This window comes from Anomaloglossus baeobatrachus, chromosome 3 (assembly GCF_048569485.1).
Source record: "Anomaloglossus baeobatrachus isolate aAnoBae1 chromosome 3, aAnoBae1.hap1, whole genome shotgun sequence".
In the NCBI taxonomy this organism is placed as follows: Eukaryota; Metazoa; Chordata; class Amphibia; order Anura; family Aromobatidae; genus Anomaloglossus; species Anomaloglossus baeobatrachus.
Window position 1 is genome coordinate 581188382 of NC_134355.1, and position 288358 is coordinate 581476739.

A 288358-nucleotide genomic window follows, 5' to 3' on the forward strand; every position below is an offset into this window, starting at 1 on the left:
GCAGGGCTCCTTTAGTAATAATTTTTAAAAACTATATAAAAATCATTTAATACAATAAGACTGACAGTGACTGGAACAACTGATGCTGGACAGGACAGTAACGGTACAGGAGGGGAAGGAGATTTTACTTTAAATTACTTGTATTTTTTGGTTGAGGAAATTGCGTGAAAATGGGTGTGGCTAGCAGAATGGGTGTGGTTACAGAATGGGTGTGGTTTTCAAATGGGCGGGGTTTACAGAGAACCTATTAAAAATTTGAATCCCACCCCTGCTATATACAGTACGGTAACTGCATGGTGCTGGTGGGCCCCAAGATTGATTTTTCCTGGTGGGCCCCAGGTACTCCAGTCCGCCGCTGCACATGTGCTTTGCATGGCTCACATTCTGAAACTAGTTATACAGAAGTTTCTAGCCCAGTATCCCGAGCTGGATGTGTGACGCCCCTGAACTAGTCAGAGTGTCACAGGGTACTACACTCTTTTATCTTGACTGGTGCAGGACTCAACCCTGTTGGTTCTGGGATCCTAACTTTGGTAGCTCCATCAGCATGCAGTTCCTCTACATCCTGGACCATTGGAGGGAAGAGATGAGGAGCCTGGCTTTGGCGGTGCCCTATGTATAAAGTTTAAGTTTCCATGCTGCTAATGTTGATGTGAAATGTTGAAAATGTTAATTGGTTACCAATTTTCAAAAATGCCAATTACATGAGTCTCTCACCTGATTTACAGTTTGCACCTAGTGCATGAACCTTGTTCTATCTTTTTGCTACTTAGGGTATGTGCACACGTTGCTTTTTTTCCGCGCGGAAAAAAACGCACCCTCTGGCAGAGGGGAGAATAGTAAACAATGCTTTTTGAGAAACAACGCATCGAAAACGCATGCGTTTTTCATGCGTTTTTCATGCGTTTTTCATGCGTTTTTTTAGGTGCGTTTTTTAAGACTTGGGTACCTATACGTCAGAAAACCCCCACAAGTGACCCCATTTTGGAATCTGCACCCCTCAAGGATTTTATTCAGGAGTATATTAATCATTTTGAATCCACAGCTACTTCCCCCAAAATGTAGCTGTAGCAACAATATTCTCACTGTTGGGCTATGTGGCCATGATCCAGCGACACGGCGTCTAGTACCCAGTGTCAGCCTTCCTGCAGAGATGTGAGTGTTTCCCACGGGAGAACGCAGCTGCCCATGCCCACGATTTGGGTTCAGGCTGCTGTGGAGCTCTATGCTACCTGCAGAGAACACTCATCTACGCAGCATAAATTGACATGCTGAGGCTCGGGAAGCTGCGCCACCGGTCGGTTTATGCTGCGGAGAAAAGAAGCACAGTGGGCATGAGATTTCTAAAAATCCTTCCACTGTGCTTCTACTGCACAACGCAGCGTCATGGACGCAGGGAAAACAATCTGCGCCCAAAACGCTGCAAACCCCGATTGTGGGCATCCAGCCTAAAAAGCGTCAATGGAGGTCAAATATATATACAACGTCCCACCCCCCCCCTGCATATTCTAAGCTGGCACCTTTAGTACCTTTCATGTGGCACTAAAGGGTGCCTAGCCTAGTTTTTATCACAAAAACAAAAAAAAAAAAATGGCGTGGGGTCCCCCCTATTTTTGATAGCCAGTCAGGGTAAAGCAGACAGCTGTAGCCTGCAAACCACAGCTGGCAGCTTCATCTTGTCTGGTGATCAATTTGGAGGGCTCCCCAGGTTTTTTTTTTTTTATTTATAAATAAAAATAATAAAAAAAAAATAACATGGGGTCCCCCCAAATTAGATCACCAGCCAAGGTGAAGCTGACAGTTGAGGTCTGGTATTCTCAGGGTGGGAAGAGCCATGGTTATTGGACTCTTCCCAGCCTAAAAATAGCAGGCCACAGCCGCCCCAGAAGTGGCGCATCCATTAGATTCGCCAATCCTGGCGCTTCGCCCCAACTCATCCCGCGCCCTGGTGCGTTGGCTAACGGGGTAATAAATGGGGTTGATACCAGATGTGTAATGTCACCTGGCATCAAGCCCAGCAATTAGTGATGTCACGGCGTCTATCAGACACCCGACATAACTAATTGACAGTAAACAAAAGCAAAAAAAGACAACAAAAAAATTTTTATTAGAAAAAACACTCCCCAAATCATTCCCTTGTTCTCCAATTTAATAAAAAAAATGGGTCCGCAGAAATCCATTTGGATGTCCCACGTCGGCTCTGGACCTTCTAGAATATGGGGGCACGTTCAGGGAACGTATCCCCCATTTTCTAGGAGGGCAGACCCTCCATTTGAGGAGAGTGGGTGCAAAAATCTGCACCCACTCTCCCCGGGTCACAGCTGCAGAGTGCCGAGCAGCCAGCACAGCTCACACTGAACACAGTACTGGCTGTCAGCTGCTCTGCACATGTGACCGGCCGGCGTCTGCTGTGAAGGAGGAGGGAGCCGCAGGGGATCAGCGCTGCGACTGGACAGGTATGTATGACACCGGGGGGAAATGGGGTGAACGGGCAGGGCCTTGGTGCATTTTTCTGTCGCATGTCTCAAGGCACATGCGACAGATAACATAGGAGCAGGGCGGCCGGTGCGCTACTGTGCGCGCGGCCATGTTGGATTTTCGGGAGGGGGGTCGGGGGTCGGGGCGGGCACTTTGGCGACACCGGGGGCTTTGCCAGGAAGTGAGGTCAACAGGAAACCTCTTGACCTCACTTCCAGGTAAATGCCTGCGTTCTGGCGTGCCGACAAAGCCCGCGGACCGCAACAAAAAAGCAGGTCCATGCGGTGTAGCTGCGTTCTGACCCCACATCATTGATTTCAATGGGGGAGAGAACGCAGCCACAACGCACAAAAGAAGTGACATGCTGCTTTTCTTTCCGCACCGATTTTTGGCTTCCAAAACGCTGCGGAAAGAAACGCAGCGTGTGCACTGATTTTTCAGCTTTCCCATACACTTTGTTGGGAAAGCTGAACGCATGCAATTTGCCACTGAAACGCTGCGGTTCAAAACGCAGCGTTTCCGCGGTAAAAAACGCAACGTGTGCACACAGCCTTAATATGGACCATGGCTGCAGGACTGGCAGCAGCCAGCATGAGCTTGTGCTATTGTACATAGTTGCGCCTCGTGCGCTTACCAGAGTTGACTTTTACACCTCTGTCTCTGTGCTGTTTATTGTATTGTAGGCGAGATACTTTGTGGCATTTGTGCAGTAAGGGCTTTTTTCTGGTGACTCGACCATGCAGCTCCTTTTTCTTCAAGTGCCCCTTATTGTTCATCTTGAAACAGCCACACCACTAGTTTTAAGTGAGTCCTGTATTTCAGCTGATGTTATTTGTGGGGTTTTTTTTGCATCCCGAACAATTTTCCTGACAGTTGTGGCCAAAACATTTGTTTGTCTATCTGATCGTGGTTTGGTTTTTACAGAACCCCTGATTTTCCATTTATTAATCACAGTTTGAACACTGCTGACTGGCATTATCAATTTCTTGGATATCTTTTTGGATCTCTTTCCTGTTTTATACAGTTTAACTATCTTTTCCTGTAGATCCGTTAACTATTCTTTTTGCTTTCCTCATGACTCACAATCCAGAAACGTCAGTGGCTGGATAAAAGATGCAAGAGTCTGTCTGGATCCCAGAAACTCACTCAGCTTTTATGCAGACACTGATTACAAGCAAACAGGTCACAGGTGAGGATGTTACCTTTATTAGCCATTCAAATCCATTTGTGTCAACTTCTGTGCATCTTATCAGGCTAAAATCACCAGGGTAGGTGAAATTTTGAGCAGGGTTATTTGGATGTTTTTGGTTGTCATTATGATTTAAAAAGAGAACACAGTAGTTTGACAATAAATGGCTTCTTTTTGTGTTATCATTCATATTCTCTGAAAAAAAGCCAAAAAAGCAACAATTCTACTGGGGTATGTACATTTTTGAGCACAACTGAAGGTATCCAAGTTGTGTCTTATCTGTACTGGCAGGGGTATGGAAGCACCAGCCCTTCACCTGTTTCTCATTCACCTCTATATTTCTTCTGTCAATAGCTTAAAGCTAAGGCTATGCCAAAACAGTGGTGCTATGGGGAGATAAGGTATGCACACCAGTGACTATGGAAGGGGAATACATGGAATAGCAGAAACTGCTGTGTGAATACTGACATGAAAAATTCAATAGCTATTTGTAAGAATGAAATGTGAAAAATGGAACCTGCATTACTGCCATGAATATATGAATAAAGAGAAATTTAGCTACTGAATTGATCAATGCAGAAGAGCCCCAACACTACGCCAAAGTATTTCTCTACGTTGGGGTCCCTAGCTTGTGTGTGTCCTCTCATGCAGTTAAAAAACTTACCGTGTATGGGACGCTGAGACCCAGGCTATATATGCGTATAATGTGGATTGGCAATAGGTGTGTATGGGGAGGGTTCACAAACGAAAAACTACTAACATTAAGGAATAACGTTTGGAACTCCATTCTATGTCTGAACTGGGTGCAAAAAACCTAAAAAACATCACTATGGGGAGATAAGGTATGCACACCAGTGACTATGGAAGGGGAATACATGGAATAGCAGAAACTGCTGTGTGAATACTGACATGAAAAATTCAATAGCTATTTGTAAGAATGAAATGTGAAAAATGGAACCTGCATTACTGCCATGAATATATGAATAAAGAGAAATTTAGCTACTGAATTGATCAATGCAGAAGAGCCCCAACACTACGCCAAAGTATTTCTCTACGTTGGGGTCCCTAGCTTGTGTGTGTCCTCTCATGCAGTTAAAAAAACTTACCGTGTATGGGACGCTGAGACCCAGGCTATATATGCGTATAATGTGGATTGGCAATAGGTGTGTATGGGGAGGGTTCACAAACGAAAAACTACTAACATTAAGGAATAACGTTTGGAACTCCATTCTATGTCTGAACTGGGTGCAAAAAACCTAAAAAACATCACTATGGGGAGATAAGGTATGCACACCAGTGACTATGGAAGGGGAATACATGGAATAGCAGAAACTGCTGTGTGAATACTGACATGTTAGTAGTTTTTCGTTTGTGAACCCTCCCCATACACACCTATTGCCAATCCACATTATACGCATATATAGCCTGGGTCTCAGCGTCCCATACACGGTAAGTTTTTTAACTGCATGAGAGGACACACACAAGCTAGGGACCCCAACGTAGAGAAATACTTTGGCGTAGTGTTGGGGCTCTTCTGCATTGATCAATTCAGTAGCTAAATTTCTCTTTATTCATATATTCATGGCAGTAATGCAGGTTCCATTTTTCACATTTCATTCTTACAAATAGCTATTGAATTTTTCATGTCAGTATTCACACAGCAGTTTCTGCTATTCCATGTATTCCCCTTCCATAGTCACTGGTGTGCATACCTTATCTCCCCATAGTGATGTTTTTTAGGTTTTTTGCACCCAGTTCAGACATAGAATAGAGTTCCAAACGTTATTCCTTAATGTTAGTAGTTTTTCGTTTGTGAACCCTCCCCATACACACCTATTGCCAATCCACATTATACGCATATATAGCCTGGGTCTCAGCGTCCCATACACGGTAAGTTTTTTAACTGCATGAGAGGACACACACAAGCTAGGGACCCCAACGTAGAGAAATACTTTGGCGTAGTGTTGGGGCTCTTCTGCATTGATCAATTCAGTAGCTAAATTTCTCTTTATTCATATATTCATGGCAGTAATGCAGGTTCCATTTTTCACATTTCATTCTTACAAATAGCTATTGAATTTTTCATGTCAGTATTCACACAGCAGTTTCTGCTATTCCATGTATTCCCCTTACATAGTCACTGGTGTGCATACCTTATCTCCCCATAGTGATGTTTTTTAGGTTTTTTGCACCCAGTTCAGACATAGAATGGAGTTCCAAACGTTATTCCTTAATGTTAGTAGTTTTTCGTTTGTGAACCCTCCCCATACACACCTATTGCCAATCCACATTATACGCATATATAGCCTGGGTCTCAGCGTCCCATACACGGTAAGTTTTTTAACTGCATGAGAGGACACACACAAGCTAGGGACCCCAACGTAGAGAAATACTTTGGCGTAGTGTTGGGGCTCTTCTGCATTGATCAATTCAGTAGCTAAATTTCTCTTTATTCATATATTCATGGCAGTAATGCAGGTTCCATTTTTCACATTTCATTCTTACAAATAGCTATTGAATTTTTCATGTCAGTAATCACACAGCAGTTTCTGCTATTCCATGTATTCCCCTTCCATAGTCACTGGTGTGCATACCTTATCTCCCCATAGTGATGTTTTTTAGGTTTTTTGCACCCAGTTCAGACATAGAATGGAGTTCCAAACGTTATTCCTTAATGAAAACAGTGGTGCTAGACTGTAAAACATATTTTTGCTGTTTTGGAAAGTTTTTGACCCCCCTAAAGTTGTTTCCTGTGCCTTATGTTTAGTTTCCCATTGAAAACAATGGGGTTCAGAAAGGTTCGATAAAGGTTCAAAGTTCAGTTTGATAAAGGTTCATGTACGTACCCTTTGTCCGGTTCGGTGAACCGAATTGCAGGGGGTTTGCTCATCTCTAGTCTTGATAAAACACAGTGGACCTACACCAGCAGGTGCCATGGCTTGCCAAGCCATCACTGATTGTGGAAACGTCACACTAGACCTCAAGTAGCTTGGATTGTGGCCTCTCCACTCTTCCTCCAGACTCTGGGACCTTGATTTTAAAATGAAATGCAAAATTTACTTTCATCTGAAAATAACACCTTGGACTACTGAGCAACAGTCCAGTTCTTTCTCTTGGTGGCCCAGGCTATTGGCCATGAGTGGCTTGACACAAGAAATGTGACAGTTGTAGCCCATGTCCTGGATACATCTGAGTGTGGTGGCTCTTGAAACACTGACTCCAGCAGCTGTCTACTCCTTGTGAATCTCCCACAAATTTTTGAATGGCCTTTTCTTAACAATCGTATCAAGGCTGTGGTTATCCCAGTTGCTTGTGCACCTTTCTCTACCACACTTTTTCCTTCCACTCAACTATCCATTAATATGCTTGAATACAGCACTCTGTGTGAAGAGCTAGCTTCATTAGCAATGATCTTTTGTGGCTTACCCTCCTTGTGAAGTGTGTCAATGACTGCCTTCTGGACATCTGTCAAGTCAGTAGTCTTCCCCATGATTGTGTAGCCTACTGAACCAAACTAAGGGACCATTTTAAATGCTTAGGAAGCCTTTGCAGGTGTTTTATGGTAATTATTAGGGATGATCGAATACCAAAATATCCGACTTCTTGAATATCCGACGAATAGGTCACCGCTATTCGACTATTCACGAATATTCGATGTGCAATGTAAGCCTATGAGAAACCCGAATAATTTCACATTGGACCTAACGGCGATCTGTGGTGACTAAGGAAAAGGCCGAAATGGATGGGAAAAGGCAGTCAGTCTCTCTCTCTCTCTCGTTGAGCTGGAAGCCGGAGCAGCGGATACTATACAGTGCCTACAAGTAGTATTCAACCCCCTGCAGATTTAGCAGGTTTACACATTCGGAATTAACTTGGCATTGTGACATTTGGACTGTAGATCAGCCTGGAAGTGTGAAATGCACTGCAGCAAAAAAGAATGTTATTTCTTTTTTTATTTTTTTTTTAAATTGGGAAAAGTTTATTCAGAGGGTCATTTATTATTCAACCCCTCAAACCACAAGAATTCTGTTTGGTTCCCCTAAAGTATTAAGAAGTATTTCAGGCACAAAGAACAATGAGCTTCACATGTTTGGATTAATTATCTCTTTTTCCAGCCTTTTCTGACTAATTAAGACCCTCCCCAAACTTGTGAACAGGAGTCATACTTGGTCAACATGGGAAAGACAAAGGAGCATTCCAAGGCCATCAGAGACAAGATCGTGGAGGGTCACAAGGCTGGCAAGGGGTACAAAACCCTTTCCAAGGAGTTGGGCCTACCTGTCTCCACTGTTGGGAGCATCATCCGGAAGTGGAAGGCTTATGGAACTACTGTTAGCCTTCCACGACCTGGACAGCCTTTGAAAGTTTCCACCCGTGCCGAGGCCAGGCTTGTCCGAAGAGTCAAGGCTAACCCAAGGACAACAAGGAAGGAGCTCCGGGAAGATCTCATGGCAGTGTGGACATTGGTTTCAGTCAATACCATAAGTAACGTACTCCACCGCAATGGTCTCCGTTCCAGACGAGCCCGTAAGGTACCTTTACTTTCAAAGCGTCATGTCAAGGCTCGTCTACCGTTTGCTCATGATCAGGGAAAAAATCAAGGTGTTGCAGTGGCCTAGTCAGTCTCCTGACCTTAACCCAATTGAAAACTTGTGGAAGGAGCTCAAGATTAAAGTCCACATGAGACACCCAAAGAACCTAGATAACTTGGAGAAGATCTGCATGGAGGAGTGGGCCAAGATAACTCCAGAGACCTGTGCCGGCCTGATCAGGTCTAATAAAAGACGATTATTAGCTGTAATTGCAAGCAAGAGTTATTCCACAAAATATTAAACCTAGGGGTTGAATAATAATTGACCCACACTTTTATGTTGAAAATGTATTAAAATTTAACTGAGCAACATAACTTGTTGGTTTGTAAGATTTATGCATCTGTTAATAAATCCTGCTCTTGTTTGAAGTTTGCAGGCTCTAACTTATTTGGATCTTATCAAACCTGCTAAATCTGCAGGGGGTTGAATACTACTTGTAGGCACTGTATATGTATCGTTCCCGGAAGCTGCACCAACGTATATGTAGATGTCGCTGTGCGGCCAAACCAATCACACTAACACCACAACAAAGATGGCTGTGGCATTACTGTGAGAGCAAGCAACATCAGATATGTTCTTTGGCTGGAAAACAGGCGCCAGGAAGTCAGAAATAAAAATGAAAGTATCTGAGCGGATGTTGTTTTATCTGTCGGATAACGAATGGTGTGAATAGCCTGTTATCCGTCGGATACCGAATAGTGTCGAATACATTCGCTCATCCCTAGTAATTATCCAAATTTTCGGAGATGATGACTGTTGGGTTTTCATTAGCTGTAATCTATAATAATCATCAACATTAACAGAAATAAACATTTGAAATAGATCCCTCTGTGTGTAATGACTCTATATAATATATGTGTTTCCCTTTTTGTATTGAATTACTGAAATAAATTAACTTTTTGATGATATTCTAATTTATTGAGATGCACTTGTATAACATCACAGACACTGTGGGACCTGTGATCTGCAGGAAGATCAAGGAAATCAACACGGACATTACACTGGTAAAAACCAGTATTAGTGACCTCCAAGCCCTGGTTGGCAGTTTAGCAGTCCCGCTCTGCTGGACAGCACTACACGTTCTTAACACTAAAAGTCACAGAAATTTCGAGCTCCCCCTGAAGTCCCGAAAGAGGGTCAAATGACTGATGATAAACTGAATAGAACTACAGTGGAACCTTGCTTAACGAGAACAATCCGTTCTGGGACTGTCCTTGTTATTCAAGTTATTCGTTCAGCAGAGCAAGATTTCCCATAGGAAATCATTGCAATGCTGACGATCCGTTCCACAACTTCTAAAATGTCCCATCCTGGTCCCCTATTCTATCATTCCACACATGCACAAACACACATAAACACGCACAAACTCACACAAACTCACACAAACACACATGCACGCATGCACACACACATATTATATGCTCACCTTACCTTCCGTTCCATCGCCGGTCTCCTGGGACTTGCTGTTCTCTGGTACGGGGCCAGGCTGTGTAACGCGTTACCATAACGACGAGGCAGGAAGTTCCCGGCCAGAGCGTTGATGTCAAAGGCAGAGCCGCTTGCCTCTGATTGGCCAGCACTCTGCCTTTCATTAGCGGTGACAGGAAGTTCCTCCTTCGTCGCTATGGATGCAGATACACAGCGTGGACTGGAGCGCAGCGGCGCACTACAGCACCCAAGAGGCCGGCGATGAAACGAAAGGTAAACATATTATGTTATATTATATGCTCACCTTACCTTCCGTTCCATCGCAGGCCTCCTGGGTCTTGTAGTTCGCCGCGAGGACGTCGCGATGTACCCGGGAACTACAAGAACCATGAGGTCGGCGGTGGATTGGAAGGTAAGGTGAGCATAATACTGTATGTGTGTGCGTGCGTGTTTGTGTGTGTTTGTGCGCACATGTGTGTGTGTTTGTGTGGACTGCAAGTGCAGGTCAGAGGGTGGTGGATGGACGAAACCGGAAGTGTGTGCGGTGAGAATTTCGCTCGTACAGCAAAGCTTTCTCGTAAAGTGGGTTACAAATTTACAGAAAGCTTTGCTTGTTAAGCGAAATTCTCGTTAAGAGGGTTACTCGTTATGCGAGGTACCACTGTAACTAGAAACTAAATGGCTAAATTCAATGGAAAACAACAACCTCCTGTGGTGCGACAGTAATGGCCTTAATTACAGAACAAAAGACGGTGATTATAGGATGTTAGCTAAAATCCTTCAGGTCATTCGACCCGTCTCTGGGTTCCAAAGGTAGAAATGTTAAATGACCCCTCTCTGGGACTTCTAGTGTTAAGAGCCCACTCAGATGTGTTTCGACCCCTGTGCTGAACCCTCAGCTATTCCTCTGCAGATAAAAGTTTCGCAAATAAAGTTAAAATTGGCAGAACTCTGATATCACATGAAAGAAAACAAAATGTGTTTGTACAAAAAAAAGTCGCTCTATCAACAAAAGTGAGACACAGGTGGAGGGGTCTTGTTGAGAAACACTTGTGTAAATAACACAAGGACATCTGATCTGCGCACCCAGCCGCCCGCTCTCTTATCAACAGGAAACGAGCTAATAACAGGCAAACAGCCGCTGGATGAGACACTCTTCATATGATCTCGAGTAAGAAATGAGGATGACTCCTGCTCTCCAAGTGCTGCTATGTCTCTGCCTGTTGGGTAAGTATATGTTTATACAAGATTTGTAAATTGCATATTTAACCCCTTTACAAAGGAGCCAATTTTAATTTTTGTATTTTTGTTTTTTCCTGCCCATCTTCCCAGAGCCATAACTTTTTTTATTTCTCTATCCACATACATATGAGACATATGAGGGTTTGTTTTAGGCCATGTGCGCACGTTGCGTCCAGTACCTTGCAGAAATGAACGCATCCTCTGACAGAATTTGTCAGTCAAATTTGGTTTTGACCACATAAACGCAGGAAATACGCATGCATTTTTCTAGCGTTTTTGCCGCGTTTTGACCGCGTTTTACATGCATTTTCAGTGCTTAAAATGAGATGCATTTTCAATACAAAGACACTACTAAATAAATTTTGCACATTCAAACACTAGGAAAAAAATGAAAAAAAAAAAATTCATGCTTTAAATCATACACTATAATGTTAATTTTCATAAAAAGATTATTGAGATTTCATATTTATTTAAAAAGTAAATTTAAAATTATTGTTTGACTCTTTTTTTTTAAGTCGGGCTGGATGTGAGAGCAAAAGGAAACCTCTTGACCTCACTATAATGCCAAAAACGCATGCTTTGATTTTGACAAAAAAGCATGCGTTTTGCATAAAAAAAAACATGTAAAACGCTAGGATTTTGATTTAATATGGGATTTGAAAATTCTCATTGACTTCAATGTTAGCAAAACGCTGGTAAAATGCTCAAAAGAATTGACATTTTGCTTTTTCAAACGCAGAGATTTTGACACATTTTTGTCACAAAAAACGCAGCATTTTTGGACGCATAGTGCACACACAATATGCCTATTTCCCATAGACTTTGTTTGGAAATCAAAACGCAAGCATTTTGGCATTAAAACGCTGCAGTTCAAAACGCTGCAGAAACGCATGAAAAAACGCAACGTGTGCACATGCCCTTATGTGGAACTAGTTGCACTTTTGAATGACGCCATTCATTAAAATGTATAGTGTATTGGAAAACAGGAAAATAAATTCCAAGTGGGGAGAAATTGGAGAAAAAAATGTTTTCCAATTCTTGGAATTGTTTTTATTGTGTACATTTGTGTTAAAAATGACCTTGCAATATAATCCTCCTCATCAGTATGATTATTATGATGATAGCAAACATGTCTAGTTTGTTTTTTATTTTAGTGGGGAAAAAAAAGTACACATTTCCCCCTCCAAATTTTTGAGATTGTGTCGCCATAATTCGATAGAGCTATTTGGTGACTTATTTGTTGCGGGGTGCGATTACATTTTTATTGAGACCATTTTGGGATAGATATGACGTTTTTGGTAACTTTTTATAGCATTTTTTATGGTATTGCAGCAATTAAAAAACCTTAATTTTGTCATTCTTAATTTTTTTTCTTTACAGTGTTTACCTGTCCGGTTAATTATTTTTATATTTTGGTAGATTAGACTTTTCTGATACTCCACATGTGCATTTTTTATCTTTATTTTTAATGGGGCAAAAAGGGGGTAATTTGTACTTTTTTTATTTTCAGAATTTTTAAAAACATTTAGTTTTACTTTTCACTGATCTTAATAGTCCCCTTAGGGTATTTGAAGCAGCAATAGTCTGATCATTTATAAAGAAATGCTACAATATTGCTGTATATAGTGATAATCACAGTCTCCTTTGAAGCCCGGCCTCAGGCAGGAATTGAAAAGAGAGCTGTAATGACGAGGAAGAAGGTCTTCAGCTATTATTCTGAGGCTATCACTGTATAATTACTCATACAACAAAAGATACAAAAATGTTAGTGATGAGTAAATCTGACAATATTTGAATTCAGCAATTTGCCTGAATTTGGACAGAAAAAATGTGGATAGAAAATTAAATTTGCATTAATCACATTTAATATAACTGTAGAAGATATGGATCACACACCCAAAAATCCTACATTGCTTTAAAGTCGCTAGGTAAAGATTAACAAAACTGAGCATGAGGTTCTTAGTTTAATATTCTGATCTGACTATAAGGGTACGCTCACACATACGTGTATGAATCGGACAAGTGCAATCTGAGAAAATCTCTCATTGCACTCGGACCAATGTTAGTCAATGAGGCAGACCAGGTGGTCAGCTTTTTTCTTATCCAGATTATGGATGAGAGAAAAGTCGAAACATGCTGCGATTTGCTGCTGAAAATGTCCGAGACTCGCCAATACAAGTCAATCGGTGTGAGAAAAAAACGGATGTCACACGGATAGCACATGGACCATCCTAGTGACGTCCATTTTTATGGATACATTTCTATCATGTAGCACAGAACACTGTAAATGGTCCTGTAAATGAATGTAAATGACTAGTAGCTGCTGAGAAAAAAACGGATTGCCCATTGAGAGCACATTGAGCAACCACTGAGCACTCACTGAGAGCACACTGAGCGCACATTGAGCACACACTGAGCGCACATTGAGAGCACACTGAGCAACCACTGAGCGCACACTGAGAGCATACTGAGCACTCACTGAGAGCACACTGAGCACACACTGAGCACACACTGAGCACACACTGAGAGCACACTGAGCAACCACTGAGCGCACAGTGAGAGCACACTGAGCACTCACTGAGAGCACACTGAGAGCACACTGAGAGCACACTGAGCGCACACTGAGAGCACACTGAGAGTACACTGAGAGTACACTGACAGCACATGGATGACAAGTGTGGAAAAAATTGTCCTACTCTCCTGGATGAGAATGGGATCGTTTTTCCATACGTTTGTGTGAGTCCAGCCTATGATGCCCACTGCCAAGTCACACTGATCCTCTCAGTGAGCACCTAGCCTTAAAGATGAGGTGACGTGTGACAACTACCACCACAGCGACAGTGCACCAGCAGGAGGAGTGGCCCCCAAATGAAAAAAAGCTAAAAAGACTTACTTTTCACTTGTTCTTAAACGATGAGTTGAGATTGGAGCAAAAAAATTGCCGAACCCCTCTTGCAGTCACCCGCTAATTAAAAACACCAAGGTCAAATGGGTGGAGTGTGGGCCCAATCCAGCTCTGAGGTCTCTGCAGAACATAATCCATATGAAATAAAATAATTATACTTACCCAGTCCTCACCTGTTTTGCTGTGCAGCCGAGGGCTTGTCCAGCCATATCTTTGGTCCGGTCACCAGTGTAGTCTTCACTGGGCTATCTTTGTCACCTTTCACCACACTGTTGATCAAACCAAAGGTAGGTAAAGGCCAGATGAGTTTTAAATTTTTTTTTCATCCCTTCACAGTCCTTTTGATTCCAGAAAATGTCTAGGGCAATTTTTGGGGATTTGCATGAATCAAAGTGTATGTATTGGGTTATTAGAGTCATTTAAGTGTGCTTGACCAAGAGCACTATTGGTGGATGGATCCAGAGGCAACAGAGGGTATAGAGACCTTTGGGGATCATCATAAAGGGGGTAATAGCTGCAAATCAGTTCAAATTTAAAAAAGGTTTTATTGGCACGCATGAATAACTCTGTATATGGAGAAAACGGAGACCACAAATGTAATGCTGGATCACTACTAATGGACAAAATTGTGAGACAGGGGAGTCAAGAGGTCTGAGGTCAGACACCAAGAGAGCTGTTCATAAACAGAGGGATAAGACAAGGGAGTAATCAGGTCAATGTCTCAGGTCATAATTCCAGGAAGGTGGCAAATCAAGAGAAAGGCAAAATGGATAGCCAAGGCAAGGTCCAACATTGGGCAGTAAAAGATCAGAAAACCATTGCAGTATAAACAAGGAACACACACCACTGAACTAAGGCTACAAATGTCAATAGCCAAACAGCTAAATAGACAGGTAATAGCTCAGAAAGGAAGACACCTGGAAGAACCTTAGCATGCCCCTGCCCTGATTGGGTGACTAAACTGTTTACAATAATGACAATTCATACCTGTCATTATTATATTATTAGAACCTTAGCACGCCCCAGCCACAGATAGGACAGCTGAGGTTGTCACTTTCTGAAACCAGGACACAGTCCCTCTTCTAGGTGGACCAACAGAACCCCAGGTTTCCCAGGAAAGTTAGAATGGATGGCCCTGACCAACCAATTGGCCTTCACAGAATGAGAAGGGAGTTTCAGGCCCAAGAAGAATCCACAATCCTCTGCACTTTTTTCTCCAAACCTCCAGCAACCAAAACTGAAGCATGTTATGATGAGGGGGACAATACCGAAGGGACAAACTCTTTGAACAGGGATCTGTGGAAAGTATTCAAAATGTAAAGAGATGGAGAAGTTTTAATAGAAAGGAAACCAGATTGACCACTTTGAGAATCTCATAAAGGCCAATAAATTTAGGACCCAACTTCGCTGACAGTAATTTAAGCTTAACATTTTTGGATGACAACCAAACTTTATCACATAATTTTTAATATCGTTGTATATTGACAGTCACCAAAAAGGCTAGCAATGCCCTTTCACGTAGCTGTGACCCCAGGTTGATCACGCAAGACGGAATCATGAAACTCCTGTAATCTTAGATAAACTTGTACAAATAATTGGACCTTGGAGTGGAGGAAGGGGCCAGAGACTGGATTTTACATATCTCTGCTTCCAACTCCAAGGACGACATGGAAACTTCAATGCCCTGGATAAGAATGGAGGATAGAGGTTCTGCAGCATAAACTATCTCAAAACTGCACGGTAATCATTCTTGGACCCTGACCTGAACATAATAGAGAAATTAAATCTAGAAAAAACATAAGGACCATATTGGCTTTCTCGGGGGTTAACCGCTAATTGAATATAAGTTAAATTCTTATGATCTGCAACTACAGTGACAAGAGGAACTGCTCCTTTCAAAAATGTCTGCATTGCTCAAAAAATAAATTTAACAGTGAGAAGCTCGCAATTCCAATCTTCATCATTTCTTTCGACCAAACTTTGAAGCATCTACCTCCACAATGAATGGTTCATGTAGATCGGGTTAGATTAAACACAGGAGAGAAGACAAAAAACATTCTTTAACATTTTTAAAAGCCTCAATAGTACTAAGATCTGAGAAAAACTTCTAAATTTCTATGGTAATTAGCGAAACAAAAATCTTTGCAATGCTGTGAGGTCATGAGGTTGAACGCAATCAATTATGGCCTGCACCTTCCCAACAACATCTTAAACCCTTTATACAATGAACTCCAAGAACAAAATTTCCTTAACAGAAAAAGTACATTTCTCCATTTTAGAATATAAAGACTTCTCTATCAGCCTTTGTAATAGAAAACTGACATGTTCATAGTAAAATCCAAATCAGACAAGAAAATGAGTATATCATCTATGTATATCATAATTAGTGATGGGCGGACCCACAAATACCTGGATTGGCAAGTATAACCGAGGTTTAAAAACACGATTCCGGTCTGGAATTGATCCCAGATATCTGCCCGGATGCCATCCCCATATAAGTCTATGGGGACCAGAATACAATGCATTAAAATGGAGGTGGAAGGGATAGGGGAATTAGAGCAATCATGTTATAATTTCCAGACTCCTGTGTGGCTTTAATGCTACTTTGGGGCCGCTCACTATCATCTTGATTGGTAGCAGCTAGAAGCGCCCCTGTGTGACAGTGTGTCTGACTTCTTTCAATCACAGACACTGTGTGCGTACCTATAGTGTAAAATTAAATAAAAAAATTGGCATAGGGTCCCTCAATATCACGATACCCAGCACAGATAAAGCATACATCTACAGGCTGCAGCCCCCAGCCGTGTGCTTATCTTGACTATCAAAATAAGAGGGACCGGATGAGGGTTTTTTTTAATTATTTAAATAATTTTAAAAAATCGGTGTGCGGTTCTTCCCAACTTTGATACCCAGCCATGATAAAGCCAAGAGCTAGGGGCTGGTATTCTTAGGCTGTGGAGGACCCATGGCTATTGGGGCCCCCTCCAGCCTAAAAAAAGCAGCCTGCTGCTGCCCAGGGTTGTCTCATCCATTAGATTTGACAATCATGGAAGTTTACCAATTTATGTGTGGAGTAAAAATCTACCTGGAAGTCTGGGTGACCCCCTTGACAATCTCAGAGTTAGGTAAATTAGTTAGGTAAATAGCCAGATAATAGCTCAGAATGGGAGAAACCAGGAAGAACCTCAGCACGCATCTGCTCTGATTGTGCAATTGGACTGTCACTCACAATAGTAAATAATCTGAATGATAGTCTGGCTCACTGAGGGGTGCTCAGGGAAAAAAAGGGCAATATTTATAAAAAGATCCCGGCACACAGAGGAAAAAATTATTTCAGCAACATTGATTGTGATGAAACTAATGTTTATTTGTATTGACGTTTCGGCTATTTGCCTTCTTCAAATTACTGAATACAGGAAAAAAAAGAGAGACAATTTGAATACAGGAAAAGAATATAAAGAAATATCAGTACCGTAAATATAACCTTATTACAGTGCATGTAAAGGTCCAAAACAAATGGATTGAATAATACCTATTAATTATGAAGAGAAGCAAGGGTGTATTTTCATATGGAGAATATCAGTAAACTTTCTGTTAAAGAAAAAAGGCCCATTATTAAGGCAGGAAAGGAACAAAAGAATAAATGGAAATAACATATACAAAAAGAAAGAAACACCTGATTTAATCAGAGGAAAATTAGGAAAGAGGCTCTGAATCAGGGAACATTAATCTCATGTAAATAGCATATATATGTGAGAAGCAATCTATGGGACAAGACCAGAGATACAATTACATAAGATGGAAACATCAAAAAGTGAATCATCATAATTATATTACCTCAATGTAGAAAATAGAGGACATAATGGACTCTTAATAGAGAAAGGGGTGTAATACCGCTATGCAGGTGGCTAGGAGGAAAACAAAAAAGAGGAAACAAGATGCATTAGGAAAAATAGTGAGGTAAAGAGTTAAACAGCATGACAAAATGACCCATAGATAATGAAACAATAAGACGCTAAGGAGCAACGTGGTGTTACCTGTGCCATAGGTGATCAGCGGTGGAATGTGTGAGAACGTAATCGCGGTGAGGTTTTGTAAGCTGGAGAGGTGGGACTTAATGGGTAATTTCCTGTGTAGTGAACCGCACGGTGGAGCGCATAATGCGTGTGCGCAGTGAAACAAGGAAATGCGCGCATGCGCAGTGAGTAAAATAGAACAGATAGTGTTTAGAAGAGCTGGAGCTCCATGGAAACAGCGGTAAACATCAACGTGTCTATGGAGAAAAGGGAGGAAAGAGAAAACAGCGTAAAAACGGCGAATAATGGCTATAAGCCAACACACAGGGTTAGTGAGCAAATATAGAAACAATATAAGTCTATATGAGAACTTATCTATAGTACCACTATAAAGTGATAGCACCACTATCCTGGCAAAGTGTCAATAAATAGAAGAGAAGATAATGGGAAAATAACATAGAATGGAGGTATATTGATATATGAACATATAATATGTAACACAATATATCTCAAGACAAGATAAGGCGGACCTCAAATCTCCATTTAATAATACTCATATTCCCTATTGAGACCATGAGGGGACATGGTGTTAAGCGTGTGGATCCAATAGGACTCTCGATTTTTTAATTTCTTAACTCTGTCACCCCCACGTCTCAATGGCGCGACATGTTCCAGAACCTGAAAACGGAGCTGAGAAATAGTATGGCCACACTGTAGAAAATGATGGGGAATAGGTAACATTGTCAACTTGCATCTAATGGTAGATTTGCGCTTCCCTATGCGGTCCCGGATATGCTGGGTTGTCTCCCCAACATATCCGAGACCACACGGGCACTTATACTGACAGCTTAGCACACTCCAGCCACAGATATTATGGCTGAGTCCAGGACCACGTTAGTGGAGAAATCGTGACATTATTATTTTGGGACTAACCTTCCAGGTTCCAGTTTCAGAAAACCTAGAACTTTTGACACAATAAAATAGGCTTGGATTTATTAGAAAGATACATTTTTATGAATAATAAGTTATTTCCTTGACTAATTCTTATTCTTCAATTTTTCAGTGCTGAGCTATGCAGCTCCCAATGCAGGAACTGTACGTTGGTGTGTGACATCAGATCCTGAGGAACAAAAGTGCAATGATCTAGTTAACTCTTGTCATGTTGAGGCGATTTCATTAATATGTGTGAAAAAATCCAGCACGGAGGGCTGCATGAGAGCAATCAGTGTAAGTACATTTTTATAAAAGTCCACTTTTTGCAATGTCTACTTCATAGAAGGGTCTATTGACAATAAGATGATCACAAAGTATCCTGCCTACTGGAGCCAATGACTTTCAATGTAATCTGTGAGGAAATTACAAAGAGCCCATTAAAATCAATGCGTTGTCTGTGTGATGCAGAAGAAGACAGGTCCTCCAGGGTGAAAGACTAACTTGGTAGTCTATCCTTTCTGGGAAATGAATGAGATTGAGTATATGAAAATGGTGTTAGGCTCACCTGGTGAGGTGGATCCTCCAAGCCAAAGGTCTAAGTGAACACACAGGCTATGGTTGTCAGTGCAGCAGGTAGATGAGGATATCAGGAAAGAGGTAGCAGAAGTGCTGGAAACCACAGACAGACAGGAGACTGGTAGAAGAGATACAAGACCAGAAGAGAGACATTGGAAGTCACAGGCAGACATGAGATCGATAGCAGAGGTACTGGAAGCCGCAGGCAGGAGACCTTTAACAGAAGTACTGAAAGCCTGCCGGCAGACATGAGACCTGTAGCAAAGGTTCTGGAAGTGGCAGGAAAACAGATGACAGGTAGCTAAGGTACTAAAAGCCACAGGTAGACAGGAGATCAGTTGCAGACGTACTGGAAGCTGCAGGCAGACAGGGGCCCGGTAGCGTAGGTACTGGAAACATAGAAAGACAGGACTCAGAAAAAGGGATGAGCAAACCCAAATTGTAAAGTTCAAGGTTTGAACCGAATTTCTGGTGTCCGATGTTGAACTTCGAACATGCACTTCTAAACAGAAGTCTGTGTTACTGTTTGGGTTCGTTATCCAAATAAAGCTTGTTAAAAAGCTGTAGTGCAGCCAATCAACAAGCTTTTGAGCTGTGGGCACTAATTGGGACCCATCACAGCCATTCCAAGTATTGGTATGACGATGATTGACAGGCGCACCATGTAACCCTGCCTGTATAAAGGCTGGATCATGGGTTGCGCCATTTAATTCTCAGCCTAGTGTAAAGTCCCCTTACAGCCTGGATAGGGAATGAATTTTAAAAAAATGAAGTGAGGTCCCCCTGTTTTTGATAACCTGCGCAGGTAAAGCAGACAGCTGGGTGCTGCAGCCCTCAGCTGTCTGCTTTTCATTGGCTGGTTATCAAACATAGAGAGGATTTCTCGCTGTTTTTTTAAATGATTTATTTAAATAATTAAAAAAAATGACATTGGGTCCACTCTATTCCCCTATTTTTGATAACCAGCCAAGATAAAGCAGAGAACTGAGGGCTGGTATTATCAGGCTGGGAAGGCACATGGTTATTTGGTCCTTCTCAGTTTAAGAATAGCAGCTCATAGCCACTCCAGACATTTTGCATCCATTAGATGCCCCAATTCTGGTGCTTTGCCTTCCTTTTCTTGTTAATTGAAAGCTGGCATCAAGCTTTGGGGTTAGTAATGAATAGGCAACTATCAGCCACCCCCGTTACTAACACGGTAAGTGTACAGTTAAAAAGCATACACCGGAAAAAAAATAGTTTATTTTAATAAAAACTCCCCCACGTTCTCTCATTTATCAATTTATAAATTAAAGAGTAATCCTTAATCCAATGGTGCAATGTCTCATGACGCTCATTGAATCCTATGGAACCTCATTCTGAGAACGAGACTTCATAGGTCACTTGCGGTCAGTGACAGGTAAGGAATTCTCCCCCTCCTTGACATCTAATAGATGCGCCACTTTTAGGGTGGCTGAGGGCTTCTATTTTCAGGGATCCCACATCATTTTTCTTTTTATTTATTTATTCCATATCCATATTTGTTTCCATGGCAATTGTCCTTCCCGTATCCCCATTTTTCTTTCCTTTGCAGCCCCTTAGATCTTACTATGATCATTTTACAGCACCAAAGTTTGGGTCCCCATTGGCTTATATAGAGTTCGAGGTCCGGGGTCCAGGTCGGATCCTGAACTGAACTTTTAACTAAAGTTCGTCCGAAGCCGGCAAACCTGAACTTCCAAGGGTCCGCTCATCCCTACTCAGGAACACTAAAAACCTTAAATAGGCCTAGGTATACAATCACATGGGAGAGCTGAAGGCCACTTGCAAAGCCCCATGTGGAGCACCGCACAGTACAGTAGATCAGGGTGAGGGGAACAAAGCCTGGATCCGGACCTGATGTGTAGCAAATGGGTTGTCTAAATGATTCTTTCCAACTCTCCTATAATATCTAGTAGATTCATGGAAACAAGACCCCAAGAATTTATCAGGAGAATTGGCAAATCTCCGAGGCACAGGCCTTATTTTCTTGAAACTTTCCAGTGTAAGGTGTAATTGAGTGGAAAGCCCCCTCCAAATAATAATTTAGGCTTGGGTCATCATGTAGAATGACGATAGCCACGTGATACCACCCTTTAAGCCATTTATTTTGCAGAGGGATACATTTAATAATGAGTTATTTTCCTTGAGAAACAACTGGGTTTTTTTTAACCCCTCCTTGACATGATCTCTTTCCGTTTTTTCCTCCCCCATTTTTTTTTCTGTCTACATAGACATATGGGGTTTTTTTTTTGCAGGACGCAATGTACAATCATTTTGCCACACCTGGTGTATCTGACATATTCACTCTCTAGGAAATGATGATGGCCAACAAATTAAAGAGATTTTCTGGTGTAAGAAAGATGTTTTCAAATAACTTATCAATGTAGTTCAATAGCAAAGATCCTTTGTTTAGGAATGTACCAGTATTAGCCGAAGCAGAGAATGGATATAAAGACCACCACCCGCTGTAATGGTTGTGTGATATTTAATCTACAGAAAATCAACAATTTATTGCGGGATCCATTCATAGATTCACCTGAGTGCTGGAAACTGTTGTGATCAGCTTAAACTCAGGGATCCTCTTAATAACAAATGAAGAGCAGAAATCATTATCAGCGATGACCCTGTTGTTTTTCAGAATGGAGAAGCAGATGCTATTTCTCTGGATAGTAAAGACGTTTACAAAGCTTCAGTACAGCCTTTTAATTTGAAGCCCATCATGACCGAAGGATATTCTGAGAAAGGTGAGTGGTAACCTTTTATCATTAAAATGAAATAGACACTCGCCCTTGTAGATATGACCCAGGAACTCCAGGCAAGGAAGGAAGCCGGGTATCCCACTGCTGCTGGACGTGTAGAAGTCTTCAGGAAAAGGTAAGGGATCCAGCTTCCAAAACATGGGCAATTAAAAATTTTTAATAAAGCTTGCTAAAATCCACAAGAATCCACAAGAAATCGATTGTACACACTATCAAGAAAAATGTTTGGGGTAGTATACACAAGAGAACCAGACGCATTTCAAACCAAAAGCATTATTAACAGGGATGATCGAATACCTCAAATATTCGGCTTTGTGAATATTTTCCGAATAGGTCGCTGCTACTCGACTATTCGCGAATAGTCGATGCGCAATGTAAGTCTATGAGAAACCTGAATAACTATTCGGAACTATTCGGGCTTCCCATAGACTTACATTGCGCATCGAATATTCGCATAGCGGCGACCTATTAGGAAAATATTTGTAAAGCCGAATATTTGAGGTATTCGATCATCCCTAATTATTAAACTTGCTTTACAAATGAATCCCAAGTCTGGGTGGGGTTAAATTGTCAGGGTACAAATTAAAGGTAAAAGATATATAGTGTGGGCTGCACCACTGTCGCTATATAACAATCACGGGTGCTACAACATGGAGAAATTAGACAATGAAACAAGAAAAAAAGCTGTGCATGAACATGTGCACACCAAGAATAAATATAGACAATAAGTTTATATATCATTTTGATATTAAATATGTAAACTTATTGTCTATATCTCAGTGTGCACATGTGTTCATGCACAGCTTTTTTTCTTGTGTCAGGATACAAATTAAAAACACCGGTGAAAAAAATATCAAGGACACACATCAAAGATCATGCTAATGACATAAATACAAAAATGTATAAAAAAAAAAACCCTAACCATTGGCGTTGCCAAGAACAGCTAATTAAAATCCTAGGAACACTCTGCACCACACCCACCAGTCACACCAGTGGATGGCCTGAGTGGAATAAGGTCGCCCACGTGGGGGGTTGGTTAAGTGAGGGTCAGGAGTGTCAGGAGACAGTGAGTTGGAGAGTGACTCTCGAGAGGAGAAGTCACGGAGCGGTGAAGTGTTGGAGAAAAGAGAGGAGAGAACAGGAGCTGGGCTCCTTGAGACTACTAGGTGGCAGACGTTGGTCTGGACCTGGTAGGAGCTGGACCCCAGTCACAGGGGATTGTGACAAGGGGCACAGACTGTCGAGGAGGATAGCCGGCAGCCTTGTGCCATCACCAGGCAGGGGCCAGGGCACGACAGGGTACGTGGACCCTAGGTCAGGAAGAAGCTTCAGGCATCGACAATTTACCCAACGAGGATGGAGCTTTCAAGATCCGTTCTCTACCCACTCCAAAAATCGGGGTACTAGCGCAACGAGGGGGATAGGACTTTCCACTCACACGGTCCAGAAAATCCCAAGCGTGAACCCTGAGAGCAAGCTCACCCAGTTAGTCACACAGGTGAGTGGGACCCGACTACTTTCATACTATAGGGACAAACTGGAGGACAAGGTGCCAAGGAAAAAGATCACAGACTAACAGGCAACACCAACGGGCACGGAATCCAGGCGTGCTCCCTCCAAGTGGCAGCGGTGTCCAGAACTTTGGTTTATCACAGTTGTCGGTGTCAGTGTTATTGGACTGAGTGAGTACACAAAAGACCCCCCCCCGACTGTCCCAACGGCACCTTCCCGTCACCTACACCGAGTCCCGGGGCATTAGCCCTATCCGTGGAGGGGTTAAACATCTGGCTGCCACACCATCGCCACCGGGTACTCCCATTGCAGCAGTGGTACTCCTTCTTACCATGTACCACGGGTGCTGTCACAAACTGTCCATACAATCCCCTGTAAATAACCCCCATTTAATTCCGAGTGACCGCGCGACCCCGGGTCCGGAGACCCCTCGAGCCACCGTGGATCCGGATCCGAGCAGCGGCGGAAGGCTGCTGACGTGGGGGCGGTACACAATCTAGCCATGCATCCCACTGGAACCCCAGACGCCGGGGCGTAACCCAGATTGATCTCATTATGATCCACCTATGGTCACAATGTTTCTTTTCTGCATACTTGCATATTCTTATTAGCTAGGCTTTGTCCCATCATGCGATTGCCAGGAGAGCAAGTGGCGACATTGGTGGATTGATATTGGCATAAATGGTATTTTGAAAGGGAGAGCATACAGATTGAGACCACACTTGTTTTTATGTATGATTATTCTTGAAGAAGGTGAGGAATATGATATCTCTCTGTAACACGCAGAAATAAATAATATTGATGCACTACAGAAGTTTGCTCTCTTATGGTATTCATACCACCTTTTCTCTTTATGGCCAATTAATTAACGTTAGCATAATAATAAAAAGCTCAACAGATCTCAATTTTCTTATTGCTTAGAATACATACTAGCTAAAGGGTACTTTACACACTGCGACATCGCTAGCGATCCCTTTAGCGATGTGAAATTCTAGATCGCAAGTACGATCTTTCGAGTTCGCATATAGGTCATTTTACGCATGTGCGATCTCGAAAGATCGCACTTGCGATCTAGCATTTCACATCGCTAACGAGATCACTAGCGATGTCGCAGTGTGTAAAGTATCCTTGAGAAATGATTATTGGTATGATCTTATTCTAACCAAACTATTGATTATGTAAACACAGTAAAATCAACTTCTAACCACTAAGAAACTACATTGCTAAGTAGGTACAAGCATGGAAAGGAAGATGTGGCAAAAGCCAACGCTATTGGATTAGTTACAAAACTTTCAGCTTTATTTTGTTTTTGTTTGTTTTTTTGCTCAGATAATTTTCAGGAGTAATAGAGTCTTAAATGTAGAAAAAAATTGAACGTTTTGGTAATTAAACCTTAGTCATGGCTGAATGGAACTAAGTCATGATTAACCTTTAATTGCCGAAACATGATGGCTTCATCAGAGGCTCCTGTTCTGATGTTACCTTTTTACTGCAGTGATTCATTGGAAGTTTCTTCAATGCTGGATTTTCCATTTTGTTCTATAAACCATTATCCTCACTGCATCAAAAATCTAAAAATACTGTGATACATGTATATCGTGCATGTTAAGCATCATAATATAAATGTGCCAGAACAGTTTACTTGTCATCCAAGGCTATGTTCATGCTAAGTTCAGTCTACATGTTAGGGACGCCATCAAGCTTCCACCTAACGCCCCAAAATGTTGGATTCGGACAGAACCTTTGAAGGATCCATTCAATATAAGGCAGATGTAGTCAAGTCCCGCCATCTGGCCCTGTATTACTGTGGAGGCATTTATTTATATCAGTATCAAGTGAACATACTATGTAGATCCTAAAAATGAAACTCCAATCCATCATGAATCCATCATCAACTCTGTTATGTGTTTTTTTTAATAGAACACACCCTTTGTATGAGGCATCGCCAGAGTGTGTTCGGAGGAAAAAAAATGAAAATTGGGGCATTTGGACCAGAATGTGATGAAAAGGGAAACTACGCTCCAAAGCAATGTCATGGCAGCACCGGGTACTGTTGGTGTCTTAACGAAAATGATGAAGAGATCGAGGGAACAAGAACTCCTCCAGGCACTAAGAGCCTCACATGTGAAGATACAGGTATTAGTCTGTTCCATCAGTATTGTAACTTCAGTCTTTACATTGGATTAGTTATACCCTTACTAACTAGAGGTCGTTCTTTGAAATTTTTTGAGTTAGTTAATTCATCTACAATAGTAACAGAAAGAAATTTCCTAACGATGAGGATAAAAAATTGCTCAGAATAAATAAGGTGGGGGGAAGAAGTCTTCTATACAAAAAGGTGTGCTACCACGGGACTATAGAGGGACACAGAAAATTTAGTTGATAAGTGTAGTTGTCCTAAAGCGGGCTTTACACGCTACGATATCGCTAGCAATGGCTAGCGATATCGTACGCAAAAGCACCCGCCCCTGTCGTGCATGCAATGTCGTGTGATCGCTGCCGTAGCGAACATTATCGCTACGGCAGCGTCACACGCACTTACCTGGTCAGCGGCATCGCTGTGACTGCCGAGCAATCCCTCCCTCAAGGGGAGGGACGTTCGGCATCACAGCGACATCACCGCGACGTCACTAAGCGGCCGGCCAATCAAAGCGGAGGGGCGAAGATGAGCAGGACGTAACTTCCCGCCAACACCTCTTTCCTTCCGCATTGCGGCCAGCGGCAGGTAAGGAGACATTCCTCGCTCCTGCGGTGCCACACACAGCGATGTGTGCTGCCGCAGGAGCGACGAACCACATCGATAATCAACCATTACCGATTTTTGGTTTTGGGACGACCTCTCCATGGTGAACGATTTTCACCATTTTTGAGGTCGCTTAAGGTCGCTGGTAAGTGTCACACGCTGCGATATCGTTAATGACGCCGGATGTGCGTCACTAACAACGTGACCCCGACGATAAAACATTAACGATATCGTAGCGTGTAAAGCCCCCTTTAGTGAAGGAGAGAGCAGTGTTAGATTTAAGTACCTTGCATCCACCAGAGAAAATCATTTTTGGGGCCCATTGTTGAGCTATCTAGAAATCATGCTGGACCACCAATTGTGGGGTAAAACATGCTATACCACGGTGTAATATAAAACAGAAGGGTTCACATTAAACAAAATAGTGTAATTTGGGTGGAGTTTCTCTGCTCAGCACAACCCAGCGTGACAGCATCTCCCTGCTCCCTTCTCCCTCACTGAAGAGCGCTGCAAGCAGGAGCGATGCTGGGCTATAACGAGCGATGAAACTCCGCCCAAAGCCCAGTGACTCACAGAGACTGGGGCCGGCCGCGGTGATGTCAGATGAGCAGGAAGTTGACGTCACATCATTGGATCCCCGAGGTCACGGAGTTCCGAGGGTCGCGTGATGGGGAAGAGTGGACTGCAATAGCGCCTCTCACAGCCATTATTGCCAACGCAAGGTATTTGAGAGAAACCTTGTTTCTCAACATAATATCGATGTGGCCAATAATGAATAGGGGTGAACCACCCCTTTAAGCTTTAATGCCGAGGTGTTTAACATCTTGGTGACTACAAATATGTCTTTTTACTGACCTGAGATTTAGGAGAATAGCATCCTCCAATGGGTGAAGATCCAGCAGCTGTCAGATGCTCACTATAGCTGACACCCTGCTGCAGCAGCCACAAGCGGTGGAGATGAGCAGTTTGCAATAGCGTCGCTCACAGGCACTATCGCCAACGCAAGGTATTTGAGAGAAACATTGTTTCTCAAGGTTATATCAATCTAGCAAATAAGGAAAATAGGTGAACTACTTCTTTAACCTTGTATAAAAAATAGCCATCAAAAAAGAAATTACAACTTTAGTTGCAAATTTTAAAAAAAAATAGCATGCATTGCTTTTGGACCTCACATACATAGCAATTAACAGATGAATATGGACAATACCATTTACCATTCCATTAATGTGTTTCCGTTATTTCATTTAATCAACTCGTAGTAATAATTATATATCTGTTTTTAGCAAACAAACCTCCCTGCTTGAAGAAAAGGCAGAAACTGCTCAGTTCTAAACCATCACCCAAAGTTTTTGTACCGGAATGTGATGAAAAGGGGAACTATCGACCTCTACAGTGCCATGTCTACTGTTGGTGCGTGGATCAATATGGGGAAGAGATTTCTGATTCCAGAACTTTCCCTGGACAACCGCCCAACACATGTGAAGCTTCTGGTAAGAACCTACTTTAATATTCCATCTTCTAACCATGCATCAGCATTATCAGAGGTGTATCTAGGCCTTCTGGCACCCGGGGCAAGAATTCTGTTTGACACTTCCCCCCCTAAGTGGTTTGGGTAGTTGTCATGTGACCGCTCATTCATTTGTGATTTGCACACTTCCAGTCATGTGTCAATGAGCTGCGCTCCTAACTTTTTCAATGTTCAATGAAACACGGAGAAGTAGGAAGAAAAGCGAAGTGTCACATGACTAAGTATGAAAATTGCATATGATTGGAGTGAGCATGTGACGACTGCTGGAACATGCAGAGCTGAATCCAGACAGGGAGTATAATACATGCTGTTAGGATTGGGCATACTAGAGTGCTTAATTTTAGAATTAAAGGGTTTTTCCAGGTTCTAGGTGACTGTAGGCTTCTGAATTCTCACAACGCATGCTCTGCACATGTGACGCCCCTGGACTATCAGGTCGTTACAGGGTACTGCACACGCTTTCCCTTTAGTGCAGTATTCCGCCTCCCTCATGGTTCTGGGTCCCCATCTTGTAGTGCTGTCTCCAACAGCAAATCAAATCTTAAAGACATCCTGCACCACACCCACCAGACACACCAGTGGACGGCTTGAGCGGTATAGGGTCGCCCATCTAGGGATCAGGAAAAGGGGAGGTGAGGAGTGTAGAGGAGTTGTGTAGTGGAGTAGTGAAGTGGAGGAGGTTGGGAGTGGTGGCTCCCAGGAGAAGCTATCTAGGTTGCAGACGGTGGTCTGGACCTAGAGGAGTCGGACCCCCGGTCGCAGTGGATTGAGGCAAGGTGCCTGGATATGTTAAAAAGAACGGTCAGCAGCCTGGTCCTATCACAGGTCCGGGACTGAAGGCACGGCGGGGTACACAGACCCTAACTCGGGGAGAAGCTTCAGGCAACCTGGCAATTAAGCTGCGGAGAACGGAGCCTTCATGGACTGTACCCACTAGCTCCAGAATCGGGGCACTAGTGCAATGAGGGGGGATAGGGCCTTCCATATAAGCAGCCCACTAAAATCCCAAGCGTGAGCCCTGAGAGCAGGCTCTCATACTTAGCCATAGTGGGGAGAGGGTCTAGGCAAGTTCCAGACTACCGGGCCAATACGGTGAATTTAAACTTTGTACCATGAGGCAGGTCACGGACCATCAGACAGTACTGCAGGGGACGGGACCTGGACGAGCTCCCCTTGAACGGCAGCGGCACCCAGAGACTTGGTTTACCTGGTTGTCAGCATCTGCTTACTGACTGAGTACATGAGTGATCTCCCCATCACGGCACCCAGTATCATCATCCAGAGAACCGGAGCATACCCCTACCCGTGGAGGGTAACGACATCTTGCTGCTCCATTCCATCACCCCGGGTACTCTCAACGGCAGCCGCGGTACTCCCAGTTACCGTACACCACGGGTGGCGTCACGAACTATAACTCCCCTGTAAATATTCCCCTTTGACTTTAGAGTGTGGCCCCTAAGCCCCCGGGTCCGGAGACCCTCGAGCCACGAACGGACACTGCCCCCGGATCTGAGCGGTTCGATCCTCTGCTGGGGCGGCACACACAGTTTTAGCATTCTCCAATGCTAGTGGCGAGAGTGGATGGTCATGTGAGCACAAATATGTGATTTATTTACTTCTGGCCACATTCCAACTAGACATATGCAATTCATTTTCTTTTGAGCGATGCCATGTATACCTGGTCGTCACGTGACCACATATATGTAAATCACTTACTGGCAATTTTGTGACCTTCCACTTTCACTGCCAGAACCAGAGAATCCTGACAGCATTTAGTCTGTACTCTGAGAATTCAGACGTCTGCAGTCACATAGAAAGACTGCAGACTCATCACTAACTTTGACAACCCCCTTAATGCTCCAAACATAAATACAAACATAGTAACCCTTAACTTGTCATACTGTGCAATACTTTATTAAATAGGTTGTACACTACTTTAACATTTATGACCTTTCCTTAGGATAGGTCATCAATGTCTGATTGGCAGGGGTTCGGCAACCTGTACCCCCTTCAGTTGGCTGTTCTAGGTGCCTGTGGTGGCAGCAGATCGCCAGAAGTGCTCAGTTTTTGCGCTGCTCTCTCTTCTTTTAGTGGCCACGGTCAGGTACTGCACATCCACCACATTGATTTGAATAGGACCGGATGTGATATACCCGGCCATTGCCGCTATCAGAAGACTGAGAAGATCTACAACTGAGCACATCTGGCCATCTGCTGCTACCGCTAGCACTTAAGGCCCCATCACACGCTACGATATATCTAACGATATGTCGGCAGGGTCACGGAATTTGTGACGCACATCCGGCATCGTTAGAGATGTCGTAACGTGTGACATCTCCGAACGACTGTTAATGAGCAATAATACTCACCTTATCGTTGCTCGTTGACACGTCGTTCATTTTCATAATATATTTACTCCTTCTGTGCGCCGGTTGTTCATCGTTCCCGAGGCAGCACACATCGCTACGTGTGACACCCTGGGAACGATGAACACAGCTTGCCTGCGGCCGCCGGCAATGCGGAAGGAAGGAGGTGGGTGGGATATTACGTCCTGCTCATCTCCGCCCCTCCGCTTCTATTGGGCGGCCGCTGTGTGACATCGCTGTGACGCCGAACGTCCCTTCCCCTTCAGGAAGAGGATGTTCGCTGACCAAAGCGACGTCGTTAGAGAGGTAAGTACGTGTGACGGGGATTAACGATATTGTGCGCCACGGGCAACTAATTGCCTGTGACGCACAAACGATGGGGGCGGGTGCGATCGCTTATGCGATCGCAAGATATATCGTACCGTGTGACGCCGCCTTTAGAATAGGTGATTGGCGGGAATGTTGAACCCAGGACAATCAGACATTGATGATCTATCCTAAGGATAGGCCATCAATGTTAAAGTAGTGGACAACCTCTTAATTTAGCTGACAAGTTATGAATTGTTGCTTGTGTACAGAATCAGTGGTACAGCAATACATAATTAGAACTCCCATCGGTACTAAAACACAGCATCACAACCACCAGCAGTAAAGAAATTTATAATCAGAATCTCTAGTAGTACAAAAATTCCTCACTAGAGCAACCAGCAGTACAGAAATGCATCCATATAACCCCAGCAGTATAGAAACACAGCATCAAAACCCTCATCAGTACAGAAATACATCACCAGAACGACCAGCAGTACACAGTACATCAATTGTAATGTCAGGTCAGATCCATATGCTTTTGTATTGCATGAACCTACAATTTTCAATACATCCTTAACAATAGTAAAGAAATACTGGGAGTTATCAGTCATCAGACTGTGAACCATACAGGAACCACAGTACTGATGAAAATTAGTCAGTATCACAAATAAACATTTACATTCAGGAACTTTATAGATTATGTTGTCTCTGATCCGAGTCATCTCTTTCTTTTCTTCATCTTGTCCAGACACCATGATGACTTTTCACATACACAGCTCATCTCAGCAGACATCCATTGTCTTGTGTCATCTACAGCACATCCCGTAAAAATAGCAGAATGATTATAATACCCGTATGTAAAGATATCGGCCCTACGCTGTGCCCTTGAATGAATTATTGCACCTCCAGTGTTCTCTACTCAAAAATGACACACATACTGTCTCTGTTATGGTACATGCCCTGCATACTGTCCTCTAATTTCTATACTGAGTTCCATCTTCACACTGTCCTCTACACTGTGTCCCCTGTACTGCACAGTCTTTATACTGTGCCATCTCATCCAACACCCCTCGTTGCTATGGCCTCACATTCTTCCCCTATTCTGCCCCCTCCCCATACCCCTCCCGCCACCCATTCTATATTCTGTGCCCACTCGCATTTTTCTCATCCCCTACTGTCTCCTTACTACCGCCACACTCATTCCCCCTCACTTCCCATACTGTGTCCACAAACATTTCCACCAAGCACCCCATACTCCACATACATTTCCATATACTTGCACCCCATGTCCACACCCATCCTGCCTGCCTGCTTGCTGGAGAAGAAAAAGTGTTCAAAAGTATCCCCTCATTTACATACATTTCTGAAATTCCCCATCTCGTTCTTCATACTGTGTGCTCAAAATTTATTTCCTCCATTTTCTCCTCATACTGTGTTTGCATGCACCCCCCAGCTCCCTATACTATGTCTGTATACATTCCCTCTCCAACCTTTCTCCCCATACTATGGTTGTATACATTCCTCTCTCACTGTCCATCCTATTTCTGTATACACCTCCCTTTACCCTCTCTCCCCATACTGTCTCCATATATACATACCCACTCCCCACACTTTCTCCTTTTACTGTGGCCATATATACATCCTCCTCCCCACCCTCTCTCCCCATACTGACTTCATATATACATCCCCCTCCCCACCCTAATTCCCCATAATGGGACATATATGCATTCCCCATTCCCACCCTCTCTCCCTATACTGTAGCCATATATACTTCCCCCTCTCCACCCTCTCTCTCCATACTGTGGCCACATATATATTCCCCCTCCCTACTCTCTTCCCATACTGTGGCCAAATATAATTCCCCCTCATACTCTCTGCATATTCTGTATATACTTTCCCCCCCTCACCTTCTCCTGTTCCTCTTCGCTGTCTTCAGAGCCACTGGAGCTCTTGCCACCAGCGCTATCTGAAGCCTTTGCGGCGCCAATGAGTGACATCAGCAGTGTGATCAGCTGACCTGATTACTTGCTGACGTCACCCAGACCCAGATGTATCGGTGATCAGGTCTTCAATTGAACTCATGTCTGAAAGAAACAAGTACAATTTATTACAGGGAGCCATGCGCTGCACTTTCTCCGAGTCCGGCTGTCAGCTTAAGAGTTGCCGGCTTCCACTATTTTGTACGGCAAGACGTTTCCATCAGGGAGACTCTCAGACCACTGCATCAGGAGGCCCGAACGCGCCCTCCTGACAGTTGCACTCGGGAAAAATACCCTGCCAGCTTCCCCCTAGATATGCCCCTGGCGTTACTATAGGCAGTGATTACCATTATAACACTAGTCACGGATTCACTATAAGGATTTATCTCTGATAGTGTATCGTGTAATGTCATCAAATCAAAACCCATTGTTTGGCTCTTTTTATTGTATTCCGAAGGGATAAAGGAAGATTGATCTAAACTGGGATTTCATCAGCTCTCATGGACCAAGAAATATTGGTGAAGTGCATCCTACAATATAGTGATAAATATACAGATAATAATACCAATTCTTTGTCTTATCAGGCGAAACACCATGCATAAAAAAACGTAATAAGGTGCTCAGTGCAATACAACCTTTACTAGGAGCTTTTCTACCCGACTGTGATGAAAAAGGCTACTTTAGTCCATTGCAGTGCCACGCCAGCACTGGACACTGTTGGTGCGCTACTAAGGATGGTGAAGAGATACAGGGGACAAGAACTGTGCCGGGGCAGTTACCCCCTACATGTGAGGTCACAGGTAAGAAACAGGAGTATATCAGGAATTACACAGGCCTCCAGTTTGCCCTGTGATTTTGACTAACTTACTAACATTAAAAGGAATCTGTCAGCAGGTTTTTGCTACTTCATCTGAGATCAGCAGAATATAGGCAAAGAGATCCTAAATCCAATGATGGTATCCCATAAATTCCTGCGTGCAACCATTCAGCCCAATCAGAATTTTTCGTTTTAGTCATGTAGCAGAGTCCAGAGAGCTGCCCTGCCCACACCAGGTTCTCAATAGAGATTGTACATTGACACTAAGGTGTCAATCACTGGACTGGAAGGGGCGTGTTGCACAGCTATGTGCCTGACATTGCAGTCCAGCAATGATATGGGTCTTGCTGCTTAAACAAACATAGTAAATAAACAACAGATTGGACCTCGACAAGACAGGCATCCCTAAATTTTCAGTGTTACGCCTTGCAGCATGCTGGCTTCAGCTGACATAATAAATACCTGCTGACAAATTCACTTTAAATAAAGTGCACTTAATAATTATGCACATATTAGTGTGACGCCCTGACCTATCAGGTATTGTGTAATCTGCCCTTTTGTGCAATATCCACCTCCTCCTTGGTTACGGGTCCCTAAGGGGAAGAGGCTGCAATGGAGCAGGTTGAGCCTCCGCTACTACTGAAACCGGTAGCGTCCCACCGTTGAAAAGATGATCTTTAAAGTGTTAAGTAACGTTTAAGTGACAAGTGCAGCACCCTGGGATATGCTTCTGTGACACCCTGGGCAAGCAAGGGGTCACAGGTAATGACATCACCCCACCCTACACCCCGGTTAGGTACACCTAAGCTAGACCAGAAATCCTTGTTGCCTTCCCCAGGGGTTGATGTCCACACCAGGGGGTGGAGCCAGGCGGTTGGTCTCCACCCACCAAGGAGTTCACAGTCCTGGAGGAGGGAAAACTGGCAGATTAGTTGTGGAGGTTGAAGTAGTAGGAGGAAAAGTAGTAAAAGAGGAGCCTGAAGTTAGTCCGGGTGTGTGCCCCGGACTGAGACAGCAAGGTTAGCAGACGGCGGTGACCGTCTGAAGGAGTGGCCTATCGGAGTTGCCGTGAGGACCGTGGACGGGTGGTGGCCCGGCGGTACCGGACCAGTACACAAGGAGAAGCCAGCACCATTGGCAGGGGCCTTTCAGATCCCGGCAAGGCTAGGAGTCGCCGTGAATTTGCCAAATCCGTCAGTGAAGGGGACCCCGGGTCTCCAAACAACTAAGTCCCGATTGAAGGCAACAGTCCAACCATATGAGAGAGACACCGCCACCGCCAAGGCACCAGTTTCCAGGGCCAGCGCCTGCGGGCAAAGAGGGGCTCCTCCGGCCCATATCCAAGTCGGGGAGCGGGTTACCGGTGGGAACCCATCGCAACCAACAGAAGTACTAGGTGCAGGGAAAGAGACAGTCACCGTTAACTACCGGGGAAAAGCAACAGCAGCCGTCCGTGGGAACCGTCTTTCCAGCCGTGTGTTTTACCGAGAACTGTGTCAACGTCTCAGGCTGAGTGAGTACCACCGTGCCGTACGGCACAGCGCTGCCCCCGCGACCCTGAACCTCACCAGGCCCCGCACCCGGCCTGTCATCCATCCCTACCCCATCACCGGGCCCCGGGACAATCAACCCCCTACCCACGGAGGGGAGAAATAACAACAAAGCTGCTCCCTGTCACCGCTCCCGGGATCCCCATACAGAGCAGCGGTGGTGTCCACACAATCACCACAACCGTGGGTGGCGTCACGGACAATAAATCCCCAAAACCAATCCCCCTTTTCACTCACGGGCGAGGAGCGCCGCTCGAGTCCCCGGGATCCGGCCCATCGCTCGAGCCACCGAGCAGCAGAGGCCGCAGCAGCAGCGGCAGCTGGACCCGAGCAGTGGGAGAGCGCAGCGTCCCCTCCTCCGCCCACGACAACTTGGCGTCACGAACAGGATCTTACCGCTCTGCCGCTGGTAGAGGTGTGCCTTGTTACCGCTGGAGGTGTCCGGCCAGAAAATTTCAGAAGCCGCCATCTTTGGCGCAAATAGTTCCCGCTCGAGCGTCTCCTCAAGTAGTGGAGGCGCGAAGGCCAAAATCCCGCCCCGATAGAGGAGGGGCCGGAAAGAGGCTAAGGGGGACGAAATGGCGACTGGTCGCATGTAGCTCACGGCTATACAGATAGGGACGCCGGGACCCCACGATCTGCTGACCCCTGCAAAGAATGTCCGCTCCACCGAGCTATGCGGAGGCTACCGAGCCGGTGCCCGGGACAGCGGCATGGCTGAGGGCCCGAACGGCAGGGATCTCCCGACACTACCAGAGCCAGATCTGTAGGCTGATGGAGCAGTGGACCGCAGAGGTGGAGAAGGTAGCTGCAGTTGCACGGGTGTATGGAATGGGGGCCATGATGGAGGAGCTGGTGAGTGACCCACGTCCCTGTGTCCCCGAGGGACTGGCCGTTGCGGCTGAGGGACCCGGTCTACCCCTGGCCCCCATGCCGCCTCCGTCCTCCTTGCTCGTGCACCGCGCTGCACCTGGCCCGTCGGGCGTACACCCCTTTGTAACAGTGGCCGAGAGAGTGGCGAGTCTGGAAGCTGCGGCAGCTGGCGGCAACCCGCCTGGCGCAGGGGCGGACGATAGTGATTCCGGGCCTGACACCGAGCCCGTTTCGGAAGAAGATGAAGGAGTCGTCGCTCTGCAGGACATGGAGGCCACTTACATCCCCCGGAGTGGGAACAACGGGTATCAGGCGGCCCTTCCTCGCCGCGCTTGCTATGCGCTGGAGGGGCTGGTGCCCGTGTTCTTCCACCCAGAGCCGGGTGGGGAGGACAAAAGTGCACAGTAAGGGCAGCGGAGTGCCGTTGCACCGTCCCCGTTGGGAACCACCTGTATGTGTTAAAAGTTTTGAAAGTTTTGAAAATGAATAATAAGCAAATGATTACCGAAGAGTAACCTGATTGTCTACTACCGTTGATTTGAAACCGGTCGTTGCCGGCACCGTTGTCCCCGTGGGGACCGTTTAAAGTTGCGTAAGGGACTCCTTACGGACAAGCCCATGAACTTGCAGGGCAACCACAAACTTGTGGGATGTAAATAAAAATTTTGTTGCAGCTTCCACCGTTGCCGCCTCCGGAGAGGCAGATTGGAGGGAGGGCCCGCAGTGGAGCAGGCTGGGGCCCAGCCACCACAGGAACCGGTGGCTACCCTCTGGGGGTTCCAGGGGCTCCCCATGGATGTGGGTCCCCTGGAAAGGACAGATCCTGCTCGGGTAACTTGGTGCAGGACTGGGGTCAAGGGGTGCTGCCTGTTTTCTTAGGGGCAGCATCAGGGCCAGGTTACTTGGGTGGGTGAGAGCGGAAGCCGTAACCGTTTAAAACCATTTGCAACGTTTAAGAAAAGTGCCTCCCGTTGTGGGATGATGTTCTTCTACTTGTATTGTTTTCTTATCTTTTTCAGAAAAAAAAAAAATAAAACCGGTGTTGGACGGGCAGCCCGCGGACGGTCTGCATTTTGCTAAGGGGGAATGTGACGCCCTGGGCAAGCCAGGGGTCACAGGTAATGACATCACCACACCCTACACCCCGGTTAGGTACACCTAAGCTAGACCAGAAATCCTTGTTGCCTTCCCCAGGGGCTGATGTCCACACCAGGGGGTGGAGCCAGGCGGTTGGTCTCCACCCACCAAGGAGTTCACAGTCCTGGAGGAGGGAAAACTGGCAGATTGGTTGTGGAGGTTGAAGTAGTAGGAGGAAAAGTAGTAAAAGAGGAGCCTGAAGTTAGTCCGGGTGTGTGCCCCGGACTGAGACAGCAAGGTTAGCAGACGGCGGTGACCGTCTGCAGGAGTGGCCTATCGGAGTTGCCGTGAGGACCGTGGACGGGTGGTGGCCCGGCAGTACCGGACCGGTACACAAGGAGAAGCCAGCACCATTGGCAGGGGCCTTTCAGATCCCGGCAAGGCTAGGAGTCGCCGTGAATTTGCCAAATCCGTCAGTGAAGGGGACCCCCGGGTCTCCAAACAACTAAGTCCCGATTGAAGGCAACAGTCCAACCGTATGAGAGAGACACCGCCACCGCCAAGGCACCAGTTTCTCAGGGCCAGCGCCTGCGGGCAAAGAGGGGCTCCTCCGGCCCATATCCAAGTCGGGGAGCGGGTTACCGGTGGGAACCCATCGCAACCAACAGAAGTACTAGGTGCAGGGAAAGAGACAGTCACCGTTAACTACCGGGGAAAAGCAACAGCAGCCGTTCGTGGGAACCGTCTTTCCAGCCGTGTGTTTTACCGAGAACTGTGTCAACGTCTCAGGCTGAGTGAGTACCTCCGTGCCGTACGGCACAGCGCTGCCCCCGCGACTCTGCACCTCACCAGGCCCCGCACCCGGCCTGTCATCCATCCCTACCCCATCACCGGGCCCCGGGACAATCAACCCCCTACCCACGGAGGGGAGAAATAACAACAAAGCTGCTCCCTGTCACCGCTCCCGGGATCCCCATACAGAGCAGCGGTGGTGTCCCCACAATCACCACAACCGTGGGTGGCGTCACGGACAATAAATCCCCAAAACCAATCCCCCTTTTCACTCACGGGCGAGGAACGCCTCTCGAGTCCCCGGGATCCGGCCCATCGCTCGAGCCACTGAGCAGCAGAGGCCGCAGCAGCAGCGGCAGCCGGACCCGAGCAGTGGTAGAGCGCAGCGTCCCCTCCTCCGCCCGCGACACTTCCCCAGTGATCTGTAGGATCCTAAGGCTTTCTGGAAAACCCTATGCTCACAACACACACCTCACACACAGGTAGGGGCACATTCCCTGAGACCTGGGCGCAGCATGTAGAGGGTTAACAGTGATCAGATGTAAGAACCAATCCCTTAACTGTTAGCCTGGGAAAGGGATGTGGCTTGTGGGAAGCAACAGGTGTTGCTAGGCAGAGTTGGCAGAGAGGAAAAACGACAGTTGAAGGAGTGACAGTTGAAAGGAGCCAGAGAGTGAGAGGGGTGTGAGGATTGTGAGGAAACCCCCAAAAGGCGACTAGGAGGTAGTAGCCTGAGGGTAGATAGATCCAAGGCACTACGCACGAGGGGGTACTGGACCCCAGAGTAGACAACAGCTCCAAGCGGTCTGCTGATCCAGCCGTGTGTGGTGACTTCCAGGGTACCACATCAGGGACACAGCCTCATATATAGGACCCGGGAGAGGGCACAGAGAAGTAGCCTACTCCACAAGGGACCGCAAGGCCTGTCATACTGGGCCCGGAAAACAAAGGAGTGGAGCGCCGCAGGTCACCAACAGCTTCAGGCAAGGGGACCATCAGCTCTGCATGTGCACGGAGGGCTCAACTGGGACTCATGTCAGCACTGGGACAAAGGAAAGTCGGTTGACCAGCCGTGCCAAACTGCACTTGCAACATCTGTGAGTAAATTACCAGTTAATCTGCAAAAACTGTGTCGTGTTTATTACTGGTGCACCACAAGACGCAGCACACCTACATGGGACTTAAGCCCCCACTGGCGGAGGGTGCGAACACTCTTGCTGCTATACCATCTGTCCCTAAAACCACAGCAGCAGTGGGACATCTTATTACCGCAACCCGCCAGTGGCGTCACAAGTGACATATAAAATAACCCTGTTAACGAGCGCCCCCCCCAGGTAATGGAACCGGGCACGGCTACCTGTGACGGCGATCCCCATTATCCACCACCCGGAACCGAGTATCCCAAGGGCCTGGGGTGTGGCAGCGCTCTACAACAAGCCTCCCTATTGAGGGATGAATCTGTGTAAATAAAATGCTCTTTTTCCTATTTTTCCACAGTTAAAAAATAAATAAATAAATAAACCTCTGATGTCCTGTAGCTCGGGAACGAGCTACGTTTAACCAAAGGGGAATGTGATGCCCTGGCCTATCAGGTCGTCACAGGGTATTGTGAAATCTGCCCTTCTGTGCAACATCCACCTCCTCCTTAGTTACGGGTCCCTAACAATTGGTGTTGCCAAAACCAGCTAATCAAAATCCTAGGAACACTCTGCACCACACCCACCAGACACACCAGTGGACGGCCTGAGTGGAATAGGGTTGCCCACTTGGGGGGTTGGTTAAGGGGGGGGGTCAGGAGTGTCAGGAGCAGTTCAGTCAGTGAGAGTCAGTGAAAATGAGAGGAGGTTAGGAGCTGGGCTCTGTGAAGTACTAGGTAGCAGATGTTGGTCTGGGCCTGGTAGGAGCTGGACCCCCGGTCACAGGGGATCGTGAGAAGAGGCACAGCATTGTTGTGGAGGACAGCCAGTGGCCTTGTACCATCACCGGGCTGGACCAGGGCACGATGGGGTACGTGGACCCTAGGTCAGGGAGTAGCTTCAGGCAACCTGACAATTTACTTGACGAGAACGGAGCCTTCAAGATCCGCTCTCCACCCGCTCCAAAATCGGGGTACTAGCGCGACGAGAGGGATAGGACTTTCCACAAATACGGTCCAAGAAATCCCAAGTGTGAACCCTGAGAGCAAGCTTCCCCAGTTAGCCATCCTGAGAAGCGGGATCCGACTAGTTTCAGGCTACAGGGACCAATGAGAGAGAAACGAGGTGCCAAGGGAAAGCTCACAGATCAACAGGCATCACCAATGGCAACGGGAGCCAGGCGTGGTCCCCCTCAACGGCAGCGGTGTCCAGAACTTTGGTTTACTACAGTTGTCAGTGTCAGCGTTATTGGACTGAGTGAGTATACGCGAGTGACCCTTACCTCCACATCGACACATCCCTGTCACCACCACGAGTCCCGGGGCATTCCCCTTACCCATGGAGGGGTTAAAAACCTGGCTGCCCACTACATCGCTACCGAGTGCTCCCAGCTGCAGCGGTGGTACTCCACCTTACCACATACCACGGGTGGCGACACCAACTACTTCATACAGTACTCCCCTGTAAATACCCCCTTTTTCTATTCGAGTGGCCGTGAGACACCTGGGTCCGGACGCCCCTTGAGCCACCGCGGATCCGGATCCGAGCAGCCTGGCTGCTGACACGGGGGCGGTACATTAGTGCTGTCCATGTCTTAGAAAATAAAATCAATTTCAGCTGTGATCCGGTGCTCTATTTCTTATAATGTTTATATCAGTTTCCTCTTGTGCATTGTTGTAAATTTTTGGAACATCGGCTTACCAAGACTCCTTTTTCTCAGCCCCATCGTAACTACTGTAAGTACATTATATAAAATGGTTGGTTGACACAAAATCACAAATAACTTCTTGTTGCTCAAACTTGCCTTATTTCACAACTTTGTAACACTAGTAATCTGGCATAAAAATGTGATAAATTCCCTCCTTAAAGTTAAATTCAATATGAAACATTGCATAAAAACTGTGCCCTTGTTTTCATGCCCTCTTTTTGTACCTCTGCCTGGCCTGCCGTGGTCACCCATATTTTTATTAGCATAACTTTTTTTTATTAACATTTTTTGTTACACAAACTAAAAACTCAAAAAAACACTATCCTGCCCCATGCAACCCTATTTGATATTACAGTGAAACATCAAACTTGACAGTGGAAAGTGCTATAAATTCTAGTTTTTTTATACTGTGATAACCAGTGCCATGTACAGCAGAGAGCTGCAGGTGCAGCCCTCATCTGTATGCTTTACCTTGACTGGTTATCAAAAATTAGAGGGGATGCCATCCCGTTTTGCTAAATTATTTTATTTATAATAAATAATTTTAAAAAACATCATGGTGTCCCTCTATTTTTGATAACCAGTCAAGGTAAAGCAGACAGCTGGGGGCCGATATTATCAGGCTGGGAAGATCCATGGTTATTTGGCCCTTCCCAGCCTAAAAATACCAGTTCGTAGCCGCCCCAGAAGTGGCACGTCCATTAGATGCGGTACTTCTGGCTCTTTGCCTGGCTTGTGCCGATTACTCTGGTGCAGTGGTAATTGGGGTGATATCTTTGGGGTTGATGTCAGCTATCAAGCACAGGGATTAGTAAACATAGAAAAAAAAGAGACAAAATTCCAGATAAGAGTCTCTGCAAATGGATATGAAGTCTTCTCCGCAAATAAAGTGTAGTCCTCATGTCTGCTGCAACCCCATACCGTAAAACGCAGAAAAAATATTTCCAAAGGAAAAAATATGAGGACAGTACCAAGTAAAATGTAAAATGTTCCTTTTTATTCCAACATGGTTAAAAACAGCCTTCTCGGCTTGTGAAAGCTCATCCTCTTTCATAAGCCGAGAAGGCTGTTTTTAACCATGTCTGAATAAAAAGGCACATTTTACTTGGTACCATTCTCATATTTTTTCCTTTGGGAATATTTTTTCCACAGGGATTAGTAATGGAAAGGCATCAATCAGACACCTCCATTGGTAACATGGTAAGTGTAAAGTAAAAGAAAAAAAAAAACCAGACAGGAAAAAATAGTTTATTTGAATAAAGACTCCCTTACAGTCTCTCGTTCACAAATTTTTTCATTTTAAAAAATCCTCGAAGTTCCGACATAATTCAATGCTGATTCTCAGAACAAGGCTCCTTCGGTCACTTAAGATAAGACATTAAACTGTCTACAGTGGACATTGATAGTACTTATTAATGTAATGGCTGTTATTGTTAATATTTTCATTGTGTTCAAAATTGAAAAATAAAGCCTGTAAAAGAAAAAGAATGCCTCAGAGGAGATCTCATTTACTGTATATGTATAAATACGTGTGTGGTCAACACAAAGGACGGCACATGACTTATTCCATTCAAAGACAATACTAATCACAAGGGAGTGGGTGATTCCGGCAGCTATATAGGAAAGGATTCTTTATAGTTAGAGCAGTCAGATTGTGGAATGCCCTACCACAAGAGGTAGTAATGACAGATATCAACATTTATAGAATAGATGGATGCTTTTCTCACAGCAAATGGTATTATGGGTTATAAAAAAGCTAGCAATAGAAAATATCATATAACTGGTGGAGAAAGGTTGAACATTATGGACGTAGGTATTTTTTCAAGCTGTGTAAGTATTTATTGTTGTTTCTATGATAAAAGGCACAAAGCTTAAAAAGTATTTTCTTTCTAAGCTATATAAGATATAACCATATTATCCATTTTTTTCCACGTTTTTTTCATGAAAAATTACCTTTTTATAACATTTTCACACTTTATTACATCATTAATTATGTATTTCAGCTCCTGTGACGTTGCACTATGCCGTTGCTGTGGTGAAAAAGTCAAGTAGCTTCCAAGTCGATCAACTGAAAGGAAAAAGATCTTGTCATTCTGCGGTGGGAGAGTCAGCAGGTTGGGTCGCTCCTTTGAACATTCTCCTTAAGAAGAAGCTACTGTCGTGGGAAGAACCTGAACAAAAATCTATTGAAAAAGGTACAAGCGCGTACATGTAGAACAGAATATGAGGGAAGCACTAACCACAAACGTTAAAGGGAACCTGCCACGTACAATATGCATTCTGACCTATCAGCAGACGCACGTGTGCCCTAATTACTCCTCCCTACCCATCCGTGTGTTGTAAAATTGTGTAATATGAAAGTAATAAAAAACATTTTATTACTCACATATTTCATATGTAAATAGCAGAGCTCGTCGCCCCATGGGCGTCACATCGCCCTATGACCGTTTGCATACTTTCCATGGTATCACGCCCCTGTGGGCGTGAGACCATGGATTCACATGAGCGACGTCCCCCATCGCACCTTCAGAATCACGCGCGTGCGCACTTACCATTCCCGCAGCCTTTTCCGGGTGCTCGTTGTCAGATTCAGACGCACTCTGCGCATGATCAGAAGAGTCTGATCACGCGCAGAACGCGTCTGAAGCCGGCGAGTGAACACCTGGAAAAGGTTGCGGGAATAGTAAGTGCAAACATGAGCGGGATCGGAAGGAGCAGACTGGGGGCGTCGCTCATGTGAATCGATGGTATTACGCCCACAGGGGCGTGACACCATGGAAAGTATGAAAACGCCCACAGGGCACTGCAACACCCATAGGGCGACGAGCTCTGCTATTTACATAGGACATATGAAAGTAATAAAACGTTTTTTATTACTTTCATATTACACAATTGTACAACACAGGGATGGGTAGGGAGGTGTAATTAGGACACACATGCATCTACTGGTAGGTCAGAACGCATATTGTATGTGACAGGTTCCCTTTAATACCATTTTATATGCTAATACAATCCAATACAATATTTAGTGCAGCATGACCATGGCTGAGCCTTGGGGTCCGAACTGTGTGGTCTCCAATGTAGGTAGTGGAAGCAGTCCTGACAGTGATCTTTTACTAACATGCACTTGTGCTGATACAGCTGCATTACAAATCTGACACAGCTTAGATGGGAGTACATACAACTGCATAGTACTTTATACTCCTCCACCCTCTATAGCTGTATAACATGCAATCCTTGGATGGCATTGTTGTATATTTATGATACAATTGCATAGATACGAGGGGCTGCTAAGTCTTTGGCTTTACTCAGAAAGAAACGAGATAGGATGATGAGACTTTACATTTATTCCACATACTCTCCACTGATGTCAGCACACACTTCTTACATCGGTATTCCAAGGTCAGTAAGCCTAGGGATTTCGGTTGTGCCTCAAACCTTGCATCCGTAGCAGCCATGGCATCAGAAAAGGTGTGAAATTTGGTACCCTTGAGGTGTTTCTTCAGGTTGGGAAATGGAAATTGCTGATAGTTGGAGAGAACTAGATCTGGTGAATAAAGTGGGTGGTCAACAAGTTGGAAGCTCAGCTCTACCAGTTTTGCCGTGGTCACTTGTGCAGTGTGCGTGGAGGCGTTGTCTTCCAGGAACAAGATACCTGTGGACAGCTTTCCACACCTTTTGGCCTTCAGAGCTGCCTTCAATTGGTCCAAAAGTTCAATGTAATACCTTGTATTGATGGTGGAACCCTTTTGATGGTAGTCCACTAGCAGCACGCCCTCCTTATCCCAGAACACAGACGCCGTCACCTTAGTGGCTGATTTTTGCACACTCAACTTCTTTGGAAGAGGAGAACCACTGTGCCTCCACTCTTTTGACTGCTCCTTGTTTTCAGGGTCATACATAGAAATCCAGGTCTCATCCATAGTGACAAGTCGATCCAGGAAGTTCTTATCAGTCCAGAACCGCTGACACATGGACTGGGAAGTTTTCACTTGCATGCTTCTCTGATCTGTTGTCAAATATTTGTGGACCCACTTTGCAGATAGCTTCCTCATGTCCAAATGTTTATGGATAATGACATAAATACGTTCATGGGAAATCCCCAAGATGTCTGCTATTGATTTAGCTTTAATTTGTCGATTCTCCAGTATGAGGTTGTGCACAGCATCAACGATCTCCAGAACAACCACTCTTGGTCATCCAGGACGTTCCTCATCATTGGTGCTAAAGTGGCCCGTTTTAAATTTGGCAACCCAGTTCTTAACTGTGGAATATGAAGGGCATTGATCCCCCAATGCCTGCGACATATCACCATTAATATCCTTCACGGACTTTCCTTGCAGAAACAAGAATTTATCACTCCTCTGCTCTGTTGCTGTGAATATTGCTTTAGACTCCGCCATTTTGTTTTCCCACGTGCGTAGAACACAAAGACAACATTTTGCAAACATTTATTAGACACCTAAGGCTTTCATGTGATGTAATATTAGTTACCATAGAAACAAAAAAAGATCACAAAGCAAAAGACTTATCAGCAGCCCCTCATATATATGAATCCATCCTTCATTGGGACCCTATTGCCTCAGGGGTTCTTCCTGTGATTATTTCTGATAGATCTAGATCGTTTGATTTGAAAAAATGTATTACTGCCCAGTTGGCTCAGACCGGTTCACACTAGGAAGATTAAATCAGTTGGATTATCTTTGTTTCCTAATTTGATTGGCAATTTTAGATGTGGTAGCTCCAAATGTCATTGTTACTTGATGATGGTTCATACACTTTCAACTCAGCCATCACCCTAAAATCATTTTCAATTGAGCATTTAAAAACTGCAATGCATCACTTGTGGTATATTTGTTGGCATGTGCGTGTAATCTCCAATATGTCAGCAGAACCATCCAAACTGTTAGGCCGGAGTCATACTTGTAAGAGACTGCCTGTGACTGAATTTAAAAGAAGACTGTGATTTTTGCTGTGGTATTGCTGCATATAGTACAAGTATTCAATCGATCACAGGGGACTAATAAATACAGTAAAAAGTAAAATAAAATAAAAAAGTGAAAAAAATAAGCAACAAATTAAAAAATAAAAGTTCAAATCACCCCTCTTTTCCCAATTACAAATAGATAATAAAAATAAATACACGTAAGTGTTACAGCTGTCTTTAGGAAAGTCTGAACTATCAAGATATAAAAATTATTAACTTGATCCGTAAACACCATAAAAAAATGAACTTAAAAACACCAAAATTGCATCCCAAAATCTTATCAATAAAATTGTCATCTTACCCTGTAAAAAAATGAGCTCTCACACAGAGCCGAAATCAACATAAACCAAAAAATGAAAGCATTATCGGTCTCAGAAAATGGCGGCCCAATCAATTTTTTTTCTTTTCATTTCTGATTTTTTTTTCACAAATTTAATAATTAATAAATAAAACTAGACAAGTTTGGTATCGCCATAGTTCTACTGAGGACTAGAATCCTTTTGCAAGGCCATCTATGCCATAAAATGTATGTCGTATGTATGTCGTTCTCAAAAACCATATCAGAATTGTGGAGGTTTTTTTGCAATATCCCTGTACTTAGATTTTTTCCCATTTTCCAGTACACTAGTAAAAATGAATGATTTTGTTCAAAGTACAACTTGTCTCAGAAGAACAAAGTCCTCACATGTCTATGTGGACAGAAAAATAAAAAAAGTTATGAATCTTGGAAAAAGAGGGAGAAAAGAATAAAAAGGAGAAATTGACAGTGGCGGGACAGGGGATTAATACCAAATAACGCACATTCTTAAAGTTGTTATTCACCGGTCAACCATATTCAAGTAATGAATAAATAATATCTGTATTGATGACTTTCTCTATAAGTTGATGACACTCTGTTTCCACAATAGCGGCTTCAGAGTTCTTCTCAGCCGGCTGTGCCCCCGGAGCTAAAGAAGCAAAACTGTGTGAGCAGTGTGCAGGTCAAGAAGAAAAGTGCCAACGTGGTCCTGGAGAGCCGTACTATGGGGATGAAGGCGCCTTAAAGTGAGTTACAATGTTTATCGCACTTTTGAAATTTGTATTTGACTTTTAATGCACTCAGACTTTTTTCTTGCACTGTATTGAAATTCAACTAAATACACAAGTTTAAAGGGAGTCTGAGCAAACTTCTATTCTAAAGAAACAACAGAATCAACGCGTTTGGCCTAAGAAGAATCAATCCCACCTTTTATTTCCAAATCTATGGTCGAGATTAATAGAAAAGAAAAAAACAATCCAATCAATTGAGTGGAAATCTGCCCTGCTACTAAAAATCTAAATTTTAATTTTTATTATATTGTTTGCATCTTTATAAATCCACCTTTGGTTTTCAACACTGCCTGAATCCTTCTGGGCATGCTCTTGATGGGATTCAAGTATGTCTTGACTGAAATCTGATCCAAGGTCTCTTGTAAACATTCCCATTGTTGGGCATACTGGCCGACTCCCTTGGGTATATATAGAGCTTTTTCCTCAACTCTACCCACAATTGTTCAATTGGGTTGAGGTCTGGGAACGGCGGGGACCAATCCAACACCTCTACTTAATTGTCTTTGAACCATTTCTATGCCAAACTCGACGTATGCTTCAGGTCATTGTCCTGCTGGAACACTGTCATCCTTTTCATACCCATAATACCATACCCATAGTATATGAAGTAACTCGTTTTGTAGGATACTCACATATAGCTGAGAAATGAGACCACCATTGATCCTGGTCAAGTATTCAACACATTTGGTAGTGAAACACCTCAATATCATCAGGCTTCCTCCACCGAACTTGACAATTCCTTCAATTTCTCGATCTGTTAGCCCCTTTTTTTCTTTGAGATGCATTTGCACCCATCAGAGCCTGATCTATTGACTTTTGTCTCATCACTCAAAATTACCCATTTCCAGTTTTCTACTGTCCACTTTTTGTACTTTTTTGCAAACTCGAGCCAACAATATTGAAGACGAGGCTTCTTTACCTTTTTTGGGCCACCATTCGAGTCTTGTGTAATATGCGTTGCACAGTACTATTGCGAAGTATACGATCCACCCTTGGCTGTATTTGTCACTCCAGAACTGATAGACCATGTGATGAACCAAATTATTAAAGGGAACCAATCATCAGGATTTTCCAATATAACCTAAAGCCAGCGCTATACTGGCACTATCAGGCTGAGTCTATACATACCTGTAGTTGTCAGCTCGGATGTTTAGGTTTTGAAATCCAACAAAGTAAAGTTTATAAAATCATCAGCTTTTTGAGTGACAGCAGCTGAGAATCAGATAATAGCTGGTGGGTATTAAGAGTTATCCCCTCACCCTGCTAGAATTAGCATACATGAAGTATTAAACATTTGATTTACTTTTTCCCTTGCAGGACCTGTGCTGAGGTCATACCCATGTGACCAGAAGGGGCGGAATCTCAGCCAACAAAGCTAATACCAGGTTGGCTGAGGCCCCGCCCCTACTGGTCACATGAGTATGACCTCACACAGGTCCTTCTAGTGAAAAAGTATTTGATTATATAATACTTATGCTAATTCTAACAGGGGGAAGGGATAAGAATGAATGCCCCCAGATATTATTTGATCCTCAGCTGCTGTTCCTCAAGAAGCTGCTGATTTTATAAACTTTACTTTCTTGGATTTCAAAACCTAAACATCTGAGTTGACCACTACAGGTATGTATAGATGTGCTGCCCCCACGTAAGCAGCCAGGCTGCTCAGATCCAGATCCGCGGTGGCTCGAGGGGTCTCCGGACTCGAGGGTCGGGGTCGCGCGGCCACTTGGAATAAAGGGGGGAGTATTTCAGGGGATGGTGTGGAAAGTTTGTGACGCAACCCGTGGTGCGTGGTAAGATGGAGTACCACCACTGCAATTGGGAGTAACCGGTGGCGTTGGTGTGGACAGCCAGGTGTTTAACCCCTCCACAGGTAGGGGGGATGCCCCGGGACTCGGTGATGGTGACAGAGAGGTGCCATTGGGACGGTAAGGGTCACTTATGTACTCACTCAGTCCAATAACACTGACACCGACAACTGTGGTAAACCAAAGTTCTGGACACCGCTGACGCTTGGAGGGAGCATGCCCGGATCCCGTGCCCATTGGTGTTGTTTGTTAGTCTGTGACCTTTACATTGGCACCTAGTCTGCTGTTTGGTTCCTTTAGCCTGAAGCTAATCGGATACCGCTCACCAGTGTGGCTAACTGGGTGAGTTTGCTCTCAGGGTTCACGATTGGGATTTTCTGGACTGTGTAGTGGGAAAGTCCTATCCCCCTCGTTGCGCTAGTACCCCGATTTTGGAGCAGGTGGAGAACGTATCTTGAAGGCTCCGTCATCGTCAGGTAAATTGTCAGGATGCCTGAAGCTTCTTCCTGACTTAGGGTCTTCGTACCCCGTCGTGCCCTGGCCCCTGCCCGGTGATGGCACAAGGCTGCCGGCTGTCCTTCTTGACAAACCGTGCCCTTTGTCACGATCCCCTGTGACCGATGTCCAGCTCCTACGAGGCCCAGACCAACATCTGCCACCTAGTAGTCTCAAGGAGCCCAGCTCCTGACCTCTCCTCTCGAGAGTCACTTCTCAACTCTCTGTCTCCTGACACTCCTGACCTTCCCTAACCAACCCCTTAAGTGGGCAACCCTATTCCCTTCAGGTCAGCCACTGGTGTGTCAGTTGGGTGTGGTGCAGAGTGTTCCTAGGATTTTGATTAGCTTGTTCTTGGCAACACCAAAAGGTCAGGAACCCGTAACCAAGGAGGAGGTGGATATTGTAAAGAAGGGCAGATTGCACAATACCCTGTGATGACCTGATAGGCCAGGGTGTCACATTCCCCCTTGGTTAAACGTAGCTCGTCCCTGAGCTACAGGACATCAGAGGTTTATTTTTTTTTTCATTTTTTTTTTTTAAACTGTAGGAAAAGGTAAGAAAAAGGTTAACATTTTTATTCACATTTTCATCCCACATTAGGGAGGCTTGACACTTAAATGTTACCAACATTTTAAGAGTTCATCTCCTCAACGATGGGACGCTACCGGTTTCAGTGGTAGCGGAGACTCAACCTGCTCCGTTGCAGCCTCTACCCACGACAGTCCAGTCCCAGTGTCCCGGTTCCCGTCAACCCGCCACCCAAACAACCTGACCCACTGCATACCTATGGTGGGTCCGTGACCAGATTAAGGTCCCGGGTGTTGTTTTTGACGACTCTGGTGGGTACAGGAGGTGCAACTGTATGTAATACATAAGTTCGTGTTGGTCACTCCACTCCTGTGACCGTGGTCCATTTTTACTAAATATATAACTAACGAAGTCCATGCACCGGGTGTACACATTTTAGCAATCTTCTTTTTAATCAGGTGACTTTCAGTCTTTTCATTAAAACTGGTTAATTAGGCACTCATTTACTAGCATTTTCTATATGAAAAACAACAAACTGTGAAAAACAATGAACGAAAGCACCGATACCTAACAATTCTATGGCATCGTTAAACCACTGATATTTAAACATTTTTCAACACTTTTCTCTGTACCTCCGTGGAGGCCGATAGTCAACAGCAGCAGCTGGCACAACTTGCTCATTCACCATAGTGAGCTGTTTCACATCTAGGGCATACCAGCCCCGCTCGCTCCAGTGCCGCGTGTAAGTGACTACCTCCCCTGGCTCCAGGTTACGGCCTGGGTGATCCCTTGGGAGATGCTGCTCAATATACCTTCGAGCTGCAAACACTTCGTCGGGGAGACTTGCTTCCCAGAGGAAACCCCACCCCTTCTCAAGGTCGAGGCACCACACAAGGCCCCTTCGTTGCGGCCCCCGAACACAGGAGGTGGCTTTCCTCAAATTTTTTTTCTCCCTTCGTGTACGGGCAATGATCTCCCACTGCCGTTGATCTGGAGTGGTCATGGCTGGTGTCAGCTTTCGCTGGTGATGTCGTTCCCAGTAGGGGGTGTCAGCGTCCGGCCTCAGCTCCCTAGCTGGCTCTGGTTTTATGTGGACTCTTGAGGCCCCAACAGCCATCGGGATGCTGTGCGGCAGTGGAACCGGGAGATCGTCAGGCTCCACTCCCGCCTTGGCACTTTAAAGAACCGACTCGTCCGCAGCCGGGGTTGCAGGGTCTGGGTGCTCCGCCTCTGAGGACGAGTCTGATGATGTGGCCGGGTCTGGTCTGACCTGGGTTCGGATGACCGCTGTCATGACAGGGATGAGGGCCAAGCCCGTGGTTTCTGCAGCTGGAGCTTTACTTAAAGGCACTGAAGGTTCCGCTGCCGGGGTTGGTGTGTGCAGCTCGGCGTCCGCTGAGAACAGGGTAGGTGACGATGTAGTGCTCACCACGAGTGGGGGCGGTCTGGATCCCTCAGCCACAGTGGCTGGATTTGGGCAATCAGTAGGGACTGGGTAACCGCTTACCCTCTCTTCACGTGGGATCTCGATCTCATGGGCTCGCTCCGCCATCGCCAGGCTCCTCATCTCTTCCCTCCAGTGGTTCAAAATAAACAGGAACTGCTTCCGCATCCTCCTGCACAGCTGCTCTGTCTCCTCCTCAATCCAAGTTGCGGTCCCGGGAACAGCAAGTTCTGGTGACCACTCCAGCTCCGCCATCTTGCCTCTGCGTCACCCAGGAACGTTATGGCATACCTGCTTCTCTTCGGCTGTAGTTACATTCCGGCACGCCCCCTCGGTTTTCACTCAGCACTCCTTCGCGCGCTGTGGCCCTCTGGCAACTTCTGGTTCCAGCCTCACACGCAGGACAAAGGTCGGGCCTTCTTCTTCGCGTGCTTTCACGGGGAAGATAGCGTTTTGGCGTGAAAAGATGGGGGAAAATGGCGGAATTGGTGGAAAAAGGAATCTCGACTCGCGGCTTTCGGCTCCAAGGCGCATGTCACCCAGGTAAGTGGATCCTGCTCGGATCCTGTTTGTGACACCAAAGTTTCAAAGGTGTGCCACCCCTGCGTCAGCAGCCAGGCTGCTCGGATCCGGATCCGCAGTGGCTCGAGGGGTCTCCGGACCCGAGGGTCGGGGTCGCGCGGCCACTCGGAATAAAGGGGGGAGTATTTACAGGGGATGGTGTGGAAAGTTCGTGATGCCACCCATGGTGCGTGGCAAGAAGGAGTACCACCGCTGCAATTGGGAGTACCTGGTGGTGATGGTGTGGGCAGGCAGCTGTTTAACCCCTCCACGGGTAGAGGGGATGTCCCGGGACTCTGTGATGGTGACGGGGAGGTACCGTTGGGATGGTAAGGGTCACTTATGTACTCACTCAGTCCAATAACACTGACACCAACAATTGTGGTAAACCAAAGTTCTGGACACCGCTGACGCTTGGAGGGAGCACGCCCAGATCCCATGCCTGTTGGTGTTGCTTGTTAGTCTGTGACTTTTACCTTGGCACCTAGTCTGCTGTTTGGTCCCTTTAGCCTGAAACTATTCGGGTCCTGCTCACCAGCGTGACTAACTGGGTGAGGTTGCTCTCAGGGTTCACGATTGGGATTTTCTGGACTGTGTAGTGGGAAAGTCCTATCCCCCTCATTGCGCTAGTACCCCAATTTTGGAGTGGGTGGAGAACGCTCCGTCCTCATCTGGTAAATTGCCAGGACGCTTGAAGCTTTTTCCTGATCTAGAATCCACGTTCCCCTTCGTGCCCTGGCCCCTGCCCGGTGATGGCACAAGGCCACAGGCTGCCCTCCTCGACAGTTCGTGCCCCTTGTCACGATCCCATGCGACCGGGGTCCAGCTCCCACCAGGCTCAGACCAACGTCTGCCACCTAGTAGTCTCAAGGAGCCCAGCTCCTGACCTCTCCTCTCGAGAGTCACTTCTCAACTGTCTGTCTCCTGACACTCCTGACCTCCCCTAACCAACCCCCCAAGTGGGCGACCCTATTCCCTTCAGGTCAGCCACTGGTGTGTATGGTGGGTGTGGTGCAGAGAGTTCCTAGGATTTTGATTAGTTTGTTCTTGGCAACACCAAAGGTCAGGGACCCGTAACCAACGAGGAGGTGGATATTGTACAGAAGGGCAGATTGCACAACACCCTGTGACGACCTGATAGGCCAGTGCGTCACATAGACTCAGCTTGATAGAGCCAGTACAGCACTGGCTTTAGGTTATATACGAAAATCCTGGTGATTGTGTGACGCCCTGGCAAAACCAGGTAATCACACACTAGGCCCCTGCATAACACCATCCCTCACAGGGTTACATACAGCCGACCTGAAACCCTAGTCACCCCCCTCAGGGCAAGACAGGCACGCCAGTGAGCGGGACCAGGCGGTTATGGAACGCCCACCTAGGGGTTTAGACAGCACGGGGTGGAAAAACAAACAGTCAAGAGCAAACCGATGGAGTGGTAGTTCAAGTTGAGAGGAGTCGAGGCTAGAGCTAGGTGTAGCTCCAGTGGAGGAGAAGTTCAAGTTGGACGGTGCCAGGGTCGGAGCCCTGGTACCTTGGCTAGGTGGCAGACGGTAGTCTCCGTCAGCAGGAGATGGGAAGACGGCTCGGCAGATCCGAGGAGGACCGGGACAGGGTTGGAGCCCGCCGCTACCGACAGCGGAGACACGACCGGAAACCATGCACAGAGGGGGTACTCGGACCCTGAAGCCAGGACCGGAACCAATGGCCTAGCTAATCAACCGATTGAGGGCAGGATTACAGGTCCTGTCCCAACCAAAGTCCAAAAAGCAGACAACCACCCACAGAGAGGGATAGGGCAACCGCCAGGGCCCATAGATCCCACGGGTCAGCGTCAGCGGGCACGGCTCCTCAGGCACCCAGAAAGTCGGGAGCGGACTCCTGTGTTCTATACCGGGAAGTCTAAACACACAACCACAACTAGTGCAGGGGAAAAGACGGCGACCACCAGCCCGGATGGGGGACCAGAGTACAACCGGCCACGGCGGCTGGCCACCAGCACCTTGGTTTACCAAAACACTCGTGTGATTCATTTAATTGTAAGTAACCAAACATCCCCTGATCCATCCGGGCGCGCAAGCCCCTGCCATCACCATACCCTGCACAGAGACACTTGGCTCCGGGGCAACCATCCCTAACCACCGAGGGGTTAACATCCGGCTGCCACTACATCTCCCATGGGTATCCCACAACAGCAGCGGTGGTGTCTCACTTCACCACACACTGTGGGTGGTGTCACGAACTGAATACGGCCAAGGCCGTACAACTACGAACCCCCTTTTCATTCGGCATGTCCACGTGACCCCCGGGTCCGGAGGAACCCTTGAGCCACACAGCGGGTCCGGATCCGCTCCGGGCGTGGGGGCGGCACAATTGGTTCCCATTAAGACCAATATTTTGCCTGGACGTCCACCTTTTGGCTTTTGAATTATTCTTACAGCTGTCATGGCACTTACATGATACAGTTTGTCAATTTTTTTCTCCGAAAGACCACTATCAATGAGTTGGATGATGATGTTTTTATTTTCTTGGGAAATCTTTTTCATGGCTGCTTCTCGATTCGAACAAGTGACCTCTCATTTGGGAATCAACTTAATAACATAGTGAACTATTAGGCAATGTGAGAACAGGTTGTCATTTGTAGTATACAGGAAGAAAAAGTTTATTGAGACAAGGATCAAAAACAGTAAAAATGCAGAGACATGACAAGAATCTGCAACACTAATCATATGCCACATTCATTGAAACATTGAGTAGAAATTTTGTACGTAACACATTATGGGGCTTTTTTTACCTATTTCCCCTTGTAAACATTGGATATCTGGGGTAGTAAAATGCAATTAATTTTTATTCACCCCCAATAGTATGACACATCTGTGGTGTCAATATGCTCACTGCATCCCTAGAAGAATTCATTGAGGGCTTCAGTTTGTAAAATTGGGTCACATGTGGTTGATTTCTGCTGTTATGGCACCTCAGGGTCTTTTCAAATGTGACATGGCATCCACAAATCAATGCAGAAAATTCTGAAGTCAAATATGGTGCTTCTTCCCTTCTGAGCTTTACACTGTATCTCAAAACCAGTTTCTGATTACATATAGGGTATGCTCAGGAAAAATTGCATAACACATTTTTGAATCCATTTTTTTCTTATTAGCTCTATAAAAATTAAAAAATTGGGGCTAAAACAACATTTTTGTGAAAAAAAAAAAAATTATTATTTCTGTACCGTCCAAAGGTTTAACATTTTGTTGCACATCTACGGTGTCAAAATGCTCACTGCACCCATAGGTTAATTAATTAAGGGATGTAGTTTGTAAAATGTGGTCACTTATGGGGGGCTCTGCCAATGTGACATGGTATCCCAAAATCATTCCAGCAAAATCTGAACTCTGATATGGGGCTCCTTCCCTTCTGAGCTTTGCACTATGCCTCAAAAGTAGTTTTGACCACTTTTGGGTTATTAGTGAACTCAGGAGAAATTGCATAATAGCAAATTGTATGGTCCATTTTCTCTTATTACCTTTTTTGAAAATTAAAACTTTGGTGCCAAAGCAACATTTTACTGAAAAAAATGGTATTTTTTTATTTTCAGAGCCCCATCTATATATATAATTGCCTTATTCTGTCTGTCTGTCTGTCTGTCTTGCTCCAAAATTGTGTCGTTACAGTGACATTGTGTCCTTACAGTGACAACCGTCAGATTGGCTGCTGGGCTCGGCCTGGCCCCGCCCCTCCACACGGATTGGCCGTTTGGCCAGGCCCACCCCCGCACATGATGCCCACTAGGCCACGTCCCCCGCACGCAATGCCCGCTAGGCCACGCCCCCGCACGTGATGCCCGCTAGGCCACACACCCCGCAAGCGATGCCCGCTAGGCCACGCCCTCGCACATTATGCCCGCTAGGCCACGGCCCCCTCATACTATGCCCGCTAGGCCACGCCCCCCTCACACTATGCCGGCTCGGCTACGTCCCCCTCACACTATGCCAGCTAGGACACGCCCTCTCACACTATGCCCGCTCGGCCACGGACCCCTCACACTATGCTCGCTCGGCCACGCCCCCCTCACACTATGCCCACTCGGCCTCGCCCCCCGCACACGTTGGGCACCTGTACACCTCCCCCCAGGACTACTCCTCCCATTATACTCCTCCTATTATAATCCTCCTATTATACTCCTCTCTGAGGGGTTCGCAGCATGGGGGATGGAGCATAATGGGGAGTGCAGCATGGGGGATGGAGCACGATGGGGAGCGCAGCATGGGGGATGGAGCACGATGGGGTGCAGCATGGGGGGTGGAGCACGATGGGGGGTGCCCAGAATGGGGGGATGAAACACGATGGGGGGTGCGCAGCATGGGGGATGGAGCACGATGGGGGGTGCGCAGCATGGGGGATGGAGCACGATGGGGAGTGCAGCATGGGGGATGGAGCACGATGGGGGGTGCAGCATGGGGGATGGAGCACGATGGAGGGTGCAGCATGGGGGGTGGACCACGATGGGGGGTGCCGAGAATGGGAGGATGAAACACGATGGGGGGTGCAGCATGGGGGATGGAGCACGATGGGGGTGCGCAGCGTGGGGGATGGAGCACGATGGGGGGTGCGCAGCATGGGGGATGGAGCACGATGGGGGGTGCGCAGCATGGGGGAAGGAGCACGATGGGGGGTGCAGCATGGGGGGGTGGACCACGATGGGGGGTGCACACTTCCCCCCAAAACACACACACACCGCCACACACGTACCGCACAACACACCACACACACACTGGGAACCACAAACACTGCCCTACACAGACACCCACACACACACAGACAATGCTGCACACACACAACACACAAACACCGTGGCACACACAAATATATGCACATACCACGCAACACACACATTGCACAAAACATACCTCCCCCAAAAACACACACACGCACTCCACACACACACACACCCACACAAACCGCGCAACACACACAGCACCACACACACAACGCTGCAGACACACAGCGCTCCACAAACAATGCAACACACACAACGCAACACACAAACAACACCACTCTCACACCCCTCCACACCCAGACAACACCCAGAACATGTACAGCGCCCTACACAAACACTTGGCAACTACACACAACAACATCTATATATATATAAGACCCGCAACACACATCCGTTTTTTTTGTACGTGTGCGGTACGATCAGCTGTATTCAGCGTTGGCCGCGAGTAACCTCAGTGACAGCTCAGTTGATCGCACTATTCCCTTCATTAGCTGCGTGGAGCTGACAGGAGCGGCGGTGTCTTCTGCAGCTCCTGTCACCTTCATGCAGCACAGCTAGATGCGACGCTGGACCGTCCTGAATTACGCCGGACATGGAGGGCTTTTTCGGGCTTATAAAATTGGTGAACAAGGCAATTTGTTAGTGTTTTTTTTTCTAATAAAGGATTGTTCGGGTGTGTGTGTTTATTTACTGTAACTTACAGATTAATCATGGAAGGTATCTCGGGGAGACGCCTGACATGATTAATCTAGGACTTATTGGCAGCTATGGGCTGCCAAAAACTTCTTATTACCCCGAATGCCAATGCACCAGGGCAAATCGGGAAGAGCCGGGTACAGTCCCAGAACTGTCGCATATAATGTATGCGGCAATTCTGGGCGGCTGCTGACTGATATTGTTAGGCTGGGGGGCTCCCCATAACGTGGGGCTCCCCATCCTGAGAATACTAGCCTTCAGCCGTATGGCTTTATCTGGCTGGTATTAAAATTGGGGGGGACCCCACGCCGTTTTTTTTAATTATTTATTTATTTATTTTACTGCACAGTATAGACACGCCCACCGGCTGCTGTGATTGGGTGCAGTGAGACAGCTGTCACTCAGCGTGGGGGGCGTGTCTGACTGCAACCAATCACAGGCGTCTGTGGGTGGGGAAAGCAGGGAATACGAGATTGATTACTGAGCGGCCGGCATATTCAAAGTAATTGTTGTCGCATATTCTCTGCACAGCTGTTCCTCGCCGCGCTGATGATCGGGGAGCGGTTAGTATGAGAGAGGGCTGCTCACTTCAGTCACTCGGGGGATTAGCGGTCACTGGTGAATCCTTCACAGGTGACCGCTAATCAGTACGCGGCACACAGACAGAGCCGCGGCATGACAATGAAGTCGGGTGAAGTTCACCCGAGTTCATTCTCATCGCGCAACTCTGTCTGCTGTCAGCCGACATGTATCAACGACATTGTGCAACACACAAACGGACATTCCACGTACACATACACGGGCATTTTACACACAAACACGGACATTTTACATGTACTCACGGCTCGCATACGCCATCACACAGATGCCATACGTACCGGAGAAACGCCCCAAAAAAACGGAACACGGACCCGAAAAACGGACCGTGTCACACAGACGTTTTTTATGCGGAAGTGTGCTTTAGGCCAAATAAAAATCATACATTAACTACACAATAAATTTTAGAATACCCGATGCGTTAGAATCGGGCCACCTTCTAGTCTATATATATAATTGCCTTATTCTGTCTGTCTGTCTGTCTTGCTCCAAAATTGTGTCGTTACAGTGACATTGTGTCCTTACAGTGACAACCGCCCCTCCACACGGATTAGCCGCTCGGCTCAGCCTGGCCCCGCCCCTCGCATGGATTAACCGTTTGACCAGGCCCGCCCCCCGCACACGATGCCCGCTAGGCACGCCCCCGCACGCGATGCCCGCTAGGACATGCCCCCCGCATGCGATGCCCGCTAGGCCACGCCCCCCGCATGTGATGCTCGCTAGGCCACGCCCCCACACGCGATGCCCGCTAGGCCACACACCCCGCATGTGATGCTCGCTAGGCCACGCCCCCACACGCGATGCCCTCTAGGCCACGCCCCCTCACACTATGCCCGCTAGGCCATGCCCCCTCACACTATGCCCGCTAGGCCACGCCCCCTCACACTATGCCCGCTCGGCCATGTCCCCCTCACACTATGCCCGCTCGGCCACGCCCCCTCACACTATGCCCGCTCGGCCACGCCCCCTCACACTATGCCCGCTCGGCCACGCCCCCCGCACACGTTGGGCACCTGTACACCTCCCCCCAGGACAACTCCTCCCATTATACTCCTCTTTCCCCAGGACTACTCCTCCTATTATAGTCCTCCTATTATAATCCTCCTATTATACTCCTCTCTGAGGGGTTCGCAGCATGGGGGATGGAGCACAATGGGGAGTGCAGCATGGGGGATGGAGCACGATGGGGGGTGGACCACGATGGGGGGTGCCCAGAATGGGGGGATGAAACACGATGGGGGGTGCGCAGCATGGGGGATGGAGCATGATGGGGGGTGCAGCATGGGGGATAGAGCACGATGGGGGGTGCCCAGAATGGGGGGATGAAACACGATGGGGGGTGCGCAGCATGAGGGATGGAGCACGATAGGGGTGCGCAGCATGGGGGATGGAGCACGATGGGGAGTGCAGCATGGGGGATGAAGCACGATGGGGCTGCAGCATGGGAGGTGGACCATGATGGGGGGTGCCCAGAATGGGGGGATGAAACACGATGGGGGGTGCGCAGCTTGGGGGATGGAACACGATGGGGGTGCGCAGCATGGGGGATGGAGGACGATGGGGGGTGCGCAGCATGAGGGATGGAGCACGATGGGGGATGCGCAGCATGGGGGATGGAGCACGATGGGGGGTGCAGCATGGGGGGTGGACCACGATGGGGGGTGCACACCTCCCCCCAAAACACACACACACTGCCACACACGCACCGCACAACACACCACACACACACTGGGAACCACAAACACCACCCTACACAGACACCCACACACAGACAATGCTGCACACACACAACACACAAACACCGCGGCACACACAAATATATGCACATACCGCGTAACACACACATTGCACAAAACATACCTCCCCCAAAAACACACACACACACACACCCCACACACCCACACAAACAGCGCAATACACACAGCACCACACACACATAACGCTACAGACACACAGCGCTCCACAAACAATGCAACACACACAACGCAACACACAAACAACACCGCTCTCACACCCCCCCACCCAGACAACACCCAGAACATTTACAGCGCCCTACACAAACACTTGGCAACTACAAACAACAACCTCTATATATATAACAAAAATCATACATTAACTACACAATACGTAAATTCTAGAATACCCGATGCGTTAGAATCGGGCCACCTTCTAGTGTTATATAATTCTGTAAGTCACTTGAGGGTTAAAATTGCTCACTACTCCCCTAAATAAATATCTTATGAGGTGTACACCATGTGCAGAATTATTAGGCAAGTTGTATTTTAGAGGATTTTTTTTTATTATTGATCAACAATTATGTTCTCAATCAACCCAAAAGACTCATAAATATCAAAGCTTATTATTTTTGGAAGTTGGAGTAGGTTTTTTTTTTAGATATGGCTATCTTAGGAGGATATCTGTTTGTGCGCGTAACTATTACTGTGCAGAATTATTAGGCAACTTAATAAAAACCAAATATATTCCCATCTCACTTGTTTATTTTCAACAGGTAAACCAATATAAGTGCACAAAATTTAGAAATAAACATTTCTGACATGCAAAAACTAAACCCAAAAAAATTAGTGACCAATATAGCCACCTTTCTTTATGATGACACTCAACAGCCGACCATCCATAGATTCTGTCAGTTGCTTGATCTGTTTACGATCAACATTGCGTGCAGCAGCCACCACAGCCTCCCAGACACTGTTCCGAGAGGTGTACTGTTTTCCCTCCCTGTAGATCTTACATTTTATGAGGTACCACAGGTTCTCTATGGGGTTCAGATCAGGTGAACAAGGGGGCCATGTCATTATTTTGTCATATTTTAGACCTTTACTAGCCAGCCACGCTGTGGAGTAGGTGGATGCATGCGATGGAGCATTGTGCTGCAGGAAAATCATGTTTTTCTTGAATGATACCGACTTCTTCCTGTACCACTGCTTGAAGAAGTTGTCTTCCAGAAACTGGCAGTAAGTCTGAGAGTTGAGCTTCACTCCATCCTCAACCCAAAAAGGTCCCACAAGTTCATGTTTGATGATACCAGCCCATACCAGTACCCCACCTCCACCTTGCTGGCGTCTGAGTCGGAGTGGAGCTCTCTGCCCTTTATTGATCCAGCCTCTGGCCCATCCATCTGGCCTATCAAGAGTCACTCTCGTTTCATCAGTCCATAAAACCTTTGAAAAATCAGTCTTCAGATATTTCTTGGCCCAGTCTTGACGTTTTATCTTATGTTTCTTGTTCAAAGGTGGTGGTTTTTCAGCCTTCCTTACCTTGGCCATGTCCCTCAGTATGGCACACCTTGTGCTTTTTAATACTCCAGTAAGGTTGCGGCTCTGAAATATGGCCAAACTGGAGGCAAATGGCATCTTGGCAGCTTCATGCTTGATTTTCCTCAATTCATGGGCAGTTATTTTGCGCCTTTTTTGCCCAACACGCTTCTTGCGGCCCTGTTGGCTATTTGCCATGAAACGCTTGATTGTTCGGTGATCACGCTTCAAAAGCTTGGCAAATTCAAGACTGCTGCATCCCTCTGCAAGCTGAGAGGAAGTGAAGAGTGGACCCAGCACCACAATCCAGTATATTAAAATATCAAAAATGTATTAGATATTAAAATTCCAACGGATCCAAAACTTGAGAGAACACGCATAAGGGCACCTCGTACTTTTGGACAATAAATAAAAGTCCTTAATCATAACTTATGCAGCTGCTCGCCGGAAACCGCAGCTATTTTTAGCTGTGGTAGTACAGCGAAATAGCTAAATAGCTGCGGTAAACCTGCGGGCAGTCGTGTGGCTTACCTACGGAAGTCCCGGCCTCTATCTCCATAGTGGAGGGCCGGGATTTCCACAGGTAATTCCTCAGAAATAATTGACATGCAATTACGTGCGGCTGCGGGACATCCGCAGCATGTTCCGCAGCCGCACATATCCGCAGTATGGACACAGCACTCCCCATGTTCCAGAGGATAACACGGGGAGTGTCCATACTTGCTGAAACCTGCGGATTTATCTGGAAAATCCAGGAAATCCGCGGATTTTCCGCAGATAAATGCGCAGGTTTAATCTCCCATGGGCACATAGCCTTAAGGGTGCTTTACACACTGCGACATCGCTAGCGATTGCTAGCGATGTCGAGAACAATAGCACCCGCCCCCGTCGTATGTGCGACATTTGGTGTTCGCTGCCGTAGTGAACATTATCGCTACAGCAGTGTCACACGTACATACCTTGTCAGTGACGTCGCTGTGACCGCCGAACAATCCCTCCTTCAAGGGGAAGATGCGTTCGGCGTCACAGCGACATCACCGAGACGTCACTAAGCGGTCGCCCAATAGAAGCCGAGGGGCGGATATGAGCGGGACGTAACATCCCGCCCACCTCCTTCCTTCCGCATTGCTGGTGGACGCAGGTAAGGAGTTGTTCGTCCTTCCTGCAGTGTCACACAGTGATGTGTGCTGCCGCAGGAACGACGAACAACATTGTACCTGTGACAGCAGCGATATTAAGGAAACGATCACCGTTTTTGAACAATTTTGCGATCGTTGATAATCGCTCCTTGCTGTCAGACGCTGCAATGTCGCTACCGGCACCGGATGTGCGTCACTAACGACGTGACCCCGACGATATATCGGTAGCGATGTCGCAGCGTGTAAAGCACCCTTTAGATTCCTCCCAACAAGCAGACATCTTAACCAATGCATGACTTTAAAAAGTTTTTCTGCTCTCACAAAATAAAGAGAACATTGCAGAGGCCCCTCTTACATACAGAAAGAGCCCACACACAGTCTCTCCATATACAGTATGAGCCACCACACAGTTTCCCATATACAGCATGAACCCATACATAACTTCTTACATACAGTATGAGTCCTCACATAGCCTCCCAATATATACAGTATGAACTCCTACATAGCTTCCTATATACAGTATGAGTCCCCACATAGCCCTCCTATATACAGTATGTATATCCATATAGCACTCCAGATACAGTATGAGCCCCCCATAGCATCCTATGTACATTATGAGCCCCTTCAAAACATCCTATATAGGGATAAGTCCCCAACATAGCTTCCTGATATTGACAGTATGAGCCCCCACATAGCCTCCTATATACAGTATAAGTCCTCACATAGCCCCCCAAGTACAAGGAATGAAGGTTTTACCCAGCTCACCTGCTTGATAGGAGACCGAGACCTGTGGACCGTGCAAGGAAAAAAGTCGGCAATTCTTTGGTAATGATGAAGAAAGATATTCCAGCAACTGTTGCTGGAATATCTTTCTTCACCCCCCAAGTACAGTATGATCTCCCACTTGGCCTCCTATATAAAGTATGAGTCCCCATATAGCCCCCCCCAAACACACTATGATCCCCACATAGGAAGAGCCCGGACTGCTGACCCGAAGGGGCTTAAGGGAGGGCTACATGACTAGGAGGGATGCCAGGCCATAGGGTTAATAAGGGGTTAATGGAGAAAGTCAGTTTGGGCGCGAAATTTGGGGGTGGTGCTAAGGGTCAGTTAGGATCAGGGGTCAGTTTGATTGGTCAGGGGGTGGTGGCTATAGGGGGTAGTATATAGGGCAGGTCAGAGGGGGGGTGGGTCATTCCTACCTGGACGGTGACTGGAATCGTTCCCGCCCGCCCGCCCTAATTGTGGATTCGACATCGATGAAGAAAAGAAGGAAGATCGTATTTGTCGCAGCGGCGGAAAGGAGGGGGGTGTCTGAAGGTGGGGGTTTGCACAGAGGAGAGGACGGAACCCAGTGCCGGAGCGGGTTACCTCTAGCGGTGCAATTGTTTGGTAAACGGGTCCTTGCTGGGTTGAGTCTCAGCGGGACATAGTGGGGGCAACATCTGGCTTGGGCTCTCGAGTCGGTGTGTTGCGGCTGAGGGTCAGGAGACGGGCTGATGTTGCAAAGAACATTTTGGTTAACCTTCAGGTACCCCCCCCTTCCTTTTTTCGGGTTCTTCAATGAAGAGTTGTATTGTTACATGGCTGATGTTTATGTTATGAATAAATGGGGCTGCTGTGGCCTTTATATTCCAACGTCACACAGTGTTTGTGTTTATTTTAGATAAGAACCCTAGGGGGTAGGGGGTTGTTGGGGAAGGTCAAAGGCCTTCAGTCAGACATTCCGGAGTCAAGCATCTTACATACAGACACGTATCTCACACACATATGAAAAAATAAACCCATGCTCACCTCACTCATTTCCCCAGAGCTCTGCTCTCATATGGCAATTCATGTATTCATTATGGCTTATTTTTTCTTAACCTTTGTAGCAGAGGAGTATATAGAAATGAATTATGACTACATGCTCTTTTTTTTGTTTGGTCAGATGTTTGAAAGATGATAAAGGAGATGTGGCTTTTGTGGAGGACGCAGGATTATCAGGTAATGGAATTATTCAGATATTTGTATTGTTGTACTAGGACCCATTCAGCCATTTAACACATTTCAGTTGTAAAATAGTCCAAGGGAACAGATTCCCTTGAATGTCCATTTAAGAGTTCTACGAGATCTGGAATTTTTCAGAATTTTTGTATTCCCCTCGCTCTGTGCAACAATGGATTTCAAAGCTATGGGTTCACATCAGTGCAAATTACAGAAGGCAGGCCAACCCAGAGTTACAAGTCTTTCCCTAGAATATCCCCAGCGCATTCTAGCACATTTCCAGTCAATTTCACATTTCTTATGTCTGATTGTTATTCTACAGCACGCAGGTATAAACCAGCGAGTTATCTGCCTTTGATAGGTACAGGTAAACCAAGCCAGAATGTGCAAAAAACGTCCTGCTAATCAAATCATAATTTCAATTAAAGAAGTTCAAATAAAAAGTAACTTTTAATGAGTACACATAGAAATCACCAGTCATTGCCATATTGGCATGATTATGTAATGAGTGCAAGATCCAAAGATCCAGATGCAGCACACAGAGAAGGAAGACACAGTGATGACATAACCAAATTTATGAATACACGGGGGGGGAAGAATACAGGGGAAGCTTATCACAATTGAAGAATTACAATGTTTAGTTTTCAAACACAGCAATCAATAAACTCTCAGTATACCAGACTTCAAGGAAATAACACTCCTTCTACTAATACGTGGCCCACATTAACCACTATGGAAAAGGATCTGGACCAGTCAGGGCCTATGTCCTTAATGCCTAACCACTAAACCTATGTCTCTGTGGCTTACAGTCACTGAGTTGCACTGGATGCTAAGCTCAAACCACTATAATCACCATCTCTGCATTAAGTACCCCACGGCCGAGTTGAAGGTAACAGCCTGACACATACGGGTCACCCACGGCTGGTTATCTTGTCTGACAATATCTGCGGCTTGCCCACGTAGTCCAGACTGGGGATCTTGACCGGCGTAGCGGGAGTCTGCGTCCTGACCGGCGTGGCAGGGGTCTCGGAAGTCTTGACTGGCGTAGCGGGGGTCTTAGGGGTCTTGGCCGGCATAGCGAGGGTCTCGCTGGATGGTACAGGGGATCCAAAGGGTCTTGACTGGCATAGTGGAGGTCTCCCTGGATGGTGCAAGGGTCTGGAGGGTCTTGACCGTTGAAGCGGGGGGCTCACTAGATAGTGTGGGGCCCTGGAGGGTCTTGCATACTGCCTGCTCCAGCGAACTTCGGGACTGGCCCGCTGCCATGCCAGCCTCCTGAAGGGGAGGCTTCCTTCTTCCCCTCTGTCTGCATGTTCCCATGCTGAAGCTCTGCTGCGGACCCCTACTCCTCTTCCGGTCCCTCCTCCGGCTCCTTCCACCTCCTCCTCCCTTGTCTCTTCCTGAACTGGTTCCTCTCCCTAAGGCTTCCCCCCCCCCGGGAACCAATTCTCCAGTTTTCAATTCCTAGGCTGCTAATTGTCTTGTGCCTATTCTGTCTTCGGCTAGCAGAGGGCAGTGTTGAACCATTAATCTCATAAGGCTGCACAGATCTTCATGCCCATACTCCTACAACTACTCAAAGGAAACAAGAACACATGTGCTCCCACCAAAGGCAACAAACGTATGCTCAGTGTATACAATGAATATTTACAAAAGCTCCAAATAAATAATCATGAAATGATCTTACCAGGGCAGAGGCATACTGCGAATCACCATTAATACTGTCCTTTTTACTCCTGCTTATTTTGACCCTGGTTAAGGGTGTGAGGCACATAATGTTTAAAAAGGATGATCCTTTATCTATCCGTTACTCTTTGCAAGGCGTGAGAGGGTAGAGCAAATAGTAAGGAATAAGGACAATAATAAGGGAAGATTGTTCTAGAATTCTTATATTGTGAGTGATGCAACTATTTACTTAAACTTACATGTAAGGTGTCAGGTCTGCATTAAAGTGTCTACTCCAGATCCAAGGAAGGAGGTGGGCGGGATGTTTACGTCCCGCTCATCTCCACCCCTCCGCTTCTATTGGCCGCCTGCCGTGTGACGTCACTGTAACGCCGCATGACCCGCCCCCTTAGGAAGGAGGCGGGTCGCCGGCCAGAGCGACGTCGCAGGGCAGGTAAGTGTGTGTGAAGCTGCCGTAGCGATAATATTCGCTACGGCAGCAATCACAAGATATCGCTGCTGTGACGGAGGCAGGGACTATCGCGCTCGGCATCGCTACAATCGGCTAGCGATGTCGCACTGTGCAAAGTACCCCTAAGGGTTAAACAAAACCCACCCAACCAGCTAAAAAAACCACTCATCAGTAAAAACTAAAAAACATGCAGCCCTGCAAATCTCTGCTGAAACCATTTTTTTTTTCTCCACAACTTGTGATAAGCTACAGTCTGCTACAGCTTACAATAAGTACACCCTCTCACACATCCCTGCGGGCTTTAATAGACGCCCACCTCTCCTTCAGGGTGGGCGGTGTCAGAATGGCTGGTTGTGAGAAACAGATACAAGAGGGGCCATGGGCAGAACTTTCATTACGGAAACATGTAAAATATATCTTTGTACTGTGTTAGCAAGTAGAGATAAAACCACTACAGAAACATATACAGTCATATGAAAAAGTTTGGGCACCCCTATTAATGTTAACCTTTTTTCTTTATAACAATTTGGGGGTTTGCAACAGCTATTTCAGTTTCATATATCTAATAACTGATGGACTGAGTAATATTTCTGGATTGAAATGAGGTTTATTTTACTAACAGAAAATGTGCAATCCGCATTTAAACAAAATTTGACCGGTGCGAAAGTATGAGCACCTCAACATAAAAGTGACATTAATATTTCGTAGATCCTTCTTTTGCAAAAATCACAGCCTCTAGTCGCTTGCTGTAGCTTTTAATGAGTTCCTGGATCCTGGATGAAGGTATATTTGACCATTCCTGTTTACAAAACAATTCCAGTTCAGTTAAGTTTGATGGTCGCTGAGCATGGACAGCACGCTTCAAATCATCCCACAGATGTTCAATGATATTCAGGTCTGGGGACTGGGATGGCCATTCCAGAACATTGTAATTGTTCCTCTGCATGAATGATTGAGTAGATTTGGAGCTGTGTTTTGGATCATTGTCTTGCTGAAATATCCATCCGCTGTGTAACTTCAACTTCGTCACTGATTCTTGCACATTATTGTCAAGAATCTGCTTATACTGAGTTGAATCCATGCGACCCTCAACTTTAACAAGGTTCCTGGTGCCGGTATTGGCCACACAGCCCCAAAGTATGATGGAACCTCCACCAAATTTTACTGTGGGTAGCAAGTGCTTTTCTTGGAATGCTGTGTTTTTTTGCCTCCATGCATAACGCCTTTTTGTATGACCAAACAACTCAATGTTTGTTTCATCAGTCCACAGGTCCTTCTTCCAAAATGTAACAGGCTTGTCCAAATGTGCTTTTGCATACCTCAGGTGACTGTTTGTGGCGTGCTTGCAGAAACAGCTTCTTTCGCATCACTCTCCCATACAGCTACTTCTTGTGCAACGTGCGCTGTATTGTTGACCGATGCACATTGACACCATCTGCAGCAAGATGATGCTGCAGGTCTTTGGAGGTGGTCTGTGGATTGTCCTTGACTGTTCTCACCATTCTTCTTCTCTGCCTTTCTGATATTTTTCTTGGCCTTCCACTTCTGGGCTTATCAAGAACTGTACCTGTGTTCTTACATTTCCTTACTATGTTCCTCACAGTGGAAACTGACAGTTTAAATCTCTTAGACAATTTTTTGTATCCTTCACCTGAACAACTATGTTGAATAATCTTTGTTTTCAGATAATTTGAGAGTTGTTTTGAGGAGCCCATGATGCCACTCTTCATACGAGATTCAAATAGGAGAACAACTAGCAAGTGGCCACCTTAAATACTTTTTCTCATGATTGGATACACCTGCCTATGACGTTCAAAGCTCAATGAGGTTACAAAACCAATTTAGTGCTTTAGTAAGTCAGTAAAAAGTAGTTAGGAGTGTTCAAATCAAGAAATAGATAAGGGTGCCCATACTTTTGCACCGGTCAAATTTTGTTTAAATGCGGATTGCACATTTTCTGTTAGTACAATAAACCTCATTTCAATCCAGAAATATTACTCAGTCCATCAGTTATTAGATATATGAAACTGAAATAGCTGTTGAAAAAACCCAATTTGTTATAAAGAAAAAAGGTTAACATTAATAGGGGTGCCCAAACTTTTTAATATGACTGTATTACAGAAGCTATTATTATTATTTATTATTATAGCGCCATCAATTCCATGGTGCTTTACATGTGAAAGGGGTGTACATAATAGGGACAAGTACAATAATCCTAAACAATACAAGGCACAGACAGGTACAGGAGGAGAGAGGTCCCTGCCCGCGAGGGCTCACAGTCTACAAGGGATAGGTGAGGATACAGTAGGTTAGGGTAGAGCCGATTGTGCGTCGCTGTATCAGACTGAGGATTAAGGCAGGTTGTAGGCTTGTCGGAAGAGGTGGGTCTTCAGATTCCTTTTGAAGCTTGCCAAGGTAGGCGAGAGTCTGATGTGTTGTGGCAGAGCATTCCAGAGTATGGGGGAGGCATGGGAGAAATCTTGGATGCAATGGTGGGAAGAGGAGATGAGAGGGGAGCAGAGGAGGAGATCATGTGAGGATCTGATGTTACGTGCAGGTAAGTACTGGGAGACTAGGTCACAGATGTAGGGAGGAGACAGGCTGTGGACGGCTTTGTATGTTATGGTTAGTGTTTTGAACTGCAGTTGTTGGGCAATGGGAAGCCAGTGAAGGGATTGGCAGATAGGAGAGGTCGGGGAGTAGCGGGGGGACAGGTGGATTAGGCGGGCAGCATAGTTTAGAATAGATTGTAGGGGTGAGAGACTGTTAGAAGGGAGGCCACAGAGCAGGAGGTTGCAATAATCCAGGCGGGAGATAATAAGGGCATGTACTAGGGTTTTTGCAGCTTCTTGGGAAAGGAATGTACGGATTCGGGAAATATTTTTGAGTTGGAGGCGGCAGGAGGTGAAAAGGGCTTGGATGTGTGGCTTGAAAGAGAGATCAGAGTCTAGGATTACTCCCAGGCAGCGAGCGCGTGGCACTGGGGAAAGTGAGCAGCCATTGACATTGATGGATATGTCAGGTGGGGGGGGGTTGAGTGAGGAGAAGGAAAGACAATGAATTCTGTTTTGTCCATATTCAGTTTTAGGAATCGAGCAGAGAAAACGGATGAAATAGCAGACAGACATTGTGGGATTCTGGTTAGTAGGGAGGTGATGTCAGGTCCAGAGAGGTAGATCTGCGTATCATCAGCATAGAGATGATACTGAAAGCCGTGGGACTCTATGAGCTGTCCCAGGCCGAAGGTGTAAATGGAGAACAGCAGGGGTCCAAGAACTGAACCTTGGGGGACCCCGACAGATAGGGGGCGAGATGAGGAAGTGGTGTGAGAGTGGGAGACGTTGAAAGTTCGGTTGGATAAGTATGAGGAGATCCAAGATAGGGCCAAGTCTGTGATGCCCAGAGATGAGAGAATTTGTAATAGAAGTGTCAAAGGCAGAGGACAGGTCCAGGAGGAGGAGGGCAGAGTAGTGTTGCTTGGCTTTTGCGGTTAGTAGGTCATTAGCGACTTTGGTCAGGGCAGTTTCAGTGGAATGATGGGGTCGGAAGCCAGATTGTAACCGGTCAAAGAGAGAGCAGGAAGAGAGGTACGAGGACAGTTCAAGATGGACATCCTGTTCCAGTAGTTTTGAGGCATAGGGGAGAAGTGATATGGGGCGTTAAGCTTTAAGCTTTAAGTAAAGCATGTTAAGCTTTAACATGGATGGGGTGGAATGGAAGGCAGTATTAGTATGGGTGGCTTGGGACTGGAAATCACTGCAGCAAGGGGGCAAGCAGTCCGGGGCTCCCCTCTGTGTCATTAGGGAAGGTTGGGGCAGACTCGTGGGTGCAGCCCGGACTGTGGGCGGTATCTTGGGAGATCTCCTGGGGCTGATTTAAAGGGATACTGTGATACTCTGGGAAAAGGCACACCTGGCCTCAGGTAAATCATTACTGGATCTACAGGGAGTTTACCCACAACATTAGGCCCTTTTGACCATAATAGTCCACATCAGATTCATCAGCACATGGCATAGAGAGCATCACAGCAGGGAGTGCCCGTAGGGGGCAAGTCTCCTCACACCCTTCTGGGAAATATAATTTAGTCAGGGTGAGAGTAATACTTCCTTCTCCATCATAATTTATGGTGGCATTTAATCTATTCAACAAATCAAATTTTGGTAAATTGACTGGACAGATTTTTTGACAACACAAACTGGTTGTAAATTACTGGGAAAAATCCTACCGGTAGAAAAATGGTCAGAGTATGCATAGTGGGTAATCCATCTACGCCCACCAGGATAAGGACATCATTAGAAAAAAGCAGGGTGTAATCAGATGGTATATCAAATATTTTAACAATAGAATTGGCCGCCCTAATGTCCACCATAAATTTAATAGGGGCCCCTGCGACATCTAAAGTTACAGATATAGAAAACCCCTCGTTTGAACTGACCATCACAGTAGAATCTGGTTGGCCACACCTTCATGGTGGATTTATATGCTGCAGGTTTTGGTTATGGCTTTGAGGGTACCTGGCCAAACTCTTTCTTAAATAGTGACCGGGCTGACCACAACGCCAACAATTCCATTGCTGGCTCTGCTGGTTTTGTTGATTGGGAGCTACGTATACAGGGTTTGGGCCTTGTTGGAACATGGGCTGTGGTGGAGGCTGCACCGGCGTGTTTGTATACACCAATACTGGGGCGTTCCTTTTGGATTTGGGGGCTGGATGCTTTACCAGGCTTTTCTGGAAACTTTTAACAACCAGGATAGCATCTTTTGCAGGAAGATTTATGATCTCGGGTCGAGTGGACATCACCATGTCCTTAAGATCTGTTTGTAGACCTTCAATATAGGAGGTGGTTAGGAGGGTGGCTTGTAACTTATTGGTCATAGTGAACCTAAAATTTAAAAAGACTCGTTGGAGCCTGGCATAATATTTTTCAGCAGATTCCCCTTACTCCTGCACAACGTCCTTCAAATTAGTGGCTTGTTCCACCAATTGATCTTGAGCCCATCTTTTTAAAGCGGCACAATACTGTTGTCCACTTTGGAAAGTGGTGTCATCAGTGCCTGGGGGCATTGTGAGATGGAGCTCCATTAAGGGCAAAAAACTGTCTCCTGCTTTTATCTTGGTGAGATTAACCAAGTCCTTCTGAGCAGCTGAATATAACTGGTGGACCTGTAGTATTTCCCTATAAAATCGCATAGGGCTAATTTCGGGATCTGGCAGGCGGTGGATGAATGCCGCTGACTGGGTGGGGTTGAAGGGGACATATTTGGGTGAGGGCTGTTCCTTGTCAGGTTCGGGGTAAGGCTCACTGCGTGTCCTAGAGAAAGGAGGGGGATCCAAGGGGAGGGGATTGGTAACTGGAGGCGTCAGACTGGCCAGTGGGGGGGAGGCGGCTTTGCAGGTATGGGAGAGACCAGGGGTATGGGTGTGGATAACAGCTCCTCAGTCTGTTCGGTTGTTCTCTGATGTAGAGGAGGCACATATTAACCTCCTCCCGGAGTTAAAACAGGGAGGATTGGGACAGGCTTATGGCCATAACATAGGTGTGGGCGGTGAGCTGCACAATTATTACAACCATCTGTCCAGTTTTTGTTTTGGTAGCCACACTGGTAACATGTGCAGCTAGCTGGATCGTATGGGGCCGGTTTCTCAATTGGTACTTCTGGATGGATAGAGGCAGGAGTGGGTGGGGTCAATGTGAGAGTTGTGGGTGCTGGGACTAAGGCCGGTGTGGGCAGTACAGAAAAAGTTAAGGGATTCTGGCCAGTAGGTGGGACTGTGTGACGCCCTGGGCAAGCCAGGGGTCACAGGTCATAACACCACCACACCCTACACCCCAGATAGGAACACCAAGGCTAACCAAAAATCCTTGTTGCCTTCCTCCAGGGGCTGATGTCCACACCAGGGGGTGGGCCAGGTGGTTGGCTCCGCCCACCGAGGAGTTCACAGCTCTGGAGGTGGGAAAACCAGGCAGATAGAGTTTAGAGTTGAAGTCTAGCTGAGGGCTAGAGTGGAGTTTAGCTCAGGGAGAGCTTGAGTAAACAGTGAAGTGAAAGTAGAAGGAAGTGAAGTGGTAAAGGAGGAAAGTAGGAGTAGTGACAGTTAAGAAAGTATGAAGTTGGTCCGGGTGTGTGCCCCGGACAGTGACAGCAAGGTCAGCAGACGGCGGTGATAGTCTGGAGGGGGACTGCTCGGAGGTTGCTGGAAGGACCGTGGACGGGTGGTGACCCGGCGGTCTGGAGCAGTATACAAGGAACAGTCAGCACCAGGGCAGGGGCCTTTCGGATCCCGGCAAGGCTAGGAGTCGCCATAATTTGCCAAATCCGTCAGTGAAGGGGACGCCTGTCTCCCAACAACTAAGTCCCGATTGAAGGCAACAGTCCAACCGTAACGGAGAGACACCGCCACCGCCAGGGCACCAGTTTCTCAGGGCCAGCGCCTGCGGGCAAAGTAGGGCTCCTCCGCCCCATATCCAAGCCGGGGAGCGGGTTACCGGTGGGAACCCATCGCAACCATCATCATCTTAGGTGCAGGACAAAGGGACCGTCACCGTCAACTACTGGGGAAAAGCAAGTGCAGCCGTCCGTGGGAACCGTCTTTCCAGCCGTGTGTTTTACCGAGAACTGTGTCATCGTCTCAGGCTGAGTGAGTACCACAGTGCCGCAAGGCACAGCACTGCCCCCGCGTCCCTGCGCCCACCAAGCCCTGCATCTCCCACCTCATCACGGGGCCCCGGGACAACCAACCCCCTACCCACGGAGGGGAGGACTAACACCTGGCTGCTCCATACCATCACCCCCGGGATCCCCACAAAGAGCAGCGGTGGTGTCAACAAATCACCACAACCGTGGGTGGCGTCACGGACAATAAACAATCCCCAATCCCAAACACCCCTTTCACTCACGGGCGAGGAGCGCCGCTCGAGACCCCCCGGGATCCGGCCCACCGCTCGAGCCACCACTGAGCAGCAGCAGCCGGACCCGAGCAGAGGGGTGAGCGCAGTGCTGACACCCTCCTCCCCGCCCGCGACAACTGCAGCATCTATGAGTAGCTCCGGAGCTTGTCCAGAATCAGGCTGTGAAGTAGCAACAAAATAACCTTCTCGAGTGCCCCTAAAACTATCCTCAGACTTTGGTAACCTATAGGAAAACACAACATCCCCTTGCTCATCTTCATCTTTGACCTCAATATATCCTTCTGATAGCAATATCTGCATTATTCTGTCAAGCAATTCTGCATCAATTAACAATTTCTTCTTACCTTCAGGCCTTTCAGCTTTCTGTGTGAACATTTTTGCTACATAAGGATAAGGCTGCACATCAAAGTTAGATAATAGTATAATGCTATAAGCATACCGAAAAACATTGAAGCATACAATGAAAAATGCCACTTGCTAACTTGAAAGTGTGAATAATGAAATGCATACCTACCATGAATATTAGGAAAAAGGAGATATTTAGCAATCGCATTGATCAATGTAACTGAGCCCCAAACCTCATCAAGGTATATCTCTATTATCTAAGTTTGATGTGCAGCCTTATCCTTATATAGTATGTATTTTTTGGCTTGCACTCATAATATATATTAGTGCTCACTTCAGTTATCCTATTTAGTATTATGAAGTTTTTTTCTGAATGTGAACACAGCTCCGCCCCTTTCGGCCATGTTTTTTCCATCTCCTATATAAGAAAGTCCTTGGTTACCCCTCTCCACACATAGCAGTTTTTAATTGTAATGAGATAACACACAGTTCGGGTCATAGAGCTAGGGACCCCAATATAGAGAGATACCTTGACGAGGTTTTGGGGCTCAGTTACATTGATCAATGCGATTGCTAAATATCTCCTTTTTCCTAATATTAATGGCAGGTATGCATTTCATTATTCACACTTTCAAGTTAGCAAGTGGCATTTTTCATTGTATGCTTCAATGTTTTTCGGTATGCTTATAGCATTATACTATTATCTAACTTTGATGTGCAGCCTTATCCTTATGTACTATGTATCTTTTTGGCTTATACATTTTTGCTATCTTGGTAGTGTCCAGATTACACTAATTTATGACTATGCAGTGTGCATTACAGCCCGGCCGGAATTTAAGGCTACACCTCTATACTAGCCGCTTCCTCAGCTATATAGTAATAAGGGTATCCCGTGTCACGGAGGAGGGGTACAAAATGTATTCCCTCCGGACTTGATCAGCTGCACCAATATTTTTTATTGTCCTAATCCCTATCTTCTTTCACTGAGGATCTGTCTCATGAAAGGAGGAAGACTTACAAAAATGTACATGCATATACAAGAATGTCCCGACCTCCGGACTTGGTCAACTGTATCAAATTTAACGTCCTAATCCCTATCTTCGGTCACGAGAGCCCCCCGCGTCTTTAATTACAGACCGGGTCAGTCTAACTAGCTATATCCGGCCACCACCATCTTTCCTGCCTAAACAATCGTCCTCTGGATCCCGTGTGACACTTTCGATCCACACCTTAGGGCTGGGATCGTGCTACTGAGCCCCAGCGGGCATCACCCCTGAGTCACAATCAGGTACCTTTTAACACCGATAAGGACACACAGCCCGTCACTCCCTCCTCTCCAAAACCAACCACAACGGTAGTGAATACACAGTATGTAACACTTACCTATGGGGTCGGAGGTGATCAGCCTGTTTGGAGGAAAGGGAGAGCTCAGTCCGCGACGTCCAAAGCATCGGTATTTCCAGGTCAGTAATGCGTCCTTGGAGGGGCTCCACATTGGATGCGCCATCTGTCAAGGTAGAAATTTAGGTGAAGATAGCTAATGGCATCTTCGGTCAGGATATCCAGAGGCCGGTGCTGTATATCAGTGCAGATATTAATGAATCAGACAATGATCACACAAGACGTGTTCTCTCCTTGAGCCAGCGTCACCAACTGAAGTCGTGTATTGGAAAAGTATTAATTATACAGGATGCATCATTGACCTTCAAACTAGAACAGGGAGTAGGGAGTATTCAACTTCCCAGTTTTTCCCAGCATGTTATGAAATACATCTCTGCTCGTTATACATTCTTTCTGTGTGAAACTACTGATAAGGCCTTTGCTCATCATTATGAAGACTTTCATTTTTTGTACATCTGTTCACTCATCCTTGGTAACCCCTTCATGACTATACAGCTTAGAATCATATTATGGGTCTATGCGATTGCTATATAAACACACAGATAATTATGCTGCTACATCTACATTTTGATTATTTACATACACAGATATTCTTATTACGTTTGAACAAACAATTTATAGCTTAGGCTACCTTCACACCAATAGTAGGGTCCGGCTGTGGTCACATGTATAATCACTCCTGGTTTTTCCATAAGATGTTTCACTTGCAGTTTGCAAAAAGCTATGTAGGGAACACAGCAGGTGGAATAAGGTGCTCTGGTTAAATGAGACCAAAATAGAACTTTGTAAGCTAAATGCAAAACTCTATGTGTGGTGGAAAATAAACACAGCACATCACACAGAAAACACCATCCCCACCGTCAGATATGGTGGTGGCAGCATCATGCTGTGGTGATGCTTTTCATCACCAGAGACAGGGAAGTTAGTCAGAGTTCATGGGAAGATGTATGGAGCTACGGTAAATACAAGACAATCCTGGAGGAAACCTGTAAAAAGCAGCAAAATACTTGGGACCGGGGCATAGGTTCACCATTCAGCAGGACAATGATCCTAAACATACAGTCAGAGCTACAATGGGAAGATTTAGATCAAAGCATAGTCATGTGTGTGAATGGCCCAGTCAAAGCACAGACCCAAATCCCATTGAGAATCTGTTGCAAGACTTGAAAATTGCTGTTCACAGACGCCTCCATCCAATCTCACTGAGCTAGAGCTATTTTGTAAAAATAATGGGAAAAATGTTCAGCCTCTAGATGTGCAAATTTGGTAGAAATAAACCCGAAAGACTTGAAGTAGTAATTGCCGCAAAAAGTAGTCCTACAAAGTATTGACTCAAGGGGGCTGAATACAAATGCACTTCACAATTTTCAAGTTTATAGTTTTAAAATATTTAGAAAACCATGTACCATTTCCTTTACACTTCACAAATACTGACTACTTAGTGTTGGTATATCACAAAATCCCAATAAAATACATGTAAAATTGTGGGTGTAACACAAAAAAATGTGGAAAATTTCACTGGGTATGAATACTTTTTCACTATATTGGCCTAAAGTGCAGACTCGCAGTTTATTTTGAAGATGTTCACATCTTAAGTGGAGTAAGGATTTAGAAATTACAGCTATTAAATATAAATGTACTTATTTTTCAAGGGACCAAAGGTAATTGGACAATTATTTCAAAAGCACTTTAATGGGTTGCATGGGCTTGTTAATCCATCATCCATTAAGCAGGCAAAAGGTCTGGAGCTGATTCCAGATGTAGCATTTGCATTTGGAAGCTGTTGCTGTGAACCCACAACATGTTGTCAAAGGAGCTCTCAATGGAAGAGAAACAGACCATCAATAAGCAAAACAAAAAAACCTTCATAAATGCACCCAAGTGAAAATCATTCCCAGGAAGTAGGTGTTTCAGTATCAAAGTCTATGGAGAAAGCTTGAAATGGCTCATGATCCAAAGCACACCACATCCTCAGTAAAACATGGTGGAGGCAGTGATATGGCCAGGCTTGCATGGCGTTCAATGACCCTGGGTCACTAGTGTTTATTGATGATGTGACTGAAGACAGAAGCAGATGGATGAAGTTTGAAGTGTACAGGGTAATACTTTTTGCTCATATTCAGCCAAATGCAGCAAGATTGATTGGATGGCGCTTCACAGAACAGATGGCAATAACCCAAAACATACTGCAAAAGCAACACAGGAGTTTAAGGCAAAGAAGTAGAATATTCTGCAATGTCCGAGTCAATCACCAGATTTCAACCTCATCGAGCTGCATTTCACATGCTTAAGACAAAACTTAAGGCAGAAAGTCCCACAAACATGCTGCAGTAAAGGCCAGCAAAGCATCATAAAGGAGGAAACCCAGCATTTTATGACGTCCAGGGCTTCCATACTTATGATAACTTGTCTCCTTCGAGCTCCTGCAATGAGGAGGCTTCGTAAAAAAAATTGTTGAAATTCCTAAATGTTTCACATGATATTTTTGTTCAACCTGTTTAATTATAGAGAACCTGTCACGTTGAAAAATGCTATTAACCTTCACATATGGGGTTAATTTGCAGGTTAATTGTGATCTGAATCTGCCCTGAACCTGCACATTAAAACATGCTGCAGGGAGATAGAAAAAACTTGGAGGGTATATGGGCATGCTACAGAAATAAAACTGCATCTTCTGACAGAAAAACGCACCAAAAAACAAGGTGTGTTCTGGTGCGTTTTTTGCCATGCATTTTTCATAATAAAGTCAATGGGTGGAAGGGCTGAAAATCACAGGCAAAAATGCACCAAAAATTGACATGCTTCAGTTTTTTTCCTGAACTAAATCTGCAAGGGAAAAAAAGCAACGTGTGTGCTATACTTTAGAATACTCCTTGATTTTGTTGGCATAAGGTTAGACATGCTTTTTGTGACAAATCTGCAGCATAAAAACCACATCAACAATGCATGCGCACACAGTTAAATCTTCTTAGCAGCGGTCCAGTTTCAGTTACGAGGGTGGTACCGGCGTAGGTTCAGTCACAGGTCTGTGTATGGAGAGCGGCGGCTGTAACCATGCCCCCAGCACAGACTGACAGCGCTCAGCATTAAAACCAGCTGTCAGTGAGGGGGGGCGTGATCACAGCCACTGCTCTCTATAAACAGAGCTGTGACTGAACCCACACTGGTGCCACTTCATGACTGAAACAGGAATGCTGCCAAGAGGATTAAAGTTCTTTTCCTCCCAGCAGCAGGGTTTATTGTTCAGCATGCTATTAACCTGCAGGTTAATAGCATTTTTCCATGTGCATGTTCCTTTTAAACCTGAAAGTTTGCAGTTCAATTGCATAGAAGTTGATTCATTTTAAATAAAAAATAGTGGCGTACAAAGGCCAAATCACAAAGATTCGATAACTGGCCAAATATTTCTGGACCTAAAGCCTGCTTTACACGGGACGACCGATTGTGCGATTTCACAATCGATCGTACCCGCCCCCGTCGTTTTTGTGTCACGGGCAAATCGCTGCCTGAGGCGCACAAACTCGTTTAACCCCCGTCAATGCACTTACCTTCCGGACGACCCCATGTGGGCGACGAACGTCCACTTCCTGAAGTGGGAGGGACGTTCGGCGTCACAGCGACGTCACACGGCAGCCGGCCATAGAAGCGGAGGGGCGGAGATGAGCGGGATGTAAACATCCCGCCCACCTCCTTCCTTCCTTTAAGCCGGCGGGAGCCGCGGGATGCAGGTAAGCGACGTTCATCGTTCCCGGGGTGTCGCACGGAGCAACATGTGATGCCACAGAAACGATGAACAACCGGCGCCATGTTTCATAAACGATTTTTATGAAACCTAGCGACGAGTACACGATTCACAATTTGTGAGCAATACTGCGTCGCTAGGAGGTGTCACACAGGCCGACGTCGCAAGCGATGCCGGATGTGCGTCACAAAAACCGTGACCCCCGACGATCTATCGCACGATAGATAGTCTCGTGTAAAGCACCCTTAATTTTATATACACACATATACAATTTATATACCTTAAACCTGATGGATGGACAAATAAATGTACAAGTGTTTCAGGTTTCTACTGTAGAGTTTAGAGAAGTCTCATGTGCTAAATGATCAAGTGTGCCACATAAATTCCATATATTGTTTTTCAGGGCAATACTCAGATAATTTCGAGCTGCTGTGTCCAGACAATACTAGAAGACCACTGAGCCAATATAAAATGTGTAACTTTGGAAAAGTTCCCAGACATGCTGTGGTGACCAGGAGCTCCGGAGACAAAGTGGAGGATATCACTAACTTATTTAAGTTGAGGTAAAATTATAAGTGTCATATGAGATTAATAATATACTCATATAAGGCAAGTGTGACTATTGTGAAGGCAGGTGGTGCACTCACATACACGCTTCTCTGTAATGTTAGGTGCAGGAACACAATTTATTTAGGTAATCCTCAGCTTTTCAAGTAGGAATTCACCAGGAATAAACTGAATCTAATTTTTTTTCCCCGTGATTGCAAAAAACATTTGTTCTGAAAATTTACAATGCCAGTAAATGGGGATTTAGAAACTCTATTTGCATGCGTGAAATATAGATTGTCTAAACGTGAAAACAGATTCAAAATAAGGCAGAGAAATCCAATTTGTACCCAGAAGCAATCTTAATTCATTTTTCTATCATCAAAACAATTTTTATTAAATTTCATTAAATACAAACCATCCCACACTGTGAACAATTAATACACAAAACAATCCTAGACTATGGGATGACCTTAATAGTTACTGTAAGGAATACATCTTCAAGCATTGGTTAATACTGTTAAATAAAGGGCAACAATTCTAAATTTCCCTCAGTTTTTATTTCCACTACCTGCCAATGGAGATATAGCTTACGTTACACGCACCCTACAGGTAAGTGGTGACCCCATTCCTCGGCGGCTTTCCCTCGAATACTTTCCCTAAACTCCCTTCCTATTCAACAAGGGTTACAGGACATTAGCATTTAATATCAAGGGAAATACAAAACACTACTTCTCTTACATGTATTCAGGGCCAACAGCTTTAGGCTATGATCTCACTCTGCCATATAGTGGTGCCCAGTCTCCATAGTCCTTAAACAAAAAGTATCAAAGCCTCGACGCGTTTCCCCCAGACCGTCTATCACATGCACCGTCACGAAGAGACATGTGCGGCAACATATGCAGCCAACTGACATCTTTGGCGATTGCGCTGTAATCCTGTCTCCTGATGAACCCCAACTAACAAGTGGGGGGAAATGCGTCGAGGCATTGATACTTTTTGTTTAAGGACTATGGAGACTGGGCACAACTATATGGCAGCAGAGTGACATCACAGCCTAAAGGTGTTGGCCCTGAATACATGTAAGATAAGTAGTGTTTTGTATTTCCCTTGATAATAAATGCTAATGTCCTGTGTTAGGGCCAGATGGATGGGCAGACCCGGGAGGTGGATCCTCTGGGCCGAACTCCCCGAAGAGGGAACGGAGTCCGGTAGCCGGAGCACTTTAGGTAGCAGAACAGTCCGTGCACTTAGAACACAATGGAGAAGTCCCTGGGACCACGGGGTCACTGATGGTGGTCCGGGTGACGGAGCTCAGGTTCGGAAGCCGGGATGATGTCAGGCGGGGTCCGGAACCGTTGGAGCGAGATGGCGGGTCACCGCAGGGAACCGGGATGGTACGGACTGTCAGGATGGTAGATAGGCAGCGTTCGGGGTTTGAGATACAGCAGGACCGGATGGCAATGCAGGATCGGCTCTAAAAGAGAGAGAGGTAAGTATCTCACAGGAACACAAGGAGACCTGACTCCTAGCTTGGGAAACACGAAGAACAGGCCCCGCCCCCTTGGACATTAATCCCCTTTATACCCTGTACCTGTGTGCATCATTTCCTGTCAGTGGACACTGGCCCTTTAAGAAAGGGTCAGTGACCGCGCGCGCGCCCTAATGCGCATGCGCGCGGCCCGGGTGCCAGAAGCCAGGGCAGGAAGCTGAGAGGAGGAAGCAGCAGAGCCGGCCAGGGGCTGGGAAGCCGACGGGCGCCGGGAGCGGGGACCAGGAGGCCTGGGAAGCGCGGCCAATGGAGGCTGGAGAGCGGGGAGCGTGGCAGGTGAGCCGGGGAGCGGAGCAGAGGACCCGGGGAGCGTGACAGTACCCCCCCCCCCACGCCCCCCTCCCCGCAACCGGGACAGGAAGGCACGGATCAGCGGAGTACCCACATTCTCCTTGGGCTCCCAGGACCTATCCTCAGGACCATACCCTGCCCAGTCCACCAGGAAGAACTGTCGGCCTCGTACGGTCTTCATGGCCACGATATCCCTTACCGCATAGATGTCGTCCTCAGCAATAGGAGGAGGAGCCGGACTGGCAGCAGCGGAGAAGGGACCAAGGACAACCGGCTTGAGCAGGGAGACGTGGAAGGAGTTGGGTATCCTCATCGTGGCCGGAAGCTGCAGTTTGTAGGATACCTCATTGATCTTGCCGATGACTTTAAACGGTCCGATGTAGCGAGGTCCCAGCTTGTAGGATGGTAACTTCAATCGGACGTACTTGGAAGCAAGCCAGACGAGATCTCCCGGAGAGAAACATGGAGGATCCAGACGTCTCTTGTCCGCGTGTCTCTTCATCCGCAGGGATGCACGTGCAAGGGACGCCTTAACTGAGTCCCAAATGGTTGTAAAGTCACGGAGTACTGCATCAGCAGCAGGGATGTCCGAGGAAGAGGATACAGGCAATGGGACAGACGGCTGAAGTCCGTAGACGACATGGAAGGGAGAACAGGAGGAGGACTCACTGACGTGGTGATTATGGGAGAATTCAGCCCAAGGAAGAAGTGTGGACCAATCGTCATGATGGGCGTTGACGTAGTGACGTAAGAAAGAGGTCAATATCTGATTGACCCGTTCCACTTGGCCGTTCGACTGAGGATGGTAGGCAGAAGAAAAGTCCAGCGTTGCTCCCAGATGTTTACAGAGAGCCCTCCAGAAGCGGGAGGTGAACTGAGTTCCTCTGTCGGACACAATGTGTGATGGAAAGCCGTGCAAGCGGAAGATGTGATGTATATAGTCGTCCGCGAGTTCCTGGGTAGAGGGCAGTCCAGCCATAGGGACGAAATGGGCCATTTTAGAGAACCGATCCACCACGACCCATATGACTGTGTGTCCGGAGGACAATGGCAAGTCCGTAATAAAGTCCATCGCAATGTGTTGCCAGGGAACTGAGGGTATGGGCAGAGGCAGTAGACGGCCATATGGCAGGTGTTTGGGCGTCTTGTTCCTGGCACAAGAAGAGCAAGCAGAGACAAAAGAGGCGACGTCCGTGCGAAGGGATGGCCACCAGTAATGACGTACAATCGCACTCCATGTTCTCTTCTGACCAGCATGACCAGCTGTTTTCGAGGTATGGCCCCAGTGTAGCACTTTATGCCTGTCTGTCTCAGAGACATAGGTCTTCCCGGGCGGTATCTGGGCCAGGGTGACAGGAGCCACCGGAATAATCTTACTTGGACAGACGATGGGTTGGGATGTCTCCTCTTCCTGCTCCATGGGCATGAAAGACCTAGACAAGGCATCAGCGCGTACATTCTTGTCCGCTGGTCGGAAATGGAGCTGGAAATCGAACCGGGCAAAGAATAAGGACCACCTGGCTTGCCGGGGGTTCAGTCGCTGAGCAGACCGCAGGTATTCCAGGTTTTTGTGGTCCGTGTAAATAATGACGGGGTACACTGCTCCTTCCAGAAGATAGCGCCATTCCTCCAGAGCCAGTTTAACTGCCAATAGCTCTCGATCACCGATGGTGTAATTGCGTTCAGGGGCGGAGAAGCTCTTGGAGAAGAAACCGCAAGTCACCATCTTCCCGGAGGAGGACTTCTGCATGAGCACTGCTCCGGCTCCTGAGGAGGAGGCATCCACCTCCAAGGTGAACTGGCGGTTTAACTCTGGACGGTGGAGTACAGGAGAGGAGGCAAAGGCTCGCTTTAGAGAGCCAAACGCGGCGTCGGCCGCAGGTGACCAGTCCTTTGGATTAGCCCCCTTCTTGGTCAAGGCGGAGAGAGGAGCAGTCAGAGCAGAGAAGTGAGGAATGAACTGACGGTAATAATTGGCGAATCCCAGAAAACGTTGGATTGCCTTCAGTCCAGAAGGAGGAGGCCAGTTGAGAATGACAGAGACCTTCTTTGGGTCCATCTGCAGTCCGGTCTCGGTGATGAGGTAACCCAGGAAGGGGAGAGAAGACTGTTCGAAGACACACTTCTCGTACTTGGCGTACAGACGATTCTCTCTCAGTCTTTGTAGAACCAGTTGCACGTTCTCTCGGTGGGTCTGGAGGTCCGGAGAGAAGACAAGGATGTCATCCAGGTATACCACCACACAGACGTAGAGAAGGTCCCGGAACACGTCGTTCACTAGTTCTTGGAAGACGGCTGGTGCGTTACACAGGGCGAAGGGCATCACGCAGTATTCATAGTGCCCATCACGAGTGTTGAACGCGGTCTTCCATTTGTCCCCCGAGCGAATACGGACCAGGTTATAGGCACCCCGAAGATCCAACTTGGTGAAGACACGAGCTCCTCTGAGCCGATCAAACAATTCGGGGATGAGCGGCAGGGGGTACTTGTTTTTTACGGTTATTTGGTTCAATCCCCGGTAGTCTATGCATGGTCGTAGGTCGCCCTCTTTCTTCTTTACGAAGAAGAAGCCAGCTCCAGCAGGAGAGGAGGATCTCCGAATGAATCCCCTAGCCAGGCTCTCTGTGATGTATGTAGACATGGCCCTTGTTTCGGTTGGAGACAATGGATATATCCTTCCTCGAGGTGGTGTAGTTCCCGGGAGCAGGTCAATGGCACAATCGTAAGGACGATGTGGCGGAAGTACCTCTGACTCCTTCTTATCAAAGACGTCCACGAAGGACCAATAGGCTGAGGGTAGTCCCGGTAGGGTCTCTGGAACCGGAGGTCGCCGGATGGGTTTTATGGTCTTCAGACAGGTGTCATGGCAAGAAGACCCCCATCGAGTGATATCGCCAGTGCCCCAGCTGACTGAAGGTTCGTGTGTCCGCAACCAAGGAAGACCCAGCAGGATTTGATGTGACATGTGAGGGAGGACGTAGAGAGTGATGTTCTCGGTGTGCAGAGCACCGATACGCAGTTCAAGCGGCTTGGTGATCCAGGAGATGGTGTCAGAGAGGGGTCTCCCATCCACAGAGGCAATCACAAGAGGTTTGGCGAGTGGAGTAACAAGCACCTGGTATTTGTCCACCGTGGCCTGCTGGATGAAATTGCCTGCTGCCCCAGAATCGAGGTACGCCTCAGCCGTAAACCGCGTCTCTCCCGTTGTCACTTGCACAGTCCATGTAACCGGGTCTGAGAGAGTCCCAGCACCTAGGGTGGCCTCTCCTACCAACCCTAGGCTTTGGAGTTTCCCGGCCTCTCTGGACAGGCGCGTAGCAGGTGTGTGCCCTCTCCGCAGTAGAAGCAGAGACCCTTGGCGAGTCGCTCTGCTCGACGTTGTTCAGACTGTCGCACATGGTCGATCTGCATGGGCTCATGGACGGAGGCACCAGAGGTCGTTGACTGGAGTACGGCGGGCTTCTGTGGAGGAGAGGCATGCCGTACCGGACGTCTCTCACGGGACACCTCTTTGGACCGCTCCTGAAAGCGAATGTCCACTCGAGTCGCTAGGGTAATCAGGGCGTCCAGGGTGGACAGTACGTCACGTCCAGCCAGCTCATCTTTGATTCGACCCGAGAGTCCTTCCCAGAAGGCGGCGGTTAGGGCCTCGTTATTCCACCCGAGTTCCGAGGCCAAGGTGCGGAAACGGATGGCGTATTGACCCACCGTCAGAGTTCCTTGACGTAACCGGAGAAGAGATGAAGCAGACGCGGAGGCGCGTCCTGGCTCGTCAAAGGTGCTGCGAAAGGCCTGCAGGAACTCTTGGAGGTTCTTGGTCATAGGGTCCTCCTTCTCCCACAAGGGGTTCATCCACGCCAGTGCCTCGCCCTCTAGGTGAGACATTATGAAGGCGACCTTGGCTTGGTCGGAGGCAAACAAATGCGGCAGCTGCATGAAATGAAGGGAGCATTGGTTTATAAACCCCCTGCAGGTCTTGGGATCTCCGGCGTACCGGAGTGGTGAAGCCAAACGAAGTCTGGAAGCATCCGAAGAGGCTGCCACGGGAGCGGGAGCCGTGGATTGACTAGTGGAGACCCGGGGCGCTGAAGATGTGACCGAGGCTTGTAGCGTGTTCAGGCGGGCGTCCACGGAAGTCATAAAGTTCAGCATGCGGGTCTGGACTTCACGCTGGCGTTGGAGTTCCTCTTGCAAGGCCGCTAGTGCTTCGGCGGGATCCATGGCCTGTTCTTACTGTTAGGGCCAGATGGATGGGCAGACCCGGGAGGTGGATCCTCTGGGCCGAACTCCCCGAAGAGGGAACGGAGTCCGGTAGCCGGAGCACTTTAGGTAGCAGAACAGTCCGTGCACTTAGAACACAATGGAGAAGTCCCTGGGACCACGGGGTCACTTATGGTGGTCCGGGTGACGGAGCTCAGGTTCGGAAGCCGGGATGATGTCAGGCGGGGTCCGGAACCGTTGGAGCGAGATGGCGGGTCACCGCAGGGAACCGGGATGGTACGGACTGTCAGGATGGTAGATAGGCAGCGTTCGGGGTTTGAGATACAGCAGGACCGGATGGCAATGCAGGATCGGCTCTAAAAGAGAGAGAGGTAAGTATCTCACAGGAACACAAGGAGACCTGACTCCTAGCTTGGGAAACACGAAGAACAGGCCCCGCCCCCTTGGACATTAATCCCCTTTATACCCTGTACCTGTGTGCATCATTTCCTGTCAGTGGACACTGGCCCTTTAAGAAAGGGTCAGTGACCGCGCGCGCGCCCTAATGTGCATGCGCGCGGCCCGGGTGCCTGAAGCCAGGGCAGGAAGCTGAGAGGAGGAAGCAGCAGAGCCGGCCAGGGGCTGGGAAGCCGACGGGCGCCGGGAGCGGGGACCAGGAGGCCTGGGAAGCGCGGCCAATGGAGGCTGGAGAGCGGGGAGCGTGGCAGGTGAGCCGGGGAGCGGAGCAGAGGACCCGGGGAGCGTGACATCCTGCAACCCTTGTTGAATAGGAAGGTAGTTTAGGGACAGTATATGAGGGAAAGCCGCCGAGGAATGGGGCACCAATTACCTGTAGGGTGCATATAACGTAAGCTATATCTCCATTGGCAGGTAGTGGAAATAAAGACTGAGGGAAATTTAGAATTGTTGCCCTTTATTTAACACTACTAACCAATACTTGAAGATGTATTCTTTACAGTAACTATTGAGGTTGTCCCATAATCCTAGGATTTATTTGTGTGTTAATTGTTCACGGTTTGGGATGGTTTGTATATTTTAATGAAATTTGATAAAAATTGTTTTTATGGTAGAAAAATGAATTAAAGTGAGATATAGATTGTTATCAGATATGATCTTGATTTTCGGCACAGAATTGGTACTTTCAATAAAAAAAATTGATTAAGTGCAAGGACCAACATAAGGGAAGGATTGTATAAATGACAGTTCTAATGATGCTTTGTAGTTATAAATGACTTGTGATTTATTTTCATTTTTCTCAAAATCTCAGAAATAAAGAGTGCAATCTATTTAGCTCCGCTCATGGGAAGGATTTGCTGTTTGAAGACACCACTACTGATCTGATTGCTCTTCCATCAGCAATGGACACTTTTCTCTTTTTGGGACCAGAATTGTTTAATGGCATGAAAACACTTGATGGTAGGAGACATGTAGAGTAATTATGGAATTGCTTGACCTTAACGAGCACTAATTCATCTGTTTAAATTTACTTATAGTAGCACTTTATATTTTGCCATTAGGAGCTCGTCCTCCATCCAACCAGGTCATACGGTGGTGTCCACTGAGCATTAATGAGAAGAAGAAATGTGATGACTGGTCCTCAGTTAGTGGTGGTGCCATTAAATGCACGGAGCCATCATCTGGACAGGAGTGTATAGAAAAGATTCTGGTAGGTGATTTTTACTGGCAGGAAGAAGCACCATATGTGAAGGCTCAAAGATGTTGAGCAGAGGTGGGTGGACATCAGTAATATGACATTGTTTGCTCATTTGCAGAAAGGTGAAGCCGAAGTAGCAACTCTCAAAGCAGAAGACGCATACACAGCACTGAGATGTGGACTGGTCATTTCAACAGAAGAGTACCACAATAAGGGTAACTTCTATCACCCATATACATTTTAAATTTAACTCATCATGTACAGCTTAGTTTTGCCCAAAATGGATTTGTTTGCATTTTATATACTACTCAATGGGTAACAAGGGAATTAGGTCTGACACCAACAGCCCTGGGCAAGTTTTCGGGCCCATTGATTTCAGGTGACTCCTTCAGCCCTGTGTACACTGCATGTATGAAGTAGGTTAAGACGCTGACTCCACTCCATATAGCACAGGTGCCAGCTGTGTTGTACAACCAGCAACTGAGTCTAACTGCTGAGATTTGAACCACCTTTAGTTTCAACAATTTAACAACGTAGATGCTACTGGCCCACAGCTTGAGCCTAACTAGAGTTGAGCGAGTACCTAACGATTCGTACTGGCTATACTCATAACGGGTACTGCCTACTACTCGTGTATTCATTCCGAATAGAATGTGCAATTCAAGTCAATGGAGAAAACTCGCAATGTAACGAGTAACAGAAATCCGCACTATTCACTACTCATACGAATAGTACAGCATTCGGGTTACTCTTTACTTTGCGAGTTTTTCCCCATTGACTTGCATTACCGATGCTATTTGGAATGAATACGTGAGTAGTAGACAGCACTCGTTATGAGTATAGACAGTACGAATAGTTAAGTACTCACTCAACTCTAAGGGGTACTTTGCACGCTGCGACATCGCTACTGCGATCTCGTCGGGGTTAAATCGAAAGTGACGCACATCCGGTGCCGGTAACGACGTTGTAACGTGTAAAGCCTAGATGCGCCGATAAACGATCGCAAAAGTGTCGTAAATCGGTGTCGGTCATTTTCATAATGTCGCAGCAATAGGAGATACGATGTTGTTCCTCGTTCCTGCGGCACCACACATCGCTGTGTGTGAAGCCGCAGGAGCGAGGAACATTTCCTTACCTGCGTCACACCGGCAATGCGGAAGGAAGGAGGTGGGCGAGATGTTTACGTCCCGCTCATCTCCACCCCTCCGCTTCTATTGGTCATCTGCTGTGTGACGTCGCTGTGACGCCGCACGACCCACCCCCTTAGGAAGGAGGCAGGTCGCCGGCCAGAGCGACGTCGCAGGGCAGGTAAGTACGTGTGAAGCTGCCGTAGCGATAATGTTCTCTACGGCAGCTATCACAAGATATCGCATGTGCGACGAGGGCGGGTACTATCGCGTTCGGCATCGCAAGCATCGGCTAGCGATGTTGCAGCGTGCAAAGTACCCCTTAGTCTAAGTACTCAGATAACAGGTTGTCCGATCACAGCACTTTAGCCTTTGAAAGGCATCATTGGAAATTTAAAGGATAACTTTTTTTATTACAAAAAACATCTCCACAGTGAGTCTTCTGCAATGTTGACTATCTGTTGTGCTATCCAGCAGTGCAGAAAAGCTATATCTTTTTTTTCAAACCATAAACGTTTTCAAGCTCTATGAATGCCTAACTGGCCATACTAGTCTTGCAACTCTTTTTCCCTGTGTGTCTCTGCTTTTTAACTGTACACTTACTAGGTTAGTAATGGGGTGTCTGATAGACTTATGACCATTACTAACCCTTGGGCTTGATGCCAGCTGTTAATTCACAGCTGACATCAACCCCAAAAGTATTACCCCAATTGCCACTGCACCAGGGCAATCAGGAAGAGCTAGGCAAAGTACTAGAATTGGCTCATCTAATAGATGCACCACTTCTGGAGCAGCTGCGGACAGCTATTAGGCTGGAAAGGGTGAAATAACCATGGGCCTCCCCAGCTTGATAATACAAGCCCCCACCTCTCTACTTTACCTGTGCTTGTAATCAAAAATATGGGGAACTCCTCATTTTGTTTTAAATAATTTGTTCACACTAGCATAGAGTCATGTTCCCCATGCTGAAAATCTTGCCTTTCAACAAATTTTCTTAGTGTATGAACAGCACCCGAACTCCAAAGTCAGACACGGACTTCCATGAAAAATCTATGTCTAGTAGGAAAATATGTACCAAAAACAGAATATTGTTCTTTTCACCTGTATGTTAATTGCTGTGCTTGACAAGACAAACTATTTGATAGGGCACTGTATATTAAACTTGTATGTCATCCCTAAAGCTTTATTGATTCTCTTTTCTCAACCCCTGAATCCTTTTTAGGATTAAAGATATAGTAACTTACTGAATGTAGGGACATATAGGGGTGAATGGTGTGTATCCTTGACACTGTCGCATTACCAATGTATGTAAAGTGCTATGGAATTAATAGCGCTATATAAATGAATAAAATTATTATTATTAATTATTATTATTATTATTATTATTACAATGGCAACTACTGGCACCCTATGCGCAAGCGCATTATACAAGGTATCCTGCTCATTTGCTCTGTAAGAAATGTATTAAGTGTGGATAAATCTCTATTGCGCAGGCGGTCTCAGAAACCCTGTCTGTGTAAATCATACCTGCCAAACAAAAGTCAATCATCATGCTCCTAGGCTGTTGTGCGCCGTATGTGGGATTCTCTCTACCTAAAAAACATGTGTTTTATTAGCTAGCAGCGCTGCGATACTCGCGTATGCGCTGTAGATGCATTAGGAGGAGTTGAGCCAAATCATGTGATTCGGCCAAAATGGCGGCCGCCATGCAAGAAACGCTGTATACCATAACGCTACACTCTCCAAAGCTGCAAACCTACACTGTCTGCCTTTTTTTCCCTTGAGGAAGCCTCCTGTATGGGGGCGATATGCGTGGGGTAACTTTGCCAGAAACCCACCCCTCCTGATACCCTGCTATACTTGTGCTTTACCCCTCTAGGATAGTGAGTATGGGTCCTTTTTGCATCATCCTAAACTATTGAATAGGGCATGCTCCAGCATTGTCGGGCTAGCCTGCATAATTATAGCATCCAGGGCTTTTGCATTACCTTCTCACTTTATGCTTGCTCCGTGATTAGGGCAATTGACCTCTAGGTTTAATAGTGTTACTGTGTTTCCACAAGGGCTGACCTACACTTATGCCTGTATCGGTTAGTACAAGTATTCTCTTTGTACTGTTTAACTCAGTGAGCTGTTTGCTCATTTGTTATTAGCCTGTATGCATGTCACTTGAACTCAGGCCGTACCTCTGTACCCTTTATATACACCAAAACAAATAAGTTCTGTCCAGGGCGTGTATCTTTTGATTCTGTCTGTACTATTGTGGCCCTCGTAGAGTATCTTATACATTTGCACTGTCAAACTTATGCGAGTAGGCCACTCTATACCTTATATGACAGCCTATGACCCCAATGGTACTACAGTTTCCCTTGCTACTGTTTATAACCTCCAAGGTTTTTTCTAAACCTGCATGCTGTATGTACCATTTTATAAGCCATTTGGTTATTCCTGTATTTTGTTTAGCAGTTTCTACCACTCATATAGCCAGATATACTGCCTATGCTCATTGTCGTACCCCGCATGTACACTATAACACGCTAGTGTGACGCCCTGGGCAAGCCAGGGGTCACAGGTCACAACACCACATGCACCACACATTCCCTGCAGGTACACCAGGCTAACCCAAAATCCTTGTTGCCTTCCTCCAGGGGCTGATGTCCACACCAGGGGGTGGGCCAGGCGGTTGGCTCCGCCCACTGAGGAGTACACAGCCCTGGAGGCGGGAGAACCAGGCAGTTGAGCTCAGGCAGAGCTTGAGTGAGAAGCGAGAACAGTTAAGGAAGTGAAAGTAGAAGGAAGTGAAGTAGTAGTGGAGCTAAGGAGAAAAGCTGAAGTGACAGAAAAGTGAGAGTAGTAAAGCCTGAAGTTGGTCCGGGTGTGTGCCCCGGACTGTGCCAGCAAGGTCAGCAGACGGCGGTGATAGACTGCAGGGGGACTGTTTGGAGGTTGCTGGAAGGACCGCGGACGGGTGGTGACCTGGCGGTACTGGAGCAGTATACGAAGAACAGTCAGCACCAGGGCAGGGGCCTTTCGGATCCCGGCAAGGCTAGGAGTCGCCATAATTTGCCAAATCCGTCAGTGAAGGGGACGTCTGTCTCCTAACAACCAAGTCCCGATTGAAGGCAACAGCCCGACCGTGAAGGGGAGACACCGCCACCGCCAGGGCACCAGTTTCCCAGGGCCAGCGCCTGCGGGCAAGAGTAGAGCTCCTTCGGCCCAGCTTGAAGCCGAGGAGTGGGTAACCGGTGGGAACCCATCGCTACCTAAAGGACTTTACATAGGTGCAGGGAAGAGACCGTCACCGCTAACTGCAGGGAACCGCAGCACCGTGAACCGTCCGAGGGACCCGTCCAACCAGCCGTTTGTTTACCGAGAACTGTGTCGTGTTTACTGGCTGAGTGAGTACCTCCGTGCCGTGCGGCACAGCGCTGCCCCTGCGCCCCTGCACCTCCACAGGCCCCAGACCCGCCTGTCCACCATCCCAATCCCATCACCGGGCCCCGGGAGCACCACAACCCCTACCCACGGAGGGCACATCAACAACTGGCTGCTCCATACCATCACTCCCGGGCTCCCCATACAGAGCAGCGGTGATGTTAACAAATCACCACAACCGTGGGTGGCGTCACGGACAATAAACTATCCCAAAACACCAATTCCCCTTTTCACTCACGGGCGAGGAGCGCCGCTCGAGTCCCCGGGATCCGGCCCATCGCTCGAGCCACCGTGCAGCGGCAGGCCGCAGCAGCCGCGGCAACCGGACCCGAGCAGAGGGAGAGCGCGGCGTCCCCTCCTCCGCCCGCGACAACTTGGCGTCACGAACAGGATCTTACCGCTCTGCCGTTGGGTAGAGGTGCGCCTTGTGACCGCCGGAGGTATCCGGCCGGAAAATTTCAGAAGTCGCCATCTTTGGTGCGAAAAGTTCCCGCTCGAGCGTCTTCTCGAGTAGCAGAGGCGCGAAGGCCAAAACCCCGCCCCGATAGAGGAGGGGCCGGAAAGAAGCTAAGGGGGACGCGATGGCGGCTGGCTGCATGTGAACGCAGCTATAAAGGCAGGGACGCTAGGACTCTGCGGACATCTTGTTCCTGGGAGAAGCCGCCAGCAGCATGTGGATGCCGTCCCGCAACACCGTAGCCCCCGCGCCTGGAACCGCGGCGTGGGTGGAGATCCGGACCGCGCAGCTCTACCAAAGGCTGCAGGTCAAGATGCAGCTCCTCATGGAGGAGTGGGAGACCGACATGGCGGACGTTATAGCAACCGTGCGGAGACGCGAGGAGGAAGCGGAGGAAGGGAGGGTGAGTGACCCACGCCCCGATGCCCTTGAAGGGCCGGTCATCGCGGCTGCGGGCCCCGGTCCAAGCCCTCTCCTCCCGCTGCCTCCCTCGCCACCCGTCTCGGAAGCCGTGACCCCGCCATTAGGCCCGCTACCACCGCAACCGGTAGTGATATCCAGCATGCCCGCCCAGGTGGGCCGACCTGTAGGCAGAGCCCGCAGTCGACCGGAGGTGTTGCCCTGGAAGGCTCCGAAAACCGAACCGGAGGCGTCTTCTGAGAAAGTCCCCGAGCCAGAGCCGATGACCCGCTCCGTGCCGAAGGCCCAACTGCGGAAAGCCCCTGTGCCCATCCCCCACACCTCGACTGAGGTTGCGCCGGGTTGCCGATGCAAGGCAGCGTCTAAGGCCACGCCATCGCGGGACCTGTCGCCCAGATCACCAGCAGTGGGCAATGTCAAACAGGTCTTGCGGGGCCCGACCCGTGCGCCGGAGCTCGCAGCAGCACCGTACTGGGACAGGGAGCCGGTACCGTTGGGCCTGGAGATCGGTGAGAGGGAGAGGAAGAAAGCGGAGCTGGTGGCCCGTGCAATCAGAGAAAAAGAGAGCCTCCATCAGGCAACGTTCCGTGTCCGGGGCCCGCTGTACGAAGGGCAGGTGAGGCGGTTTGATGTCCGTCGGGGCTATGGGTTTATATATGAACCGGGCCTGGAGGCCGAAGTGTTTATAGCCCGGCGGGATGTGAATGCCCACCTGCCTGAGGAGCATCCCGGTCGTAATTTGATGCCGGGCGACATCGTGCAGTACACCCGGCACTGTAGGGAGAGGAGGTGATTCGCGCTGGACGCTAAGCTAAGGGGCAGCCAGGAGTCCCGTGTGAGCGCCGCGCCCCCTCCCTCAGGTGATGCCAAAGAGTATGAGTAATGGCAGCGGAGCACCGTTGCACAGTCCCCGTTGGGACCACCAGTGTGTTCATTTAAAAGTTTGAAAAATGAGAAAATGATTACCGTGAAAGTAACCTGATTGTCAACCGTGATTTGGAAACCGGCCGTTGCCGCCACCGTTGTCCCCGTGGGGACCGTTTGAAAAGTGTTTGCATGAGGAACTGCTCATGAACAAGCCCGTGAACTTGCAGGGCAACCACAAACGTTAAGTGGCTTGTAAATATAAAATATGTTGTGCAGCTGACCGTAACCGCCTCCGGAGAGGCAGGTTGGAGGGAGGGCCCGCAGTGGAGCAGGCTGGGGCCTGGCCACCACAGGGACCGGTGGCTACCCTCTGGAGGGGAAGGACAGATCCCGCTCGGGTAACTTGTGCTGGACTGGGGTCAAGGGGTGCTGCCTGGGTTTTAGGGGCAGCATCAGGGCCAGGTTACTTGGGTGGGAGAGAGCGGCAGCCGCAACCGTTTAATGGTTACCGTTTGCAACGTTTAAGCACTGAACCTCCCGATGTGGGATGATGCCATAAATTGTAAATATGTTACCGTTTTTTCTATTTTTCAGAAAAACAAAAAGGAAAATAAAACCGGTGTTGGACGGGCAGCCCGAGGACGGTCTGCGTTTTGCTAAGGGGGAATGTGATGCCCTGGGCAAGCCAGGGGTCACAGGTCACAACACCACATGCACCCCACATTCCCTGCAGGTACACCAGGCTAACCCAAAATCCTTGTTGCCTTCCTCCAGGGGCTGATGTCCACACCATGGGGTGGGCCAGGCGGTTGGCTCCGCCCACCAAGGAGTACACAGCCCTGGAGGCGGGAGAACCAGGCAGTTGAGCTCAGGCAGAGCTTGAGTGAGAAGCGGGAACAGTTAAGGAAGTGAAAGTAGAAGGAAGTGAAGTAGTAGTGGAGCTAAGGAGAAAAGCTGAAGTGACAGAAAAGTGAGAGTAGTAAAGCCTGAAGTTGGTCCGGGTGTGTGCCAGGTCAGCAGACGGCGGTGATAGTCTGCAGGGGGACTGTTTGGAGGTTGCTGGAAGGACCGCGGACGGGTGGTGACCCGGCGGTACTGGAGCAGTATACGAAGAACAGTCAGCACCAGGGCAGGGGCCTTTCGGATCCCGGCAAGGCTAGGAGTCACCATAATTTGCCAAATCTGTCAGTGAAGGGGACATCTGTCTCCTAACAACCAAGTCCCGATTGAAGGCAACAGCCCGACCGTGAAGGGGAGACACCGCCACCGCCAGGGCACCAGTTTCCCAGGGCCAGCGCCTGCGGGCAAGAGTAGAGCTCCTTCGGCCCAGCTTGAAGCCTAGGAGTGGGTAACCGGTGGGAACCCATCGCTACCAAAAGGACTTTACATAGGTGCAGGGAAGAGACCGTCACCGCTAACTGCAGGGAACCGCAGCACCGTGAACCGTCCGAGGGACCCGTCCAACCAGCCGTTTGTTTACCAAGAACTGTGTCGTGTTTACTGGCTGAGTGAGTACCTCTGTGCCATGTGGCACAGCGCTGCCCCTGCGCCCCTGCACCTCCACAGGCCCCAGACCCGCCTGTCCACCATCCCAATCCCATCACCGGGCCCCGGGAGCACCACAACCCCTACCCACGGAGGGCACATCAACAACTGGCTGCTCCATACCATCACTCCCGGGCTCCCCATACAGAGCAGCGGTGGTGTTAACAAATCACCACAACCGTGGGTGGCGTCACGGACAATAAACTATCCCAAAACACCAATTCCCCTTTTCACTCACGGGCGAGGAGCGCCGCTCGAGTCCCCGGGATCCGGCCCATCGCTCGAGCCACCGAGCAGCGGCAGGCCGCAGCAGCCGCGGCAACCGGACCCGAGCAGAGGGAGAGCGCGGCGTCCCCTCCTCCGCCCGCGACACTAGCCCTGACAAGGGTGTGTACTCTGGCTCTGTTTGTATTATTGGCTCCCTTGGAGTGTCCCGTACATTTGTGTTATCCCTTAGACTAATGTGTACAGGCACTGAGCCTATGATACCAGTGGTATTACAGTCCCCCGTGCTATTCCATTTAACTTTCAAGGTTTTGCCTAAATCTGCATGTTGTATCACTTCATAACATATATATATGGTTTTCTCTGTACTCTGTATGTGGACTTTACCACTTATATAGCTAGTCATACTGTCTATGCCTACTGTCATATCTCGCGTGTACACTATAACACGCTAGCTCTGACAAGTGTATGTATTTTTTTGGCTTTGCATTCTTTGGCCTTGTCTGTACTATTGTTTCTCCATGAGTGTTCTATACATCTATTTTTCCTGTTAGACTAATGTGTACAGGCGATACTGAATAAGCTCACCCGATTACCCAAGTGGTACCACAGTCTCCTTTGTTGCACCATCTATCATCTAAGGTTCTGCTCAAACCTGTACACCATACTGTACCGGTGGGAGGGGTGTTAAGAAATTGTTCTTCTGATTTATCAACGTATTTATTACTAATAGTTTCTGGCTTGGGGATAAATGTATGTTTTTAAGTATTTTTAATTGTTATTGTGTGTGTCTTGACTCCCAGTGAGGAGATCCGTGTATTCTCTTTTTGTAATAAAGATTTCACTTTTATATGATATAATTGTGTCGCCCGAGGACCAGGGGGTACTCAGATCCGGGCCACGGGGTCACTTCTGTGGGTATCACGGTGGCGTGACCCGGTCTGTGATCCCAGGCTCCACAGTAAAAGGGGGGGGATTTGGTAAGGGAGATTGTCCGTGACGCCACCCACGGTTGTGGTGATTGTGGACACCACCGCTGCGATGAAGGTGCGGGACTCCCGGGAACAGTGTTGGGATGCAGCTTAGGATGTTAACCCCTCCGTGGGTAGGGGCAGTTGGTCCCTGGGCCCGTTCGGGGATAAGCAGGGAGAAGGGCGCAACTCTGCGGTGCGGTGCCTGAAGGCACGGGCGTACTCACAAGTAGTTCACACAGAGTCACTGGTAACTAGGAATTGCCGGTGTCCGCAGCCTTCGGTACGGGGGTGTTAGTGTCCCACACACGGTGCAGCAGCTCCTGTTGTTCTTTCCCTGCAGCCAGGTGTCTTTCTCTCCACTCTCTTCCTCTTTCTCCTCAGCCGGGAACGGGGAATCCACTCCCCTGCAGTGATCCGGGTCACCCTAGGTACCGAGGGGCCACCGCCCTGCTCCGGCTACCTCTGGCCCCTTCCTCACTACAGCCTGTCCCGGCCCTCTCGGAGCACGCTTTGCTATCAGCCTGGGAGCTACAACTCCAGACTCCTCTTCTGTCTGTCTCTCCAAACACTCTGCTCCAGCCCCTCCCCTCTGCTCTGCTTTTCTCTTACACTGGGGGCTGTGGTTTGTCCTGCTGCACCGTGTGGGATCAGGTTACAAAGGAGGATTAACTCTTTCTGTGACAACCTGGCTTTGCCAGGGCGTCACACACCCCCTTGGTAAAACACGGCCTGTCCTCGGGCCGTCGGGGCACCAACATTTATTGAAACTGGAAAAAGGAAAAATCAACACATTACAATCATACACCTTCCCACATCGGGAGGTACGTTTTCTAAAACTTTAAACTGTTCTGCCACCCCACACCTGCGGAGCACATGGCTTCCTCCTGAACTTGAGGGCGTTCAACAGGGGTGACAGTCCATAAAACAGTCAACTTTTTAACTTGTGGGTAGCCGTCCATGCTCCACTACCACTGCCGCCACTCCCAGTACGGGGCACGAGTTCCGTGCTCTGCCTCCTGCTCAGAAGCCAGGCCCACTTGGATGCCCTCGGCGCCGGCTACAACCGGCCTCGCTAACTGCCGAGGGCTCCCTCTCTCACTGGCCTGCTCCTCCTCTCTGCAGGTGCACTCCGGCTGCTCCACAGCTGTGACGGGGTACCTGGGAGCGGCTGGCGCCACATCTGGGGCAGACTTCCAATCGGGTACCACCTCCGTGGCGGCTGGGCGGACTGCCGGAGCCGGGTAAGATGTCATCGGGGTTGCGGCTACTGCTTGTCCAGGAACGGAATTAGGCAAAGTCCTGGCGTCCCTGCCTTTACAGTCCTGGTCACATGAACTGCGGTTCCTTCCTCCTGCTCCCCCTTGGTACTCGGGAGCAGTCCTTCCAGCAACTTTTAAAGTTTTCCTTTCGCTTCCGGTCCTCCGGAGCTTCACTTTCGCCCGTGTTCTCAGGGGGCGGAGCCTCTTCTTCGCGCCCACCGCTTGGGGAAGAAGGCGCTGGGCGGGAGATTTTCGCGCCCAAAATGACGGCAAAGATGGCGACTTTCAAAATTTTTGCAGCGGAACACCGCTGACAGTCCAGAACAAGGCGCACTTCCTCCAGGTAACTGGATGGGTTCGATCCTGTTTGTGACGCCAAATGTGTCGCCCGAGGCCCAGGGGGTACTCAGATCCGGGCCACGGGGTCACTTCTGTGGGTATCACGGTAGCGTGACCCGGTCTGTGATCCCAGGCTCCACAGTAAAAGGGGGGGGGGGATTTGGTAAGGGAGATTGTCTGTGACGCCACCCACGGTTGTGGTGATTGTGGACACCACCGCTGCGATGAAGGTGCGGGACTCCCGGGAACGGTGTTGGGATGCAGCTTAGGATGTTAACCCCTCCGTGGGTAGGGGCAGTTGGTCCCGGGGCCCGTTCGGGGATAAGCAGGGAGCAGGGCGCAGTGCTGCAGTGCGGTGCCTGAAGGCACGGGCGTACTCACAAGTAGTTCACACAGAGTCACTGGTAACTAGGAATTGCCGGTGTCCGCAGCCTTCGGTACGGGGGTGTTAGTGTCCCACACACGGTGCAGCAGCTCCTGTTGTTCTTTCCCTGCAGCCAGGTGTCTTTCTCTCCACTCTCTTCCTCTTTCTCCTCAGCTGGGAACGGGGAATCCACTCCCCTGCAGTGATCCGGGTCACCCTAGGTACCGAGGGGCCACCGCCTTGCTCCGGCTACCTCTGGCCCCTTCCTCACTACAGCCTGTCCCGGCCCTCTCGGAGCACGCTTTGCTATCAGCCTGGGAGCTACAACTCCAGACTCCTCTTCTGTCTGTCTCTCCAAACACTCTGCTCCAGCCCCTCCCCTCTGCTCTGATTTTCTCTTACACTGGGGGCTGTGGTTTGTCCTGCTGCACCGTGTGGGATCAGGTTACCAAGGAGGATTAACTCTTTCTGTGACAACCTGGCTTTGCCAGGGCGTCACATAATCTCTTGGTGATCCCTTGATAGGTATACTCCTCTTCCTTCTCTCTTATGTTATGCGTCTTTGTATACCTGGAGATCCCATAAGGTGGGGCCCTTCCTTTTCATACATTATGTCTAGTAGGAACCCCATAATTTACCGTTCAGGATCGCTCATCCCTAGTTCTGAAGTAAAATCTGTATTTAGTGAAGACTTTTCCATTACTGAGATAGGAGATGACAGTTGTTACTGATGAGATTCTATGTAGATAGGAGGGGTGGAGCTGTGCCTCTAACTTCTCCGTCTTCCTCTAGCTCCTCCCATCGCAATAGAATCTCATCAGTAACAGCTGTCATCTCTTATCTCAGTAATAGGAGTCTTCACTGAATACAGATTTACCTCTGAATTGAAAATTGTGATAATGACTGATCAATTCTGGCAGAGAAAGAAGCAAATTTGTCTGATAAGATATATTATAAAATTGCTTATTTTTATGTGTACTATTCATTTATGAACTAATAAATACATAGTTACATAGTTACATCGGTAGAGCTCAGTGAGCTCTAAACTCCTCTCCAGGTTTGCAAAACTCCAGTGTTGCAAGTGTCGCGGGCGGAGGAGGGGATGCTGCGCTCTCCCACTGCTCGGGTCCGGCTGCTGCTGCTTGGTGGTGGCTCGAGCGGTGGGCCGGATCCCGGGGACTCGAGCGGTGTTCCTCGCCCGTGAGTGAAAAGGGTGGGGATTGATTGTGGGGATTTGATATTGTCCGTGACGCCACCCACGGTTGTGGTGAGATTGGTGACACCACCGCTGCTCTGGACGGGGATCCCGGGAGCGATGACAGGGAACAGCCTGGATGTTAGTTCTCCCCTCCGTGGGTAGGGGGGTTGGTTGTCCCGGGGCCCGGTGATGGGGTAGGGATGGATTGCAGGCTGGTTACGGGACCTGGCGAGGTGCAGGGTCACGGGGGCAGCGCTGTGCTGCACGGCACGGTGGTACTCACTCAGCCAACGATGTACACAGAGTCTCCGGTAAAACAAACAGCTGGATGGACGGGTCCCACAGACGGCTGCGGTGTTTCTCCTCCCTTCAGGTTGATGGTGACTGCCTTTCCCTGCACCTGTGTAGTGTGTACGGTTCCAATGGGTTCCCACCGGTAACCCGCTCCCCAGCTTGGATGGGTGCTGAAGGAGCCCCTTTTGCCCGCAGGCTCTGGCCCTGGGAACTTTAGCCTTGGCGGTGACTGTGTTTCCCTCTCTCGGTTGGACGGTTGCCTTCTGTCGGGACTTGGCTGCTGGGAAACCCAGGAGGTTCCCTTCGCTAATGGATTTGACAAATTCATGGCGACTCCTAGCCTTGTCGGGGTCCGTAAGCCCCTGCCCGATGGTGCTGGCTTCTCTTTGCGTACTGGTCCGGTACCGCCGGGCCACCGCCCGTCCACGGTCCTTAAGGCTAGCTCCAATAGGCCTCTCCTGCAGACGGTCACCACCGTCTGCCAACCTTGCTGATCCGTCCGGGCCACACACCCGGACCAACTTCAGGCTCAACTGCTACTTCCCTCCTTCCACTTTCACTTCCAAAACTCATCTCTGCCCTAAACTGCACTGCTTTTCCCGCCTCCAGGACTGTGAACTCCTCGGTGGGCGGGACCAACCGCCTGGCCCACCCCCTGGTGTGAACATCAGCCCCTTGAGGAAGGCAACAAGGGTTTTTGTCTGACTTAGGTGTGCCTGACCGAGAGTGTGGGGTGTGTTGGTGTAGTGTTTGTGACGTCCTGGCTTGCCCAGGGCGCCACATTCCCCCTTAGTAAAATGCAGACCATCCGCGGGCTGCCCGTCCATCACCGGTTTTATTTTCACAACTGAAAAAGATAAACAGTAAACACAGATTACAAGTATATTAACTTCTTCCCACATCGGGAGGCATATTTACTTAAACGTTGCTAATGGTAATGGCTTCCGCTCTCTCCCACCCAAGTAACCTGGCCCTGATGCTGCCCCTAAGCAAATGGGCAGCACCCCTTGACCCCAGTCCAGCACAAGTTACCCGAGCGGGTTCTGTCCTTTTCAGGGGACCCACGTCCATGGGGAACCCCTGAAACCCCCGTAGGATCGCCACCGGTTGCGGTAGTGGTGGGCCTGGGCCATCACTTTCCTCCAGGCCCATCCTCCAAATCAGCCTCTCCAGAGGCGGTAACGGTAAAGCCAAAGAAAAACATTTTTATTTACAGACCACAAGTTCGTGGTTGCCCTGCCAGTTCTCGGGCTGGTCCGTAGTAGTTCCTACGCAATGGTTTGTAAGGGGTCCCAACGGGGACCAGTTGCCGGCAACGACCGGTTCAAATCAAGGTTTTGCCAATCAGGTGAACTTCGGTTGATCACGCTATCATTTTCAAAACTGTCACAACGGTATTTTGGTGGTCCCAATGGGGACAACTTGCAAAGGGACTCCGCTGCCATCACTCAGATTCTTCGGCTGAGGCGGCCCCATCCTCCGCCACCAACATATCAAACATGCAGTGACATGCCTGCTCCTGCTGTGAAAGGGGCGCCCGGTATCCGTTCCCACCGGTGTGCGGGGTGTAAAACACCACCGGCTCTCCCTCGTAGCGAAGACACTCACTCGCCTTCTCGAATTCAGAGGTGGGCTCGGCGCCGGAGCTGGAATCGCTATCACTTGTCTCTGCGCCAGGTGGGTTGCCGCCAGCTGCCGCAGTTTCCAGGCCACCGACATCCAGCACATCAGAGTCAGCTGTAGTAGCACGGGGCAGCAGATCGGGTTGGTCAACACTGAGGTGCCCCATGAGTAACGGCAGGGACGACGTGAGGGCCGTGACAGGACCGGGCCCCCCAGCCGCAGTGGCCGGTCCTGGTAGGACATGGGGACGTGGGTTACCCGTTGGCTCCGTCACATCTGCGCCCATCCCATACATTGGGGCAGCTGCAACCAGCATTTGCACCTCATGGGTCCACTGCTCCATCATGAGATATATCTGATGTTGCTGGTGCTGATTGAATTCGACTACTCTGGCCTTCATCCACGCCACGGTCCCGGTCTCGGACACAGCGCCTGGTGCCATTCTGGTCGGGGCCTCTGATACATCTTCATTAAGGGGCTGCGGCCTCGGCGGCTCCCATAGGAGCGGTTCAGGGCGGCCCTGAACGTCTGCAGCCGGACGGTCCGCCGGGGAGGATTGGCAGGGTATCGCTACCGGTTGGACAGGTAGCGGGCCTAGTGGTGGGGCGACAGCAGCTAACACGGGTAGCGGGGAGGGAGACAGGGTGAGCGGGTACAGGCCGGGCTCCTCAGCCGCAGTGGCCGATCCCTCGGGAATACAGGGGCGTGGGTCTCTTACGCGCTCCTCCAAATCCTCTTCCACCTCGCGTCTCCGCATAGCAGCCACCACCCGGAAGAAGGATTACGAAACCTATAGGTCGGGGTGCCTTACTCTCATACCACACCTCAGGTACGATATTGATTTGTATCTTGATACCATGTGCCACTAGCTATAACTGCATTTGGGTCTTTTGCTGGTATTATATTAGAGTGCTGGCACATGATATCTTTAGCAGTCAGTGGCCTTTACATCCCCCTTGATTGATCACATGGCTGCTTTTGTGCTGTTTTGCATGTACGACTCTGTTTTTTGAGCGGTAATTACACTGCTGCAATCGATAGCCTTGGTGGTTTGGATCAGGACTCCCATAGGCTGACTATACGCCCCACACAATTATATTTGCATAACGTGGTGGGTACTTTATAGTTGGTCAGCATAGTGGGGGTTGATGCCCTGCGACATTAGTCACACATACATTTGCTGTGAGAACAAGATTACAATTTCAGCACAGGGCTCGTGCAGCAGCATGTTTGCATCCAGGTTGATCAGTCGCTTTTTGACCAGCTATTTTTGGCTTTTTTGGCTTTCTGACTGCCTTTAAACATGTAATGCGTGCCAGGTTGGTATGTGGGTACCATTGGTGGCTATCATCACCTGTCTCTACAAATTTTAACCACAATAACCTTTTGTCTTTTGTTGTTTGTATTTAATAAAATTTGTATCTATTTCAACTATAAAGTCTCTGTACAGATTTTTTCCTTCATTGTTTCATTCATATTCTGTATATGGCTTTCTCCATATGGTAACTATGGCACGAGACTTCTCGTGTATATTGGTATTGTTTGTTTATAGCAGCCACCACGTCCACCATGTCGGTCTCCCACTCCTCCAGGAGGAGCTGCATGTGGGCTTACAGACGGTTACTCAGCGGTGCGGTCCAGTCCCTCAGCAACATCACCGTGCCGGGTGCGGGAGCGTCATCGATGGTAGTCGAACTGTGCATCTTGGCAATGAGGTCTTCCAGGAACCCAGTATCGCTGCAGAGTCCTGGCGTCTCTGCTTTTATAGCCGCACGCTACATGCGGCCAGACGCCATCAGTCCCCCTTAGTCTCTTTCCGGCTCCTCCTCTACAGGGGCGGGGTTTTTGCCTTTGCGCCTCCACTGCTCGAGGAGACGCTCGAGCGGGAATTTTTCACGCCCAAGATGGCGGCTTCTCAAATTTTTCGGCCGGACACCTCCGGCGGTCACAAGGCGCACCTCTACCAGACGGCAGAACGGTAAGATCCTGTTCGTGACGCCAAGTTGTCGCGGGCGGAGGAGGGGACGCTGCGCTCTCCCACTGCTCGGGTCCAGCTGCTGCTGCTCGGTGGTGGCTCGAGCGGTGGGCCGGATCCCGGGGACTCGAGCGGCGTTCCTCGCCCATGAGTGAAAAGGGTGGGGATTGATTGTGGGGATTTGCTATTGTCCGTGACGCCACCCACGGTTATGGTGAGATTGGTGACACCACCGCTGCTCTGGACGGGGATCCCGGGAGCGATGACAGGGAGCAGCCTGGATGTTAGTTCTCCCCTCCGTGGGTAGGGGGGTTGGTTGTCCCGGGGCCCGGGGATGGGGTAGGGATGGATTTCAGGCGGGTTTCGGGGCCTGGCGAGGTGCAGGGTCGCGGGGGCAGCGCTGTGCCGCACGGCACGGTGGTACTCACTCAGCCAAAGATGTACACAGAGTCTCCTGTAAAACAAACGGCTGGATGGACGGGTCCCACAGACGGCTGCGGTGTTTCTCCTCCCTTCAGGTTGATGGTGACTGCCTTTCCCTGCACCTGTGTAGTGTGTACGGTTCCAATGGGTTCCCACCGGTAACCCGCTCCCCAGCTTGGATGGGTGCTGAAGGAGCCCCTTTTGCCCGCAGGCTCTGGCCCTGGGAACTTTAGCCTTGGCGGTGACTGTGTTTCCCTCTCTCGATTGGACGGTTGCCTTCTGTCAGGACTTGGCTGCTGGGAAACCCAGGAGGTTCCCTTCGCTAACGGATTTGATAAATTCATGGCGACTCCTAGCCTTGTCGGGGTCCGTAAGCCCCTGCCGGATGGTGCTGGCTTCTCTTTGCGTACCGGTCCGGTACCGCCGGGGCACCGCCCGTCCACGGTCCTTACCGCTAGCTCCAATAGGCCTCTCCTGCAGACGGTCACCACCGTCTGCCAACCTTGCTGATCCGTCCGGGCCACACACCCGGACCAACTTCCGGCTCCTCAACTGCTACTTCCCTCCTTCCACTTTCAGTTCCAAAACTCATCTCTGCCCTAAACTGCACTGCTTTTCCCGCCTCCAGGACTGTGAACTCCTCGGTGGGCGGGACCAACCGCCTGGCCCACCCCCTGGTGTGAACATCAGCCCCTGGAGGAAGGCAACAAGGGTTTTTGTCTGACTTAGGTGTGCCTTACCGGGAGTGTGGGGTGTGTTGGTGTAGTGTTTGTGACGTCCTGGCTTGCCCAGGGCGCCACACAAGCTGCATAATTATTTCAATTGCCTGGGCTTCCAAATATGTAATATACTGGCATCAAGCGCAGACATATTCACCCTAGAATGACTGTTCAAGGCATGCATACATCTCACACGATACACACTAGGTAGTATTGTCAATGGAGCACCTATTAAATGGGGATAAACAGTACAGATAAAAGTCGAAAAACAATGGAAAACTTGCAAGAATAACTCCAAACTATGCTTCTGTGTCAAACTATAATATTGTATTTAAACTATGGACTTACCTGCCCCCTCGGACTCATTACACCCTCGCAAGCTCAGTAACCCTCAATTGCTGGCTGGGATAAGTAAGTTCTGGAACAATCTAGAAACAGATGTGGCTACTACGTACTAACAATTAAGTCACAAGACACAGATCACAGTTATGCTTTAAACATACTAAATGAGGTGCCATTCTCTTTTTTTTTTTTGCTTTCTTCCGATCACACTAGAGAAGCTTATTTCTCGGTCATTTTTGCATCTATGGCCTAAACATAAATTTAAAAAAAAACATGAAAATAGCTTTTTTTACCTTTTTTAAACCACTTGGAACTTTGTTCATTTTGTTTGCCTACATTATGCTGCTCTCAGATGAGGTAGCAAAAACCTGCTGACAGACTCCCTTAATGCTATTAAAATGCAGATTATTCACTATATCTGCATATTAATTGCCTAGAGGGTGCTTTACACGAGACGATCTATCGTGTGATGCATCATCAGGGTCCCGTGACGCACATCCGGCATCGTACACGATGTCGTCTCGTGTGACACCTCCTAGCGACGCAGAATAGCTCACAAATCGTGAGTCGTGTACTCGTCGCTAGGTTTCATAAAATTGTTTAATTAAAATGGCGCCGGTTATTCATCGTTTCCGTGGCATCACACGTTGCTCCGTGTGACACCATGGGAACGATGAACACAGCTTACCTGCGTCCCGCGGCACCCGCCGGCTATGTGGAAGAAAGGAGGTGGGCGGGATGTTTACATCCCGCTCATCTCTGCACCTCTGCTTTTATTGGCCGGCTGCCGTGTGACGTCCCTGTGACGCCGAACGTCCCTCCCCCTTCAGGAAGTGGACGTTCGTCGCCCACAGTGAGGTCGTCCGGAAGGTAAGTGCGTGTGATGGGGGTTAAACAAGTTTGTGCTCCACGGGCAGCGATTTGCCCGTTACGCAAAAAATGACGGGGGCGGGTACGATCGCTCGTGCTATCGCACGATAGATCGACTCATGTAAAGCAGGCATTAGGCTATATTCACACGTGGCATCTTTTTTGTCAGTGCATCTTCAGTGTATCTTGAGTGCATCTTAAAATGCACCAAAAACGCACTGCGGCAAAAACACAATGTGTTTTTACCACGTTTGACGCGTTTTTACAGCGTTTTGTCCACTGCATTTTTTAAGTCAAATCTATTGACTGGAAAGGTTCAAAAACATGGTAAAAATGCAAAAAGAATTGACATGCTGCATCTTGAGTGCGTCTTGAAAAACGCAGCCAAGATGCAACCAATAAAAGATGCCCAGTGTGGACAGCAAAATAGAAATCTCATAGACTTTACTGGGAGAAGGAAATGTATGCATTTTGGTGCATCTTTGTGACCTCAAAAATGCATCAAAAAAGCAGCAAAAGATGTACCGTGTGAACTTTACATATTCCCTATAAAACATACTGTATATACTGTTTTAAAAACTTACATATAAAAATTAACTTTCTGTTTTTTTTTGGTAGATGACTTGATCCCGTGCAAGATACCTGGGTCAGACTATACAGGTAACATGCAGTATATATAATAGTAGCTGTAGTTCTCGGCGTTGCCTGGGATAGTAACGGTCTCTCTGTCCTTCTCCATGTCTCTGTCTGTCTCTCTCTGTGCCTGTCTATCTCTTTCTGTCTGTCTCTCTGACTGTCTCTTTCCCTGTCTGTCTCTGTATCTCTTTGTCTGTCTGTCGCTCTCTGTCTGTCTCTTTCACTGTCTCTGTCTGTCTATCTGTATGTTTGTATGTGTCTGTCTCTGTCTGTCTCTTTCACTGTCTCTGTCTGTCTATCTGTATGTTTGTATGTGTCTGTCTCTGTCTGTCTCTATCTGTGTCTGTCTCTGTCTGTCTATCTCTCTGTCTTTCTGTCTCTGAAAAAGTCTCTTTATATCTCTTTGTCTGTCTGTCTCTGTTTGTCTCTGTGTGTCTGTCAGTCTCTTTCCCTATCTGTCTATCTATTTCTCTATCTCTGTCTGTCTCTATCTGTCTCTCTCTGTCTGTCTCTGCCTGTCTCTCTGTTTATTTCACTGTCTGTCTCTTTCCCTGTCTGTCTCTTTGTTTCTCTGTCTCTTTCCCTGTTTGTCTCTTTCCCTGTCTACTTATGTCTGTCTTCTTCTGTCTGTCTCTTTGTCTTTTTGTCTTTTTCCCTGTTTTCCTTTGTCTGCCTCTTTCCCTGTCTGTCTGCCTCTGTCTGTCTCTTTCCCTGTCAGTCTCTTTCCGTCTTTCTGTCTCTTTCCCTGTCTGCCTCTGTCCGTCTGTCTCTGTTTGTATATCTCCCTGTCTGTCTTTTTCCCTGTCTGCCTTTGTCTATCCCTCTCTCTGTCTCTTTCTCTGTCTGATTGTTTTCCTGTCTGTCTCTTTCCCTATCTGTCTCTCTGTCTCTTTCCCTGTCTGCCTTTGTCTGTCTCTTTCCCTGTCTGCCTGTCTCTGTCTGTCTGTCTGTGCCTATGTCTGTCTGTGCCTATCTGTCTGTGTCTGCCTGTCTCTGTCTGTCTCTTTTCCTATCTGTCTCTATCGCTCTGTCTCTTTCCCTGTCTGTCTCTCCTGTCTCTCTCTCTATATATATATCTCTATCCATCTCCCCACTGACATCATATTAACTCACACAGAAGCTTCCTATACTATGAATGTCCTTAGTTCCTATAGCAATCAATCACAGCTCCTATTAATGTCCTGTAGCTCCCAGCTCCATTGTCTTTAATGAAGGCAGGTTTTTTGGAGAGTAACTGTAAAGCGCGGGGTTAAATTTTCCCGTCAAAACATAGTCTATGACGTTCGCAGAGTGACATGAGGTGGCTGTGCAAACTTTTGTGATTGTAAATGCGACGATGCAAATTCCTTTAGCGGATACACACACACACACACACACACACACACACACACACATACACAAACATACACTCAGCTTTATATATTAGATAAAGGACATGCTATAGTGATTCCTGTAGTTATCAATCTGCTGATATCAATGACATAAAACCTTACAGTTTACACCAAAACATCACTTCCAGATTTATCAGAGCACTGATCATTCACAGATGTCTAGAAGGTAGTTATGTGTATGGGGCATCAGTGCTTCTGAAAAAAATTACAGATTTCACCCTTCACATTTTACATGTAAAACATGTGAATTATGCCACTGATATGTTGTTGTTTAGCCTCCATGATATGAAATTTCCAGCTCATTATTGAGGTACTTAAAAGTGCCCTGTATTTACTGTGATGTTTTATGCGTGATGCAGATTATGGCACACACAAGATTGTAGCCTTAGTAAAGAAGACGGATAAAGATATCACATGGAACAATCTTCAAGGCAAAAAGTCTTGTCACCCCAGTGTTAATGACCACGCTGGATGGAAAATTCCTCGAGCCTTCATTTATCAGAAGACCAAAAGCTGTGACATTGGTAAGTAGCAGCTGTATATAGGTATATCTGTATCAGCTGTATATACCGTATATCTCTATCAGCTATGTATACTGTATATCTGTATCAGCTGTGTATACTGTATATCTGTATCAGCTGTGTATACTGTATATCTGTATCAGCTGTGTATACTGTAGATCTGTATAAGCTGTATATACTGTAGATCTGTATAAGCTGTATATACTGTAGATCTGTATCAGTTGTGTACTGTATACTGTAGATCTTTATCAGCTGTGTATACTGTATATCTGTACCAGCTATACAGTATATACTGTATATCTGTGTCAGCTGTATATAGGGAGCGGTCAGATGACTACAGGCCATGCAAGCACCACCACAACTTTAGGACTTCACCGGGGAGCAACAACCATGACCCCCATCATAGTCGGCAAGCAATCCATCCCCTGCTACTTCATTGGGTGAGTCTTGGAACACAGAAGAGTTTAGTCGAAAAACAGAGGGTGATACTACCTTGGAAGCCATTAGGCTAAGAGCATAAACTGTGCATGTGGGAGAAAATGGAGACAGCTTCACCCTAGAAAAGGGATTGTATTATCATGTAATGAAGAACAGTGGAACGTGCATCCCTGAAGCGGCAACCAGGCAACTCATTGTCCCCCAGAATTACAGGTCACAGCTACTCTAACTGGCCTATGACATCCCCTTGGCTGGGAATCAAGGAAGGAAAAGGACTGAAAAGAGACTCACCCAAAGTTTTTCCTGGCCTGGCGTCTCGCAGTTGGTAGACCATTATTGCCGCACCTGCCGTGTGTGCCAGTGAATGCGGCATCCAGGAACTAGACATAAGGTACCTCTGCAACCCTTGACCATAATTGAAGAACTATTTTAACATCTAGCTGTGGACATCATAAGACCACTGGCCCACCCCAACAAGTCAGGAAAATAATACATCCTGACAGTGGTGCGCTATGCCACTCGGTATCCTGAAGGCCTGGCCCAGTCCAATATTACAGCCGTAAAGGCAGCCAAGGATCTTTTTACCATATTTACCTGGTCAGGGCTCCCCAGTGAAATATTATCAGATCAAGGGACTCAGTTTATGTCGGACCTGGTCCAATCCCTCTGGCATACCTGTGGTGTTTGAGCCATTTGCACCATCCCATATCAGTTGCAGACCAACGGATTATGTGATCGCTTTAATGGAACCCTAAAAAATATGCTCCGGGCTTTTGCTGACTGTGAAAAGGACTGGGAGAAATACTTGCTGCATCTCCTCTTTGTGTATTGGTAGGTTCCCCAGGAATCCACGGGATTCTCTCCCTTTGAACTACTGTTTGCTCAGAAGGTCCTTGGGCCTCTCACTCATCTGAAGGAACACTGGAAGGGGAAATATCTCAGACACTGGAGTGCCTGTCATTCCCTATGTCCTAGAGTTCCGAGACTGTCTCACTCAGCTACCTACCTTGGCTAAAGAACACCAGAGAATGGCCTAGTCAAGACAAAGATCTGGTATAATCGTAAAGCCAGGAACTGGCAATTGAAGGAAAGACAATAGGTGCTCATCATGATTATTGCTTCTCCTGCCAACAAGCTTCAAGCAACATGGGAAGACCCTTATCAGGTTGCCAGGAAAATTAATGACACTAACTACATCATTGCCCTACACCCTAGTGGTCGACAATAGAAGATCTTCCACATCAATATGCTAAATGAGAAACTGTGGAAAGAAAAGTGCAATAGGGTCTTACCCCAAAAAAGGGGAGGAAGATATGTAATAAAAACACACTCACCTATAATGGTTGTGCCAGTCACAACCACTATACAGGCATATATAAGATCCAGGTCCAGGCAGCAGTCCCAAAGTTGGCTGATAACAGAGAGTGATAGAAGAAGGGTCTTAATTCCGCGCCAAGGACTCAAAGGATCCAGGAAGAGATTAATGTTTCTTTAATAACATGCACAAGTCTACGCGTTTCTGGAGACACAGCTCCCTTCATCAGGACATTGGCAAGAGAACATCAAAAGCTTGTTGTTGATGTTCTCTTGCCAATGTCCTGATGAAGGGAGCTGTGTCTCCAGAAACGCGTAGACTTGTGCATGTTATTAAAGAAACATTAATCTCTTCCTGGATCCTTTGAGCCCTTGGCGCGGAATTAAGACCCTTCTTCTATCACTCTCTGTTATCACATCAATATGCTGAAAGATTATCATGACCAATCTCTGCCTATTCTTGCCTTCTGCCACCCCCCTAGTGATAACTCAGAGGACGAGTATCTCCCCGCTATTCTTCAGGTCGCCCATGTGGGAGGATCTATGGAACAAGTGTCCCTGGACTCACATTTATTGTGTATGCAAAAGGACAATATTTTCTCCATACTAAGACCAAAGGCTTTCTCCTCAAAGCCAGGGCAGACTACTGTCACCAGCCACCATGTGGAAAACTCTGGACAAGTTGCGTACGTAAGCTGCCTACAGGTCTGAGTGGCTGTTCAGGGCATCATAAAGAACAAACTGGAGGAGGTTAAACAACTGGACCAAATTCAGCTATCTCACAGCTCCTGGGCCTCTCCTGTAATTCTCGTCCCCAAGAAGGATCATACAACACGGTTCTGTGTCAATTACCGGAGATTAAACAAAATCACCAAGAGTGACACTTACCTCATGCCCAGGATTGATGATCTGTTGAATCAGCTAGCATGTGCCTAATTTGTAATCATGTTAGACTTAAGCAAGGGGTACTGACAGATACCGCTAACGGAGGACGCTCGGGAGTGCTCAGCCTTTATTACTCCATTTGGACTTTTTGAGTTCCTGTGAATGTCCTTCGGGATGAAAAATGCACCCACTACTTTCCAGAGACTGGGGAATTCATTGTTAGAACAATGTCAGGACGTTGCCGGTGCTTAGCATTATGACATTGCCATTTTCAGCACAACCTGGGAGGACCATCTTAAACACTTGGCCATAGTGCAAGATTATATCTTGACTGCAGGGCTGTCCATTCGCCCTGATAAATGCCAGTTCGGGATGGCAGGGGTGCAGTACCATGAGCACAAAGTAGGGGGTGGAACCCTAAAGCCTAAGCCTGCCAAGGTGGAAACCATTAGCAACTGGTGTAGACCCCAGACTAAGAAGCAGGTACTTGCTTTTTTGGGAACTGCTGGTTGTTATTAAAAATTTGTTCCTAATTTCAGCACCTTGGTCAAGCCATTAACCGACCTAACCTGCAAAAACATGCCTAGAATTGTGACGTGGACAACTGCATGTGAGGATACCTTTTCAGCCTTAGACCGCCCTTATCACTGATCCTGTCTTGTCGGCCCCGGTCTATAAGCCCAAGTTCCTAGTGAAGACAAATGCGTCTGTCGCGGGTGGAGGGATGGGAACACCGCTCGTCTGGGATCGCTGGCGCTCGGGTCCGCTGCTTCTGCTCCTCGGTGGCTTGAGCACGGGGCCAGACCCGGGGCTCGAGCAGCGCCTCCTCGCCCACGAGTGAAAAGGGGAGGTTTGTGGTGGGTATTTGGGATGTCGGTAGTGATGCCACCCACGGGTTGTGGTGATGGTGGGCACCACCACTGCTGGTGACGGGGAATCCTGGGAGCGATGGCGGAGAGTAGCTAAGGTGTTGACCCCTCCGTGGGTAGGGGCTGTTGGTCCCGGGGCCCGGGTTGGGGAGTAGGGAGGAGGTATAGGTGCAGGTGCCGAGGTGGGGAGGCAGCGTGGGCGCGGGTGAAATGTTGCGGTGCAGGATGGCACTGTTGTACTCACTCAGACACAGAAGGACAGAGTCTCTGGTAAACCAAATGGCTGGATGGACGGGGCCCACAGCCGGCTGCGGTGTTCTCACTCTCCCCGGACGGATTGATGGTGGCTGTCGTTTTCCTGCACCTGTGTATGTGTATTTGACTCCTATGGCTTCCCACGGGTAGTCCGCTCCCCATCGTGTACATGTCGGGAGAGCCCGTTTGCCCGCAGGCGCTGGCCCTTGGAGGTGGCACTTATCCGGACGGGTTGGGCTGTTGCCTTCTGACGGGACTTAGGTGGGAATGAACCCCTGAGGTCCAGACCGCAATCAGATAATTTGACCTTTTACGGCGGCTCCTAGCCTGGTCGGGGTCTGAGTACCCTGCCTTGGTGCTTGGCTTCAATCTGCTCCCCGGTTCGGTACCGGCGGGCCACCGCCCGACCCCGGTCCTACCGTTCCTCTGACCTACACCAACTCCTGCAGACGGCCACCACCGTCTACCGACCTTGCTGAACGTTCCTGGGCTCCAACCCAAACACCAACAGTTTTCACTCCTCTCACTTTCACTGCCTACCTAACTACTTTTCCCGCCTCCAGGCCTGTGAACTCCTCGGTGTGTGGGGTCAACTGCCTGGCTCCGCCCCACTTGGTGTGGACATCAAGCCTGGAGGGTGGCAACAAGGATTTGATTGACTGGTGTCACCTACCTAGGGGAAGCGGTGTGTGTGTGTGGTGTTAGTGTACTGTGACCCCTGGGGTCCAGGGCGTCACACTCCCCCTTGGTAAAATGCAGACCGTCCGCGGGCGTCCATCACCGGTTTTATTTTCTGAAAAATATAAATAACAGGAAAACAAACAAACGGTATGCATATTTTTTAGATCTTCCCTGACGGGAGGCATGTTACTTCAACTGTTGCAAACAGTAATAATAAAACATTTTTAAATAACAACGGATGGGTCCCAGTTCTTCCGCTTTCCCTCCCAAACAACCTAAACCTTGATGCTGCCCCTAAGAAGTGGACAGCACCCCTTTTCCCCAGTCCGGAAAACAGGAACCTGGTTCAGATCGCCCAAGCGGGAACAGGTACGGTGTCTCGCACCCAGTTATCATTCTATGGGCCCCACGTCCAGGGGGAACACTGACCTCGGAGGATGGTCACTGGTCCTGGTGGTGACCGGACCATAGCCTGCTCTGCTGCGGGTCCTTCCTCCAACCTGCCTCTCCGGAGGCGGTTTACGGAACTCCAGCCCGGAATTATTTACAAGCCCACCAGTTTGTGGGTAGCCTGCGAGTTCTCGGCCATGTTCATTATTTCTCATGTGGGAGGGGGCTTTTTGGGGTTAACGGTGACAAACATAACTTAGGGTCCCAACGGGGGACAACAGTTCTGCTGCAACGGGGATCCGCTGCCTTTACTTGAGGTCGCCTTCCTCATACTCCTCCAGCTCTACATCCGGACGGTACGGTGGGGGAGGGGAGTGGGGCCGCCTCGGGACACTGCGGCTTTCTCTCTCCTTCACATCAAAGGTGATCCAGCCCCTCTCCCCGCAGTGCCGGGTGTACGTCACCAGGTCACCCGGTTGCAGGTCATGGCCAGGGTGGCCCGTTGGGAGATGGGAGTTCACGTCTCTGCGAGCCACAAAGATTTCGACCTCCAGGCCCGGCTCGTAAATGAACCCATATCCTCACTGGGATCGAACCGCCTGACCTGGCCCTAGTAGATCGAACCCCGCACCCGGTAGGTGGCGTTCCGGAGATTGTCTTTTTCCCAGATTGTGCGGGCCAGCACTTCAGCTCTCTGCTGCTCCCTGGCGGCAATCTCGCGGCCCAGCTGGCTTGGCTGCCCATCCCAAAAGGGGGCACTTGCGTACCCCTGCTGCGCGCGGGTCAGGCCTCGCCGGATCTCCACCGTACCAGCTACGACAGATACCCTCGCTGGGAAGTCCTGCGGTAACGCGCCCTGGGATGCTGCCTTACAGCGGCGACCCGGCGCTGCCTCAGCCGAGGCGTGGGGTTCAGGGATGACAGGCCTCACCTGCTGGGCCCTCCTGATGGCGGTCTCCACTACTTCCATGGCCGGGCGGACTGCTGGGACCGGGACTCTCTTAGACGCGGTCACTTCCGGGACCGGCGGCTTCACCTCACGGATGGACACCTCCCGAGGAACCTTCCACGGTAATGGGATCGGTGCGGGTTGTTCATAGGATCGTCCGCGGGCAGCGCCTACAGGCTTGTCCTCTTGGGTGGGCGAGTTGGACTCCGCTGCCGATGTTGGGGGCAGCGGACTGATTGGCAGGGTAGCGACAATCGATACGGGTGGCTGGGGAGGCAGCAGGGTGAACGGTCACAGACCGGGCCCCTCAGCCGCAGCAACTGGTCCTTCTGGGACACAGGGTCGTGGGTCGCTTACCCGCTCTTCCAGCACTGCCTCCGCCTCGCGTTTCTGCACGGCCGCTGCCACCTCTTCCATTTTGGCCGCCCATCGCTCCATCAGGAACCGGACTTGGGTATGCAGGCGGCAGCACATCTGCACTGTCCGGGCCTCCACCCACGCCGCTGTTCCTGGCGTGGGCTCCGGGATCTCAGGGTTACCAGACGGGACGGACATCTTGCGCGTGTGCTTCCAAGAACCAGATGAATGGCAGAGTCCTGGCGTCCCTGCCCTTTATCCCCTTGGTTACATGAGGCAGGCCTTCACCCGCCCCCCCTTGGTTCTCTCTGGCACCTCCTTTCCCTGGGGGCGGGGCTTCACCTTCGCGCCTTTCCTGCTCGGGGAAGACGACTCGAGCGGGAACTTTAGCGCCCAAGATGGCGTATTTTCAAATTTTTCGGCCGGACACCGCCGGCGGGGACTGCAAGGCGCACTTCTACTGGTAAGTAGACGGGTAGGATCCTGTTCGTGACGCCAAGTTGTCGCGGGCGGAGGGGTGGGAACACCGCTCGTCTGGAATCGCTGGCGCTCGGGTCCGCTGCTTCTGCTCCTCGGTGGCTCGAGCACGGGGCCGGACGCAGGGCTCGAGCAGTGCCTCCTCGCCCACGAGTGAAAAGGGGAGGTTTTTGGTGGGTATTTAGGATGCCGGTTTTGACGCCACCCACGGGTTGTGGTTATGGTGGGCACCACCGCTGCTGGTGACGGGGAATCCTGGGAGCGATGGCGGAGAGCAGCTAAGGTGTTGAGCCATCCGTGGGTAGGGGCTGTTGGTCCCGGGGCCCCGGTTGGGGAGTAGGGAGGAGGTATAGGTGCAGGTGCCAAGGTGGGGAGGCAGCGTGGGCGCGGGTGAAATGTTGCGGTGCAGGATGGCACTGTTGTACTCACTCAGACACAGAAGGACAGAGTCTCTGGTAAACCATATGGCTGGATGGACGGGGCCCACAGCCGGCTGCGGTGTTCTCACTCTCCCCGGATGGGTTGATGGTGGCTGTCGTTTTCCTTCACCTGTGTATTTGACTCCTATGGCTTCCCACGGGTAGTCCGCTCCCTGGCGTGTACGTGTCGGGAGAGCCCGTTTGCCCGCAGGCGCTGGCCCTTGGATCTCTGACCCTTGGCGGTGGCACTTATGTGGACTGGTTGGGCTGTTGCCTTCTGACGGGACTTAGGTGGGAATGAACCCCTGAGGTCCAGACCGCAATGAACGCCACTGGCTTTTGCCAGTCGGGAACTACTGGGTCAAGAAATTGCCTATACTACCATTGAAAAGGAGTGCATTGCCATTGTATGGGCACTAAATAATTGCAACCATACTTGTATGGCAGAGACTTTACAATTCTGACAAACCAAAGCATAATTCCTCACATGACTGAACCACGTGTCGGGGGAAAATGGACGATTGCTTAGGTGGAGCTTGTCCTTACAACCCTACAGCTTCTCCATCCAATACAAACTGGAAGGCCAACACAGATGGACTGTCCCGTCATTAAGAACCATAGACTCCCTTAGGCCGACCAACCCCAAAAGCTGTATAAGTGTGGCGCCCCTAACCTGGTCAGGCACCACTGAGTACTGCACCCATGCTGGGGCAGTACAACACAGGTAATCCAGAAGGCTGACCGGGGTGTGGTTACACAGGCGCATAGTAACCAGGTCTCCCACATTGACCTTTGAAGGGACCCCTGGGGAATCCAGGAGGGGGCGTGGCCTTCATCTCCACTCAAGGGGTGTGGTAGAAAGGCTGGTTGCTAAGTTGCGCAGACAGGCACAGACGGGAGGGAGTAGTGAGCCAGTCAGTCACTGAAGCTCAGGGAGAGCAGTCGCAAGGAGGAAACCTGGAGGCTGTCACTAGTCAGATACCGCAGGTGCAGTGGTTACTGATGGGGGAGAACTGACACCTGGTAGTGCCACCCGAAATCCACCCAAGGCTGGAGTGCAAAGAGGTGGCTGAGTACGGGGACTGCCTGGCGAGGACCGGGCCCACACGGGGTTAAAGGTCCCCAGAGCAGGGGCCCATTCAGTTGGCCTGCTCAACCTGCAGGTGGGGGTACTTCATACCCTCCACCACAACACCACAGAGTCCGCAGACACGTAGCAATGAGAGGGCCCATAGTTCACAAGAGGCAAGCAGCTGGAGTGACCTGGTCCAGGCTACAAGCAGACGGGCCGAAAAAGGGGAGAACAGGCAGAAGCAACTTCCCTGGGTGACCCTGTAGGACTGCAAGTCTGGGTCACCACAAAAACACAAGGGCTAGGAAGGCGAGTCAGTAGCCACCCTCATAAGTCTGCCTGAAGGAGCCTGGTTCCCCTCTTGGAACATCACAGCATAGCCCGGGCTATTCACCCCTGCCACCTGAAGTGAGTAAAAACCCTGAAAGACATTCCTGCTGTGTGTGTGTGAGTTCTTCTGTGACCTGTGGTACTACACACCTTCACTGGGCCCTGGGGCCAGCCTCACTCTCGGGAGGCCACTACATCTAACTGCATTCAACATCAGCCCCAGGCGTCCCCTAATCTGCAGTGGCGGTCACCCTGACCTCAATACCGAGAGTGGCATTACGAATCCTATAGAAGTCAACCTACCTGTGACCAGAAGGACCCAGGACGCACCGTCCTTGAAGACCCTGAGACGACCCGAAGGTACCGGGGCACTGGGCGGCACATGAGGAACTATCAACAGCTGAGCAACATGGACTTAAGTGAGGTAGCCAGATGTCTGTAGATCTCATGGCATACTCACTTATTAAAAAAGCGGGGAAGAAGTTGTATTGGTGTGATATGGTGGATTCGGTATTTTTTTTGTCTGTGTTTATATTTTTTACTGATTTTAGGAGTGTTCCCTTGTTGTTCTGTATCATTGTGTATTCCCCCATCTTGTCTAGAGTCTTAATTACAATACAGATTTGATAATTGCATTAGTTCATTTCCTGACTGTCCATTCATTACTCCCCTGCTCCAAATACCAAAAATCACCCCCTGTAGTGCCTCCGTCTCCAGGGAGGCCTGAAAACCATCCAGTCTGTCTGCCTACCTCTGAATATGAGAATTGAGATTGAGGAGGATGATAAGGCAGTAAGATTCAACTTGTGATAGGACGCTGATGCTAAGGTCAGCACCCCAGAGAGACTTGGAGAGACTCTGATTACTCTGGAAAAGACTGCTGGAGGATTGTGACTCTCATCTCTCGGGCATTTATCCCATTACTGGACTATATCCAAGTTCCTGGACTATTTTACCCTCCATGTGGTGGATTGATTTATGGACCTTCTGGTTTGCATTTAGTAAAGGTTATTGGGTTTGTTCACTCATCTCTCGCTCTGTTGATTGTGTGATACCGCAGAAGTACCCCGTGACAGCATCGAGCACCAGGTATCCGGATCTTGGACCCGAATACAGGTTTTTACCTGTATGCCCAGTTCCTGTTTGGGTTCGGTCACCCAGTTAATTAAAAAAAAAAAAAAGAAAAAAGAAAAAGGTAGCAAAATGGTTAAAGGAGGATATACTTACCAGTCTCCACATGTGCGGCTGTCACACTGCTTTTGGGTCCACTCATTACATCTCAGGCATATTCATTGGTTGCCCCACCCATAATCTGTGACAGCGTCTGTGATTGGCTGCCGGCATGTTGGTGTCTCTGATTAGGTGCCCTCACAGAGGCTTTCTGGGTCCCCTAATGGAATGTAAAAATAAATTAAAAATATGACATAGTCCCCATATATTGATACCCAGTGCAGATAAAGCAGATGGATAGAGTCTGCAGCCACCAGCTGTGCATGTTATCTTGGCTGTGTATCAAAATAAGAGGGACCCTATGTGGCTTTTTTAAAACTTATTTATATAAATATATATTTTTTAAAAATCATGCAGTCCTGCCCAATTTTGATACTCAGCCAAGATAAAGCCAACAGCTGGGGGTTGGTGGGTTGGTATTCTTAAGCTGGGGAAGCCCATGGATATTAGGCCCTGAAGCCTAAATATAGCAGCCGGCAGCAGCCTAAAATTGTTGTATCCATTAGATGCGACAATTCCAGCGCTTTATACTGGGCTCATCCGAACTGCCCTGGTGCAGTGGCAATCGGAGTAATATAAGGGGTTAATGACAGCTATGATTTGTCAAAAATTACAGCTGCCACTAAACCGGACAACAAAACACTGGATTAGTAATGGGTAGGGGTCTATGAGACACCTTCATTACTAATCCTGTAAATAAAAATAAATAAACACAAACACACAAAAATCCTTTATTAAAATAAAAAAAAAAAATACCCTCTTTCTCCAATTTATTATCCCCAATTTATTATCCCATCAAAACACCCAGGTCCATCGTAATCCACACCATGACGTTCCACGACAATCCTGGCTCTGCTACATACTGAAGTCGCAGTGCGCGGGCACATTAGAGAACATGACTGGCCGCTTTGGCTTCAGGTAGACACTGAATGAGTCGCAGCTGTGTGCAGAGACATCACTGAGTTTACCTGCGGTCACAGCTTGGGTTCCCATGGTACCCCACCTGTGACCACAGTTAAACTCACCTCAGGTGAACTCATTGAACTCAGTGACCTCATCTCAGGTGAACTCATTGCATTCAATGAGACCTGCATCTCCCGGCAGCAAACCGCGGTTTTTTTTTTGCCAAGAGATACAGATTGGGTGCTGGAATTTATACACCAAATTACGGCACCAATACTATATCTCCTGGCAAAAAAAGATCAAAACGTGATGTGATTTTGATGCACTTCTTTGCCAGGAGATGCAGATTTGGTGCAGGAATATGGTATATAAATTCCAGCATTTAAGTGGTTCAAAATAGCAAACAGAGCTAGGAAAACTCAGCCGGCCTCCACCATTGAGACCCCTCTATACACTGGCATCCGATGTGTAACATACATGTGTGTAACATATTGGGAAAGGGGTTAAGAGGAAATGTTTTATTAAAAAAAAAACAGCACTCCCCCTGGCCAGGCCATACAATGGATCCATAGATCTTAGGGGCACTTTGCACACTACAACATCGCAGGTGTGATGTCGGTGGGGTCAAATTGAAAGTGACGCACATCCGGCATCGCAGTCGATATAGTAGTGTGTAAAGCCTTTTTGATAGATTAACGAGCGCAAAATTGTCATAATCGTATCATCGGTGTAGCGTCAGTCATTTTCATAATTTGGAAATGACCGATGTTACGATCTTGTTCCTCATTCAAGCGGCATAACACATCGCTGTGTGTGAAGCCGCAGGAGCGAGGAACATCTCCTACCTGCGTCCCGTCTGCAATGAGGAAGGAAAGAGGTGGGCGGGATTTTTACGTCCCGCTCATCTCCGCCCCTCTGCTTCTATTGGCCGCCTGCCGTGTGACGTCGCTATGACGCCGCACGACCCACCCCCTTAATAAGGAGGCGGTTTGCCGGCCAGAGCGACGTCGCAGGGCAGGTGAGTGCATGTCAAGCTGGTGTAGCGTTAATGTTCACTACGCCAGCTATCACCATGATATCGCAGCTGCGACGGGGGCGGGGACTATCACGCTCGGCATCGCAAGCATCGGCTTGCGATGTCGTAGTGTGCAAAGTGCCCCTTAGACTCCCCTGATTAAGACTTCTGAAATGTCTGATATATTGCATTATGACATATCACTAAACAGGTAATAACTATTTATTTGATGGGCAATTTAGGCAACAAAAACTTTGTAATAATTTGTAACAATTGATACGTTAGGACCAGGTGTAATGTAAAGAGCGAAATCAGCTACAAAATTCTCTACATTGCAAAATCTGTAATACATGAGAATTGATACTGTGTATTTACTGCAGATTTACAGGAAACTTGCCCTTAGGACAATCTAATGCTGATTATACTCCTGCATAAATATTATTGGAAGTTCAATTTATTAAAAATCATGGACATATCAATATTTATTCAGATTTCTAGCCAAATTTTCTCTATTTTTATGGATTGTCTCTATTTTATGGTTGGTTGTTATTGATAAACCTCCTGGTAATTAAAGGGAACTTGTCACCAGTTTTTCAGCGTATAAACTGCGGCCACCACCACCGGGCTCTTATATACAGCATTCTAACATGTTGTATATAAGAGCCCAGGCCGCTGTGTACAACATAAAAAACACTTTATAATACTCACCTAACGGTCACGCTGCAGTGGATTCTAGTCAGATGGGTGTCTCCGTTCTCCGGTGCCTCCTATTTCGGCCATCTTCGTCCTCCTTCTGAAGCCTGTGTGCACGATGTGTCCTACGTCATACACACTCGCCGGTCCTGTGCAGGAGCACTTCAATACTTTGATCTGCCCTGTTCAGGGCAGATCAAAGTGCGTCTCCACAGGACCTCAATGCCGGTGAGTGTGGATGATCTAGGACGCTTCATGCACCGCGGCTACAGAAGGACGACAAAGATCGCCGAGAGAGGCGGCGCCGACATCGGACAATGGAGACGCCCATCTGAATAGAATCCACCGCAGCGTGACCGTTAGGCAAGTATTATAAAGTGTTTTTTATGTTTTACACAGTGGCCTGGGCTCTTATGTACAGCATGTTAGAATGCGGTATATAAGAGCCCACTGGTGGTGGCCGCAGCTTATAGGCCCCAAATCTGGTGACAGGTTCCCTTTCAATGGACATGCTGATATGTTTGTATCCTCAATAGGATCCTATTTCAGTGAGAGCTGCGCTCCGGGATCCGCCATCAATTCCAATCTCTGCAACCTGTGTATTGGGGATCCAGAAAACCCCGAGGCAAATACAAAATGTTCTCTAAGCGGCAAAGAGGCATATTACGGCAATGAAGGGGCCATCAGGTAAAATAATATAGTGAGACTGGTCCTGTCCATTCTGCTCTTATCATACAGCGGGTGAATGAAGTAATAAACACGGCACCAATTTTCTAAGTAAATGTATTTCTAAAGGTGTTATAGAGATGAATTTCTTACCAGATCTCAGTAACAACCCATCCAAAGCACACAGGCAAAAAAGTCAAAACATAGATGTGCATAAATTAAGTTATGTGCAATAATGAGAAATTACATCAGTTACAGCAGTAACTGATGCAAAGCTAAGTCTGATTACATCAGTTTAACCTTTTAACTGCCGCTATCAAGCGTGACAAAAGTATAAAACACCTGTCGTCACTTCCTCCCCGTAATTGCGGGGTGCTGATAGACTGCCTTAATAGTAAGGGACATTTTGAAGCCCATCATGCCTGCTATGGGAGATCTTAGACTATGGATAATAAGAGATTGTCTAGATCACAATACTCTAAAATACTACATTAATGCAATGTATTGCATAGGCTATGAAGCTATCACAGATTTAAAGGGAACCTGTCAGGTGCAATATGCACCCAGAACCAGGAGCAGTTCTGGGTACATATTGCTAATCACTGCCTAACTGTCTCTGTATATAGTAGCATTGATAAAAACATCTTTAGAAAAAGTATTTCTAAAGATATTTTATATTATGCTAATGAACACAGGGACTAGTCCCAAGGGCGTTAAATTCCCAGACTAGTCCCCTCTTTTAGCATGGTAGTACGCCCACAGGGGTGTACTAACATGCTATTCAATGCAGCATCATCAGTGGTGACGCGCGTAGCACGTACCTGTGTCCGCGGTGTGCTACCATGTTAAGAGGGTGGATTAGTCAGGAGATATAACACCCTTGGGACTAGTCCCCACGCTCATTAGCATAAGATAAAAGATCTTTAGAAAATACTTTTTTCTAAAGATCCCTTTAACTATGCTACTAGATACAGGGACGGTTATGCAGGGATTAGCAATATGCACCCAGAACTGTTCCTGATAAGTCAAACATACAGTATATGTGTGGTATGCTGGAGGAGAGACAGTCAGAGTCAGGGCCTCAGCGGGGGATCCTCCAATTTCATGGCTGAAGAGCAGTGAAATTGTTTTCTTTAATAGCAGCACACTGTGGCTCAGGAAGCTGGCGGCTAGGTGATCAGTCACTGTGCTGCTATTAGAGAGAATGAATATTCACTGCTCTCCGCCAATAATCCTGCCGACCTCTCAGCACAGGCTTCAGTGGAAAGAGGTGGGCGGTATTATTGGCATCAGAAAATGAATATTCACTGCTCTCAAGCAGCGGGCACATGTGTAAGCCCCAGAAGCCAGCTGCTGTGTCCTCTGACTCCTGTGAATTTGCAGTGCAGGGTTCACTCGGGTCTTTGTGCAGCATTACATTTCAGCTGGATGTGTGCACTCAGACACACATCCAGCTGAAGCAGGAAGTACATGGACCCCTTGAACCCCAGGCCTGTTACCATCCCTACGATTGCAATTACTCTTCCCCTGGGTATATAGTATCACTGCATGCATAACTGTTTGGAGTAATAAAATATCCCATAGGATGAATGCCCATTTGAAAAAAAAAATGAAATGTCAGAATCGATGTTTTTAGGTCATCCCAAAAATGCCCTATGTGCTGCAAAATGGCATTATTAAAAATGACAGCTTGTATAGTTTTATGAACAGAAATAAAAAAAAACGTTAAAGGTTTCAGGAAGCGGCGACGCAAGCAAATAATATATTTATTTATTTTACTTTTTTTTACTTTAAATGAAGGGGGAAAAAATGAAAATGTCAAAATTAAATATCATGATCCCCAAAAAGGACATTTTTATTTATTTTTTTTTAAACGGCTGATCACCTACACATACCAAGATCCTCATCCAGAGTATTTATATTGAATGTCTGGAGTGATGAATATAGTATGCAGCCAGGATTATATAAATTGCATGGATAATCCCTTGTCACTAGTTCTTAGGGGCACTTTGCACACTACGACATCGCAAGCCGATGCTGCGATGCCGAGCGCGATAGTGTCCGCCCCCGTCGCAACTGCGATATCCTTGTGATAGCTGCCGTAGCGAACCTTATCGCTTCGGCAGCTTCACATGCACTCACCTGTCCTGTGACATCGCTCTGGCTGGCGACCCGCCTCCTTATTAAGGGGGCGGGTCGTATGGCGTCACTGCGACGTCACACGGCAGGCAGCCAATAGGAGCGGAGGGGCGGAGATGAGCATATCTCCTTCCTTCCGCATATCCTACGGAAGCCGCAGTGACGCCGGTAGGAGATGTTCCTCTCTCCTGCGGCTTCACACACAGCGATGTGTGCTGCCGCAGGAACGAGGAACAACATCGGACTGTCGTGTCAGCGTAATCATGGATTACGCCAACACTGCACCGATGATACGATTACGACGCTTTTGCGCTCGTTAATCGTATCATCGAGCCTTTACACACTACGATGTCGCATGCGATGCCGGAAGTACGTCATTTTCAATTTGACCCCACCGACATCGCACCTGCGATGTCGTAGTGTGCAAAGCCCGCCTTAGTAATGTGTTAAGGTTGGGGTCACATGTCCTGTAATCATCTGTTGCCGCCGATCCTTTAGGGATTCTTTTGTAAAAAAGTTGTGCAAACACATGTTTTTTGTCCATTGTTAAATTACGGATGTCGGACAGATGCGTTTTAACGTGGGAGTCTATGGACAACGGATCCATTAACGGTTTGTTATTTATTGTCCATTTGTAATGGATCCTTTACAAATGCAAGTACATCGAATGGCTAAATAGCAATCTGTTAATGGATTTGTTCGTCATAGACTCCCATGTTAACAAAATGGATCCGGCAAAAATGGATGGATCCGTTCTAACATGACTACAGGACATGTGAACTGAAATTTTAATACCAAGAAGGAAAAGTCCTAAAGTTATAAAAAAAAAATCACAGGATAAACATGTTGATAATATGCGAATGATGAAAAAATGGAAGTGAAGTTTTCAAAACATTCCTCCAATATCCATTACCATGTACAAACCACACAAAGGAAACCAAGATTAATTTTTCACTCTCAGTTACACTTTCACGCTCAGTTACACTTTTCCCTTTGATTTTAGGTGTCTGGTGGAGAAGGGAGATGTGGCGTTTGTGCCGCACACTGCTGTGTATGAAAACACAGACGGTAAGACAACAAGAATGTGAAACAACTCACAACAGTAATAACCCGTGCAATCAGTAGAGCTTTCATTATACTCTACATGGGATTGTTGGAAAATCCCTCTAAAATTGTTCAATTAAGGGGAATCTGTCATGTAAAAAAACTAATCTGTATATATTGGGTTAATCTGCAGGTTAATAGAGTTTAAAAATTTCCAGCCGCTATACTGAAAGCCTGGCTACTGGGAGGAAGTTATCTTTTTTCCTCTTTAACTATTCACAGAATTTATTAAATTATTTTTATTTATATTTTTATTTCGTACAAGACATGTTATTACAAATTCAACTATACAACCCACCCTATGTGTCCCTGTGCACTAAAATGTCCCTAGATTTTCTCTATTTTCCTGTAACTACCTATTTATGGGGGTCGGAACCCTAGGCTGGGATAAATTGGTGCCCCCACTCCACGGCGGCTAGCCCTGCCAATTATTTCCCTATTGCTACCTTTTAATGGAGTTGGGGTAGGCATAGGCACCTGTGTAGAAGAATAGATTTAGGTGTTTGAGAAGTACAGGAGAGATATAACTTTCTACCAATATGGCCGGGAATTATAGGGCACTATTAAAAAAAATTCTCCAGTGCTTCCTGGTATCACCCTCCTCCACTACAGAGGAGGGCGATACCAGGAAGCACTGGAGAATTTTAAAGGAGAATGCTAGGACCTCAAGGCTTCTTAATAGGCCCCCAGGGACAAATAACAGAGTGGATATAAAACTTGAATAATATATCGAGCAGAGACATAAGGAAGAAAAACCACCATTCTGGAAAGAAACCTTATAATAGGAAGACATGGTGACACAAATATCAGCCCTTACTGTAGAAATAGAGAAAACACAAGCCTTTAAGGGTTTCCCCCCCAAAAAAAGGGAGGTAACCAAGAAAACCGTTAGAAAGAAAAAAAAAATTTGGAACCCCCCCTTCCCCCCTTTTTGTTCAAAAAAACTTTTACTAAAGTTGAATTCTACAGAATTATTACAAGAAGCAAAGAGGAGGAACCTTGACGTTACAAGGGAGAAAAAAGAAAAGTAAATCTCCATCAACATTTTGAACCAGAAAATCCATTATAGGATACCCTCCCATCAATTTAAATATATAGAGGGTTGTCTATGGTTTTAAAAGACCCCTGATGAACCCCAATAGTGTGGGGAGAAACGTGTTGGGTCAGTAAATTTGGGTCAGTCCATCAAGCGGGTCAACACTAGAGTTGAGCGCGGTTCGTGGTTCGAGGTTCTCCAGTTCTAGGCTCGAGTGATTTTGGGGCCTGTTCTAGATCGAACTAAAACTCGAGCTTTTTGCAAAAGCTCGATAGTTCTAGAAACGTTCGAGAACGGTTCTAGCAGCAAAAAAACAGCTAAATCCTAGCTTGGTTTCTGCTGTAATAGTCTAAGTCACTCTGTGAATCACACTATTATGACATTTCAGTGTATAGTGTGCGTGAACAGCGCCTTCAGATCACTGCTGTTTCTATAATGGCGATCGCCATTTTTTTTTTTTTTCCTTGTCTTCCTTCCCTAAGCGCGCGCGTGTAGTGGGGAGGGCCAGCATGTCAGCCAATCCCAGACACACACACAGCTAAGTGGACTTTTAGCCAGAGAAGCAACGGCATGTGTGATAGGATGTCCATGTCACATGTCCCTGCATTATAAAACCGGACATTTTCCTCCAGGACGCCATTATCTCTTCTGCGTCTTTGGTGTCAGACATCACTGTCGCAGCTCCGTCCTCCTGAGTCCTATCGCTGATACAGCTGTATGCGCTGCATACACAGCGCTGGACAGCTTAGGGAGAGCACTTTCTATCAGTCCTTTTAAGGGCTCAAACCGGCAGGGTCAGAGTTAAGGTGACAGGTCCTGAAAACAGCGACAGCGTCTGTGTAGCCAAGGTCAGGGATTTCCTCTGCATTTCCCTATTAGGAGGGAATAGAAAGGCAGGCTTCCATTCCTCTACCCAGAGCCCCACAATCCTGGCACTGTACCCTCCTGTCCTCTACACACTCCAACTCATTATAACTAAGCCATTATACTAGCAAACACTCAGTGTACCTAGTGGCATCCTAAACGTGGCTATTGGACTTTGCTATAGTCCCACTAGTGCAAAGACATTTGCAGAGCGCGTCTGCCTGCATTGCACACGCCAACTCATTATAACTAAGCCATTATACTAGCAAACACTCAGTGTACCTAGTGGCATCCTATACGTGGCTATTGGACTTTGCTATAGTCCCACTAGTGCAAAGACATTTGCAGAGCGCGTCTGCCTGCATTGCACACGCCAACTCATTATAACTAAGCCATTATACTAGCAAACACTCAGTGTACCTAGTGGCATCCTATACGTGGCTATTGGACTTTGCTATAGTCCCACTAGTGCAAAGACATTTGCAGAGCGCATCTGCCTGCATTGCACACGCCAACTCATTATAACTAAGCCATTATACTAGCAAACACTCAGTGTACCTAGTGGCATCCTATACGTGGCTATTGGACTTTGCTATAGTCCCACTAGTGCAAAGACATTTGCAGAGCGCGTCTGCCTGCATTGCACACGCCAACTCATTATAACTAAGCCATTATACTAGCAAACACTCAGTGTACCTAGTGGCATCCTATACGTGGCTATTGGACTTTGCTATAGTCCCACTAGTGCAAAGACATTTGCAGAGCGCGTCTGCCTGCATTGCACACGCCAACTCATTATAACTAAGCCATTATACTAGCAAACACTCAGTGTACCTAGTGGCATCCTATACGTGGCTATTGGACTTTGCTATAGTCCCACTAGTGCAAAGACATTTGCAGAGCGCGTCTGCCTGCATTGCACACGCCAACTCATTATAACTAAGCCATTATACTAGCAAACACTCAGTGTACCTAGTGGCATCCTATACGTGGCTATTGGACTTTGCTATAGTCCCACTAGTGCAAAGACATTTGCAGAGCGCGTCTGCCTGCATTGCACACTCCAACTCATTATAACTAAGCCATTATACTAGCAAACACTCAGTGTACCTAGTGGCATCCTATACGTGGCTATTGGACTTTGCTATAGTCCCACTAGTGCAAAGACATTTGCAGAGCGCGTCTGCCTGCATTGCACACTCCAACTCATTATAACTAAGCCATTATACTAGCAAACACTCAGTGTACCTAGTGGCATCCTATACGTGGCTATTGGACTTTGCTATAGTCCCACTAGTGCAAAGACATTTGCAGAGCGCGTCTGCCTGCATTGCACACGCCAACTCATTATAACTAAGCCATTATACTAGCAAACACTCAGTGTACCTAGTGGCATCCTATACGTGGCTATTGGACTTTGCTATAGTCCCACTAGTGCAAAGAGATTTGCAGAGCACCTCTGCCTGCATTGCACACGCCAACTCATTATAACTAAGCCATTATACTAGCAAACACTCAGTGTACCTAGTGGCATCCTATACGTGGCTATTGGACTTTGCTATAGTCCCACTAGTGCAAAGACATTTGCAGAGCGCGTCTGCCTGCATTGCACACGCCAACTCATTATAACTAAGCCATTATACTAGCAAACACTCAGTGTACCTAGTGGCATCCTATACGTGGCTATTGGACTTTGCTATAGTCCCACTAGTGCAAAGACATTTGCAGAGCGCGTCTGCCTGCATTGCACACGCCAACTCATTATAACTAAGCCATTATACTAGCAAACACTCAGTGTACCTAGTGGCATCCTATACGTGGCTATTGGACTTTGCTATAGTCCCACTAGTGCAAAGACATTTGCAGAGTGTGTCTGCCTGCATTGCACACGCCAACTCATTATAACTAAGCCATTATACTAGCAAACACTCAGTGTACCTAGTGGCATCCTATACGTGGCTATTGGACTTTGCTATAGTCCCACTAGTGCAAAGACATTTGCAGAGCGCGTCTGCCTGCATTGCACACGCCAACTCATTATAACTAAGCCATTATACTAGCAAACACTCAGTGTACCTAGTGGCATCCTATACGTGGCTATTGGACTTTGCTATAGTCCCACTAGTGCAAAGACATTTGCAGAGCGCGTCTGCCTGCATTGCACACGCCAACTCATTATAACTAAGCCATTATACTAGCAAACACTCAGTGTACCTAGTGGCATCCTATACGTGGCTATTGGACTTTGCAATAGTCCCACTAGTGCAAAGACATTTGCAGAGTGCGTCTGCCTGCATTGCACACGCCAACTCATTATAACTAAGCCATTATACTAGCAAACACTCAGTGTACCTAGTGGCATCCTATACGTGGCTATTGGACTTTGCTATAGTCCCACTAGTGCAAAGACATTTGCAGAGCGCGTCTGCCTGCATTGCACACTCCAACTCATTATAACTAAGCCATTATACTAGCAATTTTTGCTGCCAGTTTAAGGGCCGTAGTTGCATTGTCAGGGATATTTATTCTTTATTATTCTGCTGTTAATAAAGCTAGACCACCACTGCAATCTACACCACCTCTCAATTTTTACTACCACATTTTCAGTCCACAATCTTGTCGCAATCAACATGAGTGGCAAAATGACAGATGCTGGTGGAAAGGGGAAGAGGCGTGGTGGAAAAGGCAAAAAAGGTTTTGTCCGTGGGGAAGGTGGCAAAGCTCCATTATCATCTGCTGAAGATAGACCATCTACCAGCAAAAGTAAGATGTCTACTACTTACCGTGGACAATCCGATGTGCTCCCTTTTTTATGGACACGAACAACAGGAAGAAAGGTAGATGATGGGCAAAAAAGGAAAATGCTTGAATGGATCTCAAGTGGTCCAACAAGTGCCCTCTCAGCCACTTCAAGTACCGCATCCAAAAAACACCAGTCCTCTGAGTTGTCATTCCAATCAAACTTGATTTCTCCCAGCTCTGAAGTCTCCATCAGCCCTGCACAGTATGGTGGAACTGAGATGGCTGAGTCTGCAGAGCTGTTCAGTCACACTATAGCCTGGGAATCAGAGGTCTGCTCCCAAGCTACAGTGAGTACAGAACAGGAAATGGTCTGCAGTGATGCCCAGAACCTTTGTGACTCTGATTCAGGCCGTGAGGACCAAGTTTCGGAGCATAATGTTGACCCTTTGTCACAAACTGTAACACCTGTGGTTATAGACAATGAGGAACATACTGATGAAGATGAGACTCAGATACCCGATTGGGATGACAACTTAAATATTCGGTCAGGGCAAGAAGAGGCTCGGTCAGAGGGGGAGGGGAGTGCAAACACAACAATTGATGATGAAGTTCTAGATCCCACCTACTGTCAACCCACAGTCAGGCACTCGAGGAGGTCAACAGAGTTGGTGGAGGAGGATGCAACTGATGACGAAGTTACCTTGCGCCTTCCTGGACAGAGTCGGAGTACTGGTAGCACGTCTACAACTGCATCCTCAGCCACCACTCTGCCTCTGAGCATTATTCGGGGTGGATCATCAGGTCGCATGGCCTCTAAGCCTTGCCTAGCCTGGTCCTTTTTTGACATAGAAAAAGATCGCCCAAATTATGTGATCTGTAAAATTTGTCATGGTTCTCTTAGTAGAGGTCAAAACCTCAGCAGTTTGACAACTTCTTCCATGAATCGTCACATGAATAAATATCATATGGCCCGGTGGGAAGCTCACCGTGCTGCAATGCGGCCTAGCGGAGCGAACCATCCACCGCCTGCCCCTTCCAGTGCATCCGCGCGCTTGTCATCTTCTAGGACTGTGGTGACAGCTGTCACACCTGTTTTTCCACCCACAACTTCCACCACTGTAACCGCAACAGGCAGTTTGCTTGGTAGGTCGTCAGTTGTTTTGGAAGGGGAAACAAGTGAGTGTGTACAGCTGTCTCAGACATCGATAGCACCAACGTTGGATGAAGGCAACATCATGTCTCCGCCTGCACTTTCCTCACAAATCTGCATTTTTCCAGGGACACCCTACTCAACACCGTCTACACACAGCAGCCAGATCTCTGTCCCTCAGATGTGGACAAATAAAAGGCCATTTCCTGCGACCCATGACAAAGCTAAGAGGTTGACTCTATCCCTCTGTAAGCTGTTGGCTACAGAAATGCTGCCTTTCCGCCTAGTGGACACACAGGATTTTAGAGACCTTATGTCTGTCGCTGTGCCCCAGTACCAGATGCCTAGTCGTCACTACTTCTCTAAGAAAGGTGTGCCCGCGCTACACCAGCATGTCGCACACAACATCACCGCTTCCTTGAGAAACTCTGTGTGTGAACGGGTGCATTTCACCACCGATACTTGGACCAGTAAGCATGGACAGGGACGTTACATGTTGCTGACTGAGCACTGGGTAACTATGGTGATAGATGGTGAAGGGTCTGCTGCACAAGTCTTGCCGTCCCCACGACTTGTGTGTCAATCCTCTGTCTGTCCAAGTTCCGCCACTGCTTCTGCATCCTCCACCTCATCTGGGTCCTCCACCTCCGCCCCAAGCCTGCCTGGTCAGGCCACCAGCGTTCTCACTGCGCAGAAGGAATCACGCACCCCTCATTACTATGCTGGCAGCAGAGCGCAACGGCATCAGGCGGTCTTTAGCTTGACATGTCTTGGGAATAAGAGTCACACAGCTGAGGAGTTGTGGTCAGCTCTGCGGTCCGAGTTTAATAAATGGTTGTCTCCACTCAACCTGCAGCCTGGTAAGGCCGTGTGCGACAATGCTGCAAACCTGGGTGCGGCCCTTCGCCTGGGCAAGGTGACACACGTACCTTGTATGGCTCACGTGTTGAACCTTGTCGTGCAGCAATTTTTAACACAGTATCCCGGCCTAGATGGCCTTCTGAACGGGGCACGAAAACTGTCTGCTCACTTCCGCCGTTCAAGCGCCGCAGCTGAGCGACTTGCATCGCTCCAGAAGTCTTTCGGCCTGCCGGTTCATCGCCTGAAATGCGATGTGGCGACACGCTGGAATTCAACTCTCCACATGTTACAGCGACTGTGGCAGAACCGCCGTGCCCTGGTGCAATACGTCATGACGTATAGCCTGGGCCAACGAGATGCAGAGGTGGGGCAGATCACCCTGATGGAGTGGTCTCAGATCAAGGACCTATGCACCCTTCTGCACAGTTTCGACATGGCGACGAATATGTTTAGCGCTGACAATGCCATTATCAGCATGACGATTCCAGTCATTTACATGCTGGAACACACGCTAAACACTATTCGGAGTAAGGGGGTGGGACAACAGGAAGTGGATGAACTACAGGAGGATTCATATGCGCAAGACACAACAACATCACCAAGGTCCAGACGTTCATCATCACCAAGGCGCCAGGCATGGGAGCATGGGGGACAGGGATCAACAAGGGCGCATGGTAGCAGGCGAGATGTTGAGGAAGGTGCAGGAGGACATGAAGAAATGGAGGACGAACTGTCCATGGACATGGAAGACTCAGCAGATGAGGGAGACCTTGGTCAAATTTCAGTTGAAAGAGGTTGGGGGGAGATGTCAGAGGAAGAAAGAACGGTTAGCACCTCTATGCCACAAACACAGCGTGGACTTGGTCCGCATGGCTGCGCAAGACACATGAGTGCCTTCTTGTTGCACTACCTCCAACATGACCCTCGTATTGTCAAAATTAGAAGTGATGATGACTACTGGCTTGCCACACTATTAGATCCCCGGTACAAGTCCAAATTTTGTGACATAATTCCAGCCATAGAAAGGGACGCACGTATGCAGGAGTATCAGCAGAAGCTGTTACTCGATCTTAGATCCGCTTTTCCACCAAACAACCGTGCAGGTGCAGTGAGTGAATCTTCCAGTTGTAACTTGACAAACATGGGACGGTCTCGTCATCTTCAACAGTCTACACGTACCAGTAGGACCGTATCTGGTGCTGGTAACAGCAATTTTATGGAATCTTTTCATAATTTTTTTAGACCCTCCTTTGCAAGGCCACCAGAGACAACAAGTCTGACACATAGTCAACGGCTGGAGAGGATGATACAGGAGTATCTCCAAATGAACATCGATGCCATGACTGTGCAACTGGAGCCTTGCTCCTTTTGGGCTTCAAACCTAGAAAAATGGCCAGAGCTCGCAACTTACGCCTTGGAGATTTTGTCGTGTCCAGCTGCCAGCGTTATCTCTGAACGTGTCTTCAGTGCTGCTGGGTGTGTGCTGACAGATAAGCGCACGCGTCTGTCCAGTGACAATGTGGACAGACTGACGTTCATCAAAATGAACAAGTCATGGATCCAGAAGGAATTTACAACCCCTGTGTCATCCTGGGGAGAGTAAATGCTTGTGGATTTTGAATGTGCTTGATGCAAATCTAGCTGTGAAGTGTACAACTGGGGCACAACTGCTGCCACTGAAGGGGTGGGTGTGTGTGGGGCCCAATTTTTGGAAAAAAGGGAGACTCCGCTTGGAGTAACCCTTGCTTGCTGTGTTTTTAAAAGAAGCCAAGATGAACAGAGCTGGGATCAGGAAAGACTTTGCTACCTACCCCGGTGTCATCCTGGGGACGGATAAGAATGGCGTATTTTTGAATGTGCTTGATGCAAATCTAGCTGTGAAGTGTACAACTGGGGCACAACTGCTGCCACTTAAGGGGTGGGTGTGTGTGGGGCCCAATTTTTGGAAAAAAGGGAGACTCCGCTTGGAGTAACCCTTGCTTACATTGTTTTTAAAAGAAGCCAAGATGAACAGAGCTGGGATCAGGAAAGACTTTGCTACCTACCCTGGTGTCATCCTGGGGACGGTTAATTATGGCGTATTTTTGAATGTGCTTGATGCAAATCTAGCTGTGAAGTGTACAACTGGGGCACAACTGCTGCCACTGAAGGGGTGGGTGTGTGTGGGGCACAATTTTTGGAAAAAAGGGAGGCTCCGCTTGGAGTCACCTTGCGGTGTTTTACATGACTTTAGAAAGGCGTGCCATGCCTATATCTGTGTCTCCTCCTCTTTTTCTTTGTCCAGCTCTTTTGTTTTTGCATAAGTATATGTCCTTGTCACTTTCCCATGTGTTGTGAATTGTTTGTCACCTTTTGGACACCTTTGAGGGTGTTTTCTAGGTGTTTTTCTGTGTTTGTGATTGCCTGCCATTGTTTCCTATGCCGTTCGAGTTCGGTTCGTCGAACGTTCGACGAGCCGAACTCGAACGGGACCTCCGTTCGGCGAACCGGCCTCGAGCCGAACCGGGACCGGTTCGCTCATCTCTAGTCAACACATTTTTTTAATAGTGCCCTATAATTCCAGTCCAGATTGGTGGAACGTTATATCTATCCTGTACTTCTCAAACACCTAAATCTATTCTTCTACACAGGTGCCTATACCTACCCCAACTCCCTTAATAGATAGCAATAGGGAAATAATAGGCAGAGCTAGTCGCCGTGGAGTGGGGGCACCAATTTATCCCAAAACACTGTGTGCAAAATTATTAGGCAAATGAGTATTTTGATCACATGATACTTTTTATACATGTAGTCCTACTCCAAGTTGTATATGCTTGAGAGCCAACTGCCAACTAAGTAAATCAGGTGATTTGCATCTCTGTAATGAGGAGGGGTGTGATGTAATGACATCAACACCCTATATAAGGTGTGCTTATTAAGCAACTTCCTTTCCTTTGGCAAAATGGGTCAGAAGAGATATTTGACAGGCCCTGAAAAGTCCAAAATTGTGAGATGTCTTGCAGAGGGATGGAGCAGTCTTGAAATTGTCAAACTTTTGAAGTGTGATCACCGAACAATCAAGCGTTTCATGGCAAATAGCCAACAGGGTCGCAAGAAGCGTGTTGGGCAAAAAAGGCGCAAAATAACTGCCCATGAATTGAGGAAAATCAAGCATGAAGCTGCCAAGATACCATTTGCCACCAGTTTGGCAATATTTCAGAGCTGCAACGTTACTGGAGTATCAAAAAGCACAAGGTGTGCCATACTCAGGGACATGGCCAAGGTAAGGAAAGCTGAAAAACGACCACCTTTGAACAAGAAACATAAGATAAAACGTCAAGACTGGGCCAAGAAATATCTTAAGACTGATTTTTCAAAGGTTATATGGACTGATGAAATGAGAGTGACTCTTGATGGGCCAGATGGATGGGCCAGAGGCTGGATCAGTAAAGGGCAGAGAGCTCCACTCCAACTCAGACGCCAGCAAGGTGGAGGTGGGGTACTGGTATGGGCTGGTATCATCAAAGATGAACTTGTGGGACCTTTTCAGGTTGAGGATGGAGTGAAGCTCAACTCCCAAACCTATTGCCAGTTTCTAGAAGACAACTTCTTCAAGCAGTGGTACAGGAAGAAGTCGGTATTGTTCAAGAAATACATATTTTCATGCAGGACAATGCTCCATCACATGCACCCAACTGGCCAGTTAAGGTCTAAAAGATTAAAAAATAATGACATGGCCCTCTTGTTCACCTGATCTGAACCCCATAGAGAACCTGTGGTCCCTCATAAAATGTGATATCTACAGGGAGGGTAAACAGTACACCTCTCGGAACAATGTTTGGGAGGCTGTGGTGGCTGCTGCATGCAATGTTGATCGTAAACAGATCAAGCAACTGACAGAATCTATGGATGGTAGGCTGTTGAGTGTCATCATAAAGAAAGGTGGCTATATTGGTCACTCATTTTTTGTGTTTTGTTTTTGCATGTCAGAAATGTTTATTTCTAAATTTTGTGCAGTTATATTGGTTTACCTGGTGAAAATAAACAAGTGAGATGGGAATATATTTGGTTTTTATTAAGTTGCCTAATAATTCTGCACAGTAATAGTTATCTGCACAAACAGATATCCTCCTAAGATAGCCAACTCTAAAAAAAAAAAAAAAAACCAAAAAAAAAAAAACCACTGCAACTTCCAAAAATATTAAGCTTTGATATTTATGAGTCTTTTGGGTTGATTAAGAACATAGTTGTTGATCAATCAAAAAATAAATCCTCTAAAATACAACTTGCCTAATAATTCTGCACACGGTGTAGGTAGTTAGAGGAAAATAGGGAAAATCTAGGGACATTTTAGTGCACAGGGACACATAGGGTGGGTTGTATAGTCGAATTTGTTATAACATGTCTTGTACGAAATAAAAATAAACAAAAATAATTGAATAAATTCTGTGAATAGTTTAAAAGAAAAACAGGAACTGTGAATAAAATAAAACTTTATTCCTATTGGCAGCCTCAGGCTTTCAGTCATAGAAAAGAGGCCGATGCCTCTTATGGGCCCTTGCGCCTATGATATGTCTGCCCATGCATTCTCCCTGAACAGAGTTAGTTTGGCAGAATAAATAGTGCAATTTTTATATGACAGGTTCCCTTTAAGTCAATATTAATTTGTGTGGCCAGCTTATCCCAGACTGGAAATAAACCGCCCTCTAGGAGCCGTAATAATAACAATAAACAGATACCAAATAGTAATGGAAGGGCCTGCATATTATAACTTTACCTATATTTACTTAGATTTTCTTTTAATATTAATGCAATTAAAAAGTTTGCAACTTTCTTGTGTACTTTGTATATCAATTTCTCGTGTTTTTTAAAATTTCTGTTTGTTGTCAACGAATGAAACATTCTTCTTTAATATTTAGAATGAAACCCCCCCATCTTGAATAGCTAAATGGCGTAAAAGAAATGTTCTATTCAATGACAACAAGCCGGTATTTTGAATACGGTGAGAAGTAGAAAAAAAAAAGGACATTAGCAGGTTGCTTTGTAAATTAAATATTTAATATTAGAGTTGGGCGAGTATCTAACTATTCGTACTCGCTATAATCATAACGAGTCCTGTCTAATACTCGCAGATTCATTCCGAATAGCGTGTGCAATGCAAGTCAATGGGGAAAACTTGCAAAGTAACGAGTAACCCAAATTCTGCACTATTCGCTACTCGCACAAATAGTGCGGAATTCTGTTACTCGTTACATTGCGAGTTTTCCCCATTGACTTGCATTGCACATGCTATTCGGAACAAAAACGCGAGTATTAGACAGTACTCATTATGAGTATAGCGAGTAGGGATAGTTAGGTACTCACTCAAATCTATTTAATAGTTACAGGATCACTTCGGATAAAATGGATACATTTCTGAATTTCCATGCTCTTTTTACAGCGAGATCATATGTCATAGTTACATAGGTTGAAAAAAGACCTAGGTCCATCCAGTTCAGCCTTCTTCCACCAATTATACATTTTGTCACTAAGTCACTTATAACCAACAATGTTGTGTGTTCTGAGGAAATCATCCAGCCCTTTTTTAAAAGCTGTTATAGTATCTGCCATTACTACCTCTTGTGGTAGGGCATTCCACAGTCTGACTGCTCTAACTGTAAAGAACCCCTTCCTATTTAGCTGCCAGAATAATTTTTCTTATACTCGCACTGGTCCTTCGTATTGTCTTTGGAAGAAATAAGTCATGTGCCAGTCCTTTATATTGACCACACATGTATTTATACATATAAATGAGATCTCCTCTGAGACGTCTTTTTTCTAAGCTAAACATATCTAACTTTTTCAACCCGTCATCATATGGGAGGCCTTCCATTCCTTGTAGTAGTCTAGTTAGCTGCCTTTGAACTGGCTCTAACTTCTGAATGCCCTTTTTAAATTGTGGAGCCCAAAACTGAATCCCATATTCCAGATGTGGCCTTACAAAAGTGATTTATAGAGGGGTAACAATACGTTGGGATCACAGGATCTAATCTCTCTTTTTATACACCCTAGAATCTTGTTTGCTTTAGCAGCTGCTGCTTGACATTGAGTGCTGCTGCTCAGCTTATTTGTAATGAGAATACCCAAGTCCTTCTCCTGTTCTGTAGTCCCGAGTTTACTTCCATTTAATGTATACGCAGCTATAGTATTGGTCCTACGTGCATTACTTTACATTTATCAACATTAAACCTCATTTGCCAAGTATCTGCCCATTCTGACATCTTATCCAGATCTTTTTGTAATATTGAACTATCAAGGTCAGTTTTTAACATCCTACATGATTTGGTGTCGTCAACAAAGTCTGACACTTTACTATCAATCCCATCCACAAGGTCATTAATAAAGAGATTAAAAAGAATTGGTCCTAGCACAGATCCCTGCGGCACCCCACTGCTGACTATAGTACAATTGGAGAAAGTACCATTTATGATAACTATTTCCTATCTTTTAGCCAATTCCTTACCCATCTGCTTATAATTTCCCCTAGTCCTTGCTTCTAGAGTTTTAGTATAAGGCTATTATGTGGTACAGTATCAAATGCCTTTGCAAAGTCCAAATAAATCACATCAGCTGCATTACCAATATCCAGATTTGCGCTTACCTCCTCATAGAAATCCAACAGGTTGGTTAGACATGACTTATCTTTTATGAATCCATGCTGGTTATCAATTATTTATTATATTATTCTCTCTAATATATTTTTGCATGTCATCCCTTAAAATGCCCTCAAAAACCTTATACATCACTGACGTCAGACTAAGGCTGCTTTCACACTACGTTTTTTTAACATGCGTCATGAACGTTTTTTTGCTGTAAAAGCGGATCCTGCTTTTACAGCAAAAAATGCATGCTAACGCATGTGTTATTTTGCAGGATCCTGTCACTGGATGTTTAGGGGCGGGCATTGGAGTCATGTGATCGGGAGTGAGGGGAACTAAACGTGCCAGACTGGGAGCCGGCTTCTTACAACTGCGGAGGTTCGTAACCAAGGTAAACATCAGGTAACTTGCTTGGATACCCGATATTTATCTTGGTTACGAGCGTCTGTACACGTAACCAACATAAACATCAGGTAACTAAGAGAAGTGGTTACCCGATATTTACCTTGGTTACGAGTGTCCGCAGCTCTCAGGTGAGAGAGAGAGGGAGGGGGAGAGACAGAGAGAGAGGGAGGAATGAGAGGGTGGAGGGAGAGGGACTGATCACCCGAAACTGGTTTCTGTGCGTGCTCAGTAGAGCAAGCAGGATCCTGTCTATCAGCATGCCAGCGTTCAAATGCGTTTGCATGCTGTTTAGTCAGGATCCAGCAATTTGCAGTATTTGGACGCAGCTCAAAAACGCTACAAGTAGCGTTTTTGAAAAGTGTTAAAAAACTGCAAGTCACTGGATCCTCACTATAACGCACGCAAACGCAGGTGAACGCATGTTAACGCGAGTCCATTGCAAATGCATTGAAATGAAAACGCATTTGCACTGGATCCGCTTTTGCGTTAAAAAAACGTTCATGACGGATGTTAAAAAAACGTAGTGTGAAAGCAGCCTTACGGGGCAGTAGTTACTGGAATTTACTTTCTTACCTTTCTTAAATGTCCTCATACCAGTGTCTGCCAAAAGCCCCATTGACACTATAAGTTATGTCCATTGTGTAATCCACATATAATTTTAACAATGCCAGTCATAGTGCTCCATAAACAATTAGAACTTTATGAAGCCCCTGGTCCCCTCAAGTAATACCATAAGTGATGGGTACAGAGCACATGGGAATTCACAAAGGAGAACAATCATAGAAAAAGGTCCATTGAGCGCTCGATGAGTTTGTGTTATATTCAACAAGTATGAAGTCAAAACTGGATTTTAGTAATGCAGCTGATTCTCATTAATACTGGATAATGTGTACAAATGATGTTATTTGTTCTTTAGGTAAAAATCCAGCACTTTGGGCAAAGGATATAAAATCCACCGATTTTGAGCTGTTATGCCCTGACGGATCTCGTGCCCCTGTCAATGACTATAAAAAATGTAAACTTTTAGAAACTGGCATTCAAGCCTCCTTCACCAGACCGGAGAGTCTCAAAGATGTCATAAGAATTACTCTGAATCAGCAAGTAAGTGACTGATATGAAGTTAGTAATAATAAGGATGACAGCGCTCCTCCGGGTGAAAAAACATGCAATTCTTTATTCCATCAGTTGTATGACAGCAACGTTTCGACCTGGTGGTCTTTATCAAGCATGATAAAGACCACCAGGTCGAAACGTTGCTGTCATACAACTGATGGAATAAAGAATTGCATGTTTTTTCACCCGGAAGAGCTTTGTCATCCTTATTATTGGTATGTTATTTCAAGTGATCCCTTGATCATGGACGTGCGCTCCTGAGGTGCTGATTGTGCTTTTGCACAGGCACATAAGTTTTTTAACGAAGGTGCTGTGGACTTTATTTTTTTGATATGAAGTTAGTGGCTGCTGAGCCAATCTTAGCGGAAATACATTTCATAGTGGTGAAAAGTTGTATTTTGTGTTTTGCTGCCTCTTGACAATTCTTATATATAACAGTCACTGTAGTATTCTATGATTGTGTATTATAGTTTTGTTGTATAAATGTAACGCCCCCGCAACCGGGTCGTTACAGGGTATTAACTTTTACCCCCATTTTTCCTGGGCAGAAGGAAAAGAGTCCACACACACACACTGGCAGAAGGAGTTAAAAATTCTTCAGCATGTAGTTTTAGCCTGCATGACTCATCCTGTCTCCTTAACAAGCAGGTGTGCAGGTCCCCATGACAGCCTGATGGGAGGGGGGCCTGAAATGAGGAGTGAAGTGCAGAGCAGACAGAAAGTTTAGTCAGAACGTCAGAGGCAGCTAGAGAGTGCAGACCTCCTCAGAGAGCAGCTCCTGCTGAGCAGATGCCACGAGACCAGGGCTGATAACATCTGAGGAAGGGAGTGGAGCTGAGGACTGGGGATCCTTGGAGAGTGTTGTACCCAGTGGCAGTCCTTCCTACGTTACCGGGCAAGAGAGAGACAGAATGGCGGCGGGTCCCCAAGATGCTCCATGCCACGGGTATAGTATTAATGGACCGAAAGAGAGAGACCCCCAGATTACCTCACCGGACCCTCCTTCCTCCTACCTGCCCGGGACCGACCAGAGGCTACAGGCGGCGAGGACCAGCACCCGGGTGCGATGTGGAACAGACTTTTAAGAAACAACAATTGGAACCGAACTCCGTGACTGGTGTGAGTAATGCCACCGCCCTGTGCCCCCGGTGTCCCTGAGGACTGTTGCCCTGGGTCTCATTAACCTCCCGGGGCTCCCCTGCTCCACCCGTGGGGAGCGATTCCATCTGGCTGCTTATAACATCTGCCCCGGAGAGAGACTGTGCAGTGGCGGCTAAATACCTGGCCGCATACCACGGGTGGCGCTGCTAGCATCCCCCATCCCCGTCCCGTTTCCTGGGGGAGAGCGGTGGCAGAGGGGGCCGAGGGCCGCTGTGACCGATGGCAAGCTCCCCAGGAACTCCCTTACCCTCCTTCCATCCCCCTTGTCACATCGGACTGACTGACGGACTTTTCATTTATTGAAACCCGCCGGGGTCACGGAAGCCGGGTCGGGCCACTCACAGCCTGACGCCGAATTCCACCGGCCCGGTGACCGTGCCATACCCTGCAGACCCCGGCGCGGCGTTTCATAAACAGTTTACACAAAGAAGAAATACTGGTATGTATATATTGTGTGACTTTACAGTGTTATAGGCTGTGTCTTGTTTTGATACACAAATGTTAGAAATGAGAAGGTCCTGGACAACAATGCAAATCTATAACAGTGCCCCCACCTACTATGTGTCTAAAATTTTCATCCAGGAGAGTAGGGCAATTGAAATCTATATGGTCTTCTGTATGTAATGTGAGTACAATGCAACTATGTGATTATTTTCTTGCATGTCATCTGTATGGCAATGCGATTTTGAAGATGCGTTTACAATCAAAATTACTAACTTAAGGGCCTGGTTGATTGCTAACCCTATAAAAGCACACTCCACAAGGCCCCACATTGGGAGCACATCCATAATTTTATTAGAATATCCCCTACATGTTTTTCCTTTGGGTTTGGTTGCGTTACTGTGGTGTATAAACATACCTTTCCAGTTAACATTCAACTGAACGTGTTCTACTCCCCTGGGTGCTGTCTAGGCAGTTTTGTGAATGTTACTCAGCAATTATGGATTAGAAAAGGTAGCCCAAACTGTGATTTCATACACTCGTTAGCCAGTGCACAACAAGAAGCCACTTTCATAGACTGTATTGGGGACTATATCCGGACACGTTTTATGCATAATGCTGCATGAGCATCTGTATTTTTGACCTTCTGTTGGAGGAGTTAAGACCTGGAATCACCTTCCAGAACACCAGCATGCGTAGATATATTTCTGCAGAAGAGCACCTTCTAACGACCTTGATATACAATGAAATGCAGGATGTTTTCTTTCCTACTTTAATTTCTACTTTAGTGATTTTCATTGCTCTGTGCCACTTGCTCAGAATGCATTTGCAAATGTATATGTGATGCCCTGGACTATTCGGGTCGTTACAGCGTTCTGCACAATCTGCCCTCCCCGTGCAGGGCTCAAACCCGCATGGTTTTGGGTCTCTATCCTGCATTACTGCCTCCACCAGCATTCACAAATCCTAGATACAGTCATATGAAAAAGTTTGGGCACCCCTATTAATGTTAACCTTTTCTCTTTATAACAATTTGGGTTTTTGCAACAGCTATTTCAGTTTCATATATCTAATAACTGATGGACTGAGTAATATTTCTGGATTGAAATGAGGTTTATTGTACTAACAGAAAATGTGCAATCTGCATTTAAACTAAATTTGACCGGTGCAAAAGTATGGGCACCCTTATCAATTTCTTGATTTGAACATTCCTAACTACTTTTTACTGACTTACTGAAGCACTAAATTTGGTTTTGTAACCTCATTGAGTTTTGAACTTCATAGGCAGGTGTATCCAATCATGAGAAAAGGTATTTAAGGAGGCCACTTGCAAGTTGTTCTCCTATTTGAATCTCCTATGAAGAGTGGCATCATGGGATCCTCAAAACAACTCTCAAATGATCTGAAAACAAAGATTATTCAACATAGTTGTTCAGGGGAAGGATACAAGAAGTTGTCTCAGAGATTTAAACTGTCAGTTTCCACTGTGAGGAATATAGTAAGGACATGGAAGAACACAGGTACAGTTCTTGTTAAGCCCAGAAGTGGCAAGCCAAGAAAAATATCAGAAAGGCAGAGAAGAAAAATGGTGATAACAGTCAAGGACAATCCACAGACCACCTCCAAAGACCTGCAGCATCATCTTGCTGCAGATGGTGTCAATGTGCATCGGTCAACAATACAGTGCACTTTGCACAAGGAGAAGCTGTATGGGAGAGTGATGCGAAAGAAGCCGTTTCTGCAAGCATGCCACAAACAGAGTCGCCTGAGGTATGCCAAAACACATTTGGACAAGCCAGTTACATTTTGGACGAAGGTCCTGTGGACTGATGAATCAAAGATTGAGTTGGTCCTTCAAAAAGGCATTATGCATGGAGGCAAAAAAACACGGCATTCCAAGAAAAGCACTTGCCACCCACAGTAAAATTTGGTGGAGGTTCCATCATGCTTTGGGGCTGTGTGGTCAATGCCGGCACCGGGAATCTTGTTAAAGTTGAGGGTCGCATGGATTCAACTCAGTATCAGCAGATTCTTGACAATAATTTGCAAGAATCAGTGACGAAGTTGAAGTTACGCAGTGGATTGATATTTCAGCAAGACAATGATTCAAAACACCGCTCCAAATCTACTCAGGCATTCATGCAGAGGATTAATTACAATGTTCCGGAATGGCCATCCCAGTCCCCAGACCTGAATATTATTGAACATCTGTGGGATGATTTGAAGCGTGCTGTCCATGCTCGGCGACCATCAAACTTAACTGAACTGGAATTGTTTTGTAAACAGGAATGGTCAAAAATACCTTCATCCAGGATCCAGGAACTCATTAAAAGCTACAGGAAGCGAATAGAGGCTATTGTTTTTGCAAAAGGAGAATCTACAAAATATTAATGTCACTTTTATGTTGAGGTGCCTATACTTATGCACCTGTCAAATTTAGTTTAAATGCGGATTGCACATTTTCTGTTAGTAAAATAAACCTCATTTCAATTCAGAAATATTACTGAATCCATCATTTATTAGATATATGAAACTGAAATAGCTGTTGCAAAAACCCAAATTGTTATAAAGAAAAAAGGTTAATTGGGGTGCCCAAACTTTTTCATATGACTACATCTTGCACACCTGTCAGGCACACCAGTGGGCTGCTTAAGCAGGAATAGGGCCGCCCACCTAGGGGTCAGGCAGGGAGGTGGGAGGTGTCAGAGTAGTCGAGTAAGAACCCTCGAGCTGTGAGGAGCTCTGAGGAAGCTGGGAGTTGTAGCTCCCAGAGGAGAAGCAGACTAGGTCGCAGACGGTGGTCTGGACCTATAGGAGTCGGACCCCCGGTCACAGGGGATTGAGGCTAGGTACCTGGAACCCATCAAGGAAGACGGTCGTCAGCCTGGTCCTATCACCGGTCCGGAACCGAAAGCACATCAGGGTACATGGACCCTAGGTCGGGGAGAAGCTTCAGGCGACCAGGCAATTAACCTGCGGAGGACAGGGCCTTTATGGACATTCCCACGAAGGTCAGAGATCGGGGGCACTAGCGCAACGAGGGGGATAGGGCTGTCCTAGCAAGCGGCCAACTGAAATCCCAAGCATGAGCTCCTGAGAGCAGGCTCCTTCACTTAGCCACAGTGGGGAGCGGGGCCCGGAAAGCTCCAAGCTACCGGGCCACAACAGACAATCTAATTTTTTTGCCAGGAGGCAGGCCACGGACCACCAGGCAGTGCTGCAGGGGATGGGACCCGGACGAGCTCCCCTCAGGAGACAGCGGCAGTCAGAGACTTGGCTTACCCAGTTGTCAGCGTCTGCTTTATTTGCTGAGTGAGTACCCGACTGACCCCTGCAACCAGCGAGCCTGCGCTCCCCTTGCACCCCACACCACCATTCAGAGTCCCGAGGTCTTTCCCTACCCGTGGAGGGTAACGTCATCTTGCTGCACCACTCCATCACCCCGGGTAATTTTAACGGCAGCGGCGGTACTCCCAATTACACCACGGGTGGCGTCACGTCCGGTTCCGGAGACCCTCGAGCCACGAGTAACCACCACCCCCGGATCCGAGCGGTTCGGTCCGCTGCAGGGGCGGCACATATATAGGCCTGAGTGTGTAACTGTCATGCTCGGGCAAGGGATCACTCAACGCAACACCAAGCTTATAATGGTGAACAGGAAGTCTCTTACGGTAGAGAGAGAGAATATGGGTCACCACCTGACACTATCCTGTGACTGTATCCTAAGCTCCCTAACGTCCCTAAGCGGGTCTTTCCACCCCACTGCTGTCATGTGCCTAGTCCCTTGCATGTTGTCCCTCTCCACTCACCCTGGCTAGTGCAAAGGCCGATGACACAGGGGAAGGAAGACAGATGGGAATATAGACAAAAAGGATGTCCACAAACTTCCTCCATTGCACCCAGCTACCAGGGCTGCTAACAGAACTGCAGCAAAAGGACTCTAGAAGCAGATCACCAGCAGACTTCCTACCTCCATGGTGGCTTGTTCGGTATACAATCTACAACTGGCATCATATGATGGATCATGTGAATATTTAAAGAAGATGGGAGTGGTCATAAACCGGCTACAGCTGAAATGAACTAACCAGGAGCTACTTGCAAGGAAAATGTCATTAACCGTTGGTGGACAAAGCGAAACAAACGCATTTAAAATCACAGAGCAATGAAGCTAAATCTCAGAGATGTCACAAGTCTCTCATAGACGGGAAACACTCGTTACATTACTTCCTTTCTTTGAAGGGCCCCAGGACCCTCAAAACCAGACTTGTCCGGATAGCACATACGGAAGGAACTCCCCAACTTCCTTGCGCTCACTTCCGCCGTCACCTGACCCTCAAGGTTACCAATAACACAAACTGGTGGCGGTGGTAATAATGTAGGCTCCTGTGACAGAACATATCTCCTGAGTGATGATCTGTGGAAAACATTAAGGTTATTAAGTACTGGGGTTAGCTCCAGCCAAAAGACTGTATGGTTAATAATGTCCACTATTCGATACGGACTGATAAACCTTGAGCTCAGAGACCGAGATACACCTCTCCACTTGATTTTATTTGTGTACACCCATACGCAGTCCTCATTCACACACAGCTCTAGACCTGAATGTTTATTACCAGTCATGTGTCTATTTGAGAGAGGTAATCCCCTTGAAGGACAGACAAGTCTCTCCATGACTTGCAAACCTTGCCCTCGGGAATAACACACTCAGAGGGAACGACCACCCCCCCTTGACCCCCTCTCCTGGAGGGACACCGATGTCTAGAATCAACCTATAATGAGGGTGATCACCCCTTGTCTCTGGCAGCACCTTAGCCACTTAGCTGGAAAAGAACATAATAAGGAGGAAATGTACACACCAAGGTGGCCTTCATCCACATGACCTGTGAGGCTGCGGCTTTTTGGCAGGTGTTGCATGTTTAGATATAGATGGACAAATTCCAATATAATATGTGAAAGGGTGCGAGGATCCGTCCAGCCCTCCGAAGTTTACTCCTATTGGAAGGAGTGTCTGGAAGGCCGTGCCAATGTTGCTGCCTATGTGACACATTGTAGGGATGGTTTGCAGCGGCAACATTCAACATGAGTAGGGACATTAATGTATCTATACTGTGCAGGTGGTGGTACCTGAGGTAAGAAAAAAAGTGCAGATCTGCTCTGCTTCATTGAATAACATTAGTCCAAGTGCAGTAACTTATGAGCAAGACTTAATACTAACTCTTCTAATGTGCAAAAGGAGTCTTTGGATCCCTCCAGGCACCTGCGCTTATGTGACTGTACTATGAATACGGTATTGATACCCCTGCATAGGTTTTTTGGCAATGTGATGTCAAAACAGTATATTCTTATTAACAGGATGCAGTATTTTGTAAACTACAATAAGATTGTGCATTAGTAGTAGAGTTGAGCACAATGGATCAAAAGACTCTGGTCCAGCAGCAATGCTTCTTTACAATGCGGCATGACACATGCCTTTCTTAGCAGGAGCCTATTATTTATGAGGCACTGAGAATGCCACTGGTGTTAGAAGGTTCACATTGCTCTGCTCCAGGTCTATCAACATGGCCACTGGTTCAGTGTATTGTAAATCTTTTTGCTCAACATTTTGTACCGTGGCATGTTCTTATGATGGAGAAGTTAGTATCTCCTAAAAGTGGCCCATTGATGGAGAACAGTTAAAACCAACAATTGGGTCATATGCATACAAGGTTAACTGATGGACTGTATGTCCAATCCATGATGACTGCTCCTCACAACTTACAGGAATTGAAGAGGTTGTCAAATTAATGGATATACATGTAAAAAAATAAACTGAACCAATAATTGGCTACAGATGTCACATGTTGTATAAGGGCATTTGCAGGCAATCTAAACAGAAGCAATGTGGGGCACAGGGCTGTAGCTGCCAGAGCTAGAAGAACGAGTGTATCTCTCATTTGGCATGTATTGCTGACCATGTATGGCTGACCATGTATTGCTGACCATGTATTGCTGACCATGTGCAGCATTTTCATAATTTTAGGCAACCGCTTTAAAAAATTTCTTGAAGTCAGAAAACATAAGATATCATACCACAGGTCTCGTGGAGACCCAGGCCTCCATGGGTCAGACACACACGCCCCCTGACGAAGGTACTTTCGAAACACGTGTAGGGTCGGTTGGCTGTCCACACACTGCTTTGCTGATGGCCACAGGTATATCCATATTTATTTAAATTGGTTTGCGATACTTTGAAATTTTGATCTATGCATCACGCAACAATGGATTTTACCTTCAGTGACTTGTTTGGGGGTTTTTATGGGTAGATGCTTACTGACACCCATCACCATGTCTTACCCTTTATGCACTTTATTATAGACCTTTTGGATGGCAATATCTGTGCTGCCTTATTATCCTGGTCTATTATATACAGTTAGGTCCAGAAATATTTGGACAGTGACACAATTTTCGCGAGTTGGGCTCTGCATGCCACCACATTGGATTTGAAATGAAACCTCTACAACAGAATTCAAGTGCAGATTGTAACGTTTAATTTGAAGGTTTGAACAAAAATATCTGATAGAAATTGTAGGAATTGTACACATTTCTTTACAAACACTCCACATTTTAGGAGGTCAAAAGTAATTGGACAAATAAACCAAACCCAAACAAAATATTTTTATTTTCAATATTTTGTTGCGAATCCTTTGGAGGCAATCACTGCCTTAAGTCTGGAACCCATGGACATCACCAAATGCTGGGTTTCCTCCTTCTTAATGCTTTGCCAGGCCTTTACAGCCGCAGCCTTCAGGTCTTGCTTGTTTGTGGGTCTTTCCGTCTTAAGTCTGGATTTGAGCAAGTGAAATGCATGCTCAATTGGGTTAAGATCTGGTGATTGACTTGGCCATTGCAGAATGTTCCACTTTTTTGCACTCATGAACTCCTGGGTAGCTTTGGCTGTATGCTTGAGGTCATTGTCCATCTGTACTATGAAGCGCCGTCCGATCAACTTTGCGGCATTTGGCTGAATCTGGGCTGAAAGTATATCCCGGTACACTTCAGAATTCATCCGGCTACTCTTGTCTGCTGTTATGTCATCAATAAACACAAGTGACCCAGTGCCATTGAAAGCCATGCATGCCCATGCCATCATGTTGCCTCCACCATGTTTTACAGAGGATGTGGTGTGCCTTGGATCATGTGCAGTTCCCTTTCTTCTCCAAACTTTTGTCTTCCCATCATTCTGGTACAGGTTGATCTTTGTCTCATCTGTCCATAGAATACTTTTCCAGAACTGAGCTGGCTTCATGAGGTGTTTTTCAGCAAATTTAACTCTGGCCTGTCTATTTTTGGAATTGATGAATGGCTTGCATCTAGATGTGAACCCTTTGTATTTACTTTCATGGAGTCTTCTCTTTACTGTTGACTTAGAGACAGATACACCTACTTCACTGAGAGTGTTCTGGACTTCAGTTGATGTTGTGAACGGGTTCTTCTTCACCAAAGAAAGTATGCGGCGATCATCCACCACTGTTGTCATCCGTGGACGCCCAGGCCTTTTTGAGTTCCCAAGCTCACCAGTCAATTCCTTTTTTCTCAGAATGTACCCGACTGTTGATTTTGCTACTCCAAGCATGTCTGCTATCTCTCTGATGGATTTTTTCTTTTTTTTCAGCCTCAGGATGATCTGCTTCACCTCAATTGAGAGTTCCTTAGACCGCATGTTGTCTGGTCACAGCAACAGCTTCCAAATGCAAAACCACACACCTGTAATCAACCCCAGACCTTTTAACTACTTCATTGATTACAGGTTAACGAGGGAGACACCTTCAGAGTTAATTGCAGCCCTTAGAGTCCCTTGTCCAATTACTTTTGGTCCCTTGAAAAAGAGGAGGCTATGCATTACAGAGCTATGATTCCTAAACCCTTTCTCCGATTTGGATGTGAAAACTCTCATATTGCAGCTGGGAGTGTGCACTTTCAGCCCATATTATATATATATATAATTGTATTTCTGAACATGTTTTTGTAAACAGCTAAAATAACAAAACTTGTGTCACTGTCCAAATATTTCTGGACCTAACTGTATGCCTCTTATATAGTACTTTATTCATGGTGATTTGATCTTTGTTTGCACTTACCCATATCTTTCCCCATCTCGCCATCTGGTGGCCATTTATGTTAATTGCACTTTTGCATTTGTACTGAATGTATAATATACCATTGGTATTCAGTATTGTGTGTCAGCTTTCCTCTTTCTATCATCATTTTCTAAAACCTTTTCATCTTGCTTTTATGAATTTTGTCAATAAAGAAATATTTATATTTATTATCTATGGTTGTTGGCTATTTCTTTGAATCGGTTGTTATATATATAATAGCCTTCCTATTTATCTTGTGGAGTATATGTATATATTCATTGGCGATAGTCTTGTTTACACACCATTGTGCTCCCATTGGTATTAATCGGTGTAGCTCCATGGGTCAGAGTTGTTTGGATGAAACAAAGGGGATCTACAAAATGTTAGGCAAATGATTTATACATTTTTATATAGATGTACAGTATGTTCTAGTGTTTTATAATCCCAATATTTGATTCTTTTCAGTCTCTCTATGGACGGAATGGATTTCAGAAGGACATATTTCAGATGTTTTCTTCCAGTCATGGCCAAGACCTCCTCTTCAGTGATCGCACACAATGCTTGGTGGAGTTTGACCGGATGCACGATAGAGACATTGTGGATGATTATTTCAGCAAATTTGTGAAAAAATACTTTATTCAGCAATAACAAATGCTTCCCAGTATCAGGTACATACTCTGATTTATTGATTTGCATCACCTTATATTAAAATATTGTAAGGTCTGAACTATCTTGTACAAGACACAAGAAATTTACACTTCTGGTCATAGAAGTTGCCATTTTCCATCATAGTGAGTAAAAAATGGAAACAGCTGAGGACCTCACTGGGCTGGTGCCATATATCTTACTCAATATACAGTCATGGCCAAAAATGTTGGCACCCTTTAAATTATTCCAGAGAATGAAGTATTTCTCTAAGAAAAACTATTGCAATTACACTTTTTGTCATACACATTATTTCCTTTGTGTGTATTGGAAGAACACAAAAATTAGAGAAAAATTGCAAACTGGACATAATTTCAAACAAAACCCCAAAACTAGGCCATACAAAACTGTTGGCACCTTTCCAAAGCAGTGGGTAAACAACTTTGTTTCAAGCATGTGATGCTGGTTCAAACTCACCTGTGGCAAGGAGCAGGTGTGGGCAATATGAAAATCACACCTCAAATCAGATAAAAAGGGAAGAAGTTGACTCAAACTTTACATTGTGTGACTGTTTGTGCCACACAGCATTGAGAGCAAAAATAGGAGAAGAAAACTGAGTACTTAAGAACTAAAATTTTTGAAAAATATCAACAATCTCAAAGTTACAAGTCCATCTCCAGAGATACTGATGTTCCTCTGTCCACAGTGAACAACATAATCAAAAAGTTTACAACCCTCTGCACTATTGCTAATCTCCATGGACGTGGATGGTAGAGAAAAATTGATCAAAGGTTGCAATGCAGGATACTCCGGATGGTGGATAAGCAGCCCCAATCAAGTTCCAAAGAAATTAAAGCTGTCCTGCAGACTCAAGGTGCATGAGTGTCAAAACAAACTATCCTTCAACATTTGAATTAAATTAAACTCTATGGAGAAGATCCAGGAGGACCCCACTGCTGACAACAAGACATAACAAACCTAGACTGCAGTATGCGAAAATGTCCGTGAGTAAGCCAAAATACTTCTGGGAAAGCATCTTGTGGACACATGAGACCATAATAGAGCTTTCTGGTAAAGCACATCATTCTACCGTGTACCAAAAATGGAATGATGCCTACAAAGAAAAAAAACACAGTACCTACAGTCAAATAAGTTGAAGGTTCAAAGATGTTTTGAGTTGTTTTGCTGCCTCTAGCACTGGGTGCCTTCATTGTGTGGAAGGCATCATGAAATCTAAAGATTATCAATGTATTTTGAGTCGCAATGTTGTACCCACTGACAGAGCACTGGGATTGCATCCAAGGTCATGGGTCTTCCAGCAGGACAAAGACCCCAAACATACTTCAAAAATACCCCAGAAATGGATGGAAACAAAGTGCTAGGGAGTTCTGAATGGCAGCAATTATGTCCAATTTGCCTTGTTTATTTCCTTTTGTGTGTATTGTAACAGCACAAAAAGCTGGAAAACATGTAATTGCAATAATTTATCTGGGAGCAATACTTTATTTTTTTAAACAATTTCAACATTGCCAATATTTTTGGCCTTGACTGTATATATCTCCCTCTTAGAAGATAACTATGGATTATTGAATAGATATCACAGATGGAAGAACAATGGGAAGGACAATTAGTAAGATTGATTGTAATCAGTCTGAACCCATAAATCAGCAGTCCTGGGAAAGTACATAAGGGGAGGTCATATTTTATATTTCTACTATGTTCATTTAGCTGGTTTATGTAAAAGTAATTTTTGCCTTCTCTTTATATCTACAGCATTGACCACTGCTTGCTTATTCCATCACGGATGAGAAGACTTAGTAATGGACACCTGGTCACCAACCTGCCACCAACCATTCTTTTAATTTTGTTACTTTTATCCTTCCATTTTACTAATTTCAGTTTTGGCGGCCAATACGATGTGTGGGACATAAAATGTATATATAGTTAGCCTTATTCAAAACATATTTCATTAAAACAGATTAAAAAATAGACAAGCACGCAAAGACAATAGGGTGAACCACAAAGGACTAACTGCACAATACCACAGGTTACAAAGTAAGGCACAGTGCAAATAAATCAGATATATTACAGGGCTAAAAATAGGCAAAATATGAATAAGAATCAAAGTACCAAGCAGAGAATAAGGAATTTTTTTCCTAAATGAAAGATGTTAACAGGTAAAGCTCTAGTTTCTAGACCTGCTCCACCCTCCAAACCCAACGCATATTTCACACAGCTTGGTAAGGGGCCAATTTCTGTTTTCCCAATAAATAGCTTGAATTTACCAAACTTGTCTTTTATTTATTTTCAGAGTGAACTAGAGTGAGAAAGCACATCAATCGTGATTTGTTACAAAACAACATTTCATTATTTTAAAACTAATCTATCTGCTTCTTTTAACAAGGCAGAACAAGGGGGAATTATTAAAAGAGTTGTCCACTACTAAGGCAACCCCTTCTCAATCCACAAGTTTCATCCGAATAAAATAAAAAGGTTGTGTGCCATCACCAGAGGTGACCATAAGCTTTTTTATTTTAATTAGAGGAATGGTGGACTGAGAAGGGGTTGTCATAGTGGTGGACAACCCCTTTATGACATCTGCACCACTTTTATGCATCAGAAAAGTCAAAGAATTATTTGCCCTTTAATTCTGTGCATGCCTTTTTTTGCACAAAGTTTGGAAAGTTTATGCTTCTCTGTTACTTTGCAAAAGTGATTTATAAAAGAGGGAAGGTGACTAAGATTTCAGTTTCTGGTGGACAAATGGGCAAAGATGCACCAAATGTATTAAGAGTAGTGATGAGCGGACCCATGGATCTTCAGGTTCGTCAGGATCGGCCAGACCTACCGCTGACTGGCAGAGACCTATGGAGCCTTGTTTTAAGAAAGTTCTCAGAACAAAGCTCCATAGGAGTCAATGAACATTATGGGACATTACACTTTTGATTACGTTGAAACCTCCAGGATTTATTACCGTGTTTCCCCAAAAGTAAGACAGTGTCTTACATTCTTTTTACCCCCAAAAGTGCCACTATGTCTTACTTTCGGGGTATGTCTTATATTGGAAAAAATCCCACAGCAATCGCAGCAAGTCTCCATGCAATGTACCGTATGGGGACTTGCCGCGATTGCGCCCTAAGTGTACCGCAAGTTAAGGAAACTTAACCACCAGCGGCTGCACATGAGGGCACTGAGGCTGCGTGATTTTGTATGTTGTGCATGGTCCTGATGGACCACGGACAACATTACTGCAACATTTCAACATTTCTCGGTAGCCGAGCGTTCAGCTGAGCGCCCGACCGCCGGCATGTGTCAGCTCTCAGCTGAGCGCTCAGCCGCCGGCATGTCAGGGCGTTCAGCTGAGCGCCAGACCGCCGGCATATGTCAGCTCTCAGCTGAGCGCTAAGCCGCCGGCATGTCAGGGCGTTCAGCTGAGCGCCAGACCGCCGGCATATGTCAGCTCTCAGCTGAGCGCTAAGCCGCCGGCATGTCAGGGCGCTCAGCTGAGCGCCAGACCGCCGGCATATGTCAGCTCTCAGCTGAGCGCTAAGCCGCCGGCATGTCAGGGCGCTCAGCTGAGCGCCCGACTGCCGGCATGTGTCAGCTCTCAGCTGAGCGCTCTGCCGCCGGCATGTTAGGGCGCTCAGCTGAGCGCTTTGCCGCCGGCATGTCACGGCTCTCAGCTGAGAGCTGTCACATGCCGGCGGCATGTCAGGGCTCTCAGCTGAGCGCTCGGCCGCCGGCATGTCAGGGCGCTCAGCTGAGTGTCTTACTATCGGGGAAACACGGTAGTGATGGGTGAGTCTCATAGACCTCTACCCATCACTAATTCTCAGCTTAGTGACAGCTGTGTACTGTATTTTAAAAGACAGAAGATGTTTTAGGTGGAAAGCTGAAGGTTTAATGACCTCAAGTATTTGACAAGGCCTTATAAATCTGGGACCCAACTTGGCGCCTTATATTTTTCATGGACAACCACACCTTGTCCTTAACTCCATAGCTTGGGCCCCTAAAATGTCTCACTACTACATGAGGTCTGACAACCCTGCGGCTTCCTCAAGTTCTCTCTGACTTCCGATCAGAAATCTTTTAATGCATACACAGATTTTTCGATCTATCACATGGGTAGTAAGGAAACCAAAACGAGGAAGCAACCCAAGAATACAGAAATGAAAAATGTTATTGGTTTCTTGATACTGATCATGAATTGCAAATTCAACTCATGTGAAATGTTCCACCCAATTAGACTTATGATTGGGCATATAACACCTAAGGCCTCATCAGTATTTTTGTATCAGTATTTCTTTGCCAAAGCCAAGAGTTGAACTTACAAAGAAAAAATTGAATTTTGTCTCTTGGACAAAAACTATATTTTCTGGAGTATCATGTAAATTCACAATGTGTTTAATGAATAACTTATCTATGGTTTGAGAGGCAACCAAGACAAAGAGACATATTGATACTGTTTACTAAATTTTTAAACACCACCCAGATAATCATCTTCTTTTCTGAGGGTGGGAGGTCAATAATAAAGTCCATGGAGGGGTTGGTGCAAGGATTCCTTGAAGTGGATGGTGACCAAAACAAACAGGCGGGATGCATTTAGGGCATCTTTGCTTGGACACAAATTTCTCAAGTAAGCAAATATTCCCTACAGTCCCTATCTATGGTTGGCCACCAAAATTCCTAGTTACCTGTTACCTGTTACCAAAAAAATAGGAACTGACGATAGAAACTTAAGGATACTGTGTCACCTTTTATGTTTTTATTACCAAGTCTAAATATCACCACAAAACAAATCTAGAAATGAACAAAGCCCAATTCACTTGCATATTGTTGAGACTTTTAGCGGATTCAAAATAAGTCAGATTTTTGTGGCCAGTGGTATTAACAATGACTTTATGTTTGAGAACATCAGGAAGGGGTGCCATTCCTCAAAGACAGACTTAATTCCCAACAATATATGATTGCCAATGTCATATACAGTTGAAACTAGAAGTTTACATACACTATCTAAAAAGACATATATTCATGTGTTTCTCACTGTCTGACATGAAATCAGAATAAACCTTTCCCATTTTAGGTCAATTAGGAACCAAAATTATTGATATTTGCCAAATGTTAGAATAATGAGAGAGATTATTTTAAGGCATCTTTATTACTTTATTCAAAGTCTAAAGTTTACATACACTAAGTACTATGCCTTTAAACAATATGGGGTATTCATATGATGAGGTCATGTATTTTGAAGCTTCTGAAAGGTTTATGGGGAACATCTGAGTTAATTAGAGACACACCTGTGGATGTGAAGCGACCGGTGGTAGGGCCGCGGGTGTGTGTGTGTATACTCTATTCCGACAAAATCCCCATACTCAGATTTTACCGGTAGTAACATTTCTTTACTAGGAAACATTTATAATACAATCAACCGAACTATCTGCGCACATGTGTATAGTGGAGTCCCCGGATCTTCACTCCTTCCGGGTACGCAGCAAGAGAAAAAAAAAGAAAAAGAGAAAAACAACAAAGAAATGGAAGCAACTTTCCCTAACTTTCCCTACAATCACGTACCAGTCTATCCCAGAAGAAGATGCCGCTCCCACGTCGCAGGCCTGGAGTCTCACGATGATGGGTCCCGGTGCAGCGCTGAAGGGATGCAGCTCCTCGGTCTTTTCCTTTGATCTTCTCCCGCTGGTAACGGATTATAGTCAGTCTTTTAGTCCCGGGGCACACCGAGCAGAAGGGAGGTCACGGCCCCTGTACTTGCACTCAGGGTGCGATGCTCTGCAGTCCGGGGAGATCCTCAGCGAAAACAAAGTCCTGCAGCCCGGGGATGGCAGGAACCACTTCCACAGGGTGATTCCTCCAAGAATCCGGTGGCAAAAGAGCCCTGTGTTCAGAGAGACCACACGCAGCTCTCTCCTGGCTGAGCTCCGGGGCTGAATAATCTTCCCGCACTTTCTCTTCCTGGTTAGAACACACCAGCTCCTGTAGGGGATTTCCCACCTCTGTGTTTGTGATTGCACAGTCTGACACTGCCCCCTTGTGGGCAAGGGCTGAAGCAATATTCAAATCCATTTCTACATTAATGATGCAGTCTGAATTGTTGATCCCATTACATACCCCCCACTTAAAGGTTGGCAGTCCCTGTCAACTACCGTCGGCTCCCAGGCAGTGATGACTGCAGATGTCACAGGGGTTGGTTGAGAAGTGGGCCATACATACTGGTCCCTGTAAGACCGCCCGGGCGGGATCCCAGCAGTGGTGCGGTCAGTGCGTCTCAAGGGTCGGTTGTTCCCTTCCCTGTCACTGTCTTTACGCCCCACTTCAGTCAGCACTCCGGGGGAAGAACTGGGTTGTGTAGGTGGGTCACCGGTCTGAGGCGCCGTGATCACTATGCTGGTAAACGTCCGTGATGTCAGTCGTGTTGGCAGCGTCACCCCCTCCGGGTACTGTGGTAGGGGAGTCAGGCTGGGATCGGCAGGGACGCAACATATTTCGGTGCACAGTGCGAATGTTGCGACTGTCTTCACCCTGCACTCGGTATACATGCCCGTTGGGGTAGGGGCGTTCGATTACCTGGTAGACTTCAGTCTCCCACTTGGCTCGAAGTTTCCCTTGTGGCTTCTTGATACGGAGCAAGACTAGCTGTCCTAACTTCAAGGGTTGCTCTTGCACGGGGAGTGGGTCAGCATGTATCTGGCCCCGGATTTGTTGGCTCACCAGCCGGTGTACAGTCTCCATCTTCTGGCGGTTAGCATTTAGCCAGGAGGGGTAGTTATGGCAGACATCATCTCCAGGGCGGAATAGGTTCAGATCACGGACCCCTTTTCCGGGGCGGCCAAAGAGAAGGGTGTGTGGGGTGTAACCAGTCACGGAGTGGACCTGGTTGTTGTAGGCCCATACTAGATCGGGAAGGAATTGGGGCCATTGGTCTTTCTTATCATCGGCCAAGGTGCGGGTCAGCTGGAGTAGAGTCCGGTTGAAGCGTTCACATGCACCGTTCCCTTGTGGGTGGTAAGGAGTGGTCCTCGACTTTTGGATCCCATACATCCGATGCAGCTCTTCGATGACTCGGCCTTCGAAACAAGCCCCCTGGTCGGAGTGCAACCTCTCCGGGCACCCGTAGACGTGGATGAACTGTCGACAGATGGCCCGAGCAGCCGATTCAGCCGTCTGGTCTTTGGTAGCGACAGCGACAGCGAATTTTGTGAAGTGATCCACCATGACCAGGCAGTACTGATAGCCACTGCTCGCCATCCCAATCAGCAGATAGTCCACCATCAACAGCTCAAGGGGCCTGGATGTTTTAATTGTCTGAACAGGTGCACGCTGCTCAAGGGACTTGTGTAGTTCACAGGTGCGACAGGTCTGGCAGACGTCTTCAACCAGCTTGCGGAGCCCCGGACAATAGATGGACTGTTGAATCCACCGAAAGGTCTTGTCTATTCCGAAGTGTCCATTCCTTTTGTGGGCTTGGGCCACCATCTCACGGGCCAATTGATCAGGCACCACAACTTGTGTGCATTCCTCCAGCATGTGCGATAAGAGAACCTTCCGGTATAGCACTCCTTCTCTCAGAATCAGCCGGTCCCACTGACTGAGCAGGGTCAAGGTCCCGGTAGACAGTCGTGCCCGTATATCGGCGGGAGGCTTCTGCTGCCGCTTCACCCATTGTTTGAGTAGAGCCCATTCAGGGTTCTGGTCCTGGAGCCTGCACCACTCCTGGGGTGGCAAGGCGACCTCCACTGGAGTTCCAGCTTCGCCCACAACGAACTGGCGGTACTCCACCATCTGTTGGGCGAGCTTTGCAAAGTCAGGCGTCTCGTCCCCTTCTAATTCTTCATCCCGGTCTCAGTTGAGTAAGGGGTATGACACTCTAGACAGGCTGTCCGCATTTTGATTCTCAGCTCCAGCCCTGTATTTGATCTTGTAATTGAACTTGGAGAGCCGAGCCATCCAACGCTGCTCCATGACTCCGAGCTTCGCATTTTCTAGGTGGGCCAACGGGTTGTTATCGGTCAGGACTAGTACTTCAGCCCCCGTGAGGTATCCTGCAAATTTCTCCGCCATAGTCCACGTTAGGGCCAACAGCTCCAGCCGGAACGAGCTATAATTGGTGGGGTTCTTCTCGCCCTCATGTAGGGACCGACTGGCATAGGTTATGACCCGTTCCTTGCCTTCTTGGACCTGTGAAAGTACTGCCCCTAGACCCTGTAGACTGGCATCGGTGTGTAGTTGGAAGGGCAAGTTGTAGTCCGCATATGCCAGGATGGGGGGAGACGTTAAGGCACCCTTTAGGGCTTGGAAGGACTCTTCCTGGCTGGGTCCCCAGCTGATGGGTCGTCCTCTGGGGCTGTTGGTGGTCCCTCGAAGCAGGTCATGCAAGGGTGCAGCAAGCCGGGCGAAGTTTTTGACGAACCGGCGGTAGTAGCCGGCCAACCCCAGGAAAGCCTGACCTCCTTGACGTTTGTGGGCTGCGGCCAATCCCGTACGGCGGCTATCTTCTCTGAAGATGGCTGGACACCTTCGGCTGAGATCCGGTGGCCCAGGTAATTGATCTCGGGCTGCAGAAGACGGCACTTGCTGGGTTTCAACTTCAGGCCATGTTCTCTCAACCTACTGAACACACGGCCCAGCTACTGCAGGTGTTCTTCAAATGTGGCCGAATAGACTACAATGTCGTCCAGGTAGATGAGGGTGAAGTCGAAGTTGAAGTCTCCCAAGCAGCGCTCCATCAGCCGCTGGAAAGTCCCCGGCGCGTTGTTCAGACCAAAGGGCATCCGGTCGAACTCGTACAGGCCCATGGGTAGGATGAAAGCAGTCTTCTCTCTATCTTTCTCGTGCATAAGGATATTGGTGGACAAAAGAAAAACGGGTATATGCCGCGCTTAAAAACCACTGAGTTGGAAGTGATATAATATTTCTTTTTTATTTACAGCATTCCTACGCGTTTCAGAGACAACAGACCGTCTCCTTCTTCAGGGATTACTCTTGCCGAGCCATTCTATCATGCGATTGCGCACTAAGGTTTTTTCCCACGGTCTGAACTTTTCTCACCCCGACAGTTCAGCACCCGCTCCATCCCCTCACGCATGCGTCCTCTTTCACTTTCAGTTGAACTCCATTCACCCGGACAAATTTAAACTATTCCATCTCTGTGGATGTATTCATCATCTTCCAGCTATGGTTAACAATGCTTCACCGTAATTCTTCACATTTCCCAATCAAATAAATGATCAATCCCAAAATAGCACACAAATAGGTGTCTTTCAACTGTAAATTTCGGATCACTTTTCTACCGAAGTTTTTATTGCCCTTCTAACTGCACTTCAGCCGGCAGCCGAATTGGTCTGTCTGCTGTCTTCAAATATTGGTCTCATCAGTGGAGATAATCCCTTTGTTCAATAATGGTCCCATCAGTTCGGGGATAATCCTCTTCCCCTTTTTTTTCTCTTAGTCACGGGAACACGCATTTTTACTGTGAAAATTTCACACCTTCTAATCCTGTTAATCACTAAGTAACTAAATGCAAATAGGATAAAACTGACTACACTATAAATCGGTATCATTTCACTAATCACGGCTTTATTTTCCCTTCTGATCACACATCAGCCCTTGGTTAATTTTGACTGTTTGATTGTCTGTTACTTTAGAACAAAGGTATGGGCTTTCACACCCCTCCCTCTTGATCAAGCATATGATCTTTAGGTTCGCACCATTTTTCTTTCTATTTTACAAGTCCACAAATATATTTTTTCCTACACAAGAAATAACCACACAAAAAAATCCAGATTTATTCGCATTTTTATTTCCAAACCATAAATGAGTAATGATATGGAAATTTTATATGTATATGTATATATACAAAAGAAATCCCCTCCTTTTTTTTTCCCTTTTTTTTCCTTTCCTTTTCATTCAATGTGTCCATTGTCTCCACGTGTTGTTGAGTCATCACCCTGCAATCCTGAGGGGTGATTGACGTCATAGCTGCTAACGTGGCAGTATGGATCCTTTATAAGATGTCAGCCTTTGATTGTCTGTATGATTTCTTTTTTCCCTGAAGAAGGAGACGGTCTGTTGTCTCTGAAACGCGTAGGAATGCTGTAAATAAAAAAGAAATATTATATCAAAAAAAAAAAAAAAAAAAAAAAAAAAAAAAAAAAGATGATTTCTTTTTTCCCTGAAGAAGGAGACGGTCTGTTGTCTCTGAAACGCGTAGGAATGCTGTAAATAAAAAAGAAATATTATATCACTTCCAACTCAGTGGTTTTTAAGCGCGGCATATACCCGTTTTTCTTTTGTCCACCAATATCTTTATATCGTGCCTACGGGGCCGCTGCTTGAACCACGCGGACACTCACATGCCTTTGAAGGAGTTGTGACTGGCACAACCCTACCAGGTGAGTGTTACTGTACCTTCTCTAACATCATATGTTATATCGGGTAAGACCCTATTGCGCCCTTTTGTCTCCCCATTATTAGTTCATTTTCTCGTGCATAGGTACCTGCCAATATCCGCTGGCCAGATCCAACGAAGAGAAGTATTTCTTCAGGGCTGTCAGGGATTCTTCGATCCTTGGCAAAGGGTATGAGTCCCGGATGGTGCAAGCATTCAAACGGCGGTAGTCCACACAGAACCTCAGGGACCCGTCCTTCTTCTTGACTATCACCACCGGTGCAGCCCAGGGGCTCTGGCTTTCTCGTACCACTCCAGCGTGTAGCATGGAATTCAGGAGATTTTTCACTTCTTGGTATTGCTGGGGAGGTATTTGGCGGTACCTTTCACGGATAGGAGCAGTGTCACCTGTGGGGATTTCGTGCTTGATACTGGTGGTGCACCCAAAGTCGGTGTCATGCCGGGCAAAGGATGCCTGATGCTCTTGAAGTAGCTCTTTCACCTGGGACACCTCCCGTTTGGAGTATTGGGATACGTCCAACTGACACTTCTCTCGTAGTTCTCGCCCCGCGTTGGTGTCACCCGCGACAGCGGCCATGGCAGAGACCGTCACTGTCCAATCTTCCTCTGTAGACGGTACAAACTGGAGGGGGCTCATAGGGTTCACCTCTTCGGTTAGAGCGTAGACTCGAGCGAGCTGTGTCCCGGCTTCTAGGTCAACGCTCACGTTAGCCGTGTTGCCCAGCCTGACAGGAATTCTTCCCTTTCTCACTACTGCTAGAGTTCGAGCGACTAGTGGATTCAGCTTCCCTTCCTTCGGGGTGCGCGGCTCAATCAGCACCTCCACGCCTTCAAGCTGTCTCGTGGTGCTAAGGGGTAGTGAGATAACTGTCTCTTTCCCAGCTGGTAAGGTGATCCTAGTATGGCGGGGTACGGTGACCGTGGCCAGCGGCAGTTGTTCTTCTGTCATTCGCTGGAGGTTGCAGGTCCGGACCACTTGCTGAAAGGCACGGCGGGTGGCCCTATGTGCGGTCACTTCTTGCCAGTACTTGGGCCCCTTCTTGGTAAACAACACCAGATTCAAGTCTTTCAAGATGTTCATCCCAATAATCATGGGCGTTTCTGATCCAAAGCCTTCCCTGACCATGATTATCCCTCTCTTCCCGAGATCTTGGCCACAGATTTCGGTGTTCATCCAGGCAACTCCCGTCACCGGAATGGGTAGATTATTGGCTGCTTTGATCTTGATGGCGGTATCAGGGTCATAGGCAACCCGCGGCTTTAGACATTCTTCGTAGAACTGCTCGGAGATGGTGGATACCTGAGACCCAGTATCCATTAACCCTTGTACGGCGATCCCTTCCAGTAATACTTCCAGGGTGGGGCTATTTGATGCAAGTTTGTTCCGTGGCTGGCTCTGTTTTCCAACACCCCTCTCTTTGGCGTCCCCTGCCGAGTGAGCCTCTTTGGCAGGGGCGTCTAGTTTAAAGGCGGCCGCTGTTGTGAGACATGACTTGCTGGTTCTGGTAGATCGCACTGTGGATGAACTTGAAAGTTCTGGGGGCAACGGTTGGCTCTATGGCGGGGATCGCCGCATGTCCAGCATCTTCCCATCGGCCGGCTGGGTTGTTGTCTCGCTAGCCGGCCCGCCTGTTGGTCTAGGGTGAGCTGTAACACCTGTTTCTGCAACGCTGCCACCATCTGCTTCAGTTCTTCCGTGTTGCTGTTCGGAGTTCCGATACCAGATATGGACCTGCAAGCCGCGTTATATGTCTGTGTCTCCACGACAGGTCCCCTTGAACGTTCTATAGCTTCTTGTTTGACCTCAGCGAACGTAAAGGCCGGATTTATCCGGAGTAGATCTTGCAATGAGCGGTTAAGGTACGGGTCTCTCAATCCGGTCACGAACTGATCTCTCAACACCAGGTCACGGGCACCCGTACTAGCTATCTGTTCTTCTTTTCTACAGGCTTGTTCTAGCAGCACTTGAAGGGCATTGGCATATTGAGGAATGTCCTCCGACTCGAGCTGAGTACGCCGGAAGAACATATAGCGCAATGTTCCCGCATATGTGGTCGGCCCATAGGTGTTCTCCAGCACCCGCACCAAGTCATCCAACGTACGCTGGCCCCTAACCGTCTCCAGCCTGACTGTCGTCCACGCTTCCCCCTCTAATGTTAGCATGGCCATTTCTGCTAAGGTCTTAGGATCAGTGTTATACATTTCCCCCACTATCTTAAGTTGTTCAGTCCATTCAGTTACAGGATAGTTCCGTCCGTCAAACTTTCTCACCTGATTGACAATAGACGGCGGGGGAGCTGTCCGGTTATAAGTTACTACCGGGGGGTGATTTTGTTGGTCACAGATCCTGCCGACTACGCCACATGAAGCGACCGGTGGTAGGGCCGCGGGTGTGTGTGTATACTCTATTCCGACAAAATCCCCATACTCAGATTTTACCGGTAGTAACATTTCTTTACTAGGAAACATATTTATAATACAATCAACCGAACTATCTGCGCACATGTGTATAGTGGAGTCCCCGGATCTTCACTCCTTCCGGGTACGCAGCAAGAGAAAAAAAAAGAAAAAGAGAAAAACAACAAAGAAATGGCAGCAACTTTCCCTAACTTTCCCTACAATCACGTACCAGTCTATCCCAGAAGAAGATGCCGCTCCCACGTCACAGGCCTGGAGTCTCACGATGATGGGTCCCGGTGCAGCGCTGAAGGGATGCAGCTCCTCGGTCTTTTCCTTTGATCTTCTCCCGCTAGTAACGGATTATAGTCAGTCTTTTAGTCCCGGGGCACACCGAGCAGAAGGGAGGTCACGGCCCCTGTACTTGCACTCAGGGTGCGATGCTCTGCAGTCCGGGGAGATCCTCGGCGAAAACAAAGTCCTGCAGCCCGGGGATGGCAGGAACCACTTCCACAGGGTGATTCCTCCAAGAATCCGGTGGCAAAAGAGCCCTGTGTTCAGAGAGACCACATGCAGCTCTCTCCTGGCTGAGCTCCGGGGCTGAATAATCTTCCCGCACTTTCTCTTCCTGGTTAGAACACACCAGCTCCTGTAGGGGATTTCCCACCTCTGTGTTTGTGATTGCACAGTCTGACACTGCCCCCTTGTGGGCAAGGGCTGAAGCAATATTCAAATCCATTTCTACATTAATGATGCAGTCTGAATTGTTGATCCCATTACAGATGTATTTAGTGCACACCTGAAACACACTGCTTTGTGTGGCATCATGGGAAAGTCAAAAGAAATCAGCCAAAATCTCAGGAAGAGAATTGTGGACTTGCACAAGTCTGGTTTATCCTTGGGTACAATTTCCAGATATATGAAGGTGCTTCGTTCATCTGGACAAACAATTATATGGAAGTACAAAGAAGATGGGAATGTCCAGCCATCATACCACTCAGGAAGGAGATGAGTTCTATGTATTAGAGATGAATGTGCTTTGGTCAGACATGTGCATATCAACCCAAGAACAAAATGCAAAAGATCTTGTGAAGATGCTGGCGGAAGCTGGTAAGATTGTGTCATTATACACAGTGAAACAAGTACTGTATCAACATGGACTGAAAGGCCAGTTTGCCAGGAAGAAGCCATTACTCCAAAAGCAACAGAAAAAAGCCAGATTAATGTTTGCAAATGCACATAGGAACAAATACCTTAATATTGGGAACCATGTCCTGTGGTCTGACTAAACTAAAATTGAACTGCTTGGCGATAATGAACATTGTTACACATTTGTAGAAAAAAAAGGAGAAGCTTTGAAGTAAAAGAACACAATCCCACCTGTGAAACACGGGGGTAGCAGCATCATGATGTGGGGGTTGTTTTGCTGCAGGAAGGACTGGTGCGCTTCACAAAATAGATGGCATTATGAGGAAAGAAGATTATGTGGCAATACTGAAGTAACATCTCAAGACATCAGGCAGAAACTTAAAGCTTGGGCAGAAATAGGTCTTCCAAATAGACAATGAACTGAAGCATACTGCCAAACTGGTTACAAAGTGGATAACAAAGTCAATGTTTTGGAGTGGCCATCACAATCCTATTGAAAATTTATGGCCAAAGCTTAAAAGGGTCGGTGCAAACAAGGCGACCAACAAACATGGCTCAGTTACACCAGTTCTGTCAGAAGGAATGGCCCCAAATTTTTACCAAAGTTTTTGAAAAGCTTGTGGAAGGATATCCAAAGCGTTCAACTAACTACTAATGAAATGTATGTAAACTTTTGACTTTGCAGAAAGTAATAAAATACCTTAAAATATTCTATCATAATTTTGGTAATTCAAATTGACCTAAAATGGAAAAAAATTATTCTGATTTCATGTCAGATAGTGAGAAAAACCTGCAGATGTGTCTTTTTAGATCGTGTATGTAAACTTCTGGTTTCAACTGTAATTCCTATCAGCAGGATGAAAATGTTTGTGAGAAGAAGGCACACGGAGAAAGTAGTGTAAGTGACGAGATACTTTGTGATTGCAACACTCCAACTCCAACCATAGAGGCATCAACCTCCACAATAAATGAATGTGCTAGATCAAGCTAAACCAATACAGGGCGAGACAAAAAAACAACTTTTTTAACTAAGTGAAGGGTCATATTTACTCTGGCTTCCAATTAACCACATCAGCCCCTTCCTTAGCCAGGTCTGTCAGTGGTTTGGCAGTCTTGAAGTTTTGTTTTGCTTTTCTTAAAATTGTGATAGTAGTTGAAAAACCCAATAAAATGCTACAAGCATTTTAGCAGATTAGCACCCACTCCATATCAGGTTGGATCTTAGAGAGGTCCATGCATAAACCTTTATCAGACAAGATATGTCCTACAAAGTTGACTTTCTGTACCAGAAAAACACATTTTTCACATTTTGCAAATACAGAATTGTTTCTAAGGGGTACTTTACATACTACGACATCGCAGGTGCGATGTCGGTGGGGTCAAATTGAAAGTGACGCACATCCGGCATCGCAGGCGATATCGTAGTGTGTAAATCCTAGATGATATGATTAACGAGCGCAAAAACGCCGTAATCGTATGATCGGTGTAACGTCGGCGAATTCCATAATTACGCTGACGCGACGGTCCGATGTTGTTCCTCGTTCCTGCGGCAGCACACATCGCTGTGTGTGAAGTCGCAGGAGCGAGGAACATCTCCTACCTGCGTCACCGTGGCTCCCGTAGGTTATGCGTAAGGAAGGAGGTGGGCGGGATGTTTACATCCCGCTCATCTCCACCCCTCCGCGTGACGTCGCAGTGATGCCGCACAACCCGCCCCCTTAACAAGGAGGCGGTTCGCCGGCCAGAGCGATGTCGCACGCCAGGTGAGTCCATGTGAAGCTGCCGTAGCGGTAATATTCGCTACGGTAGATATCACAATGATATCGCAGCTGCGACGGGGGCGGGGACTATCGCGCTCGGCATCGCAGCATCGGCTTGCGATGTCGCAGCGTGCAAAGTACCCCTTAGTCTTTGAAGACCTCTTTAACTCTATAGAGGTATTCATGAAAGATAATTTTCTTATGTGCATCTATCTAACCATAACTTTAAGACTCCGGGAATAATATCTCCATAGATACAACCTTTTTTGAATGATATATGCTTTTATTTTCTGGATTGTTATTTTTCGGATATTGTCTTATCTTTTATAAGCATACCTATAGAAAAGTTAACACACCATGCCTAAAAAATATATATCCTTATTGTAACACTATACAAAATGCCTCATATGCATAAAACATTAAAAATGGGGGAAAAAAAAACCATACAGATAACAGAAAAGATGGGCACTCCTGGGAACAGTAATTGGTAAGATCTAGATATATAGTAATGATGAACTACATAAAAAGCAATAAATATAATAAATGCCTATGTAAATTAATATATAAAGCTGAGGATGTACAGTATGTGTGTGTGTGTGTGTGTGTGTGTGTGTGTGTGTGTGTGTGTGTGTGTCCGCTAAAGGAATCCGCACCATCGCATTTATCATCACAAAATTTTGCACAGACGCCTCATGTGACTCAGGGAATGTCATGGACTATGTTTTGAGAAAAAAAAATTAACCCCGCGCTTTACAGTTCCTCTCCAAAAACCCTGCCTCCATTAAAGTGAATGGAGCTGGGAACTACAGGCCATTAATAGCTGCTGTGATTGGTTGCTGTAGGAACAAAAGGACATTCATAGTATAAAAAGCTTATGTGTGATGTAATATGATGTCGGTAGAGAGACGGATAGAAACAAAGAGACTGAGAGAAAGACAGAAAGAGACAGACAGAGAAATAGGCACACAGAGAAAGAGACAGACAGAGATAGATAGCAAAAAAAGCCAGACAGACAGAAAGAGACAGACAGAAAGACACATGGGGAACGAGACAGACGGGGAACGAGACAGACGGGGAACGAGACAGACGGGGAACGAGACAGACCTGGAAAGAGACAGACAGAGACAGGCAGAAAGGGAAAGAGACAGACAGCAAAACAGACAGAGACAGACAGGGAAAGAGATGGGGAAAGAGACAGTTGGGGAAAGAGATAGATGTGAAAGAGATAGACGAGGAAAGAGACAGACCTGGAAAGACAGGAAAAAGCTGTGGATATAAGGAGCGCAATAGGGACTTACCAGTGTAAAATATGGTGACGTTTTAATAGGAAAACCGCTCACCTCGAAAGGTTGTGAGACAACCAGTATAGAGACATATAACAGCTGCAGCAGATCCCACATACCAAAGGCAGAAGCAATACAAAAACCAGGATAATTGTGGTATACTCCGCGCTGCTGTACAAAAAGTTACTCCAAATAATAAAAACAATGTGGATAGTTTATTCTACGTGTTTCGAAGAGATATCCCCTCTTCTTCCTCAGAAAAATACACTGATGGATTTTCCTGAGGAAGAAGAGGGGATATCTCTTCGAAACGCTTAGAATAAACCATCCACATTGTTTTTATTATTTGGAGTGATTCTTTGTACAGCAGCGTGGAGTATACCACAATTAGACCTGGAAAGAGACAGCCCTGGAAAGAGACAGCCCTGGAAAGAGACAGCCCTGGAAAGAGACAGCCCTGGAAAGAGACAGACAGGGAAAGAGCCAGACAGGGAAAGAGCAAGACGGAGAAAGTGACAGACAGGGAAAGAAACAGACAGACACAGGCACAAAGGGAAAGAGACAGACAGAGAGACAGACAAGGAAAGAGACAGAGACATGCAAACAGGAAAAGAGACAGACAGCAAAAGAGACAGACAAAAAGATGGACAAAGACAGACAGGGAAAGAGACGGGGAAAGAGACAGACGAGGAAAGAGACAGACGAGGAAAGAGACAGACCTGGTAAGAGACAGACCTGGTAAGAGACAGACCTGGTAAGAGACAGACCTGGTAAGAGACAGACGAGGAAAGAGACAGACGAGGAAAGAGACAGACGAGGAAAGAGACAGACGAGGAAAGAGACAGACGAGGAAAGAGACAGACCTGGTAAGAGACAGACCTGGTAAGAGACAGACCTGGTAAGAGACAGACCTGGTAAGAGACAGACGAGGAAAGAGACAGATGAGGAAAGAGACAGACGAGGAAAGAGACAGACGAGGAAAGAGACAGACGAGGAAAGAGACAGACGAGGAAAGAGACAGAGACAAACCGGGGAAAGAGACAGACCGAAGAAAGACACAATATCTTCGTCAGGTGATATCAAGATATCAACCTGACGAAGATATTGTGTATATCGAAACGTGTTGTGGCTTTGATAAAACAAATAAAACTTACTGAACAATTTTGTGGCCTCCTTAGTGCTCTACTAGACCATGGTTCACCTTTATTGACACCTATTTCCCCCTTCAGGGGTCCATGGCAAGAACTGCTTAAACGGAGGCTTCATCAAAACCAGGACCTTTTGGATGCCTATTCCCTCCACTAACCCGATCAGGCTTACAGGAATCCGTCTCCCTGGAAGGATCTCAAGGATTTCACGGATAATCCTCCCGACAGCGGAATAATACACTCCTGTCTAACACCGTGGTTGTGCGAGGGCTGCACAACCACTCCAGGTGAGCAGTTTTAATTACCAGTCTCACCGTTACTCCTGTCCTGAGACTCTTCACATGCGCTCCCTGTTTTCACTTTTTTCAGACCAAAGAAAGAGACAGACCAGGGAAAGAGACAGACCAGGGAAAGAGACAGACCAGGGAAAGAGACAGACCAGGGAAAGAGAGAGACAAACACAGACAGACAGGGAAAGAGACAGACAGCAAACGAGACAGATAGAAAGACAGACAGGGAAAGAGATGGGGAAAGAGACAGACAGGAAAAGAGACAGATGGGGAAAGAGACCGAGGAAAGAGACAGACTGAGGAAAGAGACAGACCGAGGTAAGAGACAGATGTGGAAAGAGACAGACAAACACAGGCAGACAGAGAAAGAGACGTGGAAAGAGACAGACAAACACAGGCAGACAGGGAAAGAGACGTGGAAAGAGACAGACAAACACAGGCAGACAGGGAAAGAAACAGGGAAAGAGACAGACAAACACAGCCACACAGGAAAAGAGACGGGGAAAGAGACAGATGGGGAAAGAGACAGATGGGGAAAGAGACAGATGAGGAAAGAGACAGACGAGGAAAGAGACAAACCTGAAAAGAGACAGACCTGGAAAGAGACAGACCTGGAAAGAGACAGACCTGGAAAGAGACAGACCTGGAAAGAGACAGACCTGGAAAGAGACAGACGGGGAAAGACACAGACGGGGAAAGACACAGATGGGGAAAGACACAGATGGGGAAAGACACAGATGGGGAAAGACACAGATGGGGAAAGACACAGACTTGGAAAGAGACAGATGGGGAAAGAGACAGATGGGGAAAGAGACAGATGGGGAAAGAGACAGATGGGGAAAGAGACAGATGGGGAAAGAGACAGACAGTGAAAGAGACAGACAAACACAGGCAGACAGGGAAAGAGACAGACAGCGAGAGGGACAGAGAGACAGACAGGGAAAGAGATGGGGAAAGAGACAGACGGGGAAAGAGACAGATGAGGAAAGCAACAAGACAGGGAAAGAGACAGACAGCAAAAGAGACAGACAGAGAGACCGACAGGGAAAGAGATGGGGAAAGAGACAGACAGGGAAAGAGACAGATGGGGAAGGAGACAGAAAGATGGAGACAGACAAGGAAAGAGATAGACAGACATGCAAACAGGAAAAGAGACAGAGAGCAAAAGAGACAGACAGAGAGATGGACAAAGACAGACAGGGAAAGAGATGGGGAAAGAGACAGATGGGGAAAGAGACAGATGGGAAAAGAGACAGACAGATGTGACGCCCTGGCAAAACCAGGTTGCCACAGTTAGGCCCCCGCATTACACCTTCCCTCATTAGGAAACACACAGCCAACCAGAAAACCTAGTCACCCCCCTTTGGGAAAGATAGACACACCAGTGGGCGTGACCAGGCGGTTGGGACATGCCCACCCAGGGGTCCAGACAGCCCGGGGCAGGAAAACAAGCAGAAGGTGTTTGGAGATGAGTGTGGGCTGGAGCTAAGTGTAGCTCCAGCAGTGAAGTTCAACGGTACCAGGGTAGGAGCCCTGGTGCCACTGGCTAGGAGGCAGACGGTGAGCTCCGTCAGCAGGAGACAGGAAGATGGCTCGATGGAACCGAGGTGGACCGGGACATGGTTGCAGCCCACCGGTACCGACACAGGGAACCGACCCAGAAACCGTAGCACAAAGGGGGGTACTCGGACCCTGAAGCCAGAACCAGAAACCACTAGAGCTGTTTAATTAACCGATTGAGGCCAGGACTAGACGTCCTGTCCCACCCAAAGTCCCTCACAGAAGACAACAGCCCACTGATTAGGGATAAGAGATCACCAGCAGGGCCCATAGATCTCACGGGCCAGCGTCTGCGGGCTCGGCTCCTTAGGCCACATCCAGCCAGGAGCAGACTCCTGAGTTTCACACTAGGAAAGTCCACCTTACACACAGCAGTGCAGGAAAAGGAAAGAGACCACCAGCCAGGCGGAGGACCAGAACGCAACCATCCGCTGCACCGGCCACCATCATCTTGGTTTACCAGAGACTTGTGTGTTTTACTAACAGTGAGTACACCAGCACCCCCTGCGGTCGCTATCCCCTGCATACACCAACCGGTCCCGGGGCCACCATCCCTGCCCACGGAGGGGTTAACAACTTGCTGCACAACATCTCCCCCGGGTGACCTGTAACAGCAGCGGTGGTGTCCCACCTCACCACACACCGTGGGTGGCGTCACTTAATACGGCCCAGCCGTACATATACGTCTCCCCATTTATTCAGCGTATCCGCGAGACCCCCGGGTCCGGAGACCCTCGAGCCACCACCCCTGAAGGCCCGGATCCGAGCAGCGGCGGCTGCTGGCACGGGGGCGGCACACCCTGAAACTTGGCGTCACGAACAGGATACTTACCCATCCACTTACCTTGTGGAAGTGCGCCTTGTATTGGACAGTCAGCGGTGAGCCGTTTTTCAGAATTTTCAAAAGTCACCATCTTGCCACCATTTTGGGTGCGAAAACTACAGCCCAGCGTCTTCTTCCCCGAGAAAATGGCGCAAAAGCCGAAGCCCCTCCCCTGGGAACGTGGCCGGAAAGCGAGCCCGGAAGTCGCAAAACGAAACTAACAGGCTTGAAAAAGGAGTGCCAGCAAAAGACCAAGTGGGAGCAGCGAGAAGATGTCTTCTCCTAAACCTGGTACCAGCCCTGTGTTGACCGCTGGAACGGCGGCGCCCCAGAGCAGAGCGGAGGTCCATGCGGAGGAACGTGAATCAGACCGCCTACTGATGGGGACCGCTGCTTGGTTGGAGTGGGAGCTGGCGAGATTCTGTGTCCGGATGCGGTCACAATCCCTGCAACAGGTGCTGGAGTGGAAAGCGGAGGTCCGGAAAATTGTAGCCATGGTGTGGGCTCGTAAGAGTCGAGTTACCCGCACAGTGTCGCAATGGGGGAAAAGGTACCCAAACCATCTCGTCCTCGCTGACCTGCACGGAGCTGGAACCTGCTTCCCATGTGATGGGAGAGTGCTGGCCGGCACTGCTCCTGGGAGCAGCGGCATCACCTGCTATACCACCTCCGTTCTCGATGGAGGTTCAAAGTTCCGGGATGTATTGCAGCTGGCCCCGGTATGCTGACCCCCGGGGGCCAAGTGAGGCATATGGCTCCATGCAGCAGTGGTAGTGGTTCCCGGCTACCAACAAGTTAAAGTTGGGACTGTCTGTGATTTCCGTTTAAAAGTTCAAAAAGACAATGGCTTAGAACTTGCGAGCCAGCCATTAAACTTTTGGGTCTTGTAAATACTCCCTGACCAACCTTTTCACCAAGTCGCAGTCTCTGGAGAGGCTGATTGGAGGACGGGCCTGCGATAGAGTCTTCCGAGGCCCTGTCACCAGCAATACCGGTGACTACCCTCCGGGTCAGGGGTCCCCTGGACGTGGGCCCTTGAAAAGACTGCCGGGTAAGGAACTTTTTACCCGGCCCGTTTGGGCAACACCCGGACCTACCCTGGACTTGGGCAAGGGGTGCCAACCTGTGTTTTAGTGGTGGCATCAGGGATAGGTTGTTTTGGGTGGGTGAAGTGAGAAGGACCCGGTCCGTCCCGTCTCGGGTGTTTTATATGTGCAACGTTTAAGTGACATGCCTCCCATAAGGGAAGAAAACACAATCTACCTAAATGTAAATATATTATAATTGTAAAATGTTTTACCCGTTTTATCTCCTAGTTCAATAAACGGTGGTCATCGGACAGCCCACGGACGGTCTGTGTTTAGCCAAGGGGGAGTGTGACGCCCTGGCAAAACCAGGTAGTTAGTTAGTTTTTGTTTTCCTTTTTCTATTTTCTCTATTTCAGGTACACAAATGTAAGCTATATGTTAGTATTACTGCTATTTTTGCTTGTTATTTGTATTTTTTTCTTATTTATTTATATTTAATTTTTCCTCCTCCCCCTTTTTTTTTCTTTCCCTTTCTCTCTCCCTTTCCTTCCTTCTCTTCTCTTTCTTCTTCCTCTTTCTTTTTTCTCTCCTTCTTCCCCTATCTCTAGGCTTTTTTTCAACTCACTTAAAAATTAATAAGGAAAGGCAAGGGAATATTGAACAATGTCAACAAGATTCCTATCTTTCAAAGTTAAAGGACTAAATAATCCTGCAAGAAGACACTTTCTCTGGAGGGAAATTAATACATAGAAATGTGATTTATTTGTATTCAGGAGACAAAGTTAGCTAGAGACAATCTCCCTCAACTTAAACATAAAAGCTTCCCTTATATGTTTAGCGCTTTCAATGAGAAAAAAAAACAGCGTCCATCATTATTAAGAATTTTGTTTCGTTCAATTCTATTTCGGAAGAAAAAGACCCTCCAGGGAGATTTCACATCTTAGTCTGTTTTGCACAACTGTTAATGTATACGCACCTAACCATAAACAACAATTTTTTCTTAAGCTTTCCCAAAAAATAGTGAATAATAAGGGAATCTTATAATACTAGGAGATTTTAATTTAGTTCCTAATTGCTTTATCGACTCTACCACACTAAATAGGCATTCCTTTCCTACTCTAGACCCTTGGATCTCTAAACATGAGCTATTTGATGTCTTTCACTGTATTAACACAACCTCTAGGGAATATACCTACTACTCGACTGCTCATAAGTTTTTCTCAAGAATAGGTTTAACCTTAACTGACATTTTCACTATTTCTAAGTTTAGGAATTTTAAGATCAACCCTCGTTCTTTCTCCGATCATTGCTCTTTCACGTGTGAGATTTCTCTCAACCAGTCGGATCAGAAAAGATCCCTCTGGAAGATCAATCCCTACCTGTTGAAATTACCTGATTACAAAAAAGAAATCGAACAATCTATTAAAAACTACTTTAATGAGAATGCTTCTGGTTTAATAAAACCCTATACATTCTGGAATGCTCATAAGGCTACTACAAGAGGAGTCCTTATTCAAATAGACTCCAGACACAAAAAACTCTCCTTAGAAGAAATTAAAAATATACATCATAAACTCCAATCTAAGGAATGTTTACAGCAGAGTCTCGCTTCGCCCTCTGTTTCTTTGCACCAAGAGATCATTAATCTCAGATTTGAATTAAGAACAGCTCTCCTTCATGACTATGATCAATTTATTAGGTCTATGGGAACTAAATACTATTTGTCATGGAACAAGCTTTCCGGATTTATGGCTCAAAAACGCAAAAACCTCAGATTAGCAACAAAAATTAATAAAATAAAGAAAGCTGACTGTTCCTTTCTGACCCACCCTCAACAAATAGTTGATGAATTTTCAAACTTTTATTCTAGTATCTATAATCTTAAAAATGACTCTCTGATTATACAACCCAATGAGTCTACTATCAATAATTTTCTCTCCAAAGTAGATCTCCCTAAGATCTTCACGTCCCAACTTGAACATTTAAATTCACCCATTTTGACGGAAGAAATTTGAAGGGTTATTAATAAACTAAAATTAAATAAATCCCCGGGCCCAGATGGATTTTCTAATGATTATTTTAAGCAATTTTTCCTTCTACTCTCCCGTCATCTTAAGAATTTTTTTGACGAAGCAAAACTAAAAAGGTAGATTCCCAGATGAAAATCTCCAAGCCAATATTTCCCTAATCCCTAAATCTTTAGAGAATCCAGAACTAGTATCCTATAATCGCCTAATTTCACTAATCAATACAGACATTAAGATCTTCTCCAAAATCTATGCTGATAGACTTAAAAAAATATTGCCTAACATTATACACAATGATCAACTGAGTTTTATCCAAAAAAGACAAACGACAGATGGAACTCGCAGGGCAATTAATCTTATTAACCTTATAAATAAATCAATGACCCCCTCCATACTGCTTTCCCTAGACGCAGAGAAAACTTTTGATAGGGTAAATTGGAAATTTCTTAAAGCCACTTTATCTAAATTCGGATTCGACAACCAATTCATTCATACAATTATGTCCCTTTATTCATCCCCTTCGGCGAAGGTCTGTTCAAATAACTATCTATCAAAACCCATTCCTATTACTAATGGTACTCGTCTGGGGTGTCCTTTATCTCCTCTACTATTCGCAATTATTATGGAGCCCCTGGCGGAATGCCTTCGAAGTAATGTTAAAATAAAAGGCATTTGTACGAAAAAAATAAATTATAAATTTGGATTTTTCGCCGATGACACCCTGCTTTCTCTATCAGATCCCTTCAACTCTGCTGAGGAACGGCTAAGAGAGCTGAAATATTTTGCAGATGTTTCCCACTTCAAACTAAATACGACCAAATCTAAGATTCTCCCTTTTTTCCTTGATAATTCCTCCAGAACCAACATCAAGAAAATCTCTTTTGAATAAGTTGATACTTCCTTTGTTTATCTTGGTATTACCCTAGCCAAAAGTGAACATTGTTTAATTGACTTCAATATGGGTAAAGTCATCAAAACACTCGAAAACAACTTTAAAAATTTCAAAGAGAAAGATCTCTCATGGATGGGAAGAATCATCTCATTTAAAATGATCTCACTCCCCAAGCTTTTATATGTCTTTAGAGCCATCCCTTTGATCATACCCTACAAATATCTCAACCAAATTCAAAACATCGTTAACAGATTTATTTGGAATAATAGGAGGCCTAGACTACAGAAGACTTTTCTTTTTAAGCGAAAAATTCGAGGGGGTTTTGATGTACCCAACATAACAGCGTACTACTATTTTTTCGTAGTCAATCAAACTCGGGACTGGATCATTAATAATTCAGCTTCGGCTTGGGTCGATCTGGAGCTTTCTTTTAATAAATACTCTTCTCTCCATAGATTGATTCTTCACCATATTACAAATCCTTTTCTTCCCCACCCCAACCACCTATCTATTTCAGGCAACATATCTGCCTGGAAAACAATTGCCATAAAATCTCCAAAATCACATTCTCTAAAGCTAGATAATATTAAAGATCTCTCTATCTGGCTAATAGAGGAATTTTTAGAGCTACAGGTTCCTAAAACATGGCCTGACAGGGGTATTGGAACAGTTGGAGATTTTTTTGAGGGGTCTCCTTTCAAAAACTAAAACAGAAATTTACTTTGCCAGAGTTGGACTTCCTCCCATTCCTGTCTATTAAGAATGCTATTCAAAAATTAATAGCAAAGAAATATTCTATCCCTTCATCTGTGGGTTCTCTTCTGTCTAATCCAGAGAGTTCATCTAGATGGAAAACTAGGACTATTTCTGATTTCTTTAATAAGAATTTCCAGTTTGCAAAGTCATTGCATGTTCGTAATAGGGAGAGAGCTCTCAATAAGACTTTCTCAGAATCTTATTGGCAGGATAGCCTTGAGTGGGCTTATAAATCAAGTGAATGTACCAAGTTATTTGAATCGCCTTCTAAACTTTATTCCAGATGGTGCTATACACCTGTTTAGGGTGCTTTACATGCTGCGACCTCTCTACCAATATATCGACTGGGTCATGAAGTTAGTGACGCACATCCGGCGCCGGTAGCGACATCGCAGCGTGTGACACCAAGGAGCGACGATCAACGATCGCAAAATCGTTCAAAAACGGTGATCGTTGACATGCCGCTCCTTTCCTTAATATTGCTGCTGCCACAGGTACGATGTTGTTCGTCGTTCCTGCGGCATCACACATCGCTATGTGTGACACCGCAGGAACGACGAACATCTCCTTACCTGCGTCCACCGGCAATGCGGAAGGAAGGAGGTGGGTGGGATGTTACGTCCCGCTCATCTCTGCCCCTTCGCTTCTATTGGCCGGTCGCTTAGTGACGCCGCAGTGACGACGCTATGACACTGAACGCACCTCCCCCTTGAGGGAGGGATTGTTCGGTGGTCAAAGCGAAGTCACTGACAAGGTATGTTCTTGTGACGCTGCCGTAGCGATAATGTTTGCCACGGCAGCAAGTACCAAATGTCGCATGAACGACGGGGGCGGGTGCTATCGTGCTCAACATCACTAGCAATCGCTAGCGATGTCGCAACGTGTAAAGCACCCTTTAGACTACAAAAAATGTCTTCAACATATTCCCATTATTGCTGGAGAAATTGTGGATGTAGAGGGGATATTCTCCACATCTTCTGGTATTGTCCAAAAGTGAGACCCCTCTGGAATGATGTTTCTACTCTGGTTGACAAAATTACACATTGCAAAATTAATTTGTCTCCACAACTGGCAGTTCTTGCTCTAGACATAAAGCTAATTCCTCCAACTTTTAGGCCTATTGCTATTCACATATTCCTTGTTAGGAAGAATGCTATAGCTGCCAACTGGAGAAAAACTACATTACCTTCCATAACAGACATTATTGGTAAAGTATCCCTTCATAACTATTTTGAAATGTGTCATGCTACTGTAAACAATACTTTCTCTTCCTATTACCGTAGATGGTAATGGACAGAAGTTTTCACTCGTTCTTTCTAAGCACCTCTTCTCTTCAATGTTTTCGCTTTACTATTTCTTTTCTATTCTTCTTACTTTATCAGCTCTCTCTTCCCCCTTTTTTATTATTATCTACTTGTGGACTTTGTTTATGTTTCCTTATGTGTAATGCATTATCAGAAATCAGCATTTTACGCTTTTTCAGCTATGTTTTAGAATACTCCTTGATCCTCCATTCCTCTTCTCTTCTCCCCCTTCCCTATTAAAGTTTTCCCATCCCCTTACCTCATTCCCAACCTACCCACTCTTTCCTTAGGAATCTGCTTTATGGAAAGAAGTTGTTTTTTTTTTGCTTTAATTCATCTGCTAATGATTCCTTCTATTTCCTGTATTATTTCCCCTTTAAAATTTTTAAAAAATATCTGGAACACAGTGTTTTTTATGAATATATATCCGCTTACAAAAGAAATCGAGAATTTTTTTTTAAGATTAACAATTTTTATTAACTACATTAAAAAGATGTACTAACCATACATCATTTATAGAAAGAATGTATCTCTAAAGCAATCCACATGCGGGTAGGAAATAAATATAGTAAGAAAGACAAAATAGGCAAAATATTTACAGAGACTAGTTGGTCAAAAAGTGACTACCCCATACTAGGTCCAAAATTATTAACCAACACCTCTCTACACCCTTCCTCTGTTAGTTTGTTGTTAGTAAGTATAGACAATAGTCTGTCACTGGGGTGTCCAGTTATATGCCCGTCCCTAGGGGGGGGATTTCATTCAAGTATATCCCTCGACTATTATCCGATGATTTTGTTATGTCAAAGTCATCATCAGTGCGATCTGACACTGATGTTCCTTGAGCTCGAAGTTCACCTTTAATCTCTTTAGATGTTTTTCTGGGTTCTTTTGTTACCATTTGTATTATCTGTCTCTTTGAATTGTCATCAATTTTCCTCCTGTGGCCACGTCCAGGGAGGTTGGCTACAGTCCCATGGATTTTAAATTTCTGAATAATGTGTGCAACTGTAGTCACAGGAACATCAAGCTGCTCGGAGTCTTAGAACCTTTCCCTTTAACATGCTTGTCTATAATTTTCTTTCTAATCTCCTGAAACAACTCTTTCCTTCTCTTCCTCTGGTCCATGTTGAGTGTGGTATACACCATGTCACCAAACAGCACAGTGAGTATCTGTAGCCCTATATACAGACCTACTGACTGATTACAAGATTGTAGACACCTGTGATACTAATTAGTAGACACACCTTGATTTAACATGTCCTTTTTGTCACATTGTTTTCAGGGCTAGAATCATTTCTGTCAAGGCCTATTTCATGAGTTTTATTTTTTTTTCAATTCTGTGGAAGCGTGATTGAAAAGCAATGTCTGACTTTCATTTGTTCATATTCATAGACTTTTTATTTATCACTACTTTTGTCAGAATCAAGTTAGTTCTGTGACCATTGTGGGTTTTTCTTTCAATAAACAAGCGGTATCAACAATTTTGACCAAGTGTGTAAGTATCAGAATAGGATCAGCGTACAAGCACAGACTCCAGCGGTAAAATAAAAGAAAAATGAAAAAAAATATGCTGGAGTGGTACTTTATTATTTGGCACTGTACAGTGTGATTATTTACACATCATGCTAAAGCACCATGCCTTTTTCTCAGTATTTCACCATCTGTTAGTGTTCTGTCCCCACTTAAAGGCGATGGAAGGTGCGTAGTTGTGAGAGGTTGTGAGAATCTTACCTTCGTTTTTCCTATAGGTGAGGCAGACAGGACCAGAGCGCTCCAGAGTGAAACATGCACATGCTGAGATGAAACAATGGTGGTTTATTTTCTCCAAAGGTTAGGACATGCAGAGTGCAGTAATCCAAGTACTTGGCATTGTAATTCTCCAGTGATGTTTGTCTCTGAAGCTACTATGTGGTCAGAAGACTTTGCTTCAGCCGCTCCAATAAGGGATGCGTTTCTCACAAAACTCTGGCTGGAATGAACATACCAGGATGTGATGCAAGAGGGTCATCAGACACTCCCATGGGCTGGACAAAAGAAACAGAGGAGCCAAAGGGTCTGACCAGTAGATGGCAGCAGAGACAAGCATGAAAAACATTAAATAACAGTTTTAACTAAGACAAATAGAAATAGCACACTCCCCGTCTGAAATTCACTTTGGGGATTTCACTATTGAGTCCATAATACAACCTGAAAGGAAAGGCATGTTAAATGCAAAAACAAGATCAATTGAGTCCAAACAAGAAGGATGGCTCAAAGTTCAGGTCCGGTAGCGTTCATCCTGTAGGGACGCTCTCTATGGGCAAAAGCAGAACAAGTTCGTGGATTGGCCTTGCAAAGGTCTTCGTCTCACCTTTCCTGATGACCTTTAGCTCCACCTTCCGAACATTGCCGTCCTGACTAGGCAGTATCCTAGTAATCAGTCCCATAGGCCAGTCAGTCCTTTCTGTGGTCTGATCTTTCATCAGGACTAGGTCTCCTTCTTTGAGGTTCAGCTTATTCCTTCCTCCATCGGTTCCAGAAGTAGTCAGCCAAGTATTGAACCCGTTTCCAGTGTTTTTGATAAGTGATCGCGTGGGTGAACTCTCCGCTGGGCATTACCGCGTTGTCAGTTTTTTGGGTAATAAGAATAGTAGGAGTCAATATGGTTGGTGTTTCTGGATCCATGGTCACCAGCACAAGGGGTCTTGAATTGATAATGGCTGAGACTTCAGCTAGAAGAGTGACTAGAGTCTCATGTGTGAGTCTTGAGGAATTGACGTCCATTAGCATGGAGTTCAAGATATTGCGTGGAATCCCGATCATCCTCTCCCAGGAGCCTCCCATGTGAGAACTGTGAGGGGGATTGAAGATCCAGGTGCAACCTTTCTCTGCCAGCTGATCTTGGATAGGCTTGGTGTCGATGTTCAGTTCTCTACATGCACCGACGAAGTTGCTTCCACGGTCAGACCTCAGCTCTTTCACTGGTCCTCTGATGGCAAGAAACCTTCTCAAGGCGTTGATTAGGCTGGAGGTATCCATGGACTCTAACACCTCAATGTGAACGGCTCGAACACTCATGCAGGTGAATAACACAGCCCACCGCTTACTGTTTGCTTGGCCGCCGCGAGTTCTACGTGTGGACACCACCCATGGCCCGAAAACGTCTAGGCCCACGTAGGTGAAAGGTGGCTCTGTAGAAAGTCTGTCTGTAGGCAAGTCAGCCATTCGCTGGTACAGTTGTTTTCCTCTCGCTTTACGACAGTGCACACAATTGTGTAGTATTTGTGCTACACGTCTCTTCATAGAATAAAGCAACTGGATATGGATATACCGTATGAACAATTGATATAACAGCTTGGTATCCACCAATAATAAATACGCCTAAAATATAACTTTTAATAAAAATTAATAAAATGGAGGACCAGACATACATATATAGCGCATTTGCGCCTAAAAATTGTCAGTTGTGATATCCTATATCTTAAGTATTTAGGAGAAATACTATCACAGACAATAACTAATAGGCAATAGAATAGTCGGCATTAAATAACCCTCATTAGGTAGTGGATGGAGGGAAATAAAAGGCAACAATCTCACCCGTCTTCACTTCATTAGGGGTGAGTGTTCCTCAGCCGCAAAAAGGTGTAGGACACGGAGTTGCCACATCAATGAGATCCTGTGGCTTCCACGTGTGTTCCACGGGTTCTCTTTACCAACAACTCCGATGCAATATCATAGAAACTTTTTTCCTCTTCTCAACGCGTTTCAATAAATCAATAAATCATCAGGAGAATTAGAAAGGAAAAATGGTGTCTTTTAGTGAAACCGGCATATCCGCCATAAGGTTCAGACACCCATCCGATGCCACATTGCTATGTCACTCCTAGGACCGGCACATCAGCCACTATATGGGTCCAAAGAAAGTCAAATGAGTCTCCAAGAACAAAGGCAAACGGCCTCACAACATCAAACAATATCAGTTCGGAAGGCCACATGCAATTTGCATACTTACCAAAGTCCTGACACGTGGCGCTTACAGGTACTATGCCACCGTACCGAGCGTCGGCATCAGGTTTAAATAGCAGAGCATTACCGCTCTGCAACCAGGCGTGTGACGTCACATCCGTCCCACGGGTGCCCGCCCACTTCCTGCGGGTCATCCCGTATTGAGACGCATGCGACCCAGGATAGAGTCCTGGAACGCAGGACGCTCCGCGCATGCGCAGAAGAACGGCCGCTGCCTCTTACAGTGCAGCAGGCCCATCAGCCTGTTGTCGTCATGTACGGGAATCTTGACAAAGCAAAATATTCCCCAAAATCATGCCCCGTGACACATTGTCCCAGGTTTAGATAATCCAGATTAGATATGGCCATGCCATTATGGTAAAGCGGAAAAATTTTAAGACAACAGTTCATATGATGTGGTCCAGATGGACTCGGGAGCGGGGGTGGGGGGGGTGGGTGGGGGGGTGGTTAAGTGGGAAGGGGGACCTGAGGTTGTTCTAAACAAAACAGAGGGGAGATCTGGTCAGGTACAGTGGAGGCAGGCACTGGACCCAAACGGATGGGAGACAAAAAGACCCATCACCATGTATATTTAGCCCTATTTTCTAATCATGTGCCTACCTATCATGTGGGGGTCGGCACCCTCAAGAGTACGGTGGTTGGTGCCCCCACTCGGCCGTCGTATGACCCTACCAGATGACTCACCCTATTGTTAGGTTACACAAAGGGTGCAAAAGATAGCATCTCGTTTAGGCCCAGGGGTGCCACTGTCCTGAGCCAGAAGATCCATCTCGTCTCCTGTTTCAGAATCAAATTGTCCCAGTCCCCCCCTCTCACGGGTTGTGGTACCAAATCAATTCCTTGGAAGTAGATGGATTTGGGGTCACCATTGTGTTTTTCAACGATATGCCTTGCCAGTGGAGTATCAATTTTATGACGAATGTCCCTTAGGTGTTCCCCCACTCTACGCCTAAACTCTCTTTTAGTTTTTCCCACATATTCTTTTGGGCATGTGCAGGTAGCTTTATACACAACACCTTTTGATCTACAGTTGATAAAGTGCTTGATGGTATATTCCCTGCCGGTCACAACAGAATGGAATTTTTTCCCTGTTTTTATTGAGCCACATGCTACGCAACCACTGCATTTGTAGCAACCTTTTATGTCACTCCGAATCCAAGAGGGGTTTTTGGGAACGAAGTGGCTATGCACCAACCTGTCGCCTAATGAGCGCGCCTTTTTAAAGGTAATGGCAGGGAGCGGAGTTAGAATGGATGCAATGTCATTATCCATCCCAAGAATTGGCCAGTGTTTATTAAGAATTTTACGGAAATCCTCAGCTCCATTGTTATAGGTAGTGATGAAACGTACCACCTCTTCCTTAGAGCTGTTTTGTGGGGCTGGATTTAGCAGGGATGTCCTATTCCTAGCACTCGCTTCACAGAAGGCTTGGTTGATGACACCCTCTGGATACCCTCTCTGTTTCAGTCTCACATTTAGGTCTGCCGCCTGTTCCAAGAAAAGGGGGGTCTCTGAACAATTCCTTCTGAGTCTCAGAAATTGACCCTTAGGAATCCCCTTCTTTTGACTCTTGGGGTGGCCACTCTCCCACCTCAAGAGAGAGTTTGTTGCTGTCGGCTTACGGTATGTACTGGTCCTGATCTGACCATCTACACCTCTCTCAATCAGCACATCGAGGAACGGGAGTCTATCTTTGTTCCATTCAAATGTAAACTTGAGGCCCAGGTCATTGATGTTAAGCATTTCAACCATGTTCCCAAGTTCGGACTCACTACCCCTCCACAATAGGAACACATCGTCTATAAAACGACACCAAAGGAGTATCTTGTCTGTTGGGATAGGTGAGTCCTCTCCAAAAATAATAGTCTCCTCCCACCAGCCCAGGGTAAGGTTAGCATACGACGGGGCACTAGGACTCCCCATCGCTGTACCCCTGAGCTGGTGGAAGAAGGAGCCCCCAAACGTAAAGGTGTTACATTTAAGACCAAAGTCCAACAATTCCAAAATGAAGCCATTGTGACCATCATACTGTCTACCTCTACTTCTGAGGAAGTATTCAGCTGCCCTCAAACAATCTTGATGTTTTATAGAAGAATAGAGTGCTTCAACATCAATACTCACAAGTAGAGTCTCATCATCTAACACCACGTCCTCCAATTTTTTTAGAAGGTCCGTGGTGTCACGTAAGTATGACCCAAGGGCCAGCACAAAAGGTCTCAATACCTTATCCACATAGATCCCCAAATTCTGGGTAATACTACCAATTCCAGAGACTATAGGTCTCCCACGTAAGGGATGAAGACCCTTATGAATTTTTGGGAGGCAATAGAAAGTAGGAGTAATTGGGGAAGTTGGTAACAAGAACTCGAACTCAGACTTGGCTGTAAGATTACTTTCCAATGCTCTATCAAGAATTACTCGTAGTTTCTTAGTATAGCTGATGGTGGGGTTGCCATTAAGTTTTTCATAATTATCTGTATCTTTAAGTATATCTAAACATAGGGTCTTGTATTTACATGTGTCCATTACTACAACATTTCCCCCCTTGTCAGATTCCTTAATTACTATATCATCATCCCCTTCCAAATCCATCAGGGAGTCCATTTCAGACTTACTGAGATTGAATTTTCTCCCATGTTTACTCATAAGGGATTCAAGATCCCTAGTCACTAGGTTGGAAAAAATGTCAATCGAATTGACATCACTGGTGATAGGTGGCATCTTTTTACTTTTCAATTTAAGGTCGGTGAAGGGGCCCTTTCCCACCGAATTCAGGTCCAGGTCTGACAGATTGAATAGAAACCTCACATCCTCAAGGATATCCTCAGGTATCCCCATTTCTCTAGCGACTTTTTTATTTTCAAGTGAAAAGTGTTTTTTCCATTTTAGCTTTCTAATGAATAGATTCAAGTCCTTGACCGCCTCAAACAAATTGAAGTCCGTGGTAGGGACGAACGAAAGTCCTTTGCTTAGGACCGTCATAGCTGAGGCGGACAAGGTTTTACTGGATAGATTAATTATCTGATTTGATCTGATTGTGGAAACAGATTCGGGGGGGGTCTTTTTGCTCCGCAGGTAGTGGCCCTGATCTAAAAAATGACCTGGGTTATGGCCACCCCTGTTCTGATATCTCCCTCTACCTCTATTTTTGTTTTTACGGTTACGGCTACCACCCTCTGTGTCTGAGGCTTCCGTATCCGTTGAGGTCCCTTCAGTATCACTAGGTTTATTGAATCTATTTATGGGGAAAAAATACGCTTTATTATCACGGAAGTCTTGTTTATCCCTCACATAAAATTTGTGCTTTTTTTCTTTTAGATGATATTGGTGTTTCTCAATAGTGTTTTGTAAAGCCGTCTCCTTGGCCACAAATTCACTCTCGTTTACAAATTTTCTGGTAACCTCCGTTTGCTCTTTGAGTTGGATATCTAGAGTCGCTAAGTTCTTTTTCTCTTCTTCTAATAATAGTAACATCAATTTTAGAGAGCACTCAGTTACTTCCTTTTGCCACTTTATGGTCAGTTCTGAGTTTTTATAGCGAAAATTGGGGGTCAGGGATATTCTGAGGTTGCGAGGTACAATTCTATCCTTTAAGTAACTTTCAAGAGATTGAATCTCCCACCATGAGGTAATTCTGTTTTTATATACTTTTGTAAGCTCCCTGAATGCACCATTCAGGGATGGCATATATTTCTTTTGTGAAAAGGTCCCCTCTGAAAAGACCTCCCTAGCCTCTGAGGCCCACACACTTGTGTCTAATCCTGTGGCCAAAAAGCCAGCCATATCAATAACAGGGATAGAATAAAGCAACTGGATATGGATATACCGTATGAACAATTGATATAACAGCTTGGTATCCACCAATAATAAATACGCCTAAAATATAACTTTTAATAAAAATTAATAAAATGGAGGACCAGACATACATATATAGCGCATTTGCGCCTAAAAATTGTCAGTTGTGATATCCTATATCTTAAGTATTTAGGAGAAATACTATCACAGACAATAACTAATAGGCAATAGAATAGTCGGCATTAAATAACCCTCATTAGGTAGTGGATGGAGGGAAATAAAAGGCAACAATCTCACCCGTCTTCACTTCATTAGGGGTGAGTGTTCCTCAGCCGCAAAAAGGTGTAGGACACGGAGTTGCCACATCAATGAGATCCTGTGGCTTCCACGTGTGTTCCACGGGTTCTCTTTACCAACAACTCCGATGCAATATCATAGAAACTTTTTTCCTCTTCTCAACGCGTTTCAATAAATCAATAAATCATCAGGAGAATTAGAAAGGAAAAATGGTGTCTTTTAGTGAAACCGGCATATCCGCCATAAGGTTCAGACACCCATCCGATGCCACATTGCTATGTCACTCCTAGGACCGGCACATCAGCCACTATATGGGTCCAAAGAAAGTCAAATGAGTCTCCAAGAACAAAGGCAAACGGCCTCACAACATCAAACAATATCAATTCGGAAGGCCACATGCAATTTGCATACTTACCAAAGTCCTGACACGTGGCGCTTACAGGTACTATGCCACCGTACCGAGCGTCGGCATCAGGTTTAAATAGCAGAGCATTACCGCTCTGCAACCAGGCGTGTGACGTCACATCCGTCCCACGGGTGCCCGCCCACTTCCTGCGGGTCATCCCGTATTGAGACGCATGCGACCCAGGATAGAGTCCTGGAACGCAGGACGCTCCGCGCATGCGCAGAAGAACGGCCGCTGCCTCTTACAGTGCAGCAGGCCCATCAGCCTGTTGTCGTCATGTACGGGAATCTTGACAAAGCAAAATATTCCCCAAAATCATGCCCCGTGACACATTGTCCCAGGTTTAGATAATCCAGATTAGATATGGCCATGCCATTATGGTAAAGCGGACAAATTTTAAGACAACAGTTCATATGATGTGGTCCAGATGGACTCGGGAGGGGGCGGGGGGTGGGTGGGGGGGGGGTGGTTAAGTGGGAAGGGGGACCTGAGGTTGTTCTAAACAAAACAGAGGGGAGATCTGGTCAGGTACAGTGGAGGCAGGCACTGGACCCAAACGGATGGGAGACAAAAAGACCCATCACCATGTATATTTAGCCCTATTTTCTAATCATGTGCCTACCTATCATGTGGGGGTCGGCACCCTCAAGAGTACGGTGGTTGGTGCCCCCACTCGGCCGTCGTATGACCCTACCAGATGACTCACCCTATTGTTAGGTTACACAAAGGGTGCAAAAGATAGCATCTCGTTTAGGCCCAGGGGTGCCACTGTCCTGAGCCAGAAGATCCATCTCGTCTCCTGTTTCAGAATCAAATTGTCCCAGTCCCCCCCTCTCACGGGTTGTGGTACCAAATCAATTCCTTGGAAGTAGATGGATTTGGGGTCACCATTGTGTTTTTCAACGATATGCCTTGCCAGTGGAGTATCAATTTTATGACGAATGTCCCTTAGGTGTTCCCCCACTCTACGCCTAAACTCTCTTTTAGTTTTTCCCACATATTCTTTTGGGCATGTGCAGGTAGCTTTATACACAACACCTTTTGATCTACAGTTGATAAAGTGCTTGATGGTATATTCCCTGCCGGTCACAACAGAATGGAATTTTTTCCCTGTTTTTATTGAGCCACATGCTACGCAACCACTGCATTTGTAGCAACCTTTTATGTCACTCCGAATCCAAGAGGGGTTTTTGGGAACGAAGTGGCTATGCACCAACCTGTCGCCTAATGAGCGCGCCTTTTTAAAGGTAATGGCAGGGAGCGGAGTTAGAATGGATGCAATGTCATTATCCATCCCAAGAATTGGCCAGTGTTTATTAAGAATTTTACGGAAATCCTCAGCTCCATTGTTATAGGTAGTGATGAAACGTACCACCTCTTCCTTAGAGCTGTTTTGTGGGGCTGGATTTAGCAGGGATGTCCTATTCCTAGCACTCGCTTCACAGAAGGCTTGGTTGATGACACCCTCTGGATACCCTCTCTGTTTCAGTCTCACATTTAGGTCTGCCGCCTGTTCCAAGAAAAGGGGGGGTCTCTGAACAATTCCTTCTGAGTCTCAGAAATTGACCCTTAGGAATCCCCTTCTTTTGACTCTTGGGGTGGCCACTCTCCCACCTCAAGAGAGAGTTTGTTGCTGTCGGCTTACGGTATGTACTGGTCCTGATCTGACCATCTACACCTCTCTCAATCAGCACATCGAGGAACGGGAGTCTATCTTTGTTCCATTCAAATGTAAACTTGAGGCCCAGGTCATTGATGTTAAGCATTTCAACCATGTTCCCAAGTTCGGACTCACTACCCCTCCACAATAGGAACACATCGTCTATAAAACGACACCAAAGGAGTATCTTGTCTGTTGGGATAGGTGAGTCCTCTCCAAAAATAATAGTCTCCTCCCACCAGCCCAGGGTAAGGTTAGCATACGACGGGGCACTAGGACTCCCCATCGCTGTACCCCTGAGCTGGTGGAAGAAGGAGCCCCCAAACGTAAAGGTGTTACATTTAAGACCAAAGTCCAACAATTCCAAAATGAAGCCATTGTGACCATCATACTGTCTACCTCTACTTCTGAGGAAGTATTCAGCTGCCCTCAAACCATCTTGATGTTTTATAGAAGAATAGAGTGCTTCAACATCAATACTCACAAGTAGAGTCTCATCATCTAACACCACGTCCTCCAATTTTTTTAGAAGGTCCGTGGTGTCACGTAAGTATGACCCAAGGGCCAGCACAAAAGGTCTCAATACCTTATCCACATAGATCCCCACATTCTGGGTAATACTACCAATTCCAGAGACTATAGGTCTCCCACGTAAGGGATGAAGACCCTTATGAATTTTTGGGAGGCAATAGAAAGTAGGAGTAATTGGGGAAGTTGGTAACAAGAACTCGAACTCAGACTTGGCTATAAGATTACTTTCCAATGCTCTATCAAGAATTACTCGTAGTTTCTTAGTATAGCTGATGGTGGGGTTGCCATTAAGTTTTTCATAATTATCTGTATCTTTAAGTATATCTAAACATAGGGTCTTGTATTTACATGTGTCCATTACTACAACATTTCCCCCCTTGTCAGATTCCTTAATTACTATATCATCATCCCCTTCCAAATCCATCAGGGAGTCCATTTCAGACTTACTGAGATTGAATTTTCTCCCATGTTTACTCATAAGGGATTCAAGATCCCTAGTCACTAGGTTGGAAAAAATGTCAATCGAATTGACATCACTGGTGATAGGTGGCATCTTTTTACTTTTCAATTTAAGGTCGGTGAAGGGGCCCTTTCCCACCGAATTCGGGTCCAGGTCTGACAGATTGAATAGAAACCTCACATCCTCAAGGATATCCTCAGGTATCCCCATTTCTCTAGCGACTTTTTTATTTTCAAGTGAAAAGTGTTTTTTCCATTTTAGCTTTCTAATGAATAGATTCAAGTCCTTGACCGCCTCAAACAAATTGAAGTCCGTGGTAGGGACGAACGAAAGTCCTTTGCTTAGGAGCGTCATAGCTGAGGCGGACAAGGTTTTACTGGATAGATTAATTATCTGATTTGATCTGTTTGTGGAAACAGATTCGGGGGGGTCTTTTTGCTCCGCAGGTAGTGGCCCTGATCTAAAAAATGACCTGGGTTATGGCCACCCCTGTTCTGATATCTCCCTCTACCTCTATTTTTGTTTTTACGGTTACGGCTACCACCCTCTGTGTCTGAGGCTTCCGTATCCGTTGAGGTCCCTTCAGTATCACTAGGTTTATTGAATCTATTTATGGGGAAAAAATACGCTTTATTATCACGGAAGTCTTGTTTATCCCTCACATAAAATTTGTGCTTTTTTTCTTTTAGATGATATTGGTGTTTCTCAATAGTGTTTTGTAAAGCCGTCTCCTTGGCCACAAATTCACTCTCGTTTACAAATTTTCTGGTAACCTCCGTTTGCTCTTTGAGTTGGATATCTAGAGTCGCTAAGTTCTTTTTCTCTTCTTCTAATAATAGTAACATCAATTTTAGAGAGCATTCAGTTACTTCCTTTTGCCACTTTATGGTCAGTTCTGAGTTTTTATAGCGAAAATTGGGGGTCAGGGATATTCTGAGGTTGCGAGGTACAATTCTATCCTTTAAGTAACTTTCAAGAGATTGAATCTCCCACCATGAGGTAATTCTGTTTTTATATACTTTTGTAAGCTCCCTGAATGCACCATTCAGGGATGGCATATATTTCTTTTGTGAAAAGGTCCCCTCTGAAAAGACCTCCCTAGCCTCTGAGGCCCACACACTTGTGTCTAATCCTGTGGCCAAAAAGCCAGCCATATCAATAACAGGGATAGAATAAAGCAACTGGATATGGATATACCGTATGAACAATTGATATAACAGCTTAGTATCCACCAATAATAAATACGCCTAAAATATAACTTTTAATAAAAATTAATAAAATGGAGGACCAGACATACATATATAGCGCATTTGCGCCTAAAAATTGTCAGTTGTGATATCCTATATCTTAAGTATTTAGGAGAAATACTATCACAGACAATAACTAATAGGCAATAGAATAGTCGGCATTAAATAACCCTCATTAGGTAGTGGATGGAGGGAAATAAAAGGCAACAATCTCACCCGTCTTCACTTCATTAGGGGTGAGTGTTCCTCAGCCGCAAAAAGGTGTAGGACACGGAGTTGCCACATCAATGAGATCCTGTGGCTTCCACGTGTGTTCCACGGGTTCTCTTTACCAACAACTCCGATGCAATATCATAGAAACTTTTTTCCTCTTCTCAACGCGTTTCAATAAATCAATAAATCATCAGGAGAATTAGAAAGGAAAAATGGTGTCTTTTAGTGAAACCGGCATATCCGCCATAAGGTTCAGACACCCATCCGATGCCACATTGCTATGTCACTCCTAGGACCGGCACATCAGCCACTATATGGGTCCAAAGAAAGTCAAATGAGTCTCCAAGAACAAAGGCAAACGGCCTCACAACATCAAACAATATCAGTTCGGAAGGCCACATGCAATTTGCATACTTACCAAAGTCCTGACACGTGGCGCTTACAGGTACTATGCCACCGTACCGAGCGTCGGCATCAGGTTTAAATAGCAGAGCATTACCGCTCTGCAACCAGGCGTGTGACGTCACATCCGTCCCACGGGTGCCCGCCGACTTCCTGCGGGTCATCCCGTATTGAGACGCATGCGACCCAGGATAGAGTCCTGGAACGCAGGACGCTCCGCGCATGCGCAGAAGAACGGCCGCTGCCTCTTACAGTGCAGCAGGCCCATCAGCCTGTTGTCGTCATGTACGGGAATCTTGACAAAGCAAAATATTCCCCAAAATCATGCCCCGTGACACATTGTTCCAGGTTTAGATAATCCAGATTAGATATGGCCATGCCATTATGGTAAAGCGGACAAATTTTAAGACAACAGTTCATATGATGTGGTCCCGATGGACTCGGGAGGGGGGGGGGGGTGGGGGGGGGGGGTTGGGTTAAGTGGGAAGGGGGACCTGAGGTTGTTCTAAACAAAACAGAGGGGAGATCTGGTCAGGTACAGTGGCACATGATTAGAAAATAGGGCTAAATATACATGGTGATGGGTCTTTTTGTCTCCCATCCGTTTGGGTCCAGTGCCTGCCTCCACTGTACCTGACCAGGTCTCCCCTCTGTTTTGTTTAGAACAACCTCAGGTCCCCCTTCCCACTTAACCACCCCCCCCCACCCGAGTCCATCTGGACCACATCATATGAACTGTTGTCTTAAAATTTGTCCGCTTTACCATAATGGCATGGCCATATCTAATCTGGATTATCTAAACCTGGGACAATGTGTCACGGGGCATGATTTTGGGGAATATTTTGCTTTGTCAAGATTCCCGTACATGACGACAACAGGCTGATGGGCCTGCTGCACTGTAAGAGGCAGCGGCCGTTCTTCTGCGCATGCGCGGAGCGTCCTGCGTTCCAGGACTCTATCCTGGGTCGCATGCGTCTCAATACGGGATGACCCGCAGGAAGTGGGCGGGCACCCGTGGGACGGATGTGACGTCACACGCCTGGTTGCAGAGCGGTAATGCTCTGCTATTTAAACCTGATGCCGACGCTCGGTACGGTGGCATAGTACCTGTAAGCGCCACGTGTCAGGACTTTGGTAAGTATGCAAATTGCATGTGGCCTTCCGAATTGATATTGTTTGATGTTGTGAGGCCGTTTGCCTTTGTTCTTGGAGACTCATTTGACTTTCTTTGGACCCATATAGTGGCTGATGTGCCGGTCCTAGGAGTGACATAGCAATGTGGCATCGGATGGGTGTCTGAACCTTATGGCGGATATGCCGGTTTCACTAAAAGACACCATTTTTCCTTTCTAATTCTCCTGATAATTTATTGATTTATTGAAACGCGTTGAGAAGAGGAAAAAAGTTTCTATGAAATTGCTTCGGAGTTGTTGGTAAAGAGAACCCGTGGAACACACGTGGAAGCCACAGGATCTCATTGATGTGGCAACTCCGTGTCCTACACCTTTTTGCGGCTGAGGAACACTCACCCCTAATGAAGTGAAGACGGGTGAGATTGTTGCCTTTTATTTCCCTCCATCCACTACCTAATGAGGGTTATTTAATGCCGACTATTCTATTGCCTATTAGTTATTGTCTGTGATAGTATTTCTCCTAAATACTTAAGATATAGGATATCACAACTGACAATTTTTAGGCGCAAATGCGCTATATATGTATGTCTGGTCCTCCATTTTTTTAATTTTTATTAAAAGTTATATTTTAGGCGTATTTATTATTGGTGGATACCAAGCTGTTATATCTACACGTCTCTTCATCCCAATAATCCAGAGGCCTGCAGACCGTAAAGCGCCCTCTCTAATTTGCCTGCCTTGGTGTTCAGTCTTTTCATGGTGGTGTCGGATCAGCAAGACTGTAACAGGGTGTTTGTTGGGAATGATGAGAGGATTTTGTTCTGCAACTCCAAGATGAGCCTGGTTCAAACGACCACCAACTGTCAGTAAGCCGAAGCTGTCAATAACTGGGTTTAAATTGGCGAGAGTGCTTCTTAATGGAATCTGCTGTTTGTTTTGTAAACACTTCCATTCTATGGCGAATTCACTCTGTTGGAGGTGGCGTATTATGAGGGACTCGCTATGGGAGATGTCCTCAGCAGAAAGGGGTTTGTGGCAGACATGCCAGCGATGACAGTCTTTGTTTTTAAGGTCTGTATGATAGCATCTGGCGATGTGCACTAACCTAGTGACAGTCCTGACGAGCCTCATCCAGCTAGAGAAACGTTCAAAACGTTGGCAACCGAGGTTGCAAGTTTTTTCTGCACTGGTGGCCAGGGTATTGACTTCAGCTCCGACATCTGGATCGTCGTCTGGATCTAGGATGCTGAAGGCTTCCTGGACACCTTCTTCTGACTGTCTCAGCAGGTACTCTGGACCTGTAACTCAAGAAGAGTTAGCAAAGGAACTTATAGACATAGGTCTGGTTGCGTGATCTGCTGGATTCGGTTCGGTTGGTACAGGATCTGCCAGGTTGTTGCAGACTTCCTTGTCCATAAAGGCGACACTGTGTTCTCTCATTTCAGGCTTGCTGTTCATGGAACGCTGAAGAGAGTTACACCTAGTCTGAGCTTGATCTCGGTTGTTTGGGAGTTTTACCCTGGTAGATCAGAAGGGTAATGGAGAGACCCAGTGGTTGGTTTTGTCTTTTGAAAATTCACAGTTCATTATTCCGATGAATTTTCTGTCCTCTACTGACAAGGCTAGTTTATCGTCGTCCTTGGTTGTGTGAAAGACTGATCTTCCCAAGTTGTCGATATGCAGAGAAGAAGCGATGTCAGGTAGCTGTATTGTGTCTGGAGACTTCTCTTTCACTCCATAGTGATGAGGACATGGCTTTAGGCAGGTTGTGTGCCCATCACCATGCACGTAAGTCTTGAAGGAATCAATTTCTGATCGATCAACGCACACATTTCCTATGACTACCCATCCCAAGTCCAGTCTCTGGGCATATGGTGCATAGTCAGGCCCATTACACTGCTGTCGCACCTTGTGTACCCTTAGATTGTCTCTGCCAAGCAGGAGTAGAATCTCTGCGTTATTGTCCAGAGGTGGGATAACACTAGCGAGGTGTCTTAGGTGTGGTTGATGAAATTCAGCTTCTGGGGTAGGAATTTAATTCCTGTGGCTGGGTATTTGGTCACATTCAACGAGCGTTGGTAGAGGTATTTCAGTCTTCCCATTGATAGGAGAAGCAATGAATCCCTGGGCTCTTCTGCCGCTAGTCTCTATGCGACCCGAGCAGGTGTTCAAGGTGTAGGGTTCTGATGGTCCATTAATTCCGAAGGTTTCAAAGAATTTGGTTCCTGCCAGGGACCGGTTGCTTTGGTCGTCTATGATGGCATACACCTCCATTGCCTTTTCTGGATGTCCCTCGGGATAAACCTTGATGATGCATATTCGGGCACAACATTTCTGTGTTTGGTCCTCTCCACATACCTCTGAGCATGAGCAGGAGACGGCTGTGGTGGTGTCAGTCTGATTCTTGGACTCCCCGCCATGACTTGATGTGGGAGTGGTGGTGACTGCAGCCGGTGTGTCTCTAGCTAGCTGGGTTGGGTGCATGGCTGAAACGTGTTTTTCACTATGACACTCCTCACACTTGACGATGGATTTACAGTCCTTGGCCATGTGCTCAAGTGATGCGCAGCATTTGAAACAGATCCCAAGCTCTGTGAGGACTTTCTTGCGCTCCTGTAGGGTTTTGGATCTAAACCCCCTGCACTTGTTCAGTGAGTGCGGTTTTTTAGGGATGGGACATTCTTGATTGAAAGACTTATCTCGTGATGAGATGGTGTACTGTTTATCTGTGGGTGTTGCAGGTGATGGTAGCTCAGTCTTCCTGACACTCACAGTGTTCTTAATGTCTCTGCGTTTGTGTATGGCACCTTCATACCTTGATGACGATGATGTTGCAGCTGCCGAAGTGTTGAACTCTAGGAAGTCGAGGCTGGGGTCGTTCCTCATCTGGGCCTGCTCGTCGATGAACTTGCAGAACTGAATAAATGGGGGAAAGGTGACGTCATGCACTCTTTTGTACCTTGAGACTGACGTTGCCCATTTCTCCTGCAGACTGTATGGTAGCTTCACCACGATTGGGTTCACTCCATGGGCTGTATCCAGGTAGCACAGCCCAGACAGACAAGGGTCTCTTTTGGCGAGCTCCAGCTCCATGAGCAGATCACTTAAGTCTTGAAGCTTGTGAACTTATTTAAGGTTGATCTTTGGGATGTCCTGCAGTCTCTTGAATAGGGCTTTCTCTATTGCTTCTGCGCTGCCAAAGGTGCGTTCCAGTCTTTGCCATGCAGCAGCGAGACCTGCTTCTGCTTGACCCACATAGACTGTTCTGAGGCTCTTGATACGGTTTGTAGAGCCTGGGCCCAACCACTTGATCATGAGGTCGAGCTCCTGTTCTGCAGTTAAGTTGAGATTGGCGATGGCTGCCTTGAAAGTTGCTTTCCAGGCCCTGTAGCTCTCTGCACGATCATCAAATTTCATGAGACTAGTGTTGATTAGCTCTCTGCTCACCATGAACCTGGCAAACTCAGACATATCTGATTTCTCACCACTTGTTGCCACGACAACTCGTGATGCCCCTGGGGCGTATGGGCTGCCTGGATGAGATGTTCTCGGGTAGAATGACGTTGTTGCAGGGTTGAGCTGTGGTTTCGCCTCTGTAGATTCTGATGACCGCTGCTTGAGCTGTGGAAGTGGATCAGGAAACACTTGGTTGCCATCTTGCCGTGGTGACTGTGTTTGGGAGGGCACCTCTTGGTGACTGTTATTAATTTGCTCGGGTGCTTTAGGTGGTACTGGCACTGGTAGAGGTAAGTTGGAGGTTTCGGTGTTGTCGGCTTGGACGGTACTGCAAACCGGGGTTGCTACAGGTAACTGATTCAGTACATAGTCTCTTGTGTGATCAACTGGATTGTCTGTTTCCAGTGGTGGCGAGTGAGCTGGATCAGGACCTTGGATCAATGCTTGCTCAAGTAGTCTAACTTTAGCTAGTGCAACTTCCTCTTCCATCTGTGACCGAAGAATCTTTATCCAAGCCTCCGCTTCTGCCCTTTTGGCTTCTGCTTTAGCAGCTTCTGCTTTGGCAAGGGCTTCTGCTTTAGCGGCTTCTGCTCTTGCAAGGGCTTCTCCTTTAGCGGCTTCTGCTCTTGCAAGGGATTCTGCTTCTGCCCTTTTGGTTTCTTCCTCTACTTCTCTTTCTGTGAAGGAACGTCTCACCTTTGATTCCTCTGCTCTTATGCGGGCCTCTAGTATCCTGTCGCTCAGGGCTGAGCTTCTTGAGGATGATGACCCGGATGACCGAGAGGAACGTCTAGATGAGGTTGATCGTTGTGATCTAGTTTCTTGCTGGTGAGAGATACGGTGTTCGGCCTTGTCTATGGCATCTTGCACCTTAGCATCTCTTTCCTTGTCCAACTCTTCTGCCTTGCTCAGGTCTGAAAGAGCTTCATCAATTTTAGAGTCTTTTAGAAAGGTAATGTACCTTGTTGACAGTCTCTTGTATCTTTCGTGAGCTGTGTTCAGCCGTTCCATAGCGGCTAGTAAGCATGCGGCATCACCTGATGAGGATTCAAGTCTTGACATGTAATAGGTGACTCGTTCCCACAGTTCCTCCAGGTGTTCACATAGCTCATCTTTCATAGTGTGATAGTTTTCAGTGGCCTTTATCGTGGGTTTGGAAGAGTGCTTCGGTCGGACAACTTGGTCTGCTGGAAGCATGGGCTCTGCCTCCTGGGCTTCATAATGGACAGTATCAGATTGTATTTGCTCTGTTTCAGCAGTGGGGAACTGTCCAAGGTCTTTTTTGGCCATTTTGATATAAGGTGTACTGTCTCTTTAAGAAACTTGACTTTTGAATAGGGGTCAGAAAATCGTTGTGCAGCTCTGCAAGGACTCCCTGATGAGATTCCCAAGGTGTCTTTAGCAAAACTTGGGGTTCGCAGTCCAGCAATGTGCAGTAATGAGGTATAATGTACTGCAAGTCTATAGAAGGAGTATAACAAGAGAGAAACAGCAGGTGCATAAACTGTCCCTTTACAATGCAAGCAGAGGCGATACAGGACGTGGCAGATGGGAGAGCTTCCCCTTAGGCTTGTCCAGGCATGCACTGTTGCAGGCAGACTAGTGCACAAGGCTTGTTGCTAGGCAGATTACATGGGAAGTTACAGGGCTCTTAGGGATCTGTAGCCGGGTTATTGACCTGTTAAGCAGTCTTCTGACTGTTCTGTCCCCACTTAAAGGCGATGGAAGGTGCGTAGTTGTGAGAGGTTGTGAGAATCTTACCTTCGTTTTTCCTATAGGTGAGGCAGACAGGACCAGAGCGCTCTAGAGTGAAACATGCACATGCTGAGATGAAACAATGGTGGTTTATTTTCTCCAAAGGTTAGGACATGCAGAGTGCAGTAATCCAAGTACTTGGCATTGTAATTCTCCAGTGATGCTTCCCTCTGAAGCTACTACGTGGTCAGAAGACTTTGCTTCAGCCGCTCCAATAAGGGATGTGTTTCTCACAAAACTCTGGCTGGAATGAACATACCAGGATGTGATGCAAGAGGGTCATCAGACACTCCCATGGGCTGGACAAAAGAAACAGAGGAGCCGAAAGGTCTGACCAGTAGATGGCAGCAGAGACAAGCATGAAAAACATTAAATAACAGTTTTAACTAAGGCTGGTTTCACACTACGTCTTTTTAACATCCGTTAAAAACGTTTTTTTAACGGAAGTACGGATCCTGTGCAAATCCGTTTTCACTGCAATGCATTTTCAATGGACTCGCGTCCACCTGCGTTTGCATGCGTTTGCGTCCGTTAGACGCAGGATCCGTCCTTTTGCGTTATTTTGACATGTTTCAAAAACGCAACATGTAGCGTTTTTTTGCTTTGTCAAAATAACGCATCTCACAGGATCCTTCACATTGCGCCGCGAGCTGCAATGCATTTCAATGAGTGCTGGATCCTGCCTAGCAGAATGCGTTCAGTTGCGTTGTAACAGGATCCTGCTTTTGTACTGAGCATGCCCAGAAAGTACTGAGCATGCCCAGAACCAGTCTCCAGTGATCTGTCTATCTCTCTACTCCCTCCCTCACCCCCTCTCTCTCTATCTCTGTCTTTCCCCCTTCCTCTCCTGTCTCTCTCTCCCCTGCCTGAGAGCTGCGGACACTCGTAACCAAGGTAAATATCGCGTAACCACTTCTCTTAGTTACCCGATGTTTACGTTGGTTACGTGTGCAGGCAGCCCTGCTCCTAGCAGCTGCAGACACTCGTAACCAAGATAAATATCGGGTATCCAAGGCCGATGTTTACCTTGGTTACCAGCGTCTGCAGCTGTCAGAAGCCTCCTCCCAGTCTAGTTCCCCTCACTCCCGATCACATGACTCCAATGCCCGCCCCTAAATATCCAGTGCAGGATCCTGCAAAATAACATATGCGTTTGCATACGTTATTTGCTGTAAAAGCAGGATCCGTACTTCCGCTAAAAAAACGTTTTCAGCGGATGTTAAAAAGACGTAGTGTGAAACTAGCCTAAGACAAATAGAAACAGCACAGTTAGCTATCAGTAATGTATGACCAGCTGGCTCAAAACTTTGTCAATAAACCATAAGTAATTTTCTAAATGTTAGACTATGAGACTTAAGCCTGCTTTACACGGTACGACCGATTGTGCGATTTCACAATCGATCGTACCCGCCCCCGTCCTTTTTGCGTCACGGGCAAATCGCTGCCCGTGTCGCACAAAGGTAGTAACCCCCGTCACACATACTTACCTCTCGTGCGACCTCGCTGTGGGCGGCGAACGTCCACTTCCTGGAGTGGGAGGGACGTTCGGCGTCACAGTGACGTCACACGGCCGCCGGCCAATCAGAGCGGAGGGGCGGAGATGAGCAGGATGTAAACATCCCGCCCACCTCCTTCCTTCCACATAGAGCCGGCGGCGGCCGTGGGAGGCAGGTGAGCTGCTCATCGTTCCCGTGGTGTCACACGGAGCGGCGTGTGCTACCACGGAAACGATGGTCAACTAAATTAAACGATTTTATGGAACCTAACGAGCAGTACCCGACTCACGATTTGTGAGCGATACTGCGTCGCTAGGAGGTGTCACACAGGCCGGCATCGCCAGCGATGCCGGATGTGCGTCACAAAAACCGTGACCCCGACGATCTATCGCACGATAGATTGCCTGGTGTAAAGCAGGCTTTAGGCCACATTCACATATTCAGTATTTGGTCAGTTTTTACCTCAGTATTTGTAAGAGAAAACCAAGAGTGGAGCAATCAGAAGAAAGTATATAGAAACAAGTGATCAATTCTTTATTCTTCACCAACTCCAGTACACGGCCGAAACCCCATCCTGGAGTGGGTGGAGGCTGGCATGACTTTGGATAGGGAGGAGGGGACCCAGAGGAGTGGGGGGCAGAGGATCTCTTTGGCCTGCGGTCCCCTGGGAGATTGTCCCGCCCACCCTTCCTATTTGAGGGTAGCTGGGTCATGGTGGCATTTAGTGGTTGGGGGTGAGTCCTTGAAGTTGGTGGAAGTTGTTATTGGGGGGGTCCATGGAAATGTGGATCCCTTTAATTTGTCGGTTTGGATTGGTAGTCTGGTGTTTTTGGGAGAACACCAGCAATGGAATGTCGGGTTCTGTGTTTGGTACTTACCCCTTCTCCCCTCCCCTTTTACATTGGTGCTCCTGCGCTGGTGGTTGCAGCTGGGAAGGTAATGTTAGTAAAGGTCATTTGTCATCACCAGATTTATGAGCTTCGAGGACCCCATCCCTATCTTATGTATTTATATTTTAAATAAAGGCTGCTGTGGCCATTTCATCTAATTTTGTGTCTGTGGTTATTTTATAGTTGGGTAGGAGGGTAGGGGGGAAAAGGTATGTTTGGGGGCGGGGGGGTGTCCGCTTGAACTCGACCATACCAAAGTGATGGTTTTGTCTACAAATACTGAGGTAAAATACTGAAGAAATACTGAACATGTGCATGTGGCCTTAGAATGAGGCTCTTATACACATTTCAATTTCTATTACGTAAAGAGAATATAAAACAAATTATACAGTAATACAAGCATTTTACTCTGCAATAAAGCAGCCAGCACCCATAAATTTGTCATCCACAGCCCCCCAGTAACAGTGGCAGCTAAAATATTCCAGTGATCTTAGTGCCAGCCAACAGCCATAGAAGTCCCATCACTTTGGATCTGATGATAGGTACTCCCACCAAAGCAGAGTATGAGGCTCTAAAGAGCCTGTCTGAATCCTATGGAGGACGAGCATGTGCATCTTTACTCCATTCACTCACAGTCGGACTCCCAGAGAGCTAGCGGTTCCCAAACTGGGCCTGTATTTTCCAGTGACTACACTGAAGCATTAGCGTTGATCTGGCGATTTGTCCAAATTCACACCAAAAAGCTAAGTACCTCTAATATGTTATTGTTACATCTACAGTGAATAGACTGGAGTGAAAGTTTATTCCATGCTATGGCTAATTATGTCATTATATCTGAGGACCATCCATCTGTGTGCCTACTGTGGAGTCATGTGTTGAGTTACTGATTGACTCTCATTGATTTTTTGTGGGAGCAGGCGAAGGCAAGGCTTATCAGGGTCTTTTGCGTACATTGTAGTAACCTGTTTTCTTAGCACCACAATATGTGTCCAATTATATGCTTTTATTGAATGCACAGGACAATTGATATCCATATAGGTGGCTCCAGGGGCTACATCCAAACGGGTGCACGGTGTCCACTGATAAATTTCATATTGAGGTGGTTATTCTAATCTCAAGCATCTCATATTATATTTTATCGGTCATTTCAGCATTCCTGTAGAGTCACACCCACATGTGTGCCAGCTATCAATAGATATTCCTTGCAACCCTGTAAATTTTTGCAGTGCAGCAATATTTTAGTTGAGCACTCCTATATTCCCAGACTAGTTGCACTTCTTAATTTAGTGCAGGGAAAGGAGGGCGAGCCGACGGTGAGCGGGGGCGCCTTTTCGCAACCTAGGGTGCCGACCTCCGCAGGCTAGGTAGGGAGAAGTGAAGGGGCGTTGACCACTCCCAGTCTGCACTGCAGCACTTTTTCCCGTGTTTGTTGTATGTATACATGTGTGTGTTATTCATGTTGGGATATCCATTTTAAACTTTATCATTAAAGAATTGAATTTTTAAGGGTTTTTTCTCACGGTGTACAGACTCCCAGAGATACCCAAGTACAGAGCTCTGATCGGAAGTCCTTGCAGCTGGACAACCAGTGATCAATAGTTTATCCTCTAACTTAGAGGATAATTTATGAATTTGGTACAAGCCCTTCAAGGTCATATGTATTCTAAAATATTATAAAATTACAAGTTACTAGATCATGTGTGTGTTCTTGCTTAGCCCTCATGAAGCCTGAACGTTTGCTCTAGAAGTAACAGTTAAAGTGAATGCACAGTTAGAAAAACTAAATTAGTGCGTACAGAACTATGAAGCTGACTCACACAGAGCCCTCTATACTGCTGGAATTACTAAATCCCTCTAACATTTATTTTGGCCAAAGGAAGAACTAGAAAAAAAACTTCTGCAATTGCATAAATTGTGTTGTATGTCATAATTTTGAGAAATAAAAAATAATCTGTATTGGTGGTATAGCTCTCCTTCCCCCACCAATTCATAGCATATTTACTTTACTGACCATACCAAAAGTTATCCAGATTAGAAGACCAGCATCCGCAGATAGTATATTAAAACCTTTGCTTCATTCTTCCAAAAGTTAAAACATAGCCACCATCCGGTCTACGCGTTTTGAACAAAAAATGTTCTTAATCATGTTTTTTGTTCAAAATGCGTAGACCGGACGGTGTCTATTTTTTAACTTTTGGAAAAATAAAGCAAGGGTTTAATATACTATCTGCGGATCCTGGTCTTCTTCTAATCTGGATTGCTTCTGTTCAGGAACCGGCCTGATATTTTTCCATGCATCGCATCTTCTAAGATATCCTATCTATTCTGGTATTCTGGTGAGCTGAACTGGTCTCTTGTTTCGGTGTTGGATTATACCAAAAGTTACTGATGTAAAAAAAAAAAAAATACAGCGAATTCATGCAGGTAAGGAAGAATAAAATCAGCAATTTATTATAAAACACATTAAAATAATCTGCACCGACGCGTTTCAGGAAACAAAACCTATGCCTTATTTATGGAGTTACTGATGGGAACATGTCCCTAGGGATTGTGTCGTCTATGAGGCGGGGGTAAACTTTTGTTCTTGTAACACCCTTCCAATACTATAAAGAGCAGCATTTTGACAGATAAATCACAGCCATGGGTGGGTCCTCTGATTTATCCTCTAATATTTCTACCAGGTGTATTTGCAAATATAAGAAGAAAGTTTGTATATTCAGTAATCTGTATCAGATATAACATATTTATACTTATTAGGTGAAGGTAGTAGGGCATTGCGTTTGATATGGACATTTGCACTTCTATTGAAGATCTGGTCTTCACATCACATAGAATAAGAATGAGGCTGAGGTCACAAGACTGATTGATCAGAGTATCAGCCTTGTGTGATCCAATAGTCTAGCATGAGAAAACCATAGCACACTGTGAAGAGAAGATAGAGAATAACATTTCTCCATCTTCTCCATTCTGTGAGTTTGCAGAACTCGGATGTCATCAGAGTGCAGTCCGATGATTTCCACACAGCCATAGACTGGAATGGGGGAGTGGTATCCAATTTGCATAGAAAATCACAGCATGCTACAATTGTTTTCACTGACAGAAACTGTCAGGGCATCAGCTCTACCCAATTAACCCCTTCATCACTCAGCAATTTTCCATTTTTTCCTCCCCTTCTTCGAAGAGTCATAACTTTTTTATTTTTCCGTCAATCTAGCCATATGAAAGCTTATTTTTTGGGTGAGGAGTTGTACTTCTGAATGCTACCATTAATTTTGCCACATATTGCACCTGAAAAAAAAATTCCAACTGCGGTAAAATTGCAAAAAAAAAACAAGTGCAATTCTACAATTGTGTTTTTTTTATTAACCATGCTCACTATATGGTATAACTAACCTGACATTATGATTCCCCAGGTCAGTATGAGTACATAGATCCAAAACATGCTTAGGTATTTTTTTTATTAAAATGGTGAAAAAAAATTCTGAAATTTGTCAAAAAAAAAAAAGAATTGTAAAAATAAAAAAGAGTTGTAAAGTTCTCACTTTTCGAGATTTGAGGCTCCCTGACACCAACCCCGAATCCCTAAAAACGATACCCAGACATTTTAGGGAGGTTCACAATTGTGACCCTACATCCCTCCAGGTCCGTGGCATCGATAGGGTACATCTGGGAATTCGGGGCGGTGACCTCAAAAAACGGCTGGCACAGATGGAGTGCCGTTGGATTTTTGTTCTGGGTACTCAGACACCAGATGGGCTGAATGAACGGCTTTCCTTCGCCCCATTCTTATAACCACCGTTCTTATCCCCATAATAATGGTATCCTAAGTGAGTCCGACTGGAGAGAAGAAAGAGGGAGGTTGAGCTCCTCCCAGTCGGATTCAATTAAACTCGAGAGTTGGTTTTCAGGGTGGTTGAGTCCACCTTGTATATGCAACAGAGGTGTGAATAGTTGCGTAGCCCCTAGTGTATTTTTAGTGTTATCTTTTTATGCTGTATATATTGGTGGTCTTATGACTCTTTTAACAGTGTGTCTTTTTATCTTTTGTTTAATTTTAAGGGACCTGTTTTTGTCATGAACCTTCCTCATCTCGGCCCCCCCCCCTCTCCCCCCTCCCCTCCCCCCTCCCTCCCCCTCCCTCCTCCCCCCCCCCTCCCGTTAAAGCGCCCCCTTCATTCGGGTTCTGTTATCAATTCCGACCTGGAAGAAACGGAGGCTCGTATACGTTTACAGAACCAAAAATTGGGAGGCTATGGAACTGCGGCGTACATGGACATGGAATATCTGTAATTGTTTTCATGCTGAAATTGCTGTGTATATATCTATGTCTATGTTTTTACATCTTTACTCCTTTGCAGACGTCTGCCTATCTGTTCTATCTATCCTCTTCCTCTTCCCCTTATCTTTTTTTTTTAAGCACCACTTGTGGTGATTGTATATAAATAACGCATAATATGTATGTGCCTTGTAGTATATATATATATTCCCCTGATAGGTGCTATTAGGGGATATTTCATATACAATAATGCCTAGCATATGTTTGCGCATTATATACCATATTGTTGTTGATGGGATTGTGGAGGTTGGATTAGCGTTTCCATTAGGGGCAGGTCCATCTTACCCAGCACTACAGTGGTTTCCGCTTGTTGATTCGCGTCCGTGGCAACGCTCGTTGCGGCGGGGAACCGGAAGTACCATATGGTGACGTCACCGGAAGTTCTCGCTCCGCCGGCTTCCGGCCGCCGATACTGAGCCACGGCGCGCTCTGCAGCGGTCACCTACTCTTGTGCACATGGGGAATTGGAGGCATGTCATTGATAATTAGGTTCCCTTCTTAAACCCCACTTCTTGCACTTTTTAACATCGTCCCCCGACGAAGCACTTGACGAAACACGTGTTGGGACGTCGGTCCCCACGTGCCCTCCAGGACTCCCGGACGTTCTGCTTGTTTGTGGTAAGCCTGCATGCCTTATTAATGATTGACCAATGCGACACTGTCTGGGCACCTCCTAATTGTATATGAGGTTATAGCCTAGCCGTAGAGCGAACTTTGGCCATTGTGCCAGTCTTATATATAGACCTGCAGGTATATTTGAGGTATGACCTGATAGAAGGCCATAGGTTTATGTATTGGGCCATTAACTAGCGGCACAATGGATCTTTGGCCCCTACGTGGGCCTTTCCTATGGGCATGAGGCTACCACAATAAGACATATATATATATCTGTATTAGCAGGTCCCATATAATACTTGACATTTTTCCTGGGTCACGTGGGGTTCTCCCCTCTTCCTTCACTTACCCATTCCGGTTTTTCATGATTGTTGTTCTGCATGTATTGTAATACCCTGTGCGCTATTAAATAAAATGTTTTATACATTTGCATTACGGTGTCTATGGGGTATATTTATATATCTTGGTGAATCAAAAGACTCTTGTGCTCTGTGTTTAAATGCAATACTATAAAGAGCAGCATTTTGACAGATAAATCACAGCCATGGGTGGGTCCTCTGATTTATCCTCTAATATTTCTACCAGGTGTATTTGCAAATATAAGAAGAAAGTTTGTATATTCAGTAATCTGTATCAGATATAACATATTTATACTTATTAGGTGAAGGTAGTAGGGCATTGCGTTTGATATGGACATTTGCACTTCTATTGAAGATCTGGTCTTCACATCACATAGAATAAGAATGAGGCTGAGGTCACAAGACTGATTGATCAGAGTATCAGCCTTGTGTGATCCAATAGTCTAGCATGAGAAAACCATAGCACACTGTGAAGAGAAGATAGAGAATAACATTTCTCCATCTTCTCCATTCTGTGAGTTTGCAGAACTCGGATGTCATCAGAGTGCAGTCCGATGATTTCCACACAGCCATAGACTGGAATGGGGGAGTGGTATCCAATTTGCATAGAAAATCACAGCATGCTACAATTGTTTTCACTGACAGAAACTGTCAGGGCATCAGCTCTACCCAATTAACCCCTTCATCACTCAGCAATTTTCCATTTTTTCCTCCCCTTCTTCGAAGAGTCATAACTTTTTTATTTTTCCGTCAATCTAGCCATATGAAAGCTTATTTTTTGGGTGAGGAGTTGTACTTCTGAATGCTACCATTAATTTTGCCACATATTGCACCTGAAAAAAAAATTCCAACTGCGGTAAAATTGCAAAAAAAAACAAGTGCAATTCTACAATTGTGGTTTTTTTATTAACCATGCTCACTATATGGTATAACTAACCTGACATTATGATTCCCCAGGTCAATATGAGTACATAGATCCAAAACATGCTTAGGTATTTTTTTTATTAAAATGGTGAAAAAAAATTCTGAAATTTGTCAAAAAAAAAAAAGAATTGTAAAAATAAAAAAGAGTTGTAAAGTTCTCACTTTTCGAGATTTGAGGCTCCCTGACGGCTTATTTTTTGTGTCCTGTTTTTAAATATGTCATTTTTGGGTAGATGCGATGTTTTGATCGCCTGTCATTGCAATTTAATTCAATATTGCGATGACCAAAAAAGCATACTTCTGTCGATTTTTTTTTTTTCTCGTTTTGCTGTTTACCGATTCATTTATGATCTCTTTTGATAGGGCATTTAGACTGGGGCAATACCAAATATTTTTTTGGCTCATTTTTAATGGGTATAATAGGAGTGATTTGAACTTTTGTGGTTTTCACATTTTTTCAAACTTATTTTTTTTTACACTATTTATTGTTTTTCTTAGTCCCCTTAGGGAACTGGATGCTGGTATAGTCCGATCACTGATCTCCTGTGAATGTGAACTGTGGGAAGAGAAATTACTTTCACAGACTGGGTTGTGGTGCTAGGCTGGGTTGTGGTGAAATAAACCAGAATAGTGGGAACAGAACCAATTGAGCTAAGACCAAAGAGAGTGTGTAAAGTTGCTCTGTGTCAGTGAAATATCCAAGAAATTATCTGCCCGCTATCTTGTGTATATAGTTGTCATAAAGGACTATTAATTAAAACTATTGTTTTTAATGAGCTGGTGGTCTCTCGTCTTCAATGGGTTAACATCTGGTCCTTGTTAGCCAAAGCCAATGGAATCACGTGGCTAGTCCACACATCCAGCCCAGAGCCCATCTTTCATGTAGTGTGTCGGGGAAAAGAGAATATCACCTCGCCCATGACTGACATGTTAAAAACGCATATGTTCCTCCATGTGCCGTGAATCACAGCACATGTGGGTTGTCCATGTGCAATCCATGATATGTGATCCGTCATCCGTGATTGTACATGACGATAAACTCACCTGTCCTCGCTCCTCGTGGTGCTAAATTCTTCGGCTCTGTTGTGTTTCCGACCCCCCTGCAGCTACTTCCGGGTCGGCTGTGCATAACTGAATATGCATGAGAATAACAAGACAGCCTGGAAGCAGCAGAGAGCAGAGGCCGGAGACAGCGTCGCTGGAGAAAGGGAGTATAAAATACTTTTATTTTCAATGTCAATATTTTTCTGGTACGTGTTTCACGGATCACACCATAGTGTGGTCCGTGGGACATCAGTGATGCCAGAAAAAACGGACATGTCTCCATGAGCACACGGACACAAGTCTACGCCGCACGGAGACAAGGTCAGTGAAAAATCACTGATGTGTGTGCAGACCCATTGATTATAATGTGTCTGCGTATCTCTGTGCTTCTGGTAACATATGTACCAGAATCACTGACGTGTGAAACAGCCCTTACCATGTTACATGTTCACAAAAGTAATATTCACAAATCTGGTCTAAAAATCTGCTTCAAATCTGCCCTATGTGAACACACATAGAAGATTCTTTAGTTGTTTTGCAATAAAAAAAGATGACTTTTGCTAAAGTAAAGCAGAGACACAGTGTGGAAACTTCTGAACTCTCAATCTGCAGTTTCCATGCAGGGGAAAGGGTTACTTCTACCTAATCCAGAGCGTCCATTAAGCCAAACAGTGATTTCTGCCAGTAATGCATATTACCAGAAAAAATGAATGAGCCCATTCAGAACCATTTGAGAGGAAGCAGAGGTGGAGTGTAATATTGGGAAATATTATGATCTGTGAAGCAACATCTGCACACAGCGGCTCATCTGTCTATATAAATGGCTTCGTTCTACCAATGATAAGTGAAGAACACTCTCATTCCAACCCCTAGAGACATTGGGTGATGGCTCCTTACTTCCCTGTGATTCTGGGCCTCAATCTGCTAGGTAAGCAAAAAATCAACTATCCTGCAAAAATGATTCAATGCAGATACGAGTTTTTATCATGTTTATTAAAACTAGAAGGTAAAATGATGTTTATGACGTTGTGTAATAGGCAGCGTAATCTAATGGGGATTGAAAATCACATTTTGCAAATAGACATAGGACCGCTTTAAAAAATAATGTAGATTAGTCCAAAACATTGATAAAATATCCTTGATGCTCCAACTCAGCACATGAAATTCTCTAGATTGCACATTCTAGATGTCACTCACCTGGTACTTAGCAAGGAAAGTGTTGTTTGAGTGTTCACATGTAGCATAAGTGCTGCATTTTTCTGCTGCTTTTTATATGCAGGTTTTCTGCAAGTATCTACACCAAAATGTGCCATAACATTCTTCTCCGAGTACTGTGTTTTTGCAACATTTTTCCCCTTTCTGTGATGCATTTTGGTGTATTTAAAGAAGGCAGCCGGAAACGCTCAGCTCCGGAGCTGCCCTGCCTTCTGATAGTGTCGCGGGCAGAGGGGCCGCGCTCGCTACACTCTGGTCCGCGGCTGCTGCTGCTGCTCGGTGGCTCAAGCGATGGGCCAGACCCGGGGACTCGAGCAGCGCTCCTCGCCCACGAGTGAAAAGGGGGTGGTTTGTTTTGGGAGATCGTTCGTGACGCCACCCACGGGTTGTGGTGATAATGGGCACCACCGCTGCTGATGACGGGGATCCCGGGAGCGATGGCAGGGAGCAGCTAGGATGTTGTCCCCTCCGTGGGTAGGGGTTGGTGATCCCGGGGCCCGGTGGTGTAACGGGGAGGCTGGATGGCTGGGGTGCAGGGTTGCAGGGGCAGCGCAGTGCGGTGCCGGATGGCACTGTGGTACTCACTCAGACACAGATGCACAGAGTCTCTGGTAAACCAAACGGCTGGATGGACGGGTCCCGCAGCCGGCTGCAGTGTTTGTGCTCTCCCCGGACAGGGTGATGGTGGCTGTCTTTCCCTGCACCTTGTTACAATGTTCTGACTCCTGTGGTTGCCCACCGGTAGTCCGCTCCCCGGCGTATAGGTACCGAAGTAGCCCGTTTTGCCCGCAGACTCTGGCCCTTGGATCTCTAGCCTGTGGCGGTGGCTGTATATCCTCACGGTGTGGACTGTTGCCTTCTGTCGGGTCTTGGCTTTTAGGAAACCCCTGAGGTTCCAGTCACACTTGGATTTGACCGTTGTCGGCGGCTCCAAGCCTAGTCGGGGTCCGATGGCCCTGCCTTTGTGCTTAGCTTCACTCCGTTCCCCGGTTCGGTACCGGCGAGCCACCGCCCGACCCCGGTCCTACGGTTTCACAGAGATTCACTAACTCCTGCAGACGGCCACCACCGTCTGCCGACCTTGCTGTTTTTGTCTGGGCCCCTACCCAGACACCGACAGTTTTTGTCCTCTCACTTTCACCTCCAAACTCAATCTCTGTCCCTTTTCCCACTGCCACGCCTGTGAACTCCTCTGTGGGTGGGGCCAACTGCCTGGCTCCGCCCCACCTGGTGTGGACATCAGACCCTGGAGGGAGGCAACAAGGGTTTCTGTTTGACTGGTGTTACTATCCAGGGGAGGGGGTGTGTGTGTGTGTTATGTCTGTGACTACCTGGCTAGTCCAGGGCGTCACAATGGCAGCCGCAGCCGGGGACTATACTTCCATCTCCTATTGATTAGAATGGGATGTGCAGTATCCGGCTGCGGCCGCTATCAGTTGACAAAGCAGCTCAGGAACTGAGCATTTCCGGCCGCCTGCTACCGCAGCTGACACTAACAACAGTTGATTGGCGGGGGTGCCGATTAGGCTGGTTTCACACATCCGGCTTTTCACCGGATTGCCGATTCCGGCGCACGCCAGTACAGTGTATACAGTACAGTGGCAGCGCTGTAACTTCCGGGTCACATGCTCCGGTCACATGACAGCATGTGACCAGAGCTTGTCGCGTTTCCACTGTACTGTATACACTGTACTGGCGTGCGCCAGAACCGTCAATCCGGCGAAAGCTGGATGTGTGAAGCCGGCCTAAGGATAGGCCATCAATGTAAAAGTGGGTTTTTTTAGTACAGAAATGTTTTGATTATTTTACATGCAATTTTCAGGCTCCCTGTAGAAGCCTATAGAAAACAAAAGCACCAAAACTGTAAAAATCTGCAGCGTCTTTGAACACTCCATGGACATGATTTTTCAAGAAATCATATCCACCCTTGGACAGTTCAATGCAATGAATTTTCTGAACTAAAACACTTTACAGACAAGACACAGTATTTTCGCTACATGGCAATATAGCTGAAAGAGGTCTACACACCTTAAAGGAAACCTGTCACCAGATTTGGGCCTATAAGCTGCGGCCACCACCACTGGGCTCTTATATACCGCATTCTAACATGTTGTATAGAAGAGCCCAGGCCGCTGTATAGAACATAAAAAACACTTTATAATACTCACCTAGAAGGTCGCTCCGGTGCAGATTAGTCGAATGGCTGGTATTGAGGCCAGGGCAGATCAAAGTATTGTAGTGCACCTGTGTAGGACCTCAATACCGGCCTGTGTCCATTCGACCAGTCTGCACCAGAGCGACCTTCTAGGTGAGTATTGTAAAGTGTTTTTTATGTTCTACACAGCGATCTGGTCTCATATATATATAATGTTAGACTGTTGTATATAAGAGCCCACTGGTGGTGGCCGCAGCTTATAGGCCCCAAATCTGGTTACAGTTCCCTTTAAATAACTGTCGCTTTAACACTATCCCTGCTGACTCCCACAAACACATGAATGATTGGTAAAATGCTCATGTGTTGTACCAACAGATCATCAGGTGATGGAGTTCTTTATAAGGCTAGTTTCACACTTGCGCTATTTTGACGCAAACAGAATCCGTCAGTAATGTAGTACAGTTCATTTATTTACAGTGGAAGAGCGTTAATATGCCGCGTGTGTGTTATGCAGTACCCGCTTGTGTCCACATGGTGTCGCGCTTCCACTGTAAATAAATGAACTGTACTACATTACTGACGGATTCCGTTTGCGTCAAAATAGCGCAAGTGTGAGTGGGGCCTAATAGAAGCAGGAGTCTTGTGGTAAGATCCCCAGGTGTGTGGGGTCTTACTCCCAAACCCCTGGTTCTATTAGGCTAGGTTCACACTTCCATTAAAATGTATCAGTCACAATCCGCCGCTCTGGTAAACAACGCTATCCATTTAGCGGATTCCGTTGTGTCCCATAGACTTGTATTAGTGGCGGATTGCGACTGATGACCTTGCGTTGCATCCGCTGCGACGCGGTCAGTCGTTTTTTGACTGACCGCTGGGCGGGGAGCAACGCAGAATGTAACGTTTTTCTGGCCGTCAAAATTGATGCACAACGCAGGAATCCGCCGCAGTCCGTCACGCTTGTAATGTATGTCTATGGTGCTGGATTCCGTCGTAATCCGTCTTACGACGGAATCCAGCGCTGGATTCCGTCATGCTCTACTGAGCATGCCCAGCAGGTTTGGCACGCCCACTGGGCTGTCTGTCCCAAACACAAACGGATCATTATTGATCCGTCAAAAAACAGACGCACAGCGGATGCAACGGACGCAACGGATCAGTTTTTTCACAGGATTCCTGTGAACGGAATCCTGTGAAAAACACATTCGTTGCATCAGTTGACATCTAAAAAACTACTGATCCGTTGCTGACTGACCTGACGGATTTAAAACAACGGAAGTGTGAAAGTAGCCTTATAAAGAACTCCATGACCACATGGACTTAAAAAATGTTTATTCCACTGCATCGCAAAAGGAAATGCCAGGCCACCTAAACTGGTCATGCCCACCTTTTTTCCACTCCCGCCCACTGTCTCGGCTCTGCCCACTATCTCTAGGTGGTCATGTCCAGCCACTGCCGGGTCCCCGATACTGTAAGCAGCATTTTTGAATGCATTATTCTTAGTAGAGAAAACTTTTGATTCTGCACTTAAAAACGCAACTGTGTTTTTCAAATGCATCTCTACAGAGCCCTATGGAGAAAAAAAATGCACCCCAAACTGCACACATTAACAGCATCTTTAAATGCACATCAGGCAGGAGATTTCATGAAATCACATTCACTTTTCTGGACTGTTAAATGCAGCAGATTTTCTGCACAACAGAAAGCAGTTAAAAAAAATTGCTGCATTTAGGCTACATGTGAACATGGCTTAGGCTGTGCATAAGACATTTGTGAATGCAAAATGTATGGAAACTTTTTCTATGCTACATAAATTATGTCCGTTTCGAGGCAGAGGTTTCATATCATGATGACTCTAGCGGCCCCCCATGGAATAAGACCTGTCAGAAATACAAATTGACAATTATATTCTCTATACAAAGTTGTAAAGAGAAGGGGCAGTATTAAAATTAAAGAATATTTATGTGTAAAAATGTTTCCTTTGTAAGGCTATGTGCCCACGCTGCGGAAAATGCGCGAATTTTGCGGCGGATTTCTCGCGGAAAAGCCGCGGATTTTCTAGAAATCTGCAGCACAGCTACTCCCCAGCCATTTCAATGGCATTTGGGAAATGCCGTGCCCACGCTGCGGATTTTTCCGCAGCGGAAATCGTGTGGATTTTCGTGCGGAAAAATCTGCAGCATGTCAATTATTGTTGCGGATTTTCGTGCGGATTTTGCCTATTCAATTGAATAAAAAAAAAATAAATCGCAAAATCCGCAACAATATCCGCGTCAAATCCGCATCAAATCCGCACCTATAAAAAGGTGCGGATTCCGGGGGAAAGCTGCGGATTTTGATGCAGAAAAATCCGCAGATACAGAGTCCCGTGGGCACATAGCCTTAATATGTAACTGCAATGTACTATGTTATGCCCTTACAATATGGTGAAAGTGTGACGCCCTGGACCAGCCAAGTAGTCACAGATAGAGCCCCGCACTACACCAGTCCCCTAACAAGGTGTCAGCAGCCAAACCATTAAAACCCTAGTCACCTTCCTCAGTGCTGGATAGATACACCAGAGGGCGGAGACAGGCGGTTGGCACACCCACCGAGGAGTTCAGAGAGCCTGAGGCAGGAAAAGTTAGTTGAGTTTGGAAGTTGAGTGAGGCAGTTTTCTAGTAGGAGTGCAGTTTTGAGAGTTCAGTGGAGGAGGAAAGGCCTGTGTGACAGGCCTGTAGCAGACTGACAGGTGCCAGGGTAGGAGCACCTTTGGCTAGGAGGCATACGGAGGCCTCTGCCTGCAGGAGTCGGGAAGACGGCTCGGTGGAACTGTCGCGGGCGGAGGAGGGGACGCTGCGCTCTCCCACTGCTCGGGTCCGGCTGCTGCTGCCGCTGCTCGGTGGTGGCTCGAGTGGTGGGCCGGATCCCGGGGACTCGAGCGGCGTTCCTCGCCCGTGAGTGAAAAGGGGGAATTTTGATTGTGGGGATTTGATTATTGTCCGTGACGCCACCCACGGTTGTGGTGATATTGGTGACACCACCGCTGCTCTAGACGGGGATCCCGGGAGCGGTGACAGGGAGCAGCCTTGTTGTTAGTTCTCCCCTCCATGGGTAGGGGGTTGGTTGTCCCGGGGCCCGGTGATGGGGGTAGGGATAGATGACAGGCGGGTTACAGGGCCTGGTGAGGTGCAGGGTCGCGGGGGCAGCGCTGTGCCGCACGGCACGGTGGTACTCACTCAGCCAATGATGAGGACACAGTTCTCGGTAAAATACACGGCTGGATGGACAGGTCCCACAGACGGCTGCGGTGTTGTTTCTCCCGGCAGGTTGATGGTGACTGCCTTTCTCTGCACTGCACCTATGTACGGTAGATGGTTCCAATGGGTTCCCACCGGTAACCCGCTCTCCAGCTTGGATGTGGGCGGGAGGAGCCCCTTTTGCCCGCAGGCTCTGGCCCTGGGAAATGGTTGCCTTGGCGGTGGCGGTGTCTCCCTCTCTTGGTTGGACTGTTGCCTTCTGTCGGGACTTGGCTGCTGGGAAACCCAGGAGGTTCCCTTCACTAACGAATTCGGCAAATTCACGGTGACTCCTAGCCTTGCCGGGGTCCGTAAGCCCCTGCCAGATGGTGCTGACTTCTCTTTGCGTACCGGTCCGGTACCGCCGGGCCACCGCCCGTCCACGGTCGTTACAGTAAGCTCTGATAGGCCACTCGTGCAGATGGTCACCACCGTCTGCCAACCTTGCTGATCTGTCCGGGCCACACACCCGGACCAACTTCAGTCTGCTCCACTACCACTTCGCTTCCTCTCACTTCCACTATCAAACTGAAACTGCCTGCTTTTCCCGCCTCCAGGACTGTGAACTCATCGGTGGGCGGGGCCAACCGCCTGGCCCACCCTCTGGTGTGGACATCAGCCCCTGGAGGAAGGCAACAAGGGTTTTGTGTCTGACTTCGGTGTGCCTGACCGGGAGTGTGGGGTGTGTGGGTGTTGTGCTCTGTGGCCGCTGGCTTGTCCAGGGTGCCACAGAACCGTGGTGGACCAGGACAGGGTAGTGGCCCGCCAGTACCGACCCAGGGAACCGAATGGAAACCGGAGCACAAAGGGGGGTACTCAGACCCTGAAGCTAGGTCCAGAAGCTACTGGGGGCTAGCTAATTAACTGATTGCGGCCAGGACTATAGGTCCTTTCCCACCCAAAGTCCCTACTGAAGACAACAGCCCAACAAGGGGGATAGAAAGCCACCGCCACGGCAGAGAGATCCCACGGTCCAGCATCTGCGGGCAAAGGGCTCTTCCGACATCTACAAGCTGTGGAGCGTACTCCTGTATTGCAAGTTCAGGTAGTCCATCATCACAAACAGGTGAAGGAGAAAGGCAGAGACCACCAACCGGGTGGGGGACCAGACTGCAGCCGGCTGCGGGCACCGACCACCATCACCTTGGTTTACCAGAGACTTGTGTGTGTTTCTAATCGTGAGTACACCAGTGCCCTCCGGCAGCCCATCTCCCTGCACCGCCAAACAAACACCCCCCAACGGGTCCCGGGGCCACCATCCCTACCCACGGAGGGGTTACCAACTTGCTGCGTAACATCTCCCCCGGGTGCCCCGTAAACCGCAGCGGTGGTATCCACCTTCACCACATCCCGTGGGTGGCGTCACGAACTTAACCCCGGCTACGGCCGTATGCCTACATTCCCTAAACCGCCAGCCCCCCTTTCAGATCGAAGTGACCACAGGGCCCCCGGGTCCGGAGACGCTCGGGCCACCCACCAGCAAGCCTGGATCCGAGCGGCTCGGCTGCAGCCGAGCACGGGGCGGTACAAATATACTGTGAAGGCTGCAATATCAGATCTGCAGCAGAGATAGTCCTGGCTATATATTATAGACTACTCTACTCCAATGGCAATGTGCACCTGTATACTGTAAGTCTTCTCTTCTTCATGCAATGTTAGAAATTAGTTGCTAATTGCTTAGTTGCTCAAAAATGCAACTTATCACTTTCCAAAAAAATACTGTTTGATCCCGAGAACAAGGTCCTTTAAATGGTTCAATGATCCTACAGTGATCCACCATTGCTTCATTCATTGTGTGGCATCCCTGAGGGTCCAGTCGCCAAAGAGGTATTGCACCTCAGCCAGAGGTGTGGTATCCCATTCCCAGGTAAGGAGGAGGCCACAAATCATTGTACACAGACACACACTCTTAATTTAGCGACACTCCATTAGGCCATGGTTGGGGCAAGTTGCACCTTAGGGAAAGCACAGTTCCGGAGCCAGTCTGGAGGTGGGGTTTAGTTAGTGGGAGCAGACTGTAGAACATTAGTCAGTCAGGAAGTAGACGCGTAGGAGAGAGGTCCTGGGGACTGGAGCTGAGCAGCTTGTCCCATCCAAGGGCAAGGCGGAATAAAGGAAGAAGAAGTAAAAGGAGTCGTAGAGACACGGGAAGTGAGAAGTCCATCCGTGGGCTCGCATCCACGGCCAGCATACTGGTGTGCAGGGACTTGGCCGCAAAGAGGGGGACCGGCCTCTAGACTAGTGGAGAACAACCAGGCTCCGCTAGCTAAGCGAAGGCTGAGGCTACTTCAAATACCGAAGCCACTCATATAAGGGATCCGAGGACACCGGCTAAGGGCACTGTGTGCGAGGCGAGGAGCAGGCGGGAGAGGCCAGCGCAGGAAGATGACCAGGGAAGGAACACAGACAGGTGTACCGCATTGTGCCTCCAAACTATCCGGGGATCGGCTGGGGCCCATCACAGCTGGACCCAGCATTCCGAGGGCAGCATTTGACTAGTCGTGATAACCTGGAACTATTAACTGTGAGTAAAGAACTTGTGACTGCATTCCTGTGTTGCTCAGTGATTGCCTGCACCTCCGGCCCTGCACCCCACCATTGCATCTCGACACCATAGACTCTATCACCTATTTACCTGCCCTGGGGCTAAGCACTACTCGTGGAGAACTCAACCACCTCAGCTGCACCACCACCGACTCCAGGAGACCTGTAAGGCAGCGGCAGCCCATACCTGGCCACATACCATGGGTGGCGTCATGACATATCCTATGTAAATATATTCCCCACACATTTAATATGACACCGCCGTGGTCTCCGGAAGTCAGGACCTGTCGCCGTGACATTCCAAACAGAACCGCTGCCCGGTTCCGAGTGCCCCCAAGTCCTGGTGGGGCATGTCAATTGTCTATGGGGCTGCTGAAGATAGCTGATTACATTGCTAAGCTGCAGCATAGACATGGTGAGCATGCAGGCCAAGAGCCCTGTTCTCAGGAACAGTGGAGGTCCACTTTGAAAGGTTACAACATTTTTGTGTAATGCGAATGTGTCGCCCACCTGCAGCGGTCACCTCAGGGACTTCACTCCACCTTCGGGGACGCCACAGGGGCTCCACTTGATTACCACTGGCAACAGGTATGTCAGTTTTATCCAAATAGGAGTCGTGACGCCACTCACGGTTTGCGGTCAGGGTATGGGTGACCGCCACTGCAGGTTTAATGAGTGTCTGGGGCTGATGGAATCTGAAGTTGGATGGTGTAGCCTCCTGTGAGTGAGGCTGGCCCCAGGGGCTCGGGTGTGTAGAACAACAGGTCCCAGAATAACTCAGTCGCAGTCCAGAAAGTCTTTCAACTTGTTTACTCACTTTTAGTTGGTTTGTGAGGTACCTGGGCGATGCTGTGATTAAACCAGGTGGAACCAGGAACTACTTCAGGCCGAACTGAGGGTAGTCGTTAACTCGCCTTCCTAGCACTTCTTTTGTTTCGGATAACCCCTGACTTGCAGTATCGTGGGACTCATCCAGGGAAGTCGCTACTGCCTTTTTTCCCCTTTTTGGCCCGTTTGCCGGCAGCGTGGACCAGGTGAGATGGCTTCTGGCTCTATTTCCTTATGGGTCCCCCTGTTGCTGCTGAGGCTTGAACTCTGTATTTTTGGTGCGGTCACTGTTCTCCCCCGCTAGCAGCTACTTCACGTGCAGGGTCTGACTAGCGTGGCTGTACATCTGCTTCTGTCAGCAACTTCTGTACACTCCGCTCACAGACTGGATTGCTCCTCCTCCTTCCTGTCTGCCACTGCATCTTAGCTTCCAGCCTCTCCACTGCACCCTTTGCTGAGAATTGAAAACTAACCTCTTTCAGAGGCTACCTAAGGGTCCCCTCTAATAGTGTGGGAGACCTGGTTGCTATGTGTCTGTGTGTACACACCTCATTCTGGCCTTTGGAATTACCTGGAAGCAGCATGGGTACAGTACTCAGTGGTGCCTGACCAGGTCAGGGGCGCCGCATAGAGTTGCACAAAATTTTGGCATTTTTACACTGGTTAGAAGCAGCTAACTGGGAATAGCTGTGGCAGCGTGTAGATATACCAGCCTATCAAATTGATAAAAAGTGCGCCTCTTAATGAATGAATGAATCATACTCTAGCAAGCCTTTCATTAAGACTGGCATGTACAACACTTATTGTAATGATTAGGTTCCTATGCATTCAGAATCTTTCTGCGCTTTTACCGACAAACAGGCATGGCGTCACGGAAAGGACATGGTCTCAATTCGACACCATGTACCCAAAAATGCGCCAAAGTAGTAATGCAAAATCTGACATTAAAGAAGCCAACTAAAAAGTTGTGCAAACTTAGACTAGACAGTCTTCAAATATGCATGATGTATTGAATAGCAGGAACCACTCTCTAGTCCAAGTTTGCATTGTCTATATATTGGCTAGTATTGATGTGTAGATTGAATGTGAGTCCCCTTGTCCTTGATGGGCTATGGTGGCCTTTACCAGCACTAGAAGATGTTTTTTTTATGTTTTCTACTGGAGTCAGTTAATTACTTGTATTTATTTGGTTATGAATCATATTACATTGGGTTGACTTTATTGCCATTTTCCTGTTTTTCAGTCTTTTCCCTCGCTGTGACTAAAACAAGAAATATTCGCTGGTGTCTGACATCAGAAAGTGAATATAAGAAGTGTAGGGATTTGGCAAAATCATGTAAGAGTGCAGACATTCCCCTCATCTGTGTAAAGAGACCCAGCCTGGAAGACTGCTTTATTGCCATTAAAGTAAGTTTCATGATTAATATGAAGACAAATATTTTTTATTATAGAAGCAATTATTTCATTATATGAAAAGAAATTATGTCTGATGTTGGTTTTGTAATACGAGGAGCTGCTGATAAGTCTTTGGCTCTGTGATTCTTTTTTTGTTTCTATGGTAATGAATCTTACATCACATGAAAGCCCTATGTGTCTAATATACAGTACAGACCAAAGGTTTGGACACACCTTCGCATTCAAAGAGTTTTCTTTATTTTCATGACTCTAAAAATTGTAGATTCACATTGAAGGCATCAAAACTATGAACTAACACATGTGGAATGAAATACTTAACAAAAAATTGTGAAACAAATGAAAATATGTCTTATATTCTAGGTTCTTCAAAGTAGCCACCTTTTGCTTTGATTACTACTTTGCACACTCTTGGCATTCTCTCGATGAGCTTCAAGAGGTAGTCACCGGAAATGGTCTTCCAAAAGTCTTGAAGGAGTTCCCAGAGATGCTTAGCACTTGTTGGCCCTTTTGCCTTCACTCTGCGGTCCAGCTCACCCCAAACCATCTCGATTGGATTCAGGTCTGGTGACTGTGGAGGCCAGGTCATCTGGCGTAGCACCCAATCACTCTCCTTCTTAGTCAAATAGCCCTTACACAGCCTGGAGGTGTTTTTGGGGTCATTGTCCTGTTGAAAAATAAATGATGGTCCAACTAAACGCAAACTGGATGGAATAGCATGCCGCTGCAAGATGCTGTGATAGCCATGCTGGTTCAGTATGCCTTCAATTTTGAATAAATCCCCAACAGTGTCACCAGCAAAGCACCCCCACACCGTCACACCTCCTCCTCCATGCTTCACGGTGGAAACCAGGCATGTAGAGTCCATCCATTCACCTTTTCTGCATCGCACAAAGACACAGTGGTTGGATCCAAAGATCTCAAATTTGGACTCACCAGACAAAAGCACAGATTTCCACTGGTCTAATGTCCATTTCTTGTGTTCTTTAGCCCAAACAAGTCTCTTCTGCTTGTTGCCTGTGTCGCGGGCGGAGGAGGGGACGCCGCGCTCTCCCACTGCTCGGGTCTGGCTGGCACTGCGGCCTGCTGCTGCTGCTCGGTGGCTCGAGCGATGGGCTGGATCCCGGGGACTCTAGCAGCGCTCCTCGCCCGTGAGTAAAAGGGGGTTTTTGGGTGTGGGGATTGGTTATTGTCCGTGACACCACCCACGGTTGTGGTGATTTGTTGACACCACCGCTGCTCTGTATGGGGATCCCGGGAGTGGTGGTATGGAGCAGCTAGTTGTTGTGTTGCCCCTCCGTGGGTAGGGGTTGGTGATCCCGGGGCCCAGTGATGAGGTGGGGGATGCAGGGCTTGGTGGGCGCAGGGACGCGGGGGCAGCGCTGTGCCTTACGGCACTGTGGTACTCACTCAGCCTGAGACGTTGACACAGTTTTCGGTAAAACACACGGCTGGAAAGACGGTTCCCACGGACTGCTGCACTTGCTTTCCCCAGTAGGTGACGGTGACGGTCCCTCTGTCCTGCACCTAAGTTGATGATGGTTGCGATGGGTTCCCACCGGTAACTCGCTCCCCGGCTTGGATATGGGCCGGAGGAGCCCCACTTTGCCCGCAGGCGCTGGCCCTGAGAAACTGGTGCCCTGGCGGTGGCGGTGTCTCTCCGTTACAGTTGGACTGTTGCCTTCAATCGGGACTTGGTTGTTTGGAGACAGACGTCCCCTTCACTGACGGATTTGGCAAATTATGGCGACTCCTAGCCTTGCCGGGATCCGAAAGGCCCCTGCCCTGGTGCTGACTGTTCTTCGTATACTGCTCCAGACCGCTGGGCCACTACCCGTCCGCGGTCCTTCCAGCAACCTCCGAGCAGTCACCCCTGCGAACTATCACCGCCGTCTGCTGACCTTGCTGTCACAGTCCGGGGCACACACCCGGACCAACTTCAGGCTTTACTACTGTCACTTTTCTGTCACTTCAGCTTTTCTCGTTAGCTTCACTACTACTTCACTTCTACTTTCACTTCCTCACTTAAGCTCTGCCTGAGCTAAACTCTGTTCTTTCCACTTCTCCCTCCAAACTCTAACTGCCTGGTTCTTCCCGCCTCCAGGGCTGTGAACTCCTCGGTGGGCGGAGCCAACCGCCTGGCCCACCCCCTGGTGTGAACATCAGCCCCTGGAGGAAGGCAACAAGGATTTTGGTAGCTTGGGTGTTCCTAACTGGGGTGTAGGGTGTGGTGGTGCAATGACCTGTGACCCCTGGCTTGCCCAGGGCGTCACATTCCCCCTTAGCAAAATGCAGACCGTCCGCGGGCTGCCCGTCCAACACCGGTTTTATTTTCTGAAAATATATAAAAAGGGTAAAACGGTAACATAACATAAATTATAACATCATCCCACAACGGGAGGCACATTTCTTAAACGTTGCAAAACGGTTTACGGTTACGGTCTCCGCTCTCTCCCACCCAAGCAACCTGGCCCTGATGCTGCCCCTAAAACCCAGGCAGCACCCCTTGACCCAAGTCCAGCACAAGTTACCCGAGCGGGATCTGTACTTCCCCTCCAGAGGGTAGCCACCGGTTCCTGTGGTGGCTGGGCCCCAGCCTGCTCTGCTGAGGGCCCTCCCTCCAACCTGCCTCTCCGGAGGCGGCAACTGCGGAAACGGTAACGGTAAAACAACTTATTTACAAGCCACTAACGTGTGTGGTTGCCCTGCAAGTTCACGGGCTTGTCCATGGAAAGTCCTCCATGCAACTTTTTAAACGGTCCCCACGGGGACAACGGTGCCGGCAACGGCCGGTTTTCTCACAATCACGGTAAATCAGGTAAAGCTCCGGTAATAATTTTCTTTTATCATTTTCCAACTTTCAAACAAACTTGCAAACATGCTGACTGGTGGTCCCAACGGTGACTGCTGCAGCGGGCATCCGCTGCCCTTGAGGCGGCTACCACCGCAGGGGGTCGGCCCACTCCGGGACCGAACGGTACATGGGGTTCTCCTTCCATTGGCAGTTCAACCCCAAACCACCGACAGCCGCTGGGAATGGCGGCAGAGGCAGTGCACTTGGGACCTCCTCTTCCATCAACGGCATTCTCTCCGGCCCCCCGGCCGCGGCACTGATGTCCGTCTCCCACTCAATCAGGGCTGGTTCGGGGGTTTGGGTGGACTGGTCGCGACGCGGCACGGCCGCAGCGGCCCCTTGCTCACGGGCACCCACTACGGCAACCATCCTGCGCATCTCTGCCTTCTAGTCCATCAACTGCTGCAGGCTCTGTGCCCTCACCTTCACGCAGAACCGGCCCAACTCCCGCTCCAGCCACGCAGCGGTCCCGGCGGGGAGTTCACCCGGGCCGCAGTCCTCAAAAGCTACTCCGCCTCGTTTCCCCCAGAGCTTGGGTACTCCGGTGGCGGGTATTCCCGCACTCCAATTCGAGGATGCCGCCATTTCTCCATCCGCGTCCCCCTTAGCTTCTTTCCGGCCCCTCCTCTATCGGGGCGGGGTTTTGGCCTTCGCGCCTCTGCTACTCGAGAAGACGCTCGAGCGGGAACTTTCCGCGCCAAAGATGGCGACTTCTGAAATTTTTCAGCCGGATACCTCCGGCGGTCACAAGGCGCACCTCTACCCAACGGCAGAGCGGTAAGATCCTGTTCGTGACGCCAAGTTGTCGCGGGCGGAGGAGGGGACGCCGCGCTCTCCCACTGCTCGGGTCCGGCTGGCACTGCGGCCTGCTGCTGCTGCTCGGTGGCTCGAGCGATGGGCTGGATCCCGGGGACTCTAGCAGCGCTCCTCACCCGTGAGTGAAAGGGGGTTTTTGGGTGTGGGGATTGGTTATTGTCCGTGACGCCACCCACGGTTGTGGGTGTTGGTTTGTTGACACCACCGCTGCTCTGTATGGGGATCCCGGGAGTGGTGGTATGGAGCAGCTAGTTGTTGTGTTGCCCCTCCGTGGGTAGGGGTTGGTGATCCCGGGGCCCAGTGATGAGGTGGGGGATGCAGGGCTTGGTGGGCGCAGGGACGCGGGGGCAGCGCTGTGCCTTGCGGCACTGTGGTACTCACTCAGCCTGAGATGTTGACACAGTTTTCGGTAAAACACACGGCTGGAAAGACGGTTCCCACGGACGGCTGCACTTGCTTTCCCCAGTAGGTGACGGTGACGGTCCCTCTGTCCTGCACCTAAGTTGATGATGGTTGGGATGGGTTCCCACCGGTAACCCGCTCCCCGGCTTGGATATGGGCCGGAGGAGCCCCACTTTGCCCGCAGGCGCTGGCCCTGAGAAACTGGTGCTCTGGCGGTGGCGGTGTCTCTCCGTTACGGTTGGACTGTTGCCTTCAATCGTGACTTGGTTGTTTGGAGACAGACGTCCCCTTCACTGACGGATTTGGCAAATTATGGCGACTCCTAGCCTTGCCGGGATCCGAAAGGCCCCTGCCCTGGTGCTGACTGTTCTTCGTATATTGCTCCAGACCGCCGGGCCACTACCCGTCCGCGGTCCTTCCAGCAACCTCCGAGCAGTCACCCCTGCGGACTATCACCGCCGTCTGCTGACCTTGCTGTCACAGTCCGGGGCACACACCCGGACCAACTTCAGGCTTTACTACTGTCACTTTTCTGTCACTTCAGCTTTTCTCGTTAGCTTCACTACTACTTCACTTCTACTTTCACTTCCTCACTTAAGCTCTGCCTGAGCTAAACTCTGTTCTTTCCACTTCTCCCTCCAAACTCTAACTGCCTGGTTCTTCCCGCCTCCAGGGCTGTGAACTCCTCGGTGGGCGGAGCCAACCACCTGGCCCACCCCCTGGTGTGAACATCAGCCCCTGGAGGAAGGCAACAAGGATTTTGGTAGCTTGGGTGTTCCTAACTGGGGTGTAGGGTGTGGTGATGCAATGACCTGTGACCCCTGGCTTGCCCAGGGCGTCACACCTGTACTTAGCAGTGGTTTCCTAGCAGCTATTTTACCAAGAAGGCCTGCTGCACAAAGTCTCCTCTTAACAGTTGTTCTAGAGATGTGTCTGCTGCTAGAACTCTGTGTGGCATTGACCTGGTCTCTAATCTGAGCTGCTGTTAACCTGCAATTTCTGAGGCTGGTGACTCGGATAAACTTATCTCCGCAGCAGAGGTGACTCTTGGTCTTCCTTTCCTGGGGCGGTCCTCATGTGAGCCAGTTTCTTAGTAGCGTTTGATGGTTTTTGCCACTGCATTTGGGGACACTTTCAAAGTTTTCCCAAATTTTTGGACTGAATGACCTTAATTTCTTAAAGTAATGATGGCCACTTGTTTTTCATTGCTTAGCTGCTTTTTTCTTACCATAATACAAATTTTAACAGTCTATTCAGTAGGACTATCAGCTGTGTATCCACCAGACTTCTGCACAACACAACTGATGGTCCCAACCCCATTTATAAGGCAAGAAATCCCACTTATTAAACCTGACAGGACACACCTGGGAAGTGAAAAACATTTCCGGTAACTATCTCTTGAAGCTCATCAAGAGAATGCCAAGAGTGTGCAAAGCAGTAATCAAAGCAAAAGGTGGCTAATTTGAAGAACCTAGAATATAAGACATATTGTCAGTTGTTTCACACTTTTTTGTTAAGTATTTCATTCCACATGTGTTAATTCATAGTTTTGATGCCTTCAATGTGAATCTACAATTTTCAGAGTCATGAAAATAAAGAAAACTCTTTGAATGAGAAGGTGTGTCCAAACATTTGGTCTCTACTGTATGTTTGTGTCACGTCCCCACCGGAGTCCGCTCCTGCGACTTCTGCTCCGATTACCAGACGATGCCATGTTCCCACCATGGATAGTGCTGGTGATGGGAGAGGAGTCGGTGCCCGAGGTTCTGCGGCGCACAGGCTCCGCTCAACCACTAGGCTGGGTTTCCCTGGAACCTGCAGTCCCACTGGCTGACTGTAGGTGGTGTGTGTCTCCCGGCTGAAGTGGCCAACATTCACCTGCAGCCTATGGGAAGACACCACACCCTTCTTATTCCCCCTCCTGTCACATGACAATGACCACTGCCATTGATAGTTCTGTTCTCCTGGCTCATGTGCTGTTTGTATTGTGATTCCTGTGCGCTGACCTTGCTGTTGTTTGACTACCCTCCTGCCTGTCGTTTTTGTACCTTGCTGCCAGTTCCGGATTTGACTCCTGCTTTGTCTCCTCACTACGCCCTTGCCTGCCGATTCTGTTCCTGTTTTGCATCTCCTGGATTTTGACCCTGCCTGACGACCACTGACTACAGTCTACCACAGGTAGAGATCTCTGAGGCTCTGTGTAATTCCAAATCCCTGTAAAGGGGTTAAAGGGTTGCAGAGTTCTTGGGGTCCTGCTTTGTGAGTGGCTTTTCTCTAGATTCCCCTTACAGCCAGTCTGAGTCTGTGGCTCCTATTAGGCATTACAGTTTGCTTATGGCAACAGTGTTCTACGCACGCGGGAAAACAAAATGGCAAAGTCTAATGGGATATTCACAGCAACTGAGAGCAGAGGAGTGATTAAAATTGTTGTTTCTGCAAGGAAATTCAGGAAAGGATATTCATGGAGATATGTCGTAGACATCAGGGGATCAATGCCCTTCATATTCCACAGTTAAGAACTGGGTTGCCAAATTTAAAATGGGCCACTTCAGCACCAATGATGGGGAACATCCTGGACAACCAAGAATGGCTGTTCCGGAGATCGTCGATGCTGTGCACAACCTCATACTGAAGAATCATCGAATTTCAACTAAAGCAATAGCAGACATCATAGGGATTTCCTGTGAACGTGTTTGTGTCATTATCCATGAACATTTGGATATGAGGAAGTGATCTGCAAAGTGCGTCCTCAAATGTTTAACAACAGATCAGGTAAGCATGCTAGTAAAAACCTCCCGGTCCATTTGTCAGCGTTTCTGGACTGATAAGAACTTTCTGGATCGACTGGTCACTATGGATGAGACCTGGATGTATTTGTATAACCCTGAAAACAAGGAGCAGTCAAAAGAGTGGAGGCACAGTGGTTCTCCTCATCCAAAGAAGTTCAGGGTGCAAAAATCAGCCACTAAAGTAATGGCATCTGTGTTCTCGGATAAGGAGGGCGTGCTGCTAATGGACTATCTTCAAACGGGTTCCACCATCAATGCAAGGTATTACATTGAACTATTGGACCAATTGAAGGCAGCTCTGAAGGCCAAAAGGTGCAGCAAGCTGTCCAAAGGAATCTTGTTCCTGCAAGACAATGCCTCCGCTTATACTGCACAAGTGACTTCACTAAAACTGGTAGAGCTGGGCTTCCAGCTGGTTGACCATCCACCTTTATTCACCAGATCTAGCTCCCTCCGACTGTCATCTGTTTCCAGACCTGAAGAAACACCTCAAGGGTACCCAATTTCACACCATTTCTGATGCCTTGGCTACTATGGATGCCTGGTTTGAGGCACAACTGAAATCCTTCTTTTTGCTAGGCTTACAGAACTTGGAATACCGATGAAAGAAGTGTGCTGTCCTCAGTGGAGAGTATGTGGAATAAATGTAAAGTTTCATAATCCTATCTCGTTTCTTTCTGGGTAAAGCCAAAGACTTATCAGCAGCCCCTCGTAGTACTATAAAAAGCAACAATGACGAAGCCATGTGTGAAACGCACTTCCAATTTGTTGGATACTGGGGGATTTGCCTGTTTTAATGCTGTTACCTTTGGGACCCTGCCTTCTTTTGTTGATATTTCTATGTGCTCTTTGAATTGTTATAGATATATGTGTAGCACCCCATGGGGCAGGTGTTTTAACCTATTCGTTGCTGGGCTGGGGTGCAGATCCTCTGCATTGTCACGGAGTGGCCTGGCCCGGTTAGGTTAAAACACCTGCCCCGTGGGGTGCTACATATGTTTCTGGTAATTTAAGTTCTATCATGCAGTTGAGTTTTTTATGTCGCGGGCGGGGAGGATGCCGTCGCTGCTGCGCTCTCGCTAACGCTCGGGTCCGGCGCTGCTGTGGCTGCTCGGTGGCTTGAGCAGTGGGCCGGATCCGGGGACTCGAGCGGCGCTCCTCGCCCGTGAGTGAAAGGGGTGGTTGGTTTGGGGGATTTAGTCCGTGACGCCACCCACGGGTCGTGGTGAAGATAGGCACCACCGCTGCTGATGACGGGGATCCCGGGAGCGATGGTAAGGAGCAGCTGGGATGGTGTTTTCCCCCTCCGTGGGTAGGGGTCGGTGGTCCCGGGGCCCGGTGATGTTGTGGCGGGGAGGCAGGGTCGGTGAGGTGCAGGGTTGCAGGGATAGCGCGGCGCGGTGCCGGATGGCACGGGTGTACTCATTCAGCAAGAAAGGTACAAAGTCCTCGGTAAACCAAACGCCTGGATGGACGGGTCCCGCAGCCGACTGCAGTGTTTCTCCCCGGACAGGTGATGGCGGCTGTCTTTCCCTGCACCTTAATGTTCTCTTTCTGACTACTATGGATTCCCAACGGTAGTCTGCTCCCCGGTGTATGGGTAACGAAGGAGCCCGTTTGCCTGCAGACGCTGGCCCTTGGGTCTCTAGCCTTAGGCGGTAGCTGTATACCCTCACGGTGTGGGCTGTTGCCTTCAATCGGGACTTTTGCTGTTGTGAAACCCCTGGGGTTCCAGTCACATTCGGATCTGACTATTGTCGGCGGCTCCAAGCCTGGTTGGGGTCCGATGGCCCTGCCTGTGTGTGCTGGCTTCACTTCGCTCCCCGGTCGGTACCGGCGGGCCGTCGCCCGTCCCCGGTCCTACGGTTCCGCGTTGCTCCACCACTTCTGCAGACGGCCACCACCGTCTGCCAACCTTGCTGTTAGTGCCTGGGCCACAAACCCAGACACCCAAGTGCTTGCTCCTCTCACTTCAACTCCTAAACTCTGTCACTTTTCCCGCCTCCAGGCCAGTGAACTCCTCGGTGGGTGGGGCCAACCACTTGGCTCCACCCCACCTGGTGTGGACATCAGACACTGGAGGGAGGCAACAAGGATTTTTGTTTGGCTGGTGTCCCTGTCTAATGTTGGATGGGGGTGTTTGAGTGTTTTCTGTGATGACCTGGCTAGGCCAGGGCGCCACATTTGCATTGTACTTTATTATGTAGATATCCTTGATCTTTGCATATTACACAAATTGATTCATAACCTAGTGGCTTTGTGCAATTAGTTTTGGCGGTTCACCCTTTTGTCTGGTGCCTGTTTGCCTTGATTTTAATCATATTTTAGGAAATCATGTTATGGAAAGAGTTATATTTTTATGAATGTCCTGCACTCTGCAATTAACTAATTAAAGCAATTTTACACAGAAACAGATTTTTATGTAGCATGGGGTAGAACAAGTGAACGAGGGTGGGTACCATTGAGGAGGGTGAGAAATGTATGTTTATTTGGAAAAAAAAAAGTTCTTGTGATGCTAGTCACTACACGGGCAAGTCATGAGGCAAGATAGTCAAATATTCCGGGTTCGGTACCAGGAGGTCATGTCAAGGTTAATGGGACAGGTTAGAGGCATAGTGAGGTCATGGTCCGTAGTTAGAATACCTGGAGGGTACTGGATCAGAGCAAAGGAAAAAGGGAAAAGAGTGGTCCAACAAAGTCCATGGTCAGGCCGCAAAATATCAATTCTCAGAGCAAAAACACAAGAGGCCAACTAACACAACTTATCAGAAGACTCTGGCAGTGTTCTGAGACTGACTACTCAGCTTAATAGCTGGGCAATCAAAGCAAACAAGGCACACCTGGAAAACCCAGAACATCCTAGTCTCAGATTTGATGGCTGAGCTGTCACCGAACCGATCAGTATGCTCCTGTACTAGATTGGACAACTGAGCTGTTAATCAGCATACCCAGAATCTATAGTGAAGCAGTCACTTATTGCGTCCAAGATGCACAGGAGGAATTGTATCAGTTCTGACAAAATATATTACTAATCAGTGTCTGATAGAAACTGGTGGGAATCGATGCATCAGGGGCCAGTGGCTCATTCATGTAATGTAATGAGGTTTCCTATCTATTTGCATGCACATATTCATAGTCTTTACTGAAAATGTAAGAAATAATTGATATCTTGCAGGATGGAGATGCTGATGCCATTACTGTGGATAGTGGAAATGTCTATAAAGCATCCTTGCATCCTTATAACTTGAAACCAATCCTGGCAGAAAGCTATGGCCCTCAGAAAGGTACAAATCTGTTCTATGAGTTTGATAAGATATGATGAGATTAGACATGAGGCACCACTCCAGTCTATGGGTTGTGTCTAATATTGCAACTCTGTCACATTCCACTGAGTGAAACGTCCCATTACCTGGGGTTTTTTTTGTTGAAAATCATGACTAAAATACTCTTTGGACTTTTTCTGGTAGAAACTTGTTATTATGCGGTGGCCGTGGTGAGAAAATCAAGCACTTTCAAGTTCAATGAGCTGAGGCACAAGCGATCTTGCCACACTGGAGTAAGACACATGGATGGATGGTATTCACCACTAAGAGCTCTTCATGAGAAGAAGTTATTGAACTGGACAATTGAAGAAACAGAGAAAGGTAAATATTAGAAAAGAGAATTGATTCAAACTTATCTTAAATTTTAGAAAATTCTCTAAGCTCAGAAAATTTGCATTTTGATTTGTGAATCACTGGAAAAATGCCCGAGATCATTGAAAACAAAGCAGAAGATTGAATGAACCAGAGAAGGCTCATATGACCTCAGGTGCAGGCATGTGGGCTATCCCAAAAGTCTCTGCAGCTATTACATTATATGATGCTATACAGCTAGGTAGGACTATATAGCCGGTATAAAAGCAGAAACAGGGAATGCAGCAGCTGCTTTATTGTGAATCTGGATAGTGAGAGAACATCACAGCTCACACTAGACATAAAACTAGAAAAAGAGATAAACACTGAATAAAGATTGCAGATAGTGTGTGTGACAAGACAGCTATAAACAGTTTATCTGTGGCCATATACTGTATGTTGAGGTCACTTGATCATTAAGAAGGTTATATTTGTATTAAAGAACTTGAAAAGTATTTAATACAGTCCTAGGAAAGCACAGAGTGTTAGAAACCTGTTTTCAGAGCAATTGGAGGTTATTAGGGATGATCGAATACCTCAAATATTCTGCAACGCCCATATTCGCCGAATAGGTCACCGCTATTCGACTATTTGCGAATATTCGATGCGCAATGTAAGTCTATGGGAAACCCGAATAGTTGCCAAATAGCAACTATTCGGGCTTCCTATATACTTACATTGCGCATCGAATATTCACAGTGGCGACCTATTCGTCGGATATTCACAAAGCCAAATATTGCCGAATATTTGTGATATTCGATCATCCCTAGAGGTTATGTGTGATTGACGATTTATGACAGATCAATACGCTGTTAATCTAATATTTGGGAAAAATTCAAGCTACTGAATTGTGAATTTCAAAAGATCAACTCCTCTCACCACAATAAATTCTGGGTGAAATACTATGAAAACCAGATTTGTATTAAAGGGAATCTGTCACTAGATTTGTGGCCACCACCAGTGAGGCCTTATATACAGCATTCTAGAATACTGTATATAAGAGCCCAGGCTGCACTGTATAATGTAAAAAACATCTTTTATTATACTCACCTACAGGGAGTTCCAGTCCGATGGGCATCACTGGTCTTGGTCTGGCATCTCCTCTCTTCATACCATCAACGTCTTCCTTCCCAACTCCATGTGGATGACACGTCCTACATTCCTACACCATCCACACAGAGGCCTCCACTGCGCTTCTGAGCACCCACACTTATCTCTGCCCTGCTGAGAGCAGCACAAAGTATTTTAGTGCATATGAGGGGGTAGTCTTTGACCTTTCTCCGGGGCAGAGAAAATTGCGCGAATGCAGGAGCACAATGGAGACCTCTGTGTGGATGACGTAGGATGCGTCATCCACACAGAGCTGGGAAAGAGGACGGCGATGGAAGTAAGAGAAGAGGCACTGGACCAACACCACTCAATGTGAGTTTATTGAATGAGGCCAGATACATTGTGGTCAGCATGTGGCTAAAAGCATGTAAATCACATAGTCACATTCATATGACCATTTGAAGCCGGCATCGGAGAATCTTTGAAGCACACAGTGCGCGTAATGTGAGGATTCACAAGACTGCAGTCACATAGAGAGTCTGCAGACTTGTAGTTTAAGACCAGGCAAACCCTTTAATTGATTTCTCTGGAGTATAACTGGAAACTAGAAAATACTCTATAAAAAGTTCCTAGTTCAAATTTGCACAAACTGCATATATTTTTGTGTTTTAAAGTGAATCTGTCACAATGGAAAAATGCTATTAACCAGTAAATATGGGGTTAATCTCCAATGAAAGAGCTGCATTGATGCCCAACCGCTTTACTGAACGTGTGGTTGCTGGGAGAAAATAAACTCATTTCCTTGTGGCATTGGTCAGCTTTCAGTCATTATACTGGTGGAAGGAGTGGCTACTGTCACCGCTCATAGCATCACTCACAGCACTGCTCGCTTTGGCTGTAATAACGCCCAAGTATTTTCATTGATAGTCGGCTCTACAGAGCATCTGTGCACAGCCAGCTGTCAATCAAACTGTGTGTGTGACGCCCTGGCGCCGCCAGGTGGTCACAGAAGAACACTACACCCCACACAACACCATCCTACACCAGGTTCCATCAGCCACAAAATCCTAGCCACCCCCCCCTCAGGGTAGGAAGGACACACCAGTGGGCAGGACCAGGCAGATTGGGAGCTCCCACCTATGGGTCTTGAGGATCCGGGGGAGGGAACCAGTCGGAGTGTTTCTAAGTGCAGTTGAGTTCTAGTGCAAGTTCAAGTCAGAGCGCAAGTGAAGTGAAGTCTGTGCCTAGTGCAGGGTAGCCAGGGTAGTGGCTCTGGTCTACTGGCTAGGTGGCAAGCAGTGGACCGTGTCCAAAGGCGACGGGAGTCCGGTCACGGAAATACAGAGTGGACCGAGACAGGGTTGGAGCCCGCCGGTACCGACAGCGGAGATCCGGTCTGGAAACCGTGCACAGGCAGGGTACCTGGACCCTAGTTAGAAGACGGTTGCAATCTCTTCTCTAGTTAACCAGGCCAGGAGCAAGATTCCAGACATTGTTCCAAAGTGTTAGTCCAGATAGAGCGAAACGGCAGCCCACCGCGAGGGATAGGGTATCCGCAACAACCCACTGAGACCCCAAGGGTCAGTTTTCGCGGGCACATTTCCCAACCAAAACCAAACCGGGAGTCGACTTCCCCGTTCCATACGAGGTCGTCTAAAAGAGAAGGAAAATACAGAGTGCCGGAGGAAGGGACATTGGTACACCAGCCGGTTGTGGGAACCGTATACACCCTGAAGCGGCAGCCGGCCACTGACACCATGGTTTACCAGCAGACTCATGTGCATTTATTCAATCGTGAGTACACCAACACGCTCCTGTCCGGCCCGGTGCATCACCACCAACAGCCATAACCTCCTGTGTGCACTGAGCCCCGGGGCATCCACCCCTATCCACGGAGGGGTTAATATCCAGCTGCCATTCCATCGCCCCCGGATGCTCCCCAACAGCAGCAGTGGTACTCCACCTTACCACACACCGTGGGTGGCGTCACAAAGTATCTACCACAATCCCCTGTACATATTACGCCCCTTTTTATTTGAGTGTCCGCACGACCCCCGGGTCTGGAGACACCTCGAGCCACTGCGGATCCGGATCTGAGCAACCCGGCTGCTGACGTGGGGGCGGCACATGTGTGTGCTTACAGAAACCGCGAGCAGCACTGTGAGCAGTTACTGTAGTCGCTCCCTGCATGCCACATAACTCAAAGCCGGCTACTGGGAGGAAATAAGTTCATTTTCTCCCAGTAGCTCCACTTTCAGTAAGCCTGCCAGATAGCATTGTAATGCTATGACCTGCAGAGTACACCTATAACTGAAGGTAAATAGCATTTTCCAAGGTGACAGGTTTCATTTAAAGGGGTGGTTCACCCATATTTTTTATTGTCTAGATCGATATTATATTGAGAAACAATGTTTCTCTCAAATACCTTATGTTGTCAATAGTGCCTGTGAGAGGCGCTATTGCAGACCGCAGCTCCCCGTCCAGTGACGTACCCGTCCAATGCTGCCACGTCACATCTGTGCGGCCGGCTACAGTCTTCCAGACTCTGAGCTGTGAGCGGTGTTTCACTGCTGTCACAGCCCATTTGCTCCCCCCTCCCTCCTCCCTCCTAGCACAGCAGCACGACGCGTCTCCTGCTCCCCCTTCCCTCCTCCCTCCTCCCTCCTAGCACGGCACATCTCCTGCTCCCCCCTCCCTCCTCCCTCCTCGCAGAACGCTGCAAGCAAGAGACGTGCGGGAGGAGGGAGGGGGGAGCAGGGAGAAGATGGGCTCAGAACGCAGCCGGCCGCACGGATGTGACGTGGCAGCATTGGACGGGTACGTCACTAGACGGGGAGCAGCGGTCTGCAATAGCGCCTCTCACAGGCACTATTGACAACATAAGTTATTTGAGAGAAACATTGTTTCTCAATATAATATCGATCTAGACAATAAAAAATATGGGTGAACCACCCCTTTAAGCTAACTGGGGGTTTATGTATGGAGGTTGGAAACCCTTTACAAAGACAATTCCATTTACCAAATTATTAACTAGATTTTTATTTGTCATTGTTTTCTAAATTATCCAATCAAATAAAAAACTCAGCAATACAGTTAGGTCCAGAAATATTTGGACAGTGACACAAGTTTTGTTATTTTAGCTGTTTACAAAAACATGTTCAGAAATACAATTATATATATAATATGGGCTGAAAGTGCACACTCCTAGCTACAATATGAGAGTTTTCACATCGAAATCGGAGAAAGGGTTTAGGAATCATAGCTCTGTAATGCATAGCCTCCTCTTTTTCAAGGGACCAAAAGTAATTGGACAAGGGACTCTAAGCGCTGCAATTAACTCTGAAGGCGTCTCCCTCGTTAACCTGTAATCAATGAAGTAGTTAAAAGGTCTGGGGTTGATTACAGGTGTGTGGTTTTGCATTTGGAAGCTGTTGCTGTGACCAGACAACATGCGGTCTAAGGAACTCTCAATTGAGGTGAAGCAGAACATCCTGAGGCTGAAAAAAAAGAAAAAATCCATCAGAGAGATAGCAGACATGCTTGGAGTAGCAAAATCAACAGTCTGGTACATTCTGAGAAAAAAGGAATTGACTGGTGAGCTTGGGAACTCAAAAAGGCCTGGGCGTCCACGGATGACAACAGTGGTGGATGATCGCCGCATACTTTCTTTGGTGAAGAAGAACCCGTTCACAACATCAACTGAAGTCCAGAACACTCTCAGTGAAGTAGGTGTATCTGTCTCTAAGTCAACAGTAAAGAGAAGACTCCATGAAAGTAAATACAAAGGGTTCACATCTAGATGCAAACCATTCATCAATTCCAAAAATAGACAGGCCAGAGTTAAATTTGCTGAAAAACACCTCTTGAAGCCAGCTCAGTTCTGGAAAAGTATTCTATGGACAGATGAGACAAAGATCAACCTGTACCAGAATGATGGGAAGAAAAAAGTTTGGAGAAGAAAGGGAACGGCACATGATCCAAGGCACACCACATCCTCTGTAAAACATGGTGGAGGCAACGTGATGGCATGGGTATGCATGGCTTTCAATGGCACTGGGTCACTTGTGTTTATTGATGACATAACAGCAGACAAGAGTAGCCGGATGAATTCTGAAGTGTACCGGGATTTACTTTCAGCCCAGATTCAGCCAAATGCCGCAAAGTTGATCGGTCGGCGCTTCATAGTACAGATGGACAATGACCCCAAGCATACAGCCAAAGCTACCCAGGAGTTCATGAGTGCAAAAAAGTGGAACATTCTGCAATGGCCAAGTCAATCACCAGATCTTAAGCCAATTGAGCATGCATTTCACTTGCTCAAATCCAGACTTAAGACGGAAAGACCCACAAACAAGCAAGACCTGAAGGCTGCGGCTGTAAAGGCCTGGCAAAGCATTAAGAAGGAGGAAACCCAGCGTTTGGTGATGTCCATGGGTTCCAGACTTAAGGCAGTGATTGCCTCCAAAGGATTCGCAACAAAATATTGAAAATAAAAATATTTTGTTTGGGTTTGGTTTATTTGTCCAATTACTTTTGACCTCCTAAAATGTGGAGTGTTTGTAAAGAAATGTGTACAATTCCTACAATTTCTATCAGATATTTTTGTTCAAACCTTCAAATTAAACGTTACAATCTGCACTTGAATTCTGTTGTAGAGGTTTCATTTCAAATCCAATGTGGTGGCATGCAGAGCCCAACTCGCGAAAATTGTGTCACTGTCCAAATATTTCTGGACCTAACTGTATATTTGTATACAATTCTTCCTATTCAGCCGTCTCAAAGTATTTCTCAGCAAGTTGTATCCCAGGAGCCTCTCAGCCCAACCTGTGTAAGCAATGTATAGGACGGGGGAGTAAAAAGTGCAAGCTCGGCAATGATGAACCGTACTACGGCTCTGACGGAGCATTCAGGTACGCACAATGTAGTCCCAACTGGCAAAGCATGTGTGTCACAGATTTATACCTGATATGTATATAATGAATGTACACAGAATATATGCACTATTATATAGATATATCATGTGTATAATATAGAGATATATCTGGATTTCAGTGGATTTATTTTTACTTTTGCACAGATGTCTGAGAGACAACAAGGGTGATGTGGCTTTTGTGTCGCACACGACTGTACCAGGTAATCATAATATATGTATGTATGTATGTATATGTGTGTATTATACACAATTTTCACACAAATAAAAGGGGGTTTTCCCAGCTCAGATATTTGGGTCATATCCATAGATTTTATAGATAATATGTACAACTCTGTATTTCAGCTCAACTCAGTAAAAACTTTCAGCTACTCTGCCCCGACAATAGCAGAAAAGCAATAGACCAGTACCAGCAGTGCAATATGGCACGGATTCCAGTCAATGCTGTAGTGACCAGAAGCGCTGGAGACAAAACTACAGACATTGTGACCTTTTTCCAAAATGCGCAGGTAATTATAAGATAAAATACATTTATACGGTAATTTCAGAATGATTAAAAAAAGAATATGTCATGAATTTCCATGAATCTTCCAAGACAAGGTTTGCTCACATGTGGCACATTAGTTGCCCAAAGATTTGACATTAAAAAATCCATACATATGACAAGGATAGCCTGATTCTGATGACTGATCAGCTCATAAAATGTTTCTGGCAGAAAAACAGACCGTTTTATACTGATCTTAGACAACTCTTTTCATTTCTTTTCTGTCATCACACATATAATGTTTAGAGTTGAGCGAGTATCTAACTATTCGTATTCGCTATACTCATAACGAGTCCTGTCTAAAGGCTGCTTTACACACTGCGATATCGTTACCGATATCGCTAGCGTGCGTACCCGCCCCCATCGGTTGTGCGACACGGGCATATCGCTGCCCGTTGCGCACAACATCGCGCGCACCCGTCACACGTACTTACCTGCCTAGCGACGTCGCTGTGACCGGTGACCCGCCTCCTTTCTAAGGGGGCGGTTCGTTCGGCGTCACAGCGACGTCACTAAGCGGCCGCCCAATCAAAGCGGAGGGGCGAAGATGAGTGGGACGTAACATCCCGCCCACCTCCTTCCTTCCTCATTGCTGGCGTGACGCAGGTAAGGAGATGTTCCTCGTCCCTGCGTTGTCACAAATAGCGATGTGTGCTGCCGCAGGAACAACGAACAACATCGTTACTGCAGCAGCAACGATAATTGAGGAGATTAGGAAGGCATGTCACCGATTAGCGATTTTGAACGTTTTTGCAACGATTCAAAATCGCTAATAGGTGTCACACGCAACGACATCGCTAATGCGGCCAGATGTGTGTCACAAAATCCGTGATCCCAACAACATCGCTTTAGCGATGTCGTAGCGTGTAAAGCGGCCTTTATACTAACGTATTCCTTCCAAATAGCATGTGCAATGCAAGTCAATGGGGAATACTCGCAAAGTAATGAGTAACCCATATGCTGTACTATTCGTGCGAGTAGCGAATAGTAAAGAATTCAAGTTACTCGTTACATTGTGAGATTTCCCCATTGACTTGCACTGCACACGTTTTTCGGAATGAATACAGTACGTGTGTATTAGACAGGACTCGTTATGAGTATAGCGAGTACGAATAGTTAGCTACTCCCTCAACTCTACTGACAGCATGTGTTTTTTAATTCAGAGCACCAAAATATTCCCGTATGGACCAAAATTAGACTGATAAAAATGTGTAAGCTAGTTTTAAGCCTGATTCATTATTGGATTTGAGCCCTTTTTGTCTAATTTTTGGTGTTTTTGCCCATTTTTTATTTGCGCCTTTTCACTTTTAATTTAATTTAATTTTCATTTTTTAAAGTTAATTTATAAGTGTTTGCCTGATTTTTTTTGAATTTCTGAATTACCACTTATTAAAAAGTCACAAAATCTTTGCACAAATGTACTCCAGTTCCCCCTGAAGTAATTTTATGTACAGTGAGGAAAATAAGTATTTGATACACTGCCGTTTTTACACGTTTTTCCAGCTATAAAGAATGGATAGATTTGTAATTTTTATTGTAGGTACACTTCAACGGAGACGGAATCCCCCCAAAAAAGCTAGAAAATCATATTGTATGATTCTTAAATAACTAATTTTTATTATATTGCATTAAATAAATATATGATCATCTGGCAACCAGCAAACATTCTGACTCTCACAGACCTGTTATTTTTTCGATCAAAAAGCCCTCCTATTCTGCACTCATTATGTGTATTAATTGCATCTGCTTGAACTCGTTACTTGTATAAATGACACCTATCCACACACTCAATCAATCAAACTTCTCCACCATGGCCAAGACCAAAAAGCTGTTTAAAGACACCAGGGACAAAACTATAGACCTGCACAAGTGTGGGATGGGCTACAGGACAACAGGCAAGCAGCTTGGTGAGAAGGCAACAACTGTTGGCACAATTATTAGAAAATGGAAGTAACACAAGATGACTGTCAATCTTTCTCAGTCTGGGGTTCCACGCAATATTTCGCACCTTGTGGGTTAAGGATGATTCTGAGAAAGGTCAGGAATCAGCCCAAAACTACACCGGACCTGGTCAATGTCCTAAACAGAGCTGAGACCACAGTCTCAAAGATTACAGTTAGTAATACACTATGCTGTCATGAATTAAAATCCTGCAGGGCACGCAAGATCCCCCTTATCACGCCAGCACATGTTCAGGCCTGTTTGAGGTTCAACAATGACATCTGGATGATCCAAGGGAGGCATGGGAGAAGGTCATGTGGTCAGATGAGACCAAAATAGAACTTTTTGGTATCAAAAAGTTTCTTCATCTGTGTTTGGATGAAGAAGGATAAATACAACCTCAAGAACACCGTTCCAACCATGAAGCAAGGGAGTGGAAACATAATATTTTGGGGCTGCTTTACTGCAAAGAGGGACTGCAAAATATTGAAGGGAGGATGGATGGGGTCACATGTCGCAAGATTTTGGCCAACAACCTCCTTCCTTCAGTAAGAGCATTGAAGTGGGTTGTAGATGGGTCTTCGAGCATGACAATGACCCGAAGCACATAGCCAGGGCAACTAAGGAGTGACTCCGTAAGAAGCATTTCAAGGTCCTGGAATGGCCTAGCTAGTCTCCATACCTAAACCCAACAGAAATTCTTTGGAGTGAGCTGAAATCCCACTTATTAAACCTGACAGGGCACACCTGTGAAGTGAAGACCATTTCCGGTGACTACCTCTTGAAGCTCATCAAGAGAATGCCAAGAGTGTGCAAGTAAAATATATCTTTGTACCGTGTTAGCCAGTAGAGATAAAAAAATTGTTTAAAAGAACAGAGAGTCCTCAGTGGTTGATACCTTTTAATGGCTAACTGAAAGGATGGTAATAATTGCAAGCTCTCGAGACTACTCAGGTCTCTTCATCAGGCATGGTATAACACAAAATCTGAAGAGTCACGTATTTATACACAACAGGACTTAGAATAGTGCAGTAAAAAAAAAAAAAAAAAAAAAAAAAAAAAAAAAAAAAAAAGGAACAAGTTATATGAAACAGAACTATCTCTATGGCAGGGGGACAAGCTGTTCTAGCCATAAATACTGCTGCAGTTCAGTGTGAAAGTTTTATTGTCCTTTGATAAGGGTCTGGTCCAGGGCTGTGACACGCTCGGATGGTCAGAGGAGCACATCTTTTAACTGATGTAAAAAGACATGAATCCATGAGACACATTCATTCCTTCTCTGAATGTGTCAAAGGTCATCATAAGTTTGTACTCCCATAGTCTCCTGTCTCTCTGGGACTTGAAGTTTCCTTTCAATACCAGCAATTTCATGTCCATGATGCTGTGGTCTGGGTTACAAAAATGTTTGGCCACAGGTAGATCCATCCTTTTTTCTCTAATTGTGTGGCGGTGAGAATTCATCCTTGTCCTGAGCTGTTGTCCTGTCTCCCCTACATACAGACCCCCAGTTGGACATTTGGTACATATAATTAAGTACACCACATTGGTTGTGGTGCAGCTGAACGTACCTGGGATCTTGTAGTCCTGATGTGATCTGGGAATAAAACCAAAGAAGAGAACAACCGGGTCCCTCTTGTAGTCACCTACAATCCACATCTGGAGGTGTTTAGAGGAGCTGCACGGAAACTACAACCATTACTGCAAAAAGATGCCCGGTTAAAATCTATTTTTCCAGACCCCCCACTTCTGTGTTTTAGACAGCCCCCAAATCTAAGAAGCATCATTGTCAGAAGCTCCCTGTCCTCTCCAACACCAACAGGAACATTTCCCTGCAACCAGAAAAAATGCAAGACCTGTCCATTAATATTGACAACGGACAAGATAAAGATTCCCAGATCACATCAGGACTACAAGATCCCAGGTACGTTCAGCTGCACCACAACCAATGTGGTGTACTTAATTATATGTACCAAATGTCCAACTGGGGGTCTGTATGTAGGGGAGACAGGACAACAGCTCAGGACAAGGATGAATTCTCACCGCCACACAATTAGAGAAAAAAGGATGGATCTACCTGTGGCCAAACATTTTTGTAACCCAGACCACAGCATCATGGACATGAAATTGCTGGTATTGAAAGGAAACTTCAAGTCCCAGAGAGACAGGAGACTATGGGAGTACAAACTTATGATGACCTTTGACACATTCAGAGAAGGAATGAATGTGTCTCATGGATTCATGTCTTTTTACATCAGTTAAAAGATGTGCTCCTCTGACCATCCGAGCGTGTCACAGCCCTGGACCAGACCCTTATCAAAGGACAATAAAACTTTCACACTGAACTGCAGCAGTATTTATGGCTAGAACAGCTTGTCCCCCTGCCATAGAGATAGTTCTGTTTCATATAACTTGTTCCTTTTTTTTTTTTTTTTTTTTTTTTTACTGCACTATTCTAAGTCCTGTTGTGTATAAATACGTGACTCTTCAGATTTTGTGTTATACCATGCCTGATGAAGAGACCTGAGTAGTCTCGAAAGCTTGCAATTATTACCATCCTTTCAGTTAGCCATTAAAAGGTATCAACCACTGAGGACTCTCTGTTCTTTTAAACAATTTTTTTAAGAGTGTGCAAAGCAGTAATCAAAGCAAAAGGTGGCTACTTTGAAGAACCTAGAATATAAGACATACTTTCAGTTGTTTCACAACTTTTTTGTTAAGCATTTCATTCCACATGTGTTGATTTATAGTTTTGATGCCTTCAATGTGAATCTACAATTTTCAGAGTCATGAAAATAAAGAAAACTCTTTGCATGAGGAGGTGTGTCCAAACTTTTGGTCTGTATGTATATATATATATATATATATATATATATATATAAGATTGTAGTGAGAAGGAGTGAGATCTTGCATGTGTCCTGATGCTCCATTCAAGGTATACAGTTAGGTCCAGAAATATTTGGACAGTGACACAATTTTCGCGAGTTGGGCTCTGCATGCCACCACATTGGATTTGAAATGAAACCTCTACAACAGAATTCAAGTGCAGATTGTAACGTTTAATTGGAAGGTTTGAACAAAAATATCTGATAGAAATTGTAGGAATTGTACACATTTCTTTACAAACACTCCACATTTTAGGAGGTCAAAAGTAATTGGACAAATAAACCAAACCCAAACAAAATATTTTTATTTTCAATATTTTGTTGCGAATCCTTTGGAGGCAATCACTGCCTTAAGTCTGGAACCCATGGACATCACCAAACGCTGGGTTTCCTCCTTCTTAATGCTTTGCCAGGCCTTTACAGCCGCAGCCTTCAGGTCTTGCTTGATTGTGGGTCTTTCCGTCTTAAGTCTGGATTTGAGCAAGTGAAATGCATGCTCAATTGGGTTAAGATCTGGTGATGGACTTGGCCATTGCAGAATGTTCCACTTTTTTGCACTCATGAACTCCTGGGTAGCTTTGGCTATATGCTTGGGGTCATTGTCCATCTGTACTATGAAGCGCCGTCCGATCAACTTTGCGGCATTTGGCTAAATCTGGGCTGAAAGTGTATCCCGGTACACTTCAGAATTCATCCGGCTACTATTGTCTGCTGTTATGTCATCAATAAACACAAGTGACCCAGTGCCATTGAAAACCATGCATGCCCATGCCATCACGTTGCCTCCACCATGTTTTACAGAGGATGTGGTGTGCCTTGGATCATGTGCCGTTCCCTTTCTTCTCCAAACTTTTTTCTTCCCATCATTCTGGTACAGGTTGATCTTTGTCTCATCTGTCCATAGAATACTTTTCCAGAACTGAGCTGGCTTCATGAGGTGTTTTTCAGCAAATTTAACTTTGGCCTGTCTATTTTTGGAATTGATGAATGGTTTGCATCTAGATGTGAACCCTTTGTATTTACTTTCATGGAGTCTTCTCTTTACTGTTGACTTAGAGACAGATACACCTACTTCACTGAGAGTGTTCTGGACTTCAGTTGATGTTGTGAACGGGTTCTTCTTCACCAAAGAAAGTATGCGGCGATCATCCACCACTGTTGTCATCCGTGGACGCCCAGGCCTTTTTGAGTTCCCAAGCTCACCAGTCAATTCCTTTTTTCTCAGAATGTACCCGACTGTTGATTTTGCTACTCCAAGCATGTCTGCTATCTCTCTGATGAATTTTTTCTTTTTTTTCAGCCTCAGGATGTTCTGCTTCACCTCAATTGAGAGTTCCTTAGACCGCATGTTGTCTGGTCACAGCAACAGCTTCCAAATGCAAAACCACACACCTGTAATCAACCCCAGACCTTTTAACTACTTCATTTATTACAGATTAACGAGGGAGATGCCTTCAGAGTTAATTGCAGCCCTTAGAGTCCCTTGTCTAATTACTTTTGGTCCCTTGAAAAAGAGGAGGCTATGCATTACAGAGCTATGATTCCTAAACTCTTTCTCCGATTTGGATGTGAAAACTCTCATATTGCAGCTGGGAGTGTGCACTTTCAGCCCATATTATATATATAATTGTATTTCTGAACATGTTTTTGTAAACAGCTAAAATAACAAAACTTGTGTCGCTGTCCAAATATTTCTGGCCCTGACTGTATAATGAAAAATTAATCAAGCGCTGTGCTAGGCCATCTTTGTCGGTGCGGTAGACTTAAATTGAGTGTCAGCTTGCATGTGTCACTTGTAGTTCTATTTACGTCTCCAGACCTCAGTCTTGAAATTGATGGGGAACAGGGCACTTAGCAATCAATGGATGTCTCTGAGATGGCACCCACATCAATCTAACAATTAAGACATAACATAATATGTAAACTGAAATCCAAGGTTTGCTATGTCTACTGACAACATATGAATAGTTTTATTTTTACTAATTTTTAATCTTTCTAAATATTTTTCTATTTAAAGAAAAAAGAATGTAAACTATCTGGCTCTAAGTCTGGGAAGAGTCTACTTTTGAGGAATTCTGCAGCCATTCCTGTTCCTTTACCATCGTCCATGGATGCCTTCTTGTATCTAGGAGCAAGTCACTTCAGTTCTATAAGAGGAATGTCAGGTAAGAGATGCAGAGGGAAGTAATAAAGGGACTTTGTATTTGTTACTAATACAACACCATGTTCTAAATTATTTTTCAATTTTCTCTGATTTTCCTAAATACGATACGATTCGATACCATAATTTCCCATGGGATCAATAAAGTGTATCACAGCAGCACAACTTAAATAATAACATGAATTACTTAATTGACAAGACAGTAGAGTTGGTCCATGCCAACAAGGAACCCTTATTTTTCCAAGCATTTTATAGGTCGTAAAGAACTGAAAATGGTCATTTGTTGAATTTTCAGCATTAAGAGGTCACACTTAACTGAAATCAAAAGTTTTCCAATCAAAAATATCTTAACAGACCAAGCTACATGGTAACATAGGAACCCTTGCTTGATATCACCTTTACAATTCTTGCATCCATTGAACTTCTGAGTTTTTGGATAGGTTCTTCCTTGCAGGATGTCAGAATAGCCTCCCAGAGCTGCTCTTTCAATGGGAACTGCCTCCAACCCTCATTGATTTAGTTCTTGAGGATTCTCCCATGTTCTCAACAGAGTTGAAGTTAGGGTAGGCTGGTGGCCACACCATGCGTTTCTCTCCTTTTCTGCCCATAGCAGCCAATGACTCAGACTTATTCTTTGCAGCATGACATGGTGCATTGTCCTGCATGACGATGATTTTACTACAAATGTACGGTTCTTTGTTTTGTAACACAGAAGTAGTCAGTCAGAAACTCTATAGACGGTACTTTGCCGAAGTCATTTTCACAACTTAAGAAACCCTAATTGGGCCTACCAGCTCTCTCCCCATGATTCCAGCCCAAAACATGACTCCACCACCTCCATCCTGACATTGCAGCTTTGTTGGGACCTGGTGGCCATCCACCAGCCATTCATTGCTTCATTCCAATGGACAATCTATAGCTGCATGGCACTTCTTAGTAAAGAATGCTAAGAATAAGATTATAAAATTAGTCTTCATGTATGTCTGAGCCCAATGTAACTATTTCTACTTGTGAGCGCTGTTTAGGGGTGGCAGTAGGTTTATGCACAACTGCAAGCCTCTGGAGGATCCTACATCTTGAGCTTTCCAGGACTCCACCAGCAGCTTCGAATATCTATTTGCTGCTTTGTGATGGTATTTTAACAGCTGTTGTCTTAAGGCCCCTTTACACACAGAGATAAATCTTCAGCAGATCTGTGGTTGCAGTGAAATTGTGGACAATCAGTGCCAGGTTTGTGGCTGTGTACAAATGGAACAATATGTCCATGATTTCACTGCAACCACAGATCTGCCAAAGATTTATCTCTGTGTGTGACGGGGCCTTTACTCCGATGAATTTGTCTGGCAAAAACCTTCCTCTTTATGCATTTATCTGCACAAACCCAGCTTTGCTGTGTACAAGCCACAATTGTCTATACAGTACAATAGTCACACTCAATTGTCATGAAATATCTAATGATTTCATACTTTCGCCAAGGCTTTGGATTATTTCATGCTTTTTAGCAGCAGAGAGATCCTATTTTTTTTACCATATTTATTAACCTGTGGTCTGCTGAATAATGAGGAACGTTTTCCTTTAATAGGACTCAGGTGTCAAACTAATTATCACAAGTGTTTGAGATTGATTTTAGTGATCCAAAGAGGCCTGAGACACAAAACCATCCATCAGTTTATTTGAAAACACAATTAAATCTAAATGACACTTAAATCCAATTTACATAATAATTGGGAACTCGGTATATATGCCTTATCTCATGGCGAGAATTAGGATTTTGTGATCATAATGTGAAACTATAGATTGGCTTGTAATTTCCTTCATTCTCTACATTTTCAGTGTTGGATTCTCCTTCCAAGGAGACCATACGCTGGTGCACACAGAGTAAGCTGGAGAAGATGAAGTGTGACGACTGGACACCTGCAAGCGGCGGGGCCATTGAATGCACTGAGGCGTTATCTGCAGAAGAATGTATTCTACAAGTCTTAGTAAGGGCTTCTCCAAACGTAATACTGATGACCCCTATTTCACAGGACATCATTATTAGATCGATGGTGGTCCAACATATATCAGATTGGTGGAGGTCTAACAATTATACAACAAAACTCAGATTGAGGTATAACAACTACTACGAGCTCCAGTGGCGACTGGATATAAGCACTAAATGGAGCTGACCAACACAGCTTCATTCTATGTGCAGTGGCCATTGCTGGGTGCTGCAGATCAGCTCCTATTTGAGAGTATGGTCACTTACTGTATGTTACAGGAGAGCTCCATCAGACATCATACGTACCTTTAGACTCACATTCCCCTGTAAGAGACTAAAGGAGTGTGATTTTGGTCTCTGTTGCGAAAGTATAAATTGGTTATATCTTTTTTTGCTATACTGAATAATGTAGCAGATTGCGGTATTTTATACAGAGGCATCCATATATGCACGTAGTATATATTTTTTTTTTCCACAAAGGATGCTTATAGACCAGACCTGGCCAAAGTTCAGTACAGGGGCCACATACGGTCCGCTGGCTGATCCAATCTGGCCGAGACAGCTGAAGGACTGAAACCAGTGAACCAAAAGCTGATTCATGCTTTCTCCCTGCCTAGTCCATTGCTATCTACGTTACCATGATGAATTCTTCTTTCACCAATCACTCTGTGTGTCTGAGACCGTAAACACGACAATGTCACTTCATTGCATCTGCTGTGCGTAGAGTCAGTGCATAGGAGACCGGAGCTGAGCGCTGGGGGGACGGGAGTGAGGGGAGCATGTGTGTATGGGATGTGTACCTGTATACATTGAGCTATATGAGGTCTCATAATGAATATAGGGAGGCTTTGTGGGGGCTTATGATGTATATAGGGTACTATGTAGTGACTCACACTATGTATAGGGGCTATGTGGGGGCTCATACTGTATATAAAGAAATTATATGGGTACTCACACTGTTTATAGAGGGACTTTGTGAGACCTCATACTATATAGAGAGAGGCTATGTCAGGGTTCACACGTTACATAGTGGGCTATATGTGGGCTCATACTGTATATAGTGGGCTGTATGTGAACTCATACTGTATCTAGGGTGGCTGTATGTGGGTCTTATGGTATATAGGAGGGACAGCATACTTCATTCTGCTCGATATTAAGTAATAATAACAATATAAAATAATAAGTATAATTAATATGTTATTAATACTGAGCAGGATTAATTTCAGCTTATTGGTTCAGCCCTCCATAGTAGTCACAGTATCGCATGTGGCCCCTTAGGAAAATGAATTGCCCACCCCTGCTTTAGGCGATACGGTCTAGAAAATGTCATACTTTGGAGGTATAAACAGACATAACAAAACAGAGTAAAAAGACCGTACAATTACTCGTGTTTCATTATATGGAACAATACCATTAATAAAGTTAAATTATTTCTTTGTAGAAAGGTGAAGCTGACGCAGTAACACTGGATGGAGGGTACTTGTACACGGCAGGGCAATGCGGTCTTCTTCCTGTAATGGGAGAATATTATAACCAAGGTAAGCAAATTCACTGTGTGGTCAGTGTCAGTATTACAGGATAGTCGAGATATCTGCTGGCTAATGCCATTGAAGGAAATATTTCTACAGTATAGAAGTAGGCTTGGTACAATGCTACAGCAATAGTGACAGCTATAGTGCCGTTATTACACATCGGACTAATTATAATGCTACTAATAATTTGTGTTAGTATAATAAGTTCACTGTACAAATAAAAGAACCATTAAATGCACACATGGTGAAAAACACTGTCCGGATATTATAACTCAATGCCAAGATAAATAATACCAGTACAACGTACCATACAGTGACCAAATAGCGGTGACATAGAAGGTTTACACTCTGTTGGTACAACAGGACCCACGGCACCAACCACAACTTTACATTTCTCTGATTGGTCTTCAAAAGTAATGGGCACTCACTACATCCCAGATGCTGAGCTACAATACCATGAATATTGACTTCACTAAAAAGAGGCTCCTCGTAACAGGTCTTCTTGGGACATAGTTTTTCTTTTGTTTTCTTTTGAGTGGTAACACTAATTATAACTTTAAACTACAGTACTCGCTAGATAAGTGAATCATATGGAAATCTTCTTCTACTTTACAGATGATCTGAAACCATGCAGAACAAGTGGATCAAAAACACAAGGTATTGACTTTTTCTGCATCAATGTTCCACTGAAAACGTGTCTACTGTACATATATCAATTGCTGACTAATACATGTATCATTAAATTGTCTTATGTGGACATTTTCAAGGGAACCTGTCAGTAGTTTCATGCTGCCTGACCCATGGGCACTGTGATGTGAGATCGGATGAGGTTTTTTGGAGAAAACATAGCATGGAAATAAAACGCCCATGCCGGGGCTTGCAGGACTCGCACGGTCACCAAGCCGGTGGTGTTTGGGATCAAGTTGGGAGTGGCTTGACCCGGCTTCCGTGACCCCGGTGGGTTTCATTAAAAATTTCAACAGTCCAATGTGACAAGGGGGTAAGGGGAAGAGGGTGACGGGGTTCCTGAGGAGCATGTCACCGGTTGCAGCAACAACTGGGATCCCGGCCTTCTGTGCTACCAGATCCCCCTCCCCCTGCAACCTTTCTCTCTCCCAGGAGCGGTATGGGATGGGAACGAGGGATGCTAGCAGCGTCACCCGTGGTGTGCGACCTTATGATTAGCCGCCGCTGCACCGTCTCTCTCCGGGGCAGATGTTACATGCAGCCAAGATGGAATCGTTCCCCATGGGTGGAGCAGGGAAGCCTCGGGAGGTTAGTGAGAATCGGGGGCGGCAGTCCTCGGGAGCACTGGGGCACAGGGCAGCGGCATTTACTCACAAAAGTCACAGATCACATAGTGCGGGTTCCAGTTCCTTTTTATTCACTGGTCTGTTCCAACATCGCACCCGGGTGCTGGTCCTCGCTGTTGTTGCCTTCGGTCAGTCCATGGCAGGTCAGAGGCAGGGTCCGGTAGGGTAATCTGAGGGTCTCTCTTTCGTGTTCATTTGGTTGCTGTACCCGTGACATGGAGCTTCTTGGGGACTCGCCGCCTCTCTGTCTCTCTCTCCATTACTCCGGTAGCAACCCCTGAAAGAATCAGAGGTCCCCAGGCGCTACCATGTACATTCTCTACGATCCCCAGTACCTGTCCCCGTTCCCTTCCTCCAGGTGTTACTAGCCCTGGTCTGGCTTTTTCCCCTCTGCAGGAGCTGTCCCTGCAGAGGTCTGTGCTTTTTCACATTTCAGACAGTTCTAACTAGTGATGTGTCGGTCGCGAACGATCCGACACAAAGATCCGGCTCCCTGCAGTGACTGACAGGAGCCAGATCACTAGTGTGAGCCAATAAAATCTCTAAACAGCTCTTTTCGCCACTGAAACTCTGCCCACCCGCAGCTAAACTCCACCTAGTCAACAATCTAATTGGTCACTTGTACGTGGGTGGGGTTTTGCCATGGGTGGGCGGGGTTTCAGCAGCGTCTCTATAATCTTAAATATGTGTTCACCTGGGATGAACACATATTTAATAAGGAGCCGAGAACGATCTGAAAATTCCGGCTCTTTTTAGTGAGCGGAGCCATGCCAGCATCACTAGTTCTAACTAGACTTCCTGTCTGCTCTCCAGCTCACTCCTAGGTCAGGCCCCCCACCCTACCAGGAATTCAGTCGGTCATCATGGTGACCTGTCTGTGTGTGGCCACCTGCTTCCCGCTCTTTTTAAGAGACAGGATGAGGGGGCGTTACATAACAGAAAATATCCAGGCAACGGAAGAGAGGGCCACAAAGTGGTTCTCTCTGGTTTCTTCTTGCCTGGCTCTCTGCCTATATGCAGGCTATTTTGGAGACAGCTGTCTAAAAAATAAAATATCCATTGTAACAATAGAAATAATGGGTCTAACTTTACTTAATAGGTTTTTCATATACAGTGGTGCTTGAAGGAACTCTTCAGAGTTTTCCATGTTTAAGCATAAATTTGAATAAAACTTATTTCCCAGAGGAGCATTGCAGCTCTAAGAATCCTCACTGGCAGCCAGATTGGTTGGTCAGCCTCCGCAAGGAGAAATGTTTTCCCCTAATACCCCACTATAGCCTCTCATACGCCAGATCAGATCTCATACGTTGCACTGATGAGGGGAAATCACCCCGAAACACTGTGTCTGCAAATTGAGGTTCTGATCTCGCATAAATCCTAAGTTATATGAAAAGGCTTGCTAAAGTCCTATTGACTTTTAGGATTGCTACTTCCAATGGTGGACATTAGAGTTCGTCTCCTTCCTCCCTGAAAAGACAATTGGAGTAGAACTTCAACAAATGAGTAAAAACTATTAGACTTTGCCATTTTTTATTGATGGTCCAGTATCAAGTGAATAGGAATGGCAAAATTAAGTGAATCTTTGATTTTAGTATCTGGCTTGACCCACCTTGTTCACCAATGACTACATCTAAGTACGTTCGGTAATTGTTGGTTAGTTCTGCACATCAGCTTGGAGGAATTGTCACCCATTCCTCTAAAAAGAACCAGCTTCAACTCCATTATGTTGATGAGCTCTCTCTCATGAATTGGTCACTTCAGGTACTTCCACAACATTTCTATAAGATTATGGTCAGACATTTGACTTGACAAATCCAAAAACTGAACTTTATTCTTCTATAAGCATTCTTTTATAAAGGAACGTGTGTGCTTTGGGTCATTGTTTTGCTCCATGGCCCCCAGTCTCTTGCGATTCAGCTCATTTCAAATTCATTAGTCCATAAGTTATGACAAGCCATCTGGGCCTAGATGCGGCAAAACAGACCAAAACCATCTACCTATAATTTACGTTTATTTATTAAAATAACAAAAAAATTATAAAAGCTGTGAAAAGTTTGCAATTTTTGAACTTTGAATTTTTATGCCCCTGATAGTTATATCACAAAATCATTAATAATAACATTTTCCACATGGTTACTTAACATAGCACCATTTTTGAAATATATACTGTATATATTTTTTAGAAAAAGTTAGTTCTAATTTTTCCAACAAAATTTATAAAACATTTTTAGAGACCATATCACATTTCAAGTGACTTTGAAGGTCCTATGTGACAGAAAATACCCAAACGTGACACCATTTAAAAAACTGCACCCATCAAAGTGCTGAAACCCACATCTACGAAGTTTATTACGCCTTCAGGTGCTTCACAGGAACTAAAGCAATGTAGAAAGAAAAGCATGAAATATTACATTTTCCTAAAAAAAAATATTGTTTTAGCCACAAATTTTTCATTTTTATAAGGGTAACAGGCAAAAATAAACCAATTCATTTCTTGTGCAATTTCTCCTAAGTATGCTGATCCCCCTTTTGTGGTGCAACACTACTGTTTGGGTGAACGGCAGGGCTCAGAAGTGAAGGAGCGCTATTTGAATTTTGGAGTGCAAAATTGGCTGGATTAAATAGCAGATGCCATGTTGCATTTGCAGAACCCCTATGGTGCCTAAACACTGGAAACCCCCCACAAGTCACGCCATTTTGGAAACTAGACCCTTCAAGGAATTTATCTAGACATGTGTTGAACACCTGGACCCCACAAGTGAATCACAGAATTGTATACCGTTGAGCTGTATGAATTAAAAAATACATTTTTAACACAAAAATGTTGCTTTAACCCCATATTTTTCATTTTCACAAGAGTAACGAGAGTAAATAGATGCCATGTCACATTTGAAGATTCCCTGACATGCCAAAACAGCAGAAACCCCGAACAAGTGAACCCAATTTGGAAACTACACCTCTCAAGAAATTCATCTAAGAGTGTAGTGAGCAATTTTGATGCAGTTTTGATGACTACAGGTTGCCTAGGCAATGATTGGACCCCCTTGATTATGTCACGGGGGTCCCGATTGGGAGAGAAAAGAAGCGCACTCCCTCTCACAGCCCCTAAATCCTGCGATCGCTATTGATTGCAGAATTTAGGGGGTTAAACAGCCAAGATACGCCAAGCTCCTGGCAGCGATCGTATGGATACTGCCTCTGTGCCTGCATGATCTCCATGATGTATATTTACACCATTTTGAGGGAACCTCTTACCAACCATAACGTAAACGTACCTCAAATGTTGTGATGGGGTTAATAGGCGGCACGGATTTCCTGTACTATTTCACTGTGAAGAAGCTATTTGCATATTTTATCTAGCAGGGGAGCATTGCATGGCTTATAAGTCTACCGACACTGACTTAGGGGTACTTTACACACTACGTCATCGCAGGTGCGATGTCGGTGGGGTCAAATCGGAAGTGACGCACATCCGGCGTCGCAGTCGATATCGCAGTGTGCAAATCCTTTTTGATACGATTAACGAGAGTAAAAGCGTCGTTATCGTATCATCGGTGTAGGGTCCGACATTTCCATAATGCCGGTGCAGCGACAGGTACGATGTTGTTTCTCGTTCCTGCGGCCGCACACATCGCTGTGCATGAAGCCGCAGGAGCGAGGAACATCTCCTACCTGCGTCCCGGCTGCAATGCGGAAGGAAGGAGGTGGGCGGGATGTTTACATCCTGCACATCTCCGCCCCTCCGCTGCTATTGGCTGCCTGCCGTGTGACGTCGCTGTGACGCCGCACAACCCGCCCCTTTAGGAAGGAGGCGGATCGCCTGCCAGAGTGATGTCGCAGGGCAGGTGAGTGCAGTGAAGCTGCCATAGCGATAATGTTCGCTACGCCAGCAATCACAAGATATCGCTACTGCGATGGGGGCGGGGACTATCGCGCTCGACATTGCAGCATCGGCTTCCGATGTCGCAGCGTGCAAAGTACCCTTTAGTGCTCTGCCCAAGGAAAATTTTTAAACACATTGTCAACGACCTCTCCCCAAACCAACCAGTTATCCTGCTTTTCACTGATGAGAGGCAAAAAAAACAAAACATGTATCTGCAAATGGAGTTGCTAGTTTGGCTGTAAACTGTAAGTAATGTGGCAAGAGACTGTAAAACGTTGCTATAAACTTATAGGCTTGTTACATACAATAGGATTCCAGTTACACTTTTCATTATTGTTTGATGTGGTGGGGCCAATAGAGTAGGTGAATAATAATTTTTAATTGTGTTCACATTTATCAGTAAGGCATTGCAAAAAAAAATATAAAAATACACATTTGTACTCATTGTGTATAGTGTAAATCCCAATTTTCTTTATCTCTATAAAGGAACATATTACGCTGTTGCTATTGTGAAGAAAAGTAACAAAGACATCTCATGGAACAATCTTAAAGGCAAGATGTCATGTCATACGGCCGTTGGACGCACCGCAGGATGGAATATTCCTGTAGGTCTTATTAATAAGAAGAATAATAATTGTGATATTGGTGAGTATAAAACAATGAGAACTTACAATGAGATAAAGAACTGTCCACAGTACAACGTGATCTGCATGAGTGTAGGACACTCCCACCCTAATGACCATCACCCAGACATATAAACTGTTAATAAATCGCGGACCTTATTGTGGTGAGCAACCACCATGAAGGGTGATGGAGCTTCCACTGCAGATTTCACCAGATTTGATAAAAGGAATATTGTTGCATGCTGCACTATTCTGTCCTTCAATACAATGGACAGTATATAATAAACAGAAGCCATGACGAAGATGGAAAAGGTTAGCCATGCTTTTACACTCTGTATACCAAAGTCTATAGTGTAATAATACCCCTTTATAGGTACAGAAATTAGTCAAATAGCATAAAATAGTATTAACCAAATAACCATTACCATCTATCTTGCCTCAGATTTGATCCAGTGGCCTTACTATACTGTGGTCCATTTCCCTCTCCACTGAGACACAGTAAAGTTTGGTCGCTGTCCTGGTTCTGAACACTTTGTTTGTGTGTTGATTGCCTTTCTATAATGTGTTCAACAAGTGTTCCCAATGCTGTAATTCAGTCGGCCCTGTTACCCAGTGGGTGCAAGTATTTAAAGCTTCACCGGGCTTCCATTTCCCCATGGTCATATTTCTGAAGTGGATCCAGCAGATTGTAACTTATAGTTTACTAATTTTTACTCTGCACCTTCCCTTGAAATCTCAAGGAGATACATGAAATCTTCAATGGCCGCTTAGGAATCAAAGGTCAGTCTGTGTAGGGGCCTTTAAGGACTGCGCACCTGGGACCTCGAGTCTGTATGGGAACCGGCCAGTTCAAATGTAGTAGTTTTGAGTAAAGGGGGCTTTACACGCAGCGACATCGCTAGCGATGTCGCTGGTGAAAGCCCCCGTCGGTTGTGCAACACCGGCAAATCGCTGCCCGTGGCGCACAACATCGTTAGGACCCGTCACACGGGACTTACCTGCCTAGCAACATCGCTGTGGCCGGCGAACAGCTTCCTTTCTAAGATCTAACATCCCTCCCACCTCCTTCCTTCCTCATTTCCGGCGGCCGCAGGTTCGGTGATGTTCCTCATTCCTATGGTGTCACATGTAGCGATGTGTGCTGCCGCAGCAAAGATGAACAACCGGCGTCCTGCAACAGCAGGATTTTATGAAAATGAACGACGTGTCAACGATCAACGATAAGGTGAGTATTTTTGATCGCTAACACTCGCTCGGAGCTGTTACACACAACGACGTCGCTAACGATGCCGGATGTGTGTCACGGAATCCGTGACCCCGGCGATATATCGTTAGATACGTCGTTGCGTGTAACGGGGCCTTTAGACCTTATTTTACGTTATTTTCCATGAGTGTACTTTAGTGGGCATAACATTCGCGTTTTAAATCCTCTGGTGCTCCTCCTATACCTCCACTGATCTCAGCTGGTCCTGCAGTCATGCTGCCACATACACCATTCATGTAACCACTGCAGCCAAAGATTATCTGAGGCCGATGATTAGCTGCAGCCATTGCATAAATAATGTATATGGCATCATCACCACATGACTGGCAGGAACGTTTGGGCTCTAGGATATTTCATGCGTGAGTTATACTGTAGATATAGTATATTTGACATTATTTTCTGCTTCTTGGGAACTTTCCTAAAAGTCAGAATATCTTTTCAAAATCACGGAGGATGGGCTGCCTAATCAGAGCCCCCTTGTGTCCTTCTTTATGCCTGTGATTAAAATACATGTATTAGCATTATATAAACCCACACAACCAGGGCCGGCGTCAGCACCCGGCAAACCCGGGCAAATGCCGGGGCCCTGGAGACAGGGCCGGCGTCAGCACCCGGCAAACCCGGGCAAATGCCGGGGCCCTGGAGAGCCGGGGGGGCCCACTCGGCCTCGTCAGTTCTCCTGTCCCTTGGCCGGGGCCCACTCGCCTTTACAGTTCTGCGGTCCCTGGCCGAGTTCCGGGGACCGCAGTCCTCGGCAGCAATCTGCGGCGCCGTCACTTTAAGGCGCGCAGACATCCTGGTTTGAATTTCATCTGTGGGCGGAGCTACCGCCTTCTCAGTCCCACAGATGAAGGAGGCGAGCTTCTGTCCGGCGCTGTGTGGGCCCCCTCTCCACCGTGACCTAATCGGGTAAGTGCCCTCCCCGCCTCCCCATTATGGGCCCCGGTGAGCTGCTTCTAACCCCCCAGATGTATGCCCTGGCCCCTGCCAATCCCCCCCGCCGATTCCGCGGGTGCTGTACCCACCGAGCCGCGGGTGTGGGCCCCGCCGAGCCGCGGGTGCTGTCGCCGCCGAGCCGCGGGTGTGGGCCCCGCCGAGCCGCGGGTGCTGTCCCCGCCAAGCGGCGGGTGCTGCCGCGGGTGCTGTCCCCGCCGAGCCGCGGGTGCTGCTGCGGGTGCTGTACTGCCGAGCCGCGGGTGTGGGCCCCGCCGAGCCGCGGGTGCTGCCGCGGGTGCTGTCCCCGCCGAGCCGCGGGTGTGGGCCCCACAGAGCAGCAGAGTTGTGTGCATTTGTCTGAATGTAGCAGAGTTGTGTGTGTTTGTCTGTATGTAGCAGAGTTGTATGTGTTTGTCTGTATGTAGTAGAGTTGTATGTGTTTGTCTGTATGTAGCAGAGTTGTATGTGTTTGTCTGTATGTAGTAGAGTTGTATGTGTTTGTCTGTATGTAGTAGAGTTGTATGTGTTTGTCTGTATGTAGCAGAGTTGTATGTGTTTGTCTGTATGTAGTAGAGTTGTGTGTGTTTGTCTGTATGTAGCAGAGTTGTGTATGTGTTTGTCTGTATGTAGCAGAGTTGTGTATGTGTTTGTCTGTATGTAGCAGAGTTGTGTGTGTTTGTCTGTATGTAGCAGAGTTGTGTGTGTTTGTATGTAGCAGAGTTGTGTATGTGTTTGTCTGTATGTAGCAGAGTTGTATGTGTTTGTATGTAGCAGAGTTGTGTGTTTGTCTGTATGTAGTAGAGTTGTGTGTGTTTGTCTGTATGTAGCAGAGTTGTGTGTGTTTGTCTGTATGTAGCAGAGTTGTATGTGTTTGTCTGTATGTAGCAGAGTTGTGTGTGTTTGTATGTAGCAGAGTTGTGTGTGTTTGTCTGTATGTAGCAGAGTTGTGTGTGTTTGTCTGTATGTAGCAGAGTTGTGTGTGTTTGTCTGTATGTAGCAGAGTTGTGTGTGTGTTTGTATGTAGCAGAGTTGTGTGTGTGTTTGTCTGTACGTAGCAGAGTTGTGTGTGTTTGTCTGTATGTAGCAGAGTTGTATGTGTTTGTATGTAGCAGAGTTGTGTGTTTGTATGTAGTAGAGTTGTGTGTGTTTGTCTGTATGTAGCAGAGTTGTGTGTGTTTGTCTGTATGTAGCAGAGTTGTATGTGTTTGTCTGTATGTAGCAGAGTTGTGTGTGTTTGTATGTAGCAGAGTTGTGTGTGTTTGTCTGTATGTAGCAGAGTTGTGTGTGTTTGTCTGTTTGTAGCAGAGTTGTGTGTGTTTGTCTGTATGTAGCAGAGTTGTGTGTGTTTGTCTGTATGTAGCTGAGTTGTGTGTGTTTGTCTGTATGTAGCAGAGTTGTGTGTGTTTGTCTGTCTGTATGTAGCAGACTTGTGTGTGTGTGTGTCTGTCTGTATGCAGCAGACTTGTGTGTGTGTGTGTGTGTGTGTCTGTCTGTAAGTGTATATGACTGTATAGATTTGTCTGTTTATATGTATTTTTGTGAGTTTGTCTTTAAATATGTATATGTACGTGTTCGTATCGGTGTCTGTGTGTGGATGGGGCCCACTGGGACTCTTCCGCCCGGGGCCCACAAAAACCTGGAGCCGGCCCTGCCTGGAGAGCCGGGGGGGCCCACTCGGCCTCGTCAGTTCTCCTGTCCCTTGGCCGGGGCCCACTCGCCTTTACAGTTCTGCGGTCCCTGGCCGAGTTCCGGGGACCGCAGTCCTCGGCAGCAATCTGCGGCGCCGTCACTTTAAGGCGCGCAGACATCCTGGTTTGAATTTCATCTGTGGGCGGAGCTACCGCCTTCTCAGTCCCACAGATGAAGGAGGCGAGCTTCTGTCCGGCGCTGTGTGGGCCCCCTCTCCACCGTGACCTAATCGGGTAAGTGCCCTCCCCGCCTCCCCATTATGGGCCCCGGTGAGCTGCTTCTAACCCCCCAGATGTATGCCCTGGCCCCTGCCAATCCCCCCCGCCGATTCCGCGGGTGCTGTACCCACCGAGCCGCGGGTGTGGGCCCCGCCGAGCCGCGGGTGCTGTCGCCGCCGAGCCGCGGGTGTGGGCCCCGCCGAGCCGCGGGTGCTGTCCCCGCCAAGCGGCGGGTGCTGCCGCGGGTGCTGTCCCCGCCGAGCCGCGGGTGCTGCTGCGGGTGCTGTACTGCCGAGCCGCGGGTGTGGGCCCCGCCGAGCCGCGGGTGCTGCCGCGGGTGCTGTCCCCGCCGAGCCGCGGGTGTGGGCCCCACAGAGCAGCAGAGTTGTGTGCATTTGTCTGAATGTAGCAGAGTTGTGTGTGTTTGTCTGTATGTAGCAGAGTTGTATGTGTTTGTCTGTATGTAGCAGAGTTGTATGTGTTTGTCTGTATGTAGTAGAGTTGTGTGTGTTTGTCTGTATGTAGCAGAGTTGTGTATGTGTTTGTCTGTATGTAGCAGAGTTGTGTATGTGTTTGTCTGTATGTAGCAGAGTTGTGTGTGTTTGTCTGTATGTAGCAGAGTTGTGTGTGTTTGTCTGTATGTAGCAGAGTTGTGTATGTGTTTGTCTGTATGTAGCAGAGTTGTATGTGTTTGTATGTAGCAGAGTTGTGTGTTTGTCTGTATGTAGTAGAGTTGTGTGTGTTTGTCTGTATGTAGCAGAGTTGTGTGTGTTTGTCTGTATGTAGCAGAGTTGTATGTGTTTGTCTGTATGTAGCAGAGTTGTGTGTGTTTGTATGTAGCAGAGTTGTGTGTGTTTGTCTGTATGTAGCAGAGTTGTGTGTGTTTGTCTGTATGTAGCAGAGTTGTGTGTGTTTGTCTGTATGTAGCAGAGTTGTGTGTGTGTTTGTATGTAGCAGAGTTGTGTGTGTGTTTGTCTGTACGTAGCAGAGTTGTGTGTGTTTGTCTGTATGTAGCAGAGTTGTATGTGTTTGTATGTAGCAGAGTTGTGTGTTTGTATGTAGTAGAGTTGTGTGTGTTTGTCTGTATGTAGCAGAGTTGTGTGTGTTTGTCTGTATGTAGCAGAGTTGTATGTGTTTGTCTGTATGTAGCAGAGTTGTGTGTGTTTGTATGTAGCAGAGTTGTGTGTGTTTGTCTGTATGTAGCAGAGTTGTGTGTGTTTGTCTGTTTGTAGCAGAGTTGTGTGTGTTTGTCTGTATGTAGCAGAGTTGTGTGTGTTTGTCTGTATGTAGCAGAGTTGTGTGTGTTTGTATGTAGCAGAGTTGTGTGTGTTTGTCTGTATGTAGCAGAGTTGTGTGTGTTTGTCTGTTTGTAGCAGAGTTGTGTGTGTTTGTCTGTATGTAGCAGAGTTGTGTGTGTTTGTCTGTATGTAGCTGAGTTGTGTGTGTTTGTCTGTATGTAGCTGAGTTGTGTGTGTTTGTCTGTATGTAGCAGAGTTGTGTGTGTTTGTCTGTCTGTATGTAGCAGACTTGTGTGTGTCTGTCTGTATGCAGCAGACTTGTGTGTGTGTGTGTGTGTGTGTCTGTCTGTAAGTGTATATGACTGTATAGATTTGTCTGTTTATATGTATTTTTGTGAGTTTGTCTTTAAATATGTATATGTACGTGTTCGTATCGGTGTCTGTGTGTGGATGGGGCCCACTGGGACTCTTCCGCCCGGGGCCCACAAAAACCTGGAGCCGGCCCTGCACACAACACAAACAAGTTGGTTGTTGAATTCATTTTGCTTAGGATTTGGACATTATACATTCACGTACCCATTTGGGAGTTCCATTTTAGGCAAAAGCAAGTGGGATTCATGCCCAAATTTGACCTATTTACTAATTGATGCAAATAGAAGAAAAGGGGCCCTGTTTATTTTTATGGGATCCACCTAGTTAATGTTTAGTAACAGTTTTTAGAAGGGAAGAAAAGTCCTGCATACTGTACAATTTCTTTTGTTCTAAAAAAAGACAAAAAAAAGGAACCCAGACAGGTCAGATTACCAATACACTATAGTCATCTGATCTGGTGTTGCATTGATAAATCAATCGACCACAAAGGGGTGGAGATTTGGAAAGTCAGCTGCTGATAAGGAAAGCATTTTGGATTCTAAAATTGTGTGTAAAAGAGCTATGTGGCCCGCCGCTTGTCAACATCCTCCATACAGTCCTCGTTGCATCTTCTTAAGCCCACTTTACACGCTTCAATATATCTCACAATCCATCGTTGGGGTCAAGTTGTAAGTGACGCACATCCGGCATCGTTTGTGAGGTATCTGCGTGTGACAGCTACGTGCGATCAGGATTGAACGCAAAACCGTTGATCGCAAACACATCGTATCTTTGTCTAGAATTGAGCGTTTTGTTGCACGAACCTAGTCAATTGTAACGTGTGACATCCCTCATACGATTTTGGTGTCTGAGGCTATGTGCGCAGGTGTGCGCTCTGCACCGCAGCTTAAAAAAGGTCCGCTTCAGAGCGCAGCTGAAAAGCTGCGTTCTGAAGTGCCTCACAATGTCTGTCATTCACTAATCTCTGTCAGTCGGTCACTATCTCTGTCCCTCACTCTCTGTCCATGTCAGTCTATCCCCCTCTCTCATATACTCACCGATCCCCGGCGCTGCACGGCGTTCACACTGCTCCGGCGGCTTTTACTGTTTTGAAAAAGCCGGCCGCCCATTAAACAATCTCGTATTCCCTGCTTTCCCCGCCCACCGGCGCCTATGATTGGTTACAGTGAGACACGCCCCCACACTGAGTGACAGGTATCACACTGCACCCAATCACAGCAGCCGGTGGGCGTGTCTATACTGTGTAGTGAAATAAATAATTAAATAATTAAAAAAAACCGCGTGCGGTCCCATACAATTTTAAAACCAGCCAGATAAAGCCATACGGCTGAAGGCTGGTATTCTCAGGATGGGGAGCTCCACGTTTTGGGGAGCCCCCAGCCTAACAATATCAGCCAGCAGCCGCCCAGAATTGCCGCATACATTAGATGCGACAGTTCTGGGACTGTACCCGGCTCTTCCCGATTTGCCCTGGTGCATTGGCAAATCGGGGTAATAAGGAGTTATTGGCAGCCCATAGCTGCCAATAAGTCCTAGATTAATCATGTCAGGCGTCTCCCTGAGATACCTTCCATGATTAATCTGTAAATTGCAGTAAATAAACACACACACCCGAAAAAATCATTTATTAGAAATAAAAAACACAAACATATACCCTGGTTAACCACTTTAATCAGCCCCAAAAAGCCCTCCATGTCCGGAGTAATCCAGGATGCTCCAGCGTCGCTTCCAGCGCTGCTGCATGGAGGTGACCGGAGTTGCAGCAGACACAGCCGCTCCGGTCACCTCCACTCAGCTAATGAAGACAGCCGTGCGATCAGCTGAGCTGTCACTGAGGTTACCCGCTGTCACTGGATGCAGCGGTGGCCACGGGTAACCTCAGTGACAGCTCAGCTGATCGCGCTACTCACCTCAGTTGCTGCGTGGAGGTGAGAGGAGCGGCGGTGAGTAGCGCGATCAGCTGAGCTGTCACTGAGGTTACCCGCGGCCACCGCTGCATCCACCGCTGGATCCAGTGACAGCGGGTAACCTCAGTGACAGCTCAGCTGATCGCGCGGCACTCTTCAGTTGCTGTGTGGAGGTGACCGGAGCGGCGGTGTATTCTGCAGCTCCGGTCACCTCCATGCAGCAGCGCTGGAAGCGACGCAGGAGCATCCTGGATTACGCCGGACATGGAGGGCTTTTTTGGGCTGATTAAAGTGGTTAACCAGGGTATATGTTTGTGTTTTTTATTTCTAATAAAGGATTTTTTTCGGGTGTGTGTTTATTTACTGTAATTTACAGATTAATCATGGAAGGTGTCTCATAGACGCCTGACATGATTAATCTAGGACTTATTGACAGCTATGGGCTGCCAATTAGAGATGAGTGAACCGGTCCCGGTTCGGCTCGAGGTCGGTTCGCCGAACGGAGGTCCCGTTCGAGTTCGCCTCGTCGAACGTTCGACGAACCGAACTCGAACTGCATAGGAAACAATGGCAGGCAATCACAAACACATAAAAACACCTAGAAAACACCCTCAAAGGTGTCCAAAAGGTGACAAACAACTCACAACACAACACAAACACATGGGAAAGTGACAAGGACATATACTCATGCGAAAACAAAACAGCTGGACAAGGAAAAAGAGGAGGACACACAGATATATGAGTATATGCAAGGAAACATCGATTCCATTATTGTGCAACTTGAGCCCTGCTCATTTTAGGCTTCCAATCTTGATAAATTGCCTGAGCTCGCCACGTACGCCTTGGGGATCTTGTCGTGTCCTGCAGCCAGCGTTCTCTCGGAACCTGTCTTCAGTGCTGCTGGGGGTCTGCTGGCAGATAAGCACACGTGTCTGTCCACTGACAATGTGGACATGGCTCTCAGAGGACTTTTCTTCCCCTGGATCAGCCAGGGGACGGGAAAGGCATGCGTATTTTTGAGAGTGCTTCATGCAAAGCATCTTTTTCTTTTTCAAAAGGGGGGTCAACTGATGCCAGTCAAGTGGGGTGTGTGTGGCCCAATTAGTGGCAACGAGGGAGACTGTGGTTGGAGTCCCATCGCTGTGTTTCTAAAAGAACCAAGATGAACAAGTCATGGCTCTCAGAGGACTTTTCTTCCCCTGGGTCAGCCAGGGGACGGGAAAGGCACGCGTATTTTTGAGAGTGCTTCATGCAAAGCATCTTTTTCTTTTTCAAAAGGGGGGTCAACTGATGCCAGTCAAGTGGGGTGTGTGTGGCCCAATTAGTGGCAACGAGGGAGACTGTGGTTGGAGTCCCATCGCTGTGTTTCTAAAAGAACCAAGATGAACAAGTCATGGCTCTCAGAGGACTTTTCTTCCCCTGGGTCAGCCAGGGGACGGGAAAGGCACGCGTATTTTTGAGAGTGCTTCATGCAAAGCATCTTTTTCTTTTTCAAAAGGGGGGTCAACTGATGCCAGTCAAGTGGGGTGTGTGTGGCCCAATTAGTGGCAACGAGGGAGACTGTGGTTGGAGTTCCCTCGCTGTGTTTCTAAAAGAACCAAGATGAACAAGTCATGGCTCTCAGAGGACTTTTCTTCCCCTGGGTCAGCCAGGGGATGGGAAAGGCACGCGTATTTTTGAGAGTGCTTCATGCAAAGCATCTTTTTCTTTTTCAAAAGGGGGCTCAACCGATGCCAGTCAAGTGGGGTGTGTGTGGCCCAGTTAGTGGAAACGAGGGAGACTGTGGTTGGAGTCCCCTCGCTGTGTTTCTAAAAGAACCAAGATGAACAAGTCATGGCTCTCAGAGGACTTTTCTTCCCCTGGGTCAGCCAGGGGACGGGAAAGGCATGCGTATTTTTGAGAGTGCTTCATGCAAAGCATCTTTTTCTTTTTCAAAAGGGGGCTCAACCGATGCCAGTCAAGTGGGGTGTGTGTGGCCCATTAGTGGAAACGAGGGAGACTGTGGTTGGAGTCCCCTCGCTGTGTTTCTAAAAGAACCAAGATGAACAAGTCATGGCTCTCAGAGGACTTTTCTTCCCCTGGGTCAGCCAGGGGACGGGAAAGGCACGCGTATTTTTGAGAGTGCTTCATGACAAGCATCTTTTTCTTTTTCAAAAGGAGGCTCAACCGATGCCAGTCAAGTGGGGTGTGTGTGGCCCAGTTAGTGGAAACGAGGGAGACTGTGGTTGGAGTCCCCTCGCTGTGTTTCTAAAAGAACCAAGATGAACAAGTCATGGCTCTCACAGGACTTTTCTTCCCCTGGGTCAGCCAGGGGACGGGAAAGGCACGCGTATTTTTGAGAGTGCTTCATGCAAAGCATCTTTTTCTTTTTCAAAAGGGGGCTCAACCGATGCCAGTCAAGTGGGGTGTGTGTGGCCCATTAGTGGAAACGAGGGAGACTGTGGTTGGAGTCCCCTCGCTGTGTTTCTAAAAGAACCAAGATGAACAAGTCATGGCTCTCAGAGGACTTTTCTTCCCCTGGGTCAGCCAGGGGACGGGAAAGGCACGCGTATTTTTGAGAGTGCTTCATGACAAGCATCTTTTTCTTTTTCAAAAGGCGGCTCAACCGATGCCAGTCAAGTGGGGTGTGTGTGGCCCAGTTAGTGGAAACGAGGGAGACTGTGGTTGGAGTCCCCTCGCTGTGTTTCTAAAAGAACCAAGATGAACAAGTCATGGCTCTCACAGGACTTTTCTTCCCCTGGGTCAGCCAGGGGACGGGAAAGGTACGCGTATTTTTGAGAGTGCTTCATGCAAAGCATCTTTTTCTTTTTCAAAAGGGGGCTCAACCGATGCCAGTCAAGTGGGGTGTGTGTGGCCCAGTTAGTGGAAACGAGGGAGACTGTGGTTGGAGTCCCCTTACTGTGTTTTACATGCTTTTAGAAGGGCATGACATGGCTTAGAGGTTGACTTTCAGCATCTGGAAACTGTTGGCTACCAAAATGCTGCCTTTCCAACCATTTTAACCGAGGATTTTCGAGACCTTATGCCCATCGCAGTGCCCCAAGAGCCGATGCCCAGGCGCCACTCCTTCTCCAACAAAGGCGTGCACGCGCTACACCAGCATGTCGCGCTAAACATCACTGATTCCTTGAGAAACTCTGTGTGACAGGGTGCATTTCACCACAGATAATTGGCCCAGTAAGCATGGACAGGGGCGTTACATGTCGCTGACTGGGCAATGGGTTACTGTGGGGAGAGATGGAGAAGGGTCTGCTGTACAAGTCTTGCCGTCCCCACGAGTTGTTTCAATCCTTCTTCTGCATGTAGAAGTTAATACACTGCTTCTGCCTCTTTAACCTCGTGTGGGTCCTCCACCTTGGCGCAAACCCTGTGTGGTCAGGCCTCCCTTCCTTGTAACTGCGCACAAGGACTACCACACACCTCCTTACTATGCTGGCAGCAGAGCTCAATGCCATCAGGCGGTCAAAGGTTTACTTTGAAATGTATGGGAAATGTGAGTCACACCGCTGAGAAGTTGTGGACGGTTAGCTCTGGAGAACGAGTTTCATCAATGGTTGTCTCCACTCAACCAGCAGCCAGGGAAGGCCGGGTGCGACAATGATGCAAACATGGGTGCGGCCCTTCGCTGTGACAATGTGACACACGTGCCTTGTGTGGTTCACGTGTTGAACCTGGTTGTCCAGCAATTTTTAAAGCACTATCCTGGCCCACATGGCCTTCTGCAGAGAGCACGGTGTAACGCCTTCCTTGATCCACACACTCAGATGGGCTGTAAATGATAGGCTAGAGGGAAGCCACTCACCAAGCAGGACCCCTAGAACCCTGAAACCCTTTAACCCCTATACAGGGATTAGGAATTACACAGGGCCCAAGGTGATTAATACCTGTGGAAGGCTGCAGTTCCAGAGAATAGTAGTCAGGCAGGGTCAAAACATTAATTGAGGAACAGGAACAGAATGGGACGGCCAGGACTTAATCAGAAAACAAGCAGAGGTTAAATGCGGATCGGCCAACAAGGTACATAAACAGCAAGCAGGAAAAGTAGTCAGGTAACAAGCACACAAAATCATAAAACTGAACTGGGGGTAAAAGCAGAGCTATGTCTGGCAGTGGTCTGCAGACAGGATGGGCATAAAAAAGGATGTGGTGTCTTCCCATTGGTTGTAGCTGAATGATGGTATTTCATCTGTGAGATACCCACCAGCTACATTCAGCCAGAGATTCTGCATCTGTCAAGGTAATGCAGCCCAGTGGGTGAGCATAACCTGCGTCCACCTGCGCCGCTGGCATCGACTCCTCTCCCATCATCAGCACTATGCATGAAAGGAACACGTTGTCACCTGGCGACCGGAGTACAAATTGACGGAGCGGACTCCGTTGGTGACTTAACAGCCGTGTGCGGCAATGATGCAAACCTGGCTGCGGGCCATCGTCAGGGCAATGGGACACACGTGCCTTGTATGGCTCACGTGTTGAACCTAATTCTCCAGCAATTTTTAAAACACCATCCCGGCCTACATGGCCTTGTGCAGCGGGCATGCTCGCTATGTGCTCACTTCCATCGTGCGCACACAGCAGCTCAACAACTTTCGTCGCTTCAGAAGTCTTTAGGTCTGGTGGTTAACGCCTGAAATGCGATATGCCCACACGCAGGAATTTGAATCTGCACATGTTGCAGCGTTTGTGGCAGCACCGCCGAACCCTGCTGCAATACGTTATGACATATAGCCTGGGATAACTTGATCCAGAGGTGGTGCAGATCACGCTGCTGGAGTGGTGTCAGATCAAGGACCTATGCACCCTGCTACACAGTTTACAAATGTCGACGAAGATGTTTAGCACTGGCAATGTCATTCTCAGCGTGACAATTCTGGTCATCCACATGATGGAGCACACTGTAATTATTATTCGGAGTCAGGTGTTGGGACAAGAGGAAGGGGAGGAAGTACAGGAGGAGTCATATGTGGAAGGGATAACAAGATCTACGAGGTCCAGATGGTCAGCGGCACCTATGCGGCAGTCATGGTGAGGGAGAGGGATTAACAAGGGCGCATAGTATCAGCAAAAAGTGTTGAGGAAGGTGCAGGAGCCCATGAAGAAATGGAGGACGAACTGGCGATGGGCATGGAAGAATCAGCAGATGAGTGAGAGCTTGCTCACATTTCGGTTGTGCGAGGTTGTGGGGAGAGGGCAGAGGAAGGAGGCACGATTCTCACCTCTCTGCCACCAACACACCAAGGACTTGGTCCTCCTGGATGCTCAAGATACATGAGCGCCTTCTTGCTGCACTACCTACAACATGACACTCGGATTGTACGAATTCAAAGTAATCCAGAATACTGGGTTGCCACACTGTTAGATCCCCGGTACAAGACAAAATTTGGCGAAATAATTCCTGCCATAGAAATGGACGCACGTATACAGGAGTATCTGCAGAATGTGGTACGCAATCTTAGATCTGCTTTTCCACTAAACACCAGTGCTGCACAGAGTGAATCTCAACGCTTTGTTATGGATAGGAGGAAATGGTCTTTTACTTGTCCACATCTGATGGACCGAGGGCTGGCTGCTGTGCTGAGATGGCGTTGAGTACGGTGTCCCTGCAGAGTTGCACTTTTGGTCATATACCAAAATGAGTTGAAAAAGGACAGATGCTGGTGGAAAGGGGAACAGGTGTGTTGGAAAGGGGAAAAAAGTTTTGGTCCGTGGATTTGGTGGTTAAGCAACAGTAACATTTGCTGAAGAAACACCATCTGTTACAGTGGGACTGGCAGATTTGGATAAAGTGGTATATACTATGTTACCGCTATATAACGAAAATTAATAAGAAAAGAAAGAGAAAGGTATATATCCCCATCAGCAGTCAGTGTGCACCGTGCTCCCAGTTGGAAAAGGAGAGGTTGGCAACTGGAAGGTTCGGTGGAGGATACAGAGCTGTGTGGCTATGAAACTAATAGTAGCCTGAACCGAGTTAGACGCCATTCGGATCTGGAGACTGGGAGCCCTGTTAGCGTCACAGGGTCCACACGCCCACCCAGCCCAGGAACTCCCTGTTAACATCACAGGGGCCATTCAGTACACTGACCGTGTGCATTGGGGCCACACCTGTGGACAGCAGGCGCATCAGCAGCAGCAGGCCTGTTAATGCCACTGGGCTGCACAAGCAGGACTGGTAGGACAGGAGCTGGTCTTAACCGTTCTGCGTTACCAACTGTGGTGGTGGCCTGCATCGACATCCTATCCCTGCCTACCTCTGGCCTAAAGCCGCAATGGGTTCAACACATGGAGGTGTGCTCTTTCAGAGCATAATAGAAGACTGCGCACCTCCTTGTTGGCTCCAGCCCCTTTTATAACCTGGGTCCGCCCCAAACCAGGGTGAACCACAATGCACCTCCTGGAGACAAAAGTAGAGTGACACGTCATGAGTGGCATAACTAGCGTCCTATTTGGAACCGCAACTTCAATGATGACCTCATGGCTGCCATGACCCAAACACCTCACCAGTCATCGTCTGATCCTCAATAATGCGGTGACAAGTCATAGGGGTGGGCCTCTGCAAGCCATTTGGGAGGACACCTGATGCCCTGTGGTCTATATGGGACCCCCACATCAGGGGCAGGGCCAAAGAGTTCATTACCGGACCTAGTCTCTGATGCAGTAAGTGCCTGAGCATGCTCAGTAGCATGAAATACAGTCTCTGAAAAAAGACTATCAGCTTTAGCATGGTGTCTAGGCACAAAACAGGACTTAGACCCGGCACGGAATGCAAGCACCTGTGCAAAGAGGCTTTTCACACTTAGTGTGGGAGCATGCGCTGTATCCCGAAATGAAGACTTAGCGTCAGGAATGGCACAGTCAGGCTGAGCATACTCACTAGGCGAAACACTGTAATTAGGCTGCAGCTGGGGTAAATTGGCACACGCATGCGCACTAGCTGCCTCTCCACACTTAGACGTGGAGGAGAAATTGCTCTTGGAGATGCTGTCTATGAACAGAAGGAAAAGCTAAAGGAAGCCTGACTTTCTATCCCTCCGAATTATCAAATGCAGCAATGAATTCCCTGAGTTTGCTATAACATTAGCGTAGCAAAATGTGCATGAGGGTGTCATGTAGAGGTGCTATAAATAGCTTGGCACCAGTGGGGCACTAATGGAATACAACAGCCAGTTCTATGATGCCACTAAATGGCAGTATTTTTTGCTATCATTATAGCTCATTAAAAACAGAGCAGGAGGGTGTCATGCAGAGGTGCTGCACATAGATTTGCACCAGTGGGGCACTAATGGAGTACAACAGCCACTTCTTGTATGCCACTGAGTGTTTGCTAGTATAATGGCTTAGTAACAATGAGTTTGAGTGTGCAATGCAGGCAGAGGTGCTGCAAATATCTTTGCAATAGTGTGACTACACAAAAGTACAATAGCCACGTTTAGGATGCCACTAGGTACACTGACTGTTTGCTAGTATAATGGCTTAGTTAAAAAGAGTTGGAGTGTGCAATGCAGGCAGAGGTGCTGCAAATATCTTTGCAATAGTGTGACTAGACAAAAGTACAATAGCCACGTTTAGGATGCCACTAGGTACACTGACTGTTTGCTAGTATAATGGCTTAGTTAAAAACAGTTTGAGTGTGCAATGCAGGCAGACGTGCTGCAAATATCTTTGCACTAGTTTGACTACACAAAAGTACAATAGCCACGTTTAGGATGCCACTAGGTACACTGAGTGTTTGCTAGTATAATGGCTTAGTTAAAAAGAGTTTGAGTGTGCAATGCAGGCAGAGGTGCTGCAAATATCTTTGCAATAGTGTGACTAGACAAAAGTACAATAGCCACGTTTAGGATGCCACTAGGTACACTGACTGTTTGCTAGTATAATGGCTTAGTTAAAAAGAGTTGGAGTGTGCAATGCAGGCAGAGGTGCTGCAAATATCTTTGCAATAGTGTGACTAGACAAAAGTACAATAGCCACGTTTAGGATGCCACTAGGTACACTGACTGTTTGCTAGTATAATGGCTTAGTTAAAAAAAGTTTGAGTGTGCAATGCAGGCAGACGTGCTGCAAATATCTTTGCACTAGTTTGACTACACAAAAGTACAATATCCACGTTTAGGATGCCACTAGGTACACTGACTGTTTGCTAGTATAATGGCTTAGTTAAAAAAAGTTTGAGTGTGCAATGCAGGCAGAGGTGCTGCAAATATCTTTGCAATAGTGTGACTAGACAAAAGTACAATAGCCACGTTTAGGATGCCACTAGGTACACTGACTGTTTGCTAGTATAATGGCTTAGTTAAAAACAGTTTGAGTGTGCAATGCAGGCAGACGTGCTGCAAATATCTTTGCACTAGTTTGACTACACAAAAGTACAATAGCCACGTTTAGGATGCCACTAGGTACACTGAGTGTTTGCTAGTATAATGGCTTAGTTAAAAAGAGTTTGAGTGTGCAATGCAGGCAGAGGTGCTGCAAATATCTTTGCAATAGTGTGACTAGACAAAAGTACAATAGCCACGTTTAGGATGCCACTAGGTACACTGACTGTTTGCTAGTATAATGGCTTAGTTAAAAAGAGTTGGAGTGTGCAATGCAGGCAGACGTGCTGCAAATATCTTTGCACTAGTTTGACTACACAAAAGTACAATAGCCACGTTTAGGATGCCACTAGGTACACTGACTGTTTGCTAGTATAATGGCTTAGTTAAAAAGAGTTGGAGTGTGCAATGCAGGCAGAGGTGCTGCAAATATCTTTGCAATAGTGTGACTAGACAAAAGTACAATAGCCACGTTTAGGATGCCACTAGGTACACTGACTGTTTGCTAGTATAATGGCTTAGTTAAAAAAAGTTTGAGTGTGCAATGCAGGCAGACGTGCTGCAAATATCTTTGCACTAGTTTGACTACACAAAAGTACAATATCCACGTTTAGGATGCCACTAGGTACACTGAGTGTTTGCTAGTATAATGGCTTAGTTAAAAAGAGTTTGAGTGTGCAATGCAGGCAGACGTGCTGCAAATGTCTTTGCAATAGTGTGACTAGACAAAAGTCCAATAGCCACGTTTAGGATGCCACTAGGTACACTGACTGTTTGCTAGTATAATGGCTTAGTTAAAAAGAGTTGGAGTGTGCAATGCAGGCAGACGTGCTGCAAATATCTTTCCACTAGTTTGACTACACTAAAGTCCAATAGCCACGTTTAGGATGCCACTAGGTACACTGAGTGTTTGCTAGTATAATGGCTTAGTTATAATGAATTGGAGTGTGCAATGCAGGCAGAGGTGCTGCAAATATCTTTGCAATAGTGTGACTAGACAAAAGTACAATAGCCACGTTTAGGATGCCACTAGGTACACTGAGTGTTTGCTAGCATAATGGCTTAGTTAAAAAGAGTTGGAGTGTGCAGAGGACAGGAGGGTACAGTGCCAGGATTGTGGGGCTCTGGGTAGAGGAATGGAAGCATGCCTTTCTTTTCCCTCCTAATGGTGAAATGCAGCGACGAAATCCCTGACCTTGGCTACACAGACGCTGTCGCTGTTTTCAGGACCTGTCACCTATGGCTCTGACCCTACCGGTTTGAGCCCTTAAAAGGACTGATAGAAAGTGCTCTCCCTAAGCTGTCCAGCGCTGTGTATGGAGCGCATACAGCTGTATCAGCGATAGGACTCAGGACGGAGCTGCGACAGTGATGTCTGACACCAAGGACGCAGAAGAGATAATGGCGTCCTGGAGGAAAATGTCCGGTTTTATAATGCAGGGACATGTGACATGAACATCCTATCACACATGCCATTGCTTCTCTGGCTAAAAGTCCACTTAGCTGTGTGTGTGTCTGGGATTGGCTGACATGCTGGCCCGCCCCACAAGACGCGCGCGCTTAGGGAAGGAAGACAAGGAAAAAAAAAAAAAATGGCGATCGCTATTATAGAAACAGCAGTGATCTGAAGGCGCTGTTCCCGCACACTATACACTGAAATGTCATAATAGTGTGAGTCACAGAGTGACTTACACTATTACAGCGGAAAGCCAGCTAGGAATTAGCTGTTATTTTGCTGCTAGAACCGTTCTCGAACGTTTCTAGAACTATCGAGCTTTTGCAAAAAGTTCAAGTTCTAGTTCGATCTAGAACAGGCCCCAAAATCACTCGAGCCTAGAACTGGAGAACCTCGAACCGCGAACCGCGCTCAACTCTACTGCCAATAACTCCTTATTACCCCGATTTGCCAACGCACCAGGGCAAATCGGGAAGAGCCGGGTACAGTCCCAGAACTGTCGCATCTAATGTATGCAGCAATTCTGGGCGGCTGTTGGCTGATATTGTTAGGCTGGGGGGCTCCCCATAACGTGGAGCTTCCCATCCTGAGAATACCAGCCTTCAGCCGTATGGCTTTATCTGGCTGGTTTTAAAATTGGGGGGGACCACACGCCGTTTTTTTTAATTATTTAATTATTTATTTCACTGCACAGTATAGACACGCCCACCGGCTGCTGTGATTGGGTGCAGTGTGACACCTGTCACTCAGCGTGGGGGCGTGTCTCACTGTAACCAATCATAGGCGCCGGTGGGCGGGGAAAGCAGGGAATACGAGATTGTTTAATGGGCGGCCGGCTTTTTCAAAACAGTAAAAGCCGCCGTAGCAGTGTGAACGCCGTGCAGCGCCGGGGATCGGGGATTGGTGAGTATGAGAGAGGGCTGCTAACTTCAGTCACTTAGGAGATTAGCGGTCACCGGTGAGCCCTTCACAGGTGACCGCTAATCAGGACGCGACACAGACAGAGCCGCAGCATGACAATGAAGTCGGGTGAAGTTCACCCGAGTTCATTCTGACAGTGCGGCTCTTTCTGTGTCTGCTGTCATCGGCCATTCAGCTCTGCTACATGGCTGTCTGTGTCTGCTGTCAGCGGCCATGTAGCAGAGCTGAATGGCAGATGACATAGTAAAAACGCATCCCTACACATTACACACGCTTGGCAAGTCAATAAATAAAAAAAAAAAAAAGGTGCCCAATGCATACGTCACAGAACACATGATCTAAAGGATCGCACACAAAATTGATCAATTTAACATAGACTACTAACGCTCGTGTGACAGCAAATGAACGACCTACGTGTGATCTCATAAGATCCCGTATGCAACCTGGGCGTGTCACATCGCAAATGCGATTGTACAACTAATTGCAACGTGTAAAGCAGGCTTTACTGTCGGCACAAGTGCTAAAATCGCAGGGCACTTCACACTAGGCTGCGACTCCAAGCTTTTATACACTTTAAAGGATACATGAGAGATGTACTTGATGCTGCTTTTTCTATGAATTAAGAGGGGAGCATTAAAATTGGAACTTATCAGTCTCTAAAGATTTAAAAACAAATTCCTGATGAAGAAGTTAGATGAATTCGAAACGCGTTGATAATAACCGGCATTGCTACCAATCCAGTCTCCTAGATTCCCCCTTTGGATTTTCAAAAGCAGCACAGAAGACCCATTTTTGCCTATTTAGCATTTATATCAGTTATTCACCCTTGGTTCTGCGATAGCTGACTACTCTGAGTTCCATCAATGTATGTAATACTCAACCATAACAGGTGAACATCTCCATTCACTTAATTCCTCTGATTACCAGATAAGGCCCTATTAGGCTTTAATTGTCCCTTCAGTCTTATCTACACTAGTGACCACTGTAGTAGTCTCCTGCTTAGACGCTACATTCATCACACACAGCAGATGGGGTTGGGAGCCTTCACTGCCGAGAGCCATTTAAGGTGCAGATGAAGAGACTGCCCACAGGACACTTTCGATTACAGGGAAGGTGAATTAAATCTTGGATCATGCAGATAGGTATGTTTCATCTGCTCTCCCCATCACATTGTCGTTTTTGTTCTGCGTTGCACTCGCAGGGTGTCATGGTGGCATCACACTGCAGAGTCTGACAAACTGCCTGGGTTTCTTTAGTTGCATAGCTTGTCATGGGCGTTGGCTGTTTCTGGCTTCACTGCTCTCCACTACAATGAAACTTAATTTCTCCTGGCCTGGGATCAGCTGCTGGAAGCTCAGGTTGCTGATGACCATCTCCAGCCTTTATAAGGTTCTGGATTCTGGGGCTATTTGCCAGATATAGCTCTTTACGTCCTGGTTCCTGTTGCTATCCAGTTGCATGGGGATCTTCAGTTGCAGCTTAGCGTGGTGTGTGAGTCCTACAGTTGTGTATTTATTTTCTACCCCTTTTGTGTTTCTCCCCAGTGCACATACTGTCCCTCCTTTGTGATTGAGTGCAGTGTGCATGAGTTTACATTTACCCTTGTCCGTGACTATTTGTGGGGTGTTGGTTACTGGCTTTCTGGCCTGTTCCCTGGGTGGGGGGAAGCAGTATCAGGGCTTGGACAGGAGCCAGGGACATGTTTGAGGCTCAAGACTGACTACCATCAAGTCTACCCTTGAGATAAGAGACAGCACAGAGGCCCCAGTCTTAGGGTCAGCTTAGGAGCCCCTGTTCCATCCAAACAACCCCAGACATATATATTGCACATTCTGCAGTTTGGTGGGATCAAAACCGCCTTCACATTCCATTTATGCAGGAAATGTTGGATAAGCTGATTATTGTGCTTCAGAGCATGATGTAAGAGCCACCTAATGAAAGATACAGTATATGCCAGTGATTCAGCTCTTGCTGACTGTGGCCATTTCCCAGAGTAGTTGGTCTTGTGCCATACATCTTCAGTAAATTAAAATGAAGCAAATGGAGGGTCATCAGAGCAATTATTGCACTGAGAATGCGGAGCTGTCAACAACAACTAGATTTTCAAAAGAAATGGTCAATTAAGAGTGCAGTATGGATTAATTTAGTTTGGTGCTTGTAATGTACGTACTGTATATGTTATTTGTAATATTTGGAAGTAAAGAATATTTGAAAGTATAGGATATATATTTACTCTATACATCCAAATAGGATACGGATATGCTGACAATATACCAGGGAACAGGGATTTTTATGGGAAATTTGTAGAACGTGACTGACAATAAGTCTTCTGCTCCGGCAGGATCCTACTTCAGTAAAAGTTGTGCTCCTGGCTCTGAAATCGATTCCAACTTTTGCCAGTTATGTATCGGTGACCCACAAAAAGCGCTCACAGATTTTAAGTGCTCTCCCAGTGATGCCGAAGCATATTTTGGATACTCTGGAGCCTTCAGGTAACTAAAATATATCATATCTAATTATCTTGTATGTAGATAAGTATATAACAAAAGGCAATGCTTAATCTTTGGCAAGGTTCAGACATTTCAGTATCACAGTCTGCAAAGCACCGACGGCTCTTGGGTCTCCAGACCCAACCTCGACAGGATCATAGGCAAAAATGAGGCTGCCAAGTTCAGGTCCGGAGACCTGCAGCCAGTCTATACATTGAGGTTCATACTCGGTCTATGATACATAGACAAACAGACCTAGGACGGCACCACTATTACATAATGAGGATAACGAAAGCGTGCTCCCACCCAAAAGTAACAAGAGAAAAACTCGATTATGGGATTAATGGGCACAGCTAAGGTAACCATACACTGGAAATCCAGGCTAGTAAGGAGGACACAAACAACCTCAGGATTGTATGCAAAAGTGAAAAAATCTTTTATAATGGTAATGCAGAAGAATATTAAAAACACAAAAAATGGGAAGGAAAGGATTCCCCCATATACAAGAATAGCACACACCACTGGAACCTCAGACATAAATAATGAATATGCAGAGCAGGCTCCCTAATAAACAATGAGGAGGCATATAAAGAGGTTACATAGCAATGCCACACATAAAGAAACCAACTGTTAATGGTACAGAGCAAGTAAAGGCTGAATACAATACAAAGTATATGATCAGTAGCAGAGGTTATGTGGGTGCACCTGCCCCATGCATTACACCACCATGTGTGGCTTCATCAGGGGAGTATCCACACATGGTGGCGCAACACGTGGGGAAGGTGAACCCACATAACCTCTGCTACTGATCATATACTTGGTATTGTATTCAGGGTGGGATTTCCAACAGCCCAATCCTTATGCCCACTGACATAATTGTTGTGAAAAAGTATATATTAGATGGTCAGTCAATCCAACTGCAATCAGCCAGTTAATACGACTTTTAACTAAAGTGTAGGGGGGCTTTCAGTCGAAAATAGCATAGAAACAATTGCTGTAAAATCATTGACAGGTGTAATCTTACTTGATCCCCCACCACCCCAAAACTAGCCTAGGCATACGATGACAACCCAATATACCAGTGATTCCCAAACTTATTATTGCCGGAAATCCTGTAAATTGTCTACTCTTGGGGAACTCTTAATACTGTTCCTGCCTCTAAGAATTTTGGTGTTAAGGTTGGTAATTCTGGTCCAATGCTATAATTTAGCTTATTCATTTCCTGCTTTGCTGCTTCAGTTTGCCTTCACCATTAAAATAGTGACAGATCTTAATGCTGCCATATGTATGACCCTGATTGAGAAACATGGCTCTATATGAGGCATGAGCATCGACACGGTAATCTATTAGTATATAAGATCTCGAAAATTAGCAAATTATATGAAATTAGGACATTGTTATCAAATAATTTACCAGGATGCTCTTTCAGTGTTAGTATTAATGTGTGGTGCTAATGACTAATGGGTAGAAGAGTGATAGAGTTATACATTGTAAATGTACAATAAACTTTCTTAATTATTAGGTGTCTTGTTGAAAAAGGAGATGTGGCTTTTGTGAAGCACACAACAGTATTTGAGAATACAGATGGTAAGAAAGTATTGTGGTTCTTCAGATATCTAATATATAAAGCTGTGTGTGTGTGTGTGTGTGTGTGTGTGTGTCCACTAAAGGAATCCACACCTTCGCATTTACAATCACAAAATGTTGCACAGACGCCTCACTTGACTTAAGGAACATCATAGACTATGTTTTGTGGGGTAATTTTAACCCCGCACTTTACAGTTATTCAACAAAAAACCTGCTTACATTAAATTTAATGGAGCTGGGAGCTACAGGTCATTAATAAGAGCTGTGATTGGTTGCTATAGGAACAAAGGAAATTCTCAGTATAAAAAGCTTATGTGTGAGGTAATATGATATCGGTAGAGACAGACACACACAAAAACAGACACACAGAGACTGGCACACAGAAAAAGACGCACACAGAGACATAGAGAGACATAGACATAGAGATAGAGACATGCAGAGACAGAGACACACACAGACACAAAGAGACAGACACACAGACACACATAGAGACAGAGACACACAGAGACATACCCTCAGAGACATATATAGAGACAGAGACACACAGACTGATACATAAACAGACACACAGAGTCACAGATACACAGACAGGTATAGACAGGCACACACAAAGAGACACACAGTGACACACACAGAGACACAAAAAGAGACACACAGAGATGGACACAGAGACAGACAGAGACACACACAGAGACACACACAGAGTCACACAGAGACATACATGGAGACATACAGAGACAAACAGAGACACACAGACAAACAGACAGAAACAGAAACACACACAGAGATAAAAACACACACACAATAACACACACAGAGACTGATACAGAGACAGACATGGAGACACACACACAGAGACACACACAGACTGATACAATACAGAGACAGAGACACAAGAGACTGATGCAGAGACCTACAGAGACAGATACAGAGACAGATACAGAGACACACAGAGACACACACAGAGACACACACAGAGACACACACAGAGACACACACAGAGACACACACAGAGACACACAGACAAGCACAGAGAGAGAGAAACAGACAGAGAGGGAGACAAGCAGAGATTGAGAAAGGGAGAGTGGGAAAGAGGGAGTGTGGCAGAGAGACACTTAGTTACTAACCCAGGCAAAGCCAGGTACTACAGCTAGTATTACTCTAAAGCTTAATTTTCAGACATTTCTCCCACTTTCAATTCTTTCCCTATATAGATTATTTTTATATTGGTTCTGCCTAAAACCTGGTAACTACTGACATTTGCCTTCTTTAAGCCCCTGGACAGCAAATTTGATTAAATCTGTATTATTAAGCAGATTTGCTCTGTTACCTGTAATTGCAGAAATATTAGTTTTCATCCATCTAGAAATAAAACCAGTAAAAAGGTTAATAAACATGAAGAGAAAAATTAGCTGGGAATCTGTCAGATGGAGTAAAATTTAACTTTTCATTATTCCATAATAAATCCATAACACTGGCATTTAGTAACCTGACATCTTAAGTGGTTAAATGTGGAAAAAACAACGCGTTTCCTCCTTGGTTTAAAATGTATTGGGGAATTGTAAGTGAAAGGATTATCTCCCCACCCACATGGATCAGGACTTTGAACCCCAAACACAGGGCTTTGCAGCCTTGTCATAAACTGAATAGAGGTCGCCTATATGGCCAAATAATTGTTTGTGAGACTGCCATATTGAGCACTCAGCTACTTCTGCAAGTTCCATAGATAATGAATGGAGCAGTGGTAAAATTCCTCCATTCTTTTAAAGATGGAGCTGCAAAATCTTCGGGATCACTGGAGTCCCACTGGTCAGACCCCCAGGGATCAGCAAGATATCCATGTTAATGTGACGCCCTGGGCAAGCCAGGGGTCACAGGTCTTGACACCACCACACACCCCACATTCCCTGAAGGAACACCAAGGTCAAAACACAAAATCCTTGTTGCCTTCCTCCAGGGGCTGATGTCCACACCAGGGGGTGGGCCAGGCGGTTGGCTCCACCCACCGAGGAGTTCACAGCCCTGGAGGCGGGAAAACCAGGCAGATGAAGTTTAGAGTTGAAGCGAGAGGGAGGTGGTAGAGGAGCTAGAGAGAGGAGTTTGAAGTGAGGGAGAAGGTGACAGCAACAGAACCTGAAGTTGGTCCGGGTGTGTGCCCCGGGCTGAGACAGCAAGGTTGGCAGACGGCGGTGACCGTCTGCAGGAGAGGCTGATCGGAGGTTGCCGAAAGGACCGTGGACGGGTGGTGGCCCGGCGGTACCGGAGCGGTATACGAAGAGAAGCCAGCACCATTGGCAGGAGCCTTTCGGATCCCGGCAAGGCTAGGAGTCGCCGTGAATTTGCCAAATCCGTCAGTGAAGGGGACCTCCTGGGTCTCCCAACAGCCAAAGTCCCGATTGAAGGCAACCGTCCAACCATATTAGAGAGACACCGCCACTGCCAAGGCACCAGTTTCTCAGGGCCAGCGCCTGCGGGCAAAAGAGGGGCTCCTCCGGCTCATATCCAAGCTGGGGAGCGGGTTACCGGTGGGAATCCATCGCTACCAACAACCGTATTTAGGTGCAGGAAAAAGACAGTCACCGCTAACTTGCAGGGAACATCAACACCGCAGCCGTCCGAGGGAGCCGTCCAACCAGCCGCTTGTTTACCGTGAACTGTGTCATCATCCTTGGGCTGAGTGAGTACCTCCGTGCTGTGCGGCACAGCGCTGCCCCTGCACCTCACCAGGCCCCGCACCTGGCCTGCCATCCCTCATCCTTCACCCCATCACTGGGCCCCGGGACAACCAAACCCTACCCACGGAGGGGAGAACTAACAACTCTGCTGCTCCCTGTCACCGCTCCCGGGATACCCATACAGTGCAGCGGTGGTGTCCATACAATCACCACAACCATGGGTGGCGTCACGGACAATAAATCCCCAAAACCAATCCCCTTTTCACTCACGGGCGAGGAGCGCCGCTCGAGTCCCCGGGATCCGGTCCATCGCTCGAGCCACCGAGCAGCAGAGGCCGCAGCCGCAGCGGCAGCCGGACCCGGGCAGTGGGAGAGCGCAGCGTCACCTCCTCCGCCCGCGACATTAAGGATCCTCATTTATAAGAAAGTCTGATGCTTTAGCACCTCATGAGTTATTTTAACAGCCCATTAATTATAGCTTAAAGGGTTTGTCCACTACTTGGACAACCCTTCTTATGTCACATTTGGCCCCATTAGGCACTGTTACAGAGGTGCTGGGGCTCTCGTTCTAAGGGGGGCTTTACACGTTGCAACATCGCTTCCGAAATATCGTCGGGGTCACGTTGTTAGTGACGCACATCCGGTGCCGGTAACGACATTGCAATGTGTAAATCCTAGATGCGCCGATCAACGATCGCAAAAGCGTCGAAAATTGGTGATCTGTGTAGCGTCGGTTATTTTCATAATGTCGGGTCAACCGCAGGTACAATGTTATTTGTCACTCCTGCGGCAGCACACATCGCTGTGTGTAAACCCGCAGGAGCGACAAACATCTCCTTACCTGCGTCCCAACGGCAATGCGGAAGGGAGAAGGTGGGCGGGATGTTATGTCCCGCACATCTCCGCCTCTATTGGCCAGCCAATTAGTGACGTCGCAGTGACGTCGCTGTGACGCCGCATGCACCTCCCCCTTAAAGGAGGGATAGTTCGGCAGTCACAGCGACGTCGCTGAGCAGGTATGTGCGTGTGACGCTGCCGTAGCGATAATGTTCAATACGGCAGCAATCACCACATATCGCATGTGCGACAGGGGCGAGTACTATCGCGCTGGACATCGCTAGCCAATGCTAGCGATGTCGCAGCGTGAAACGTACCCCTTAGAGTATAACATGAGGATGTGACGTCACGCGAGCCCCATGCCCAATCGCCGCCAGCTTTTCCCTCTTCACCTACATTTTTTTTCTAAGGCAATTTTAGAATGACAGCTACACAGTTTAGGAACTAAAAGTTTATTAACTACGTGTTGTTGGGCTTCTTTCAGGCAAAAGCTCTACAGAATGGGCAAAGAAATTAAAGTCAAGTGATTTTGAGTTGTTATGTCTCGATGGCTCTCGGGGACCTGTCAGTGACTACAAAACTTGCAACTTGGCAGAGGTGCCCGCCCATGCTGTCGTCACCCGACCAGAGAAGAGGAATAGTGTGGCAAAAATGCTTAGTAAACAGCAGGTAAGGGCTTCAGATCATGAAATCATTGTATTTCTAATTCTTTTCAAGAAAATCTACCAGATTCCTAAACTAAATTTGTGTAAAAAAAAATAAATAAACATGTGGTATGGCTGTGTTCAGAAAAATCCGATCTATCAAAATAGAGGGTTTGTAATAAGTTTGACTTGCAATTATTTAGCATATGATTTGTTATGCATATCATTGTCATGTCACTGCATTGTTACTATTTTGCTGCTAAAAATCTTAATTTACATTTTTAATATTTTGTTAGTGTTTTGTAAATCCACCTTTGGCTTTCAACACTGCCTGAATCCTTCTAGGCATGCTCTCTATCAGATTCATGCATGCTTGACCAAAATCTGATCCCATGTCTCGTCTACACGTTCCCAAATGTCGGTGCATACTGGTTGACTCACGGGTATATATACAGCGTTTTCTTCAACTCTACCCACAAGTGTTTGATTGGGTTGAGGTCTGGGGACTATGGGGGCCAATCCAGCATGGATAGACTGACATCATTTTGTATACTTTCAACTATCATGGCAGTAACATGATGCAGTTTGGCAATTTTCTTGGCCAAGAGACCGTTATCGAAAAGCTGGATGATGTTGTTTCGCTTTTCTGGAAAATTTTCTGCATGGCTGCTCCATGATTCGAACCAGTGACTTTTCGCTCGGAATCAACCTAATAACACAATGAGCTATTAGGGAATGTGAGAACAGATTGTAATTTGTAGTATACAGGAAGAAAAATATTTTTCCATCACCAGGAGCATAAGAGTAACAAGTGAACTGACAGGAAACTGCATAACTAATCATATGCTAGATAACTGCAAGTCAAATTTGTGTGTGAGATAGCGAAGATGATTGTCCATAAAACGAAGTAAGTCTCATGTTGAAGCTGTAATGGATGGTGAGATATGGATCCTGAAAGTCAAAAGTTCAAAACATCGTTATCCTTTTGCTCGTCAATGTACATGCGCATATAGATGGCTTATGAAGGTTGATCTTACTGGGAGACTTCCTTTAAGGTTTCTCCCATTCTTTATTTCTCCAAATCATGACAACATACACGTAGAAAATGGTAACATGATGACCTACCCCATCCACTATGAGTGAATTAATAAATAAAAGAATAATGTAATGATTTTTTTTTCCTACATTTGTTCACATTTGTAGTCACTGTTTGGACGGAATGGAATCCAGACACAAAAATTTCAGTTATTCGGCTCTAGGGATGGCAAAGATCTTCTTTTCAAGGATTCCACTCAATGCTTGCTTGAGATTGATCAGAAAATCACTATGGAGGACTTCTTGGGAAAAACATACTACTCAGCAGTTTCTGCCCTTAATAAATGCTCTACAATATCAGGTATGTACTGTCTATTATACAAAACAGCACCCAAAATTAAAGGATACCAAGGACACCGGGAAGAGGCTTGGATCCATAAGCGGGCTTTACACACTGCGATATCGGTCCCGATATCGCTAGTGTGGGTACCCGCCCCCATCTGTTGCGCGACACGGGCAAATCGCTGCCCGTGCCGCAAAACATCGCCCAGACCCGTCACACATACTTACCTGACCGTGCGGCGTCACAGCGACGTCACTGAGCGGCCGGCCAATAGCAGCGGAGGGGCAGAGCTGAGCGGGACGTAACATCCCGTCCACCTCCTTCCTTCCGCATAGCGGCCGGGAGGCAGGTAAGGAGAGCTTCCTCGTTCCTGCGGCGTCACACGGAGCGATGTGTGCTGCCGCAGGAAGGAGGAACAACCTCGTTACTGCTGCAGTAATGATTTTTTGAGAATGGACCCCATGTCACCGATGAGCGATTTTGCACGTTTTTGCAACGATGCAAAATCGCTCATCGGTGTCACACGCAACGGCATCGCTAATGCGGCCGGATGTGCATCACCAATTCCGTGACCCCAACGAGTTCGCATTAGCGATGTCGTAGCATGTAAAGCCCCCTTTAGTGTGTCAATGGTGGTTGTGGCCATGCTTGGAGCACCTATACAGTCTGCAGTCGATAGGGTACACAGTCTCTGGATGTACAGGGGTTAACATAGTTGTTTTACGGTTTCCCTCTAGTAGTGATGCTCAGTGGCATTCCCCATGGTGTTAGTGTAGTGGAGGAGACAGGAGAAAGTAAGTGACAGGCATGATGCTGTATTAAACCAGATGCAAATTTTTCTGAAGAGCAGCAGATGGTCACAGCAGGTAACATCACATCTGCAGTAGGTTCCATAACACAGGCTTTCAGCAGCAGATAAAAAAGACTTGGCCTTATGAGGAGTGCAAGGCAGCAAGTCCATCAGGTGTCTAAGCTGAATTCCAATACCGGTCTATAGAAGGTCTTCCACTCAACCAAGTAGCGTCATCTAATGAGCTTACAAGTTATTACTCCCACTCATCTTCATTGTGCATTCCCATCTCCAGTGTTGGTAGACTTCCTTCTGACCGAGTAATCTTCTTGTATCTGTGCCATACTTGTATTAAATTGTGTGCTCTAGGAGACAAAAGCATTCCTCCGCTACCAACAGTACAAGTCCACATACCTCACTGCACAGATCATCAGACGAGTCTGCTAATTATCTAGCCTGTTGGGATAAGGGTTAAAGTCATATGAAAAAGTTTGGGCACCCCTATTAATGTTAACCTTTTTTCTTTATAACACTTTGGGTTTTTGCAACAGCTATTTCAGTTTCATATATCTAATAACTGATGGACTGAGTAATATTTCTAGATTGAAATGAGGTTTATTGTACTAACAGAAAATGTGCAATCTGCATTTAAACAAAATTTGGCAGGTGCCTAAGTATGGGCACCCTTATCAATTTCTTGATTTGAACACTCCTAACTACTTTTTACTGACTTACTGAAGCACTAAATTGGTTTTGTAACCTCATTGAGCTTTGAACTTCATAGGCAGGTGTATTCAATCATGAGAAAAGGTATTTAAGGTGGCCACTTGCAAGTTGTTCTCCTATTTGAATCTCCTATGAAGAGTGGCATCATGGGCTTCTCAAAACAACTATCAAATGATCTGAAAACAAAGATTATTCAACATAGTTGTTCAGGGGAAGGATACAAAAAGTTGTCTCAGAGATTTAAACTGTCAGTTTCCACTGTGAGGAACATGGTAAGGAAATGGAAGAACACAGGTACAGTTCTTGTTAAGCCCAGAAGTAGCAGGCCAAGAAAAATATCAGAAAGGCAGAGAAGAAGAATGGTGAGAACAGTCAAGGACAATCCACAAACCACCTCCAAAGACCTGCAGCATCATCTTGCTGCAGATGGTGTCAATGTGCATCGGTCAACAATACAGCGCACGTTGCACAAGGAGAAGCTGTATGGGAGAGTGATGCGAAAGAAGCCGTTTCTGCAAGCATGCCACAAACAGAGTCGCCTGAGGTATGCAGAAGGTCCTGTGGACTGATGAAACAAAGATTGAGTTGTTTGGTCATACAAAAAGGTGTTATGCATGGAGGCAAAAAAACACGGCATTCCAAGAAAAACACTTGCTACCCACAGTAAAATTTAATGGAGGTTCCATCATGCTTTGGGGCTGTGTGGCCAATGCCGGCACCGGGAATCTTGTTAAAGTTTAGGGTCGCATGGATTCAACTCAGTATAAGCAGATTCTTGACAATAATGTGCAAGAATCAGTGACGAAGTTGAAGTTACGCAGGGGATGGATATTTCAGCAAGACAATGATCAAAAACACCCCTCCAAATCTACTCAGGCATTCATGCAGAGGAACAATTACAATGTTTTGGAATGGCCATTCCAGTCCCCAGACCTGAATATCATTGAACATCTGTGGGATGATTTGAAGCGTGCTGTCCATGCTCGGCGACCATCAAACTTAACTGAACTGGAATTGTTTTGTAAACAGGAATGGTCAAATATACCTTCATCCAGGATCCAGGAACTCATTAAAAGCTACAGGAAGCGACTAGAGGCTGTTATTTTTGCAAAAGGAGGATCTACAAAATATTAATGTCACTTTTATGTTGAGGTGCCCATACTTATGCACCTATCAAATTTTGTTTAAATGCGGAATGCACATTTTCTGTTAGTACAATAAACCTCATTTTAATCCAGAAATATTACTGAGTCCATCAGTTATTAGATATATGAAACTGAAATAGCTGTTGCAAAAACCCAAATTGTTCTAAAGAAAAAAGGTTCACATTAATAGGGGTGTCCAAACTTTTTCATATGACTGTACATGGTTGCTGTTTATGCTCTTCTGTGTCTGTCTGCCCAGAATACTCTGATTTACAAAACTTACTACAGTAAACTTTGTGCTCTAAGGGGTACTTTACACGCTGCGACATCGCTACCGATATATCGTCGGGGTCACATCGTTAGGGACGCACATCCAGCACCGGTAGCGACATCGCAGCGTGTAACACTAATGAGCGACGATCAACGATCGCAAAATCATTCCAAAACGGTGATCGTTGACACGTCGTTCATTTCCTTAATATCGCTGTTGCCACCGGTACGATGTTGTTCGTCGTTCCTGCGGCATCACACATCGCTATATGTGACACCGTGGAAGCGACGAACATCTCCTTACCTGCATCCACCGGCAATGCGGAAGGAAGGAGGTGGGCAGGATGTTACGTCCCGCTCATCTCCGCCCCTCCTTTTCTATTGGCCGGCCGCTTAGTGACGCCGCAGTGACGTCGCTATGACGCCGAACGCACATCCCCCTTGAGGGAGGGATTGTTCGGCGGTCACAGCGACGTCGCTGACCAGGTATGTGTGTGTGACGCTGCCGTAGCGATAATGTTCGCTATGGCAGCGATCACCAAATATCGCACGAGCAACGGGGGCGGGAGCTATCGTGCTCGACATCGCTAGCAATCGCTAGTGATGTCGCAGCATGTAAAGTACCCCTAACACTACTCCACCCAGCAAAGCTATTCCCCTAGCAAATGGCTTAGTGAGGAGTTAAATGTTGGTTCACCTGTGTGTGCTGCATACCACATGTAAATAGTGTAAACTTTTAAGTATTAAAAGCACATTTGAAATATATATATATATATATATATATATATATATATATATATATACATATACAGTTAAGTCCAGAAATATTTGGACAGTGACACAATTTTCGCGAGTTGGGCTCTGCATGCCACCACATTGGATTTGAAATGAAACCTCTACAACAGAATTCAAGTGCAGATTGTAACGTTTAATTTGAAGGTTTGAACAAAAATATCTGATAGAAATTGTAGGAATTGTACACATTTCTTTACAAACACTCCACATTTTAGGAGGTCAAAAGTAATTGGACAAATAAACCAAACCCAAACAAAATATTTTTATTTTCAATATTTTGTTGCGAATCCTTTGGAGGCAATCACTGCCTTAAGTCTGGAACCCATGGACATCACCAAACGCTGGGTTTGCTCCTTCTTAATGCTTTGCCAGGCCTTTACAGCTGCAGCCTTCAGGTCTTGCTTGTTTGTGGGTCTTTCCGTCTTAAGTCTGGATTTGAGCAAGTGAAATGCATTCTCAATTGGGTTAAGATCTGGTGATTGACTTGGCCATTGCAGAATGTTCCACTTTTTTGCACTCATGAACTCCTGGGTAGCTTTGGCTGTATGCTTGGGGTCATTGTCCATCTGTACTATGAAGCGCCGTCTGATCAACTTTGCGGCATTTGGCTGAATCTGGGCTGAAAGTATATCCCGGTACACTTCAGAATTCATCCGGCTACTCTTGTCTGCTATGTTATCAATAAACACAAGTGACCCAGTGCCATTGAAAGCCATGCATGCCCATGCCATCACGTTGCCTCCACCATGTTTTACAGAGGATGTGGTGTGCCTTGGATCATGTGCCGTTCCCTTTCTTCTCCAAACTTTTTTCTTCCCATCATTTTGGTACAGGTTGATCTTTGTCTCATCTGTCCATAGAATACTTTTCCAGAACTGAGCTGGCTTCATGAGGTGTTTTTCAGCAAATTTAACTCTGGCCTGTCTATTTTTGGAATTGATGAATGGTTTGCATCTAGATGTGAATCCTTTGTATTTACTTTCATGGAGTCTTCTCTTTACTGTTGACTTAGAGACAGATACACCTACTTCACTGAGAGTGTTCTGGACTTCAGTTGATGTTGTGAACGGGTTCTTCTTCACCAAAGAAAGTATGCGGCGATCATCCACCACTGTTGTCATCCGTGGACGCCCAGGCCTTTTTGAGTTCCCAAGCTCACCAGTCAATTCCTTTTTTCTCAGAATGTACCCGACTGTTGATTTTGCTACTCCAAGCATGTCTGCTATCTCTCTGATGGATGTTTTGCTTCACCTCAATTGAGAGTTCCTTAGACCGCATGTTGTCTGGTCACAGCAACAGCTTCCAAATGCAAAACCACACACCTGTAATCAACCCCAGACCTTTTAACTACTTCATTGATTACAAGTTAACGAGGGAGATGCCTTCAGAGTTAATTGCAGCTCTTAAGAGTCACTTGTCCAATTACTTTTGGTCCCTTGAAAAAGAGGAGGCTATGCATTACAGAGCTATGATTCCTAAACCCTTTCTCCGATTTGGATGTGAAAACTCTCATATTGCAGCTGGGAGTGTGCACTTTCAGCCCATATTATATATATAATTGTATTTCTGAACATGTTTTTGTAAACAGCTAAAATAACAAAACTTGTGTCACTGTCCAAATATTTCTGGACCTAACTGTATATATATATATGTGTATGTATATATATAAAAACTCAAATTACTGTAATCCCCAACTTTGGAGCATTACATATCCCCCCTTACTTTTTACATGCCAGTCCCCAGGCATGGGAAACAGGTTGCAAACTAAGTGGCCACTAAGCACTAAAGTGAAAACATTTTTATATACTGTATATAATGATGCCCGTTTTTGCTTATATATAAAACTGGTATAAGCTATTTATGACATTTTTTGCACATAAACAGTACAGTTTAGTTTATGCTACTGTTGCGGGCGGGGAACAGACCACGGCAGGGGGGCTGCTCGAGAAGCTCGGATTCGGGCGGTTGCTGTGGCTCGAGTGGCAGCTAGACCCGGGCTTGTGCAGCTGTCCGTCACCCACAAGTGAAAAAGGGGGTTATCTACAGGGGAGAGTTTGTCAGTGACGCCACCCGTGGGTGGCAGTGATGGTTGGTGACACCGCTGCTGCCTTGGTATGGCATGCCCGGGGCTGATGGAGCAGGGTAGCAGGATGGTATCCCTTCCACGGGTGGGGGGGGGTTGTCCCGAAGCCCAGGTGGAAGTGGAGTGCAGTGCTGGGACGCAGTCCGGAGGGCTGGCCCGGATGATACCGGTGTACTCACTATTTAAATAGTCACACAGAGTCCAGATAGTAAACCAAGTGCCGGATACCGGTAGCCTCCGGAGGGGTGTGCTCGGGTCCCACACACCAATAGACAGGACAGGGGCCCTTCCTCATGCACTTTTGTGTTGTCTTGTGTGTTGACTAGTCCGCATGAAACAGGGAAAGTCCACTCCCGGTGACTTTTCTGTGGGAGCTGTGGCCCGCAAGATCTGACCCTTGGGATTTTAACAGGCACTTGCAGACACCCTATCCCCCATGTTGGGCTTCCGTCTCACTCTATCTGGGCTACTAGTGGGACAAGGCTTGGAATCTTGTCCCCTGCTGGTTAATTGAAAAGGTGCTTGCAGCTGTCCTCGCCCTAAGGTCCAGGTACCACGAATGTGCATGGCCTCCGGACCGGATTCCTGCTGTCGGCACCGGCGGGCTACAACCCTGCCCCGGTCCACTTAAGGTCTCCCGCGTCCGGCTCTGCCGTCTGCCACCTAGTCAGCTCAGGTAGTCCGGTAGCTACAACCCCCGACTACCACTTCACTCCTCTCACTTCCACTGTCTCAGCTCTCCTTCTCTGTATGACTCAGACTGACTTGTTCCCTCCCAGAACACCTCAGAACCCCTAGGTGGGCGTCAATATCTGCCTGGCCCCGTTCACTGGTGTGTCCCTATTGTCCTGGGGGGGTGACTAGGCTTTGTGGCTGGTGTTTGTACCTGTGTGTGGGGTTGTGTTGGTAGGACAAGGAGGAGGGAATCCTGCATATGGAAGATGGATGCAGTCTTCTGCGACAACCTGATTTTGTCAGGGCATCTCACTACCAAACTGCAAGTAATATTCACAAAACCAAATCCAAAAGGAAGGGAATTAATGTAACTATAAATATTGTTAAAGAGAAACTAAACTTTGTTTTTTTTACCATGTTTTGACCCTTAAATTCTTTTCAGATTAGTAGGGGCTTAGCACATGGAGCAGAGGACAGATTTAACAAAAAGTCTATAGGCAGGAACTGTGCACTTCTGAGTAATCTTTTAGGCTATGTGCGCACGTTGCGGATTTATCACGGATTTTGCTGCAGATTTGTTGCAGAAAATGTATCTAACATTTCTGCCATCATTCCCCAGCAAAACCTATGGGTATAAAAAAAATGCTGTGCGCACACTGTGCCTTTTTTATACGAGTGGATTTACCCGCGGAATTTCCGCTGCAGAATTAATCTGCATGTCACTCCTTTTCTGCAGGTCCCTGCATTTTTTGCCATAGGTAATGGTAGAAAACCGCAGGGACAACCCGCGGCAAAATCGCGGCAAATCGCAGCAAAAACCTGGGGTTTACCGCAGTTTTTGCTGTGGGTGCGGTATTCTGCCAGATGGTGCGATTTTTCTTAAGAGAAGTCCATTTTCTAGTGCACACATAGCCTAAAGTGGTTGATGGGGATCACAAGACTCAAACCCCACCAATCTAAATGGAATTTAAAGGGAATTTAAATGCTATTTATCTGCAAAATATAGGGTTAATCTGCAGGTAAGTGGTGTTACTGCCTGCCTGCCTGCCTGCTTTACAAGAAGCAAGTCTATAGGGAGAAAATGAACTTATATCCTCCCTGTAGCCGATAGCATTAAGTCATTGGGTCAGTGCACATAGAGGTAACAGTCTCTGCTCACTCTATTACCGGTATGAGTGCGGCCCTAGTCATTCCCCGGCACAGCTAGGAATGACAGGTCTGAATCTGGGGTTTGAAACATATTTCCCTAAATAATCTGATTTTGGTAAATTATTCCTCCGACTATGTACTAGATTTTTAGAAACTTAGTAAGAGTGAAGTATGAGTCGTGGTTGTTGGATCCATGTCTGAAGAACGATTGTAGGCAGTCATATACAGCTGATACTCAAATGACTGGTATTTTTCATTCATTCCTCAGAATTGCTGCCTGCCTGCACGTTCCACAGCTGTTAAGCAGCTCCGTTGAAGAGTAATCCACTAATGGACACATATCCTATACAGTAATCATCTGTCTACAAAAACACTTTTTTTTTTCAATAAGCTTTGCCTGCACTGTTCAGATTTGTGTGAAGATGTCACTACATTTTGCACATCAGTATACTGTTATTACCGCTATGGCCACTTGTGAGTGTCATGTGTATATAATGTTTTGCTCGCAAATTGGAGATGCTGCACTGAAGGGTTTTGGGCGCTCGCTGTGTTTTCTTTCAGATTTTTCTTCGTGGAGGCCAAACTAAAACTACAGCAACACATTAACCTAAAATGAAGACCTGAATATTGCAGAACAATCTATACTGGGATTATAAATGCTGCAAAATCTAATGATAATCCTGAATGGCATTTGGACACCACCCAACATATTCTGGATAGATTTAGGAAACTCATATACTGTATAAGGAGTATTATTAGCTCTATAAATTGGGGACATTAACACCAGAGGGTCTGAACAACAGCATTAAAAAGTTGTTTTTTGTTTGATTTCATGGGTTGGTAATTTTAGACATAGTAGCATTTTAACAATTAATTATATTTCTTTTCATATATATTTTGTCGAATTTTTTAAAAAAAATTTCCATTATGTTTCTATATTGTATACTAATTGCTAATTAATTGTTAATTGATTGCTAGTTCGTTTACTATATAACACCACACCCCATTATTTGTGTTCGTACCTGAGGAAGGGGACAGTTTAGTCCCAGAAAAGTGTAGTGCCTAGCTGAATAAAGCTTTTTACCTCTATACCCGCTTTGGTCTGCAGCACATGTTCGTACATGTCCAATTGTTTCTCCCCTCAATCATATACAGTGGAACCTTGGATTAAAGACCTCGTTACATGCAACGACATCCTAACGAGATGTCGTTGAGGTCACGGAATTCGTGACGCACATCCGGCCTCGTTAGCGACGTTGTTGCGTGTAACAGCTCAGAGTGAGTGTTAACGATCAAAAATACTCACCTAATCGTTGATCGTTGACACGTCATTCATTTTCATATCATCGTTGGTCGTTGTGGATGCAGGTTGTTCGTCGTTCCTGAGGCAGCACACATCGCTACGTGTGACACCCCGGGAACGACGAACAACAGCATTCCTGCGTCCTCCGGCAATGAGGTGGGCGTGTCTTACCTTTGGCTGCTCTCCGTCCCTCCGCTTCTATTGGCCGCCTGCCGTGTGACGTCGCTGTGATGTGGCATGAACCACCCCCTTAGAAAAGAGGCAGTTCGCCGGCCACAGCGACGTCGCTAGGCAGGTAAGTGTGAGTGACCGGGACTAACGATATTGTGCGCCACAGGCAGCGATTTGCCCGTGACGCACAAACGACGGGGGCGGGTGCGATCGACAGCGACATGGCTAGCAATGTCGCTGTGTGTAAATAGGCCTTTAGAGTAACTTGGTTTGAGAGCGTTTTGCAAGACAAGCAAAGCTTTTTACAAATTTGTAACTTGGTTTAAGAGCAATGCTTTGCAATAAGAGCAAATACTCACCGTGCACACTTCCATTTCCATCCTTTCACCACGTTCTGACCCGCTCTGGAGGTAATTTTCTGTACATATGTACTGTACAAAGTATACCATTGTACAGTACAGTATATAGTATACTTTATATCTATTAATTTGCATTTGTGGATAGAGTATTGTACTTTTTCTGGTAACCAATACAGCACATTGCTTGTACTGTAATGTAACTGCCTGTGCAGTATTCCTACCCCACATTTGTTTAGTTCTGCCCTTATTTTGGGGAGAATAGATTTGAGGGGTGTTTGAGGGTTTGTTTTTTTTTTATAGTGTACTACAATATAGATTGCCATATTTATACATCATTTTTTCTCTCTATAGTGCACCTCCCACACACCAACCATTCTAATGCAAGCTAACGAGCAGTTTATATGTTTTTACTGTGCAGAATTTTGTATTAGTGTACTGTAATAATTTTATATGAATACAGGACATTAGTTTGTGTTACTGTAATAAATTTGTATAAATACAGTAACTATTTTTGGGTTGTGGAACAAATTGTCAGCATTTCAATTATTTCCTATGGAAAAGTTTGCTTTGATATAAGAGTAACTTGGTTTAAGAGCTCACTCCCAGAACCGATTATGCTCGTAATCCAAGGTTCCACTGTACTCTAAAGGTAGAAATCTCTCTTCGAGCCCCACATAACAATGGCCGGGATCGAGTACGATCATTTTTTTATAAAACGCAGGTTTTTTTAGATGTAACTCATTATAACAGTGGGATCTGTCACTAAGCTGCACTGTCTGCAAATAAAAGGTTATGCAATCGCAGCTTCCTTCTGTAGCTTACATGAAATTCATCAATTCGGGCACTGACCATCCGACCGCCGGATGTGGAGCTGTGAAAACAGCCAAGAGCAGATAATTCACGCTGTTTTCATGGCTCCCATAGAAATGAATAAGAGTTCCAAAATCAGCATCACTCGCTGTGGCTTTGCTTATGTGACTATCTGAGTTAGGGTTAGCACACACGGCGAGTAATACGGAGCGGGTGGAATGCGATAAAAAAATCGCATTCCAGTCTGACGAATATTACTCTATGGGGCAGCTCCCATGAGCGATTTTTTTTTTTTTCTCAGCCCTAATCGGACCAAGAAAACAATCGCAGCATGCTGCAGGTGCAGTGCGATTCTGTTTCACTTGCACCTATTCAAGTCTATGGGGGCGAGAAAAACATTGCACTGCACTCGCATTACACCGGTGTAATGCAAG

At 46.5% G+C, this 288358-nt stretch overlaps 2 protein-coding genes across 2 annotated transcripts; both read left to right on the forward strand.

The window, feature by feature from the left end:
• The first annotated feature begins 10829 nt into the window (after nt 1–10829).
• Nucleotides 10830–151342, forward strand: LOC142296894 (saxiphilin-like). The gene is made up of 20 exons (XM_075340997.1): nt 10830–10914; nt 18914–19077; nt 22019–22124; nt 25572–25787; nt 27678–27884; nt 33161–33376; nt 42533–42724; nt 46425–46560; nt 63856–63911; nt 78851–79010; nt 86325–86473; nt 86575–86723; nt 86830–86926; nt 105786–105827; nt 107554–107718; nt 120529–120679; nt 123801–123865; nt 138493–138677; nt 148874–149076; nt 150827–151342. Exons 1-19 carry the CDS (start codon nt 10866–10868, stop codon nt 149054–149056), a joined length of 2688 nt encoding a protein of 895 aa, XP_075197112.1. The 5' UTR covers nt 10830–10865; the 3' UTR covers nt 149057–149076; nt 150827–151342.
• A 54345-nt stretch (nt 151343–205687) lies between these two features.
• Nucleotides 205688–286372, forward strand: LOC142296895 (serotransferrin-B-like). Its single transcript, XM_075340998.1, has 17 exons — nt 205688–205845; nt 216178–216341; nt 226384–226492; nt 226676–226852; nt 232704–232842; nt 233010–233065; nt 233208–233371; nt 240247–240394; nt 242224–242372; nt 243813–243909; nt 244519–244560; nt 249586–249744; nt 270380–270530; nt 272050–272114; nt 276111–276295; nt 277474–277666; nt 285550–286372. Exons 1-17 carry the CDS (start codon nt 205803–205805, stop codon nt 285582–285584), a joined length of 2076 nt encoding a protein of 691 aa, XP_075197113.1. The 5' UTR covers nt 205688–205802; the 3' UTR covers nt 285585–286372.
• The last annotated feature ends 1986 nt before the right edge of the window (nt 286373–288358 follow it).

Bases quoted from the DNA above. Each gene is read 5' to 3' on its own strand.
- LOC142296894 (XM_075340997.1), top strand. From the start codon at position 10,866: ATGAGGATGACTCCTGCTCTCCAAGTGCTGCTATGTCTCTGCCTGTTG. The intron at 86,724-86,829 runs GTAGGTGATTTT...GCTCATTTGCAG, and splicing joins AGTGTATAGAAAAGATTCTG to AAAGGTGAAGCCGAAGTAGC. The intron at 105,828-107,553 runs GTAACATGCAGT...TGCGTGATGCAG, and splicing joins ACCTGGGTCAGACTATACAG to ATTATGGCACACACAAGATT.
- LOC142296895 (XM_075340998.1), top strand. From the start codon at position 205,803: ATGGCTCCTTACTTCCCTGTGATTCTGGGCCTCAATCTGCTAG. The intron at 233,066-233,207 runs GTAATCATAATA...TCTGTATTTCAG, and splicing joins GTCGCACACGACTGTACCAG to CTCAACTCAGTAAAAACTTT. The intron at 240,395-242,223 runs GTAAGAGATGCA...CTACATTTTCAG, and splicing joins TTCTATAAGAGGAATGTCAG to TGTTGGATTCTCCTTCCAAG.